This window comes from Lepidochelys kempii, chromosome 2 (genome assembly GCF_965140285.1).
Source record: "Lepidochelys kempii isolate rLepKem1 chromosome 2, rLepKem1.hap1, whole genome shotgun sequence".
NCBI lineage: Eukaryota > Metazoa > Chordata > Testudines > Cheloniidae > Lepidochelys > Lepidochelys kempii.
The window spans coordinates 24,784,295-25,072,652 of NC_136381.1; the positions used below are offsets into that span (position 1 = coordinate 24,784,295).

The 288,358-nt window shown below is 41.8% G+C and overlaps 3 protein-coding genes across 12 annotated transcripts in view; 2 read left to right on the forward strand and 1 right to left on the reverse strand.

Moving 5' to 3' along the window:
• Window positions 1-11,831: 11,831 nt before the first annotated feature.
• On the reverse strand, window positions 11,832-142,945 carry DEPTOR (DEP domain containing MTOR interacting protein). Of its 2 annotated transcripts, XM_073330243.2 has the most exons (11): window positions 142,748-142,945; window positions 142,108-142,203; window positions 98,223-98,401; window positions 93,481-93,604; window positions 72,883-73,061; window positions 45,476-45,661; window positions 44,453-44,587; window positions 40,416-40,486; window positions 39,573-39,677; window positions 35,299-35,444; window positions 12,980-13,086 (listed from the first exon to the last, which is right to left on the reverse strand). In XM_073330243.2, exons 2-11 carry the CDS (start codon window positions 142,191-142,193, stop codon window positions 13,062-13,064), a joined length of 1,236 nt encoding a protein of 411 aa, XP_073186344.1. In that variant the 5' UTR covers window positions 142,194-142,203; window positions 142,748-142,945; the 3' UTR covers window positions 12,980-13,061. The 2 variants fall into 2 exon arrangements, with proteins under 2 accessions (XP_073186345.1, XP_073186344.1); XM_073330244.2 differs by lacking the exon at window positions 35,299-35,444 and having other exon boundaries at window positions 11,832-13,086; window positions 142,748-142,943.
• Window positions 142,946-167,693: 24,748 nt separating this feature from the next.
• On the forward strand, window positions 167,694-188,296 carry DSCC1 (DNA replication and sister chromatid cohesion 1). 2 transcript variants are annotated; one of them, XM_073330246.2, is made up of 9 exons: window positions 167,694-167,970; window positions 170,777-170,945; window positions 174,188-174,322; window positions 177,819-177,925; window positions 178,620-178,670; window positions 180,319-180,371; window positions 181,611-181,765; window positions 182,416-182,564; window positions 184,065-188,296. In XM_073330246.2, the coding sequence occupies exons 1-9, from the start codon at window positions 167,801-167,803 to the stop codon at window positions 184,171-184,173; spliced, it is 1,098 nt and encodes a 365-aa protein (XP_073186347.2). In that variant the 5' UTR covers window positions 167,694-167,800; the 3' UTR covers window positions 184,174-188,296. The 2 variants fall into 2 exon arrangements, with proteins under 2 accessions (XP_073186347.2, XP_073186346.2); XM_073330245.2 differs by having other exon boundaries at window positions 167,695-167,970; window positions 177,819-177,909; window positions 178,532-178,670.
• Window positions 188,297-190,475: 2,179 nt separating this feature from the next.
• The window catches only part of TAF2 (TATA-box binding protein associated factor 2), a 107,718-nt gene continuing 9,835 nt past the window's right edge, over window positions 190,476-288,358 (forward strand). For 2 of the 8 annotated variants that reach the window (XR_012157106.2, XM_073330247.2), the window contains exons 1-25: window positions 190,479-191,561; window positions 192,928-192,982; window positions 194,020-194,180; window positions 209,960-210,078; window positions 215,350-215,491; window positions 215,927-216,158; window positions 217,861-218,045; window positions 218,763-218,876; window positions 221,423-221,522; window positions 226,649-226,734; window positions 233,585-233,720; window positions 235,977-236,131; window positions 238,076-238,190; window positions 238,333-238,442; window positions 242,187-242,252; window positions 244,175-244,427; window positions 247,873-248,013; window positions 249,374-249,484; window positions 253,386-253,579; window positions 254,409-254,581; window positions 270,287-270,356; window positions 275,754-275,863; window positions 279,742-279,971; window positions 282,683-282,835; window positions 283,229-283,334. Coding sequence is in view for 7 of the 8 variants with exons in the window: in XM_073330247.2 (XP_073186348.1) it covers window positions 191,509-191,561; window positions 192,928-192,982; window positions 194,020-194,180; window positions 209,960-210,078; window positions 215,350-215,491; window positions 215,927-216,158; window positions 217,861-218,045; window positions 218,763-218,876; window positions 221,423-221,522; window positions 226,649-226,734; window positions 233,585-233,720; window positions 235,977-236,131; window positions 238,076-238,190; window positions 238,333-238,442; window positions 242,187-242,252; window positions 244,175-244,427; window positions 247,873-248,013; window positions 249,374-249,484; window positions 253,386-253,579; window positions 254,409-254,581; window positions 270,287-270,356; window positions 275,754-275,863; window positions 279,742-279,971; window positions 282,683-282,835; window positions 283,229-283,334 (3,370 nt within the window). In the remaining variant the exon portion in view is untranslated. Of the gene's footprint in view, window positions 191,562-192,927; window positions 192,983-194,019; window positions 194,181-209,959; window positions 210,115-215,349; window positions 215,492-215,926; window positions 216,159-217,860; window positions 218,046-218,762; window positions 218,877-221,422; window positions 221,523-226,648; window positions 226,735-233,584; window positions 233,721-235,976; window positions 236,132-238,075; window positions 238,191-238,332; window positions 238,443-242,186; window positions 242,253-244,174; window positions 244,428-247,872; window positions 248,014-249,373; window positions 249,485-253,385; window positions 253,580-254,408; window positions 254,582-262,713; window positions 262,845-270,286; window positions 270,357-275,753; window positions 275,864-278,594; window positions 278,754-279,741; window positions 279,972-282,682; window positions 282,836-283,228; window positions 283,335-288,358 lie in introns of those variants that run through there. The other 6 variants (XM_073330249.2, XM_073330248.2, XM_073330253.2 and 3 more) reach the window with 6 other exon arrangements.

Below are 288,358 nucleotides of genomic sequence, written 5' to 3' on the forward strand. Positions count from 1 at the left end.
TGATCCTAGTCTCTGCCTCTCTGCCTGACTAGAAAGTCTAGTATGAATAATGACAGGTTTCAGAGTAACAGCCGTGTTAGTCTGTATTCGCAAAAAGAAAAGGAGGACTTGTTAGTCTCTAAGGTGCCACAAGTCCTCCTTTTCTTTTTAGTATGAATAATGACTCTATAAATAAAAGGTATTAAATTTTTCATATTTTTAAAATGTTTTAAATCCGCCCCAATTTCATACAAAAATGTAATTCAAACCCTGGTAGTTCATATGAGAAATGTGAAGATAATGTGAAGGTTCCCTTTTAGTGTGGGAGCAGCACATGCCTGGTGTTTTGGCCAGCTTTGCCTTTTGTTAGCTGTTTTTACCCACTGTGTTTTATTTTGTATATTTTCTTTTATAATTTATCTTTTGTACACTCGTGCGTATTCTCTTTGCCTTAGCCACTCCATCTGCAACTTAAACTTGTAAACAGTGTAAATAAAACCTGTATAGCTGTGTGCTGTGTCAAAAACAACTCCTGTGTTGAGCTCCTGTCTGTTACAATTGTTCCTTATGGGGTCCCACAATTAGGTTTAGTGGTGGGCCCACAAAAAGCTAATCTGGCCCTGCTTCTGCAGATGGCTCCCATTTTGTCCCTTTCTACCTCTGACAGTGATGGCTGCTGCTGCTTCTCTTTCCTCTGCTCCTCTTATTGCTCCCTTGGGAGCAGCTGTCTACCTCCCTGGGAGCCCAGGGGTAAAACTAGTAGTAATGCACAAACTTTTAAAAAAAAAGAAAAATAAATTAGGAAAAATCTGCTGACAAGAGACCGTTCCACAGCTGGACAGAACTCATGAAAGAAGGGACGACAGCCCCATTTTTTGGCATATTTAAAAATGGACTGCACATAGCTGTGGTCAGAGTGGTACAGCATAATTCTGCAATGCTCTTCTGGAGGATAGACTAGATGACCAGACAGGTCTTTTTTCATCTATTCTATTGGATAAACACATTAGCTAGATGTTTCCAATAAAACTATCAGCAGCAAAACAATTTAACCATGCTGGAATTAAATTGGGATAATTAGGTCTCTGAGTTAATATTAAAATTAGATGCATGGAGGAAGTTAGCCCTTCTGTGATGTTGGTTTCAGGCTATCTGCAGACTGAGGAAGCTGGCACTACATTGGGTCACACTCAGCAGGTCATCTTTACAATTTACAAAACATAGAGAGTTATTCAGAACACCGATAACCAGTAGAAATTAGACATCAGTCAGCCTCAAAAAATGTGGGCAATTCGCCTTTACTTATGACAATATATATTATTGTCATTGCTGTATAGTAATGTTTCGTAAGATAGCTTGTGAGCTTGGGCCACTCACATTTTTCGTACAAGTCTTCCAGTGAGAGTTAAGGAAAATATTTTCTGTGCCTTCATCTCCCCCCCCCCCCCCCAAAAAAAAAAAAGAAAAAAAAATCCCAGCAAAGACAGAAGAGAGAAATAGTGTCTCCAGCCAATTAGGTCATGAAATCAACTGGATTTTATATTCACATGGAGTCTGAGACTGACCATAGACTGCTGCCACAAGGCAGGCAAAACAACAACTCTTTGATAAGAGGCTCCATAAGAAGCATGCATGAAATACAACAACCACGGAAGCACACAGAGTAATGCTGAATAAAGCAGTGAAAGCTTTTTAATGCAGATTTTACTAGCAAATTGGTATTACACATTATAACTCAAGAGCATCATTTTAAAAATGGCACTTTAGTCACATTAGAGATTAGAAGCTTTGTGATTTAAATGGAAGAAAAGTACAATTTTTTTTCTTTGTTTTTGGTTTGTTTTTTAATTTTTTCTACAATATCTGGTAGATGAGCAGGAAAAAAAAGCCTAACCACTTTACCCTTAAATTCAGGTGAGCCGGTGAGCTGATGATTCTAGAGACACAAACCAGTCAAAGAAGAAAACATTAAAAATGATATAACTGCCATAAACCTATTCTGCATATTTGCCTACTAGAACAGTTTCATTCTGCAATGTTTAAAATAGGTTTCAGACAATTTTATCCCATTTAGAGAAATACTTTGGGTGTAAAGCAGTAGGGATGCTGGTACATTTAACAAAACACAGCTAGTTTGGGGGCTGATCCTGCAAGCTGCTAAGCACCCCTTGTGAGCTGAGGCCATTCAGCTCTTCACGGGATCTGCTCTGCATCATGCCGAGCTATGTTCTGGCTAACAATAACGAAGGGCCCTTCAGCTTCCATTGAAATCAACAGCAACACTCCGTTGACTGTACTGGGAGTCGAATCAGTCACTCTATTTGTGTGAGGATTTGCCCTTATTCTAATATACTAAAACATTGTAAAAGCTCAATATTTCTGACTTTTTAGATTTGAAAAAGCAGTTTTAAATATACCATAACATAAATGAAAGAGATTTTGTAAAGTGAATAGTCTGTAGCTCTATGATTTTAGAAAACAACAACCCTGCTTCACAGAACCAAAGTATAACTTTTGCTATACTCTCATCTAGACACTATCAAGTAAGCATTATAGGACAAAAATTTGGCCTACTGTACCATAAAACTTTCCCTCTGGATTCTATATTCTTGTTGATTTATATTTACAACTCCCAACAGAATTTTTAAAACAAGTTTGCCAAATCACAGTAAGCTTGTACAGAAGGTTTGGCTTGTGTTTGCTGTTTATTTTCAGCAGCAGTGAACTAGTACTGGGCATAATAATGCAGTTTTTACTTGGACAAAACTCCACTGGGAAGACTCATTGGGAGTTTTGCCCAAGAAAAGACAGCAGGGTGAGACCCCTTATTCTCAAAGTCATGCTGGGATAAACAGGAAAGTAAACAAGAGTTCTGTTAATCTCAACCTCCGTACAAAACAGGATGGAAATGCCCATGGTTCCTAAATGGAACAGAATGAAATGGGGGAGAAAACTACTTTGTTTATAAGCGAGTATTACAAAAGCAAAGAGGGAGAGGAAAAAATTAACTCTAAAGACTAACTTCTGCAATCACTCTTCTGCAGCCCCACTCGGTTCAGCAATGCTGCACTGTAGTGCTTTGGAGCATCCCTATGGCTCATAATTTACTGCAGTTAGAACTCAGGTGCTGAGGCTGTGCTCCAGCAAGGATGAGAGAGAGCAAGACCTTTAACTGATGGTTTAACAATATTGTGCAACAAAACATGAGGGAACAGACCTAAGAATTTATGTATGTTTCGGTTGCCTAGGTTTTTTGGGCTCTTTTCCATGCACCTAATGGACTGGAAAAGAGGAACAAACTTTTTTGACCTCTCACATTACAGATGACCACACAAAACCTATGTGTGACCTACAGCTCATATGACATTTTGAGATCAGGTGTTAAGTGGGTGCACTACTCTCTTACAGCAGGGATCAATGTGCTGCTATATTATAATACACAGGTTCAATTTTATTCTCCTATCTAGGTTTCAGGTTTTATATTATGCATATGACACATCATTCGATAGCTGTTTACATGACATTTCAGTAGCAATCATAGGTTAATGGCCATTCTTTAATTTTACTCACAATGAAGAGTCAGTCAAAAACCAGAACACTGAATGTCAGAGAAGCCAGACAATACTAACAGCTTCAAGCACTCATTTTAAGGCTGGAACCAGAAGGTACGAATTATGGACTAAATAAGTTTTCTACTATTAGGCAAAGAGAGGGGTGAAGGGAGAGAAAAGCCTGTTAAATGTGTCCATAAAGCTTTGTAAGGAGAAGAGCACAGGCTTCCCTGCATACTTTCCCTGTCCCCAACACCATGGAAAGCCCCTCTGCATGAACCCTTCTGAGATGATCATTCTTGAGCATGTTGTAATAATAAACAAAGAGACGAGGGTCCAATCAAATATAAATTGTGTACACAACCATGGTGATTTCACAATACAAAGATAAATCAACGAAGAGCTATTGTACAGTATATTAGCGAGAACTACAGTGACGTGGGGATAAAGAAGTCATGGTAAGTATGATATTATAAGAATGTTACACTACCGCTTACAGTACAGAGTACGTGATCATTTTCCAATGTACCTGCCCAAAAGTTACTCATCTAAATTGATATTGAGGTACATAACAAATTAGCCTGGTTTTCAGAGGTGCTGAGCCCTCTCTGCTCCCATTGACAATATGGGTTTAGGTATATAACTTAGATAACTTTACCTATGCTTTACAGGATACTCAATTTGGGGTGGATATTTTTTTCTAACCTAAAAATGTTCTTTAAATATTATTAAAGAATTACAAATATAATCGTTACCTATTTAAATTTAACACAAAAAAGTCTTGTGTTATAATCTGATTTTGAGGTAAATTAAGTGCTATGAAACTCTTAAATATGCCTTTGCATTAGTGGCTCAGCCTAAAACAATGTATAAAATAATTTATAAAGCTTTCTTTTCATTTACAAAATTTTTATAAAAGTCATTTCATATTTAAATTCATTTCTCTGTAATACATTCTAGATTTCTCTTATGTATTATACATTTTATTTGAACATTGTCCATGTACAGGAAAAAAAAGGACTGTATTTGTAATTTCACTGTTTTTAAAGCATCCTACGAAATATAAAATATGTCACACACTAGGTGAAGAAAGATTGTTCCACTTTTAAACAATTATAGTAATATTCATGATATTTTGGTGGCTCTGATTATTATAAAAAGACAGGATATCACCATATTGAGAAAGAGGTGTGGTCCAGTCTTAAGCATTTGACTGGGAGGAAGGAATTCCCAAGCTTTCTCCCTCTGTGGCCACGGACAAATCATTTAACTTCTCTGCCTCAGTTTCTCCACAAGTAAAATTAAAATAATTCTTACTTAGCAAGGATGCCTTTTAAAATGTCAACATTCGCCCACATGGTTTTATCTAAGATTATTACAGCATTTCTATAATTAGAATAATTCCTACTTGATCTATGGCAAAAGGAACCTCCATACACAGATTCCTATGTGGATAGAGAAGGAGGTCAGCCACCATTCCACTCTCCCCTTAAACATCAAATTGCTTTCTTTGGGTCCAGGAATCTGTACCAGTGAATGGGAAGAATCTCTACTAGTGAAACCTTGAAGATATGTTTCCATGGAAAAAGAGGTGATAGGATGGACCCATTAGTATCTCGGTTGTCCCTGTGATATAGCTCTACACAAGTGCTGACTCTTTTCAGTTCTGAGCACTGGACCTTTAACTTCTATGGGGCCCTAACACAGTTAAGGTCAGACTCAGATACACTTCTATGAACAGTGCTTTACTCCATGAGTGATCTCAATAAAGGGTTATTCAACACAAGTAAGCATATCAGAATCTGACCCTTTAAGTAACACCTACAAATTACACCTATTGTACTCAGAGAGAATGGAAGCATTGTCTGTATGGCAGCATATTGAATTGATGCTCCAATTAGCTCAACAACTATTTTAATAATTTGCCTAGCACACTATACAGATATTAACATTCCATCAAGACCTTCTCTAAAGGACCTGCTGAATGTATATGTACATACTAATTTTACACTTCTGTTCATCACAAGATCTTTGAGGTTTACTACACTCAGCCCTGGTCTGCACTACGGGGTTAGGTAGAATTTAGCCGCATTAGGTGGATTTTAAAAAGAATGCGTCTACATAACCAACCCTGTTCCGTCGACCTAAAGGGCTCTTAAAATCGACTTCTGTACTCCTCCCCGGCGAGGGGAGTATCGCTAAAATCGACCTTGCTGGGTCAAATTTGGGGTAGTGCAGACGCAATTCGACGGTATTGGTCTCCGGGAGCTATCCCACAGTGCTCCAATGTGACCGCTCTGGACAGCCCTTTGAACGCCGATGCACTAGCCTGATACACAATAGAAGCCCTGGGAAATTTTGAATTTCATTTCCTGTTTGGTCAGCATGGCGAGCTCAGCAGCACAGGTGACCATGCAGTCCCCCCAGAATCGCAAACAAGCTCCAGCATGGACCGAAAAGGAGACGCTGGATCTGATTGCTGTATAGGGAGAAGAATCTGTGCAGGCCAAACTCCGATCAAAAAGAAGAAATGCTAATATATATGCCAAAATCACACAGGGAATGGTGAAGAGAGGCTATAACAGGGACACACAGCAGTGCCATGTGAAAGTTAAGGAGCTCAGGCAAGCCTACCAAAAGACAAAGGAGGCAAATGGTCGCTCCGGGTCAGAGCCCCATACATGCCCCTTCTATGATCAGCTGCATGGCATTTTAGGTGGGGACCCTACCACTACCTCACCACTGTCCGTGGACACCTGCAAGGGGAGTCTCATGCAACAGGGAAGAGGATTTTGTGGATGAGGAAGAGGAGGAGGAGAATGTGCAGCAGGCAAGCAGTGAATCCGTTCTCCCTGGCAGCCAGGACCTTTTCATCACCCTGGAGCCAATACCCTCCCAAGGCGGATCCCTGACCCTGAAGCTGGAGAAGGCACCTCTGGTGAGTGCACATTTGTAACTACAGCACAGGGTTTAAAAGCAACAGTGTTTAATGTTTGATTTGCCCTGAAGAATTGGGATGCATTTGTGGCCAGTACAGCTACTGGAAAAGTCTGTTAACATGTCTGGGGATGGAGCGGGAATCCTCCAGGGACCTCTCCGTGAAGCTTCCTGGAGGTACTCTGAAAGCCTTTGCAGGTTTCTGGGGAGGGCTGCCTTATTTCGTCCTCCATGGTAGGACACTTTACCATGCCAAGCCAGTAGCAAGTAGTCTGGAATCACTGCAGCACAAAGGATGTCAGCAAATGGTTCTGGTCGCATTCAAGCAACATTCGGTCTTTACCTTTCTGTGTTAGCCTCAGGAGAGTGATATCATTCATGGCCACCTGGTTGAAATAGGGGAATTTTTGTAAGCGAGCAGTAAAAGGACCTCATTCATGCTGGGTTGTTTGTGCTTGACTAAAAGGGATCATCCCAGAGAATAGCCATGCGGTGGGGTGGAGGGAGGTGTGTGCTGTGCATCCACCTGAAAACTGAAGCCCCTCCTTTTAAATGTGAAACCCAACCAGCATTGCTTGCTAGGGGAAAGGATGGCGCTGCAGTTTGAAACCATTCCCACATGTTATGATGGCGGAAGAAGCCAACCCTGCATACCAAAAGGCTTACCATGGCTGCCCGGAAACCGAATTCTGTTGCCCAGCTGTGTGTGATGTGTCACCATACTGGCAGGTGCTCAATATAAAAAGCAAAATGCTACGTTGTACCTAAAGCACATGTGCTGTGAATTGCTTGATTCACTGTGAAACAGTCTCCCTTTTGTTCCCAGAAGTGAATCAACTTAAATTTTACTCTCCCTTTTAATCTCCCTCCAGGTGCAAATGTTTCTATGCTCCCCCTATCATCTCCGTCCCTGAGGTTATCGCAGATTAGAAGGCGAAAAAAACCGCAGTCGCGATGACATGTTTTCCGAGCTCATGCAGTCCTCCCTCACTGATAGGGCACAGCTTAATGCATGGAGGCATTCAATGGCAGAGGCCAGGAAAGCATTAAGTGAGCGCGAACAGCAGAGGCAGGAGGCGATGCTGAGGCTAATGGGGGAGCAAACGGACATGATGAAGCGTCTGGTGGAGCTGCAGGAAAGCCAATAAGAGCATAAACCCCCACTGCATCCATTGTATAACCACCTGTCCTCCTTCCCATGTTCCATAGCCTCCCCACCCAGACACCCAAGAATGTGCCGGGGGGAGGCTCCAGGCACCCAGCCACTCCACTCCAGAGGATGGCCCAAGCAACAGAAGGCTGTCATTCAGTTTTGATTTGTAGTGTGGCTACAATAAGCAATGTGGCCTTGTCCTTCCCTCCTCCCACACCCCACCCCACCTGGGCTACCTTGTCAGTTATCTCACTTTTTTTTTAATTAATAAAGAAATAATGCATGGTTTCAAAACAATAGTTACTTTATTTCCTTTGCCAGCTGTGATCGAAGGCGGGAGGGTGGTTGGCTTACAGGGAATTAAAATCAACAAAGGGGGCAGGTTTGCAGCAAGGAGAAACCCATACACCTGTTACACTGTAGCCTGGTCAGTCATGAAACTGGTTATCAAAGCCACTCTGATGATCAGGGCGCCTAGCTGTGCTCTTCTAACGGCCCTGGTGTCTGGCTGCTCAAAATCGGCCGCCAGGCGATTTGTCTCAACCTCCCACCCTGCCATAAACACCTCCCCCTTACTCTTACAGATATTATGGAGCACACAGCAAGCAGCTATAACAATGGGAATGCTGGTTGCGCTGAGGTCTAACCTAGTCAGCAAACAGCGCCAGCAAGCTTTTAAACCTCCAAAGGCATATTCTACCACCATTCTGCACTTGCTCAGCCTATAGTTGAACTGCTCCTTACTACTGTCCAGGGTGCCTCTGTATGGCTTCATGAACCATGGGAGCAAGGGGTAGGCTGGGACCCCAAGGATAACTATTGGCATTTCAACATCCGCAACGGTAATTTTCTGGTCTGGGAAGCAAGTCCCTTCTTGTAACTGCTTGAAGACCCGAGTTCCTAAAGATGTGAGTGTCATGCAACTTTCCCGGCCATCCCACGTTGATGTCGGTGAAACGTCCCTTGTGATCCACCAGTGCTTGCAGCACCATTGAGAAGTACCCCTTGCAATTTATATATTGGTTGACAAGGTGGTCCGGTGCCAAGATACGGATATGTGTTCCGTCTATCATCCCACCACAGTTAGGGAACCCCATTGCAGCAAAGACATCCAGTATGACCTGCACATTTCCCAGAGTCACTACCCTTGATAGCAGAACGTCAGTGATTACATTGGCTACTTGGATCACAGCAGTCCCCACAGTAGACCTGTCCACTCCAAACTGATTCCCGACTGACCAGTAGCAGTTAGGCACTGCAAGCTTCCACAGGGCTATAGCCACTCGCTTCTCGACTGTCAGGGCAGCTCTCATCTTTGTGTTCCTGCTCTTCAGGGCAGGGGAAAGCAACTCACAAAGTTCAAGGAAAGTGGCCTTACGCATGTGAAAGTTTCGCAGCCGCTGTGAATCATCCCATACCTGCAACACTATGTGGTCCCACCAGTCTGTGCTTGTTTGCCAGGCCCAGAATCTGCATTCCACTGTATCAACCAGCCCCACTGCCGCCATGATGTCCCAATTGCCACAGCCCATGCTTTCAGGAAAGTCTGTGTCCATGTCTTCATCACAATCGTCCTCATGCTGGCGTCTCTTAGCCCGGTTCTGCACATATTCCAGAATAATGCGCGAGGTGTTTACAATGCTCACAACAGCAGCGGTGAGCTGAGCGGGCTCCATGCTTGCTGTGGTATGGTGTCTGCACGGGTAACCCAGAAAAAAAGGCGCGAAACGATTGTCTGCGTTGCTTTCATGGAGGGAGGGAGGGATGACTGACGACATGTACCCAAAACCACCCTCAACAATGTTTTTGCCCCATCAGGCATTGGGAGCTTAACCCGGAATTCCAATGGGCAGTGGAGACTGCAGGAACTGTGGGATAGCTACGCACAGTGCACTGCTCTGTAAGTTGACGCTAGCCACGGTAGTGAGGACGCACTCCGCCAACTTAATGCGCTTAGTGGGGACATACACAATTGACTGTATAAAATCGATTTCTAAAGATCAACTTCTATAAAATTGACCTAACTTTGTAGTGTAGCAATACCCTAAATTGCACAAGATTTATAAGACCTTCATTTTAGCTCGTTGGGCAAATTTGTGTTTGCATGAGATATCTCAGTATTTCACAGTAAGGCTTATGAAGTTTCCCTAGTAACTGACGATATTGAGCATCACTGCTGGATACAATGGGGCTGATCCTCAGCTGGCATAAATTGTCTCTGCTCCATTCCCTTCCATTGACTTCAATTGAGCTACAGCAGTTTATACCAAGTGACAATCTGCCCCTCTGTCTTTTCTATGTTAGTTGCTGTGGGCCAGACTGTGCTAGTCTTACTCATGTTTGCCAGTTCCATAATCCCATCAATTTCAATGATGCGTCACATGGAGAAAGGTTTTATATAATGGGTGAAATCCTGGCCCCACTGAAGTCAATGTGAGTTTGCCATTGACTTCAATGGGGCCAGGATGTCACTCAGTGTAAGTCTTTTTCTTAAAGTATGCGCAATTGCGCAACGTGTCTCAGGTGGCACGTGACCAGGATTCATCAGCGAATTTGGTCTGCTGGTTGGATCATTAGCTTCCCCAGCACAGGCCAGGTACTGACGGGGAGTGCGATGTGAAACACATCACAGTGTGAAGCTAGATCACATTCTAATCTGAGATGATACATATCACAGTTATGATTTTAAAAATCTCACAAATAACTTTAAGAAATTGCACAGCTCAAATATGTAGATAATTTTAAACATCTCAGCAACGAAGAAGAGGGAAAGAAGTTATTCAAATCTGGATCACAAATCAAGCTAAGAAAACAATATGGAGATTGCCATTAAATGGCAGGCAAGTAAGGGCATTCAAATTGCAACAGAAACGAATGTATCTCATGAATCAAAATGCCGTATTCTATAATGATATGCACAAAGCTCCCCTTCCTCCCCACTGCATTCACTTCTTGCTAAGGTCTCAAGAGCTCTCTGTATTTCATTATGAAACTAAATTCTGAACCAGTTTCATAATTGCCTGGAGGATACAGGGAAGTGGTAGCAACATATTAACTACATCAAGAGACATAAAATACAAGTCCCATGCTGATATTAACAAAATGCTAGTCATTGTCTGTAAAAGAACCCTTTGTATTTTAATAATTAACCCATCCTAATATTTAGAAGTTAGATTTAAAGAGAAGTAAAGGATATAACAAATTAGAAGTATTTGGGGAAGCATTACCCTTCCTATATACACTGAATCGCAGCTATTATAGCACACTAGCAATTTCTCTGGGACTTTATCTTACTCCTTTTAATCAAGTTCATCTGAAGCTGACCAAAGCCCTAAATGCTCTCTACATTAATGCCATATCACATAACATTATGCAGTATGGAAATTTTAGTATGTTTGAACCCTTTTGCAGCAACCTATTTATTTTAGTTGCACTTAGCATTATGGAACTACCAATACATTAGTGAGGTCTGCTGGGGGTGCTAGATGTGTACAAGCATTCTTCAGCTATGTTAATATAAGGGATAAGCAACTGTGATACAAAGTGACACATTAAAAGAATTCCCCCCTCCCCCCCAAAAAAGGCTTTTATACAGGGTTAGTACAGGGATGGTATTCTCAGCTGCATTTAAGATCTTCTTGCACTGGTAAACATGAAGGAATTATGAGGAATTTTTATTGTGAGTAAGTCATAAAATACAGTTTTTTGGCCATGCTTAGAAAATACGCAAACATACAATTTCACTTTTGACGTTGCAAGCTCATATAATCTCAAAGTCTTACCACTCCTTTGATCAAGCCTGTGCAAATATCTGAGTGAGTGAAAATCATACTGCAAGAAGAATGTGTGATGAGGCCAATTCCTTAATATAAACATAGTCAACGCTCTTAGTAGGGAAAAATACCAAAAATAGGTAGTTAATTCTTTTGGGTATTCTCGCACTGAAGGTCAAGCATTCATTTTTTTAATTTAAAAAGTATTACTGTATATAAACTGAACAGTACCAGAATGCCTACAATCTATAGATATACATATTTATGTTTTGTGAACAAGACTGTATACATTCAATTAATCTCAGTTTGAGAGACCTATGGCACGCCAGATATCACAGAGTTGAGAAGCAATTTAGATTCAGTAAAGTATATCATTCAGCTATACATTTTAAAAATATTTTTTCACAAGTTCATCAACAAAAATTCCTGCTTGGTTTTAAAATGAGGAAGAGTCAGTTAAATACAACATGTTATTAATGCATCAGATGTAAATTATGTGATGCATCTGTAGTTTTCAAGCATTTAATGGTTTGAAAATGCTGATAATCAAAGACACATTCAAGTGCATTGCTTCAATTTGAAGTGTACTGTACCATATCCGAGCTACTAAATATTTCAATGCTAATGCTAACATTGTGATTCTCTGACTTCGGCTCTCTAACATGTTATCATTCTTCTGATATCAGGGATAGCCAAGCTTTGTGAAAAGAACCACATCGACAAGTTACCAGGAGACTAAGAGCCACATGTAGTTTAGACAGAAGGTATATAGACCCAAAATTTTCAAACTTGGGCTCCTAAATCTGTACTTAGACATCTAGATAAGAGGTCTGGTTTTCAAAGGCCATATTTTCAAAATGAAAAATTAATGCACACCTCCATAACATTTCTGTGTTCTTGTATTTTCCTTCGTAGAACAATTGCTGCAGGTTTTTATAGGGCTACCCAGCTCTGGAAAATCAGTGCATTCCACAGAAAGGCACACACTTTTTTCATATCTACGAATTTTAATGTTGTCTGCTACTTGTTTGAATTCCCTGACAATAAACGCCTGAAGTTGATCACCTTTCTCTTTGCTCTATGATTAGAGAGAGGGAGCAGAAGCAGGCAGCTGCTCTCCTGGGGCCGCACTTTGGACACACCTGTATTACACGGAGGGGAGTACACTAACATTCATATGCCATGCCAACCATATTGAAAGTCCTTACCAAACATTCCTCTTTTCAAGTATTGTGATCACATGGTTGAATGGCAAGGGAAGTTACTTGCAGCCTTTTAAGCAGGATACCATCCCAACAGATACAGCTGGATTGACAACTAAAGACCTGGTCCTTGTCTTCAGCAGAACAGTTTGCAGGATCAGGTCCTAAATGATAACATGATGGTATATACTGTTCACTTCTTAGCATATGAATCACAGCTACGATTGTTAAACTGAAGGGGAAAGCACCTGAAAGACAAAATAATCTAGTTAGACAAGGCAAGGTTTCGCCCCCTTGTGTTGTTTGGCTTTGCACTGATTCTTCTATTTCTATTCACAGCTTCCAGCGAGGAAATTTCCTTCTCAGGAGTCTAATTCCTCCATCACTTCCATGACAATAGTTCGAGGGCCAGTCAGAATGAGATTGCTCACTGTCCTGTAGTCCACATGGAGAACATTGAGTCCATTCACAGAAACCACAAACTGACAGACCTACAGAGAAAAGAAAAGGGGTGTATTACAATTGCGGTGGACTTAGGCTTCTCTTTGTGGTAGCAGATGCTACAATATTGACACTGTATTCTACTCAATCGGTTCATTTCTCCAGTGGGTAAAATTCATACATTTTTTCACATCTGCTGATACCCTGCCAATAAATAAAGAGTAAATAAATGAAAAATAAAATAATAATAATACCTCACTGAAAGAGTTCAAATATACCAATATGCAAGGAGTTAATTCCCCGTTTAACTCACTTGCTTCTTATGTCTGAAAAGATGAAAAGGGATAGGTAATGAGGCAGGCGCCTGACTGACTATTCAACCAGATGCTAAGTACCTAAGAACCCGATTTAAAACTCACTGAGTCTTTCCATTGACTTCTGTGGGCATTAGATCAGGCCCTACACTGGAAAGTCAAAGAAGAAATAACAGAGGATAGCAGCAATCAGCTCAATTCCGATAACTATGGAGACTCAGGCATTTAGACACTATGGTGTTGGATACTGAACTTTACCAGAACCAGCCAAAGCAAACCAGAATGATAAGACTGTTATGCTTATGCTTCTCCCTCCCTGGGCCTTTTTATCCATAGGAATAATTTTTTTTGTATGAAAACAGACAAGAGTTATATTTGGCACACATAAGAGTTCTATAGTTTTGAAGGATTCCACCACTAAAAGGTTAATTTCTAATTATAGATGTCAGGAATATCACTGGAAACGGCAGGATCTTTCAAAAATGTGGAATTTTTAACTACTCCTATCATTCAATTTTTCATATAATACCATGATTCACATGGTGCTTTACAAATCTATAGGACAATAAGACTCTGAACCCAAGCAGTCTACAGGCTAAAGCCCTGATTAGTGCTGTTGAAATCAATAGCACTAATAGCAGTCAAATTAAACACATGCATACGTGTTTGCCTACGGGCATAGAATCAGGGCCTAAAAGTGAAATCCTAATCCCACTGAAGTCAATGGCAAAGATTTCACTCTAAGAGACCAATTCTGTGAGATGCTAAGTACCTATTATCAATGAGAGTTAAAGTCACTTAGCACTAGCGTTAGTCAGAAAGTGCCAGTTATTTATTTTTTTTGCAGGAAATTTTTAGAAAAACTCATTTTTTTTTTAAATTCCCTGAAAACATTTTTCAGATTTTCATCGAAAAACTGACCAATTTGAGGAAGTGAAACGTTTTCAGTTATAAATTTATTTATTTTTGGTTTTTTAATCAAACAAAATGAAAATTTTCAATGAAAAATGGCCACTATCAAACAATGTTCGGATGCAAAATATCTGACCAGATGTAGTTAACACTTAAAAGAGTCAGACAGAATCACCCAGAAAGGAGGAGGCCATGCCATTCATGCATGCTAAAAAGGCCAGAACTGTGGATTGAAAGAAAAAGACAATGTTATTCATTCTGCAGAGAAATGCAGCCACCTCTGAGTCAACTCAAAGTATTTTATAAAGTCATAATGTTTATAGTTTTTGTATCAATGTTTTTTAAAGGTATTGCATTACGGTTTGTTTGTTTTTTTACTGTAAGTAAAATAATTGTCACAGGAATGTCTCATGAAAAGGATACTTTCATCGTGAATTTACCTTATTCATAACTGATAATGAGTGCACATTAAACCCACTTTAACTGTGAAAGATGTTTATATTCTAATCTGTTGTGGTTTAGGGAGGCAATGTGATATAATAATTAGAACAGAGAACTGGGAAATAGGGTACCTCATTTATATTACTGTTTCTGCCACTGATTCTTTGTGACTTTAGCTAAGTCACTTAACTTCTGTGCCTCAATATCCCTTTCAGCAAAATGAGTATCTCATGGGGCTGTTGTTTTGTACAGTATTTTTATATTTTATTTTATATTATTTACTGAAAGGTTCTATAAAAATCCAAAGTATTAATAAAAAAGAACAGGAGTACTTGTGGCAACCTTAGAGACGAACAAATTTATGCGAACATAAGCTTTCATGGGCTACAGTATTAATGTATTAATGTGGCTCTCAAATCTTATGAACAGTATGGCCTCTGTGATTTCATCTTAGGGTGACCAGACAGCAAGTGTGAAAAATCGGGACAGGGGGTGGGGGTTGTCATAAATATAAAGGGAAGGGTAACCACCTTTCTGTATACAGAACTATAAAATCCCTCCTGGCCAGAGGCAAAACCCTTTCACCTGTAAAGGGTTAAGAAGCTAAGACAACCTCGCTGGCACCTGACCAAAATGACCAATGAGGAGACAAGATACTTTCAAAGCTGGAGGTGGGAGGAACAAAGGATCTGTCTGTCTGTGTGATGCTTTTGCCGGGAACAGAACAGGAATGGAGTATTAGAACTTGTTAGTAAGTAATCCAGCTAGAAATGTGTTAGATTTCCTTTTGTTTAAATGGCTGGTAAATAAGCTGTGCTGAATGGAATGTATATTCCTGTTTTTGTGTCTTTTTATAACTTAAGGTTTTGCCTAGGGGGATTCTCTATGTTTTGAATCTGAGTACCCTGTAAGGTATTTACCATCCTGATTTTACAGAGGTGATTCTTTTACTTTTTCGATAATTAAAATTCTTCTTTTAAGATCCTGATTGCTTTTTCATTGTTCTTAAGATCCAAGGGTTTGGGTCTGTGTTCACCTATGCAAATTGGTGAGGATTTTTATCAAGCCTTCCCCAGGAAAGGGGGTGTAGGGTTTGGGGGAATATTTGGGGAGGAAGACGTCTCCAAGTGGGTTCTTTCCCTGTTCTTTGTTTAACATGCTTGGTGGTGGTAGCATAGGGTTCAAGGACAAGGCAAAGTTTGTACCTTGAGGAAGTTTTTAACCTAAGTTGGTAAGAATAAGCTTAGGGGGTCTTTCATACAGGTCCCCATATCTGTACCCTAGAGTTCAGAGTGGAGAAGAAACCTTGACAGGGGTAATAAGAACCTATATAAATCAGGACTGTCCCTATACATTATGAATTCTAGTCACCCTATTTCATCTTCACTCTTCAGACCCTGTGTGCCATTACAGGAACCTGCAGTAGACATCTCTAACGTCAGGCTAGATCTCTCTCCCTATCTCACCCCCCGCAAACTCCAGTGCATTCCAGGATGTGGACACCTGGAATTCAGCCTTGCTGGTAGCCTGGACAGTCAGCAAAGTGGGATGATGATTCTACTGGAGTTTTGATGATAATATGCCTAGACAGTATGTGCTTTGTCAAGAAGTCACAAGATGGACAAGACCACTGCCTTCATTTTTTATTAAAGAAACAAAGGGGAGGGGGAGAAAGCCCCTGGGGGGGGGGGAACCTAACCATTTTAAACAAGGGAGCTATTATTCTGCTGTCATCCAGTTTCTAAAAAATATTGTTGTTCAATTTCTGAAATGTTGACTGAAATATTGCATGACAGTTGCTGACAAGGGGCTTAACAAACGGGCTAGCATGTTGCTTGCTAGATTTCTCACTTGCCATATTAGGCCTGGTGAACACAAAGATCTTGTACCAGTATAACTATGGCAGTTAGGATTATGATTTTAACCAAAATAATAACAGTACAACCTCTAATGTGCATGCAGACATACCAGTATAAAGGTGCCTTATACTCATATAGTTTATTTCCTTTCCCATATGGGAATAAGCTACAACTGGTATAAGCACATTTATATTGGTATAACTGCATCCACATCAGGGAGTTGTGCGACTTTGACTATACCAGCATAGGACTGCACAGAACCACATAGTTAAAGTGGTCTACACAAACATTTAATTTATGGCAATCTACTTTGCACTAGCCTGCTGAGTACTGACTGTCCCTGCAGACCCTGATGACATGCACTAACAGTTCATTAGTGTGTATTAATCTAGTCCCAATTCAAATCAGGGTAGATCAAAGTGTGCTAAGTGTTAGTGTGTGTCAACAGAGTTCACAGGACAGTTAGTGCATGGCAAGCTAGTTGAGGTACATTCATACCCCAAGTTGCCACAAACTAAAAGTTCATGTAGACAAGTCCTTATCAGTTTAAGAAACTTGGCTGAAAAGGGTAACGCATCAGCCCACCCAAAGCTATTTCTTAACTATCATTTAAAATGTTTACAATACAGATTTTGACTCTGTCTAAAGATGAAAAAGTGATCTCTTTCTCAACCCCCCAAAGTATTTTCTAATGCCTTCTGCAGCTTTCCAAAACTGTATCGAGTTTCACTGGATTATAGTTCTGGCTTCAGTATAATAGTCCTGTTGATTTAAAACAGAGTTACAGCAAAAACATGGTCTCTTGTGGCTTAATGCAATCTTTGGAGGCTGAATGACTGACACTTGTTTTACCTGCTGTATATTCTAAAGTAAAACTTATCGGTAAGGTTTATTCCTTTTAAAATATTTCCTGTGCAATGTAGTCTTAAAATGATAATGTGCATCAAATGGAAATGAAACATTGAATGGAAAAAGTTAATAAGCATCAAATGGAGAAAGTAAATAAGAAATTTACTCCTTCTCATAACACAAGAACCAGGAGCCACCAAATGAAATTAATACGCAGCAGGTTTTAAACAAATGAAAGGAAGTATTTCTTCACACAACGCACAGTCAATCTGTGGAACATTTTGCCTGAGGATCTTGTGAAGGCCAAGACCATAACAGGGTTCAAAAAAGAACTAGATAAATTCATGGAGGATAGACCCATCAGTGGCTATTAGCCAAGATGGGCAGGGATGGTGTCCCTAGCCTCTGTTTGCCAGAAGCCAGGAATGGGCACCAGGGATGGATCACTTGATGATTACCTGTTCTGTTCATTCCCTCTGGGCACCTGGTATTGGCCACTGTCTAAAGAGAGGATACCGGACTAGATGGACCTTTGGTCTGACCCAATATGGCCATACTTATGTACTTATGAAACGTGGTATGGTCTCATTTGTTTTACTTACTGTTAATCCTCCACACAAATAGCTAATATTGTATTGCTGTCTCGATGGGAGTTACAAAATGAAAGAGGTGGGGCCTTCCTACTTATTTTATGAGTTTTTTGGGAGCCTGGGTTACAAACTAACTATGATTTAATATTACAAAAAATAATAATCCTCACATATCTTCAGCTTGCAACTACAGCTGTTAGATGACTGTACCATAAACATGCAAAATTCTCTCCGTTTCCATAGATTAATATGACGGATAATAAACTGAAGTTAAAGTTCCTCAGAGGGCCTTTTATTGATCATTTCCTCATACAGATCTTTAGGGAACCTGATATGAGATGAGATTTCAGTGTCACGCTTCCTGGAACTTCAAGGAATGAGTGGATATAGAACAAAGAAACACCATTTTGCTAGCATGCATGCATAACCAGTGGAGATATTACAATATCTAAGCAGTAAAGTGTAAATTACTGTAACAGACTAGTGAAAAATTAAGTAACAGAATAGTGAAAATGCTCTCTCTTGCTTCATTTAAAATTTCTTTAAGTTTACAAGTGTGGGGTGTTACAGGGACAAACTGCAGAGCTTTGCAGTAACCTGCTATTTCAAAGTTAGCAGCTTAGATTTGCTTTGCTGAGGTAAGAATCTCCACGAAAAATTTTAAAGCATTAAAATATTTTCTATCCAATTGCAAAGTCATTATCATAATAAAAATAACATGTATTTAAGTAATGCCAAGAGAACTCAATTGGAACTGAGGCATCACTGTGCTATTATTCAAACACATAGTAAGAGATAGTCCCGGTCCCAAAGATTTTATAACCCTATGGCCCTGATCCTGCAACTGGATCTATGTTGGCAGACACGTGTGCCAGCATGAAGCCCTGTGGACTTCAGTGGTACTCCATGCAAGCTCAGTGGTCTGCCCGTGTGTTGTGGTTACAGGACTGGTGTCTGAGACAAGATGTGACAGGTCGGGGTAATATAGGGTTGCCAATTTTGGTTGGACGTATTCCTGGAGATTTAATCACATGACATAATCTTTAGGGCTGTCAAGAGATTTAAAAAATTAATCACAATTAATCGCATGGTTTAAAAAATTAATCACGAGTAATCGCACTGTTAATAATAGAATACCATGTATTTAAATATTTTGGATGTTTTTTACATTTTCAAATATATTGATTTCAATTACAACACAGAATACGAAGTGTACAGTGCTCATTTATATTTATTTTTATTACAAATATTTGCACTGTAAAAAACAAAAGAAATAGTATTTTTCAATTCACCTAATACAAGTACTTTAGTGCAATCTCTTTATCATGAACGTTGAACTTACAAATGTAGAATTAGGTACCAAAAAAACCTGCATTCAAAAATAAAACCATGTAAAACTTTAGAGCCTACAAGTCCAATCAGTCCTACTTCTTGTTCAGCCAATCGCTCAGACAAACACATTTGTTTACATTTGCAGAAGATAATGCTGCCTGCTTCTTGTTTACAATTTCGCCTGAAAGTGAGAACAGGCATTCGAATGGCACTGTTGTAGCCAGTGTCGCAAGATATTTAGGTGTCAGATGTGCTAAAGATTCGTATGTCCCTTCATGCTTCAATCACCATTCCAGAGGACATGCGTCCATGCTGATGATGGGTTCTGCTCGATAACGATCCAAAGCAGAGCGGACCGACGCATGTTCATTTTCATCATTTGACTCAGATGCCACCAGCAAAAGGTTGATTTCCTTTTTTGGTGGTTTGGGTTCTGTGGTTTCCGCATTGGAGTGTTGCTCTTTTAAGACTTCTGTAAGCATGCTCCACACCTCGTCCCACTCAGATTTTGGAAGGCACTTCAGATTCTTAAATCTTGAGCCGAGCACTCTAGTTATCTTTAGAAATCTCACATTGGTACCTTTTTTGCATTTTGTCAAATTTGCAGGGAAAGTGTTCTTAAAATGAACAATATGTGCTGGGTCATCATCTGAGACTGCAACAACATGAAATATATGGCAGAATGCAGCTAAAACAGAGCAGGAGACATACAATTCTCCCCCAAGCAATTCAGTCACAAATATAATTAACACATTATTTTTTTAACAAGCATCATCAGCATGGAAGCATGTCCTATGGAACAATGGCCGAAGCATGAAGAGTCATATGAATCTTTAGCACATCTGACACCTAAATATCTTGTGATGCCGGCTACAACAGTGCCATGCGAATGCCTGTTCTAACTTTCATATGACATTGTAAATAAGAAGCCGGCAGCAGTATCTCTCATAAATGTAAACAAACTTGTTTTTCTTAACGATTGGCTGAATAAGAAGTAGGACTGAGTGGACTTGTAGGCTCTAAAGTTTTACATTGTTTTGATTTTGAGTGCAGTTATGTAACAAAAAAACCCTATATATTTAAGTTGCACTTTCATGATAAAGAGATTGCACTACAGTACTTGTATTAGGTGAATTGAAAAATACTGTTTCTTTTGTTTATCATTTTTACAGTGCAAATATTTGTAATAAAAAATAATATAAAGTGAGCATTGTACACTTTTTGTATTCTGTGTTGTAACTGAAATCAATATATTTGAAAATATAGAAAAACATCCAAAATATTTAATAAACTTCAATTGATAGTCTATTGTTTAACAGTGAGATTAATCACGATTAATTTTTTTAATTGCGATTAATATTTTTGACTTAATCACGTGAGTCAACTGTGATTAATCGACAGCCCTAATAATCTTTAATTAAAGATTAATCTTTAATTCTTGGAGACTCCAGGCCAATCCTGGAGGGTTGGCAACCTTAGTATAACAGCATAAACAAGGAACCAGTGCAGGGGAGGAAGAGATGAGAGTAACAGTGACAGGAACACAGAATACATTACACAGAATAGCTGTGTGCACAATTAGCAGGCTGAGTCAAAAACTTTACTGTGAAATCCTTACCTCATTGTAGTCAGTGGGAGTTTTGTCATTGAGTTCTATTGTTACTATTAATTACAGTACAGTATTACCACAGCGCCTGGGATGCTAGTTATGTAACAGGCCCCCATTGTGCTAGGCACTGTACACAGAACAAAAAGACCCTGCCCCAGAGAGGTTACACGTATAACGCAAGAGACACCAGAGGGATATAGACAGATGGAAGATCACAAGGAAACAGTGAGACAATATTGGTCAGCATGACAAGCAGTGGTCTCAGCAAACCTAACTATTATCCAGTTCCTTGTAGGCATGATGGCAAAGTTTTAAGGAAGGTTCTGAAGAAGGTTAATCATAGAATCATAGAATATCAGGGTTGGAAGGGACCTCAGGAGGTCATCTAGTCCAACCCCCTGCTCAAAAGCAGGACCAATCCCCAATTAAATCATCCCAGCCAGGGCTTTGTCAAGCCTGACCTTAAAAACTTCTAAGGAAGGAGATTCCACCACCTCCCTAGGCAACGCATTCCAGTGTTTCACCACTCTCCTAGTGAAAAAGTTTTTCCTAATATCCAACCTAAACCTAGTAGTAGTAATGAGGTAGCTTGGAAGGTTTTTATGGGGAGTTCCTCCCAAGTGTGAGGGGCAGCAAGGGAGGTAGTGGGGAGGGGTTGGGGGGAAGACTGAGAGCTCAGTTTTAGCCATGAGTTTAGCTTGAACTGATGGCTAGACATCCACACGGAGATCTCAGAAGGAGAGGCTGAAATTGTAGTTTGGATCAGAGACTGCTTCTGGGGGTAGGATTTCACCCAGAACTTTTTAAAACTAGTCATTCCTACTGGCCATCTGCCTACTGATAATCTGAGAATTCACTAATATTATATGACGACCATTTACAAACAAATATTTAGTTCTTAAAACAACATTTTTGTATTGATTTTACAATTAACATTAGCTTTCCTTCCCTTTACAAAACTGTTCTTAACATTGTTTCTTTGATTTTAGTATGCACAATGTTTTAAGTTTGAGAGAAAGTCTTGAAAGATAAGAAGTTCCTAGAAATTCCTGCAGCAACACTTGGCATAAGTGAGTATTGCAGAATTTCACTGGAACAGTCCCAAAGAAGCACTTAATTTTATAGATGCCTGAAAGCAAATATTAGTGAGGCCACTGAAGTAAAGAGCATTAAAGCAGGGGTGAATTTCATCTCATCATTTATATTACGAGAAAACCTGGCAATACATTCACAAAATAGCAGAATAAGACCCTAACTTGGAACTGGTTTCTGTTCTTTTCCCTTCCGTGTCAACAACCAGTGCTGATAAAGAAAATTAGAGACCATTTGTACTTCTTTTTTTAGGAAGTCCAAGCAGTTTTACAAATTGCTACCATTTCGTACCAAAAGTGCAGTTTTAACAGATACAAAATAGCAGATCACTTTTTATTTTAAAAAATACATTTATCATAGAATCATAGAAAATTAGGGTTGGAAGAGATCTTAGGAGGTCACCTAGTCCAACCCCCTGCTCAAAGCAGAATCAACCCCAACTAAATCATCCCAGCCAGGGCTTTGTCAAGCCAGGCCTTAAAAACCTCTAAGGATGGAGATTCCACCACTTCCCTAGGTAACCGATGCCAATGCTTCACCACCCTCCTAGTGAAATAGTTTTTCCTAATATCCAACCTAGACCTCCCCCACTGCAACTTGAGACCTTTGTTCCTTGTTCTGTCATCTGCCACCACTGAGAACAGCTGAGCTCCATCCTCTTTGGAACCCCTCCTCCACACTTCAGGTAGTTGAAGGCTGCTATCAAATCCCTCCCGCCTCACTCTTCTCTTCTGCGGACTAAATAAGCCCAATTCCCTCAGCCTCTCCTCATAAGTCATGTGCCCTAGCCCCCTAATCATTTTTGTTGCTGTCCTCTGGACTCTCTCCAATTTGTCCACATCCTTTCTGTAGTGGGGGGCCGAAAACTGGATGCAATACTCCAGAAGTGGCCTTGCCAGTGCTGAATCATAGAATCATAGAATATCAGGGTTGGAAGGGACCCCAGAAGGTCATCTAGTCCAACCCCCTGCTTGAAGCAGGACCAATTCCCAGTTAAATCATCAATTTTTTTTTTTTTTTACAGGTTTATTTGAGCCTAAGCTTCAAGTTAGGCACAGTACTTATGTCCTGTGTATCCTAGAATCTCAGGGTTGGAAGGGACCTCAGGAGGTCATCTAGCCCAACCCCCTGCTCAAAGCAGGACCAATCCCCAATAGATTGAATAGAATAGAGGGGAATAATCACTTTCCTCGATCTGCTGGCAATACTCCTACTAATGAAGCCCAATATGCCGTTAGCCTTCTTGGCAACAAGGGCACACTGTTGACTCATATCCAGCTTCTCGTCCATTGTAATCCCCAGGTCCTTTTCTGCAGAACTGCCGCTAAGCCAGTCAGTCCCCAGCCTGTAGCGGTGCATGAGAATCTTCTGTCCTAAGTCCAGGACTCTGCACTTGTCTTTATTGAACCTCATTAGATTTTTTTTAGCCCAATCCTCCAATTTCTCTAGGTCACTCTGGACCCTATCCCTACCCTCCAATGTATCTACCTCTCTCCCCCAGCTTAGCGTCATCTGCAAACTTGCTGAGGGTGCATTCCATCTCATCATCCAGCCCCAAGACCGACCCCTGGGACATTCCGCTTGATACTTGCTGTCAACTAGACATTGAGCCGTTGATCACTATCTTTTGAGCCCGACAATCTAGACAGCTTTCTAGCCACCTTACAGACCATTAATCCAGTCCATACCTTTTTAACTTGCTGGCAAGAATAATGTGGGAGACCGTTATCAAAAGCTTTGCTAAAGTCAAGATATATCACATCCACTGCTTTCCCCATATCCACAGAGCCAGTTATCTCATCATAGAAGGAAATCAGGTTGGTCAGCCATCAATTGCCTTTGGTGAATCCATGTTGACTGATCCTGATCACCTTCCTCTCCTACAAGTGCTTCAAAATGGATTCCTTGAGGACCTGTTCCATAATTTTTCCAGGGACTGAGGTGAGGCTGACTGTCTGTAGTTCCCCAGATTCTCATTCTTCCCTTTTTTATGCAATGATACAGTTTGAATCCTGGGCCCAGTGAAGTCATTACTGACTTCAACAGTGCCAGGATTTCACCCATACTCATTATCTGTGCAGTTGTGGTACCACCCAATTAACAGCAAATTTCTAGTTCATGAAGTTGCCACAAGTATGATTCAGTTTTCTTCCAGAGCAAAACCAAGTTCAAATGGATTGTTGGGTTTCAGGGGATACTTCCATCAATAGATAATTTCTGAAAATACCTGGATATAGTGCTGGATAGAGTCCAGGTATTTTTAGTTCTCCAAAATCCTTCCAAATATTGTTAGCACCCAACACTAGAGACCGAAGTATCCCCTGAAACCACCACAAGCCATCTGAACTTGTTTCTGCTGAAGGAGAAAATGGAACAATGCTTTTGTAAGTTCTTTGGGACAGAGACTGCCTTTTTGTTCTGGGTTTCTACAGCACCTAGCACAGTGGGGTCCTGGTTAGGGTTGTCAATTTTGGGTGGGCATATTCCTGGAGGTTTCATCACATGACATAATCTTTAATTAAAAATGAATCCTTTAATTCCGGAGACTCCAGGACAATCATAGAAGGATGACAGCCGTAGGACTCCTGGTCTGATGCTGGGCTTGTAGGCACTATGATAATAAAAATAATAAATAACAACTTTTGTTTAATTCATGCTGTGGATGGGTTGGTACCACAACTGCACATATCATTTAAAAAATAAATTAGATGTGGCAGTGATGGGTGTCAAACCTTTTCAGATTTACATGTTAGCGAAGTGAAAAAAACCACTAACCAGTTCAGAATTAGGCCTTCTTCTGCTGTCATATGTCACCACTTTAAAAAAATTAAAACACCAGGGGTGAAATTCTGGCTCCATTGATGTCACTAGCAAAACTCCTATTGACTTGGATAGGGCAAGGATTTTCTGCCCAGGCTATACCCAGATCCTAGACACTTTAAACAAGAGCACAGCTTGTCATTTGTAGGCGTTAAAATCTTGAAGATGAACTGCAAAGCACATGGAAAAAGTTGTCACCTTGTATTGTCCCTTGTTATATATAATGGTGATATAATTTTTTTTGGATTACTTTTCTGTTAAAAATATCAGGTACTGACTTCTCATCTTTTTGCTGGAGGATTTAGGCAAGATATTTGGAAGACTTGGATGGTGATATCACATGAGCATGAAACCTGAACTGCAGTTCTCTCAGCCTTCAACTGAGAGGAAGGGGATGTTCAACTGGTAAAAAATTTAAAGAAACATGTACAGTAGAACCTCAGAGTTATGAACACCTCAGAAATGAAGGTTGTTTACAACTTTGAAAAGTTTTCAACTCTGAACAAAATGTTATGGTTGTTCTTTCAAAGTTTACAATTGAACATTGACTTAACTTTCCTTTTATTTTTTTTTTTTTAGTAGTTTATGTTTAACACAGTACTGTGCTGTATTCGCTTTTTTTTTTTTTTTTGGTCTCTGCTGCTGCCTGATTGTATACTTCCAGTTCCAAATGAGGTGCGTGGTTGACTGGTGAGTTCGTAACTCTGGTGTTTGTAACTCTGAGGTTCTAATGTAAAACTTGGTATCCGCTCGCTGCTTATTTGAGGCTAGAGAGAACCTCAACTCATGCAAGCTTCCTGCCGTGAGATCAAGACCCTCCAAAGAACTTGTCAGGGTCCTCCAAGAAAAGAATGGAAATCTAGTTTTAATACAAAATTTTTTAAAAGATTTTTTAAAAATACTCCCCATCCAATTTAAGGTAATCATTAAATGTCACAGAGGAGCAATAAACGACACCCTTTGTGTTTGTTTGTTTATTATTTTGCCTTGTAAGAAGCATAATGTACAGAATCTAATTTATGATCTTGTAAGTGAAAATGTTCATACCTTCAGTTGTCCAACTCATAACAAAGTTCTTGAAATAACTCATCCTATGTTGAACAAATAACCGTATTCACAAGCACCCTGAACTGAGATACTGTCAGAAAAGACCCAAGGAAAGATGTATGTTTGCCCCCTCCAAATAAAGGGAAACACAAGCTGTTCTGGGATGGCCTGCTTCCACCCTCTTAATCTTTACATTGTCATATTGATAGAGGGAAGGAGATAAAATCAGAGGTCCTAAAAACCACCTGGCAATTTAGCATTTTGGATCCCTCAAACGTGCTTCATGAAATCCCTGTTGTATAAGTACAATGAGGGCCGGAACATCACATTTTGACTACTACTGTACATAATCCAAAGGTTTAAATATGAGCAACATCCTTTTCAACATATCTGAGTTTACTGCAGTAAAAGAGACTCAACTGCAGCTGTGTGTTCTGCTCTGTAAATATCCCTAGCAAATGTGTAATTGGCTGTAGAGTGGGCGGTGTGGAAGTAGGCCAGGATCCAGTTCTTGCATAAAACACAGGATTAGCTCTCCAGAGAACTGCAATTCTCTTTCAATCTCTATTGAAGCTTTAAGCTTGCTTAATGTTGTAACAGTGTTCCCAGAAAATGCTTATTAGAAAATGTGGGGCAATTTCCAGTAAAGAAAAATAACTTCATTTATGGAATAACAAATGTGTCCACATTACAATTCCTATGCACCCTATCCTTCAGTCTTTACTCAGGCAAAAATCTCACTGGAGTTTGGAGTAATGGGAGTTTTTTTGTTTTTGTAATAAGGACTGTGGGATCAGGCCATTTAAATGTGAAAGTTGACATTTTTCTGCAGGATTGTTTAGAATAAAGTAAGTGCATTTTAAAAGGTAATTTATTTTTTATGGTGCACCAAACCCAGAGGCCTCTATGACTGAGGGACAAAATTAGTAACTGAAGTAGCTACATAATAAAGTAACTAAAATAAGGTTGGACATTCAACAGCACTGAGCATCAGCTTACCTAGGCTCCAAGTGGAGGCAATGGGAATTTGACCATTGATTACACTGGGAGTGGAGTTAGGCCAACACTTCTGTAAATCCCATGAATAAAGTCACTTAAATCAAATAATTAGAATGGGCAAAATAGACAAAATGAAGAAAGAAAGTCCTGGGGTTAGGTGATCTGAATTCTATTCTCCACTCTGCAACGGACAGCTTCTGTGACCCTGTGCAAGTCACTGAGCTCCTGTATGTCCAGTTCTTACCATCTATAAAAGGGACTGACCTACCCGATAGGGGTTGTTGTGCCAATTAATTGGTTGGTGTTTGTCAAATGTTTTGTAACAGGAGTGCAATTTAGAAAGTTGCACATCAAGAAGAGGACAACCAGCTTCAATCCTCAAAGCACATTGTTAGAAAGTAGTAATAATATTCACTAAGCCCAGGAGCCTACAATACTTTTGCATGTTTAATGTCTGCTGCAGTTTCCACGGTATGCATCCGATGAAGTGAGCTGTAGCTCACGAAAGCTCATGCTCAAAAAAATTGGTTAGTCTCTAAGGTGCCACAAGTACTCCTTTTCTTTTTGTGTATACAGACTAACACGGCTGTTACTCTGAAACCTAATATTATACATATAAGTAATCCCACAGAAGTCAACAGGGTTACTCACATGCATAAAGTTAAGCATGTGTAAGTACTTGGAGAATCAGAGCATAAGAGTCCTGAATGGGAGTCTTCCAAAACCAGATCTGTGGAATAAGGAAAGATAGGGACTACTGCCTTGGAAGACTAATAGGGAATCGGTGTGCAGATGAAAACTCACTTTATAACTTAGAATGACTGAAACAGCACGGTCAGCAAAAGTACCAAGACGAAACACCAGGAGGTAAATTAGATCTAGATTCAGGTGCATTGGGAAAGCTTCCTCAGAAACTCACTAATTGTATACTTGGCTTTAAGGACTATTATCATTTATTGTATATGGCACTTTGAGGCCTAACATAGACACTTTATTTATCATTTAAATGAAAAGAGAAATGAAAGTCTGGGTGAAGTACTGCATCAATAATAGAAGAAGAACTGGGAATGCCTTGCTCAAACTCTAATTCTGCACATAGGGGTTTTTTCCTCAGGGGGCCCCTCCTTTGAAGTGTAGAGAAGTCTCCAAAATTGATCGGATTTAAAGGCAGTCAGGAGCAGAATTGAGCCTGTAATGCGCATAAGTGGTATTCAGCATTTTTTAAGTCAAACAGCTGCTCTCCTTGTTTTCACAAACAAAAGTGCAATTGTTTCTGATTGGGTATGACTAGCTAAATAGAGCCATAGCTTTAACCCAACATCTTTTCCTAATTATTCATCAATATAGTTAAACGATGACAGCTTGTATCTTGAACAACAACAACAAAACACAGTAAGAATTGTGATGCAGGGTTCTATTAAGTAGGTCAAGCTGATCAGAACCCTATATGCTTTGTAAACATTTAAGCCAAGTAACTACAGTATACACAATACTAACAATGACACAATTATGGAGGAAAATAAATCTAAAGAGTTCAAGACATTAACTAAACTGTTCTAGAAGGGGCTAATCCTAACTGGTGCCAAAGAGCTGAGTGCAATGGGAGTTCAAAATATTCAGCGTCTTGAAGGACTGGGCCCAAATTCACTGTTTATTAAACAACGTCCATCCTTAATATTCTTGTTTAATGTTCAACCTTCCTGACACTGTAGAAATCCAGTAAGGGGACAATTTTTAAAATGCAGCCCCATTATTTAAGCAGTCTCTGTTGTCTAGGAGTTATCTGCAGTAGCCTGAGAAAGCTCAAGTGTGTAAGGTCACAGCTGCTCTGTCTGGCACTAAATCTCACCATTTAATGGGTTGTAGACCATCCTGGAATTTAGAAGTTGTATCAAAACACAAGCACAGCACTGTTTTACACGGCAGCTGAAACCAAGACTGCTTTATCTCTGTCTGAATGGATATAGCTGTAATGGCTCAGAAACAATTAAGAAAAGCAGATACACAAATCCTGGGTCTGTGGATATCTGAGCTATAATGTCATAAAACTCCCCCCTTATTCAGCAAAATTTTTTTTAAACCTACATTTTATTTTAAAAGTGTGACCTGGTTTAAAATAAAACAACCCTAACTAAGAGCTAGCAGATAGCTTTTTGAAATGTGTTTGCAGCTGATATCAAAAGATGGTAACATATAGACACAAGTATAATACGTTCATTGTTTCCCAGAGATGTTTTAGAAAACAGACACACAAACACTGGGTTAAATTCTAATGTCATTTTACACAGTCGTAAACTCAGACTGGGGACCAAAGGGAGGGTCCAAAATCTGAGGGACCAAATCTGACACATCATGAAGAATTCATATTTTTGGAATATTTCAGTTCTTATAAGGAAAGTAGGCTGATTTCTTTTATGGACCTATAAAGCTCTCTGTTATAATACTGTCTTTTTAAAAAAACGACACTGTTATCAAAAACATAGTACTCTTTTACATAGTCTTTATGGGTCAGATTCAGATCTGGTGTAGGCAGGTGCAACTCCACTGAATTCAGGTCCCATATGTTTAAGTACAATTGCAAACATGATAATTATGGTGAAATTCAGACTTATGCACAAGGCCAACTCATTCTATTCTGTAGATTCTTATACTACCCTCATTATCATAGTACCTGAATATCTTCCAACTGTGAACTTAGCAACATGACAAACATCTCTCCTGTAGTTCAGGCAAAGGACTAGGAGTCAGGAGATCTTAAACAGACAAAAACTATGTCCCACTTAAGTGCCACTTGAGCCATACTTTGTGGTTCCATGGGTCCTGTCTTAGTCCTCTGAACAGGGGTGAATTTTACCCTTATAACTTTATGGGCTAACATTTCAGATCCTGAATACTGAGAATAGTACTTCTTTGTCATTTAGCCTGGCCCCCATGCTAGCTTTAGCAAGGCCCATAGACCAAACAGAAAGTGCCGTGCAAAGCTGGCTAAATTTTTTAAAACTAACTTTACATCCAATAATTCAGAGAGAAGTCCAAAGTCTATCAAATCAGATGCAGTCTTTCTCTCCCCCCAACTCTTACCTTCTTCATGATGACTATGCACTCAAGGACATCTGCCTGCAGTTGGGTGAAGATTTTGTAATCATCAAAAACACACTCAAAACAAAGAACAGGGTTTCTGATAAGATATCTTTGAAACAGACCAACCCTTAAACAACCTTATAGGCAAAAGCACAACTAAAGAAACAAAAAAGTAGAAAGGAAGCAAAGGTAGAGAAGCACAAAGAAAAACAGGAAGTTAGAGTGAAATCCTGGCCCCATTGATGTCAATGGGAATTTTGTCATGGACTTCAACAGGGCCAGGATTCACCCTTAATGTCTAGTGGTTTATTAAATAATTATAAAGGTGAATTTGAGTGCTTGCAAAGGATACAAGACTTGCAGCACTGGAAACTGAAAGCCTCTGGGTATCCACAGAACAGCGACATTCCAGGCAGCGATAGTCCAGGGAGTTCACCCAAAATCAAGTGTTGGGAAAAGATCTGTTCACAGAACTCACAGAACTGGAGGATGGTGGCTGGCTTAGAATGCCACTCACCCTGTTCAAATTTGACTGGACTGCAAAGTGGTGGTCAGGTGGTGGACAGCCTCAGAGGGAAAGGGTGCGGGGAGTGCATGCCAGAGGGACATAAGGATGTGCCCTCTACCCCATCAGATCTCTGCCTCCTATTGGTCAGTCAGAGGGAGATGGGAGTAATTTGGCTCCTCGCTCACCCCACCTCAATTTAAACCCTTGCCCTAGTCGTCTGGAGTCTCTTGCTCCATTGTAGTTTCCTCACCTTTCCTGCCTGTAGTTGTAATACAGGAGCTGTGTTTTCTGCAATCTGTGGGTCTGACAGATTGCCAGTTTTGTGGGTCAAGAGGGAATTGTTTATTGTTGGGGTCAAATCAGCAGAGGCCTGGTGGGTTTTTTCACCTTCCTCACAGCACCATGCAGGTGCGATCAGATTCAATAGGAACAGGACTTGGAGATTAGCTTTAGTGATTTCTATGAATGTTTAGTTTGTCACAACTTGCAGCCCATGTCCAGTGCAGATAAAAGGCCAAAAGGGCCAGCTCCCAGAAGTAAAGAGACATGGGACTTTTACTGGAGGCCGCTGGGCCTATGGGGAGAAGGGGAGATCCGGAGTCTTAGCAGACTGAGGTCCAGCTTTATTACCCTCTGGTTCCCTCACAGGGGTGCAGGAGAGGGCAAAGATTCTGTCCTCAATCACCTGCGTCTCCTAATCCAAGGGCCAGTTGGCTTCCAAAGTGTAACCCCGGTTACCTAACCCCCGTGACTATTCAGCAGCTGTGCAACTGCTGCTCTGCCTAGCATGTGTCCCTTTTAAAGCCAGTCTCTGCAAAACTGACTCTTTACTGTGCTCTGGGGTTAGGAAATCCAGAGTGCACTGAAGAACGTAGCACAACTCTGGGGGAAAACTTCGGTGAACCAGGAGTTTACATTTATCAGAGTGTGCACTGTACAAAGTTCCACACAATGGACGCCAATCCTTCCTCCCTGTTCTGGAGGGGCCGTTTCTCGAGCACAAGCAAGGTATTTCAGTCTCCATTGCCCCCATTTGCATGAAAATCCGTGCAGCTATGATGTAGTTACCCCTCCACAGGGAACTAGAGATCAGTTAATCATCTCACAAGGCCGAGTCAATTTGTTCTAATGCTTCAGACTTATGCGCATGTATCGTCTGTATGTACAGAGCTTTGAGATCACAGAGAGCTACGTTTCATTATGGGGAGAGTGACTGGCCCAAAGTCACCCAGTGAATCAGTGGCCAAGGCAGGAATTGAATCCCAATCTCCTAACGCCACATCCCATGTCCTATCAACCCAGCCACAATGCTGTCTCCTCCACTCAGTGCCAAGTTGGGTCGATTCAACCAGCTACTCAGCAATGAAACCTTGCATCTTGTTACCATGCACCTAAAAGAGGCAGTTCCCTGCCACTCAGAAAGATATGACATTTTCAAACCATACCCCAGACCTCAAAGATTCTGCCACAAAAGAATGAAAGAGAAATTGTAGCTGCAAGGTAAAGATATTGGCAAGGGCGTTGAATCCCAAAGGGGAATAGCTAATAACTAGGAGGAAGAAGGGTGGCTGAGGAAATATTGCATGATTTAAATAAACCTAAAGATCGTTTGCTAATGTTATAGATGGTCACCGCCCAAGGAACTTGCTGGTTATACTCATTGTACTCTAGAATGATGGCAAAAGAAAGCTTTGGCAAAGCTGGTCTGCATTTAGCAGGCAGACTAAGGTTTGGAAGTGACATAGTATGTAGACCCAACTCCTAGGTCAGATTTTCCATCACAGACTTCTTTATTAAGAGAATTAAGAGAATTTTTGTTTTTCACTATGATTTTTCTTTGCTTTTTTGTTTGAAGATGAAAAAGTGATCTTCTTAGGGAGTCAATTGTGTTTACTAACAATCACAAACAACAGAAACATTTCCTGAAATTACTAAAACACAGCAGGATTGGACTCCAAAATGAATAGCAGCAAAATTAGACATCTAGTGCCTGATTCAGCTCCTGTTGCAATCAACAGCAAAATGTCCATAATTTAAATGGTATACAATCCACTGCTTAATTCCCTATTTGAGCAGAGGAACCACATTACTGCCATAAATTAGCATCAGAAGTATTTCTGTGTCAAAAATTGGGCATAGGAATTTAAAATCCAAATATCAGAAGTTACTATATTGCCATTAGTAGACGGTTTAAATGAGCCCTTTTTGCTTCTTTATACAGTATAAATGCAGGAAATTTTTATTTTTTCAAAAAAGTTTTTTTTTGTTCTAAATCAGTGGTCACCAACCCATAGATCGCAATTGACCAGTTGATCCTGGAGACTCTCCCAGTCTATTGTGATCTTCGGTCGTGGCAGTGCCATGCCACTCCCAGAAGTGGCCAACGCAGCCCCGTGGAGGTGGGGAGGAGCAGGGGTACCCGCATGCTGCTCCTGCCTGCAAGCACTGCCCCCGCAGCTCCCATTGGCTGGGACCAGGGAGCTGTGGCCAATGGGAGCTGCGAGGGTGGTGCCTGCAGAGAGGGGCAGCACGTGGAGTCACATGCCCCCCAACCCCAGAGGCTCAGGGGCGCATTGGCCCCTTCCGGGAGCGGCGTGGTCATGTGGTGCACTACTGGCTGACAGGGTGCAGGGGCTGGACTGGCTCATGATGGGGAGAAGGTGCCGATGTGCCTGAGTGGGGCCAGGGCAGGCAGGGAGCCTGCCTTAGCCCTGCTGCACCACCGATCAGGAGCCGCCCAAGGTATGTGCCCCCCCAGTGGGAGCCCGCACCCCAACCCCCAGCCCTGAGCCCCCTCCCGGAGCCAGCACCCCATACCCTCTCCTGCATCCCAACCCCCTGCCCCAGCCCTGACCCCGCTCCTAGAGCCAGCACCCCTTCCCCCCTCCCGCACCCCAACACTCTGACCCAGCCCAGAGCCCCCTCTTGCACCCATACTCCCTCCCAGAGCCTACACCCCACACTCCCTCCTACACCCCAACCCCCTACCCCAGCCCAGTGAAAGTGAGGGAGGGTGGGGGAGAGCGAGCGACCGGGGGAGGGGGAAGCAGGGCAGGGCCTTGGGGAAGGGGCGGGGTAGATCCTGGGTTGCCCTTAAATTCAAAAAGTGATCTTGGGCCTAAAAAGGTTGGAGACCACTGCTCTAAATTAAGATCTTAAAGATCTGCTCTGGAAGATTCTACGGTGGCTGAAAAAAACCTACAGCTGTCTCTATAACGGCAAAAATGGGGCCGGGAGCTCACCACTGATATGTACCACTGCGGTGCCAGCTTTACAGCAATGGACGTTGTAGTGTCGATAAATATCTGGCATATTTTTTTACCTGTGTGGTTGGAGAATGGTGGCAGCAAATCCTGAACCTGCCTGAGCACTGTCGGTGCCCTGCAGCTTCCAATGGTTCTACCATCGGTGAGGCTGCCCGGCTGCATACTTGTGATCAATGTTGAGTCCCATGTTTGCTCATGAAGAAGCAGCCCTTGGGAAGTACTGGGATGACAGGAGTCCAGAGAGTGAAAGCTGCAGTGGTTAGTCAGACGGTTGAACACCCCACGCTTTTTGTTTATGCCTATTTAACATCAATGACTAATGAACATTTTGGGGAAATTATGTATTTCATAGGTTTCAACATCGTCAGCCTTTCAAGTAAGCTGTGAAACCTCCGAATACAGAAAATACTCCAGCAAATCAGGGGAGACCAGAACTGACACTACTGATGTTTCGAAAGTGATAAACAAGCATGAAACTCGCCCCCTGAACACGTTTCAGGCCTTCTTTATACTTCAGTAAGGGTTAAAGCCTCATTTTTAAAAAATCCCTTGTGGGTTACTGTCACAGGATGTGCTAGCCCTTTAAGATCCAGTTCCACCTGAGCCTAGTTTTCTCCTCTGTCATGGGGTTTGGAGGTTAGAGATAATATGATCAAGAATGAGCCAGGCGGTTGTGGGATGACTAAGAGGCAGCCTGCACTCAGTGTAGAGAGAGACTCACCAGGGCTAGGAGGTGCTAGGGAGTGCTGAGGAGCACTCTGCTCAAGAGAGCTGAGGCAGGACCTGGGAGAGGTCCTTCACAGTTGCCAAGATGGTAACTCAGAAGCAGAGCCTGTTAGAGACTTTGCTAAAGAGGCTGGATGAAGGCCTAGAAGAAGCAGACCATGTAGGAAGCTGTCCAGGGGAAAGTGAAGCAGGGGTGTTGAGTGAAAGGACAGTGACTGGGGGTCCCGGTTTAGGGACCCTGGGCTGGAATCCAGAGTGGAGGAAGGGTTTGTGCTCCTCCTACAGCTCCAAATGGCAGTGGTGGGTATAAAACCCTGCACTGAGGGGAAAGGGGTGATTGACCCTGAGAAAGAGACCCTTGAGTGGGACCACCTGAACTTTTTAGAGCCTGAGAGGGTAGACAGGTACTTGTTTAGGCCAACTTCATTTGCCCCGGAACAGGAGGTCTTGCAACTTAATTTTAGGGCCACGTCACCCCCAATGCACCAAGATACTCTACCAGTAAGCAGTGACTGCGGACCTGTAGGGAAATGGGTCACGAAGTGGGAAAGTCAAAACATGATGTCACACCCACTTAAGGCAGGCATGGCAACTGTTAAGTGAGTATTGTTAAGTGAGTGTTGGAGAGCAAATAGCCACTAATCCATTTTACATGTTGCTTATAGCATAGCAGAGGTATTCACTGAGGTTTGAAACACTTCAAACTATCCTCGAAGCATCATGATGCTAACTAACACCAAACTGCCTGAAAGCAATTTTTGTCTGTTTTTTTAAAGATATATTTCCACTAAGAAAAAATAAATAAAGGAAAACTTACCCTGCTACTACAACTTGCTCTTGTTCAGCATGAGTCACAGGACATTCAAAGCTAAAATATAATTCTGTTCTCTGATCTTCCAACTGAGTCTCTGTTGCAGAATGTAGCTTATAAATCCTCTGAATCCCTGCCACACCTAGCCATACCTAGTTGGATAAGTGAAGGATAGAGTTGCAGTTTCAATTTGAAAATTTCTTCCTTTTGTTAATTTAAGTCAAAACCAAACTGGACATTACTGTAGAACAGGTTTTATGGTTAAAACTTTCAAACCTGGGTCACTGAATTTAGACTCCTAAGGCCATATTTAGACACCTATGTATAAAAAGACCTGATCTTTCAGAAGAGCTGAGCACCCACAAACCCAGTGAAGTAGATGAGACCAGCAGATGCTGAGCACCTGAAAACTGGGCCTCTTATATTTAGTTGTTATGTTTAAAAATTGAGGACACATATATATTCCAACCATAACACTAACCACACTCTGTTATTACATATATTTATCTCTGCCCCCTCCACATAGCCTGTGTTTAAGAACATAGCTACAGTGTGCCATGTAACTCATTTGTCACCAACTTTTTTAATTGTTCACCCTTCCTAAATAAAAGCATTTCTGAATTCACTCTCTGTCTAATGTAATTATCAAATTCAGCAGCCAGCTGGTCACACTATCCTATTAAAATATCAGTAGGCTTCAGTGTTTTCAGGTAGTAATTGGAAACAGATGGGCAGCTCATGTCATTGGTGTTTTTATATAATCAGTAACATTTCTGTATAAGATGGGAATTCTAGGAGTGAACTGCATCTGCTTCAACAGCCCAATATGCAATTACACTACATAAATATTTATCCATGGTCTCTTTCATTCAGTCACTTGGGCCTCAATCCTCTAAGATAGTCAGAGCATCCTTTCGACACGCTCAGTTCCCTTTGCAGTCATCTCACAAGAGCCATTTAACACCTTGCAGGATCAGGGTCTGAGGGCCAAATACTAAGAGTTGTTATGTACCCTCAAAGGCCACTGAAATCAACGGAAGCCGTGGTTTCGCAGTCGCTCTAAGGATGTGGCCTTTACTCTGCAATGGAATCATTTCAGAACTCAGATCTCAAGTAGTCATCTGTGAATGTAAAACAACTTGCTGCAGGAAGAGACTTATGAGGCTGACTGCCTATCTCTGCCATTAAAGATCACACGGAAAGCAGAACTATGGAGACAGACCTGATGGTATTGAGTGAGCCCTGTATCATAATCCCCAAGCAGTGCTCAAAGCAGCAGGGGTATAAGTGCTTATACCACATCCCAAATCTCACTACTACCATCTGAAAGTCAGGGAAGGGGGAACTGAAGTATGCTTTCATGTTTTATGGCAGTAGTTCTCAAACTTTTGTACTGGTGACCCCTTTCACATAGCAAGCCCCTTTTTAAAAACACTTTCTTAATATATTTACCACCATTATAAATGCTGGAGGCAAAGCGGGGTTTAGGGTGGAGGCTGACAGCTTGTGACCCCCCCACGTAAATAACCTCGCAACCTCTTTCGGGGTCCCAACCAGTAGCGTAGCTAGGGAGGGAGCGGGGGAGCAGTTGCTCCCCCGCCGAGCAGAAGTGGTGCCTTTTTAAGTCCTTGGTGCCTTTTCAATTTTTACTCACCCGGTGGTGCTCCAGGTCTTCAGTTGCGGGCCGGGGGAGTGGAGATAAGAAAAGGCACCACCCCCGGTACTCACTCACTTGCTCTGGTCTTCGGCAGCATTGAGGTGGCGGGGAGGACTCCCGACCCCCAGTTTGAGAACCCCTGTTTTATGGGGTGGAAAGGATTGGGTGGCATTGCTATCAAATTGTGTAATATTAAACTCTTAGTATAAAACTATAAATATTCATTTGCTGGTTATTATTCTGGGGCATCAGATGTATACTCCATATTTTAACAATGATCTTTGTCCCCCTCCCAGACTTAGTGCTATCTGCTAAATTCCCCAAACAGGACAGAGGGACAATCAGCAAATTAGTAATAAAAAATGTACCTTTTTTTAATCTCATTTGCAGGTCCTAAAGAGCAGACCTGCACTGAACACTAGTTTCTACTAGGTGTATTTCCCATCGTGCACTCTGGTGGCTACGTCTGTTCCACCATTAAAGAGAGTTGCCTACTGAATAAATAAAGTGGCTTTATCAGCCAAGACTGCATAAGGCATAGTTCCAAAAATGAACTCTTCTACAAGTGACATGCTGAGTCTGGGCTTTTCTTCAAATTCTTGCCCTTTTTATCATAGACCGTTTTCCTGTTATGGTACAGTTCTCAGAGCAATACTGGCAGACAAAGTTTCTTACGCCAGAACAGAGCTTCACTGCCAGCAGTTATTATGCCTAATGTTCTATTTGAAATAGGCCTGCCTCTGTGCTTCTAAAAAGGGGAAAGATTTACTTTGCGGCGGGCATACATTCAAATGTATTGTCACATACTTTCTTTAAAAGTTTTGAAGAGTTTTGAAAAATAGACAGATTAAGTAAACAGACCAAGCTTTTCAAAACTGGCGACTCAAATTAAATACCTAATTCCAGGGGAGCCTAGCACCCACATTTCATTAGGAGTGGTAAGTGCTCACTACTTCTGAAAATCAAGCCACCTATATTAGGTGCCTACTTTTTAAAAAGTTTGATCATAATGTTTAAAGTGCAAATCTACTCTGAAAAGAGACGCTATAAAATAGCGCCATTGAACTTATCAGATCTGCGGTGTGCGTGTATGTTCAGAGCAATTTCTGCTGATTTTAGTGACTCAAATGAGTTTTTACTGTTTACTTCTATGAGTGCTGTGGAATTAAGAGTGTGCTGCATTCTATTCCTTCCTGTATGTCAAACTGTTTATTAAGCTCCCACTGACAGCAACTGCATTGCATGTGCATCATTGAGGACATAAATGGAAGACAATGAAGTTACATGAGTGTACCTGAAGGCATAATTTGGCCTGTAAAACCTCTATTGCAGTTGATGAAGCATGAAATGGACAGAACCCAGCTTAAGTTTATCATCCCAGAGTGAAGGGATGACACTTTAAAACAAAACCCCACTACGTTTACTGGTGAAATGAGCAAATTAGAGCTGAAGTCATTTAGACAATAAATATGAAACCCCACAAAGCTATTTTTACAAAGTCACATTTCAGAGTAGAACCACATTATCGTAAATTGGTAAAATGCAGAGAGAATAAAGACTGCTACAAACCACTCGAGTAAACTGCTAGGTTCAGGGTTCCAACCATCAACATGAATAGGAATAAGTTTGAAGTCCTGGAAGTGTAACTCCTTTATACTTTAGGCGGGATTAGCGTTCTAAGATGGCCTATTTGAAGTGATATTGTCAAGATATTTTAAGTCTTTACCTATGTTATTCATAATTGAAGATTATTCAAAGTGATAGAATTTGGAAAAAACAATTAATTTTTCACCAGGTATGCTGTTTTTTTACACTTTGCACTTGACTCAGATTGGACATTGGAGCAAGACAGCGGTCAGCTTTCCCTTCCAGTTCTTACACATATGGGCACAATGAAGTTGCTTTTGGGTTTCCCACTCTAGAGGAGAATGATTAAGTCCATGTATTCCAGGGCCTGACCCAAAGCCCATTAAAGTCAATGGAAAGATTCCTACTAATTTCAGTGGACTTGGGATCAGGTCTACAAACACCTCACACAGAAATTTTTTTTTAAAATCATGGATGAAAACATTTCAGTTCATATTAGACATCTAAAATCTCTCTAGCGTTTTTTTCTTTCCAAAAATTGTGCCCTGGGCCAAAACGACTTTACTTTGAAAAATCAATTGCTAAACAGTCTTAGTAAAAGAAAACAGTGTCAATTTTGTGTCGTATAATATAGGACCTGACCAGCGTAGAAGCAGTATGGCAATTATTAACAATATATCATTATAAATGATACATAAATACCAAATAAATGAGAAGGTGGAGCTGGGGAAGGAGGGTAGAAACCACACACAGTTTGAAAGATGTGAAAGGCCTTTTAGAAGACTAAGAGAGAGGATCAAATATAGAGAAAATGATTTTTGGAAAGAAAACACTAAAGAGCTTTTAGAAAAGAAAATGAGAGTCAGAGAACCTCCAAGACAGAGAGAAGAAAAGAGGAAGGGTGAAGTTCTGGAGGAGGAGGAGAACAACAACATTTGACCCCAAAACGCAAAAGGCTGGTGTCTCACAGTGACTGGCCAGAGAGCATCCCTGAGAGATACCGAAAACCTCTAGCTAAACAGCTGATAAAAATTACCTTCATTCCTGCCGCAGCTGCAGGGCCACTGGGATCCACAGCCTGAATATGGCATGGCTTGCTCCCCCGTACAACAAAGCCCCACCCAACAGCATCACCGACAACCTTGAAAAGGAAAAAAAGACACAACAGTGTCCATGTAACTCACAGAGTAAAGTCCAAGTGGTTGAAGACATGATTTCAGCACCTTGTAGTCACCAGCATACAGTTAATGCTGCTCTGTGGATAGAAATACTTTACAGTGCCCTCCGCATGGGCTATTAAATCTTTATTTATGGAGAAAGCCACCAACAGAATGACTGCATTTGTTTCTACGGTACTTTTCTTTTTTAAGTTACATCAGAGATGTTGACTAAAGGCTGTGAGAAGCCGTGCTTCCAATTAACAAGTTCAAAAAGTTTACTTTTTAAAAGGCTTTTCTTTTCTCTCTTATTGATTATGAATCAACATTTCAGTCTTATATTAGTCTAGTGTGGCCCGATGCAACTCACATTTAAAACTTTAATTCTGGATAGGTAAATACAGTACATATTTCCAATCTCTTTATAATCTTAAGTATTAATAAAAATAGTTCAGAAGCATTAGTGCAATACACATATTACCAGATTTCTGCCAGTGTCACTCTACCAAAGTCAATGGTGTTAGGCTGACATACTGATGGAATAATAGAAGGGAGAATCAGACTCCACATGTATAAAACTAATATTAATGGAATCTTATGGCTGCGATTTTTAGAGCACAAGTATCAGGAAATGTAATTAGGATCTAATTATACCATCAGAAAATATTTGTTTGAACCAATTTACACAACGTATAGAAGAAAGGTATGTACTGGAGACATACTGTGAATGTTTTTCTTGCATATGGGGCTCCAGGCATCAAGAGTTCATCAGAAGTCACTGGTCTCTTTAATACTGCAAAGACATACAAAGGAGTATTAAATACAAACCTTTCTGAAGAAACTTTCATAAAGAACTGTTCTGGGATACGTCTTCTCCCTCTTACTTTATTTATAGGGCTTAATGTGTTGCGACCTTAGTGCATGGCTTTGTACTGCAAGATGTTTTTCAGGAAAATTCAACATGTTCTGATGACTAACATGTCACTGCTCAGTAATTCAGGTTCAACCGATCACAATTAGATAAATCATCTTCACTGGTGTCCTTCACAGTGTTCCCCTAAATTATGCCTTCCGGGGATAATTACTATCAAATATAGTATAATCCTTATTACCTGAAGGGAGCATGGAGGGACTGAGATACTATGGTGACAGGCATCCTAACTCTTTCTCAGACAGAGAGACAGATTAGATAATCTATGCTACAGCAAACAATATTATTAGTATTTGTGCAGTCATTTACTCCTGGGTAAAGTGTGTGTAAATGCTACAAAATCAGAACTGTAGCACTTTACAGCCACATTGTACAGGTGTAAATGACTGCACCAAGTGCAAGGCAATGAATACACAGGCCCTCTATTAATTACATTTGGCTTCCTCTGTTTTTTTAATTATAATTATGTTTGCTTCTTGTTTTCAGCGATAAACTATTTCTGATGACATCTGATTTTCTTATATCATGGAAGCAAGCGGGAATTTTTCAGGGATAACATTCTAGCATACCTGTAAGTGTCCTAAAATGCCATATATGGAAAAAAAAGAATTCAGGAAGATATACTAATAAAAAAATTTCTTTCACTAGGATATTGACAAAATTATCTTAAGAGTTAAACTTTGCAGACTCTGCCAGTACTATCATTCTATCTTTTTGAGATCAAAGCCAGGTCAACTTTCTCCTTTTTAGTTATCAACTCTTACCTTTGTACTGCAAGATGTTTTTCAAGAAAATTCAACATGTTCTGTTGGCTAACATGTCACTACTCAGTAATTCAGGTTCAACTGATCATAATTAGATAAATCATCTTCACTGGTGTCCTTCACAGTGTTCCCCTAAATTATGCCTTCAGGAATAGTTTCTTTTTCCCTTGTGACTGGGCTACCTGTGCCTCAGATTTCCTTTAAGTTTTCACTTCTCATGAAATACAGCAGAACGCATCCAAGAACTGGTTTAGGTCCAGTTTATTAATGTTTTTCTCACCTGATCATTCTGGTTCTGCTATTGAGAAGCTTTCTAAAAAAACTCATTCCCGTTTAGCAGATGATTACTTGAAGTATGGGAAAAGCTGGTAGATCCCAGCTCTCTGATCCTTGTTTGAGACTCAAAAATAAATCTGTTAAACTGTTCTGAAGGTAGAATTTACGTCTAAGTGATTATTCATTTTAAACAGAAACACTGTGTAAGGAAGGTGTCAATATATTTTTTTTCTACCAAGACTTTATAATCGGCTGTCTTAAGATATCCTTGTTCTCACCACTCACGTGCCATACATAACCATAGCCATAAATGAATGGAAATAGTGGGTATACTTAAGATAATGCATACATTTATCAACAACAACAAAAATGCCAGCCTGCTTGTCACATTAATATTTCCAGGGTAGAATGAATGGTTTAACAGGAGCAAAAGTTCACCATTTAGAATTCACCATCAAAGAATCTCTGGAGAGAATACCCGACAGGTGCACCTCAAAAAGATTACATTGTGGCATCCACAAACTGGGACATACAGACAGCAAGATGGAGATGAGTGGTAGACAGCAGTTGACTTTGAGTGTGCGATGAACAAGAATGAATGTTATTCACAAAGACGACATCCTCCATGGGGAACACTAGCGCTACTGAATTATGGCTCTAGTCACGTGACCAAACTGAACCCACCAAGTTCTTTTAATGTAGGACTTTACTGAAAACTCCAAGCCAAGGCAAAAGACAGGCTGTGCAATGCTCTGATGCAGTGGTCTCAAACTTTTTTTTTGCGAACCACTTAAAAATTGCTGAGGTTTCTCAGCGGAACACTTACTGAGTTTTCCAAATGTTGTTTGTATCATTAGCTAACTATTGTAAAGTGCCTTGGATAAAAGCGCTATATAAAAAAACCCTTAATAATAATTAACTTTCTTTTGTTTTACAAATAAAAGCACACAACTCATATTTTAATATCAGTAGTCTTACCTTTCTAATGTGACGGATGTGCCCTCTCTCTCGAGACGCGGCAGCCCCTGAGCTGGGGCTGGGAAGGAGGGGGTTCTCTCCCCCGCCACAGCAGCCACATAGTTGGGGCTGAGAAGGACGGGGTCTCTCTCTCTCTCTCTCTCCTGCCACGGCAGCTCCCGAGCTGGGGCTGGGAAGGAGGGAGATCTCTCCCTGTCTCCCCCGCCACAGCAGCCACAGCGCTAAGGCTGGGAAGGAGGGCCATCTCTCCCTGGCAGCCGCAGCCCTGGAGCTGGGGAAAGTCGCCTCTTTCCCTGGCTGCCGCAACCCTGCCCATCCCAAATTCCTGCCAACCCTCTTCTCGCCCCACTGCCTCCTCCCACCTACCGCTATTCCCCCCAGGCCACCACCTCACCTTACATGTGCGTCTTCTCCAGGGTCCAGGCACCTAAATAGCAGGTCGCCTGCGCGGCTCCACTAATTAGGTGGGTCGCCCTTCATTCTCTCGTGTTCAGCCGCCCAGGTGCGCATCTTAGAGGGAACTATACGCGGACTACCTGAATGGAGCTCACGGACCACTGGTGGTCCGCGGACCACAGTTTGAGAACCTCTGCTCTAACAGCCAGAAAAAAAAAATTACCACTCTTTGTATCTCTACTACTTATACTGAGTATACTGAGTAAAGTTCACCCGTCTCCTGCACAGAACCTGAATAAACAGTCCATGATTTGAACAGCAGCCACTGGCCTCTTTGGGCCCTCTATCAGTAACTTCAAGTCTGAATAGCCCCACTGAAGTCCATGCTTACACATAGCCACTGGCCCCTTCCCCAGCCTGCTCCAACACCCTACTCCCCCTCCATTCAGAACCGCTTTCTGTATCACACTGAGGAGGCAGCCCCATGTTCTACTCTCCCTTTTAAAGGGCTACCTCAGTGAAACCATGGCCTTTTGTGGCCATGAATAAGGAGTGAATAATAATCTCCTAAAGTTCCATTAACATTTTGATTTTCAGCCAGCCATGTGTACTTCTGAATCCAGAACACGCAGGCCATAATAATATCAAGTTGGAAAAAGTTAATGGTAATAAGGAGAGCAAGAAATTCTCCTTTGGCCTTCAAGACTCCCTCTGGGGCAAAGAAAGCGGCTGAAAGAATATGTTTCCTGATCTACTTTTTCCTTTCATAAAAATACAAGTGCAAACAATTTTAACTTAGCCGTGGATGAATGAATGGCTGACCTTCCATTTGTGGTCAGACCGAGGAAATCATTTTAAAAAGAAAATAAACTTGAACCTTGACTGCCTTTAAATTCTTACACAGAGCAGTGTAAAATCTAAACTAATTTAAGGGTTTAAATTGTCCCTAACATCTTCAAAGCTACATTTGCTACGCTTGCTCTGGCCTATGTTATTTACACAATAACTCGGGTGGTTACCAAAGCCTAAGTTTTCTTCTCACCCGTTCAATGCCAGCAAAGTCACACCTGTGTAACTGAGAAGAATTTATGTTTGGCAACTGATATGGCAATCTGGAGGTAAGAGTGGATATAAGGCTGGGCGTCTTTCTAAAAAGATATGCTCTAGCTCAAACAAAGTTATGGGTTTGATGCAGATATTACTGGGTGAGGTTCTCTGGCCCATGTTATGCAGGAGGCCAAACTAAATAATCATAAAGATTTGACTAGCCACAAAATCTGTGAATCTATCGATCTTTAAAATATGCCTCAAAAGACAAACTTAGATAAAGAAATACAAACAGTCACTCATTTACCCTCACTCTCTTTAGAGAGAGCTGCATGCTCTCTAATCTGTACCAATTCCATCTGCTTACCAGATTTTGGGTTGCATAATACTGGGGGACTGCTACTGAGGGTAGGGCTGCTGCTGAAGTAACCGCTACTGCCACAACTGCTCATGCTACTCCTTCTTACTGCTGATACGATCTTTATCTCCTTGGTGGGACTCACTGTGCAAAGAAGACAGAAAATACAGAGAGAAAGGGAAATTGTCTTGATTCTTTTGGCACATTTCCCCTGCTTTGTTTAAAATAACAACATCAGAACATGCTTTCATTTATAATAGTGTAATCATACTATCACACTCTGCCTAGTCAGAACGCTCACCTATGTGCTGCAGGAATTAGGGAGATCAGATGTCCCGATTTTATAGGGACAGTCCCGATTTTTGGGTCTTTTTTCCTATCCCCCCCACCCCCGTCCAGATTTTTCACATTTGCTGTCTGGTCACCCTAGCAGGAATACTTGAATTGTACATGAAGATTATATTTTTACTCTGATATGTTGGATTACCACATGAATCATTTTAGCTAATTTAATTCTCTGTAATGCTTCCATCACTGTGATTTCTAGGTGCCAATACAATAGAGTGAAATAGGCATTTTAATAAGCAGAATATTTTCTGCAGTTATCCCCTGCTTTCTTCCTATTTTCATCCTGCTTCCTAATGTGTATTGTAGTATATTACTTGTTCAGGTATTCTTTCCCCCCAAACTACAATGTACAGTTTATGCCAAAACACTTTTGCTTTTAAAAATCTTTTTAGCAAGTTTAAAAAAAAGAAAAACATCCAAGCTGCTTGATTTCTGCCTGTGGAAAAATGTAAACCTGAAATCCTTTATTTATACAAGAGCAAACAAACAACCCAGGCAGCTAATTTTCTGAAAAGCCAACCAGGTAGAAGAACCTGTTTAATGGATATGATATATGCAGTGAGCACTTCTCTTCAACTAAATCGGCCTCATGCTAAAGTGAAGGGGGCCAAGCTTTAGGAATCACACATCTTCAAGGAAAAGTTAAACAATGGAGAAGTTAAAGGCACAGAACCAAGGAGTCACCTGACTGAAAACTGGTGTGCTTTCTGTTGTCATGGTTCTGCTTGCGCAGGCAAAAGGGACTGTCGTGACTTTCTGGCATCAAACGGGATTTCTCAGGGAGCAACTCCATCAGCCTCCGTCGCCGGCGGAAATTCATTCTGAACTGGTACAGCAGGTTGCTATCCATAAAATGGTGCTTGTTGGACACTGGGGAGAGAAAAAGGAGTAAAAACTCCCTGTCTGGCAGACCACAAAGTAGGGAGCAAATAGTATACATGAGGTTGCCGTTTACATGCTTGCATGCTCCTTGGTGACAGCAGCACTCTAAAGGTATGTCTACACTCCCAGTGAGGGTGTGATTGTAGCACAGATGACTATAACTGTGCTAACAATAATCTAATGAACATGAATAACAATAGCATTGTGTGGACATGGTGGCAAAGGCTTCAATGCAGGCTAGTTGCCTGATTATGTACCCAGGCTTCCTATGGGCTAGTGCTTGGGCGGCTAGCTTGGGCTGAAGCCTGTGCCACCACATTTACACTACTGTTGTTATCTATGCTAGCTAGATTAAAGGTATGCCTACCCATGCTACAATCTCATCTTCGCTTGCAGGGTGGACCTGCCCTACTTGCTCCTGATCTGTTAACTCACCAGGAGTCATTAACAGCAGTGAGGTACCAGGATAGGATTGCCATGTACCCAGCAAAAAATGTTCTATACAATAAAAAAAGTCTTATTACATAGGCTTTGACATGAAAGCAAATCCCAAGTCCAACTGGAAGTCCAAAGGAAGAATTTAGAAAGTACTTGCTGCTTGCAGCACAATCAGAATATCTGCATGTTCACTGTCAACACAGGAACTGCTGTGTGCCACCGCTTAAGAGCTATGGACTGAAAAATGCACCACTGAGAATAAGTTTCAATGCCAGGACCCAGAGATACTGGGACTCATTTGGGACTGATCCCACTGGGCCTTTTGATTCTATCTTCATTTAGGTCTTCTGATCATTTCCCATGGAAATCATTTCTTTAGATCACTATTTCTCACCTAAGACCTAGTTTCAAGATTTGTCTAGTTTGTGAATTATATATTTGCTCTGATATTACTATTCCTAATAATCTTGGTGCATCCGATGAAGTGAGCTGTAGCTCATGAAAGCTTATGCTCAAATAAATTGGTTAGTCTCTAAGGTGCCACAAGTCCTCCTTTTCTTTTTGTGAATACAGACTAACACGGCTGCTACTCTGAAACCTAATAACCTTGGACACACAGTTTAGTTTTATATATTATCCCCATTAAATTCTTCTAGAGCTGTATTATTTTATACAGCATTCATAAATTCTGCCATTAATCTTGGCGTAATATACACATGATAACCTTCTAAAAAAAAAAAGCAGCAATTTACAGATAAAAATCCAGAATTCCATTTCTCATTTGCTCCTCCAGAAAGAATATGCATTACAGGTGTGACAAAAAGGGGCAATCTCCTATAATAACCTGGATAAAACTTTTTGAATTAAATTAAACCTTATGACTCGAGCCCTAGCAAATTCACGGCCATGAAAAATGTGTCATGGACCGTGAAATCTGGTTTCCGCCTTGAAATCTGGTCTTTTGTGTATTTTTACCCTATACTATACACAGATGTGGATTACGGTTTTCTGAGACCCTGGGTCAGAGCAAGTGGGGGCCTCTCCCCACCCCAACCACCTGCAGTTCCCCCCGCTTGCCTCAGTGCTCCTGCAGAGGAAATGGGGTCGGGGCATGGAGGCTTGCCCCTCCCTGCCCACCCACTCCCTGGCAGGAGCACTGGATGGGTGGAGAGGGGCAAGTCCCCACACCCCAACTCTACTCCCCAACTCCACTCCCCGGCAGGAGTGCTGGGCGGGTGGAGCGGAGCACACCCCCACACCTCCGGAGGGCCGGGGTGCAGGGGTGCCCATTTTTCTGGGCCCCCCAATTGGCAGGGATCCCTGGGCATGGACCCCATTGGCCCAGCGACTAATCTGCCACTGACTATACAGATTTCAAAGGGGAGACCAGCATTTCTCAAACTTGAGGTTCCAACCCAAAAGGGGGTTGTGGGGAGGGGGGCTGTCACAAAGTCATTGTAGGGTGTCACAGTATTGCCACCCTTACTTCTGCACTGCCTTCAGAGCTGGGTGGGCAGAGTGTGGCGGCTGCTGAGTGAGGGCCCAGCTCTGCAGGCAGCAGCACAGAAGTATGGGTGGCAAATACCACACCAGGCCACCCTTACTTCTGAGCTGCTACTGGTGATGTGCTGCCTTCAGAGCCTGGCTCCTGACTAGCAGCCGCTGCTCTCCGGCTGCCCAGCTCTGAATACAGCACCACCGTCAACAGCAGCGCATAAGTAAGTGTAGTAATACCCTGACCCTCTACAATAACCCTGTGAATCCCACACAGCCTCTTTTTGGGTCAGGACCCCTACAGTTAGAGCACCATGACATTTCAGATTTAAATATCTGAAATCATGACATTTACAATTTTTAAAATCCTCTTGAACGTAAAATTGACCAGAAATGGACTGTGAATTTGGTAGGGCCCTACTTATGACCTTAAGTTGAATACCTTTGGGGTCCACCATATTGAAAATGTAATTGTTTATGTGTTATTGTGGAACTGTACATAACTTGTCTAGGAGAGAATTAATGCAATCTCCGGAAAGCATCATAACATTCAAAAGGACAATAAATTCTCACCTCTGAAGCCAACCTTTTGAAGCTATGCCCTAGGGAGAGAACCTGATTGTCTACTGATTGTCTGCTCCTGGAAACTCCAAATCAAAGAACCCCTAACTGTATACAGGAGACACTAAACTTTTCACGAGTGTTCTTGTTCTAGGCAAAAATGGGTTATGAACTTGAAATCACCAGAAAACTCTTGTGTGGGGTTTTTAAGGACTGCTCACATGCCAGAACCACTGTTCGTGTGAGGTCGTCTCTGGTAATCTTATTAGCCCATGTGTAGGTTCTTTTATTGTTTTTCATGTTTTCCGTGTAATGCTTTTACCTTACAAATACAATGTACTTGCTCAGAAAGAGCTGTGCGGTGACTTTTAACTGTTGACAATTTCTCTGTTATTAGTCTCTGAAGAGAAAGCAAAGTGCAGAGGCTGGCCATTTTGGCAGTCTGTTCTGCTGGGTGATTTCACAATATAGTCAGAGAGCTGTGCAGCCTGGAGATAACAGGTCAGAAGAGAGAGAGAGACGCATGTCTTCACTCAAATAAGCCAATGGCTGGGGAGCCTGCCCTTGCTGGATCACAGAAAGGGAACAAAGGTCAGTTGCCCTGAACTGTGACAACAGGTAAGTAAAATCATTTAGCACTATCAGACCATAAACAGAAAGGATTGACCCATGGAGCCCAGCCGTCCAACACCCAATTCCCTCTCTGTTCCCCAAGCTGATGCTCTTCTTACTACCCATATCCTGCCCTGTTTCTATCTACATAGGTACTTACATTGTCCTCATCACTGGTATTATATGAGAATGAATGATGCCAGCCCTGTCTCCTTGTTTGTCCGCCTCTCTCACAAAAGTCTGGGCTCTCTTCCACTCCATCTCTAAGCATGGGAGGCCCTGCCTATGTTAGTGTGCAAGGCCACTGCCTTCTCATTCAAATCCCTCCTCAAGACACATTTCTACTCAGATAAGATGCCGACAGGAAGTTACACAACCAGTATCAGGCAGGTAGAGTGGCAACTGGGGGAAGAGAACACAGCCAGAGGCCGCAACAGCCACGACCATGCTATGTTGGAAAAACCTCTCCTTTGAGTGTCACAGAAGCAAAGGAATCAGTGACAGCATGGCTCAATTGGAGCTCTCCATTACATTAAGGGAGGGGAATCCTCATAGACTTGCTTCCTCCAGAGGAATCCGGCTGATGGCGGTCAAACTTATACTGTTTATGTTTTCTAACAGCCATAAGCAGGAAAGTATTGTAATGGAACAGATCAACACCTCACGATGAGTAACAGTTGAATAAATAAGTAGGAACAAAGTCACGTATCCAGTGAGGAACTAGGAACAAGCAAGCTGCAGCAGCAGCCTTTGGAACTGCATTGTGCACATCATGCATACCACTATTCCCACCTCCTGCAGGTCATCTCAGAGTTAAGGGCATTTTGCTAAAGTGCCTCACCCTAGTCCGATGGTGCTTTGCAACACTGCAATTTGTCTTCACTGCTAAAAATGGTGTGTTTTTTGCTTCAGGGAAACGAAGGCTATGTCTACACTATGCAGCTTTTAGCCATGCCGCTAAAAGGCGTGCAGCGTAGCCACTGTTTGTCAGCAGGAGAGAGCTCTCTTGTGGACAAAAAATTTCCACATAATGAGCAGTGTTACCATTGTCAGCAGGAGAGCGCTCCTGCCGACAAAGCACTGTTCACACCAGCGCTTGTCATCAGCGAAACTTTTGTCTTTCAGTGTGTGTGTGTGTGTGTTTTTTATCACCTCTGAATGACAAAAGTTTTATCTTTCACTTGCCAGTGTAGACAAAGCCTAACACACATGAGCTATCCCAAGGTAAAAACACAATGAAGATAAGGCACTTTAAATTTAACACTAAGTAAACCTGTCATGGTCAATCCCTGGTAGGGGTATCCAGCGGTTTACTGTGTCTTCATTGTGTTTGTACCTCAGGATAGCTCATCTGTGCTTGTTACCCCAAGATGAAAATGCTCTTTTAGCACTGAAAACAAAGCCTTAGAGAAAACTAATACCGTTTCTCATGAATAAACAGAAAGGTCATGCCAATCAGCCAAAACTGTGATGTTCCAAGGGCTGACTAATGAATCAGCCTGCTTTGCTCCTTGCTGTTTATTTTTTGAAGTGCCAGAAGCACACAGCATTGTTTCAGTGCTTTAGAAAAGCCAGTGTCACTCAGCTTTATTGTGCTTCGTGTAAGTGCTGAATTTGTAGGCTCTCCAAGCCAACACCCCAAGGTCTTTGTTAAGATGAGGATTTTACATTTTGGAGGCAATTCAATTCCTGGTTGTAAGACTCTAATTACACCACTAATGATGGTGTCCCATTCTGCTGAGCTCATCGTTTTGGATATTCTCATTTAATAAGAACAAAATAGAGTTTAGGAATTATCCCCATTTTTAAAATGAGACAGAGAGGTTTGGAGTCTTGTCCATAATGACAAGGAGGACCTGCTGTCAGAGCCAAGGCTAAAATTCAGGAGTACCTACTTCTCCGCCCCATTATCAGACCATTAAAATATTTCATAGCGGACTCCTGGCAGTATTGTATTATAATAGCAAAATAATGTAAAACAAACTCATGAAACTTCTCTTTGTGATAATCTCATAGATAATTTACTAAAGCTGAAGAAGACATGCTATATTTATACAACATTCTAATGGAATTTTTATTCCAACTCTCATGGAGCTGGGCCATCGTGAATATTTACAGGGAAATATATATTCCAATTACCAAGTATCTATAATTATTAATATAAATATAATAAATTAGTTCTGGTTTAATTTTAATATTTTCTGAACTGTATGCAATTCTTCTCAAGTAAATATATCCTCTCTATCATGTTACCATCTTTTCTTTATTAGTACAATTGTTTTGACATTCTTAAGAAATCATGACTCCTGGATCATTAGAAAATCAACACACGTTTTTACTACAGGTGTCACAAAGAAGTCTAAAATTGTGGAGTGACTATTGCCCATGACACTCCATAGCCTAATTTGCTTCTGATGATATCCCTGTGTATCTTACAATAATAAACCTTGTTTTGACTAATATACTAAGTAACCGTGAGATAGAGGTTACAAGACAGAATGGGCCACACTCATCCCTTGTGTAACTAGTTGTAGACAATGGAGTTATGCCAGGGATGAGTTTGATCTAGTATGTGAATATAACTGGAAAGAACATAGTCAGAATGATGCTATCATCATCTGTTGTAGAAACACAAAAAGATATGCTTTGCCATCAGAATATTCTCCCCTCTCACATAAACAGTGTAAGTACAGAATTCTGAGTGCTCATTCAACTGTTACAAAATTCCCAAATTCTGAGTTATACCTACATTAAAAATATAAATATCAGGGTGCCAGCTCTCAGCCTCAGGAAGAGTAAATACTTGACTCCTGAATATTGTGTTACTTAATAGGTGCTCCTTGCCAAATATCAGTGTTTATGCAAAATTAAGGAGATTGAAAAACCAAGCTCTTAAAAAGGAAGGAAATTCTAAAAGTGAACAATGAGCGCTCAATTTTAGGTGCCTCCTTGTGCTTATGTGGTCAAATAAGGTATTTTTTAAAAGTTATTCCTGTGGGGCATTGACTATTTTCTGCTCTGAAGTTGCACAATGGTTTCCATCTGAGTCACTCGACTTTAAGACTTCACCTTCAGGGCTGAAATTCTCCATATCTGATCTCTGCCCAAGGGTGACTTTATCTGGAGTTAGAGAGTAGCAGCCGTGTTAGTCTGTATTTGCAAAAAGAAAAGGAGGACTTGTGGCACCTTAGAGACTAACCAATTTATTTGAGCATAAGCTTTCGTGAGCTACAGCATCCGATGAAGTGAGCTGTAGCTCACGAAAGCTCATGCTCAAATAAATTGGTTAGTCTCTAAGGTGCCCCAAGTCCTCCTTTTCTTTTATCTGGAGTGTCTGAGCAAAAATGGCTCCACCAGTTTTGAGCACAAAGAGAATGGGGGATAATGGAATTCTATTTTTTGAACAACCGCACAGATGAAATGATTGCATTTTGAAGCTTAGCATGGAAACAGCCTTCAAAAAGGAGCAGTGCATAGCCTTGTTCCCGAGGAATCTGGCTTGAACAAGTTACAAGCATTTGAAAATTACATATTGGGAATGTACAGTAGCTTGTCTTTTGCTAAAATTTTTAAATGTGGACCTACAGAGCATGGGTGCTCATCTCATCAGTCAGCTTACCCATCACGTATTTTGATTCAGTCAGTAGAGAAGGAAGGAAAGAATCCCAAACAATTTGCAGTCACAGAGAGATGTACAGATTTGCCTAGCATGGACTTTCTTAGGTGTAATTCAGTGGATGAGGTTGTTAACAACCTTAAAACTAACTTAGATGGGCAAGCTATGAAACTAAGGAAAGCCCTACCCATGGTTAAGAAGGAAAGGTACAGTAAATTGGTGTTTACAAAATTATTAAAATACAAAAGAATTTGTCATACAAATCCTAAGTCAGTACATATATACTGGATAATACACACAAGAGTAGAGATAAGGTTGCATGTCGTGCTTCCCTTCTCATCTACACCTGTTTTGCATGGGTGTAACTGCACTGGATTCAATGGCATTACTCCTGATTTACATCAGTGTAAGTGCAAGGAAATTCAGGCCCCTTAAACCTGACATATCCCAGCCTTTGTTCTTAATACTGCAGCTTTAGCAGTTTTTGTATGGCTCTATCGATACATTATTTGCCAAATAGTACAACAGATAAAATACAATACAAATGGCAACTTCCTGTATAATTTTACATACACTTTCTAACACTTACCTACAATCTTGTAATCAGCAAAGGCCACAAACAACTCTCAGATTTGCAGTGAGAGGGAAGCACAGCAGGAAAGCAAACATTATCTTTATTCAAATTTCACAAAACTGGAGAGGATTTACAAAATGTGAAAAGCTATTTTAATAAATTAGGTGACTCACGCTTTAAAACCCAGGTAATTTTCACAACCATCTTTTTCCTTCAATCTCACCCACAATTTCAGTCCCACATGATTTTTAATAATGATGATATCTCAGCTACCACCACCCGTTAAAATGGGATTATGGCTATTTTATGTCATCGCTGCAGAGCAAAGGAAACGGAGTGTCCAGGTGAATCTGCTTGCTAACAGTTCTCAAGTCAACAGCCAGACTGGAAGTGGGAAAATGTTAGCAAACTGTATGGGATTTTAAGACCTGATGTCTCATGTCTTTTTCACAGCTGGAAACAAATGCTTTTTCCACTCTGAAGATGAGAAACACTGCTTTCCAGAAGCACACAGAATACAATTCTAATCCTTTTGCTAATTTGCTAATGTTTCTAACATTATGTTACACTGATGTAAAACAGGAGTAACTCCACTGGTTATGACAGAGACCTGCTGGTGTAAAACTGGAGTAAAGGCCACAGATCCTTAACTATCACTAGTCCCTCCAAAAAATAATATTTTTTGGCAATAATCCAAGACATAATATTGCAAGTCCAGACCTCAATGTATTGTTTTGATCTTTGAAACAACAGGACATTGCCCTGAAGTTTACACTCTAAGGAAACAGCAAGTATAATACACACACACAAAAAAAAATACATGACATGGAGCAGATACTAACTGAAATGCCTTGCAGGGCAGGTGGTTTTTAGAAATTATCTAAAAAAGGGCAGGGAAGGAGCTTGGTGTACATGAATTGGATAAGCCATCCTTCTGTGACTGAACTGTTTTCTAACCTGGCTTTTCCACACCCCTCCTATGAAATGTTTGGATCAACTCTGATTTCTTTTTGATTCTTCACTTTTGCACACTACCCCAAGAAGAACTAGTGTTTAAAAAAGCAGACAATAAAGTAACATTATTGTGACAGTCTGTATCCCTATGTTCATTCTTTTTAAAGTATGGCTTGTGAGGTATCATTTAAAAACTCATAATGTGCTGATCATTATTGTCCTGGTAAAATATGTGTGGCAACATTGTACGTAAACTTATAAGATTCTACTGTATAACATTACTGAGACATAATCCAAGTTTAGAAAAGCAGGTAGAAACCAGTTCCTCAAAGACAAAAGGCAAACTGATGTCTTAGCCAGGTGTCAACAAAACCAAATGGACTATCACCTGATTAAGTGGCCATTCTTTGGGAGGAAAAAGGGTGTGAGTGAGAAATTTACATCTTGGCAAAGAAGCTGCTGGAAGTTCCTGTCACACAGACTTTCTGTCTCCTGAACCCCAGTTAGAGATGATTCTCAAGAGGAGGAAAAGATATAAAAATGGGGAACAGATGCCCCAACTCATCACTCCCTTCATCTCTACTCACAGCAGCAACAACAACTGAAGGACAAGGCAATCAACACTGAACTGGGGGAGGGGGTCCTGGCTGAAAGGATTCCAGCCAGTAAGACAGCTAAAGCATGTGGTGAGAGAAACCTTTGCTTTGAATTCATTTAGCTTGTTAAGTTACATATAAGATATATTTTACCTTTTATTTACTTGTAACAAATTACGATTTTTATGCCTCGTTACTTGTAATCACTTAAAATCTATCTTTCTGTATATAAACCAGTATGTGTTTGTATTGAAGTGTTTGGGACCCTTCATTTGGGATAACAAGATTTGTGCACATCATTTTCTATTAACAAAGTGATGGACTTTATATGAGCTTGTGTTGTCCAGGAGGGTACTGGGCAGTACAAGACGCACATTTCTGGGGGGAAATCTGAGACTGGGAATATGCTGGTGTTTCCCTGAGATGTAATTCATGAGTGGCTGTCTATAGCGCTCATACAGAATAGCAGGGAGTGATTTACATGCCGAAGGCTGTGTGTGAGCAGACCAGGAGTGGTTGCTCTCACAGCGAAGCAATGTAAGAGGCACCTCAGGTTGGTGAATTGAGGGAACACAGCTGTCCGTCAGTCCAGATTGTGCCCTGGTTAATGTCATAGTTATAAAATAACAATGCCCTTTAACTGCCCTTCTTGGAGGAGAATACACAGCTTTCTAAGGCTGCCTCTTATTCCTCTGGACTTTTGCCAGTTCAGTTTCTGTGTCTTGGAGACAGAAAACAGAATGAGGGCCAACTTGTTGAAAACGTGTGCACACTTTTGCATGAGGCTCTGGCAGGGTGAGCCTGCAGACTTTAAAAACAAAATTAGGCCCTGGCTCTGTAGTCACCCAGTATTCACCATACACTCAATCACTAAAGCCCTGCACGGATACAAAATTTGTATCCGCATCCGATCCGTGATCTGCGAGCTGCAAATACGATCTGTGGATACAGATATCCACACATATAAAGCGGATATCCACAGATTTGCAGGGCTTTAGATATAAAATTTGGATCTGCATCTATCCATGATCCACAAAAATGGTCCTCCAATATCCACATCCACAGATGCGGATATAAAGAGGATAACAATGGATTTGCAGGGCTCTATCAATCACAGTCTTGATATCTTTCACCCACCACTGCAGAATACAGCCGCTGGAACTCTTCAAATTTCATTTCTCCTTTGTTCATTCCTGCTGCTTTTCACAATGTAAACGCTAAAAGATTAAAATAAATGGCACTATATTTTTCATTGGATTGTGCTTTTCCTTTTCCTCTCAAAGGCTTCCTGTTTTTCTACAGCTAATCTAGCATCTGCAAATGTGTTTTAATAATGGTACCTATTCAGACTAGTTTCTTCCTACACATTGATGAATCACATCTGTTTGGAGCTCTCTCAAGCTAAGGAATCATAGAATAATAGAATATCAGGGTTGGAAGGGACCTCAGGAGGTCATCTAGTCCAACCCCCTGCTCAAAGCAGGACCAATCCCCAATTAAATCATCCCAGCCAGGACTTTGTCAAGCCTGACCTTAAAAACTTCTAAGGAAGGAGATTCTACCACCTCCCTAGGTAACACATTCCAGTGTTTCACCACCCTCCTAGTGAAAAAGTTTTTCCTCATATCCAACCTAAACCTCCCCCACTGCAACTTGAGACCATTACTCCTTGTCCTGTCCTCTTCTACCACTGAGAATAGTCTAGAACCATCCTCTCTGGAACCACCTCTCAGGTAGTTGAAAGCAGCTATCAAATCCCCCCTCATTCTTCTCTTCTGCAGACTAAACAATCCCAGTTCCCTCAGCCTCTCCTCATAAGTCACGTATTCCAAACCCCTAATCATTTCTGTTGCCCTTCGCTGGACTCTCTCCAATTTATCCACATCCTTCTTGTAGTGTGGGGCCCAAAACTGGACACAGTACTCCAGATGAGGCCTCACCAATGTCGAATAGAGGGGGACGATCACGTCCCTCCATCTGCTCGCTATGCCCCTACTTATACATCCCAAAATGCCATTCGCCTTCTTGGCAACAAGGGCACACTGCTGACTCATATCCAGCTTCTTGTCCACTGTCACCCCTAGGTCCTTTTCCGCAGAACTGCTGCCTAGCCATTCGGTCCCTAGTCTGTAGCTGTGCATTGGATTCTTCCGTCCTAAGTGCAGGACCCTGCACTTATCCTTATTGAACCTCATCAGATTTCTTTTGGCCCAATCCTCCAATTTGTCTAGGTCCCTCTGTATCCTATCCCTGCCCTCCAGCGTATCTACCACTCCTCCCAGTTTAGTATCATCCGCAAATTTGCTGAGAGTGCAATCCACACCATTCTCCAGATCATTTATGAAGATACTGAACAAAACCGGCCCCAGGACCGACCCCTGGGGCACTCCACTTGACACCGGCTGCTAACTAGACATGGAGCCATTGATCACTACCCGTTGAGCCCGACAATCTAGCCAACTTTCTACCCACCTTATAGTGCATTCATCCAGCCCATACTTCTTTAACTTGCTGGCAAGAATACTGTGGGAGACCGTGTCAAAAGCTTTGCTAAAGTCAAGAAACAATACATCCACTGCTTTCCCTTCATCCACAGAACGAGTAATCTCATCATAGAAGGCGATTAGATTAGTCAGGCGTGACTTTCCCTTGGTGAATCCATGCTGACTGTTCCTGATCACTTTCCTCTCCTCTAAGTGCTTCAGGATTGATTCCTTGAGGACCTGCTCCATGATTTTTCCGGGGACTGAGGTGAGGCTGACTGGCCTGTAGTTCCCAGGATCCTCCTTCTTCCCTTTTTTAAAGATTGGCACTACATTAGCCTTTTTCCAGTCATCTGGGACTTCCCCCGTTCGCCACGAGTTTTCAAAGATAATGGCCAATGGCTCTGCAATCACAGCCGCCAATTCCTTTAGCAAGGAAGAGTCAGAACGTTTGCCCATACGTTCAATAAGCAGACAGCAATTATTGGTCCTCGATTCTCCCTACTATATAAACATGATACATATATTTCTAGCCTTATGAATATGTATATTTTATCTGAACTGTAGATAAAACCATCTGTGTACATACTCCAACAGATGTTTAAGCACTTGCTAGGACACAAACCAAAACGGTATTGTTTCCACATTTGTACTGCAAACATTTCACTTTCCACATGCAGTGCATGTAATGTTGAACTGTTTCAGTTTCAGAGTGTCTTATATAAACAAGGAGACAGCTTCTCAGTGTAAATCGTTAGATCTGTTCCAAATTACACTAGCTGAGGATATGTCCCTGTATATACACATACAGACACACAGACACACACACACGTTGTAGGTCAGAAAAAAAGGTGTGATGTAATGAGAGAACCACATTTCATGCATAATATCTACAAAATATGACATTTTTAAGCAGTATAAGAAAAACTTAAGCAACAGGATTCCAATGTACAGGACTCTGAAGTCCAATGGTAGCTTATCTCCTATCAAATAATGTATCTTGTACTGATTGTTCACTGCTTCAACACTGTACTTCAGGTAGATTAAAGCATGAAAGCAGGTTAATGTTTGTAAATGTAGTATCTAGAGACATAAAGGGTAACAAGAAAACATTCTTCAAATATATTAGAAGCAAGAGGAATACCAAGGACAGGGTAGGCCTCAATGATGGGGGGAAAATAATAGAAAATGTGGAAATGGCAGAGGTGCTTAATGACTTGTTTGTTTGGGTTTTCATCAAGAAGGTTGGTGGTGAGTGGATGTCTAACATAGTGAATGCCAGTGAAAATGAGGTAGGATCAGAGGCTAAAATAGCAAAAGAACAAGTTAAAAATTACTTAGACAAGTTAGATGTCTTAAAGTCACCAGGACCTGATAAAATGCATCCTAGAATACTCAAGGAGCTCACTGAGGAGATATCTGAGCCATTAGCGATTATCTTTGAAAAGTCATGGAAGTCGGGAGAGATTCAAGATGACTGGAAAAGGGAAAATATAGTGCCAATCTATAAAAAGGGAAATAAGGACAACCCAGGGAATTACAGACTAGTCAATTTAACTTCTGTACCTGGAAAGACAAGGGAGCAATAATGGACCGAATGATTAAGCAATCAATTTGCAAACATCTAGAAGAAAATAAGGTGATGAGTAACACTCAGCATGGATTTGTCAAGAACAAATCATGTCAAACCAACCTGACAGCTTTCTTAGACAGGGTAACGAGCCTTGTGGATGGGGGGAAGTGCTAGGCGTGGGATATCTTAACTTTAGTAAAGCTTTTGATACTGTCTTGCATGATCTTCTCATAAACAAACTGGGGAAATGCAACCTAGATGGAGCTACTATAAGGTGAGTGCAAAACTGGTTGGAAAACCATTCCCAGAGAGTAGTTATCAGTGGTTCACAGTCATGCTGGAAGGGCATAATGAGTGGGGTCCCGCAGGGATCAGTTCTGGGTCCGGTTCTGTTCAATATCTTCATCAATGATTTAGATAATGGCATAGAGAGTACACTTATAAAGTTTGAGGGACGATACCAAGCTGGGAGTGGTTGCAAGTGCTTTGGAGGATGGGACTAAAATTCAAAATGATCTGGACAAACTGGAGAAATGGTCTGAAGTAAATAGGATGAAATTCAATAAGGACAAATGCAAAGTACTCCATTTAGGAAGGAACAATCAGTTGCACACATACAAAATAGGAAATGACTGCCCAGGAAGGAGTACTTCGGAAAGGGATCTGGGGGTCATAGTGACCATAAGCTAAATATGAGTCAACAGTGTGACTTTGTTGCAAAAAAAGGAAACATCATTCTGGGACGTATTAGCAGGAGTGTTGTAAGTAAGACACGAGAAGTAATTCTTCTGCTCTACTTTGCGCTAATTAGGCCTCAACTGGAGTACTGTGTCCAGTTCTGGGAGCCACATGTCAGTAAAGATGTGGACAAATTGGAGAAAGTCCAGTGAAGAGCAACAAAAATGATTAAAGGTTTAGAAAACATGACCTATGAGGGAAGATTGAAAAAATTGGGTTTGTTTAGTCTGGAAAAGACAGGACTGAGTGCGGACAGGATAATAGTTTTCAAGTACATAAAAGGTTGTAACAAAGAAACAGAAGAAAAACAGTTCTTAACCTCTGAGGATAGGACAAGAAGCAATGGGCTTAAATTGCAGCACGGAAGGTTTAGATTGGACATTAGGAAAAAATTTCTAACTTTCAGGGTGGTTAAGCACTGAAATAAATGGCCTAGGGAGGCTGTGGAATCTCCATCATTGGAGATTTTTAAAAGCAGGTTAGACAAACACCTGTCAGGAATGGTCTAGATAATATAGTCCTGCCATGAATGCAGGGGACTGGACTAGATGACCTCTCGAGGTCCCTTCCAGTCCTATGATTCTATGATCTTTTTCTGAAAGTGTAAGAATGCTTTCAAAGGCAGTGGATTTTATCTAGAATATTAAGTAAAACCAGCATTACCATGCACTCAGTTCAGTAGTCTGTTCAGTGAATCATTACACTCTGCCTATGTGCATGTTTAGTCTTTAACAAAGCAAGTTTATAGAACATAGTTATCTGCTTTTCTTTGCTTCTAAATAAAGTATGCAAACTACAGAGTTTGTGAATAGAGGATAAAAGAAGATGAAAAAGGCCTATCTGGTCATCTTTTATGTTGCAGCTGTTAAAAATTGAAACTTTTGTCAGAAAAATAGGATGAAGATAATTTGGAAACAAGTCTTCCTGCTTTACTTATACAGCCCCATAGATGTGCATGGTACATCATGAAACAAATAAAGACAAATGCACTGCCCACAAGAACAACACTGGAAGGACAGAGATAACACAGGGAGAGGGTGGTAAAGAGGAAGTATGAAACTGAGGGCAATGAGTTTACATGATCACATGGGAGGCTCTCACTCCTTACCCACCTTAAGAGTAAAAACTTGAAAAAACTTGAACTGATAACAGAAAGGTTGTTTTTAAAACCTGATGTAAAGTAAATAAAACGGACTGCGGATTTAGCATAATAAGTTAAATTGGGTGAAATCTGTATTTGAATTCCTCAAGGGACACAGCTAGCATGGAATTTTGTAAAACAACCAACCAAAAAACCTATGATGAATATGCCCCTATGGACATCACCTTTAACTTGGTCATATTTATACTAAAATCAGTTATAGTGCTGGGGGGGTCTCTAAGACTTCTTTAGGGTGCTGAATGGAGGTTCGTGTCACTGAGATAAAGCAGGACATCACCTTTATGATCTTTAGCACAGACGCTGATGACCTGAATACCTGGAGAATTTCTGATAGCTATTGCAAGAGATTCAAGGATTAAAATAAACAGAAGAGGTGATAAAGCACATTCTTGTGTCACTCTTCAAGGGAGAAAGTCTCTGGTTAGGAGCCATTCCAGTCAAGGAAAGCACATGGTGAATTACCAACAGTTACATGGAGGTTATGAATTGAGGAATGAAATTATCTCCAGTATCAGCAAGTCATAGCCCAAAAGAGAGAATGGCAATTAAGGAAGCTGTACATTTCAATGCCATGTTTTACTCAAAAAATGAGAAACAATAGTTAAAAATAGGGAATTGGAGAAATATATTAATGCAACATGTACACTATAATAAATGAAAGATGCTTCTGGACAGATCAGCAAAAGACAATCAGATCATAAGGGTTTTTAAAATTTTCTTCTCCTTTTCAGGTCTGTACACAACTTTAATCAGATGTGGTTTACTGGTGAATACGTAAAACAGCATTATACCTTGCTGCTTTAATACTGCATTCCTTTGCTTAGGGCAAGTTTCTTGTTATACAATGCTACTATATTTCTGCTTGCAAAAGGTGGAAGAAAATTAAAACATTTTTAACATGTTTTTGCAATGTAAAAACTGATAGCGGAAGTCAACACTTATTGTACAAGCCACTGTGAACGTTGTTTTCATCCACGAGAACAGTGGACGATTAGTTGACAATAGACAAAATCTTGAGAGGTGCTGAGCTCCCCCATCTGCTATAAGTTAATATGATCTGCATGTGCTCAGCACCTCTCAAAATTGGGTCCAGTGCAATCAACCAGATTAAATTTTTTAAATTGTAAAATTTATTCAGATTTAAATAATAATTTTATAATACTACAACAAAACCCTTATTCAAACAGGAACTCTGCTCACCAGCTACCTTCAAAAGAGCTTCTTTCCATTCCTGCATCTTTCAGGGAAGCAAATGCTGAGCCCTCTCCAAAAACCCTATCAAACAGATATCTTAGTGCTGATGGAAATGATCAGGTGGAGAGGTCTGGATTCTAAAGACCTGTTTATCACCACAACAGGTACAGCATAGTCAGCAAGAATTCAAGCTTCTTCAAAACACACCACCTCTGAGGATCATCTCTGTTCTATGCTGTCCACTTCTAGGCCATAGGGGATAGTTCAATGACAAATGAGACTCAGAGTAGAGATACCAATTAGTCCCAATTGTGATGTGAACAGTTTCCCACCAGGAACTGGGCTAAAGTCTTGACTGTTTCATCCTGGCCCCCAATCATCCTTCAGATGCTAATGTTTGGCTACTACTGACCCGGTCCAAATTCAAACTGATAATCTAAAAGAGAAAAGGGACTTGAAATGGAAGACAGAACCTAAAGTCATCCATTTCCTTACTCTTGTTTCTAAACTATGTCTTAGTTCTACAAAAGAGTTGGAAGAAGACTTTTAGCTTCACAGGTATGATCTTCTTTACTGATTTGGAGGAGATTGCAAACAGCATATTAATGAAACTCACAGAAGATACTAAATTGAGAGGACTTAACACGAGTCACGACAGAGGACTAATTCAAAGGGAAATAGGGAGACAAAAAGCATGGGGAGAAAACAACAAATGAGATTTAATTTGGAAAAAAGCAGGGAAGTAACATCATAAATATAATAATAGTAATATGCAAGGGTATTCTGGGCCCTGTTCTGTACTGCCCTACGCTGCCTGTAGTGGTTGACACCAAGGCAAAGTGCTACCTGATTTGGTAGCATTTTATATTCACTTTGAACTTCAGTCAGTGACGACACAAGGTGCAGGGCACAAGACAATCAGACCCAGTGAATCCAGGAGAAAATAATCCAAAATACAGGCATCCAAATGTAAGCAGCAGCCTGGCAAGCAGGAACACTGAAAGAGATGAGTAATCTGGCATAGAAACAAGAGATTGAATGTTGCTTCCTAGGTACTGCATTTCTTATAAGGTGGAACTGGATACAAGCACAAGCTGTACTGCATACACAATGAAGTAAAATCAATATGTGTCTAAATTTGGTGAGAATTTTTAAAGCATTTAAAAATATACTATTTTAAGACACTGCCACAGAGCGTATGCACCTACTGCCTGGCAAACACAAGTGGTGTCATAGGAGAGGACTTCCCTCTCCCAATATGAACCAGATCTAAAAGGGAAAGCGCTTAACAGCTTGAGATCCCTTGATCTTGATCTGATCCCAGACCTTCAGCTTGACTGACTGCAAGCCTGAAGATATGCATACAGTCCTGCAACTCCGTATCCATGGGGCTCTGGGTGAAAGAGGAGGAACACTCACATGCCAATCTTTGCAGTATCAACCACATTTATTCTCCTCACCTAACCATGCAGCATTAATTTATATTACAAGGGCCAGGCAAACTGCTAACATGCTGACCTTGAAGTTAGCAAATTAAGGACCAAATCCTTCTCCAGCAAGTCTTGTACAGGAAGCAGGAATGCTGCCTAGTATGTTGGTCCTGTGGTCCTGGGATCCTGACAGGATTCCAGGAGGAACGAGCCATGAGGCTCACATTGCTGTACCTTTGTAACGGAGTAGGTCACATATCAAGCTAGCATGTGCTAAAAGCAGTCTTTTGGGGGACTGGCCACATCCCTCAGCAGAAAAAACATGCCATGATGTGCTAACTGATGTTGTAGCCCCTCCCCCCTCCTTAGAGATCTGTTGAGCGGGGGTTTCCAAACTGTAGGCCACGGTCCAAAGGTGGGCATTGACACAGTCATGGGTGGAGTTTTGGCAGAGCAAGTGGCGACGCCAGGCGCTCTGTGCATCCAGATCAGTTTCCCCACGTGGCTTGGGTAATGGCCGCCACACCCTCCAGGCTCAGGTAGCTGTAGTCCTCGGTGCCTGTGAACCACTGAGTGCTGGTGGTCACAGTGACTGGGGAGGATGACATGACCCAGCCTAGCGCGCACACAGCCACAAGGGGTGGAACTGCCCCACTGTGCCAATTAGGGACTGGGCACACAGCCTGGCCCTGCAGCAGCACCCCCTCGGACACAGCCCCTCCCGACACGCTGAGCTACACCTCTGCCTGCACCCTGAGCTACCCTACTCTGCACACAACCCCAGCTACTTCCTGCCTGCACCCTCATATACACTCTTGCCTGCACCCAGAGCTACCCTCCTCTTTGAACATAGCCCCCAGATACCCCTGCCTGCACCCTGAGCTGGCTGAAAGACTGAAAATTGTAGATGAGATCAGGTTGAACCTCACTAACATATGTCCCCAGCTGGAAAAACTGAGCAAGGAGAAGCAGGCACATCCATCCCATTAAAAAGACTACTGGTCTATAAGTTATTTTATATTTTATTTACAATATTTGGTTTTTTTCTAATTAGTAGAGACTACGGTTGGGTCTTTACTTAGCACAGAAATCCAAATTTTACACTAAAAAGGAAACTGAAAACACAATATAATGTTCAAAGTTGGACAACTATTTTGTTTGAAAATCAAATAATAACACAATGTGGTTTTTAACAATTTTCTTAACATTGTGTTGCTTACTGTTCAGTTTTAGACAAAATTATGTTTTGCCTCTTTGAACACCGCATTTTGCTCTCAACATTTTTTTAAAGTATAGTTTTACTAAACCTGTTTGGTTACAAAGATCTTGAAACACTGCTTTGAGTGCTAGGGATTTCTGTCATTACAATTGTTCACATTAAAAGGAAAAGGAAACATGTACATGTACATTGTTTATTTAAAGTGTTATAGTTTATATGAATGTAATCATTAAAATAAACTAAAATAATAATAATAAATATCATTAATAATTTTCCTCAAGAAGTGTTAATAATGGGCTTCGGTGGCTATTGCAGCTGCACGGGGGGGCCTCAGGGACAAAGGTTTGGAAACCCCTGGATTAGAGCAGCTTGGGGACTACTCTAACCTATTGCAGAACTGGGCAAACTGAGAGCTGTAACTAGCTCCCTCACACCTCCTCTCACCCCTCTGCCGCCCATTGAACTGAGCCCTGGTCTACACTAGGACTTTAGGTCGAATTTAGCAGCGTTAAATCGATTTAAACCTGCACCCGTCCACACAGTGAAGCCCTTTATTTCGACTTAAAGGGCTCTTAAAATCGATTTCCTTACTCCACCCCTGACAAGTGGATTAGCGCTTAAATCGACGTTCCCAGCTCGAATTTGGGGTACTGTGGACACAATTCGATGGTATTGGCCTCCGGGAGCTATCCCAGAGTGCTCCATTCTGACCGCTCTGGACAGCACTCTCAACTCAGATGCACTGGCCAGGTAGACAGGAAAAGAACCGCGAACTTTTGAATCTCATTTCCTGTTTGGCCAGCGTGGCAAGCTGCAGGTGACCATGCAGAGCTCATCAGCACAGGTGACCATGATGGAGTCCCAGAATCGCAAAAGAGCTCCAGCATGGACCGAACGGGAGGTACGGGATCTGATCGCTGTTTGGGGAGAGGAATCCGTGCTATCAGAACTCCATTCCAGTTTTCGAAATGCCAAAACCTTTGTGAAAATCTCCCAGGGCATGAAGGACAGAGGCCATAACAGGGACCCGAAGCAGTGCCGCGTGAAACTTAAGGAGCTGAGGCAAGCCTACCAGAAAACCAGAGATGCGAACAGCCGCTCTGGGTCAGAGCCCCAAACATGCCGCTTCTATGATGAGCTGCATGCCATTTTAGGGGGTTCAGCCACCACTACCCCAGCCGTGTTGTTTGACTCCTTCAATGGAGATGGAGGCAATACGGAAGCAGGTTTTGGGGACGAAGAAGATGAGGAGGAGGAGGAGGTTGTAGATAGCTCACAGCAAGCAAGCGGAGAAACCGGTTTTCCCGACAGCCAGGAACTGTTTCTCACCCTAGACCTGGAGCCAGTACCCCCCGAACCCACCCAAGGCTGCCTCCTGGACCCAGCAGGCGGAGAAGGGACCTCTGGTGAGTGTACCTTTTACAATGCTATACATGGTTTAAAAGCAAGCATGTGAAAGGATTACTTTGCCCTGGCATTTGCGGTTCTCCTAGATGTAGTCCTAAAGCCTTTGCAAAAGGTTTCTGGGGAGGGCAGCCTTATTTCGTCCTTCATGGTAGGACACTTTTATCACTCCAGGCCAGTAACACATACTCGGGAATCACTGTAGAACAAAGCATTGCAGTGTATGTTTGCTGGCATTCAACCAAAATCCGTTCTTTCTCTCTCTGTGTTATCCTCAGGAGAGTGAGATATAATTCATGGTCACCTGGTTGAAATAGGGTGCTTTTCTTCAGGGACACATTCCTGCTGTGCTGTTTGCCTGTGGCTGAACAGAAATGTTCCCCGCTGTTAGCCACGGGGAGGGGGGAGGGTTGAGGGGGTAGTCACGCGGTGGGAGGAGGCAAAATGCGACCTTGTAACGAAAGCACATGTGCTATGTATGTAATGTTAACAGCAAGGTTTACCCTGAAAGAGTGTAGCGACTGTTTTATAAAATGTGTCTTTTTAAATACCGCTGTCCCTTTTTTTTTCTCCACCAGCTGGATGTGTTTCAATGATCACAGGATCTTCTCCTTCCCAGAGGCTAGTGAAGCTTAGAAAGAAAAAAAAACGCACTCGAGATGAAATGTTCTCCGAGCTAATGCTGTCCTCCCACACTGACAGAGCACAGATGAATGCGTGGAGGCAAATAATGTCAGAGTGCAGGAAAGCACAAAATGACCGGGAGGAGAGGTGGAGGGCTGAAGAGAGTAAGTGGCAGGCAGAAGACAGGGCTGAAGCTCAAATGTGGCGGCAGCGTGATGAGAGAAGGCAGGATTCAATGCTGAGGCTGCTGCAGGACCAAACCAGAATGCTCCAGTGTATGGTTGAGCTGCAGCAAAGGCAGCTGGAGCACAGACTGCCACTGCTGCCCCTCTGTAACCAACCGCCCTCCTCCCCAAGTTCCATAGCCTCCACACCCAGACGCCCAAGAACGCGGTGGGGGGGCCTCCGGCCAACCAGCGACTCCACAACAGAGGATTGCCCAAAAAAAAGAAGGCTGTCATTCAATAAATTTTAAAGTTGTAAACTTTTAAAGTGCTGTGCTTAAAGTGCTGTGTGGCATTTTCCTTCCCTCCTCCACCACCCCTCCTGGGATACCTTGGTAGTCATCCCCCTATTTGTGTGATGAATGAATAACGAATGCATGACTGTGAAGCAGCAATGACTTTATTGCCTCTGCAAGCGGTGATTAAAGGGAGGAGGGGAGGGTGGTTAGCTTACAGGGAAGTAGAGTGAACCAAGGGGCGGGGGGTTTCATCAAGGAGAAACAAACAGAACTTTCACACTGTAGCCTGGCCAGTCATGAAACTGGTTTTCAAAGCTTCTCTGATGCGTACCGCGCCCTCCTGAGCTCTTCTAACCGCCCTGGTGTCTGGCTGCGCGTAACCAGCAGCCAGGCGATTTGCCTCAATCTCCCACCCCGCCATAAACGTCTCCCCCTTACTCTCACAGATATTGTGGAGCACACAGCAAGCAGTAATAACAGTGGGAATATTGGTTTCGCTGAGGTCTAAGCGAGTCAGTAAACTGCGCCAGCGCGCCTTTAAACGTCCAAATGCACATTCTACCACCATTCTGCACTTGCTCAGCCTGTAGTTGAACAGCTCCTGACTACTGTCCAGGCTGCCTGTGTACGGCTTCATGAGCCATGGCATTAAGGGGTAGGCTGGGTCCCCAAGGATACATATAGGCATTTCAACATCCCCAACAGTTATTTTCTGGTCTGGGAAGAAAGTCCCTTCCTGCAGCTTTTGAAACAGACCAGAGTTCCTGAAGATGCGAGCGTCATGCACCTTTCCCGGCCATCCCACGTTGATGTTGGTGAAACATCCCTTGTGATCCACCAGAGCTTGCAGCACTATCGAAAAGTACCCCTTGCAGTTTATGTACTCGCCGGCTTGGTGCTCTGGTGCCAAGATAGGGATATGGGTTCCGTCTATAGCCCCACCACAGTTAGGGAATCCCATTGCAGCAAAGCCATCCACTATGACCTGCACATTTCCCAGGGTCACTACCCTTGATATCAGCAGATCTTTGATTGCGTGAGCTACTTGCATCACAGCAGCCCCCACAGTAGATTTGCCCACTCCAAATTGATTCCCAACTGACCGGTAGCTGTCTGGCGTTGCAAGCTTCCACAGGGCTATCGCCACTCGCTTCTCAACTGTGAGGGCTGCTCTCATCCTGGTATTCATGCGCTTCAGGGCAGGGGAAAGCAAGTCACAAAGTTCCATGAAAGTGCCCTTACGCATGCGAAAGTTTCGCAGCCACTGGGAATCGTCCCAGACCTGCAACACTATGCGGTCCCACCAGTCTGTGCTTGTTTCCCGAGCCCAGAATCGGCGTTCCACAGCATGAACCTGCCCCATTAGCACCATGATGCATGCATTGGCAGGGCCCATGCTTTCAGAGAAATCTGTGTCCATGTCCTGATCACTCACGGGACCGCGCTGACGTCGCCTCCTCGCCCGGTATCGCGTTGCCATGTTCTGGTGCTGCATATACTGCTGGATAATGCGTGTGGTGGTTGATGTGCTCCTAATTGCCAAAATGAGCTCAGCGGCCTCCATGCTTGCCTTGGTATGGCGTCCGCACAGAAAGAAGGCGCGGAACGATTGTCTGCCGTTGCTCTGACAGAGGGAGGGGCGACTGACGACACGGCTTACAGGGTTGGCTTCAGGGAGCTAAAATCAACAAAGGGTGTGCCTGTACATCAAGGAGTATTTCAGGCAGGACTGCACGGAGGGTTCCAATAAGAAATGGTGCACCAAAGTTATCGTTGTTATTGGAACAAGGAGGTTAGCCTGGCCTCTGATTGATACATGGCTAGATTAACCTCGCTGCGCCTTCTCTGTGACTGACTGCAGTGTGATCTAGACAGGGGAGGAGGAAAATGAGTCCAAAACAAATCTGGTCTATTTCTTGTTCTGACCCACTCCATCGATCCTTTACATCTTTGGCTGGCAGCAGACAAAAAAGGCGCGAAATGATTGTCTGCCCTTACTTTCACGGGGGGAGGGAGAGTGGGAACGGGGTCCTGACGATATGTACCCAGAACCACCCGCGACAATGTTTTAGCCCCATCAGGCATTGGGATATCAACCCAGAATTCCAATGGGCAGCGGAGACTGCGGGAACTGTGGGATAGCTACCCACAGTGCAACGCTCCAGAAGTCGACGCTTGCCTCGGTACTGTGGAAACGCTCCGCCGAGTTAATGCACTTAATGCACTTAGAGCATTTTCTGTGGGGACACACACACTCGAATATATAAAACCGATTTCAAAAAAACTGACTTCTATAAATTCGACCTAATTTCGTAGTGTAGACATACCCTGAGAGAATTTTAGTCACAGCAGATAATCTGTCCCAGTGCTTCCAACTCTAGATAAAATATGACAGATTCCCTCTGTGTAAAAAAACTCTTATGTCTGAACGTTAAAGCATTCAGTGTGTCCAGATGTCTTAAGAAGTGGAATTTTATAAAGCTGCAAAATTTGTCCTGTGCTCTTTTAGTTTTATGCATGCACAGACATACTTCTCATTCCTTTATAGAATCTTTGCTCCAATCATCTGATTAATTTAATCAGTGGTTGCAAAGGCAGACTAAATACAGATAATTGTCAGTGGCCGCTCAAGCATTAAGAGATGTACAGGATATGCTGCCCTAGTACACAAAGGGACAAATTTTCAGGCTATGACCTCTATTAGGGCATGCAATTTTTGTGAACCATGACTTGCATACACAAAGTAGAATACTCATATGAAACCACATTTGCTTGTACAAATCCTGTAGATGTTAACAAGGCCATTTTCAAATTCAATCATAGTGTGTGCAAAGCACAAAGGGAGGTCAGTCTGAGGTCCTTTTGAAAATTTACCCCAAGTTGTTTATCAACTGGCTATAGTACAACATTTCTGAAGTTGAAACGTTTCACCTTTCTACGACATTTGCATAATTCCTTTTAAACATCTAGTTTCCCTTTTAAAATTAAGCATAGTTAATAGCTTCCTGTGTGAAATCTGGTTTGAGGCTGACTGATTAAAATGAAGACAAACATGACAGGAAATTGTGCTCTGCATATAAGAAGAGTCAAATACTGCCTCAGCTGCAAAATATTTTTCTGAAGTCACCGGAATGAGAACAGGTATCAATAAATAAACCGGCACTATTTAGTTATAGATGGAAAATTACCTTGATTAAGACTAGTTCTATCATACTTATGATTGCAAAGGCAGTATAATAAAAAAAATAGAAGAGCAAAATGTTTTTTATTCTGCTTCATGCATATTCAACAATATTGTTCGCTAGAGATCACCTTTAGGGAAAGGAGGAATTTCATTCTCCATTCCTATTCAATCCATGTCCTTGCTGCTTGTACTGCCAACAAGGATGTCAATTAGTGTCAAGTGAAACTTTATAGATGATGACAAAGAAAGCACAAGGAACATAGTTTGGTGTTCAGGTTCCAGAATAAACGCACTATGCTGGCAGTGGGGAAAAATACTGTTTTTACTGGTAAATGGAGTGCATTTGACTTAGAATTCAGGGGGAACAAACAGAATATTACATACCCACTGTTACAGTCTGAGTTTAAAATTTAGTAAAGAAAAGCTCTCAAGTCTAGCTCCACTATTAAGGAAAACTAAACTGCAACGACTTAGTAAGATACATAGATACATCCACTTGTTATAGCTCAATCTGTAATCGTCTATGTTAATCTTTCACCAAATAATTTCCAACCCTATCCAAACAAACAGCTTTAGTGAAACCTGTAGGACAGAATATCCTTATAAAACGAACTGCTGTTTTAAGAGTGCCCAAAGTATTCCCAAATATAATGCTAAGTCCCCAGGCTCTGATTCAGTTTTTATTCCATCTTTATGCAAGCAAAATCTCTAAGAAGTTAATGGAATTTACCTTTGTCCAATGAAGGTGAATAAGGATCTCAGTGTTTCACTTACATTGGGTACAATTCTGCTCTAGCTTTATGAGATGACCACCTATGTTCAGCTACTGATTTTCATTGCCCTTGAGTGATCAATAAAGGTTCACGGGTTTCAAAACTGAATCAACAGACTTGCTACGAATTCCCGGGTAGACTGTGCTCTTGGCACCCTTTAGCCCACTGGAGACAGACGGACCAGGCGTAGGACTAGGAACAGAACTAAGTAGACTAGATGGGTGTGGAGGAACTCATTGTATCCAGAATCAACCAGGAGAAAGCCTGGTTGACTGGGCTTACCCAGGCAGCATACACCAGTAGGTCCAGCAAACTACCCCTTGTACGTACTGGCTGGTGTAGGAAAAGGAAACACCTTCACATCACCTCTCCCCCTTTACAATGAATTAGTTTCTCAGGGGCACTCAGTGGGAGCAGGAACTGCACCTTCCAGCCATACTGCGTGCAGTCCCTTGCAAGGGTGCAAGAGAGGATCTTTGTGCACCCACACAGGGCTCCCGAGGGTGACCCTTCGTTATTCCTTGGATTCTGTTAATGAGAACAATGCTTGCTTTGCAATAAATCTATCACATCCTGATTTTCTTTCCTCTGAACACATTTCAACCGTGAATCCAATTTTTTTTTAAACCAGCTCACCCTGTATCTACATATAGAAACAGCTCAGGGTAAAAATACAAATGAAATAATTGTTGCTGTAGAGAGGAGGGGGAAATATTTTCACTTTGCACTAAGTCCTAACCTGGTGGCACTCTATAAATCAGCACCAAGGGTAATTATAGAATTGAAGCTGCCTCTTGTAAACATTCAGAAATAGCTGCTGTTAATTACAAGGTAAATACAAACTTTGCACTTGATTAAAGTCACAGAGAAACTGTAGAGGTACTTTATAACACCAGGCCTTTTCCTTCCTTGAGGTTACAGGTATTGTCATAGAACAACAAAAAGACCCTGCTTCATGCAGCTACCTATTATTGTTAAATCTGTACTGTGTTCTAATCTATACAGGTCTTATGCCGTGCTCATCATTGTAGCATCTGAGCACCTTCCAGTAGCACATTAAGCAATATGACTAACACATGTCACATGTCTGTTCTCTCATCCCCTCTCTAGGGGGAGAAGTACGTACAGTGAAGTGGTCTAGATTTATTTTTTTAATATTTACACACACACACACACACACGTGTTGGTATATGTTTATGTTAGAAAAGGTAAGATCAAAGAGATTCGCCTTGCACTTAGAGCACAAGGTGGTGAGGTTTGTGAGGGTCCTTAGTTCCTGGAGGAGTTCATTCTACGGTCTTGGGCTGCCCCCAAGAAAGCTCTGTCACTTGCACAGCTGAGCTTTACCCTTATTGTAGCAAGTTATGTCGTGCCAGTAGCACCAAGGAGCCCCACTGTGCTGGGCACTGAACAGATACTAAATCCCTCCTTCAAAGACCTCACAGTGCAGGACTAACTGTAATAATGTTTCAGGTGAAAGTGATTTCCCCATCCTTTTCCAAATATACCTGGCCAATTGTGCAATACGATAGGGATATCCGCTGGCGAGCCGGTTTGTTTACGTGCAGCGTCCGCAGGTTCGGCCGACTGCATCTCCCACTGGCTGCAGTTCGCCATTGCAGGCCAATGGGGGCTGCGGGAAGCGGCGGCCAGCACATCCCTCGGCCCATGCCGCTTCCCGCAGCCCCCATTGGCCTGGAATGGCGAACCGCGGCCAGTGGGAGCTGTGATTGGCCGAACCTGCGGACGCTGCAGGTAAAAAAGCATCCCAGTCTGCCAGCAGATTTCCCTGACGGGCCGCGTGCCAAAGGTCGATCCCTGTCCTAGGGCAATGACTTCCACTGTTTAATTATTCACCACCAAATAAAAGGTTGCCTTTTATTCATTACTTATTTGTTACTAGCAACTCAAACCCAAATTCTAGTGGTTTTGAGTGCTTTTGAAAATTCAACCCTTTCTTAAAAATAAGTATACAACCATCTATCATTTAGATAGGAGTTAGAATTGGAAATGTTTTAGAGCCAAACAGCGCGATCTGCAACCTCTTTACATGATCCTGCATGGAAAAAGTGTTGTAAAGAGTGTAGCTTTTTGTTACCAGGCAGTAAATTCCTCACCGTGCTGTATAATCCCATGCTCCAACAGTCTACGGCCAAGTTGTTCTGCCTCAGTCCTTGTTGTGACTTCTCCTTCCTGAATCAGCCACTCAATAAATTCAGATGCCATGAAGGTCCGTTCATACTTGACGCTCTCCTCTTCCCTGGCTAGTAAAAGTGTGTTCTCAGAATTCATCAGCCTGCCACAGAAGGAAAAACGAATATATGGGGAAAGCAATTCTTCAGAAAGCAATTCCTGATCCATTTTTGTAGACTAGGCAAACAGAAGCAACTTTTTATTGCCTTAATTATAAACAGTTCTTAATTATAAACTGGCATGTGGAACGCTAAAAACGAACAAAAACATTCTCAGGCTAATCACGTAAAACTGGGAACTGCAATTCAGAAAGCCGAAGGGGCTATTAACAGATGTCTAAGGAGTCTTGAAACAGATATTGTGAAATAAACTTACCAAAAAATAACTGTCCCAGTGTTTTGGATACTGAAAACACTTTTCCTTAGCAATACTTGCCTTTGCTATTTGAGTAACATGTGATCTTATGAAGTTGAAATAAGCACAGCTGTCTTTCTGTTAGGTCCTCCTTTGTTTATTAGCGTCATTGAGAACATTCAAGGCACTAGTGTAGTAGGGTATATTAGTTACCTTGTGTTCTCTCTGTGAGTCAGCTACTTTGCTTGAAAGAAATCAAACTTTGTTGTTCCTTTATTTTTAAATTACTTGCTATTTGTTATTATTTATAGTACAGTAGTGGCTCGAGGCCCCAGACCATGACTGTGCTGGACACTATACAAATACGTGAGAATCCCTACGTTGAAAAGCTTACAGTCTAACCAGTATTGGTTACAAAGTGGTGAGGGTTGTATAACAAAACAAAAAGATGGTAATCAGAATCCAGAAAATGTTCCCCACACAAGGAGGATCATTTTAAATGGAGGCCAATTTATTTTGAGATCAAAACGTGTACCCAAAAATTCAGAGGAAAGCATCCTACGATGTTGTGTTTTCCCCCCTTTGAACACAATCAAGTTAATTCCATGTTCAAGATTGCCTCACCCTACAGGAAATTCTTTCTATTTTATATTGCTAAAAAGTTACGGTCCAAAACCTATTTGTAAATGAACTTATGACAGGTAAGAATGAATTTCAGCACTGTGTAAAATGCCATGCAGAGTGCACTGGAAACATCAACAGCTTTGTTTATTAACTAAAGTGAAATGTAGACAGTGGCTGATCAAAGTTTAACTTCATCACTCCACCACTGTGTCACAGTGTTCACCTGAAAGTACTGGGCAATTCAGCACTTGGTCTTTGTCCACACTGCAATAAAGACCGTAACAGCTGCAGAGGGCCTGGATCAGCTGACCTGGACTCAGAGAGCTCAGGCTATGGGGTTAAAAACTGCAGCATTCCGGCTTAGGCTGGAGCCCAGGTCTGACACCCCACAACGGATGTGGATCTCAGAACCCGAGCCCAAATGTCTACATGGCCAAAATGTCTATGTGACTTGGTACTGCAGGTTATTTTACTGCAGTGTAGACCCCAGGCACCTTTTAAAAACAATCCCTATACCTTTTTGTACAACTGCATAGTAAGTTGGGAAGGAAGGATAGCCCAGTGGTTAGGGCACAGCCTTGGTATTGGATTCAATTCCCTGCTCTCCCACAGACTTCCTGTGAATTTGGGCAAGTCACTTAGGCCCAGATTCTTAAAGGTAAGCACCTAACTTCCATTGAAATGAATGGGAGTTAAGCACCCCTTTGAGGATGTGAGCCTTAGTTTCTCTGTGCCTCAGATCCCCTTAAACAAGGGGATAATAGCACTTCATTCATCCTTAGCTCTATTTCTGCAGGTCTGCATTGCAGCATGGACTGCCTGATAACTACATGATCTTTAACGGGACTTGTGGCCTAGTTTTCAAGGGCCAAGCTAAGTACATGCAGCATTTCTCAGGATCAGCATAACAATCCTCCCAAATCATTCTACAACCAGCCAATTGGAGATGTTACAACACAATTAATTATCCTGGAACCGCTTAAGCTTTTTGCCCTTCTGGTCACAAATCAGAATGTGGTATAAATGTACATGAGCTTACTTTTAAATTGCTAAAGCATCTAGAGCTCATCTTAGCAGAAGAAATTGAGCACCTGTCCCTCCAGTTTTGTAAGTTCTGAGTCTTTGTAACCCATGAAGAATGGAAATCTGCAGATCATCACCACCTCTCTTTTCCACTGACTTCCTGCATGCATAAATTCCAACTGCAATTACCAGGAATCATTTTCAAATGTTAAATGACATGAAACTAAACCTACAGAAGATCTTTTAAAAACAAAACAATTTCATTTCTAGCTAATCTGAAGGGGCACAACTATACATTAGATATATATTGATGTTACTGATTTTATACTCCTTTCAAATAACTAGGTCTAAATTGGTACACAAGCTGAGCTCTGACACCATGTGGAAGGGGCTGCCCCTTCTCCCCAAGACACCGCTCCCCACTCACTCCTCTCCACCCCGTCCCACCCATCGCTCATCCTTGCAGCCAGTAAAAGTGATGGGGCCATGGCCCTCTGGCCCATTCCATTCCGACACCCCGATAACACTTGTGTTGGAAGGACACGATATTATATATTAACATCACTTCATCTGGGGAGATGTTTAGAATTAATTAATGGGGGCATCAGAAAGTGATGTTGCAGGAAGATATGGCGAAGGCTCATTTAAAAATGACAATGGTTTAAGCAGTTGGTCAGATAGACCCTGATCCTACTATTTCAAGTCTAAAGGATTTATCCTACTGACTTGAACGGGAGTTAGCTGAAACCCTTAATCAGTTGGCCAGACTACCAGTCAGCCAAGCTATAGGTCAAGACCAGTGTCAAACTACATGGTCACAGTTGTGAACTGGTGGCAGATAAAGTGAACTGTTATACATTTTCTTGTGCCCCTGCCAAACCTTTTGAGCTGAGTAAGAACCCACACAAAAAAACTTAGCTGAATTCAGGGACAAATCCAAAAGCAGGTGTGACATTCCGGGGTGCAAGCCATACCAGTGAGGGGCTGTGTCATCATCAGCCCTGTAATCTGGCATGCCCTGCAATGCCTTGCTGCTGGACCTCCCAACCTAGATTGCTCACAAACAGCCACCAGCATGCAGGTGCTACTGAGTGACTATGTGTAACTGCAGCCTGCCAGCTGCACTTGGCTTACCCTCTGGCTTTTACCAGCCTTGGTTACTCAACAAGCTCCCAGTCCTGGATTTTCCCCCAACAATGTATGTTCTGTACCGTCCAGCCGCCTCTTGGATAGCCAGAGATATTAGGTCCATTGTCCCTTTAAGAGAGCAATACACAACAGCTTGCCACCTTAAATGGAGTTACTCGGACAATTTAATTTAAATGCACAGGATTAGTTTCAAGTAAAGCATAAAACAGGTTTATTTAACTACAAAGAGATAGGTTTGAAGTAAGTACAAGTAACGAAGCATAAAAGTTAGAAATGGTTACAAGAAAAATGAAGATAAAATGCTTCCTAGTGCCTAACTTAAACTACACTTGATTCAAAGTAAAGTCCTTATCACATCCTTCTAACAGCATTACTGATCAAAATCTTGGCTAATTGGCTAATGTAGTGCCAATCTTTAAAAAAGGGAAGAAGGAAGATCCTGGGAACTACAGGCCAGTCAGCCTCACCTCAGTCCCTGGAAAAATCATGGAGCAGGTCCTCAAAGAATCAATCCTGAAGCACTTGCATGAGAGGAAAGTGATCAGGAACAGCCAGCATGGATTCACCAAGGGAAGGTCATGCCTGACTAATCTAATTGCCTTTTATGATGAGATTACTGGTTCTGTGGATGAAGGGAAAGCAGTGGATGTATTGTTTCTTGACTTTAGCAAAGCTTTTGACACGGTCTCCCATAGTATTCTTGTCAGCAAGTTAAGGAAGTATGGGCTGGATGAATGCACTATAAGGTGGGTAGAAAGTTGGCTAGATTGTCGGGCTCAACGGGTAGTGATCAATGGCTCCATGTCTAGTTGGCAGCCGGTATCAAGTGGAGTGCCCCAAGGGTCGGTCCTGGGGCCGGTTTTATTCAATATCTTCATAAATGATCTGGAGGATGGTGTGGATTGCACTCTCAGCAAATTTGCGGATGATACTAAACTGGGAGGAGTGGTAGATACGCTGGAGGGGAGGGATAGGATACAGAAGGACCTAGACCAATTGGAAGATTGGGCCAAAAGGAATCTGATGAGGTTCAATAAGGATAAGTGCAGGGTCCTGCACTTAGGACGGAAGAACCCAATGCACAGCTACAGACTAGGGACCGAATGGCTAGGCAGCAGTTCTGCGGAAAAGGACCTAGGGGTGACAGTGGACGAGAAGCTGGATATGAGTCAGCAGTGTGCCCTTGTTGCCAAGAAGGCCAATGGCATTTTGGGATGTATAAGTAGGGGCATAGCGAGCAGATCGAGGGACGTGATCGTTCCCCTCTATTCGACATTGGTGAGGCCTCATCTGGAGTACTGTGTCCAGTTTTGGGCCCCACACTTCAAGAAGGATGTGGATAAATTGGAGAGAGTCCAGCGAAGGGCAACAAAAATGATTAGGGGACTGGAACACATGAGTTATGAGGAGAGGCTGAGGGAGCTGGGATTGTTTAGCCTGCAGAAGAGAAGAATGAGGGGGGATTTGATAGCTGCTTTCAACTACCTGAAAGGGGGTTCCAAAGAGGATGGCTCTAGACTGTTCTCAATGGTAGCAGATGACAGAACGAGGAGTAATGGTCTCAAGTTGCAGTGGGGGAGGTTTAGATTGGATATTAGGAAAAACTTTTTCACTAAGAGGGTGGTGAAACACTGGAATGCGTTACCTAGGGAGGTGGTAGAATCTCCTTCCTTAGAGGTTTTTAAGGTCAGGCTTGACAAAGCCCTGGCTGGGATGATTTAACTGGGAATTGGTCCTGCTTTGAGCAGGGGGTTGGACTAGATGACCTTCTGGGGTCCCTTCCAACCCTGATATTCTATGATTCTATGATCTTCAGGTCCAGACTCCTCCTCCAAAGTACAATGGCTATTTCTTTTATCTTCTTAGGTGTAAGGAGGGAGATGGACACAGAGAGAGATAACTTGACTGCCCCTCACTTTGATAGCTCAGACCCCCTCATAAAGTTTTTTTTCAGTTGAAAGTAAGGAGACATGGAGTCTGGTGGGCGGGAGTTGCTAAGTTGTTTATTAAGATGCAGATCTGTTTGTTCCTGCCTCCTTTCCTTGCCAAAGAAAGTCACTTGATAGCTGATGGCCCATCAGATTTGATGACACCTGGCGAGGTGTCAACTTGTCCTTTGACTTTGAGAAACAAGTTTACCCAGTCTCCAGACTTGTCTAGTAAATGCACTTCAGTCATGATTTCATCTTATGCTTATAAGTTCACGTATAATATCGTTACATATGTTTTACCATCATATTATTGACCAATAAGTTATTAGTTTTCAAATGATACCTTACAAGGCATATTTTGTAAAAAGATTATGACAATAGTGTATAAGGTGTGAATAGGGGTGCATTCTGTCACAACAGTAACATAACACAAGGAATAAGATGCAGAGCACCCAGACCACTTGTACATTTGCATAGTCCTTATTCTTCCTTTCAGGGTTTCTTTTCTTTTCTTTTTAAAATACAGGTAAGCAAGTTTTAGCTCCTGAACATATAGTCTGGCAACATCCAGTACAGAAGGAGCTGTGAAGGAGCATCTTCCATGCCTTGCTCAGCCTATCAAACACACACACACACACACACACACACACACACACACACACACACACACACACAAAACAAGCAACCAAGCCTTTTCAAACCAGCTGTTGCATGAGAATTGGTTGCCCAGGCTCTGCAGGAACCAAACAGAAATTCTTGTTTTTACATGTATATATAATTACTGTGTCTAGCTGATTAAAGAGGCAGACAGACACATCCCTGCAAAAGAGATGCTAATGACTGAATTTACAGGGACACAAAAGAATCTGGAAAAATATCAAGTGAAAAACACTCAGCTTAATATTTCACACCATTCTCTCTGAGCCCAGAATAGAACTGCTAAGGATTAGAATTTGTGAACAAGCAGACATGAGAAACTGACAGTTTAACAAATTCAGAAATAAGATTGTCAGCTGGTGTAAGTCACCATAAATCCTCTGACTTCAATAGAACTAAACCAGTTTACAGCAGCTGAGGATATAGACCTTTATCAGCCAAATTTAAAATAGGTTAAAGGAGGTTAGAGACAAAAAGACATCTTTTAAAAATTGGAAGTCCAAATCCTATGGAGGAAAAGAGAAAGGAGCATAAATTCTGGCAACTCAAGTGTAAAAGTATAAATCGGCAGGCCAAAAAAGAATTTGAAGAGCAGCTAGCAAAAGACACAAGCACTATCAGTAAAAATTTTTTAAATACATCAGAAGCAGGAAGCGTGCCAAACAAGTCGTGAAGCCACTGAATGATCGAGGTACTAAAGGAGCACTTGAGAAAGACAAGGCTGTCACAGAGAAGCTAAATGAATTCTTTACCTCCATGTTCACTGCAGAGGATGTGAGGTAAATTCCCACACCTGAACCATTCTTTTTAGATGACAAATCTGTTGAATTGTCCCAGATTGAGGTGTCAATAGAGGAGGTTTTGGAACAAACTGATAAATTAAACAGTAATAAGTCACCAGGACCAGGCGGCATTCACCCAAGGTCTGAAGGAATCAATATATGAAATTGTAGAACTACCAACTGTGGTATGTGACCTATCACTTAAATCATGTTCTTTACCAGATGACTGGCAGAAAGCTAATGTGGCGCCAATGTTTAAAAATGGCTCCAAAGGTAATCCTGGCAATTACCAGTCAGTAAGTCTAAATTCAGTACCAGACAAACTGACTGAAACTATAGTAAAGAACAGAATTATCAGACTGATAGATGAACACAATATGTGGTGTATGAGTCAACATGGCTTTTATAAAGGGAAATCATGCCTCACCAATCTATTAGAATTATATGATAGTGTCAACAAGTATGTGGAGAAGGGTGATCCAGTTAATATAATATACTTGGACTTTCAGGAAGTTTTTGACAAGGTCCCTCTCCAAAGGCTCTTAAGCAAAGAAGTCATGGGATAAAAGGGAAGGTCCTCTCATGGAGCAGTAACTGGTTAAAAGACAGGAAACAAAGGGTAAGAATAAATGGACAGTTTTCACAGTGCAGAGAGAGAAATAGTGGGTTCCCCTTAGGATCTGTACTTGGACCTGTGCTCTTCGACATACTCATAAATGATCTGGAAAAAGAGGTAAACAGTGAGGTGGCAAAGTTTGCAGACAATACTAAATTACTCAAGATAGTTAAGTCCAAAGCAGACTGTGAAGCATTACAAAGGAATCTCACAAAATTGGGTGACTTGGTAACAAAATGGCAGATGAAATTCAATGTTGATAAATGCAAAGTAATGCACACTGGAAAACATAATCCCAGCTATACATATAAAATGGTGGGATCTAACTTAGCTGCTACCCCTCAAGAAAGAGATCTTGGAGTCATTGTGGATAGTTCTCTGAAAACGTCTGCTCAATGTGCAGTGTAGGCAAAAAAGCTAACAGAACATTAGGAACCATTAGGAAAGGAATAGATAATAAGAAAGAAAATATCAAAATGCCACTATATAAATCAACGGTACACCCACACCTTGAATACTGCATGCAGTTCTCGTCACCTCATCTCAAAAAAGATATTAGAATAAGAAAAGGTACAGAGAAGGGCAATAAAAGTGATTAAGGGCACAGCTTCTATAAGAGGAGAGATTAAAAAGACTGGGACTATTCATCTTGGAAAAGAGACGACTAAGAGGAAATATGATACAGGTCTATAAAATTGTGAATGATGTGCAGCAAGTGAATAAGGAAATGTTATTTACTCCTTCACATAACACAAGAACCAGGAGTCTTAATAGGCAGCAGATTTAAAACAAACGGAAGTACTTTTTCACACAATGCATAGTCAATCTGTAGAACTCATTGCCAGGAGATGTTGTGAAGGCCAAATCTATAACGGGATTTAAAAAAGAATTAGATAAGTTCACGGTGGATAGGTCCATCAATGGCTATTAGCCAAGATGGTCAGGGATGCAATTCCATGCTCTGGGTGTCCCTAAACTCTGATTGCCAGAAGCTGGGAATGAATGAAAGGGGATGGATCACTCAATGATTGCCTGTTCTGTTCATTCCCTCTGAAGCATCTGGCATTGGCCAATGTGGAAGACCAGTGAGCCAGATGGTCTGACCCAGTATGGCCGTTCTTATCATAGAATCATAGAATCATAGAATATCAGGGTTGGAAGGGACCCCAGAAGGTCATCTAGTCCAACCCCCTGCTCAAAGCAGGACCAATTCCCAGTTAAATCATCCCAGCCAGGGCTTTGTCAAGCCTGACCTTAAAAACCTCTAAGGAAGGAGATTCTACCACCTCCCTAGGTAACGCATTCCAGTGTTTCACCACCCTCTTAGTGAAAAAGTTTTTCCTAATATCCAATCTAAACCTCCCCCACTGCAACTTGAGACCATTACTCCTCGTTCTGTCATCTGCTACCATTGAGAACAGTCTAGAGCCATCCTCTTTGGAACCCCCTTTCAGGTAGTTGAAAGCAGCTATCAAATCCCCCCTCATTCTTCTCTTCTGCAGGCTAAACAATCCCAGCTCCCTCAGCCTCTCCTCATAACTCATGTGTTCCAGTCCCCTAATCGTTTTTGTTGCCCTTCGCTGGACTCTCTCCAATTTATCCACATCCTTCTTGAAGTGTGGGGCCCAAAACTGGACACAGTACTCCAGATGAGGCCTCACCAATGTCGAATAGAGGGGAACAATCACGTCCCTCGATCTGCTCGCTATGCCCCTACTTATACATCCCAAAATGCCATTGGCCTTCTTGGCAACAAGGGCACACTGCTGACTCATATCCAGCTTCTCGTCCACTGTCACCCCTAGGTCCTTTTCCGCAGAACTGCTGCCTAGCCATTCGGTCCCTAGTCTGTAGCTGTGCATTGGGTTCTTCCGTCCTAAGTGCAGGACCCTGCACTTATCCTTATTGAACCTCATCAGATTCCTTTTGGCCCAATCTTCCAATTGGTCTAGGTCCTTCTGTATCCTATCCCTCCCCTCCAGCGTATCTACCACTCCTCCCAGTTTAGTATCATCCGCAAATTTGCTGAGAGTGCAATCCACACCATCCTCCAGATCATTTATGAAGATATTGAATAAAACCGGCCCCAGGACCAACCCTTGGGGCACTCCACTTGATACCGGCTGCCAACTAGACATGGAGCCATTGATCACTACCCGTTGAGCCCGACAATTTAGCCAGCTTTCTACCCACCTTATAGTGCATATGTATAAAGAGACAACTAAGGAAGAATATGATAGAGGTCTATAAAATCACGGCTGGTTTGGAGAAAGTAAATAAGGAAGTGTTATTTATCTCTTGACATAACACATGAACCAGGGTCACCCAATGAAATTAATAGGCAGCACGTTTAAAACAAACAGAAGGAAGTACTTCTTCACATAACGCACAGTCAACTTGTGGAACTTGTTGCCAGGGGATGTTGTGAAGGACAAAAACAATATAACTGGGTTCAAAAAATAATTAGATTAAGTTCATGAAAGATAGGTCCATCAATGGTTATTAGCCAAGATGGTCAGGGATGCAACCTCTGCTCTGGGTGTCCCTAAACCTCTGACTGCTAGAAGCTGGGACTGGATGACAGGGAACAGATCTCTCGCTAATTGCTCTGTTCTGTTCATTCCCTCTGAAGCATTTAGCATTGGCCACTGTCAGGAGACAAGATATGGGAGTAGATGGACCATTAGTCTGACCCAGTATGGCCGTTCTTATGGAATGCAGATAGCTGACAGATTTCTTCACCAAATAGTTGCTAATCCAACAAGTGGTGATGCCTGTTTAGATTTGGTATTGGTGAGTAGTGAGGACCTCATAGAAGAGCTTGGTGGAGAGGACAACCTTTGTTTGACTGCTCATTAGTTAATCCAGTTTAAACTCCTGGATCCAGCCTTAGAGGTTTTAAAGGCCTGGCTTGACAAACCCCTGGCTGGGATGATTTACTTGGGTCTGGTCCTACTTTGAGCAGCGGGTTGGACTAGATGACCTCCTGAGGTCTCTTCCAACCCTAATCTTCTATGATTCTATAAAACTAAATGGAAGGATAAACAAAAATATCCCTGCAACAGGATCTTTGATTTCAAAAGAGCTAACTTTAATAAGTTTAATAAAGTTAATAACTTTAATAAGTCAAGGAAATCAGTTAGGGAAGTGGACTGGACTGAAGAACTCAAGAATCTGAATGTGGAGGAGGCTTGGAATTACTTTAAGTCAAAGTTGCAGAAGCTATCTGAAGCCTGCACCCCCAGCAAGGGGGAAAAAAATGTAGGGAAGGGTTGCAGACCAAGTTGGATGAGCAAGCATCTCAAAGCAGAAAGCCTACAAGGAATGGAAGATGGGAGGGATGAGCAAGGAATGCTATCTCTTGGTGGTCAGAAAGTGATAAAGGGATAAAGTGAGAACTGCCAAAAGCCAAGCAGAGTTAGACCTTGCAAAGGGAATTAAAACCAACAGTAAAAGGTTCTATAGCCATATAACTAAGAAGAAAACAAGAAAGAAGAAGTGGGACCACTAAGCACTGAGGATGGGGTGGAGATTGAAGGTTATCTAGGCATGGCCCAAACGCCTAAACAAATACTTTGCCTCAGTTTTTAATGAGGCTAATGAAGATCTAAGGGGTAGTGGCAGGAAGGCTAATGGCAATGAGGATATGGAGATAGAAATTACCACATCCAAGGTGGAAGTCAAATCTCTATCCAAAAATATTAAAGGAACTGGCACATGAAATTGCAAGACCAATAGCAAGCATCTTTAATTAATCTGAAAATTCAGAGGTCGTACCCTGTGAGTGGAGAATTACTAATACTGTTCCTATTTTTAAGAAAGGGAAAAAAAGTGATCCAGGAAACTGCAGGCCTGTTAGTTTGACCTCAGTTGCATGCAAGGTATTGGAACACATTTTGAAAGAGAAAGTAGTTAAGGATATAGAAGTGAACTATAATTGGGATAAAATACAGTATGATTTTATAAAAGATAGATCGTGCCAGACAAACCTGATCTCCTTCTTTGAGAAGATAACTCATTTTTTAGGCAAAGAAAATGCAGTACATCTAATCTACCTGGATTTCAGTAAGGCATTTGATAGAGTTCCACATGGGAAATTGTTAGTTAAATTGGAGAAGATGGAGATTAATATGAAAACTGAAAGGTGGATAAGGAACTGGCTGAAGTAGAAACTACAACAGGTCATACTGAAAGATGAATTTTCAGGCCGGAGGGAGGTTACTAGTGGAGTTCCTCAGGGATCGGTCTTGGGACCAATCTTATTTAACATTTTTATTAGTGACCTTGTCACAAAAAGTGAGAGTGTGCTAATAAAATTTGCAGATGACACAAAGTTGGGAGGTATAGCCAATATAGAGGAGGACTGGAATATCATATAAGAAGATCTGGATGACCTTGTAAACTGGAGTAACAGAAATGGGATGACAGGTTTCAGAGTAGCAGCCGTGTTAGTCTGTATTTGCAAAAAGAAAAGGAGTACTTGTGGCACCTTGGAGACTAACAAATTTATTTGAGCATAAGCTTTCGTGAGCTACAGGTATGCATCTGATGAAGTAAGCTGTAGCTCACAAAAGTTTATGCTCAAATAAATTTGTTTGTCTCTAAGGTGCCACAAGTACTCCTTTTCTTTTTGAGAAACGGGATGAAATTTTACAGTGCAAAGTGCAAGGTCATACATTTAGGGACTAACAACAAGAATTTTTGCTCTAAGCTGGGGACTTATCAGTTGGACGTGACAGAGGAGGATAAAGACCGGGGTGTACTGGTTGATCACAGGATGTCTATGAGCTGTCAATGTGATGCGGCCGTGAAAAAAGCTAATGCAGTCCTAGGATGCATCATGTGAGGTATTTCCAAGAGAGACAGAGAAGTGTTACTATCATTACACAAGGCACTGGTGAGACCTCATCTGGATTACTGTGTGCAATTCTGGTATCCCATGTTGAAGAAAAGATTAATTCAAAATGGAACAGGTGCAGAGAAGGGCTACTAGGATGATCCGAGGAACAGAAAACCTACCTTAGGAGAGGAGACTCGAAGAGCTTAGCTTGTTTAGCATAACCAAAAGAAGGCTGAGGAGGGATATGATTGATCTCAATAAATACATCAGAGGGATAAATACTGTACCAGGGAGAGAGAAGAGTTAATAAAGTTAAGCACCATTGTGGACACAAGAACAAATGGATATAAACTGGCCATCAACAAGTTTAGGCTTGAAATTAGATGAAGGTTTCTAACCATCAGAGGAGCAGTGGGGGCAAAAAGCCTAGCTGGCTTAAAGACTGAGCTTGATAAGTTTATGGAGGGGAATGTATGATGGGGATGCCTACTATGGCATGTGGCCCATCAGTGACTGCCAGTAGCAAAAATCCCACACTGCTAGATGGGGAGGGCTCTGAGAATTGTTTCCCAGGTATCATGCTCAGGGTCTAACTCACAGGCACCGAATTTCATTTTTCTGGATGGGTGCTCCACCTCCCACCGTGCTGCCTCCTTCCCCAAAGCCCCACCCTCATTCTGCCTCTTCCTTTCCCCACTCTGCCCCCTTCTCCCAGTGCCTCCTGCCCACTGCTGAACGGCTCATTGGTTGAGGTCAGATTGGTTGAGATCAGATTGGCTGAGACCCTGGTGTGGGGGGGGAGAGGTGTGGGTTGCCTTCCTCTGCAGCATGGAACATGGATCACTTGCAGGTTTACACAAGTGTAAATGGTGAATTCTCTATAACCTGCAGCCTTTAAAGTAACTCAGCTAGAGGTTAGGGGTCTATTTCAGGAGTGGGTGAGGTTCTGTGGCCTGCAATGTGCAGGAGGTCAGACTAGATGATCACGATGTTCCCTTCTGAAAGTCTGTGAGACTCCCAGTCTTGAGTTCTTCAGTAGAGCTGGCCGAATAATTTGGTGTGATTATGTTTTATGATGAATTTAGACCTTTTTTTCTGTGGGTAAATTGTTCATGAATGGTCATTAAATCTGACACATTATTATTCACTATAATTGTCTGAAGAGTTTGTGCAGAAAAACTTCAGCACTGTCCATTATTTTCTTCCAATATTCTGTTATTTGTCATGTAAGATTGGTCACTTCAGACTCATTAAATTGTTTCTGCTCCCTGACTGGGTGACTGGAACTTTGTAAACAAGAAAGCAATGAATGGCTAGCAAATAACCAATAGTGAATAATGAGTCCTTTTGTTCTCATCCAGATATATGCGCTCATATAGGATGAAATTTACTTCATCTCCTTCTAAGGATTGAGGGATCAACTCTCAGTGCTTCTGTGTCAGATATAGGAGATATTCACCTTAAATCAAAAGGTTGACAGAATAAGAAACATCTTGAAACCTTCTTGCTGAACTAATCAATTTTGTTGTTCATGCAGCAACTTGCTTATTGTCTTAATTCACGTTCCTCATAAATAATACACTGAAGGCACAAATCTGCCTGTGATGACAGGAGATATTTTTTGGCAAGCACAGGCTGTTCTGGATTCTGAATATTAATGGTGCTCTCACTCAACAGAGGGAGGGAGGAAGGAGGAGAGAATAATATTTCAATGCAGTAAATGCAACTAGCCACATGAAGGTTAACCAAATATCAACAGATCTTTGACACTGATTTTTAAGAACGGTAATAATAAAATGTGTGTGTGACACATGGCTAGAAAGGGTTAAACATCCTGCAAAATAAATAACCCACAGAAGACATGTGGGGAGATAATGTTTGTGTTTTTGTGTATTTACATATGTATAAGTAGGGGGGGACAATGTAATAAACAGTCCCTGTCTATGCTGTATTCTGATAATTCAGAGGTCAAAAAAACATCCTGTCACGTAAATTAATTGTAAACACAGGATATCTCAGTATTCATCTCTCTTTGAAATGTACTGTGAATGGTGGAGGAACAAGCAAATAGCCTTCTGTTAATTCGCATACCTAAGTACTGGTGATGGACCTCCTTCAAAGCCATCCTAATTACCTTTTGTTCCCTGAGGAATTCCAACTTCTTAAAAGACATGAAATTATATAAAAGATCTTTGGGTCCTGATTCTGTCATCTGAGATCTGTTTAAACTTCATCAGAGAAGTCTGAGTTGCAATACTGAGGTCCCAGTTATGCTGGTATGTCCTGAATATGATATTTGGACATTGGACTATAAACTATGAACTATTTCTGAAAGAACTCTTTGCACCTAGGAAGCTTACTATCTCTGCTATGAATCTGCACCTAAATGAATTGAACTCATGTCTGTATGTATATGGATCTTTTAACCATAATCTCTCTCTTTTGTTTTTTAATACATTTTAGTTTAGTTAATAAGGATTGGCTGTAGCGTGTAAGATCTGAAACATTTGTTAATCTGGGAGGTAATGTGTCCAATCCTTTGGGACTGGTAGAACCTTTTCTTTTATATGATGAAATAAGATTTACAAAAATTTTCATCATATTTGATGTGGGTACCTGGATGGAGGCCTGAGGCTGGATCACTTTAAGGGAACTGTGTTGTTTAGACTTCTGAGTAACCAGTAAGGTAATAAAGAAACTGGTTTATGCTGGCTTAGTGAATCTAAGTACACCTCTACCCCGATATAATGCGACCCAATATAACACAGGTTTACATACAACGCAGTAAAGCAGGCCTCCACCCCCCCACTCCGCAGGGTCTTGGAGGCAGGAGGGGGGGGCACTTTTGGGGGCCCCGCAGGCCCAGAGTGGCCCGGGGGATTAGCGGGGAGGCCAGGAGCAGCCCGCTCCGCTTCCCTCGCCCCAGCCCCAGCCGTGTTGCTCGGGGGAGGGGGCTTGGGGAAAGGGATCCCTCCCCGCACTCACTGGCAGCAGCGGAAGTGGAGCAGCCCGGCTCCAGCCCACTCCATTCCGCCAGCTCCCAGCCGTGGCGCTCCGCTTCCCGCTGCCAGTGAGTGTAGGGGGCGTCCTTTCCCCAACCTCCCTACACTCACCGGCAGCGGGAAGCAGAGTGCCACGACCGGGAGCTGGCAGAATGGAGCGGGCTGGGGCCACGTTGCTCCACTTCCCGCCGGTGCCGGTGAGTGCTGGGCAGGGGTGTAGATAGAGGTCGGGGCAGTCAGGGACAGGGAGCAGGGGGGTTGGGTAGGGTGTGGGATCCTGGGGGTGATTAGGGACGGGGGGCGGTCACTGGAGGGGGCAGTCAGGGGACAAGGAGCAGGGGGGCCAAAGCAAGTTCGATATAATGGGGCTTCACATATAACATGGTAAGATTTTTTGGCTCCCGCGGACCGCGTTATATCTGGGTAGAGGTGTATTGGAATATCCACCAGCTTTTGGAGGTTTGGCTGCCCCATTCTTAGCAGTTCACCCTAATAGAGTGACCATAGCTGGCCCCCACTAGGACCCCGGTCACAGTGCCGGATTCAGATTAACTTTCTTAGGTCAATATTTAGCATTGCTTCACCACTTTGAAGTAAGAATTGCGGGCATTTTGATAAAAGGTATGAAATACTGGCAATAGTAAGAAACCTTATATCCTCTACATAAGTGCTATATGGCAGGAGTTCTCATCAGTGAGTCAAACAATATTCTTCCTTCAGCCACCTCAGTATTACTATTTCTCCAGCAGTGCTGTATAAAAAAAGTTTACTTCAGTCACAGAACTAGGTCTTTTTACACTGGTACCAATACTGTAGCTTTTGAATGTAAAGTATATCAAATGAGACTTATAGGTGCTTAGCAACTTCTAAAACTCAAAATCTCAGCTTGTATTCTTCAGTTTACATCAAAATAAAATTGTGCCACTGATCCACGCAGAAATTGTTACTCGCACTGAATGTAAACAGCTGTATCTATTGCTTTTCACAGATCACACATTTTCAAATCTGAACTGTCGTGTTAGCGTGCAAATGATGCACATGGTAAGGAGGGGTATGGTGAACCTTTCAGGTAGAGAAGACCTATGAGGTGATGTTATCTAGTCCATCCCCCCAACCACTGCAGGACTCTTCCTTACAATATATTTTCTAGTGTGTTGTCCAGTTTATTTTAAAGGGTCACAGGCACGGAGTTTCAGCAACCTTCCAAATCTTATATATGATATATGTGAGAAGAGAAGCTGCATTTACACATGACTGTTCTATATTTCAGTTTAATCCTTCTTCTGGTAGTTTGACAATTCTGTCTTTTAAATATGACAAAACACTCATCATCAGCCTTTCAACTCATGCATGTCCTTATTTGTATAATAAGGCTGCAGTATGGAAATGCCTATACTACACAACTATTACATACACATACACTCTCTCTCTATAGGTATACTCTATATCTAGGCACTTATTATACCTCTACAACTCTAGAACTTTGCTTCCTGGAGGGATTCAAAAGGCACACATTATTTTACAGCACCTCTCATCTCAAGCACTTTATGAACATATCACCAATGAAGCGTATCTGTCTTCGGGGTGGAGAGCGGCAGCCAGTACACAGCAGACAGTAAAGGAAGAAAAAGAGAAAGCAAACCTGGACTATTACAAGAAGTGCCACAGGACCTAGGACTTGGATGATGCAGACGAGCTAGGCCCTTGGTGAAACAGCCCACACAACCAACTGTAAGTGTATCTGCTTATCTAAAGGGCTGAGCTAGCTCTGCCAAGCTTCAAATCTGGGACCAGCGAGTATAGGCACCGCAAAACTGATGCCAACTGCTAAGCCCTCCAGAAATAAGGTACCACCTGTTTTTTTTCCTACAGCAAGCAAGAAATAGTTGCCATTGCCAGGAAGCATTCTACAGAAAAAGCTTAGACGTTAAACATTATACGGCAGTAAAACAGTCTTTGTCAAGCCATGATACAGGACTAGGGTTTCCAGGTGCCCAGTTTTCAACTGGAACGCCCTGTCGAAAAGGCACCCTGGTAGCTCTGGTCAGCACCACTGACCGGGCCATGAAAAGTCCGGTCGGCAGCGCAGCAGGGCTAGAGCAGACTCCCTGCTTTCCTTGGGTCTGCATGGCTCCTGGAAGCAGCAGGATGTCTACCCATCTGGCTCCTACGCTTAGGGCAGCCCGGGGGTTCCACATGCTGCTTCCGCCCCAAGCACCAGCTCTGCAGCTCCCATTGGCTGGGAACTGTGGCCAATGGGAGCTGCAGGGGCAGCGTCTGCGGACAGGGCAGTGCCCAGAGCCACCTGGCCGTGCCTCTGTTTAGGAGCCAGAGGGGGAGACATGCCACTGCTTCCGGGAGCTGCTTGAGGTAAGCATCACCCGGAGCCTGCACCCCTCACCCCCTCCTGAGCCCCAACCCCCTGCCCCAGCCCTGATCCCCCTCCCGCCCTCTGAACCTCTTGGTCCCAGCCCAGAGCACCCTCCTGCACCCCAAACCTCTCATCCCCAGCCCCACCCAGGAGCCTGCATCCCCAACTGGAGCCCTCATTCCTCCTGCACCCCAACCCTCTGCCCCAACCCAGTGAAAAAAAGTGAGTGAGTGAGGGTGGGGAGAGCGAGTGACGGTGGGGATGGCATGAGAGGGGGCAAAGCCTCGGAGAAGGGGCGGGGCAGGGGTGGGGCCTTGGGTGAGGGGCGGGGCAGGGGGCAGGGCAAGGGTATTTGGTTTTGTGCGAGTAGAAAGTTGGCAAGCCTATACAGGACAGAGGCACTAAGGCATTTTGCTAAATCAGAAATTTTGGATCACTGTTCAGAAAAAAATCTGCTTAATCATATTTCTCCCTTAAACAGTACAATTCACATCTTTCCTTTTTGATCACCATAATTAGAAAAATTATTTCTAATTATGGTGAATCAAAGCACATTGCTTTGTTGTTGAACAACGGACCAAGAAGCTTAGGCCAAAATTTTCAAACTCTGTTGATTAAATAGAGGCACCACAAATTGTATTTAAAGAACCTAAATAAATTTATGGTGCCTAACCTGAGATATTCGAGTTTGCAAATGTGAACCTTTTTTCTAACCAGTGTGCTTTCCTGCGTATTTTCAAAATCTAAAAAGAGTCCACAGAATATAATTGGAACCTAACAACAAAGCACTATTTCTGTGAAGAACACCACATCATACTGTTAGGCCTTTTGGTGAGGATTAAGAGTTGTGTTGGTTTGGTAACTCATTTTATTTTTTTCTGTCAGGGGACTGTGTGCTGTCCTTTATTATTAATTATTTAACTATTATTCAGTGCTTGTAATGCACTAGGTGATTTACAGAGCACATAAAAGACACGGGGCCAGATCCTAAACTGGTACAAATCAGCATTGCTCCATTGATTTTGCACCAGCTGAGACTCTAACCTGTGGTCTCTGCCCTGAACAGCTCACAATCTAGGAATAGGCAAAAAATGACGAGTGATGCCATATGGGGCGGGGGAGAGGGATTTGGTAGATGGGTGAAGGGTAACTAGTACAATGTGATTGCATTGGTGCATGCTTCATGGAAACATTTTTTATTTATTCTGATGCCTTCATTTGGTTCTGAAGTGTCTAGGCCACCGCATGACTTGTTTTTTAAGGGAATAAAGAAAGGAAACTTTGCCAAGGGATGGATTCTGGACCTTTCCCAACTCTACCAACTATGATCCTAAAAATAATTCAGATAAATGTTTTTATTAGCTGTTTCTTCTGCCCTCTACAAGGCGTTGAAAAAAATAGAATAAAAATGTGAGCTTTTGAGGTGTCTGTATTCCACTGTTTTCCTGAGTTCCAAGGCTAAGTTCCAAGTTGCAACTTCTAAATCTGGCCACAACAGTGAAATCTCACAGTTCTCCTCTATCTGAGAAAACAATCTCGAGTGGTCAATTACTGTATTCAAAATAGAGTTTGCCCTGTAATTTGCTTCTTTCAATTAAAAATCAAAGACTTTTGTGTTCTGGCTTCTGTATGTCAAAGAAGTTTTGCCAAAAAGCAATAAAAGGAAGACATTCATGGTCAAAAGTCCTTCACTAAATAGGATACACAGGATAACTCCACAACATTTTATATCAGCACCGCATGGTGCATGGATGACAAAGCATAAGGCTTGTTTACAGGCTGCACCCCAAATTGTTCCCCTCACCCAACCCTGCATGCGCATGCAGCTATGAAGTGTCTCCAGCCTTACCTCTGGCTCACAGCTGATGCAAAGACCGTATTGCTCTCACCCGCTACACCCTCCCCAGTTCCCTGGTGGCTTTGCATCTCTCTTGACCCAAGTTCCTAGTCGCACTTCCCCTCTAATACCTTTAAGGTGTCTGTCCATTTACAATGTTAGCTGCTGGCACAAACTGCTACCCAGCATGCACTGCTCCTGAGGATGACTGTTCTGATACAAACTGTAGGGCAAGTAAGTGCTTCAGAGGAGTTGCCAGCTACTCTCCCTGCTGCATGGCAGTAAAGTTCACCTCCCACTGAGGATTTGGCAGGTTCTCCTTCCTTGTTGATCCTTTGCCTCTCCCTTTGGGTGCATCCCACTACTCCTCCACTGCCTTCTTCCTCTGCGGGCCAAGCAGAAGGAGGGACAGCTATTTGGAGATTCTTTGGCCCCTTGGGCACGTAAGTACAGATGGAGTTGCTGGAATGGGGTTTATGCTAATGGGGTTTTTATTCTTGCCTTTAATAGCTTTCTCTGTATGAACTTTTCATTTAAAACTTTTTTCTAACAGGGAAACAATATTGATGCAACACAAAGTGAACACAGTGGCTCACATGGCTGCTGTATGCTTGTTCCTTAAAGGTATCTAGGCACCTTTAAGATAGCACCATCTCATTGCAATTGAGTGCCTAAATACTTCTAAGGATCTGGACCTTGCTGCCTTAGGTAATCACATGTGTACTGCCTGAAAGCTAGAGCCACTCTGGAATACTACTTCAAGCATCTTAATAAATAATACATCTGTTCGCACTTTTGCACAATCAATGTCAACATATTATTCATTCTGCCTGAAACTACCATGTTACAACCTCCTGTGCCTTGAATGAAAATTAAATTAATTCTACAGTGGACAATCTGGTTAAACTTCTCAGTTATTTGACCCAAGTAATCCAGTGGGATATCCAGTATCTCAGCATAACCATCTGTTTCAACTCTTAATTAAATGTTCTGGACTGTTTTTGTAACTTCTTTTAATATAATCTTTCTTCTGTGGAAATAGTGGAGGCTGACTCAGTGAAGATTAGTTTTTCTTGTTAACTAAAATTAAGTCTACTATTAAGGCCACAATCTGACAGTTTTAAGACCCAGGTTTACACTTTTAAATGCCAAATCAGCCATTATTATTTATTATGTGATAGTGTGCTAAGGTTCCAGTGAGAATTGGAGCCTCATCATATTGGGAACTATTCAAGCATTTACAATTCAAGACAGGAGAATTTGCAATCTAATGTGAAAGAAGATGTTACAAGGAAGCTAATACTGTCAACATGCTATGGTTTTGCATACAACATACTTTTCATATAGCCTCTGTCCTCTCATGAACACCTTCACCTCGTTATCCAGTGGGAATGTTCCATCATCTTTCCTAAAGCGGTAGAAAAGTTTGACATCCTTGAATTCCTTATGCTCATCACAAACTGAAACATAAAATAAGTGACATCAGAAATGATCACACTTATGTTGAAGACCTAACACAATCAGAACAAGATACCAATCATCATTAGTGAACTTAAAAACAGAACAGGCATATGCAGAGCATAGTCCTGCCTCCTCCACCCCAAAATTGTTTATTGTACAAATATGACCCTACACATGAAAGGCTGAGTGGTATCTTTTGGAATCCAAACTTTTAGATAATTATCCGAACAGAATCTCTAATCTTTTGGAGCCTGCCAGCCATTCATTTCAATGGATGCTGCAATAGCGATGCATAGCAAAAGACACCTATCTGGTAAAACCTTGTGATTTTGCACCCTCAGCAAGTTTGCAGATGCCACTAAGCTCAGGGGAGAGGTAGATAGGATGGAGGGTAGCGATAGGGTCCAGAGTGACCTTGACAAATTGGAGGGTTGGGCCAAAAGAAATCTGATGAGGTTCAGCAAGGACAAGTGCAGAGTCCTGCACTTAGGATGGAAGAATCCCATGCACCACTATAGGCTGGGGACCGACTGGCTAAGCAGCAGTTCTGCAGAAAAGGACCTGGGGATTACAGTAGATGAGAAGCTGGATATGAGTCAGTAGTGTGCCCTTGTTGCAGAAGAGAAGAGTGAGGGGGGATCTGATAGCAGCCTTCAACTACCTGAAGAGGGGTTCCAAAGATGATGGAGCTTGGCTGTTCTCAGTGGTGGCAGATGACAGAACAAGGAGCAATGGTCTCAAGTTACAGTGGGGAGGCCTATTTCACTAGGTGAGTGGTGAAGCACTGAAATGGGTTACCTAGGGAGGTGGTGGTTTCTCCATCCTTAGAGGTTTTTAAGGCCCAGCTTGACAAAGCTCTGGCTGGGATGATTTAGTTGGTGTTGCTCCTGCTTTGAGCAGGGGGTTGGACAAGATGACCTCCTGAGGTCTCTTCCAACCCTAATCTTCTATGATTCTATTATTAAATCAGGTGTTTCTTAAAAATCCTGAATCAGTAAATTTAAGGATTGGCTAACCAATGACTTTCATTTGCATTAATCCAGGGCTGGATCAAGCAAACCTGAGACTTGTGCAAAGACATATAATAAGGTCTAAGATTCACTGTATGACCTTCCTTCTCCACTTCTCAAATTGCTCTGCCATGCCAGCTGGGGAGTGGGAAAGGCAATGGGGAATGTATTGAGAGTTGGAAAACGTTTTTAGGGGAACAGTTGATGAAAGTCTTGTTAAATTGGAGACAGTGGACTGAAATGAGCTCCAACTAAGATAGAATAAAGTGGGGGACATTCCAGTCAAGCTATTATTACCACAGAGCTCTCAGTCAGCATGCACAGACTCATACTCCACCCATATGGCACTAGTGCATCAGCATTAAACATTACATTACTGTGTTAACTTACTGCTGGTGGCATAAGAAGCCCCTGTGGAACCTGGCTTATTAGGCTATCTGAACTTGTCCTACATTAGAACATTCTTGAAACAGCAATAACATTAACTTTGAAGCCAATGAATGAAAATCCTTGAAAATATCAATTTTGTACTTGTCCTAAATATAAAGGGAAGGGTAACCACCTTTCTGTATACAGTGCTATAAAATCCCTCCTGGCCAGAGGCAACATCCTGTTACCTGTAAAGGGTTAAAAAGCTCAGCTAACCTGGCTGGCACCTGACCCAAAGGACCAAAAAGGGGACAAGATACTTTCAAATCTTTTGGTGGGGGGAGGAAGGCTTTTGTTTGTGCTCTTTGTTTACGTGGTTGTTCTCTCTTGGGACAGAGGCTAGACAGAAATCCATCTTCTCCAACCCATCCTAATCCAAGTCTCCAATATTGCAACCAGTACAGGTAAGCCAGGCAGGGCGGATTAGTTTATCTTTTGTTTTATGTGAATTTTCCCTGTGTTAAGAGGGAGGTTTATTCCTGTTTTCTGTAACTTTAAGGTTTTGCCCAGAGGGGGATCCTCTGTGTTTTGAATCTGAATACCCTGTAAAATATTTTCCATCCTGATTTTACAGAGATGATTTTTACCTTTCTTTTTTTTTTTAAATAAAACCTTTTTTTAAGACTGCAATTTCAGAAAACTGCAATTTCTTTTAAGAACCTTACTGATTTTTCCATTGTTCCAACATCCAGGGGTTTGGGTCTTTGATGATTTTGTAACCAATTGGTTAGGATATTATTCTCAAGCCTCCCCAGGAAAGGGGATGTCGGGCTTGGGGGGATATTTTGGCGGAAAGACGTCTCCAAGTGGTCTCTTACCCTGTTCTTGGTTTAAAATGCTTGGTGGTGGCAGCATACTGTTCAAAGACAAGGCAAAGTTTGTACCTTGGGGAAGTTTTTAATCTAAGCTGGTAAGAATAAGCTTAAGGGGTCTTTTATGTGGGTCCCCACATCTGCACCCTAGAGTTCAGAGTGGGGAAAGAACCCTGACAGTACTTAATTTTTTTTAACATATTTTTTTGTCAAGGACTCCTGCCTTTTCTCGTTGACTTACCTAGCTGAAAGGAGTGGGCTTGGATTATGTTCTGAGGTGGAAAACATTTTAAAGTTTTATTAAAGATTTAAACAAACTTTCACATATAAAGTTTCCATTGCTCAATTAAATTAAGTTACTCTGACCTCCATGTAAACTATTCACTGACATTTCTTCAATAGAGGATAAAGCAATCAGGATTTGGAGCCCCTATAATTACTTTGTATCTGTTCTTTAATTATCTACCTCGATTCCCAGGTTCCATAAAGACGCAGAATTTTAATTTCTGAATCAAGCAGAATGTGTAGTAGTTGCACACATTCCAGCTGCAAACTTATCCCTTTAATTAAGGTATTGTTTATGCATTGCTGACAGTTGCAGTAGTGCTCAGGCACTTACAGATGCCTCTGGAGAAAGGCAACTTTTGTCAATTACAAAACTTCCTCTATTTCCTGTTATAAAGAGATGGGAAAACTGCAATTTCATATGTTGACTTTTTAACTGGACAACACTGTGCACTTGAAACAAAAGGGCTTGATTCTCCACTGACTTGAACATTGTAGTCATTTTGCACCTATACTTTATACAGGTGTAAAATGAGTATATAAACATTACTATTGTGATTTGATAGTGGTTTGTGTCCACATGTCACAAATAATGCATGTAACTTCCAATACATCATTATTCTAGAAATGAAGCTACAGGGACACCATGATACAGAACAAGAGAGAAAGTACAGAACAGCTTCAGTTTATAAAGAAAGGATGTTGCATCTAATATGTTTCACTACAGTCACTTCATTCACTAAGTGAGAAATCCTCCCCTCCAGCAGCCCCAAGTTCATGTAGTTAGATGTTAGCACACAGAGGCATTCTACAGACAACAAAATCCCTGTCTGCTGCAGGACACTAGAGGTGCAGTCATTCTTTAGCCACTAAGGCAGAGGTGGGCAAACTACGGCCTGCGGGCCACATCCGGCCTGCGGGACTGTCCTGCCAGGCTCTTGGGCTCCCGGCCGGGGAGGCTAGCCCCCGGCCCCTCCCCTGCTGTCCCCTCTCCCCCGCAGCCTCAGCTCGCCATGCTGCCAGCGCTCTCAGTGGCGGGGCTGGCTCTGGCCAGGCTACGCGGCTGCGAGCTCCTGCCACTCTGAGCGGCATGGTAAGGGGGCAGGGAGCGGGGGTTGGATAAGGGGCAGGAGGTCCTGGGGGGCAGTCAGGGGCCAGGGGGCAGTTAGATGGGGTGGAGGTTCGGGGGGGGTGTTGGTCAAGGGGCGGGGAAGAGGGGGGTTGGATAGGCATGGGAGTCCCGGGGGGCCTGTCAGGGGGTGGGGGCGGGGATAGGAGTCAGGGCAGTCAGGGGACAGGAAGCAGGTGGGGAGGGAGTTGGATGGAGGGTTCTGGGGGGGAGCAGTTAGGGGATCCCGGGAGGTGGTGGTCAGGAGACGGGGAACAGGGGGGTTTGGATAGGGGGTGGGGTCCCAGGGGGCGGTTAGGGGTGGGGGTGTGGATAGGGGTCGGGGCAGTCAGGAGACAGGGAGCAGGGGGGGTTGGCTGGGGGTGGGGTCCCAGAGGTTGGTTGGGGCAGGGAGTCCCGAGAGGGGAGGGTCAGGGGACAAGGAGCAGGGGGGATTGGATGGGTTGGTGGTTCTGAGGGGGGTAGTCATGGGGCAGAATTGGGAGGGGGCGGATAGGGGGTGAGGGCCAGGCTGTTTGAGGAGGCATAGCCTTCCCTACCCAGCCCTCCATACAGTTTCGCAACCCCGATGTGGCCCTCGGCCCAAAAAGTTTGCCCACCCCTGCACTAAGGCAACAGTGTTGTCTGAAGCAACTGCATCCCCCTTTACAGAGGGAAATGGACAATGGATCTGAGTAGCCATGGCTCTGCAGGCTCCACCCTTACATCTCTATTTAGTCACCCCTGTACACTGGCATGTACGGGAGTCCCCATGGAGCAGAGATAAGCAGGGCACAGGATGTAAGGACTCCCTTTTCCATGGGAATGCCTGAACCCTGTCTCACCCACATACAGCAGAATAATCAGGGGCCTTCTTCAACTGGAGAAGCAGGGTCAGGAGTTACCGTTAATTGCATCACAGTTATCAAGAAAAAAAACTTAAAATAATTGTGGCTGCTGCTGTTTCACTCACCATGATGGATAATACTGCAATCCAATAATTTCTGCACAAGTTTAATTGCTGTCTCTCTGTCTGAGGCCTCTTTGCGATCAATCAGCCAGTCAATCAATTCTTTGGCAACAAAACAGTTTGGATATGTCTTGAGATGATGCCTTCGATCTTTAATTATCTTTTCTTCATGCAGTCTGAGCCTGTGGGTCAAATCACATTATTAATAACCTTTGCAGAGAATCTATATAACCAGAGGAGGAAAGGACTCCTTTCTATGAAACATGTTAGGGTCTGACTGCCACACAATTCGCCTACACCCCAATAAATATTATGCCTAATTATAAAAGGTTATGGTGGCGAGTCTGTTGAAAGGCAGAGAATACAAACACAAATTGGCAACTGACCATTTTCATTTTCGGCTAGGGAAAGAAAGAAAAGCAGAAAAAAGAAACAATATCAAAGACCATTTTAAACCCAGCACATGGAGAATTTTCAGTTACAGTGGAAAACAAACAGGAGGAGAAGCAGATGTAATTCTCAGTATAATCTGCTAAACACAGGAACGCATGCCTCAGTGTGTCAATAAAATTAAATGTTAACACTTTGGCATGAGCTGAGACTAATTCTCGCACATTACCTTTAATATGCTTGACATTACTGCATTATTTTGGGAAAGCCCACCGCCAAAGATTCGTTAACACCACTTGATGGATTCAGCTGCAGGTTTTTTGTGGTGCCGTTCCTCTTAACTTCCACTGGTTATGGAACTACATCTTCTCGACGCTACATACTAGGTACAGGGCTTGCCATTTAGAAGTCAGCATCTAAACAGTTTCCACACAACACTATGTAACACACAGCCGCTACTTTCTTTTCTATGGGAAACTGATCTCAGCAACTGGCAATGGAGGAGCTTCATTATCAGAGATCTGACAGCTGCAAAATCCCACCCACCATTTTGAAAGCAAACCCAGCAATTGCTTCTTACACATTTAGTATGGGTGGCAAAAGCCCACGTGAGAGTATCTGGACTGACCACAGTAGCTTTATGATTAGACATTTTCCCAAATTAACGTAACTGATAGCTTCTTTTATATTTATCTGTTTATCTATTTTATGTATTACAGAACAACAGGCAGAGATTTTGTAGAAGTTAACTGCATTCTTATTTATTACTTTTCACTTTTAATGAATAATTTTACTGACAACTATTGCATTTTTTATAGAATCACAGAATATCAGGGTTGGAAGAAACCTCAGGAGGTCATCTAGTCCAACCCCCTGCTCAATGCAGGACCAACCCCAACTAAATCATCTCAGCCAGGGCTTTGTCAAGCCACGCCTTAAAAACCTCTAAGGATGGAGATTCCATCACCTCCCTAGGTAACCCACTCCAGTGCTCCACCACCCTCCTAGTGAAATAGTGCTATTTATCCATAACAACTATGAAGAAAGCACAAGAACCACTCCATAGAGCACGTCACAGAGGGTGGGGCGGGGGGAGGGGGAATTTGGGCTCCTATTGCAAAGACTTACACACATATTTAACTTTATGCGCTGTGAGTGAAATTCTGGTTCCACTGAAATCAACGGAAGTGTTGCCGTTTACTTCAATGGCACCAAAATTTCACCCTAAGAATAGTCCCATTGACTTCAGTGGGGCTCTGTGCAGGCACACAGGGGCTGTCCTCAGGAAACAAGTAGCATAAAAAGGTAGAACAGTTTAAAGTATTGGCACAAGGACAAATCAATGCTATATGAACAATAGTTATTCCTGACTAACTAATCTAGTCTAAGATATTTATATGGTCCCCAGTATTGCAGCACCTCACAACCTTTAATGTATTTATCCTCAAAATGCCCCTGGGAGGTAGGGCAGTGCTATTATCCCTATTTATAGATGGAGAACTGAGGCACAGAGAGACTAGGTGACTTGTCTAAGGTCACACAGGAAGTCTGTGGCCAAGGAGGGAATTGAATCTGGGTCACCAGAGCAGGGCCCTAAACACTAGTAAATCCTTCCTCTCAGGGTGATATTAGCATGCCTTAGCATCACACTATTTCCTTTTGAAACCCACAAAAGACAAATAAGTCAGCTGAGGATGTTATTGATGCCATTACTGGGTCACAGACAAGCCTTAAATAAGGGTTTTACCTAAAACTATACACAAATACTAATGTAGCAACTTTTCTGATTTGCAATATTGATCCTAAAACCAGATTGCTCCCCCTCCCCCAAGTCCATATTATGGTTTAAACGGCAACTTTACGAACACCATCAAAATGAATACTTTTAAGTTAAAAACCACATAGAAATCAAATGAGAGTATTTAAAGCAAAACCCACTGACGATAAGCCTTCTATGCATTGTGAAATACAGTAAACTAAAATATGTCTTTGCTTACAGCTCTGATATTTTCCAGCTGCACAGTAACAGCTGTCATCTTGCTTGGAAGAAAAAGCCTGCACTTTTTATTGAAAGACCCTGGAATTATCAGTGTTCTGTGTCCATTTTTTAAGCTACACAGTCATCTGAAAGTACAATACTGAAACAGCATAAATATATCTATATGTACAGAGTGGGTTTGATCAACCTTTCACTTCTATTGGTATAAAAGTAAATGAATGGAGTTACGCCGGCATAAACGGAGAATCAGGCTCTGACAATTCTTTGCACCTACATAAGGTGTTGATATGAGTTAAAAAGGCACTAGTATCAAGCAATAGTCAGCATTTACCTACAAGTATCAAATGGGAATGGGAAATAACTGTTATTCCAGACATTACATTATGTGACACGTGTCTCAAACCTCTCCTTTCCCAAGGTGTGTGGGGGGAATTATTTGCACTACTTCTGGGCCTAACAGGCTTGGGGTGTGACACCAGAAAGGGAAACCAACCCTCCTGCATAGCAACGTATAGCACTACCATTAGGCCACAGGGCTAGCCCACTACTCTGAACATGCTCCTAACTGAATGGAACAAAATAAAGACATTTTTTTAAAAGACCTAGTGTTAATCATGATGTATAAGCCCCATATACATTTACTGCATCTATTTTTAATTACACAGAGCAGATGTTTGGACTCTGGCATTCTGAAAGTGTTTCAGTGTTCAGCCCTGTGGATCAAGAACACAAACATGGTTTCTCTAGCTAAGTAGCTATAAAAAGAATTGCTCAAGAGCTACTTAGAGACAGGTCTGATTCACAGAGCAAAGTTTACTCATAAAACTTAGTGAAGGTGGGGGAATCTTGTTTCCAGAGGCCTTTGAAGAGTGATCGAAGAGTCACCTACTGTCTAGCCACTGATACTTCGCAACTCAACTGTAACTATCACAAGAAACCAGCCTTCATCACAGTATTAGAGTATCACACAAATGTAACTCCTCATATTACTCAAGATGGCATCAAGGACATTTTTTGTACTGGGGACCACATTCTGCCCTATTTGAAGAAAAATGTGAGAGCATTTCCGCTGGTCTCTGAAACTAACAGGACAGTAAAAAGCGTATACTATATTCAGCCCATTGAAATTCACATGTGTATGCATTTATCATATTCAAGCTTCCAGCAAATATACACTGTATTTAACATTTACATATTTGCATGAGTAGGTCTTTGCTTGCACATTTGTCTGTTTTATGCTAATCCAGAACAATCTCTCATTTCCTTACCAGGCAAAACATGGACTGGCAGAGCAATCATAATTAGCATTACTTAAAGGAAAAATTGAGCTTTTTGGTTGAGAAACCAAAAACTAGTCACTAACTCCCTGGGAAGAAACCACTCCTAGCACTTGTCCATTAAGTTTTCTACTAGGGAAATTATCCTTTCTGAGGTTGTCATAGTTCAGGGCAACTGCACCTGTATTCCCCCTCTCTATGATCCCTCAAGGGCACCTCCTCCAGGCTCCCGACTCTTCAGCTGTCAGCTCTCCTGGGGAGAAAACTGCATCTCTCTCCCTCCTGACCAGGGTTTTTCCAGATGCACAGCTCCCTGCCTATACAGTTATATCCCCAGCAAGCCAGACTGCTTAAAAGGCCAGCATCTGCACTTTGCTTTCTCTCCACAGGCTATGAATTACAATTCATCACAGAGCTCTTTCTAAGGAAGCACATTTATTCTTCAGGTGAAAGGATTACAGAGAAAGCATATTAAAAACAATAAAAGAACCTACATGCATGCTAAAAAGCCTACCAGCGGTCATTCATCAATCTTATGAAGCTTCAGTAGGTTAAATCCTTCCCACCCTTCCACAAGGATTAGAGCACTCCCCCACCACTTTGAACAGAAAGTCCTGTCTGTATGCTGTATCAGAAAGAAGCCTCTGAATCAGTTTAAACTCAGGCTATTTATCCAAAAGTCATAGAATCATAGAAGATTAGAGTTGGAAGAGACCTCAGGAGGTCATCTAATCCAACCCCCGGCTCAAAGCAAGACCAACCCCAACTAAATCATCCCAGCCAGGGCTTTGTCAAGCCGGGCCTTAAAAACCTCTAAGGATGGAGATTCCACCACCTCCCTAGGTAACCCACTCCAGTGCTTCACCACCCTCCTAGTAAAATAGTTTTTCCTAATATCCAACCTAGACCTGCAACTTGAGACCATTACTTGTTGTTCTGGCATCTGCCACCACTGAGAACAGCTGAGCTCCATCCTCTTTGGAACCCCCCTTCAGGTAGTTGAAGGCTGCTATCAAATCCCCCCTCATTCTTCTCTTCTAAATAATCCCAGTTCCTCTCCTCATAAGTCATGTGCCCCAGCCCCCTAATCACTTTCACTGCCCTCTGCTGGACTCTCTCCAATTTGTCCTCATCCTTTCCGTAGTGGGAGGCCCAAAACTGGATGCAATACTCACCAGTGCTGAATAGAGGGGAATAATCTCTTCCCTCGATCTGCTGGTAATGCTCCTACTAATGCAGCCCAATATGCTGTGTGCCTTCTTGGCAACAAGGGCACACTGTTGATTCATATCCAACTTCTCATCCACTGTAATCCCAAGGTCCTTTTTTGCAGAACTACCGCTTAGCCAGTCAGTCCCCAGCCTGTAGCAGTGCATGGGATTCTTCCATCCTAAGTGAAGAACTCTGCACTTGTGCTTGTTGAACCTCATCAGATTCTTTTAGCCCAATCCTCCAATTTGTCTAGGTCACTCTGGACCCTATCCCTACACTCCAGCGTATCTACCTCTCTCCCCAGCTTAGTGTGTGGAAAGCCCTTCCTTTTGTCTGTCAGTCTCTGGAGAATCTAATTTGAACTAGCATATTTGAGCACCCCCAGGAAGCAGTACCTTTTGGGGCAGGGAGGGACACACAACTTTGCTGATTTACCTTAATTCCCACCCACTGTTTTTAGTTCCTGGAGGAGCTGTGGTAGCCCTCCCCCATGGAGTCGAACACAGTCACATATAAACCATTCATTTAAAACAGTGGACCCCAAAGATACTGAATAGGATTGCAACGGCTGTCACATCTGCCCTCTAGGGAGGTTGCATTTAATCCCAGACCACAATAATACATAAACAATACAATAAGATCTTTCAAGGATATTGCAGGAGAATTGCCATATCTGTTGCAGAGGTTTCTTGCACCTTTCCTTGAAACAACTGGTAAGGAGGCTGACTGGTCCTCCAGCACTTCCCATGTTGTCAGTATAGCACTTTCTACATAGTCACTACATTTATCCCAGCAAAGCTCTGGCATTGTACAATTTGGTTCTGATATGCTTATTTCAGACAAAAGCATATGAGGAGGTTTTGTATCATTCTCACCCCACTTCATTTTCACCAGATCAGGTCTCTTTTGCAGACATGCCATCACATAGTGTAAGACGTGTGTGACTGTAGAACTGCAAAGTTTTTAAACAGCACAAACCCCAGTGAATGGACAGTTTACTGCTGAGTCTCTTCATATTTACTAATTTTTTCCTAGTGTTCACCAATGTGGTAGCTAGGAGCTTCACAGAAACTGCACAGAAAACAGGTCCCTGCCCCAAAAGAGCTTAAAATCTACTGACCCAGACCCTGCAAACACTTACTGCTTTGTGTAGTGCTTACTACAGTGAATAGTCCCATTGGTTTCTATGTGACTACTCATGCTAGCAAGTGTTTACAGGATCAGATTCAAAAGATGGACTTGACAGAAAAGTGAGGACACAAGGAGGGGAAGGGATTATACATGATTTAATTATTTATATGCTTTTGTAAACTTAACATTGGCACCGTATAATACCACAATGTCTTCCTTAGAAATTAGCAGGTAAATACTGGGTGGCTCAGGTTCACTCCGGGCTTGCACCGGCTTCTGCTGTCATAAAACCCACTGCAGGTTTCAGAGTGCTAGAACGTCTGCCAAGCAAAGAGGCTGTGTTGGAGTAAAGCAGGGTCACAACCTCCTTTCTGCTAGGGATGGCTGGGTTTTGGGAACAAAGTTGCCCAAATAGTGGGAAATGCTAGACAAGAAGAGAAGAGAGTGTGTAAAAGGTTAGCCAGAGAGCACACTGGTTCAGCATCCTCCCTCAATGACTCCTAAACAGCAGTGCAAGTAGGGCGGTACACCTTACCAGCCATGTATTTATAGCTGGTAGGGCATACCGGGAAGACACAGGAGGAGCAGAACGTGGGGAAACTGGGCAGCCCCAGGCTGGCAGCTCCTCCGGCACAGATGTACCGCTCCCAGCCATTCCACGCAGGGTCTCTTCCATCTCTACAACAGCCCTGCCACAGGACAGGGCTGGGGGTGGTACAGCTGTGCTGCAGGTGTTCTGCTCTTTTCCCTGCTGTGGGCCCCGGGAGAGCTCTGCGGTTCAGGGCTCTCCCAGGAACTGCAGCAGGGAAAAGAGCAGAACATGGGGCCACCAGGCGGCCCCACGCCGGCAGCTCCTCCGGCATGACTGTACCATCCCCAGCCCTGCCCCCTCTCCCTCCTCTGCTCCAGCCCCAGCCCCAGCCCTGTCCTCCTGTAGGGCTGCTATACAGACAAAGGAGACCCTGCATGGAAGAGCTGGGGTGGTAGAGCACCCAGCAGCCCCACGTTCTGCTCCTTTCACCGCTATGGTTCCGAAGTCTCCGGCACAGCAGGAAGAGGACAGAGCCCACTCCTCCCCGGGTAAGGGGGCTGGAACATGGAGAGAGGACAGGGAGAGCATGGGGGCCCCGGGCTGGGGGTAGGGCAGGGAGGAGTCATGTGGAGGGTCATTTGAGGAGGTCACGTGCCCCCCGTTAGCTGCTCCCTCCCCCCCTCGTACTGATAAGAAATGGATTCCACTTGCACCACTGCTCTGAAAGAGCCCCAATGAAAGACAAAGCTGACCCTCTCCAGATGGACAAACCAAAGGAGGGCAGTGGCAGAAACATCACCAGTTCTCCCTCAAGTTGAGATTTACCTGGGGTGCCTGAGGCCTTGCTGGAAGTAGGGGGTGTATAATTTACTTCAGTGAATCTGTCCCATAGCATGGTAAATATTTGGTGGGATTTTCAAAAGTGCCAAGGTGATTTAGGAGTAAAAGTACCATTGAAAGTTGAAAGTCCCATTCTAGGTCTCTTCATCATACCAAAATAAAGAGTAAGGAAAAATAAACAGCTGCAAGAAATACCTAAATATTACAGTTCTATTCTACATTTAAACCCTTACTCTCCCTCTGTCTTCCCAGCCAAAAAATGTCGGTCAGTGAAAATATAAACATTGCACATAGAGGCCGAGGTGAAGGTATTCTGGAAATGCAATGCTTATTGCCTAGGACAAGCATTTCTACACAGGCCTGCCAATTCTCAGCAACTAACCACTGACACTTTCCAGCTACGTGTTCCTCTTTCTATTTATGCCTCAGCTATGAGACTATGTAGTTCTGATACCCGATATTCATAGCAGCTAGAACAGTCTTGAAACCAGTGGGTTACACTAGAAACTGGACAAAGATATTTCTGTTAGTATGTGTGGCAGGGAGGAAATTCTGTCCCCTGAAATAAACATTTTAAAGGTTGTCTTTAAAGCATCTTCTGAAATCAGTTCCCCTTATCATGCCTGTCTCTAATATACGCAGGTAGCCGTGTCTGCAATGTGGAAAGAAGTTGCCAGGATGCCGAGCCAGCCTTAGAGGGACTTTAAATAAGTGGCCTCAGAGGACACTAAAGAAGAAAAGATATTAATGTCTCCTACCAAAAAAGCTGCAACATACCAGTGCTTCTGTGACCTTAAATTAGTCACTGGCATGGTCTGTTGGGGGGTGGGATGGGTGTTAATGGAGGGGGAAATTAGTAAATTCTTTAAGTTTAGAAGATAACTAAACCTTGATCCTCCAACTGACTATGCACAATCACACCCACATGGTGCCCTACTGATGCCAATAGACTCAGTGCAGGCTCAGCGCCACACCAATACACAGTTCGGAGCCTAGACTTGGAATCACACAGCTTTCTCCTCGAGATGGGCTTGGACTAGAGCCACAAATTCAGACCCACAGATTCGCATCTGAGCACCACCACAATGTAAGGGCATTTGGACCTGGGGTTTTCGTTTGAGCCATTATGAAGCTAGCTAGAGGCCACTGACAAAATCTGGATCCTGAGCCGGGTTTGGATTTTGAAGATTTCCAAGGTAACAAAGCCGATTAATTTGGGCCCAATCTATGCTTTTTATTTATGACAATGGAGCATAATGTTAACCCGCAAGGCTGACCTATTAAACAATGAAAGTATCTAAGTTTTCATATAACTTTTATACCTGCTATGTAAATACTCTGGGCCTGGATAGGCACTGCATAGGGCTTGGTGCCGTATGGTGCTGAGGGGAATGAGTGCGCTTGGCTTCCACTAGAGTCAATGGGCCTGCTTCTCCACTGCCTTTCATTGTGCACAGTCATTTGCACCTGTGCAAAGTGAGTGTAAGATGCCATCAAATCAAAATGATAGAGTTGATCCCTCTTTTCCACAAGTGTAAATGACCACACAAGGGGCAACCAGTAGAGAATAAGGCCCAGTCGAATTAACATTGCTGAGCAGCTGGTGGGCAGTGCTCAACACTTGCATGATCAGACAGGGCTACATTGCTAGTTATTTTCTCTAGCTTGTGTTGCTTGTATGTCAGTGAAGCTAATGCTCTCCCTGCCTACCACAATGACAGTACATTGTCATCATTTTCTTAAAGAAAATTGATGTTGAAAATTCAACCATCTCCAACTTGGTGTTGGGCACTGTAGCCTAGTCTCTCTGGGGCACGAGACGTTATAAGGCTGCTTTTACACAGCGGACCAAATGGAAACCACAAAATGCAGGCAATTTTTTTTAACCTACCCCTTGTCAGAAGGAAAATGGAAGCTCATCTACCTAACTCGTGTGTGTGAGTGTGCGCTAGTGAAAGTTATAGATGATGGCAGGAATCACCTGAAGTTCCCTTCCTTTATCCACAAACTAGGTTAGTCAGATGGCAGTACCTAGTCAGTTGAAGCCTCACTGAACCTTGCTTGTGGATAGACATGGTTCCTAGGGTCCCCTGATAACTTTCACTAGCACCACACCAAAAAAGGGGAATTTATATATATGAGAGTTGAGCTAGGTGCAATAATGCATCTGGATCAAGGCCAGGATCACATTGCCATGTGGATCCCTGGGCAGGATTGATAAATGGTTTTGTTGAGGCCAGGGCTGTCTTTGTCTTGGTCTCACGCAACACTGAGCAGCTCATTCTTGGTGCTTAATAAATAGTATTTATGGAAATTAAGCGCTGGCTTGCAGTTGCAAGCAGAGGTATTTTAGAAGTCAGACCATTCAGGATGCAGGGAAGTCTGGTGTATTTTGTCAGACAACAGCCAGCTCTTCGGAGCATTTTTACAGCTATTCTGTGCCAGGTGTGCAAAAAGAAAAAAAATTTCTTTGCCACTCAGTCATGCTTAGCCTCAAGGGGCTGAAGTCATTGGCTGGTTACAAATCAAGAATTCTGTGAAGAATTAGTGTTGAAAAAAGAAAAGATAAGCCACAGAAAGTGCGTCTTTCTAGTCCAGTGTATGAAAAGAAGCAGAGATTCAGATGAAGAATACAAGGGCTTGATTCCCCACTCCACTACACCAATTTTATTCTGGTACAACTTCACTGATTTTATTAAACTGATGTAATAGAGTAGATAATCAAATTCAGTTCAGCCAGCTCAGCACAGAGTCTACCCTGGTGTAACACCAACCAATTCAACTAAGTTACACTTGGAATGAATTTGGCCCCTTATTAACAAAAACATGGACAAGATATTTTGGCCCGGATCCAGCAAAGTATTTAAGCACACGCTGAACTTCAAGCACAGAAGTAGGTCAGTAGAAGTCAATGGGACTACCTATGTGTATTAAGTTACGCACATGCTCAAGTGTTTTGTTGGATCCATGTATAGTGAGGTACAAATTGACCCAGCTAGCACCTAAGGGTGGGATTTTCAAAAGCATTCGGTGCTGGCCTAGTTCTGCTCTCGAAGTCAGGGTGAGTGAATTCCACCAATGACTTCCAGATCAGTAGCGTTAGACCAATGATGTGTGCTTCTGCAAATCCCATACTAAATCAATGCCACAGCCTCAATCATTTGCCAGACTGTATCCACAAAGGGCAGAGACCATAAACATCTCCGATGTCCTGCCCACAGCACAGCAGCCAACTCCATCAGCAGGAGTCAGAGGTGCTACCACCAGCAACATGTCTGCCACAGTAACACCTGCCACCCCGTTCACATTGCCTTCTGTTTGGGATTTGGATTCCATGACCTCCACCAATTTTTCCACAAGCAGAATTATCTTTCTGTAGTATTTCCTATGCAAAGTTGTCATTGCGCTTACGATAGCAATATGTGCACTGGGAACTACTTTCCTTTTCAGCATTGGAAGATCTTCATCATCATGAATCTGAGCTAAAAATCAGAGCACTTTCTTGGATGCTAGGAAAAGTCTTGTTTTCTCAGTGTAGGTCAAAAGCTTGTCTCTTTCACCAACAGAAGTTGGTCCAATACAAGGAAAAGTCTTGTAATTTTAAAATGCACACCTAAAAAAAAATAGGGAGCAAACTTATGCACAGATTTTTCTATGATGTTCTTCACCAGACACCTCACACACAGATGGATTCAGTGTAACACCACTGCTGGGAGATAGGGAAACTGAGTCACGGATGGATTTAAGGGCTAGACCTCTCCCCTAGCCTTGGGAAGCCCATGAAAGGGCAAGGTACAATTGAATTCTCTGCACCTAAGGGTATGTCTACACTAGGAAATTAGGTCAAATTTATAGAAGTTGATTTTTTAGAAAGCGATTTTTTACAGTGATGGTGTGTGTCCCCACTAAGTGCATTAAGTCGGCAGATGCGTCCACAGTACCGAGGCTAGCATCAACTTTCGGAGCATTGCACTGTGGGTAGCTATCCCACATTTCCTGCAGTCTCCACCGCCCACTGGAATTCTGGGTTGAGCTCCCAATGCCTGATGGGGCAACAACATTGTCGCAGGTGGTTTTGGGTACATGTCGTCAGTCGCCCCTCCCTCCATGAAAGCAAGGGCAGACAATCGTTTTGCACCTTTTTTCCATGCGGGCACCATACTGCTTTCAGCAGACGGTGCGGTAGGACTGCAAACCACTGTCGTCAAACGACCACTTTCGCTGCCATTCTGCTCTCCTGGTGGTCTTGCAGGGCTGCTTCCACTGCAACTCTGCTCGTCTGCTCTTGTCTCGCAATACCACGGCAAACGTGCAGCCTACTCAGCTGTTGTGTCCTGACAGCAGACAGTGCAGTAGGTCTGCAAAACTGGTCATCCAACCACTGCTTCCCCTGCAACTCTGCTCTTCTGCAGACGCCACACCACAGCAAGCATGGAGCCTGCTCAGATCACCGCAGCAGTTATGAGCATTGTAAACACCTCGCGCATTACCATCAGTATATGCAGAACCAGAACCTGCAAAAGCAGGTGAGGAAGTGATGGCAGTGCAGTGACGAGACTGATGAGGACATGGACACAGACTTCTCTCAAAGCATGGGCCCCGGCAACTTGGCCATTCTGGTGGGAATGGGGCAGGCTCGTGCCGTGGAACACCGATTCCGGGCCCGGGAAAAAAGCACAGACTGGTGGGACCGCATAGTGTTGCAGGTCTGGGATGATTCCCAGTGACTGCGAAACTTTCACATGCATAAGTGCACTTTCATGGAACTTTGTGACTTGCTTTCCCCTGCCCTGAAGCGCAAGAATACCAAGAGGAGAGCAGCCCTCACAGTTCACAAGCGAGTGGCGATAGCCCTCTGGAAGCTTGCAATGCCAGACAGCTACCGGTCAGTCGAGAATCAATTTGGAGTGGGTAAATCTACTGTGGGGGCTGCTGTGATCCAAGTAGCCAACGCAATCATTTAACTGCTGCTATCAAGGACTCTGGGAAATGTGCAAGTTATAGTGAATGGCTTTACTGCAATGGGATTCCCTAACTGTGGTGGGGCAACAGACGGAATGCATATCCCTATCTTGGGACCGGATCACCAATGCAGCCAGTACGTAAACCTCAAGGGGTACTTTTCAATGGTGCTGCAAGCACTGGTGGATCACAAGGGACGTTTCACCAACATCGACTTGGGATGGCTGGGAAAGGTACATGACGCTCGCATCTTCAGGAACTCTGGTCTGTATGAACAACTGCAGCAAGGGACTTACTTTCCAGACCAGAAAATAACCATTGGGGATGTTGAAATGCCTATAGTTATCCTTGGGGACCCAGTCTACACCTTAATGCCATGGCTCATGAAGCCATACGCAGGCACCCTGGACAGTAGTCAGGAGCTGTTCAACTATAGGCTTAGCAAGTGCAGAATGGTGGTAGAATGTGCATTTGGACATTTAAAAGCGCGCTGGCGCAGTTTACTGACTCGGTTAGACTTCAGCGAAACCAATATTCCCATTGTTATTACTGTTTGCTGTGTGCTCCACAATATCTGTGAGAGTAAGGGGGAGACGTTTATGGTGGGGTGGGAAATTGAGGCAAATCACGTGCAGCCAGACACCAGGGAGGTTAGAAAAGCACAGCAGGGCGCGCTGCGCATCAGAGAAGCTTTGAAAACCAGTTTCATGGCTGACCAGGCTACAGTGTGACAGTTCTGTTTGTTTCTCCTTGATGAAAACCCACCCCCTTGGTTGACTCTTCTTCCCTGTAAGCCAACCGCCCTCGCCTCCCCCCTTCGATCACCACTTGGAGAGGCAATAAAGTCATTGTTGTTACAAATTCATGCATTCTTTATTAATTCATCTCACAAATAGGGGAATAACTGCCAAGGTAGCCAGGAAGGGGTGGGGGAGGAGGGAAGCACCGGGTGGAGTGGGGGAGGAGGGAAGGACAAGGCCACACTGCACTTCAAAACTTATTGAATACCAGCCTTCTGTTGCTTGGACTGTCCTCTGGGGTGGAGTGGTTGGGTGCCTGGAGCGCCACCCCCTCCCCCACGTTCTTGGGCATCTGGGTGAGGAGGCTATGGAACTTGGGGAGGAGGGTGGTTGGTTACACAGGGGCTGCAGTGGCGGTCTGTGCCTTTCCTGCACCTCAACCATATGCTGGAGCATATCAGTTTGATCCTCCAGTAGCCTCAGCATATTGCATCCTGTCTCCTTTCATCATGCTGCCACCACCTTTCCTCTTGATCCCACCACATCTCCTGTTGCTCCCGCCACTTGTCCTCGTGTTCATTTCGTGCTTTCCTGGACTCTGCCATTGTCTGCCTCCACGCATTCTGCTGGGCTCTTTCAGTTTGGGTGGACTGCATGACCTCAGAGAACATTTCATTGCGAGTGCGGTTTATTCACCTTCTTATCTGCGCTAGCCTCTGGGACGGAGATGGTAGTTGCAGCGTTGAAACATTTGCAGTTGCGGGAGGAAAAAAAGGGAGATTAAAATTGAAAAAGACACAGTGGCCATTTAAAAGGAGGGGCTGATGTTTTTGGGTTAACGTGCAGCAAAAACCCAACTAAACCCTTCCCACACCCAATTCTCTGGGATGATCGCTTCACCCCTCCCCCCACCGCGTGGCTAACAGCGAGGATGATTTCTTTTCAGCCACAGGCAAACAGCCCAGCAGGAATTGCCACCTCTAATGTTCCCTTTATAAAATTCCCTATTTCAACCAGGTGACCATGAATGATATCACTCTCCTGAGGATAACACAGAGAGATAAAGAACAGATGTTGCTTGAATGCCAGCAAACACCAGGACCACACACTGCCATGCTTTCTTATGCAATGATTCCAGACTATGTGCTACTGGCCTGCCATGGTAAAGTGTCCTACCACGGAGGACGCAATAAGACTGCCCTCCCCATAAACCTTTTGCAAAGGCTTTGGGAGTACCTCCAGGACAGCTTCATTGAGATGTCCCTGAAGGATTTCCGCTCCATCCCCAGACATATTAACAGACTTTTCCAGTAGCTGTACTGGCCGCGAATGCTTCCCAAGTCTTCAGGGCAAATTAATCACTAAACGCACTTGCTTTTAAACCATATATTATATTTATAAAAGTACACTCACCAGAGGTGCCTTCTCCGCCTTCAAGGTCTGGGAGCCAGGATTGGGAGGGTATTGGATCCAGGGTAATAAACAGTTCCTGGCTGTTGGGGAGAACGGTTTCTCCGCTTGCCTGGTGTGCGCTATCTTCAACCTCCCCTTCCTCATCATCTTCCTCGTCCCCAAAATCCTCATCCCTGTTGCATGAGACTCCCTTGCAGGAGTCCACATACAGGTGTGAGGTAGTTGTAGGGGCACCCCCTAGAATTGCATGCAGCTCATCATAGAAGCGGCATGACTGGGGCTCTGACCCCAAGTGGGCGTTTGCCTCTTGCATTTTTGGTAGGCTTGTCTGAGCTCCTTAAGTTTCATGCGGTACTGCTGCGGGTCCCTGTGATTGCCTCTGTCCTTCATGCCCTTGGAGATTTTTTCAAATATTTTGGCATTTCGTCTTTTGGAATGGAGTTCTGATAGCTTGGATTCATCTCCCCATACAGAGATCGGATCCAGTACCTCCCGTTTGGTCCATGCTGAAGTTCTTTTGCAATTCTGGGACTCCATGGCCGTCTCTGCTGATAAGCTCTGCGTGGTCACGCCATGGTGGCCAAACAGGAAATGAAATTCAAAAGTTTGCGGGGCTTTTCCTGTGTAGCTGGCCAGTGCATCCGAGTTGAGAGCGCTGTCCAGAGCAGTCACAATGGAGCACTGTGGGATAGCTCCCGGAGGCCAATATTGTCGAATTGCGTCCACACTAACCCAAATTCGACCCGGCAATGTCGATTTCAGTGCTAATCCCCTCATTGGGGAGGAGTACAGAAATCAATTTTAAGAGCCCAGTGAGTTGACAAAAATCACTTCGTTGTATGCACAGGTGCAGGGTTAAATCAATCTAACACTACTAAATTTGACCTAAACTCGTAGTGTAGACCAGGGCTAACAGAGTGGTTTTAGTCTCCGGTGCCTTCCCATGCTTTCACATCCCCCTGTCAACATGGCTTTTCCTGTTGCCTCACATACAAATGCAGCTCCCATTGTGTTCTGGCTTTCACAATACTTGATTTACATCAGAGAGCTAGGTGGGGCGAGGTGATATCTTTTATTGGACCAACTTCTGTTGGTGAAAGAGACAAGCTTTTGAGCTTACACAGAGCTCTTCTTTTGGAACTGGAAACATACTCAGAGTGCTACAGAGAAATACAAAAGGTGAAACAGATTGTTTAGATAAGTAGTTAACATATATTTCAAGTGGATCTTGAATGGTCCCTTGAAATATGTAACTACTTATGCTAAACGTTCTGTTCAACCGCGCATTTAGCCGTGACACTCTGTGTAAGCTCAAAAGCTTGTTTCTCTCACCGACAGAAGTTGGTCCAATAAAAGATATTCCCTCACCCACCTTGTCTCTCTAATATCTTGGGACTGACATGGCTGCAACAACACTGCATACATCAGAGACCTAGGCAGACTGGCAAATCTACATTCCTTTGTCTTGAACAAACTTGTTAATCAACTGTGCCTGGTTACACGGTTTAAACATTTTTAGTATATACATACAACAATTTAATTGTCACCCATACATACAACGTGCAAAGCTTATAATAACCAGTTTAATATAAGCTTTCATTTGATACCTCACACAACATTCTTCATAGGTAAATACTATGACAGCAATGTGATAGGTGTAGTGAGTTTGTTAGGCCTGATAACAGTTCACTACTCTGTGTCAACAGCCAATGGGCTTCTGTGTCACAGGCTCCATTCCCACACCAGCCAGTTGGGAAGAGGGTGAGTGTGAATATGCTACATTCCTGAAGGATGTGTAGCAGGCTATGTACTCCCTCAGGCAGCGGGGGTGGGGAGAGGACGGACGGAGTCTCCCCCCACTCCCTTTCTGTGGAGAGGTGCAGCTCCATACTACCCCTAAAGCAGGGCTGTGTTGAACCGGCACAATCTAGCTCTAAGTGATTTGCCCAAAGTTCCCCTAGGAAAACTAGGGTAGAACTGGATTTAGAATCCCTATCAAGTCTTAATTGAAAGATACATCCTTCCTCTTTAAATACTTCTTGCTTCTGTCTGAGCAAGAGGTAAAAAATGAAAAGACCACTGCTAGTACTTGCTCTTGAGCAGAAAATGAATGATGGAAGAAATAGCCAGATCTTCAAAGGCATGTTATATAATTTGATGAAATGGTATTTTACTCACCCAGTTTCAAGGACTGTAACAACAGTCAAAAGATATTCATATTACAACAGTAGTTAAGACTAGATAATTTTATGCCAGATTTACCTCTATACCCATGGTTCCCAAACGTGGTTCGCAGCTTGTTCAGGGTAAGCTCCTGGTGGGCTGCGAGACGCTTTGTTTACCTGAGTGTCTGCCGGTACGGCCGCTCACAGCTCCCAGTGGCCGTGGTTCGCCGTTGGGAGCTGTGAACCGCAGCCACTGGGAACTGCTAGCGGCCATACCTGTGGACACTCAGGTAAACAAGTTTCCGAGTGGTAGCCATGTTAGTCTGTATCAGCAAAAACAACAAGGAGTCCTTGTGGCACCTTAGAGACTAAGAAAAAGCTTATGCCCAAATAAATTTGTTAGTCTCTAAGGTGCCACAAGGACTCCTCGTTGTTTCAGGTAAACAAAACGTCTCACGGCCTGCCAGAGGCTTACCTGAACAAGCCACGAACCAAGTTTGGAAACCATTGCTCTACATCCACGCAGAACTCTATTTCATGTTTCATGACCTTCTCATAAACAAACTACGGAAATGCAACTTAGATGGAGCTACTATAAGGTGGGTGCATAACTGGTTGGAAAACCATTCCCAGAGAGTAGTTATCAGTGGTTCACAGTCATGCTGGAAGGGCATAATGAGTGGGGTCCCACAGGGATCAGTTCTGGGTCTGGTTTTGTTCAATATCTTCATCAATGATTTAGATAATGGCATAGAGAGTACATTTATAAAGTTTGCGGATGATACCAAGCTGGGAGGGGTTGCAAGTGCTTTGGAGGATAGGATTATAGTTCAAAATGATCTGGACAAACTGGAGAAATAGTCTGAAGTAAATAGGATACGAACAAATGCAAAGTACTCCATTTAGGAAGGAACAATCAGCTGCACAGATATAAAATGGGAAACGACTGCCTAGGAAGGAGTGGAAAGGGATCTGAGAGTCATAGTGGAACACAAGCTAAATATGAGTCAATAGTGTAACTCTGTTGCAAAAAAAGCAAACATCATTCTGGGATGTATTAGCAGGAGTGTTGTATGCAAGACACTAGAAGTAATGCTTCTGCTCTACTCCACGCTGATTAGGCCTCAACTGGAGTATTGTGTCCAGTTCTGGTCACCACATTTCAGGAAAAAAGTGGACAAACTGGAGAAACTCCAGAGAAGAGCAACAAAAATTATTAAAGGTCTAGAAAACATGACCTATGAGGGAAGATTGAAACAAGTGAGTTTGTTTATTCTGGAGATGAGAAGACAGAGGGGGCATGATAACAGTTTTCAAGTACATAAAAAGTTGTTACAAGGAGGAGGGAGAAAAATAGTTCTTCTTAACCTCTGAGGATAGGACAAGAAGCAATGGGCTTAAATTGCAGCAAGGGTGGTTTAGATTGGACATTAGGAAAAACTTCCTAACTGTCAGGGTGGTTAAGCACCGAAATAAATTGCCTAGGGAGGTTGTGGAATCTCCATCATCGGAGATTTTAAACAGCAAGTTAGACAAACACCTGTCAGGGATGGTCTAGACCAGTGGCTCCCAAACTTGTTCCACCGCTTGTGCAGGGAAAGCCCCTGCCAGGCCGGGCCGGTTTGTTTACCTGCCACGTCCACAGGTTCAGCTGATTGCGGCTCCCAGTGGCTGCGGTTCGCTGCTCCAGGCCAATGGGGGCTGCTGGAAGCAGCAGCCGGTATGTCCCTCGGCCCACGCCGCTTCCAGCAGCTCCCATTGGCCTGGAGCAGCGAACCGCGGCAACTGGGAGCCACGATCATCCGAACCTGCAGACGCAGCAGGTAAACAAACTGGCCCAGCCCGGCAGGGGCTTTCCCTCCACAAGCGGCAGAACAAGTTTGGGAACCACTGGTCTAGATAATATTTACTCCTGAGATGAGTGCAGAGGACTGGACTAGATGACCTCTCAAGGTCCCTTCCAGTCCTATGATTCTATGTTAGTAAACTAGTTTATTATACCATGAGTATTTTTGTTTAGCTGAAACATTTAATCATCACCTGACAGACAGGAGTACTAGTAATAAAAATAAATTATTTGATGTACTACAGATAGCAATTAGCACTTTATAGGTTTAAAATGAGAAACTATAACTTGAGGTTTTCTACTCTCATAACAGTACAAATGATTCTTTTAAAAAAGCATTAGTAAAATGGTAGAGATATCTTAAAATGAGGGTATGTACAATATTCTTACAGCAGTTATCATGTTGCAACAAAGCCATCTATTGATGGCACATCATATTTTTGTTTGCAACTGACATTCTAGATGAAATAATTATATTTTCCATGTTTAATATGGCTGCAGTTATTAGATTTTATAGTAATTGCAGAGGACACTGTTAAAGCTGTAAAGCAAAGAAATTAACACGACAATTGTTCTATATTGAAATACTTGTATGGGACAGATAATGCCGAGTGCCTCCTGCAAGATGCTAAGCAATCTCACCTCTCATAGACTTTTACACTTTGCATGGTTGGATCTTATGTGTCTAAACTTCAGAAAGAATGTTGCAAAACTGGAGGCCTCTCAAAGAAGAGCCAAAAGAATGATCTACGGTCTGGAAAACATTCCTGGCTGTCAGAGACCTAGGACCTTGATCTAGTTAATTTAGCAAAGTGGTGACTTGATCACAGTCTTCAAGTACTTCACAAAGAGCAGTTCTCTGATTTTAGGAAGCTCTTGAAGCTATCAGGAAAAGGCATAACAAGATCCAATGGCTGAAAATTAAACTTAGGGGAAACAAGTCAAACTGGAAATGTGATGCAACCTTTTAAGCAGTGAGGGAATTAAGCCATTGAACTGATTACCAAGGAAAATGGCTCATGCATCACCATGTTGAGCTAAATTGACATGTGGAGTAGAGTGCTATTTAATGGGGGTATGAGAATTGGAATCTGGCCTTTGAAAGCTTTACATCCAGATTGGATACCTTTCTATAAGCTATGCTGCATGTCCTCCCCAAGTTATTGGGCTTGATAATGGGGAAGAAAAAATCCTTCCGTTGGAAGATTTACTGGGTGAAATTCTCTGACCTGTGGTATGCAGGGCCCAGACTAAATAATCACAATGGTCCTTCTAGCCTTAACATCTAGGCATTCATGCATATTAACACTATCTCTTCCCACCTTAGCTCATATGCATAGCCACTTATTTTGCATGAGGACTGAACATTTGTTTTTAAATTATTCCTGCAGCAGGTTTTGACTGAATTAAAATATAATGTACCTCAATCATTAACATAAAAGTTGGTGCTGATTGGACGTCTAACATAATGAATGCCGGCGAAAATGAGGTAGGATCAGAGGCTAAAATAGGGAAAGAACAAGTTAAAAATTACTTAGACAAGTTAGATGTCTTCAAGTCACCAGGGCCTGATGAAATGCATCCTAGAATACTCAAGGAGCTGACTGAGGAGATGTCTGAGCCATTAATGATTATCTTTGAAAAGTCATGGAAGACACCAGAGATTCCAGAAGACTGGAAAAGGGAAAATATAGTGCCAATCTGTAAAAAGGGAAATAAGGACAACCCGGGGAATTACAGAGCAGTCAGCTTAACTTCTGTACCCAGAAAGATAATGGAGCAAATGATTAAGCAATCAATTTGCAAACATCTAGAAGATAATAAGGTGATAAGTAACAGTCAGTATGGATTTGTCGAAAACAAATTGTGCCAAACTAACCTCATAGCTTTCTTTGACAGGGTAACAAGCCTTGTGAATAGGAGGGAAGCAGTAGACGTGGTATATCTTGACTTTAGTAAAGCTTTTGATACTGTCTTGCAAGACCTTCCCATAAACAAACTAGGGAAATGCAACCCAGATGGAGCTACCATAAGGTGGGTGCATACTGCCTGGAAAACCGTTGCCAGAGAATAGCTATCAGTGGTTCAAATCATGCTGGAAGGGCATAATGAGTGGGGTCCCACAGGGATAGGTTCTGGGTCTGGTTCTGTTCAATATCTTCATCAATGATTTAGATAATGGCATAGAGAGTACACTTATAAAGTTTGTGGACGATACGAATCTGGGAGGGATTGCAAGTGCTTTGGAGGATAGAATTATAGTTCAAAATGATCTGGACAAACTGGAGAAATAGTCTGAAGTAGATAGGATGAAATTCAATAAGAACAAATGCAAAGTACTCCATTTAGGAAGGAACAATCAGCTGCACAGATATAAAATGGGAAACGACTGCCTAGGAAAGAGTACTGTGGAAAGGGATCTGACAGTCATAAGCTAAATATGGACCACAAGCTAAATAACCACTGTTGCAAAAAGAGTGAACATCATTCTGGGATGTATTAGCAGGAGTGTTGTAAGCAAGACACTAGAAGTAATTCTTCTGCTCTACTCCACACTGATTAGGCCTCAACAATTTGGAGTATTGTGTACAGTTCTGGTCATCACATTTCAGGAAAAAAGTGGACAAATTGGAGAAAGTCCAGAGAAGAACAACAAAAATTATTAAAGGTCTAGAAAACATGACCTATGAGGGAAGATTGAAACAAGTGAGTTTGTTTATTCTGGAGATGAGAAGACTGAAAGGGCATGTGATAACAATTTTCAAGTACATAACAGGTTGTTCAAAGCAGGAGGGAGAAAAATTGCTCTTAGCCTCTGAGGATAGGACAAGAAGCAATGGGCTTACATTGCAGCAAGGAAGGTTTAGGTTGGACGTTAGGAAAAACTTCCTAACTGTCAGGGTGGTTAAGCAATGGAATAAATTGCCTAGGGAGGTTGTGGAAGCTCCATCATTGGAGATTTTTAACAGCAGGTTAGACACACACCTCTCAGGGATGGTCTAGATAATACTTAGTCCTGCCATGAATACAGGGGACTGGACTAGATGACCTCTTGAGGCCCCATTCAGTCCTAGGATTCTATGATTCTATTTCAACATGGGACAGCAAACTAGGTAGTCATGTTATGGCCCTTTTAAATGTCCCCTAGCTATTACGTTTGCTTATGAAAGAATTGTTTTGATAATTTACAAATCAGAATGGTTTTCCGTGAAAGCTTTATGCACCTACTGAAGAGATCAGCCAATGTCCCTTAATGTTTCATTATAAGTGCCAAATAACAAGGAAGAAAATTAATCACTTTCTGTAGATAAACTGAGTGATACCTTGGAGAGCTATTGATTGTGCCAAACGACACTACATTGCTTCCAAATACATTTATGCTAAATAGTAACAATGACTTGACTCAGGAGATTCTGCAGCACCAAATCTTTTCTTTTTTTTGGTAGAGTCACTTTTTATCTTTCCACAAATACTTCCAAACTACAAAACCAATCCCATCTGCTTTACATCAGTTTCCTTCATCAAGCCTTGATCCTGCAAGCACATAAGCACGTGAACTTGAGAGGGACTTTTCAAGTACATGAAGTTACTCACATGCTTGGGATGCACAGAATCAGGGTCTTAACTAACATAAAGCTTTATCTTTGAGAAAAAAATGTGTTAATAAAAATTCCATTTAAGACTTTGACTCTTAAAGGTTTTCACTTTAAATCACACAAAAATCCCCAAACAGGAGGAGTTTTGTGCAAACTCAGCACTTTCCCTCCACCTGATTAGTGATATGAATGTGTACACAACGGTCGAGTAAACACTTATGAATCATGAATGCTTCCTTTTGCCAACCAGCTATCAAGGATTTTGCCTGGCTTGATTAGATTTTGTTAAATGTTCACAAGTGGACTAGCTTTTAAAAGACAGGAAGCATTTCCCCACCACTCCTTGTAATTAAATGGAAATATTCCTTTACAAAAACACATACAGAAAAATTTTGCCTGTGATATTGAACAACTTGCCCTCCTTGTCCAGCTGTGTCAATGGAGATTTTGTCTACGGCCAGATCTACACTACCAACCTGTATTGGTATAACTAAATCACTCAGTGATGTGAATAATCCACACCCCTGAGGAACATAGTTATACCCACCGAACCCCCTACCCCGTGTAGACAGCACTCTGCCAAAGGGAGAGCTTCTCCTCCCAACATAGCTACCACCTCTCGGGGAGGTGGATTAACTATGCCAATAGGAGAAGCTCTTCCATCAGCATAGACACATCTTCACTTAGGCACTGTGGTGGCACAGCTGCATCGATGCAGCATTTTAAGTCTAGATCTGCCCTAAGCCTCTGTCCTTGCCACTCACCATTCTGGGTGAAACTGACCCTCCACACACACAGGAGAGCTAAGTGAGTAGGTGTCCTATCTTCGGGAAGTAAATGCAAAAACAGGTACACAGATTTAATGCTGTTTTATTAGCAGAACTCAAGCATCCTGCTCCTTACTCTGAGTCCCAGCACCTGAGTCCCATCCAACAGTGTTGGGGCGCTTAGATTACAACAATATGCTGGCCTTAAAGGAAACATCATTACAATGGATTTTCTTCCTGGAACTATGGAGAGGTCTGAATTTACTCACCAACATGTAGCCAGGTCACAGGGCACCTCTGCAGCTGCTACTCCAGTCCCTGCACTAGGAAGGGGCAAAAAATTCTTACATATTCACTGCCAGAGGTTTGTGGTCGGTGAAGGCATGATCCTGCCCCCACTCCTACTCTACCATGTCATCAGCAGTGATGGTCTAGAGCCTTTGAATACAAGAATGCTCAGTCTCCTTTGTGCCCACTTGGCAACTGCGCACCCCTCATGCAGCAGAATGGTTAGAATTCCTCCGGATTGGGACATTTCCAGGGCCCCTACGTGCTTGAGTGAATTTCTCTCTTGATGCTTATTTTACTTCCTCTTGAATGTGTTGTGCAATCTCCTCTTCCTGCCTTTTTGCCTAGTACTTCGATTCCCATGAGTACAATAGTTCCTGGCCTTTTACATATAACTCAGATGTTCCAAATGTAACAGAAACGGAAGCAACACGAAGGCTGTTATTAGCATGGCTGTATTTTATTCTACACAATTTAAGCTGCTTCAGTTGTTTTTTGAGTCAGAGATGAACGAAAAGAAATCCTATAAAACTGTTAATTTTTTAATTTAGTGCAACTCCATCGCCTTTAAGTCACTTATTTTCCAAACAGCAAGTGTATGCAAGCGCTTTGTCTTTCAAAGGCCCCTTTGGTCAGTAGGCCCAAAGTGTAGAGCCTGTCATACAGAGATTTTCTATAAAACCTAAAATCAATAGAAAAATCTTACAATTTTATTCCCTGCTACTAACATGTGGCCTCCTCCTGGGCACCTCCTCAGGGCAGCCCTACAGATGGTGCCTCACTTGAGTTTCCCTCTTGATTCCTCAAAGAAACTCAGTACAGCCTTCAGACTATATAAATAGCCCTATTTGCAGGGGAATTTATTACCAAAAGTCACACTACCATAAACCAGAGCTGCTGTCCCCTACCCCTACCCAGTCCGAATAGTACACTCATCCCAACAGCAAAAACACCAAGTTCGGCTCCAGCATCTTTCACCACAACTCACCCCAGTTCCCAGTGTTTCTAAGCACACCTCACTCCAGTTCCCAGTGTCTCTCACCACACCTCACTCCAGCTCCCAGGTACTGCTCCAGTGTCTCTCAGCACACCTCAACTCAGCTCCTCTCTAGTTGGGGTGTTTCTCTACACTGTTTTCTCCCCACGTATGGTTGCAACTTTTGTAGAGACCTCACTGGGCTCATCTCTGCACCATTTCTCAGCTTTCAGGCCTCTCTGGCTTCAGCCCTCCAGCGCAGAGAGCCAGCAGGCATCTCCGTCCACTACTCTCAGTCTTCAGGCTTCTCTGACATGGGGAAGTCCTTTCTCTCTCACCACCCTGATCTGGCTCCACAGCTCAGCTAGGGAATTTTCACCACTCCTTCCGCCTTAAAGCTCTCAGCCCACTTCTGCCCCTTCTCTGAGCTCTCATGATTCTCCCTTTCTTAACTGTGGGTAATAATCTCTCTCTCCTTCTCTTAGGAATCTGGACTCTGGGTTCTAAACTTGACTTCCAGGCTTCTGAACTTTCATTTATAAATCCCACGGGCAGCCTCTCACCCTCCTCTAGCGTGACCAGATGTCTCAATTTTATAGGGACAGTCCTGATTTTTGGGTCTTTTTCTTATATAGGCTCCTATTACCCACCACCCACCCCCATCCCGATTTTTCACACTCGCTTTCTGGTCACCCTACCCTCCTCATTACATCAAACTAGCTGCACCAAACAGGAGAGCTGAGTCCAATTTCATGTAAGGGGCCAGCTACCCTGTTACACAGAGAAATTCTAAGATACATTTAAAAAGGGATCTTGTTTCATTCTTCTTAAGTGGTTGCACCCCAACCACTGCAGCATTATGCTAAGGGATCACAGCCAGAAAGGGAAACTGGGCTAGTCTAGTTGTACTTTGCAAGCTATGAACAAAAAAACAACATAATAGGCAGTGAGTCTCATTTTTAAATTTTTCTCAGTAACCTAGGGCTGGGGAATGTGTTCCCCTCCCTCCCAAAGAGATAATGTGATGTGTCTCTTGAAGTGGGATAACACTTTGGGTAATTCAGCCGTCTCCTTCCCCCAATAGTAATAGGAGCATGAACAGCAGCTACTTTTCATAGTATATTTTACTAAGCAGTGCATGGAACACTTGAGATTGTGGTTGAAAGTCACCTCTCTGCACGCAAAGCCAGATCTGCAAAGTTTTGAAAGCAAAGGATTTCCCATACCAACCTGAGGCACTACAGCCCTTCTATAATGACAGGTTTCAGAGTAACAGCCGCGTTAGTCTGTATCCGCAAAAAGAAAAGGAGGACTTGTGGCACCTCAGAGACTAACCAGTTTATTTGAGCATGAGCTTTCGTGAGCTACAGCTCACTTCATCGGATGCGTACCGTGGAAACTGCAGCAGATATTATATACACACAGAGATCATGAAACAATACCTCCTCCCACCCCAGAGTTGTCACTTTGGATGGGCTATTACCAGCAGGAGAGTGAGTTTGTGTGTAGGGGGGTGGGGGGGTGAGAGAACCTGGATTTGTGCAGGAAATGGCCCACCTTGATTATCATACACATTGTGAAGAGAGTTGTCACTTTGGATGGGCTATTACCAGCAGGAGAGTGAGTTTGTGTGTGGGGGGGTGGAGGGTGAGAAAACCTGGATTTGTGCTGGAAATGGCCCAACTTGATGATCACTTTAGATAAGCTATTACCAGCAGGACAGTGGGGTGGGAGGAGGTATTGTTTCATGATCTCTGTGTGTATATAATGTCTGCTGCAGTTTCCACGGTATGCATCCGATGAAGTGAGCTGTAGCTCACGAAAGCTCATGCTCAAATAAATTGGTTAGTCTCTAAGGTGCCACAAGTACTCCTTTTCTTTTTACAGCCCCTCTGTGACCGCAATATCCCTCTGTGGTGATTTGGGGCCCTTGGTTCCATTTGTCTTGTCGTGCAGACAGGAGCAGTGGTTTCAGATAGGGTGACCAAATGTCCCGATTGTTGGGTCTTTTTCTTATACAGGCTCCTATTACCCACCACCCTCTGTCCCAATTTTTCACATTTGCTGTCTGGTCACCCTAGTTTCAGAGGAGCAGGTGGGTTGCACTGAGGTACGTGCTCTATTTGTAATAATAAAAAGTGACACAGATAGTCAGCACTACTTCTGCCTGTATTAAGAACTACAGGCCTTCCAGCACACAGTAGCCCTACCCTCAACAGCCCTCACTGTGCTGGACCTTTGAGGACTGGCACAAAGCCCCTCCCTAACACGGCCACTTTGCCTTAGATTAATAGAGTCCAAGGCCAGAAGGGACCATTGTGATCATCTAGTCTAACCTCCTGTACAACACAGGTCATAGAACTTCCTTAGAGCATAACTCCTCCCTCCTTGACCCCCTTGCCTTCACGAAATGGCATTACAGGCCTTCAGTCACATGGTGGACCTTTCAAAAGCCCTCCAAGGACTGGGGTGAGCTGCAGTGTTGCCAACTCTCATGATTTTATCATGAATCTCACAATATCTGGGGTGAAATCCTGGCCCCATGGATGTCAATGGGAATTTTGCCACTGACTTCCATGGGACCAGGATTTCACCCTTGGTGTTTTTCTTAAAGCTCCAGCTTCTGGAATTGAGCAATTGCATGAGCATCTCAGCTTTCATTTAAAATAAATAAATAAGTTTCTAGCCCTCATGGTCACAGAGAAAAGCCTGAAAATGTGAAACAAGTGCACCCTATCTTCCTACCATATTTACATGGCTCCTATCACCATAATATCTGAACCTCTCACAATCATTATCATTATAACACCTCTGTGAGATAGGGAAATACTATTATCCCCATTTTACAACTGGAAAACTGAGGCACTGAAATGAAATGACTTGCCCTAGATCACACAAAAGTGTGTGGCAGAGCAGAAAATTGTCTCCTGAGTCCGTGGCTAAAGTGTGTGGCAGAGCAGAAAATTGTCTCCTGAGTCCGTGGCTAGTGTCCTAACCACAGTACTTTCCTTTCTCTCAATCCTAAAGGCTGAGAAATCAAAAGGCAAATAAAAATAACACAAAATTTCGTTTTTAAAATCTCATGATTTTTAATCCAAGATCATGATTTTGGGGCCTGACTCATTATTTTTAAATGACAGGTTGCCAATACTAGAGGTGCATTCTACAGGGATAGAGTAGGGTTGCCACATGCTACTTTTCGTTTCTTTATATCTAAGTTTCTCTTTTTGCACTGACCAGGCAGCAAATGCATCCATTCAGGTTCTCCCTTCCCACTAAAGTAAATTACTCACAGCAAGCTGCTGAGCTCATTCTGCTGAATCCTTAGAAATCAAGAAGCAACTAACTGCTTCCTATGCCATAAAATTAATATTCTACACTCAGTAACAAATTTGGGTAATAATCAGTTGGATAATTTATACAATTATTATGATCTTGACTGAAATTGTTCTACATACTTGCAGAATCACTGCTGTGAATAATCATTGGCATACAGCTCTTCAAAAGCAATTGACATTATTTGATATTCTAAATTTGAACAACTTTTATTGGTTTCTCTTCCCTGACTGGGTGAGCATAAATTCTAGAATCAGGTTTCTGAGGCAAACACCATTTCAAATTCAAAATTTGCTTCCTCTGAATATTCTGCAACCGTCATTTAAATTAAATTAATTAAATTAAAATTTTCACTGTTTCCATGATGTGTATTATAATTATGTATTAGTTTTTTCTGACAATGTGCAAGGCTCTGTGCAAAACCAGGAATACACAGTCCCTGCTCCAGTGTGCTTGCATCCTTTAAAGACAAAAGATACTTACAAAGGGAGAAAGAAAGGAATACAATATGCAAACACTATTTTAAAAAAATCCTGTCAATACATTCACTTGGTAGACTATACACAGGGGGGAAAAAGGCAAAAGGGATTCAAACATATACAAAGCAAATGTGGTTAAAAATTGAGATGAACACTAACGGAAATGTTGTGACAGTATTCACCAGCTCTAGTGGCCTTAACAAGAGGAGACAGTGAAATGTAATAAATAAATAAATAAATAAATACATAAAACAACTGTCTTGGATCCCAAGACAAATGTGGCACTAGAGAATGGTTTACAACCATGTAAAAACCACATAATAACTAGAAAGGGAAAATATGTCAAAGCTGATCATGTGGAAACTGTTTATAAACTGAAGGGATCTGGGGGGCACGTGGATTCTTCCTGCATAACATCTCTGAGAGAGGGAGAGAGCCTTTCCTTTCCATCCACCTTGCTAAAATTCTCATCTAGGCGCTCATCATTTCATGTCTCAAGGCTTCTCCTCTTCCCCACCCTTGAGAAATGCAAACTTGCCCAGCTCACAACCATTCAAAGACAAAGATAATTTTCCTAGCTAGTCACTTTGACCATGTCACCCCTCTGTTTGCTTCCCTCCACTGGCTCTCCCTTCTCCCTCCCACCAAACACAAATCATTTATCTTCACTTTCAAGGCCCTTCACAGCCTATCCCCACCTTTGCTTATTATCTCTCTCATAGACCACTAGACATAGTGACTCACACCACTGAGCCCAATGGTGCCAGCCTTTGTGACTCACTAGTTAAATTTTCAGAAAAGCATCTTTGTGCTTTCTTTCATGCTGGTCCTAACATACAGGAGGAGCTCCTGGTAAACCTTTGCAAACATATCTCATTGGCCTCCTTCATACTGTTGGGAACACTGGGGCATGGCCACTAGGTAACTCGAGGGGATGGAAGACCACAAGTGTCGATGAAGCCCCCTCGCACTAGGCCCCTGTGTCCTTGCCCCCCCCCTCCTGCCTGGAGGCATTCGCAGCAGCTCTGCGTACTAGGCCCAAGTGTCCTTGGCCCCCCCGCCTGGAGGCACACACAGCAGTTATGCTGAGAATCTGCAAAAGTATGTTGCAGAGTCAGACTGCCTGAAACTAAGCAAGGCCAAACAGGGGAGATACGGAAGAACAATGCTGAATAAAGCAGCTTTATGTATAGTTTAACAAATGATACAGAGAATCAGGGAACTAGCTGGGAACTGGATTGGCTGGCTATATGGATACTTGGGGCAGCTTGCTATTGGATAAGTATGCTGGGAAAAAGGATGTATAAAAGCCTGTGTAACTTCCTGCTCTGTTGTGCAGGATTTGAGATTTTATTCTCCCTGTACCTTTTTGCAGCTGCAAATAAACTTTTCTGCTTCTCCACCCCGTTGTGATTATTGGGTGTAGCACACCGGGTAACGAACCACTCAAGCTGTTGTTCAGCCTATCGTCACTGGGTGCCGGCAACAGCTTTTGGCGTCCCTGGGTGGGCCATGAGGCTGCAATTTAGCCTTGCCCGGACCCCTCCTGGAGGTCGAGGATTGTGGCGAGAACCGACGCCCAGCGCGCACCGGTGAGTTCATCGGGGGCCTCGGAGGAGACGCGATTTGATCGATCCCAGAGGGCACAACGGTGCAACGCACTCATATAGTGGAGAAGCTGTTGTGGACGGCGGTGAAGAACCGGTCCCTTAGACATGGGGGAGGAGCAGCTGCAGGCCACGGTGAAGAACCGGTCCCTTGGATAAGGTAGGAACCTTTTAAAATCCGGATTATATGCTCTGTTGGAACCTGGGGGCGCCCAGAGTTACCCTGTAGGTATGGGACAGGGACAGAGCTCAGAGGTTAGGGCACGGTGTACGCCCCTAGAGTGCATTCTAGCAAACTGGAAGGTATTTGGTGCGGATCCGATGACTAAGAGCCAATTAAAACGATTCTGTACAGTTGACTGGCCTCAATATCAACTAGAGGACCAGGAGTTGTGGCCACCAGGAGGGTCAATTAATTACAACACGATCCTCCAATTAGTTTTGTTTTGTCAGTGAATGGGTAAATGGAATGAACATATGTATGCGCATTTGTTTCTGACTTTATGTACTTGACCAGATATTTTACAGCACTGTAATCTGACTCCGACTGGTTCGGTAGCAGCTAATGTTAGTCCCCAGACCCCCACCCCCACTGTAATGGCAGAGCCGGTGTCCCCTTCGGCCCCCACACCCCCACCGTATAAGGGTAGGATGCCTCAGGTTACGGAGATTGCCCCCTCGGTGGGACTCTATCCTTTGCTTACCGAGACTGTTGTGGCTTGCCCAGGGGCAGATGGACGTCAGGCTACCACTATGCACGTTTAAACCCATGTGCCATTCAATCCAATAGACTTAGCAGCTTTTAAAACACAGGCTGGGGAATTCTCAACGAACGCAAGCAGGTTTATTTCAGTCTTTGAGGGGTGCCTCAGTAGTCACAAGCCGATTGAGACGACTGTAATATCCTCCTGAGAACCCTGTGGTCTGAGGTGGAGAGGGATCAGGTTACAGCTAAGGCAAGGGGAGCGTCAGCGTTCAAGCGAAAAAAAAGAAAGGAATCTATCTGTTAAGTTCCTCTCCAAATAACTGTAAGTGGCTCAGGGCATTTCTGGGTATGGCAGGCTTTTGCAGGATATGGATCCCAGAGTTTGGACTGTGGGCTAAACCCCTGTACGACTGTGTAAAAGGAGCAGATCATGACCCTTTCTATTGGACCCCAGAGGCTGACAGGGCATTTAAAATCCTGAAAAGAAAATTGATGGAAGCCCCGGCTCTGGACCTGCCGGATCTCTCTAAGCCGTTTCAGTTGTATGCACATAAACGAAGGGGGGTGGCCCTAGGAGTGCTCACACAGCTGTTAGGAGCATGGAAGCGTCCTGTGGCTTATTTTTCTAAGCAATTGGATCAGGTTGCAAAGGGTTGGCCGGCATGTTTACGGGCGGTCGCAGCTACTGCCCTAGTGCTTGAGGAAGCGGAGAAGCTAACATTGGGAGGGGTTATGCAAATCTATACTCGCCATATGGTCCGAGCCTTACTGGATGCAAAGGGAGGGCTTTGGCTCACCCAGGCTCGGATTGCTCAGTACCAGGCTAAGCTGTTAGAGAACTCTGAAGTCACCCTACAGCCTTGTCCCTCCCTTAACCCAGCCACTCTCTTGCCAGAAACAGAGGAACAGAAACATGACTGTTCAGAGATCATAGATGCCCAGTACTCCAGCCGTCCGGATTTAAAGGATGTACCTCTCCCAAATGCAGATTATGAGTGGTACACTGATGGTAGCAGTACTGTAATAGATGGGCAGAGGAGGGCGGGTTATGCTGTTGTGACCCTCCATGACACTGTGGAAGCTGAAGGTTTGCCTGCGGGGACCTCTGCCCAGCTTGCCGAACTAATAGCCCTGACCCGTGCACTTGAACTGTCAAAAGGAAAGCGGGTCAACATTTTTACTGATTCAAAGTATGCTTTTGGTGTGCTGCATACTCATGCTGGCAGGGAAGCACTTCTCCAACTAATGGGAAAATACTTTATCACTTCCGGACTCCGACCCCTGGCTGCCCAGGTACAAGCGGACTGCTTAGTCTGCCAAAAGAATAACCCCCGACCGGGACATCCTGTGCCACCAGCTGCCCTAGAACCCACTCCGGGCCCCGGACAAGTGTGGCAAATAGACTTTACTGAGTTTCCCCTGACCCAAGGGTTCAAATATCTCCTTGTTATAGTGGATCGGTTCAGCGGATGGCCAGAAGCCTTCCCATGCCGTAACTGCACTGCCAGGACAGTGGCCCTCAAGTTTGTTAGGGAAATCGTTCCTCGCTTTGGACTCCCCCTGTGAATGGAATCTGACAACGGGACACACTTCACATAAAAAATCATTCAAAGCATCTCACATGCCTTACAGATCCCCTGGAAACTCCATACGCCCTGGAGACCGCAAGCCAGTGGGGTAGTGGAGCAGACCAATCAGACCCTTAAACGGCATCTCTCAAAAGTGTGCCAAGAAGCCTCACTGCGATGGCCTGATGCTTTGCCCCTCGTCCTACTCCATATCCGCGTTCTCCCAAAGGGTAGATTAGGGCGTAGTCCCTTTGAAATTATGTTTGGAAGGGCATGGCCTATGAATGGCACCCCAGTTCTGTCAGGGGAATGGGAGTTGGGTAATGTTTTTTTGTCACAGTATATGTGTTCCCTGTCTGCTGTTCTCTTGTCTCTTCACAGGTATACCAAGGATTCCCAGCCTCTCCCCTTGGACTCTCCCATTCACTCCTTACAGCCCGGTGACTCTGTGCTTGTTCGCACCTGGAAAGACGAGCCTCTCCAGGAAAAGTGGAAAGGACCCTATACCGTCCTGCTGATCTCCCATACAGCGGCAAAGATCGAGGGACACAAGAACTGGATCCATCACTCTCGTCTAAAGGCAGTACCCGCCCCCTCGTCAGCAGAACAGTGGACCGTCCAACCTGCTGACTCCTCATCTAGTGACGATCTCGGGCTAAAGCTACTGTTTAAAAGACACAAATAGCGGGCACCTTAATGCTAAAATGGGCCCACCCAGGTACTGGAGACCCTGGGTTGGGAAGACTCTGGTAATAATTAATTGGGTAACATTGTTATTCTCTGTATTGGTATTTCCAAACTATGCATATCGGGAGCATAACTCCTTTGTTTTGCTTGCGCACCATGTTGCTAATTTAACAAACCAGACTGATTGCTGGGTATGTGCTCCAAGTCCACTGTCCCCCAAAACGGGAATGCCCCTTGACATGCTGCCCTTGACCCTAGCAGAATTAGCCACCACCAAAGAGCAGGAAAGAACGGACTCACCGCTCTGGAACAAGACCTCTTTACAGCAAGCCACCTATCAGGACCAGGAGTATTCAGTTGCAGTACTCACTAAGGGAGTGTTATGTTTTACCCGAAACCAATCTGATCACTATGGGCATCCTGTGGGAAAGAGCTCCTGTGTTATTACACAGTGGGCTGATGGGTACTGGATAAAGACCAACAGGGGAGGCCAACAGTGTGGGTGTAATGGTTCCTCCCCTTTTAGGGAAACACATATAATCTTACCACAAAAAAGGGGTTTGGAAATGTAACTTGCCGTCCAGTTAATATCTCCAATGTAGCAAGCCAATGGTGGGTTTGTAGTAGTCCCTATGGCGAGTGTAATTTGAATGGCACAATTAGAAATGCCCCCACTTGTACCCAGTCAGGAGGATGGGATGCCCCCCTAGGGGCATATGAATTGTTTAAAAAAGCAGCCAAAGCAGCCTTAAATATCCCAGAAATCCCCTTAAGAAACAGTCCTTACTGGGCCCTACAGAGTCACTATTTTGTATGTGGCCAAAAGGCTTACAAGGTGCTGCCAGCCAACTGGACAGGTAGCTGTTATATAGCTCATGGAGTTCCTCATCTTTCCATAACTGCCACACTGCCCAAAGGAAAGATTAGAAATGCCCGAGACACCTCTGTTGAGTCACGAGAAAAGACCCTGCGGCGACTGACTACGGCATTAGAGGGCAATATGAAGAATCCCCTCACAATCGAGAAGCTGGTAGGGTGCTCTGTACTGGGAATAGCGCCACTGTTTACCGGACCAGCCATGGCATGCATAGGCCGCTATACTGTAAGGCTGCAGATGGTACTTAAGAAGGTGGCCTTAAAGTTAAAAAACTCGGTTAGTAATTTAGGGTCAGCAGTAAAAACATTAAATAAAAAGGTACAGCAGCTCAGGACGTTTTCCCTCCAAAACAGGCTGGCTTTGGACTATCTCTTGGCATCCCAAGCAGGGGTTTGTGCCCTCGTCGGGCCCCGATGTTGTGTATATGTAAATGATAGCAGTTATGAAATCTATAAAAAGGTGGTACAGGCTGAAGCCCATGCCCGAGCCGGAGCACAGGTTGCCTATACTGCCCCAGAGAACGATTGGTTGCAAACCTTGTTTTCAGGCTGGGGTTTGTCGTCTTGGCTTGGTGGTTTATTTAGCCTGCTATTGAAACTTCTCTTTCCTGTATTGCTTGTATTACTGGTATTATGCTGTGCAGTATCATGTGTCAGGGCTCTTTTGCAAAAGTTAATAAGTCATTCTCTTCAGGGCTATCACAAAGTGCTTATGCAAAGTCATATTGTAAAAAATAAGTAGCCCAAGTGAGAAAACTCAGAGCCAAGGCTGTTGAGTGTTCTCAAAGGGGGGAGTTGTTGGGAACACTGGGGCATGGCCACTAGGTAACTCGAGGGGATGGAAGACCACGAGTGTCGATGAAGCCCCCTCGCACTAGGCCCCTGTGTCCTTGCCCCCCCCCCGCCCCCGCCTGGAGGCATTCGCAGCAGCTCTGCGTACTAGGCCCAAGTGTCCTTGGCCCTCCTGCCTGGAGGCACACACAGCAGTTATGCTGAGAATCTGCAACAGTATGTTGCAGACTGCCTGAAACTAAGCAAGGCCAAACAGGGGAGATATGGAAGAACAATGCTGAATAAAGCAGCTTTATGTATAGTTTAACAAATGATACAGAGAATCAGGGAACTAGCTGGGAACTGGATTGGCTGGTTATATGGATACTTGGGGCAGCTTGCTATTGGATAAGTATGCTGGGAAAAAGGATGTATAAAAGCCTGTGTAACTTCCTGCTCTGTTGTGCAGGATTTGAGATTTTATTCTCCCTGTACCTTTTTGCAGCTGCAAATAAACTTTTCTGCTTTTCCACCCCGTTGTGATTATTGGGTGTAGCACACCGGGTAACGAACCACTCAAGCTGTTGTTCAGCCTCTCGGCACTGGGTGCTGGCAACAATACCCCTTCTTAAAACTCTCCATTGCTGTGATACCTCCAAAAAACTTGATAACACGCAACAGGTGTGCTTGAGACCACTCTCTAACATGCTGACCGGCACTGTCTCAGAGTTTCCTTGTGCTCTCCTGTTTGTCCGTATCCACCAGTTGTCTCTTGTCTTCTCTACTTGTAGTCTCTCTGGGGTGGAGACAATCTTTTTGTTGTGTGTTTGTGCAGCACCTAGCAGCGTCCTGGCTACACGCTACCACAATACAAATCAATAATAATAAATTAATTGTCCAATTTCAAGTAGAGACAGAAACAATTTAAGAATAGTTAATTTGCAGAAACGCATTTTGATGAATAATCCATGTTTCCTTCCCTCATGCCACTTTTTCTCCCTGACTTTCTACCTCCTTATGCCCAGCACTGCTGTGTTAGACACAAGAAACAGTTTTAATGGCTAAAGTTACCCTACCAGCACTACCAGTAACAGACACTGGATACCACACTGAGTGATTTCAGCACCTCATGTTGTCCTGACGATGGCTAAAATTGCTCACATTTGTGCATTTGTAAAAAGTGCCAAAATTTACAGTTTAATTTTGGCTTTAACATCTGTGCCTCCGTCTTCCCATCTGTAAAATAAGGACACTAGTTCTTACTTATCTACCAGAGTTATTAGGATGATTAACTAAAGCTTCTAAAACACTAATGAGGTATTCAGGGGAAAGACACTATATAAATGCAAAGTATACTGATATAACATAAACTTCCTGAAAGCCTGAGTCTGTGATCAGTTTCATAATTTTTGAAGTTTAAATTCCAGGAAAGGGTCACATATTAAAGACCTGATTCTCCACTGCCTTGAACTTTGTGCAACCATTTACACATGTGCAAAGTGAGTGTGAAATGTTATCACTTTGATTTGGTACACAGCATTGAAGAATCAAAAAGGAATCAGGCCTCTGATATTTAAAACTCAGCCTTCCTATTTGTGCTTACTTAAATTTCAGGCCTACTCAGGTACTTTTTCAGTTATTTGAAATATATTTGATGTCACTGGGATGGCCAAGGATCTAAATGCACCTGCTGGGTGAGGCATTGTTAAAAATAGGCCAGAAGTCATTGTAAAATTATATTGTTGGAAGTTCTGAAAATAATTGTACACTTTGGAGGTGTGTTTTTATATGGATGGAGGCCTATGATGAATCAGTTACGTAGTTTGTACAATATAGTTTTCAGCACCTATGAAATGGAAAAATCAATATTTGCCCCTCCTTTTGTATTAGATCCTGTAAAGCATACAGTGAAAAGATACAGCAGAAACCTTGACTAAGAGAGATGTCAGACTTGGTTGTATGTAAATAGCTTTGCTCATTGTGACCTAAGGGCCAACTTATCTTGCTATACCACATGTTGGATTTCAAGATCAACCTTATTTTTAAAAACTGTTGGCCTGGAGTCTGAAAATGCTTTACATTCCAACACAAAGAGTGGACATCCTCATGGTGCCACAGGTCTTTTTTGCAGTGTAGCCATGTCCTCGGAACCAAATCCTATCTATCCCCAAACAAGGAGGGACCCATCTGAGGCAGCAGGAATAAGATTTGGGGAGCCAACCCAGTGGTGCAGGCTGCTTGTGCGTCCCTAAACCCAGCTCCATGAGGTCCCCTTCTTTGGCCCTGCTCGGTTGTGGTGGGAATGAGGAGCCTTGGTAAGGCAGAGGGGCAAGGCTAGTGGGTCCAAATGGCAGAACAGCCACAGGATATTGCCCTCTGAGAAGTAGGGTGCAAGAGCAGCACTGGTGACTGAAGCTTCAGAGCTGCTTTGCAGTCATTACTCTAACCCTGCCTACCAAATGGTGGATTCACTCACTCAGCCAGTCCAGTATGGTGTGGGGGAGAGAGGATTTGTCTCGTAAATAAGACTCTTGCACCTTTAATGCAGCTATTTTCATATATTCATTCAACTATTACAACTTTGCTTAATATTACGGAAAGCCAAACTGTGGATCACAACTCTTCGATTGTGTATTTGTGTAGAGTCTCTGGTGAGGCAGATTTTAACTGTAACCTGTTCCCTGCTCTAAATTTATGAGACTTCTCTCTTTATTGAACAGGGCTAATTTCATTTCCTTGCTTTCCCTCCTCCACTCACTCTTTCAGTGCAGAGTTCCCAACCATTGGAGGGTAAGAGGTATCTAGGTTATGTCAGTTACCAATACAAACACCAGCAGCACTTCTCTCCTCTCTGGGTTGCCATCTCTTTTCCTACCCCAAATCTCTCTAATTTTATATACATCTCTCTCTTTCCACAGTTGGATAGTCATATCTTTCTTTATTCTCAAACCTCCTTGGATTTCCTATGTTTCTCCCTGCTGACAACCTTTGTGTCTGTGTGTCATCTTTCCCCTTCCCCTTTGTTTCCATGCATCTCCTTCCTCTTGTTTCAGAGTTTCCCAGAAATGAAGGACCATGATTGCATATTATTATACCCATAATATCACACAATAGCACTTTTCTGGAAGCGTAGGATGTCTAGATTAAAATATTTTATTTTTCTTTAGATCTAAATTCAGTTTCACTTGGCTGCGGCCACTGCTACTGTGCAGGAACATAAGCATAGTCATGCTGCAGATATTTATCCTTAAGGGCTTGGGAAAATATGGGATTTCAATACACAGTTCAAACCCTTTCCCCCCCAAGTTAGGAGCAAAACTTGACTTTATTTTAAGTATTCATTAATTTGATTAATATTTAAATTTAAAGAAAATTGCAGAGGCCTTGAAAGAAGCTAAATATTTAAAGAGTAATATATACAAAAAAATAAATTACATAAAAACGATGGTAGGATTACAGAGTTACAGTTTTTGGAGAGCTTTAAAATAATGCAAAAATTAAGGTCCCTAAAGCAAAATAATCTTGGCTACATTGTCCAGTACATATTGAAGTAAATGTGGTTACACAGATATAACTAGGAATGCAATTTAGATCATGTTTACTTTGTAGTACATACACTATTTAAAAGCCTAAATGGATAGTTTTAATATTGTGTATTCTTGTTTACAAAGAAAAATCTGAATAAAAGGTAGTGCACATATGGAAGTTAGTATTTCTGTAGAGATCTTAACTTTTGCATTTCCTGACATTATTAACATTGCAAGCTAATGTTACATTTATTTAGGCTTTTTTGGCATTTAATCTTCTAGGGGGCTATTATATAGAGTGTACAATTCCTGGAAGCTCAGGTACACTTCTTGAAACCACCACATGAACTAATCCTGGCTTGCTGTTGCCTCTTAACCTTGGCCCTCCCACTTCCTGTTTCAGCTCTCCAACAACTCAGTCTTCCCCACAATAGTGTTTATTGAAATGCATAATTATACATTCAAAGTTCTTGGGCTTCGCACTCCAGAACAAACTGGGGTCTACAGAGACCAGGATATTTGTACCAAGAGGAGGAAATGCCCAGACTAGTTCCTGACAACTTTCAGCTAATCCAGGAGTGGAGGCCAATCCACCTCCTTCCTAGTTTCATGGTGTTCTCCTCACCTCATCCATTCAAAAAAACCTCTACCATGGTCTCCAACTCCAGTGATGTGAAAGGGGGAACAGGGAGAGGAAGTTCCTGTCAGAGTGTTGCGCACAGAGCTCCCCACCCATCCTGGTACCTATGAGACAACCTCTGAAGTGCTAAACCTGGGAGCCCCCACTCTCTGCAGTTTCAGATTCCCACCTACTTAGGCCTTGCGTGCCTGTTTCCATAGGGTGAAGATGGGTCTGCAATCAGTGAACAAAGAGGGGATGGAGTCCAGGCAGAATCCGACCTCAGTTCCCTAGGAACATTCTCTTTTTCAATGACACTTGCAGCTGCCATCAATTGTCCAGCAGGACAGCTAGCTGACATATGGGATGAGATCTGTGTTGTAGACAAGGTGTGTATGGACCATTTTTTGTTCTGCGTTTGTGCAGCACCGAACACAATGGGGTCCTGGTCTGTGATTGGGGCTTCTGGGCACCACCACAATACCAATAAGGTAATGATAACGTGTCACATGCCTACCTCTGCAAACTGCCCACACCAAAAACACTGCAGTGGGAGAATGGGTAAAGAGCCCAGCATACAAGAAATGGAAAAGCCAGGCTGCCTGAGCAGTGTTAATTCTGCCCTCAGTGCATGGGCATGATTATTACTTGATCTTCAATTCCTTGATCATAGGGTATTTCTCAAACAAAATATAAATACATATATGTGCATTTTAACAGTCTTGCTACATACATGTAGCTTCCTGTAACTGTGTAGACTGAAAGGAAATTGTTTTCTAAATGGTGGCTGTAATTATTAAAAACACATGTCTTAGCATATTAAAGGTGTAATAGCTTGATCTACAGAAGTGCCGAACATCCATAAATTCAATTTAAGTCAATGAGAGCTGCAGATCCCCAGGACCTTTCAAAATCAAGCCATACATCAGTAAAGATATATGGAACCATAACGCTACTAAAATTAGTATACGTGTACAACAATGAAGCATGTAACAGGGTGAGACGCCTCAGAGTCTGTACGAAAAAATGAGAATAGTAATACTTGTGAAATAGTATGTTGATTATGATTAAGACTGTGTAATGGAATAGATTCCCCGATCGTGGAGTGCTCCATTTTGAACCCTTAATGCTTTCAAGGCAATGCTTTGATGGAATTTCATTGGGTTTTTGGAAAGAAAAAAATAAAATCCATAATATGATTTATTTGGGTAGCTAACACTAGAGCACCCTGTCCCACACACTGTAGAAGGTTCAAAGGATGGAAATCTTCTTCCCCACCTCCTAGCGGTCTTAGGAAGTCTGCAGGGGAGAGACACCTCAGGTGAACCAACAGATGAATCTAATACATTCTGCCTCTAGTAATGGCCAATTCTCAATGTGTTAAAGGAAGGCGAAAAACCCTTTAATGCAGCTACTGGGCTTTGGAATGCTATTGGAAAAAAGCTTTCCTGGCCCCCTATTTTAGAACTTGAAAAGGGGGGAAATACACATACCTCCTTCATGATGAATATTTATGACACAAACTAAATGTTGCCCTTTTCTCTACCATGTTGCATACATGCTTGCTCAAAAGCTGAAATAGTGTCCTAGCCTAAAGACAGTGGCTTCAAGACAGCTCAAGAGCTTATAAAATAAGAGGAATATAAAGATTTAGGTCACCACAATATCATAGAAGGAAAGTGATTAAATGTTATTGAAGTCACACCTACTCCAGAGTTTACTATTCTAGATCATAGTCAAATTTTAGTAAGCAACCAGATAGGTGTGGGTTCAGATATTCTAATGTTTCCCATTACTCTGTGGGCTAACTATGGCCCATGGACACTAACGACATGAAGCATGAGAAAACAAGGGGCCTGTGGACTAGAAAAAGACTACCTGTCAGGGATTTGGCAGTGGTAAACCATTATTGAACTCATCCTGTGCAGAAGGGCAAGATAGCAGACAGGTGTGACTTGTCAGAGAGAGCATGCATGCAGCCAGAGAGTAGTGTAAGACTCCAGAACACGTTTACTAACATAAAGGACCCAGCTATTGAAGCAGTTTTTTGTTGCCAGAGGAAAGGTAATTTGTAAACTAAGTTACGATTCAAAATTCTCTACATGAGGATAGCTATACTGTTGGAAACAAAAAACTCACAGCAACCACGACAACCTAATCCCTTCTCAAAACAATGTTGAAATTAACATGATTCATTGACACCTATTGGGACATAAATAATTTAGGGCCAGATCCTGAAGTTCTTATGCAGGCAAAACTCCCATTGACTTCAATCATATTATATATATTAATACAACTATATATTCTGATTATTAAATTTCTTTAAACCTAATACTGTCCAAACTATAACTAGCAAAGGCTATGATACCCTCCCCCAGAGAAATCCATCTTGCTAGGAAATCCAGTGACATACACTTCAGATAGCTGCCTACCCGGAGATGCATTGGGACCATAGTGAGGAGGCAGGTTTGCAGCTTCTAAACCCCAGTCCTGTAGAAGGCTGGACCCTCTGCACTGCTCCTCTGGGTCTCCTTCCAACTGAGATCATGGTTTCTTCAGAACCTATGCTCCCATTGGTCATGCATTCTTGCAGCAGTAATTTAGTTAGAGATTTGCTTAGATATCCACTACCTCTAAAAGTAGAAGGGACTATTGGGTCCCAAACATTTATTATTATAGCTAATAAAGGTATGTAGCATGACCTACCATCACCTTACACATCCACAAAGAATTTTTAATGAAGTTATTTCAAGTATGTGAATTAAGTCACACACACTGATTTGGTTTACAAATAATACGAGAGTATAATTATAAACACCTGATTTTCATAGGGTTTTTTTTTTTTGCATAACCTTGTACCCCTCTTCTGTTTTCCTTTTATTCTTCCACGCCTGAGGTATGCAGTCATCTAAGTGCCTGCTAAGGTGCACGCCTGTGCGGCCATGCAGGACGCCACCAAGGGCCGTACACTTAACTCCTCCAGCCCCGGAGCTGCTGCAGTGAGGAGAGGTGCTCCAGGGCTGGAGGAGTTAAGTGCACGGCCCTTGGTGGCGTCCTGCCCCCTTCCACACTCCAAGCCCCTCAGCCTCACCCCTGCCACATGTCATCTGCATATTGGTGCACATAGCAAAATTAATTCCGCACATGAATGGGAAAAATTAAAGGGAACATTGGCAGTCATCCTGAAGTATGTGGCACTTACTCATACACATTTACCCACATAATCACCAGTCACTAAATCATCCCCTTTAAGGTCTTATGTAACATTTGTAAGCATCAGTAAGAACTGAGTACAGTATGTTTCTTCAGAATATGTGTGTATAGTAATTTTCTAGCATCAGTTTGTCTGTCCTATACGCACCTATAATACCTTTATTGTAATATCTTCCTCTTTGAATCAATCAGGCAAGTTATTTATTTAGCATTAATATTTATATACTTCTCTTAGATGGGAAAAGAAAAGGAAACCACAAATATACCATTGGCCAAAACTTGTCTACGACCCCGTTTGCTACCATATATTAGAGGCCCTTATTTTCTGAAACAAAATGTGCAGCTAACAAACCTATTCTGTTTGAGCATGAGCTTTCGTGAGCTACAGCTCACTTCATCGGATACATACCGTGGAAACTGCAGCAGACTTTATATACACACAGAGATCATGAAACAATACCTCCTCCCACCCCACTGTCCTGCTGGTAATAGCTTATCTAAAGTGATCATCAAGTTGGGCCATTTCCAGCACAAATCCAGGTTTTCTCACCCTCCACCCCCCCACACAAAAACTCACTCTCCTGCTGGTAATAGCCCATCCAAAGTGACAACTCTCTACACAATGTGCATGATAATCAAGGTGGGCCATTTCCTGCACAAATCCAGGCTCAAATAAATTGGTTAGTCTCTAAGGTGCCACAAGTACTCCTTTTCTTTTTGCGAATACAGACTAACACAGCTGTTACTCTGAAACCTATTCTGTTGCCCAGAAGATTCTAAACAGTGAAAAAATAAGACACAAATATCTGTATCAGAGGGGGATACAAATTCAGAGATAAACCTAGGCCCCAATCCTGCAATCAGATTCACAAGAGTGAATTAAGATCAATTTGTATTTTAAAATATATAACTTTGTTAGTCTGAATATTTGACTTCTATTGAGATGAAATCAAGAAACTTTGGTTCTCATCTTAACAGCTCCCAGATCAAGCAACATTTTCAAAATTATGAATGAAAAATGTTAAACCAGCATTTTCAAATTTTCAGCAAATAATTTAAGAAAACTTCTGGCAAACACTGCTATTACCTCTTTCTGATTATACCACTATCATACAATCTTCTATATTTTCTCAATCACAAGTTATGTTAACAGGTTTCAGAGTAACAGCCGTGTTAGTCTGTATTCGCAAAAAGAAAAGGAGTACTTGTGGCACCTTAGAGACTAATCAATTTATTTGAGCATGAGCTTTCGTGAGCAACAGCTCACTTCATCAGATGCATACTGTGGAAAGTGTAGATCTTTTTATATACACACAAAGCATGAAAAAATACCTCCTCCCACCCCACTCTCCTGCTGCTAATAGCTTATCTAAAGTGATCACTCTCCTTACAATGTTAACAGTGAGAATTTGGAAGCTTTAAATTTTCTTCTTTATTGCTCTGTGTAATGCATAGGAATTTGGTCAACAGATTCAAAAGTAAAAAAACCTTAATAAAAAAAGACTGTTGGAATAATGCAGAAAGACTTTGGATCTAAGAGACTAAAAAAACCTGGATCTTAATAGAGGTTTATTCTATCCATCTAACTTAATCATTTTTATAGTGCCAATCATATTTGAAGAGCTGGACCAGAAATCTATTAAAATCTATTTTTTAATTATTCCTCTTCTGGTTTTGCCTTTTAAAACCTCTTTGCTGACCTGCTGTCACCTTCCCCTGAGTCCTCAGATAGTACAGCTATGACCAAATTAGAAGTCCCTAAACAGAATAGAAAGCTGCCCCTGGACTGTAGCAGTCTCAGTAAATATTGCAAGGATGATATAACTCATTACCCCAGCCAGGCCCGCAATACTATTTACATATAGCCCAATTCCTAGCTGAAACAGCAGAGCAGAGCAGCTGTGACAGGCTGAAAGCAGGAGTTTTTTAAGAGTCTAATTGAAGCACACACAAAAACCCTTCATTTCCCAAACGTGTGTGCTTTAGCAGGTCTGGAAGAGATATGTGTGCACGGATAATTTGGGTTTTGAGAGGGTGAGGCACACAAATTCACGGAGGTTGCAGTTCTGATTCTAGCTATCACTTACATCAGGTTCACACCATTGACATCAGTGGAGTTACTTCTGCTTCACACCAGTGGGAAACCAGAATCAGACCCTACAGGGTTGCACCTGTGCAACCGAGAACAAAATTTGAGCCATTGATTTAAACGGAGTTAATCCAGATTTACACCACTGTGAAGTAAAAAAAACCTGGCCCTTTAGCTGGCCGTTTAACAGCAATTTCCTTAAGTACAGGATCAAAGGAGTTTCCCCTTTTAGCGTCTTTAGTAATGCTTGTGCGGGAGGAAGGAGCCATCTCCTACCGTAACTGCTCCCCAGTGAGCAAGACTTCGGCCATGTGCTCCAGCTCAGCAGCCTTCTGCTGCATGCTGCCCATGTCCTCCTCCATCGCGGCCAGCCTGCCAGGGACATACACAACACAAGAGGGCTAAGGGAGGCTGCTGCTCTCAGCACTGGATGACTGGGCTGGTTTAATATGCTCGTTAAATGACAACTAGGCTAGGTTAAATGACAACATAAATACATCCCAACCTCCCCCCACCCCCCACCTTATTAAAATCCCCTTCCTTCCCTGCAAACCCAGTAACTAAACATATCCTTAATCTGCATCGCACAAAGGGAACATTTCTGTCCAGTTCTAGTCTCCTGCAGGGTCTGCTTCGTTTTAATTAAGTCCCATCGATCGGTTACTTTGATTGCGTTTCCCAGCGCTGCAAAGCTGCAAGGGTGATTCTTATTTTGCAGCACATCGTTGCATGGCTACTTGTCTGGCTTCTCAAAAGAGAAGAGCTGCGCTTTTAAATTCCCGCATACAATTTATTTTTGACAGCTCAAAGGACACACGCTTTCTGCTCAGCTTCCCTTTGCAAAAAGCCTTTCTGAGAGACTGACTTCCCCATCTGCTGGTTCCTAACAGAAGATCCACGCCTCACTTTCGCTTACCTTGATTGTGCAGGTCACCTTTCCTTTGTGGAGATAAAGAAAGATCCCACCAATTTCCTTGCTACCGTGTCACAGCCAGAGAGAGAGAGAGAGAGACACGTGGTTGCAGCAGCAGGTCCAGCCAAGACAGCAGCGTCCCCCTCTGTCTATCACATTGCTCGCAACTACTTCCTCCAGCATGGAAAAGACTGAATGTCACAGCGAAAGTCGTAGCAGACAAGGTTTGAGGGCGGAGGAGGGAGACCCTATGTTTATCACAAGCGACCTTTTAGACGGCAGAGTGCAGCCTAAGCTACCGAGCAACAGGAGAGGTGCTCTGAGGACTCAGGATACAGCTAACACACCCTCCCCTGCACCCCACCCTCTTGCAAGGAAAACTCCAGCTGTTCCTGTCCTCACTCTCCATACAGAGTTTTCCCTTCCTGCATTTCTTTGTCTACGGCAACTAAAAATAAAGGGGTGGGGAGGAGGGAGGGGGAAAAGAGAGAAGAATAAATAGACATCCTTTAGAACCAAATTCCCTGCCCTACTCCTCTAATTTTGCCTTGACCCCTTGTAGTGAGTACAGAGCTCCCAGTGTGATCCTCCTCCTAAATCACCCTAGACTTTTCCTTCTGGGGCTCTTTCCCTTGCTCAGTATAGGGGTCTTTAGTGAGGGAGCACTAGAAAGCAGAAACCCAGCCAAGTGTATAGAATTGTGCTAGTCTGTTGCAGTACCTGGTTCCTGGCCGAAGTACAATGCCTCTCAGGTTGCACAGAATGTACCTTGGCAGCTATCCTTGGGTAGTTGCAAAGAGAAATCTAAGTCCAAATTCTAAGCACTCCAGCCTATAATCTGAACTGCCCCTTATCTCTAGCACTTTGTATTCCTGGTCACCTGTTAGGCAAACTCTAAGTAGGGTATTAATCAGAAACAGCTCCCCACTCCCAATTCTTTGCATACCCAGTCAAAAGGGGGTGCTAAATTCCAACAAGTACAGAAAAAAACCCAGAAACTTCCCACATGGGAGACAGATTTCAAGTGCACCTATAGTGCATCTTGCAGAATCTGCTTTCACCCCACTCACCTAGGGTTGCCAACTTTTTAATTGCACAAAAAGGAATACCCTTGCCCTGCCCCTGTGCCCCCCACTCTGTCCTGCCCCCCCCACTCTGTCGCTCGCTCTCTCACACCCTCACTCATTTTCACTGGGCTGTGGGTTGGGAGGTGGTGAGGGCTCCAGCTGGAGGTGCGGGCTCTGGGGTGGGGCTGGGGCCAAGGGGTTTGGAGTGCAGAAGGGGGTGCGGGTTCTGGGAGGGAGTTTGGATGAGAGATGAGGTTCTGACCTGTAGCAGAGGGTTTGGGGTGCGGGCTCCGGCTGGGTGGCGCTTACCTCAGGTGGCTCCCAGTCAGTGGTACAGGGGGCTAAGGCAGGCTACCTGGCTGCCCTGGCTCCACGCTGCTCCCAGAAGCGGTCAGCATGTCTGGTCCCTAGGCAGAGGCACGGCCAGGTGACTCTGCACTGTGTGCGCTGCCCATGCCTGCAGGCGTCACCCACGTAGCTCCCATTGGCCGTGGTTCCCAGCCAATGGGAGCTGCAGAGCCGGCGCTGGGGGGAGGGGCAGCACACTGAGCTTTTCTGGTTGTCCTGGCACCTAGGGGCCGGACGTGCCGGCCACTTCCAGGGAGCTGTGCAGAGCCAGGGCAGGCAGGGAGCCTCTTTTAGCCCCGCTGCACCGCCAACTGGACTTTTAACTGCTGCTGACCGGAGCCGCCGGGGTCCGTTTTCAAACAGGCGTCCCGGTCGAAAACCAGACGGCTGGCAACCCTACACTCACCCAGTAGTGTCCCTGCTCCAGAGGGAGACATGACTTTGGGAATTTCACCAAGCCTGACACTGCTTCGTATGTAAATACTCTATACAAATTTCAGCTGAATGCTCTTTAGTTACATGATGATATTCCTTTTTATTCCAGCCCACTTCAGGAGGATGAACTGGCCAGTGTATATTTTGGTTTCTTACCTTTTCATGAATTCACAGACTTTAAGGCCATAGTGAACCATTTTGATCATCTAGTCTGACCTCCTGCATAACAAAGAATTTCAGCCAGTAATTCCTAACTCAAAACCATATCTTGTGGTTGAGCTAAAGCATATTTCAAAAGAATGTTACATAGTTTAAATTACAGAGCATTTCTGTATAAAATGTGAATTTGGCTGACTTTTTTTTTTAACTTAGAAATCTAGGAGAATGTCATTTTCTGTTCAGAATTATCTAAAGATTATGGAGTTGCATTTTTGTGCGGGTACACCTGACATCCAATTTATCACTTGTTACACATGTTGAAATTGAAGTTTCTTACACTATTTATAGAACATTACTGCATGGATGGGAAAGATCTGAGGGTATCATGTTAGAGTGCTTCCCACTAAATATATATTCCCATATTATGCATTTGTATCATTTCCTCAACATTCTAAAAGGGTAAATGTTTAAGCAGGTAAATTGTGACTCAGGGATTAACGAACTAGCTTCGTCATGCAAACGAGGAACTCAGAACACTAATTAAGAAGCAAACTTTGTGAATAAGAACTTGAGTATCACCTATCAAAGAAAGGGGTTATTTTCACACAGGCAGTAGTGGATACTGCTTTGCACTCTACTTTCACCATCAGTTCTCGGGGTTGGCATGAGTGAGCATACATAAATTGGTTAGTCTCTAAGGTGCCACAAGTACTGCTTTTCTTTTTGCGAATACAGACTAAGACGGCTGTTACTCTGAAACCATACATACACTCTGTCTTGGGGAAAGCTCAGAATGATGAAGACATGTTTCAGGCACATAGAACAGGTGGAGATCTATGGGTGGCACTGTGGCAGAAAGTGCAATGGATGGGAATGGTGTGATAAGTAGAGCAACCTGTTTTAAATACTGTTCAAGGAAGACCTTTTTGCAGACATTTGTTAGTCTGTGACTTTCTCACAAAGAGATGGTTACAAATATTCATGTATTTGTCATTTCTGCTATGTGATTAGTCATTGGGGCACATAATATTGTTTCTCTTTCCCTGATTGGATGACTAGAACTACATAAGGACAATGACAGAACAAACCATTAAGGTATTGATTATTTAATGGAAAGGATGGGGGAGCTCTTTAGAGAGAAAAGGCATCAGATAAATAGGGTGAGGGATTTTAAACCATTTTAGTTTTTCCTCTCCTCTTTTTCCACGAGAGCAAGTATTATGTGGACCTCAGATTTTAAAATACCTGGTTCCTCCCTCATCGAGGGAGATAGAAAAATATAAACCAGATTTGTGGCTTTTCAGCTTTACTTTTATTTTAGCACAGATAAAAATTAAGTATATTTTTGATTTTGTATATATATTTATTTTACATACACACACACACACTTATTTGCAGAGAATACAGTCACCTATTGTTGTCTCATAGCTGGCTAATTTTTCAAGTGCCAGGGGTCTGGCCAGGTATTGCCAACTCTCCCCTCATTTCATACTAAATATAATACCTTTTCCCATGGACAGATTGCATTTATTGGTGTTCATTTGTTGTAACCTTCAAAACATTGTTAAGACAGTATAGTTTTCCCACTAAACAAGTCCAAATTAGTCAGACACATCAGTGCTTATGTAATTAAAAGAATGGAACACATTAGGTTTCTAGGCTAAGCTGTTTGAGACATGTGACAAACCACAGGAAAAGTTAAGAAACTATCAAACAGAGAAACTGCTTATTTTAAACTTCCCTATCTCTAAAATATACTGTATAAGATCAAAATTCTTGCAAAGTTCATCAATAGCAGATGACAGTTTAAATCTTGTGCTGATTTGTTCTACCTTTTGCAAAGTTAGAATTGGGGTCTTATTTATTTAAATTCTTATATTTCACCCATCACCATAATAGTATCTGAGCTCTGATTGAAATAGAGCTTTGACAGGAAAGATAATTTGATCCTTAGCTGTGTAGCGATGAGTATTATCTGTAAAACAGACAATTATGTATATTAGCAAGGCATGTACTTCTTTTTATATTACCAATTAGTTAGTATTATATGATACTTAATTTTCTCACAGGCTGCAAGTGGTGATTAATTTCAGAAAAGTGGCAAAATACTACATGCGGATCCAAAATTGCAGGACATAGAGATACACATACACAGATATAGACTCTGTATGTTTTATACGGATGCTCTTGAACTTTTAGAGGCAGATTGTCAGCTGATTACATGCTATTTTCATATTAACATGACTGCATGCTTCACAGAGTGTTTATATTGTTGTGAATATCATTAGGTAGATTAATTGACAGGAAAAATGTGTTTAATCTATTAATAGATTAGAAAAAATAATGGTTTAGTGGGGATAAACCTGATAGAGACAACTTCTTAAAACTCAGTATGCCATAAATCTGATTTCACTGCTATTGACTGCTTTGCAAAGTACATGGAAAGCTTTTCCAATGAAGAAGAAAGTTACACCTTTAAGTGTGCAAAAATTAACCAATTTGGTTAATCCAGTCCATATTCACTGATCAAGGTAAAGGATTTTTAATGAAGCAACATTATAGAAACCTATTCTAACCTTATAGTAAATTATTTCTAATTAATAATGTGACTCAGACATAATATATCATGTAAAAATCATGTTTTGCGGACATTTTCTGAAGTGACCGCTGGTATCTGACATTTTATTACAAAACAAACTCTATCCTCCTTCCCATGTTGATGAATGACACACTAGTCCATGCCATGTCAATTATCTTGACTACTGTGACCTCCTCATCACTCGTTTTCCTGATATTCATATTTTTACCCCTCTATCCATCCAAAATGCAGCAGCCACATATTCCTGGCCTGTTTATAAGATGGTTACTTTGCTCTTTGAAGCATTCCACTGGACTCCCCTTACCCATAGACCAAGTTTAAATTACTACTCAGCCTTGCCTTCAAACAACTGTGTCCAAACATTTCCACTCTCCCTTTGATCTGCCAATTATGCCACTTGTTTCTTCCACTCATGTCTTCATACCACTCTGCATTAAATGATCTCCCAAATCCAGAAAGTCAAGGAAGTCAACAGAAACATCAGAAAGCAGTCTGTTAAATATGGGGGAAGATGCCTTAGAACTAGGGCCCTACCAAATTCACAGCCGTGAAAAACACATCATGGACCATGAAATCTGGCCTTCCTTGTGAAATGTGGTCTTGTGTACTTTTACCCTACAGTATACAGATTTCACGGGAGAGACCAATGTTTCTCAAACTGGAGGTCCCGACCCAAAAGGATATTGCAGGGGCAGTAGTGGATTAGCCACTGGGCAGATGGGGCATATGCCGAGGGGCCCCGGCTGCCAGGGCGGGGGAAGCCCCTGCGCCCTGACCCTGCTCTGCGGCAGCAGTGCTGGGTGGCGGAAACCCCTCGCTAGTGGCCTCCGTCCCTGGCAGCAGCCACAGAATGGGGGAAGCCCCCCCTTCCCCAGTGGCCTCTGACCCCATTTGCAGCTGTGGGATGAGGGAAGCCCCCTCTCCCAACAGCCCTAGACCCCCTTCGCAGCAGAAGCCGGTTGGGGGCAGCCCCACCTCCTCCCCAGAGGCGCCCATCCCCACCAGAGCAAGCCCCTGTGCCTGACCTGCTCTCTGGCAGAAGTGCCGGGTGGGAGAAGCCCCAGCACCCCAACCCTGGTCCCCCACAGAAGTGGGGGGGGGTGGCAGAGGAAGCCCTGTCACGCAGACCTCCACTGGTGGCCTGGGACTGGAGGAGCTCTTACTCCCCATTGCAGCCCTGGAGCCGTGGCATGGGGACAAAGCATCTCTGGTCTTGGGCCCATAGTTGGGGGAGGCAGAAAGGAGCAAAAGGGGTGGTGGGGCTGCAGTGGGGGTGGTGGAAAGGGGAGCACCCTGGGAGAAACAGAGACAGGCCCTGGGGAAAGGGCAGAAAGGGGTGGGACTGGGCAGGGATGCAAACAGAAGTGGGGAATGGGGGCAGGGCCCCAGGCAGAAGGGATGGGGTGGGCCTCCCACTTGCTCTGGCCCACAGCCCCAGGAAACCTTAATCCACCTCTGTGTGTCAGGGGGGGGGTGTGTCACAATATTATTGGGGGGGGAGGGTTGTGGTATTGCCACCCTCACTTCTGCACTCCCTTTAGAACTGGGTGGCCGGAGACCAGTGGCTGCTGGCTAGGAACCCAGCTCTGAAGCAGCACCCTGCCAGCAGCAGCGTGGAAGTAAGGATGGTGATACACTACCATCATAAATATAAAGGGAAGGGTAAACCCCTTTGAAATCCCTCCTGGCCAGGGGAAAGCTCCTCTCATCTGTAAAGGGTCAAGAAGCTAAAGGTAACCTCGCTGGCACCTGACCAAAATGACCAATGAGGAGACAAGATACTTTCAAAAGCTGGGAGGAGGGAGAGAAACAAAGGGTCTGTGTGTCTGTCTATAGTCTGTCTTTGTCGGGGATAGACCAGGAATGGAGTCTTAGAACTTTTAGTAAGTAATCTAGCTAGGTACGTGTTAGATTATGATTTCTTTAAATGGCTGAGAAAAGAACTGTGCTGAATAGAATAACTATTTCTGTCTGTGTACCTTTTTTGTAATTTAAGGTTTTGCCTAGAGGGGTTCTCTATGTTTTTGAATCTAATTACCCTGTAAGATATCTACCATCCTGATTTTACAGGGGGGATTTCTTTATTTCTGTTTACTTCTATTTTTATTAAAAGTCTTCTTGTAAGAAAACTGAATGCTTTTTCATTGTTCTCAGATCCAAGGGTTTGGGTCTGTGGTCACCTATGCAAATTGGTGAGGCTTTTTATCCAACATTTCCCAGGAAAGGGGGGGTGCAAGTGTTGGGAGGATTGTTCATTGTTCTTAAGATCCAAGGGTCTGGGTCTGTGGTCACCTAGGCAAATTGGTGAGGCTTTTTACCAAACCTTGTCCAGGAAGTGAGGTGCAAGGTTTTGGGAAGTATTTTGGGGGGAAGGACGCGTCCAAACAGCTCTTCCCCAGTAACCAGTATTAGTTTGGTGGTGGTAGCGGCCAGTCCAAGGACAACGGGTGGAATATTTTGTACCTTGGGGAAGTTTTGACCTAAGCTGGTAAAGATAAGCTTAGGAGGTTTTTCATGCAGGTCCCCACATCTGTACCCTAGAGTTCAGAGTGGGGGAGGAACCTTGACAGAGGCAGTACTAAGACCACCCCCTACAATAACCTTGCAGCCACCTCCACACAGCTCCTGTTTGGGTCAGGACCCTTACAGTTACACCACCATGAAATTTTACATTTAAATATCTGACATCAAGAAATTTATGATTTTTTAAATCCTATGACCGTGAAATTGACCAAAATGGACTGAATTTGGTAAGGCCCTCCTTAGAACATTTGACTATTTTGTACAATTGCCCAGGTGTGTTTTTCTCCAGCTACGTTTATCTGATAGTGGTTATGACTTGTTCAATCTGGATATACAATTTTGGTTTGAGGAGCAGGGAGTTTGGTGGGATGCCAGCCAAGCAGCTGCTGCCATGATATGTGAAATCACAGTCCAGCTCATTTATTAAAGAAAACTATAAGCTACAGCCATTAGCAAACAGCATTCTATAAAGCTAGAGTTTCAGCTTTGTCTCCCTAGTTTACCAAACAGGGACCATTCCCCATCTTTAACTCTATACTGCACAGAGACATCTAGAGGCTGAATAGTATGCTAGACATAAAAATATCACTCTAGTTGCTAGTGGCATCTGGTGGTACAGCATAGTCTTGCACGATGTAAATTTTGTCACCACTTTGGGCCAGAGTTGTAGGGAGAGGTTAACAACTCTCTGGTTACTCCTAGTTCCAAGTGTAGGTGTAATTCCAAGCTCACTTACACATACTCATGTTTCAGAGTAGCAGCCATGTTAGTCTGTATTCGCAAAAAGAAAAGGAGTACTTGTGGCACCTTAGAGACTAACAAATTTATTTGAGCATAAGCTTTCGTGAGCTACAGCTCACTTCATCGGATGCATTCAGTGGAAAATACCTACATACTCATACATACTCATGTGTAGCCATGGAAGCACGGCTGTGTGAAGTACATACCCATAGGGTTCAGGAGGGTTTATACTTGGCATGGCTAGTCCATGCTGGTTGCTCAGTGCTGCTCATGCTACCCTGACTACACTACTCTTTTTAGCACACTAGCTCATTGAGCTAGTGCACGTATGTCCATGAAAACTGGGAGTCACACCCCCAGCTCCATGTGTAGACATACCCTCAGAATGAATGGAGTCAGTCAATGCTATTAAGACAATATCCACCAGTGTCTGTTCTTTTTAGCCTATGGTCCAAGTTTGTGTCCAGGTCTGCGTGGGCAAAACAATGATAAATGTTCAGCTGTTTATTTGGTCAAAAGGTAGTTTAGGGTCAGAATAACTGGCCACAAAATAGCAACAACAGGAAGGGATGAAATTGTAATTTATTGAAATTGAAATTGTAATTTATCTGTTTAAGGTTGGTAACTGAAGTTGTAGCCTTTGTGCTATGAAACCTCCTTAGTTTATGAGGTATCTTTTTTTCAAGTAGCTCCTGGGCAATATCACTTATTTTATTCATTAGGAAGCATACATCACTGTGCATAATTTAAAGTGCTAAATATATAAAATGCTCTTAGCAGCAGCATGCATACAACTTGTTATCGCTAAGTGTTTAAGTATGTGGAAACTACTTAAAAAGAGGTGTTACTTGTATTTGTACCCCATCTTGTTGGATGATGGGTAGGAGAAATGGGACATAATTAGGACCCGCCTTTTAGATTGGCACCTGTCTGCCAGGAGGCCAGCAGAAGAATAGATCTTCCCCAGAGGGAAACTCAAACAGCCAGGGAGGGCTAACAGGCTTTAAGCCACCTGCAAGTTCTAGAACACTGGGGTTATTTACCTTAAACAAGTGAGCACTTATATTATTATGTGAGCTTTTGCCCCAATTCATTGAATTGCTTTTTTAAAAAAAATATTTGTCAAATAAATTGTTTTTACTAGGTATGTGTTAAATCAGTCTGCCACCATGTGGTTATTTTTGGAAGCTAGCTAGGAAGGGAAATGTAAATTAGAGATTTGTTATTTGTTGATGTTTGTGGGCGGGGGAAGGATGGTGGTAAGTGAAGCTACTGGTTCTTTTATGAGAGGCATCTTTAAGAAACATGGAAGTATTATGCTGGGAGTTCAGTGAAAACTCATTGAAGCTAATGGGCTTAACAGCCACTCTTCATTCAGGATAAACGTAAGAAGCAAATAAGCTCCTTTTGGAATAAGATAGCTGAAACACAGGAGCCACCACCCAAAACACAGGGCACATGCAAAGCTAGTCAAGAGCTGAGCTATGTGGACAGAGGGGTTTCACTGGAGGGCTGACTGGAAACGCAGAGGGCTGCTTATTGTTTTTGGTGGAACTGTGTGTGTGTGTGTGTGCGCATGCACACACAGGCAGTGAAAAGAGAACACAACAGAAGCAGACAAAGAAAGCAGGCAGAAGCTAAAGACAGCCAGAATCACACTTGTAGCATAATGCTAGGAGAGACCGCTTTTGTAGTAGAGTGTGGGCTGGCTGGCAAAAGAGGCTTGGAATATTGAGCAAAGAAACTGCCTCCTCTTGATTGATTCCTAGTGCATTCAGAGAAATACGACTTTTTACATTCTTTGTAAATAAATAGGATTCCATCAAAGAAATACCTGACTCCATCATCAATAGGGCCCTACCAAATTCACAGTCCACTTTGGTCAATTTCACAGTCCTAAGATTTTTAAAATTGTAAATTTCAATATTTCAGCTATTTAAATCTGAAATTTCACAGTGTTGTAATTTTAGGGGTCCTGGCTCAAAAGGGAGTTGGGGGGGGTCGCAAGGTTATTGTAGGAGGGTTTGTGGTATTGCTACTCTTACTTCTGTGCTGCTGCTGGCAGCGGCACTGCCTTCAGAGCTGGCCTGCAGCTCTTCAGCTGCCCAGGAGCCCAGCTCTGAAGGCAGAGCCACCACCAGCAGCAGCACAGAAATAAGCATGGTATTGCCACCCTTACTTCTGCGCTGCTGATGGCGGGGCACCACTTTCAGAGCTGTGTGCCCTGCCAATAGCCACAAGTCTCCGGCCACCAGCCACCACTCTCCAGCCACCCAGGCAGCACAGAAGTAAGGATGGCAATACCACGGCCCCCCTAAAATAACCTTGCAACCCCCCTGCAACTCCCTTTTGGGTCAGAGCCCTCAATATGAGAAACATTAGTCTCCCCCATGAAATCTGTATAGTATAGGGTTAAAGCACCCAACAGACCAGACTTCACAGTGGGAGACCAGATTTCACTGTCCATGACATGTTTTTCATGGCCTGTGGCTGTGAATTTGGTAGGGCCCTAATAATTTATTCCTAAACTCCTCCTAATGGAAACGAGCTGCAAGACACTGAACTGGCTAACTGCTTGGGTCACAAGGGGTAAAAGAGGCTATAGATGACTGGAGTATCTTATCTGAATAAAAAGAAAAGGAGTACTTGTGGCACCTTAGAGACTAACAAATTTATTTGAGCATAAGCTTTCGTCACGAAAGCTTATGCTCAAATAAATTGGTTAGTCTCTAAGGTGCCACAAGTTCTCCTTTTCTTTTTGCGAATACAGGCTAAAACGGTTGCTACTCTGAAACTTTTCTGAATAAAGTTTCCTATTTCATTGTATCTTTTCTGTTCTGAAAACAACTTGCAGCTAGGAGTGTTTGGCCAGCACTTCCTGGTCTCATAGCCCAGTGAGAAGTTTACTGGGGAGCCACAGAATGACAGAAATTTAATAGAACAAGCCTACAAAACAAGATTGGTACTGCAATATGTTATTTTTCTTTAAAAAGGATCCGATCAATCCTCCTCTGTTTTTTGTTTGTTTGTTTGTTTTTTAGCACCACTCTTAATTTGCGTGATGATCTATTACAGTGGTTTTCAACTTCTGCTCTGTAGGCTATGTCAAAGGGATTCGCATCTCCATTTGAAATTTTGTAGGGGTCTTCAAATGAAAAAAGGTTGCAAATCACGGATCTATTACAACACAGTCCACAATCGCAGGCTATCCAATGCATTGTTGTTTCCCCAGCCAATAGGGCAACCGATGGAACAGGGCTTACCACACATGCTTTAGGGAAAGAGACCATATGCCCTGTTTATGACAAGGACTCTGTCCTACTAGCTGCCTGAATTGTCCTAGTTTTCCATTTTATCAGTCAAAACATTTTTTTCTTAACGATGAAATGTTGGTTCAAGATGTATCACAACACAGAGTAGACTGTGCTTTCTGTTGACAAGGAACAAACAGTCCAATGGGAATGACTGTTTAATGTTATAAACAGTGGTTGGGGAGAAGAACCAAATGAGATTACACTTTCTTTAAGCTGTTTTTTCAAACAAGGTGAACGTTACTGACACTTGTTCAGTGATTCATGATTAACTAATTCAGATCACCAAGTTCCTGGTGAAAAAAAAATCCTCCACTCCAAAAAGATATGCTTGAGTCACTGTTGAGACTGAAGCTGACAATAGTGGCACCAATGCACCTTTAAAAGAATGTGTTCTTTTACAGGTATTTTATCACCCTATGATGTGTTGCCACAAGGGTCCTGTGTTTAGATTATGGAATTGGAAATATACTTTAATTTTAGCTGAGTCATCCACTTGTCAAGACTCTTCTCATAGATTCATAGATATTTAGGTCAGAAGGGACCATTATGATCATCTAGTCTGACCTCCTGCACAATGCAGGCCACAGAATTTCACCCACCACTCCTAAAAAAGACCTCACACCTATCTCTGTGCTATTGAAGTCCTCAAATTGTAGTTTGAAGACCTCAAGGAGCAGAGAATCCTCCAGCAAGTGACCCATGATACTTTTCATATGCCATGATCATATGATACTTTATTCACTTTTAGTCTTCATTTTAATAGATCACGTGTTATAACATCTAAAATTTACAAATTTATATATCAGATACACACATTCAGTCAAATCTACAAAAATCAATAGTGAACAGAATACTTTAAATTCATTGTATAATTAGGATTTTTTACATGATGTGAAAATTAATACAATATTGCAAACAAGCATTTTTACTAAGTCTGTTTAGTATTTACTATTAATGATATTCTAAAAGTACAATGACTTGGAAGTGTGGGGGGACAGTATTGTGTCAAATTGATCAAAAGTTTCAGTGCACTGGGGGTTTGAAATGGGGGTTCAGGAGCAGAGCAAGGGGAGAGGAACAGGAGCTAGAATGAGTAATAGCATGTTCTTCTAAGCTTTTAGTCCCCTCTGTAGAAGACTTTCTAGTCCCCCCTGTTCCCCACCTTAATGATAGCTGGGGACAGAGCAGATCTTTGTTCAGAGACTTGGCTTAGGCCCACCCCACAGTAGATCTCTCCGGAATTCTCTGCCTCCAGATGGCCCACACGATGGCTCCCTTTGCAAAAGGATTTACAAACATGTTTAACTAAATGTCCCCCAAGCGACTCCTGAGGCAAAAGCAAAGCTCCCCTCTGGCATGCGGGCGAGGTCCATGCCAAGACAGTTGAGCAGGCCACAGAGAAACCAGGCTCCCATCCAGCATGTGGGCGAGGTCTGTGCAGAGATAGTTAAGGAGGCCACATGGAAGCTCCCTTCATTAAGGAGAGACCAGAATAAATGGCATGGAACCAGGTGTTTTTCAGAGCCCCCATCCCTCCCCATGTCTTCCTTAGGCACAGGACCCTTATTCCCAAAGCATTCAGTGCAAAGAGGAAAGTTTCACTGGACTCTCGGCGGAAGGCAAGTTTTCTTCCTACCAACCAGGAGGAAGAGATTCCTGATCCCAGCCAGCACATAGGCAAGGTCTGTGCTGAGATGGTTAAGAAGGCTCCAGAGCGCCCCCTCTATCCCCACATGCTGCTTTATCTGCGAGGAGTCAACTGCAGAGCTTGAATTACAAGGAAGTGGGGGGGGGGTGGAGGGGAGCTTGCTACTTTTAAGGGCCACCTCGCTTCTGCTTTATTCAAGGATGCAGCCGGGAAGTGATTTGGCCCTCTTTCTTCTCACCAATTTCCCTGTACACTGTGTGCACGCACAGCCACACAGAAATCTTCCATCCACTTCACAGGCCACTGACAAGTTCCTCTGTCCGTGGGCAGGTGCTGCAAGGGCTGGACCGGTGACTTACCCTGAGTGGGGCTCCGTGATTGCTAGGGATGGAGGTGAGAGTGGGACCCAGAAGGGCTGGAGTGGCCACAATGGTGCTCAGGGTGAGGCAGGGGAGAAGGTAGGAACCAGGGCAATTGGGCTGGGGCCAGATGCAGCCAGCCCTAGCAAGAGAAACACAAACTGTTAGGATCCTGCACTTAGGACGGAAGAATCCCATGCACCGCTACAGACAAGGGACCAAATGGCTAGACAGCAGTTCTGCAGAAAAGGACCTGGGGTTACAGTAGACGAGAAGCTGGATATGGGTCAACAGTGTGTCCTTGATGACGGCATTTTGGGCTGTATAAGTAGGGGCATTGCCAGCAGATCGAGGGACGTGATCGTTCCCCTCTATTCGATATTGGTGAGGCCTCATCTGTAGTACTGTGTCCAGTTTTGGGCCCCACACTACAAGGAGGATGTGGAAAAATTGGGAAGTCTCCAGCGGAGGCCTACAAAAATGATTAGGGGACTGGAACACATGATTTATGAGGAGAGGCTGAGGGAGCTGGGATTGTTTAGTCTGCGGAAGAGAAGAATGAGGGGGGATTTGATAGCTGCTTTCAACTACCTGAAAGGGGGTTCCAAAGAGGATGGATCTAGACTGTTCTCGTTCTGTCATCTGCTACCACTGAGGAGTAATGGTCTCAAGTTGCAGTGGGGGAGGTTTAGGTTGGATATTAGGAAAAACTTTTTCACTAGGAGGGTGGTGAAGAACTGGAATGCGTTACCTAGGGAGGTGGTGGAATCTCCTTCCTTTGAGGTTTTTAAGGTCAGGCTTGACGAAGCCCTGGCTGGGATGATTTAGTTGGGGATTGGTCCTGCTTTGAGCAGGGGGTTGGACTAGATGACCTCTGATATTCTATGATTCTATCCCCCTTCCCAGCTGAGAGCAGGCGGCACCCCTGCAGAGTCTCAGTAGCTTCCCTTGCGCTGCATGCAGAGCACCAACCCTCTCTCTTCCCTATCCCTGACAGTCTCCCACTCCCCAGGCAGAACACCCACTGACTCTCCACCCTGTTCTTGACACCTGGGCCTCCACCCAGCCTCACTTCATCCCACTTCTCATCAGAACACACACAGACCCACACCCTCTCCCGCTGACACACCCATTCCCACCTCCCCCTGCAGAGCAGCCGTCCTGGGTCCCCTCACTCCCATTGAGAACAAGCATCTCAACACGTCTTCCTGTCCCTTCCTCCAACTTCCCGTCTCTTCCCTGCTGTCCTTGACTCTCCCCCTGGGCGTGAGCTAAGCCCCAGCAGCATGGTAGCTGGGTTGCAAAGTGGCTCCCTGTGGTGGAAGTGTTTGGCCCGCTTAGATGGGGCCCTGTAATCCTGTGGGAGCCCATCTCCTGCTGGTGCCCTCCCTCCTCCTGGGCTCAGCCAGGCTGTGCTCACGCCCATCTAGAGTGGTTGGGGGAAGTTGGAGGGGGTGAGGCAACCCCAGGAGTCTGGAGCAGTGCAGCCAGTGACTTCGATCCCAGTGAGCACCCTCCATGACATTTCCCCTAATTACAACTCTATATCCTTTCATGGAGTTAGGGCATCAGGGTAAGGATCTGAGCCTGGGGTCACAATTAAATCAGAGTCATCCAGAGGGCCTGCTCCTGACATAAGTAGTCTTTACTCACCAGGTCTCTCAATGAAGTCAGTGCAAATACTCAAGTAAGAGTTTTCAGTAAAATGGAAAAAATATTCAGGGTCATGTGGGTGTAAATGAGGGCAGAATATGGACACAATGGGCCAGTTATTGAACATGATGAAGTGGCCAGACTCCCATTGAGAGCAGCTAGGCTCTAAGCAATTTTGAACATCTACTTCATTGAGGTGCTCAATGGGAGCGGTTGGGCACTGAGCTCTATTGAAAATCTGGCCCAGTGTGTCCATCAGGACTGGAAACTCATTGCACTCAACATTTGTGTTTTGGAAAAGAATGTGAACCAGTCACTCCTTGATCTGCACAAGCTGGCAACTGACAAGAATGACCCTCATTTGTGTGACTTCACTGAAACTCACTTCATTGTGAGTTTGGCGTGTTTAAAAGAGGAAGTTGGGCCTGTGTTCTAAAAATAAAATGTCCTTTCATTTAGGACCCCTACTTCTTCCCCCCATAATTTGAGCATTAGCAGCTGCCATGGCCGGGAGGAGCGGGGGGACAGAGGGGAAGTATCTTACAGGTTATATAGTTATTACCCTTTTTCTTAGGGAAATATGTAGGACACATGCGTTCAGACTCTGTCCTTTCAGTCTCTCCCGCTCCACCAGTAACACATTCTCGCCTCCTTCTCAGGAACTCAGTCCCTCAAGCACAGGGACTAGAGAAGTATATTGCTTACAATCAGATCTTAAAAGAACACCACAAAATTGCTAGGTCTGCTATATGTCAAAAAATCCTGATGCCTTCAAAACTCTCGTGGCAATTTTAAAACTTTTCATGTGAGAGTCTCAAGATCCTCTAAAGAGAATGAGAAATCTCTAAAGCTGGGGCTTGGAGCAACATCTCAGACTGTCAACTAAGCTTTCTAGAATTTGCAGTTGACACAAAAGTCTGTCAATAATGAAGAGGACAGCTCGTTGATTCAGAATGATCTGTACTGCTCAGACCTTGTCTACACTGCCACTTTACAGCACTGCAACTTTCTCACTCAGGTGTGTGAAGAGACACCCCCCCGAGCGCCGCAAGTTTCAGTGCTGTAAAGTGGCAGTGTAGAAAAGTGCACCAGCACTGGGAGCTCTCTCCCAGCATTGGTGCCGTGATCACACAGCTACGTTAAAGTGCTACCCCATGTGGAGTTGTAGAGCAATGGCTGCTATGCATTTTAGATTTACCTGAAAACCATTTCGTTCTGTAATTTTTTGTTCTGAGTTTGAGAAAAGGAAGGAATGAGAAAGTGTTGTATAAGTATCAGATGTGTTTATGCCTCAAATTCTTAGGGTTTCAGCTGTATCCAGGCCAACTCCAGAACAAAGAACAGAAACTGCATCCACAAAGTCCATAAGTCAACGATTATTGTTATGATTTGTATTATTCACTGGACACCATCTGTGTGCTCACCACTGTTCAGAATACGCCAGAAAATGTAGTCCCTGAGCCAATGTGCATAAAATGTGGAGTCCTGGATAAGATGGTTCAGATATTTAAATATGAAGTGTATAATTATTGACCAAGTTAATATCTATGAGTAGAGGTGCTGATAGCAATAGAAGTTTTACTGGATTAAGGACTACAAGATTTGACCCTCCAACTTTCAAGAGGGAGAAATGCCCAGAGCTCCTGTGCCTGTTTACTTTCCGCCTGCAGTGGCTAGGAAGCCTCAATTTTTCTCCTCAACTTCAAAATCCAGAATTTTCTTGGTGTTTGGCTTTAAATACTCTCCTGAGAGAACTGCAACTCAATCACTTTAGTGTTGTGTTTAAGAGCCTTCTGGAAAGTAACTGTTTTTACTTCTGTTTAAAGGCTAGTGTTGCCAATTCTAATTCTAATGCCAATTCAATTTTTCATGAGTCTCATGATAATGATTGTTTTCCTTAAAGTCTCAGCTCCTGGAGTCAAGTGGATATGTGATTATTTCAGCCTTCATTTTTAAAGAAAAAGGAAGTTTCTAGCTCTCATGGCTGTGGAAAAAGCATCAAAATCTGATCCCAGTGCATCCTAAAGGCTCAAAAGGCAGAAGGCAAATAAAAAGAACACAAAATCTATTATTTTTACATAATCTCATGATTCTTGAGCATTTGGCATTGGCAATACGGTGAAAGTTACTTGAAAGTGTCAGTTTCGCTCCTGTTTAAGATCAGTTTCTAGTCTATTATCTGTAGTGCCATAACACCCAGAGCCCCAGGCAGGCACAGTACAAACTCACAGGGCCTTACCCTAGTAGCATGTTTCCAAAGTTAAATGATCTATTCCAACTTTGGTGAACTGAAAGAAGTGATAGCAAATAATTAGATTTTTCTACTATTGTTTCAATTATTGTATTCAAGAGTTAGTAACAAAGTAAGAATATACATTAAAATTTTAAACCTAACCAATGTCTCTTAAGTCAGCAGTTCTGAACCAGAGGTCTGAGGCTCCCTTGGGGGCCATGAGCAGGTTTCAGGGGGGCCACCAAGCAGAGCCAGCATTAGACTCACTGGGGATCAGGGCAGAAAGCTGGAGCCCTGCCAGCTGGGGCTGAAGTCAAAGCCTGAGCAATTTAGCTTTGCAGGACCCCCCGTGGTGTGGGACCCTGGGGCAATTGCTCAGCTTGCTACCCCTCTCCCCAATGCTGACCCTGGCTTTTATATGCAGAAAAACAGTTGTTATGGCCCAAGTAGGCCATCGAGTTTTTAATAGTGTGTTAGGAGGAGCCTCAGAAAGAAAAGGGTTGAGAACCCCTGCCTTAAGTGACTTGACAAGATGTGAGAACATGTTAGTAGTAGAGCTGAGTGGGTCTAATATTGATTTAATTCTCTTTTATATAGAAATTAGATAAAGTGTTCCTATCAGCTAATTTCTACGGTTTTTGTTTGTTTTTTTGGCAGATAAAAACAAACAAAACAAAAAAAACACACCCTAGAATTTTCAGGTTCTTAAGTAGCCCCTGGAATCACAGTTAAAGTTGCCCCCCTCACCCCCACCCCATCTGAAATGGCGCCTCTGGCAGGGTGCCCCACTAACACTTAAGTTTCTTTTCAATTCTCTAAGGATAAATTTAATCCTCCTCAACCTCTCTAGGGATGATTTACTGCTTTCTGCATCCCACCATGAACATTGTCTGACTTGGAGGGGACTAAGAAAGGGAATCGCTGTGAATTTTCATGGTTGGACCTTTCATATCAGAGAGGGTGACTCTTCCTCAGACAACTGTATTATGTCCAGGGTTTTTTCCTGGCTGTTGCTCACTTGCTAAGCAGTTTGAAAGGCAAGACAGAAATCTAGGAAATCCATAAATTTCATGTCAGGGCTTTGCTGCAAGTGGTTTGAGTTGAGTAGCACTATTAAACTTGACAAAGAGTCCTGTGGCACCTTATAGACTAACAAATGTATTGGAGCATAAGCTTTAGTGGGTGAATATCCACTTCGTTGGATGCACGTAGTGGAAAAGTCTATAAGGTGCCACAGGACTCTTTGCCGCTTTTACAGATCCAGAATAACATGGCTACCCCTCTGATACTTTTTTCAGAGTAGCAGCCGTGTTAGTCTGTATTCGCAAAAAGAAAAGGAGGACTTGTGGCACCTTAGAGACTAACCGATTTATTAGAGCATAAGCTTTCGTGAGCTACAGCTTTGAGCTGTAGCTCACGAAAGCTTATGCTCTAATAAATCGGTTAGTCTCTAAGGTGCCACAAGTCCTCCTTTTCTTTTTCCCTCTGATACTGTTAAACTTGTACATCTTTTCAGCTTTGGAAGCTCTCATGAAGAAATCTCCAGAATGATAGCTGGTCCTAAGCTGAGGCTCAGAGCAAAGATCTGGTCTGCCTGTCATGGAGATGGAGAAGACCCCACTGTGAAGACTGACATAGAGGATCCTAGGAAGAAAGTTCACGGGTAAGATAGGATTTTCTTTTCTTGGCAACAGCAAGGAATTCAATGAGACGATCACTGGCTGAAGGGCTCATGCAGTTGGAAAGCAGACAGAATCTTTTCCCAGCGCCAGGTAAGAAGGTTCTCTTTCCTGTAAGGCATTTCTCTGCCTGCATTATCAGAGGCACCGTGGATTCTGAAAAGCCTTTACGTGTTGCATTTAATTAATGTTTAGAGAGCTTGGGTGGGGGTTATGTCTGGTGATTGTAAAGGCCATTTCCATTGAGTTCTCTATCACTTTCTGGTCATTAAAATACAGTTATAAGCGAAAGTTCTGTAAAAAATAAAACCTTCGTAATCAGCAGATCGGCTTCCTGTATGGTCTGAGTTTTATATGGTCTTTATAGGATTTAATATTGCATTGATCATGCTCCTTTTTCTGATCTCAGTTCTGTGTGAAGTAGATAATTAGTATCCCATTTTACAGTTGGAGAAGCCCAGGCATAGAGAGATTGTAGACTGATACTCAAGTGGTGCTGAACATCCACAACTCCCAGCATCTTCAATTGGTGGGGGGCAGGAAATCAGGCCTTAAATGCCTTACTTGTGGTTATACAGAAGACCTGCTGCAGAGGTGAGCACAGGATTCAGAGCTCCTGACTCCCAGACCTGTGTGTGCTCTACCCATCTTCATGTTCCTTAGACAACCACGTGAGGGACTCAGTAGTAGAAGGTTATGTGAGGGTGTCTATTACCTAACTTAATTCGCTCATCCACTGTGCAGTCTGCTTTTTGGACGTAAGAGTGCTCCCGATTACATTAACCTAACATCTGTGCCATCAAAGGAAAAACATTACATTAGTCATTACTGACATGTATTTCTAAAATAATTAACATTAGGCTGTAACCTGCCATTCTTGTGTTATCGTCCATTATTTGCATTGTACTTACTGGCTATGTACAGGCTCACATCAGCATGCTAGAGCCAGACACCAATTACTTTGGGAGAAGTGTTGTTTCAAAGAGGGAAGTGTTCACCCTGAGGGATATTGTGTTTGGGTTGGGCCAAGAGCAGCTTTGCTTGTTTTGCTTTCAAGGGGTCCCTGAGCAAGGATCCTCCTGAAAAATCTGGGCAGAGATTCATTTTCTCTGTTTTTTTTTTTTAACATCAGGAATTCACACCTTTCTTACTATCACTTCTTCTGAGCTGGACAATCAGCAACTCTGTCCGAGTTCTTCTCCAGATTGGAAGAAGGGAGAGGAGAAAAGATGCTACACTCTGCCAGTTGGCATGTGGGATTAAGTGCCAATAAGGCCGAGAGCCTGTAAAGTCATTCAAAAAGATGCAGTGAGAGAAATGGCTAATCCATAGGGCAGGTTCTGCAGAACAGTGCTACCTCTGGTAATTTTTGTCATTTTGTGATTGAAGCAATGGCTGATGGACAAAATGGGGAAATAGTATCAAAGCCTGACCTAGAAGTGAGATATAGCTCCCAGTACCAGGCTCTGCCTGTTGGTGTCTCAACCTTATTATAATAAATATGCATTGCTGTTATGTTTACTTTTTTTCTTGGTTACTTATTTGTATTACAGTAAGGCCTTGTAGCCCCAGCTGTGATCAAGGCCCTACTGTGCTAGGTGCTGTACAGATACATTTAAGTCCTTACCCCAGAAGGTTTTAAAAAAAAAAAAAAATCTAACAAGATGGATAGATTAGGAGACAAGCAGTATTATTGTCCCCACTTTGCAATATGAACTGATGGATGGAGAGATCACATGACTTGCTGAAGCTCACACAGGACAGCTGTGTCAGAACCAAGGTATGAATGCAGCTCTTCTGAGTCCCACTCCATGTGACTTTTGTTCCTTTTTAGTGACTTTTAGTGTTTAGTCTGTTTATTTCATGGGTGGTTGCAATGGGGTGGCACCCACCTCTGGCAAGTACCCCCTTGTCCGGGTGCGTGTCTGCACCTCTTTCAGTCTGCGGTGACCCTTTCTGGCCGTTTCTAGTGATTCAGTCCTCTGGCCAAGTCTCACAGTGTCTGTATGGAACACAACTCAAACAGACCCTTTCCAGGGTATTAATCCAATAAAGTCTTTAAGCGCTTCTGACCCTGGTAGGGGGCTGTACTCCCATAGCTTCCTCTCTGGAAACTACATGCACTCCAGCCTGTTCTGGCCCTCGCTCTCCAGCTGACCTCTTAACAGTTCATATCCCCTTCTGGGGAGTTATCACTGTCCAATTGTAAGCCACTTCCCCAGTCACTTATGGGGGAAGGGGACCCAGGCTCAACTACTACCCCAGGGACCATAAAAATAGCAGCCACGTGCCACCATGTTCCTTTAACTAAACTGCTTTCAGTTCCCTGGGCCACTTCCCTATAGCCCCAGCCTTCACCAATGCTTCACCCTTACCTCAGGCTCTTCTATGTTCAGGCCCAGCAACTCTTTCCCACTCCCTGCCAGTACAGCACTGAGCAGTCTGCGGTACTACAATTCCCTTTGGACAGCCAGGAGTACCATCTACACTCTTCAAGCTCCAAGCAACAATGGACTCTAGTCTGGACTGCAGCTCCTTTTATACTAGCCTGCAACCCTCTGATTGCTAGCCCTTGCAGCCTCCTCTCCTAATTGGCTGCTTCCTGAGCAGTCTCTCTAGGTCGGTTGGAGGACTTAGCTCCACTGCTCCTTTCCTGGGATGGGAATACCAGGACCCTGAGACCCTCCCGCTGGGAAATGGAAATGCCACTTCCCGGTGGGAGCTTGAGGGCTGGATTAAAACATTTGAAGGGCCTGATGTGACCCCTGAGCTCTAGTTTGCCCACCTCTGTTCTAGAGGAAAATGGTGCGAGGGGGGCAGGCAGGGGACGACCTCCCATCTTCCTGTCTTCTTCAGTGGCAGAACACCCACTAATTTTTACTAGTTATTGAACTAATTTTTTCCTGTGGGTGCTCCAGCCCCAGAGCACCCACGGAGTTGCAGCCTATGAAACTGTTTAGTGTACACAAGGCCTAAGTGATGGTCAATAGGATTTAGACTCCTAAATCACTTAGGCCTAATTCCTCACAGGTATTTTGGCATCTAGCTTCCATTTATTTCAATTGATTTTGAAATCAACAGATATTAGGTGCAGAGGCAGATTAAGATTTACTGGGGCCCTGGGCACAAAGAACTTTTGGGCTCCATGCCCCCCTCGCCCTGGGGCCCTACCCCCTGCTCCTCTTCTCCCCATTCTCCTTCTCTTCCCCCCACCCCACCTCCCTTCCTCCACTGCGTCTCCCACCCACTCCCCCTTCCCATCTTCCCCCACCCCCTTTCCCTATTGCTTCCTCCTCCCACCCCACTTCCCCCCGTTCTTCCCCCACTCCCCTGTTCTCCCACCAACCTCCCTTCCCCTCCCCCTAGCTTACTCCCCTATTTCCCTTCCCTTCCCCCCACCCTTCCCCAGGGCTTCTTCCTCTCCACTCCCCTTTCCCTCTGCCTCTTTCTACCTTTCCCTACTGCCTCTTCCCCCCCCTTTCGCAGGCTAAGCAGAGCTGCTCAACATTGGCAGAATGGCGGGGCAGAGGCAGTGGCACGTGACCCCATATGCATTCCCCACACCTCGCCCATTTGGGGGGGTGCTGTCCTCCCCAAACTACGTCCATCCCCTCCCCGTCTCCAACACTGTAACCTCCCCCTCCCCTGAGCCAGGCTCCCTCTGCCCAGAATGGGACTCATCTGCTGCCTGCGAGCCGGGGCTGGGAGCTGCAGCCACACATGGAGCCTGCCAGCCCTGACTGAACAGGGGCTGGAGCTGACTCTCTTACTTGCCCCAAGGCAGGCTTCCTTTGTTAAAATGTGGGAGGACTGTGGAGGGGCCATGGCCTCCCTGCCCTCACAGTTCCAGCATCCAGGCTCCCAGACCCTCCACCTGCCCCAGAGGACAGGGGCAAGGACAGGGATGGGAACTATTCTCAAGCACCTCAGCCCCCCACCCTGGGCAGGTGTAGGGTTCGCTCCCCCCGTGACCTGGGCTCCTTGGGTGGCTCTGGCTTCCGGCCTGGGTGGGCGTGGGGCCCGGGGAGGGTGGAGGAGCAGGGGGCTTGGTCAGAGCTCTGGTGCTCTTGGGGGCCCCCAAATTGGCTGGGACCCCTGGGCATGGGCCCAGTTGGCCTGTGAGGTAATCTGCCACTGGTTGCACCAGTATAACCTAATGTGTGAATTTAAGCCAATATTGTAAAACTGGGCAACCCCCATGTGAACATTTATTTCTGTATAAAAGTGGCTTTATTTGATGTAGCTTAAGTTAGCTGGGAACAGGTTTAAATTAAACCAAAACAAACCAGTCAATCTAAAATGAGTGTGTACACAGAGGTTTGTGCCACTTTAACTATCTCATTTTAAAAAGTGATTTAGATTGGTGCAACTTTTCCATGTAGACAAGGCCTACATTTCTAGCCCTCATGGTTATGATATGAAGAAAAACTTGAAAACATGAAACAAATATAACCAATGCAGGGATCTCTGCCTGAGTCTGAACAGAACCAAACCAGTAGCACTTAGGGCACCAAACTACCCCATTTACTTCTACGGGGTGTTAACTCCCACCGGACTGTTTTAGGGGCTTTCCAAACACCACCCCAGTAAAGCGTGCCAGAAGAATGAAGTGTGCACAGTGAATTCATGAACCTGTGGAAATACACCCCAGCTACTAGGGTAAGTATTGAGCCCCCCTGTGTCACCCCAGCCCCTCCAAGGGAGAGTGGGAACCCCTGTTGTCACTCTTGGATGGTAAAGGAGATCCATCTGCTGCTGTCCTGTCAGTCTCAATGGGAGAGGAGCTCCCACCTGTTGATCCCAAGATGGAGGATGGGCCTCTGCTTCCAGAAGGAGAGTGGCCTCTTGCCTCTCTGAAACATGGGAACTACGGCAAAAGAGATCTCCAGATTCCTTAAACTGTCCCCCATTGAATAGCATAGCAGTTCCTTGTGGAGGCATCTCCACTGCTTCTATTGCTAGTATGCAAGCTCTTTGAGGAACAGCTGTCCTCATTGCATAGAATCATAGGGTTAAAAGGGTCACCATGGAAGTTGTCTGCTTTCACCCTTGCTCTGTTTTCTCTATGCTGATCAAGTCTCATGTGACATTGCACTTGGCAAGTTACCTAGTGGCAAAGGCTGCTATAGACGTTTGTCCTATGTCTGACCTGCACTTAGCCTTTGTCAATAGCTCCTCCTCATGGGATAAGGGAAAGTGAACTGGAAACAGAACTTGAGATTTCGCTCACCATGGCCTTTCAAAGGAGATACTGGTGTTAACGGCGACAGCAAAACAACTTCTGTTGTTTGTTGCTGTAAGTGCCTCACCAGCATCATGGTTATTTTTCCTGCTACGTAATTCTGATTGTCAGGGATTCAGCCCATCAGAGCCATGATCGCTGCCCACAGTGATCAGAAAATCTCTCTCCACCTTGCTACCGTTAATTGTGGTTAGTCTCTCACATGGCATGTGACTCCAAACAGGAATCAAAGGGCAGTCAACAACCAGCTGTTCCCCTTTGTAAGGGAGTCTAATGGGGCACGGGGAAAGCAACTGTACCAACTCCCTAAGCTCAGGGACCCCCAAAACATCTGTGTCAACGAAGTGCAATGGAAGGCAGTGAGGCCAAAGGGAACACGATAGGTTGGGGGCCGCTGGTGCCCTTCTCTGTTACAGATTGTGTCTTCACTGGGAAACAGGAGCTCAGGGACAGAGCCAGCTCGAGAGCCACCTGTCCGTACCTAAGAACGGCTGTACTGGGTCCGACTAAAGGTCCATCTAGCCCAATAGCCTGTCTCTGACAATAGCCAACGCCAGGTGGTGTCCCAGAGGGAATGAACAGAACAGGTCATCCTCAAATGACCCACCCCGTCGCCCATTCCCAGCTTCTGCAGGGAACCTCCCTGCAGCTAAAGGGGAAAACCTGGGAGATGAGCACAGGGCAGCCCCCCTCTCAGGGAGGAGGCAGCACGATGGGGGAAGCTCTTTCCCCGTTACTGCCTCACACCGCAACTCCACCGCCCGCACCTGCTCTGCAGGGGGTATTCGTGCGTGCACCGCGCGCGGGCGTTTGTCCTTCCCCCGAACCACAGGCCAAGGGGGAGAGCTCCCGCTCCTTCGTCCCCCGCCTCATCTAGACGCTGCCGCGCGCCTCCGCCCCCCCCAGCACTAGGGCTCACGTGACTCTTCTCTGGCGGATGTAGGGCTCTCCCCCGCTTCAGGGCCCGCCCCGAGCGCGGCGCGGGGTTTTCGCGCGCTCTCGGGACCGTTTGCCGCGCGCCCGTCCCGTTGAGCGGGGAGCCCGGCGCCGGGCAGGATGCGGAGCCGCGAGGAGGTGGAGGCCACGCTGCACATCGCGAAGCTGAAGCCGGCGGAGCTGCTGCCGCCCGTGCACTGCCTCAGCTTCAGCCCCCGCGCCAGCGCCGGGGAGTGCTGCCTGCTGCAGCTGGAGCCGGGCCTCTGCGCCGAGCTGGAGGCGGGGCGCAGGTGCGGAGGTGGCCCGGCCTGGGACTGCGGCGCGCGCGGGGGACCGGGCCTGCAGCGCGCCCTGGCGGGCGGGGCAGGAACGATCGCGAGGGGGAGGGACCGCCGGGACCTTGCCAGGCGGTCGTGTGACCTGGGTGCCGGGGGGGAATGAAGGGGCAGATCACAGTTAAAATGGCTCTGTACAAGCTGCCGAACCGAAAGCCTCCCTGGGGCCCCCTGCGCATCTTGCCCGGGCGGAGTTTAAATTTCTGTTTTTAATTCATTGTTTTAATTCCCTATTGGTTAAAATGTGAAATGATCAAGGTTTGTATCCCTGGAACGTATCTGTTTCCCGTGAACAGCACCATGAATTAAAACGTGGCTCTCAACTTCTCAACACTCTGCCTGTGAATAGTTCCTTTGAGCTCCGTAGGACTATTCATGAAGTGCATACGTGCGAACCCCATTTGTTTTTCGTGGTTCAGGGTAGTTTCTTTTGGTTGAAACAGTGGGATGTATTCTGGTTTTAGGGGCCACACAGGACTCTCTGGAGCATGGAGCCCTGGGAGAAAGTGTGAGTGCCGTGGGGGTTGTGGTTAGTAAAAGGTTTGAAAAATCCTTCATTTGACTGCAGTTGTCCTCTAAGGCAGGGGTTCTCAACCTTTTTCTTTCTCAGAACCCCCCAACTTGCTATAAAAACTCCATGGTCCAGCTGTACAACCATACCTGTTTTTCTGTATATAAAAGCCAGGGCTGGCATTAGGGGGTAGCAGACAGGGCACTTACCTGGGGTCCCACACAACAGGGGGCCCCATGAAGCTAAGCTGCTCAGGCTTTGGCTTCAGTCCTGGGTGGTGTGGCGAAGGGGCGTTGGTTTTCTGCCCTGGGCCTCAGTGAATCTAATGCCAGTCCTGCTTGGAGGACCACCTGAAACCTGATGAAAGCCCCCCAGGGGGCCTCGGACCCCTGGTTGAGAACTGCTGCTCTAAGGCAAAAGTGTAGGAAAATGTTAAAAATCACATGGAAGCAGAAGTTTTTTCTGAAGAACATTCCGAGTTAATAGGTCTGGGTTTTTATTAGAGGAACAGTTGCTGTGCCATTACCCAGTGCCCTGAAGTAAGCTGGGCGTGACTGGGACTTCAGTGCAGTGTTGGTCATGTATATGAGCTTTCAGGATCAAGATTTAAAAGATCAGAAAGTGGGTGAAATGAACAAATGAGCAAGAGGTGTGGGAACGAGGAAGGGGTAACAGTAATATGATTAAACTAACTGTATGTCACAACTTGGAGATATAAGGAGGACTTGTGGCACCTTAGAGACTAACAAATTTATTAGAGCATAAGTTTCCGTGAGCTACAGCTCACTTCATCAGATGCATGCAGTGGAAAATATAGTGGGAAGATTTTATATACACAGAGAACATGAAACAATGGGTGTTACCATACAGACTAACAAGAGAGATCAGGAAAGGGGAGCTATTACGAGTGTGGGAGGGGGCTTTTGTAGTGATAATCAAGGTGGGCCATTTCCAGCAGTTGACAAGAATAGTAGGAGGGGAAATAAGGGGAAATAGATTTACTTTGTGTAATGACACATCCACTTCCAGTCTTTATTCAAGCCTAAATTAATTGTATCCAGTTTGCAAACTAATTCCAATTCAGCAGTCTCTCGTTAGCATATATCACATTGGTGGATGTGCAGGTGAACGAGCCTCTGATAGTGTGGCTGATGTGATTAGGCCCTATGATGGTGTTGCCTGAATAGATATGTGGACACGGTTGGCAACGGGTTTTGTTGCAAGGATAGGTTCCTGGGTTAGTGTTTTTGGTGTGTGGTTGCTGGTGAGTATTTGCTTCAGGTTGGGGGGCTGTTTGTAAGCAAGGACCTGCACATCTACCAATGTGATATATGCCATCATGTGCCAGCAATGCCGCTCTCCCATGTACATTGGCCAAACTGGACAGTCTCTACGTAAAAGAATAAATGGACATAAATCAGATGTCAAGAATTATAACATTCAAAAACCAGTCGGCGAACACTTCAGTCTCTTTGGTGACTCGATTACAGACCTAAAAGTAGCAATTCTTCAACAAAAAAACTTCAAAAACAGACTCCAATGAGAGACTGCTGAATTGGAATTAATTTGCAAACTGGATACAATTAACTTAGGCTTGAATAAAGACTGGGAGTGGATGGGTCATTACACAAAGTAAATCTATTTCCCCTTGTTTTTTTCCCCTCCTACTGTTCTTGTCAACTGCTGGAAATGGCCCACCTTGATTGTCACTACAAAAGGTCCTGCCCCCTGCTCTCCTGCTGGTAATAAGAAAAGGAGGATTTGTGGCACCTTAGAGACTAACAAAGCATAAGCTTTCGTGAGCTACAGCTCACTTCACTGGATGAATTCAGTGGGGGGGAGGGGGGGAAGGTAATAGCTCACCTTTCCTGATCACTCTTGTTACAGTCTCTATGGTAACACCCATTGTTTCATGTTCTCTGTGTATATAAAATCTCCCCACTATATTTTCCACTGTATGCATCCGATGAAGTGAACTGTAGCTCACGAAAGCTTATGCTCTAATAAATTTGTTAGTCTCTAAGGTGCCACAAGTACTCCTTTTCTTTTTACGGATACAGACTAACACGGCTGCTACTCTGAAACTTGTAGATATGATATTCCAACTGGTAGCAGTAGTCATAGTAACTGCAACTTGCCACCTGGTTAGCAATATTTTTAATGTATTTGAAATGTTATGTCATCTGTAAATAAAGATGAGTATTCCTTTGCTATTTTTGCATTTAAAAACAAGAACTTGTTTTTTTTCAGCCTAGTGATTCGTGGTGACAAAGATGAACAAGCTGTGCTGTGCAGTAAAGATAAAACTTATGATATGAAAATAGCAGATACTTCAAATATGTTGCTGTTTATCCCTGGCTGTAAAACTCCAGAACAGCTGCTTGTAGATCAAGCATCATGTAATGTCATTCACACCCAGGTATATTCTTTTGTTTCCTTATTGTCTATTCTTCACATTAGTGTTTCACCTAAGGTGCCTATTATTATAGTATCTTACAATTGCAAATGATCAGCATGAGTGTATTAACATAAAACTTATCTATCATGGCTTCAGTTATCATCTGTTTAACAGATCCAAGCATAAAGTCTGTTTTGGGTGAGGCAGTAAGTACTTATGGTGCTTAGTAACTTCAAAGAATAGATATTTTCTCCTTCACTCAAGTGAGCTGTCTTAAATATAAGACACGAAGAGCAAATTGACACTTTTACATTAGTAGAGTGCCTGTTTAAATGGCCTACCCTGAAAGGTACATTTTGCTGCACTTTCTTAGTTCCATTGTCTAAAAAAAAAATCTTCAAAGATGACTCTTCTATCCTACCTGTTGCATCTGGAAAGATTCTATGGGATGGAGGATTTTAGAATTATGAGTTTAAAGAATTCATTGTTTCTGCCCCTTTGAAGCAAATGTAATAGATCAAATTTTCCTAAAAATGGTTAGGAAAATATTATCATTTGCTCTTAATTTTGTACAGTGGGTATAATGACATCACTAAGGAGGAGTCGCCCTCCTTCTCCAGTTCTAGAACAATCAGAGCATCATTTATTCCGCAGAGTTTGCAGTTCTGCTAGTAGGAAAAAGTCCATTCAAAACAAAGTAGATTAACAAGAAAGTAATATTCCTTCTCCTTCACTCTTGCTATGTTCTGTAATGATTTTTTTAAGTCCCAGGCACCAAGATAACTTCCTGTCAAATCACTTTGGGGTTTTTTTGGTTGGGATCTTTCCTAACACCATCCCAAACATGTTGTAGTGCAGGGGTGGGCAAAGTTTTTGGGCCGAGGGCCACATCTGGGTGGGGAAATTGTATGCAGGGCTTGGGCAGGGGGTTGGGGTGCGTGAGGGAGTGTGGGGTATGGGAGGGGGTGCGGTGTGCAGGAACAGGCTCAGGGCAAGGGATTGGGGCAGAGGAGGGGTGCAGGGTGTGGCAGGGGACTCAGGGCAGGGGGTTGGGTACCCGGGGGTGCAGCAGGGGGCTATGGGAAGGGGTGCAGGAGGGTGATCAGGGGGTTGGGGTGCAGGAGGGATTCGGGCTCCAGCCCAGCGCCACTTACCTAAAGCAGCTCCGGGGTGGCAGTGGTGCACACCGCTCCGGGAAGCAGCCAGAACCATGTCCCTGCACAGCCCCGTGGGGGGGCACAGGGCTCCACACACTGCCCTTGCCACGCCTCCAGGGACCTACCCTGAAGTTCCCATTGGCCGTGGTTCCCGTTCCCGGCCAATGGGAACTGTGGGGGGCGGCGCCTGGAGCCAAGGGCAACGCATGGAGCCCTTTGTTCCCCTGACCCTGGGGCTCCAGGGAAATGGTGCTGGCCGCTTCTCAGAGCGGCGTGGGGCCCATGGCACCACTGGGGGCAATTCTGCATGCCATAGTTTGCCCACCCCTGTTGTAGTGTATAGTTATATTGCTTAGATTGCAAACTCTTTATGAGAGGTACTTTCTTTTTGTTATGTGTGCATAGTGCTAAACATAATGGGATTGGGGCCTGTAAGTGCTACTATAATACAAATAATATAAATTACCTTTCTTCTGGAAGCAGTATTGAAAGGCTCATGCATCAGTCCAAAGAGATGATCACTCAGGAGCAAGCACTCCCTTCCACAGGGGCTGAGCATTCTGCTATGTTTGTCCAGGGTGAGCAACTAGCTCTGGCTATGAACTCATTATGTGTTAGCATATTTTTCAACCACTAAATGACCAGCAATATCTTCTTCTCTGAGAAATTTGAAAAGAAATGAAAAATAAGTACAGAAAAAAACCCCAAATGTTGTAGTTATTCTGCTTGTGTAATTGCCATTGCATGTGAAAAGAGCTGGAGAACTGAGGTCATAAACTAATAAAATAAACTAATATAGGCAAAAACTATAAACAAAAAGAAGTCTAAGCTTTCCAAACAGAATTTGGATACAGTATTTCATATCTAGGCTGCTTTCTTGAGTAGTAGTGCTTGTTTTTTTTTAATTGACAATCTAGCTTAAATGGTTAAAAGGACAATTTAAAAACAAATTACTTAAAAATCAAATTTCTAGAACATCTTTAAAATCCTGACTTTTAAAAATACATTTATAAAAAAAAAACCTGAGCTTTTCTGTTACTGCAGCTGTTAGAAGGATTTTTCATACAGGGGAAAGGGTTGGATCTGAGAGCAATACCACTAAATGAGCTTGGAGCCTGCTGTGCCTTCCCCATTCTGTGCTCACACCTGTCTGATTGCTGGCCTCTTCAACAGAAGAGCATTGCCTACGGCCTCCTATCATCTGAACGCCTCAGTAGGACTTTTGGGGGATGCCCAAGGTATGCTTCAGAGGTATTTCAATGCACCCTGGGATTCCTCTGAAGGTCCTAGAGAGTTTAGAAGATTGGAGACCTTGTATCAATTACACTTTTGGGTTTCTCTTCTCCCTGTGTGGTAGATTAGGGAATGAAGGCAGTTCTTCTGCTGATTGTCCCACTCAGCTTCTGTCATGTCCTGTCTCTGTATACATATCTTTGGAAAGGGAGGCACCCACCTGGGCTCCGAACCCTGCCATGGTGTCGCTGGTAAACCTCTTTTTCAGGGCCTGGGGAAAAGAAGTGTGCAGTATTTTTAACAATGACCCATGGGCACACTTAGAGCATGTACCTGGCTTATATAGTTATGTAGTGAACATCTTTCTTCTTTCCCAAGATGCATGTTTAATGAAGTGATGATTCATAGCTCCCTTCCGCATTCATTGTGTAGTAAAATGCCCATTAACTAGGAATTCCAGGATATGGGAAATAATTGGGAAGATAGCTTGTGGAGAGCAGCAAGACTGAGGTATTAGAAAAAAAGAACAGATGTTGGAAGGGGTGAAATTGACAGGACTTTAAAATATCTGGCCATTAGCAGGTATTGTCCATATGTAGAGACCAGCTGGTTTCTTTGTCATGTAGACAGTAGGTATGCTTTTATTACTGAACTACAGACTTCTAACTCTTATTCCCAATAATGGACTTCAGTGCTGAGAATATTTCTGCCTACTCTTCTTTAGAAACGAGAAACAATCTCTTTTAAAAAAAAAAAATCAAGATATTTATTATGTGACCTCTATAAAATTCATTGTTAATTATTCTTTGCAAGTTACCTTGGCTGACAGTGTTAAATTAAATGAGTCACAGAATCTTTAATTTCTTTTTGTAGATTGCTGGTTTCTCCAATAATTACTGGGAATTAAGGAAATGTCGACCTAAACTAAAGAAACTAAAGAAACTTCTAATGGAAAATCCTTATGAAGGGCCAGACAGTGAGAGAGAGAAAGCTCTGACTGACTCAAAGGTAAGCCTGTTAAGTAATGACAGGTTTCAGAGGAACAGCCGTGTTAGTCTGTATTCGCAAAAAGAAAAGGAGTACTTGTGGCACCTTAGAGACTAAATCACTTCCTTGTTTTTACTTTTCCTTTGTAATTGGTAATGCTATAAAAGCCTAGTAAAGCTACATTCTTAACTAGAAAAAATAGCTTTGCTCCCAGTTTTACTTAATTATGCAGAATTGTACCCTTGTACACAGTCCTGCTCTGAGCTGCTTTTTCTCCCTGCTTGAGACAGCCTGGCATGCTAACCTAGTCAGGAATTGCTCACAGTGTTACTGGCTGCAGTCAGAAAGCTGTTTGCCTTAGTGAGAAGAGATAGTCTTCCTTTTTTGTGTAGACTAGAGCATGGTTTTCAAACTGTGGGTTGCGACCGAGTACTGGGTCACGGAATGTAAGGCACTGGGTTGTGGCAGCTCTGGTGAGCACTGCTGACTGGGCTGTTAAAAGCCCATTAGCAGTGCTGCCCGGCTAAGGCAGGCTAGTCCCTACCTGTTCTGACATCGCATTGCGCCCCAGAAGCGGCCAGCAGCAGGCCTGGCTCCTAGGCAGGGGGTCCAAGAGGCTCCACATGCTAACCCCACCCCAAGCACTGGCTCCGGACTCCCTTTGGCCGTTTCCCAGCCAATGGGAGTTTGGGGCGGGGGGGCTGTGCCTGCAGGCAAGAGCCATGCGGAGCAGCTCACACACTTTCACCTAGGAGCCGGACCTGCTGCTGGCCATTTCCAGGGCGCAGCACGGTCCACGGTGCTAGGATAGGCAGGAAGCCTGCCTTAGCACCCTTGCTGCACCACTGACCGGGAGCGGCCGCAGAAAAGCCACTCCACCCCCATGCCCCAATCCCCTACCCCAGCCCTGAGCCCTCCCCAGAGCCCCCTCCTGCATCCCAAATCCCTCATTCGTGGCCCCACCCCAGAGCCCTGACCCCCTCCCACACCCTGAACCCCTCATTCCTGGTCACAACCCTCACCCCCAACCCTCTGCCCCAGCCCAGAGCCCCCTCCCACACGCTGAACCCCTCATCCCCAGCTCCACTGGGTCACGGAAATCAACAATTTTCTTCATCTTCAAAAAAAGTTTGAAAACGTTGGACAGAGGATGGTGAGAAGAATTACTGTCCCCCTTCTGCAGGGGGAAGACTTCTGCACTAAGCTAGCAAAATGAAGCCAGAAGTTGTGGGGGGGAAAACTGACAACATCCATTTTGAAGTCTTAAGGAACTGGCTATCTAAATCCCCCAAATGTTATGTGACTATCAGGTGTAGTGGCTTTCCCCACCGTCACTTGTGACTTCATTTTACCCTATGTAAAAGGCACTCACCACTAAGGAAAGGGAAGTAGAATGATATGGGAAGGAAGAGAAGTAGAATAGCAAGGGTGATATGGAGGAAGTGGAGGGAGAAAGGGTTGAGATTACTCCAAAGGCAGACATAATTACAGATCTGTGCTGCCAGAGATCATAGGTTTTGTTATTAACCTGCAAGTTCTGCCTTCAGAAAATCCAGTTCAGGCATCAAGAATGGTCAGAATGAGAGATATGAATCATCTGACTTAAAATATAAGGCACGTCTTGAGGAAATATTATTAAGTAAAGAATTTTTTCATGATGGAGTAAAATACAGTTTCTGAACATTTACATATGATCTATTAGCTGACTAGTTTTAAAACTAACTTACATTTGCATGACAATACAAATATCCTTTCAAATATTAATGCTCAAAGGTAACATCTGAGACTTCTCCGCGTTTAAAAGAAAATACTTTTAACTTGTCAGTTTTGTCTAATTATCTTCTATCTTCCGACCAAAACTCAGAATATTAAAGGGATAATTTTTTTTTTTTTTTTAAAAAAACATAAGATTCTTAACTGTGTTACAGATAACATTGTGGAACTTTAAATTAGATTGTAAGTTCCCTGGGAGGACAGGCTACGCCTTGCTGTGGGCGTTAATTCTGACTGGAGCCCCTAGATGCTACCACAATACAAGTGATGATATGCATTTTTGTTATGCTCCTTGTTAACTCTTTGCATTTCTCTTGGCATGGGCAACTAACAAGTGATTGTTTTTTCCTGTGCACAAAAATGATCAATTCAGTAGATTATAGGAAACTCATGTTTTTATAACACAGCATACTGCTACAGTGTTTGTTGCATATATTCACTCAATATTTCAATGTATTCACTGCTGACCAATGAAGTAAAACAGCGGATATTCAGTATCCAAGTACAGCAGCACTGAACAAGTGTGAGGCAGAAAGTGAAGAATACTGTTGCCAGTGAAATTACAGTAAAATTTAGACAGAATAAACTATTTAAGATGCAGGGTGGATTTGATTTAAATCAGGATTTAAATCACTAGTCAGGAAGACTTGATTTAATCATGGTTTTCTACATAAGTGCATTCTTGTTGGTTATTATAATCTTAATACATATTCTTCACAACTCAAAAATAGATGTAGGTTTCTTTTTTAGAAGGTACACGCTTTACATTTTTAAACAGTGATTTATTTTGAAAACTTTTCAGATTAGTTTTACAGCTAAATCAGAAAATGAATGATTGTTTGGTTATTTCATTTACCAAAAGTAATTGAAGCAGATATTTATGAAGTCATTGGGAGATGAACTATTTCCAATTCAACAGGTTAATCATTAATATTTGGAGGATTTTCTTGCCATGCTGTATTAGGAGGAGAACATCACCAGACAGACATTTAAATTGTTTTATTTAACTAAAACAACGTTAAATATTCTGGATTTTTTTCTTCAACAGCAAACATATAATATTTTAACAAAACAAGCATATGTCCCTCACTTCTCACATTTTTCTCCAGACTTCTTCTTGTCCAGATCTATTCTGCCCCCACAATCTTCTATTCACTGAACTTTTTGAAACTTTGCACTTTTAGAGAGAGGTAAGAGATTAACTCTGTGTATACAAATTTGCAGAGGGACAATAGGGTTGAGGTCTGTTATTTCTCACCTCTATATATTATTTACTTGCTTGTTAACAGCAAATACGTTTTAAAGTATGTTACCTCTGGAGACACAAATCCACAGTTTGAAAACTGCAAAACTAAGCATCTCTGATGGTATCTTCTTGCATGCTGCAAATGTGTACCTCGCATAGGATGGCCACTTGAGCTAGTCTGACTTCTGGAGGTAGTCTTATATCACTGGTACATGGTGCAAAGGCTTCCTTTATTTAGAAAGAATGTTATTTTTTAAAAAAATTGAATGATCTTTGGAGAAACTAGTTTAAATTGCAGGAAAAGATTGTTTGCAAATTTGAACTAGTGTGGTAAATTTAAGAGACTTTAAAACCCAAGCCTCCACTGTGTTCTCCCATCCCTGTTCTAAATAATGTTTATCTTCATCATATTTATATGAGGTAATATTTACTTTCTTCAGTTTAGCTTTAGCAAGGGTTGAAGGTAATCCATTTTTTTTTTCTTCTTGCATGCTGCAGTATACAATGGAAGACTTGCTAGATCGGATTCAAGCGAGTGAGGAGGAAATACTGCATCAATTGCAGGTTATAAATGCCTGTAAAATTGAAGGTATTTGTCCCTATAGGTAGGATATGTATTATTTTGTAGCATAACACATGGGGTCAACTTAGTGAGGAATGCAAGAAAGTGGTGGTCTCTGCAGGGCTTTGTATAGCTTTCTCCCGAAATGTCAATAGTATCTTCCAATGTTTTATGTAGGAGTCAAAGGAGTTAATTGCTTTATTTGACTCCAAGCAGTCACAACATGAAAGGCAGGCAGATAGACATAGGCATGCATAGTGGGTTGAGAATACCTGCCACTATTGTTAGTAGTTCTCAAATGCTTGCATAACATGCATCACAAAATATTAAAAATTCTTATTGACTACATCCCTATTCAATAGTATAACATCCCTGTAACAACTGTGCAGTAGTTGATTTACATAGAAAAGTAACAAGGTATTTTGATCTCTCCTTGAAAAATTTAATCACACTGGTCTCTGCTCCATTCTACTATTCTGTTCCTTTCCTTTTTCTCCTCTTGTTAAATGTTGTTTAAATAATCTTTTAAGAGCTTGGTATTCTGTTTGTGCCTTGAAAGGGAGCTGAGACTCAAGTGTGAGAATCCTGAAAGATATTTTCAGAGAAGCAGAATTACGAAGTATTATTACATATTTCTTCTGTTTGGCAGGATATTGGAGGGTTCTAGAATTTGATTATGAGATGAAACTTCTGAATCATGTGACTCAGTTAATAGATTCTGAATCTTGGTCTTTTAGCAAGGTTCCTTTAAGTATCTGTCTTCAAGAACTTGGATCCCTGGAACCCAAGTAAGTATCTTTTTGTTTCTTTGTGCTTAAAGCACTAGAAAACAAATTACTGTTACTCATATTAATCATCATTAGTATTTGCACTTACCATAGAGGAGTCGTATAATAACTATATTCAACTAACAGTGCTCAAGATTAGAAGTTCTTTGACTCCGTAAAACATAAATCCATTTCACCTTCAAGGTACAATCCTGCTCTGAGGTCAGCGTGGAGCTGCACTGCTCCATGGAGAGCTCTGGCTCATAGTTAGGAACACATTCATTGCTACAACCTACTTGGGGCGGGAAGAGATGCACTTACCCCCTGCCCACTCTAAATGCTTCTGGCCACCTTTGTTGTCTGGTATGTAGGTGGGACAGAGCTATGGCCTGTCTCCTCATATGTTTTGCAGGAATCTTTTGTCCCATAGGGGAGCAGTCCTTTTATATAGGGAGTATGTGGGCTGCAATTGTGTCCCTTGCTGTGAATGGGCCACAGTGCGGGCTTCTTATACCCATTTTTCCCTCCCACCATTTTTTATGTGCTCAAGGGGAGTATAGCATGGCCCTGAGTAATTTTATACAGTAAAGGTGTGACACTTCAGGTCTGGTTAGACTGATCTCTGTTCCCTGGTCAGTGTCACATAATCATGGGTCGTGATTACAAAAAATCCTACTCCAGTCTCATAGCAGGCATAAGTATCCACTGACTACTGTTAAAACGTACACTGACACAGCAGCTAAAGTGCTGTTCACTCTATTGTATGTTCTGCTTGTACCCATGACTTAATTGGCAGACTGCTGCCCATGGTGGAATACCATTCAGGAAGCATGGCAAACGAAAAATGTGTGGTGGGCACCTCCTGCATAATCATTTTGTGTTATGCAGTGGCACTTCTGGTAGTGTAATGCTTTATTTGAATAAATATCAGTGATCATATTAATAGAATAGTATTAAAATATTTACAGGCCATTCCATTCAAATTACAAGGCTACTGAATTGTGCTTACTGACTGAGGCTTTATAAATTTTTGTTGAACTTCATTTAGGGGAAAAAAACCCATACTAACATTTTGCTTTTATCCAAAATCTGCAAAGTAGTACAAGTTAGGCTATAATTTGATGCAACCAGTCCATAAAGTACCTTTTATTAATATGTTATACATATCTGCAGTGCTTTGTGAACCTCTGTGATGCTTTTTGCTGGTGAAAAATGAGGGCAGGCAAGAGTCCTATCTTCCTTCCCTCTGCATCTCTTCAAAGCACAGTGGGAGTGGGCACTAAGGAGGCGAAGTTGCTGGGGTACCATGGCAGGGGATCTTCAGAGACCCTGGATCAACCTCCCTCACTTTGTCCATTTCAGCCCCTATTTACTTTGTTCCCTTTCAGCTCCTGTTACTTCTATGTCTCTCTGTCAGCTCTGTCGCCTTAGTCTGTTCCTTTGCTCCCTAACCCTTCAGCTGCTATGACACATCCCATCCCCTATTGTCTTTCCTGCTTTTGCTTTGTCTGCCCCTGTTTCAGTGTGTTAGTGGGAGGGAGGAAGGTATTTGTAGTGATTTTTTTGATTGTATGCTAACTTTATACAATACATAATTTCAAAATGCCTTCCTTTGCCATAAATCTGAAATGCATAAAAGTTGATTTTAAAGTTTAACTTTTTCTTTCAGAGAAATGATTCAACATATTCTTTTAAGTTATGGAAAGAAATATACTGATGAAGGTAAGTTATGGCAGGGATGCATTTATTAAGAAAGGAGGGTTAAGAATTAACAAATTACGTAACTAAAACAACAAAGTGTAAGAGAGTAGGGAGGCCAACCCTGAGCTAAGAAATGTTTAGGCTGATTATCATGAAAACTTTCCTTAACAGTGAGGTCTACTAAACTATGGGATAGGGAAACTAGTGTCATTAGAGAAAAATCATGAATTAGCAGAGAGGTGCCTGAGATAAGCTAGTAGATCTTTCCAATTCATAACCTCTGTGATTGAGTTTAAATGTGTTGCACAGTATTAAAGAACTCTTTTTCTGATGGATTTTATCATCCAGGCATTTGAATTAACTTGTGTAGTAGGGCATAGTGGGGCCTATAGGCCCAACATGGGTGTTTCTGATTTCAGCTCATAATGTGGGGTTGGAATGAGTGTTGGGAAAGGCAGAGCTATAGAAGGCACTCTACTTGCATAAGCGGAGACCACGGAAGTGGCAAGACCTGGTGTGGCGCTCTCCATTAAAGGCATTGGAAATGGCGCTATTGCAGCAGTGACTGTTGGGATATCTCTAGACAAGGTGCATGGGAGGGGTTGGTTTGTCTGAGCCCAAGGAAGTGGCCTGGAAGTCTGAGAGGACCTGGATGCAGGAGGAGTTTGGGAAGGGAGAAGGTGAAGCAGGTAAACTTGAAACCCAGGGTTCGCACATATTCTTTTTTTCGTTGGGCTTTGGACTAGGTTTTTCAGAGTGGGAGAACGTGCACCTTACCCTCTTCGCTACCCTGTATCAAGGGAGAAGACCAGGATACCGCCCTTGGGGAAGTGAAAGGACTACTGAACTGTTTAGCTCAGAGAGTGCAAACAACTGTTGATATCAGACTTGCATAAACAAGAGTGAAAGGGATGGGGGTGGCAGGGGAGGTAAAAGGACTGTTTCACCTGAGGAGGGTGCAGGTCTGTTGATGTTAGTCCTGATCAACAGGGCTAAAAGCTGCAGCTAGGAGAGGACTAAGTATGTACTTGTTTCTGTTCTGACTCTTGTTTACCTGGGAAGGGAGGGAACTTTAGTTTAGCCAGAGCATAAAACAACCAGCCAGAGGGTTAACTTAACCAGCCAGAGGGGAAACTTAGGCACAAATTACCCTGCCAGGAGGGGTAGACTGCAGAGCAGATGGGAAACTTGAGGCACAGAAATGTCCTGATACCAATGCAAGTAAGAACCTGTGAGTGTAATTTATTTTTCCCTTTACAGATGAAGTTTATTTTGAAATGAATGCAGATAAAATATGCACAGCTACAGCACAAATGCTCTTGCAAAATGCAGTTAAATTCAATCTGTCAGAGTTTCAAGAAGTATGGCAACAAAGTGTCCCCGAAGGGCTGACAACAAGGTTGGATCAGCTCAAGGTAAAAACTAAACTAGTGGATTTGGTTTCATGTATTAGCAGGATGTTCTTACTGCTGTATTGTGTAGGACTTGTATATGAATCATGAACAACCGGGCTTCTTATTTTTTATTTCAACTGTATTTGCCAGCAGCTGAGAGAAGCACTATAGTCCTGCACTAAAGCATTTACAAAGCATTTCCTGAAAAGTGAAACTGCCTAGGACCTCAGCAGTGTAGGAAGGAGCATGACAGTGCTCTCCTAGCTGTCTCCCTGGACCTGATACACATAGCTATAGAAGAAAAATTTAAAATCTACGGTCTATTATTATCAATGTAGACAGAACTAGAAGTCCAACATACTGTAGAACAGCCTTTAATGATTCCAGCATGCTGTAACCAATATAAATGTTGTTGAAGGTGGTAGTGGGATATCAAGTTGTGTATTTTTACATGTTCCCCTCCCTTAAGGGATGTGAGAACTACCTCCTTCATGATGGCAGGTATTGTGAAGGTTTCAATTTTCCTTCTAGTATTGCTGCTACTCAGAGTTTAGGGGTTAAAAATACTGAGATAAATGTCAACAGTAACACAAATTGATATGCCAAGAGACGGGAGGTTTGATCATGTTTTCTGCGTTAAAATTTGTCTCATCCTATTATTGTCCCAATAGGGTTTGGCTCTGTTGGATAGAAACTCAAGACCAGAGACTATCTTCTTGCTAAAAGTAGAAGACTTACCTGAGGATAACCAGGAAAGGTTCAACAGGCTATTTACCGTTCGGGAAAAGTGGACAGAAGCAGACATTACCCCATATATTCAGTAAGTAGTTCACTACTAAGCATAATACTGTTTTAAAGTACAGTAAGTACATAATCACTTGCATAGTACTTCTAGTATACTTGGTTGCATCATGGGCAACTATAGCTGATAAAACCTTAAAGTGCTAGATTTTTTTTGCAAATTCTAAATGAGTAAAATATATTTACAGTATAGTCATTCAGAAGTATTATCTGTACTATGTGAATAGTGAGGGTGAAATCCTGGGGCCCCTTGAACTAAATGGAAGTTTTGTATTGACTTTCACTTCAGTGGGGGTAGAATTTTCCAAAGGATAAAAAGCTAAAAGTTATAAACTGTTTCCTAGTAGACCTTTTCTCCTATTAGTAACACTTTGTGACTCATCCACATGAGCTATCTTGAAATCAAAATCTTAACTGGAAGTTATGTAACTCAACTTTTCACTTGCAGATTATTAAGAGTGTGAATTCACAGTGAGTGTTGGACCAAAGTCTGGAGAAGGGACAGCCAGACTAGTGGAAGATTAAGGGATTAGAAGAGCTTAGTCAGGAAATATTTAAAAGGAGGCAAAATTGAAAGGAGATTAGCAGTAAATATTTGACTTTAGAGAAAAGGCTAAAAAACTTCAACTTTCCTTTATACATCATATCTCCCAAATTAGTTTTCTTTTTAAAGTCAGTAAAATCAAACTTAATTCCAGAACTACACTCCAGTCTTACTTCTCATGTTTCATCCTTTCCCTTAGTCCTTTGGATTGTTCAAAATTGACATAACATTCACATGATCCAATCAAGCTCTGGGCCTTGTTGGGCTAAGCAATGTACAAGCAGACACACTTGGTCTGACATGGTCCTTGCCTCAGAGCTTTGAGCCAAATTCTGCTGTTTAGAGTAAAATCTGAAGTGACTCCATTGACTCAGGCTTGGTCTGAACTTATCAGTATAGCGATGTCCATCGGGGTGTGAAAAAAAAACCCTACACTCCCGACCAACATAGCTACGCCAACAAAATTCCCAGTATAGATGCAGCTCTGTCAATGGAAGAATGTTTTTGTTGATGTAGCTAACATGATTCAGGAAGGTGGTAGCTACACTGACAGAAAACCCCGATGTTGTCTAAGTCTATACTAGGGGGCTATGCTGATACAGCTATGACAGCATAGGCTCTGTTGTGTAAACAGCTATACTGGTGTAATGGAGAACAGAATTAGGCTTTTGCCTTTTAGATTGTAAGATATTCAAGTTAGGAACCATCTTTGTGTTTTGTAAAGCATGTAATATGCTTTTGGGAGTTACATAAATGCAGCAAGCTATGCCAAGGTATGAATTTTAGATGATTGAAAGCATTTTGGGAGAAGCACACCAATAGCTTATTAAGCAACACTCTAGTCAGGCTGATTGCTACATTAGGAAAATCGGTTACTGAAACAGTTTGTACTCAATCCTGAAATACTGTGTCCTAATAACCTTTTTTTAAAATTACTGAAGAGTGTTTTCACCACTACTTTCTTTTTCTCTCCAGAGACTTATGTGCAGAGAAGCAAACAGTAGGTGCACTTCTGACCAAATATGCTCGTTCTTCCATGCAGAATGGCATCAAAGTTTATAACTCTAGAAGACCCATCTTATAACAAGAAATGACCTTATTTAAGAATCAAGAATACATCAAGGAATAACAACTGATGGTGTTCATACCAGAATTATTTAATTATGTAGCAATATCAACTAATTTGAAATGTCACGGTTGTGAAAGACCGGTCAGCTTAAAAAAAAAAAAGTGTAGTACTGTATGCCAAAGACGGTGGAATTCTTGATTTATTTTAGATCTTTGTGGAAATAATTGCTCTACCAAAATCTAAAAACACACGTTGCTGGAATCTAGTTTCCACCACTTAACCAGAAAGACCTACAAATTTGTTTGTATTGAACTGAAATTTGTAGTTTGTCTTAAAATTCTAGAAGCAAAGTAAACTCAGTATTTTTACTTTCCCTTTGTGCAAAAATATTTGCACATACTCTTTTTAAATAAGTCTGCTGATAGGTTAGTAAAGTCCAATAGAAAATTATTACAGAGAAAACTTATTTCTTCTACACAGCAGTCATTTTCCCCCCATTTATCTTATAAAAGAAGTCTACTTCCGGTGACAGTACTGAATATAGTATTTCAAAAGCAAAGTGGAATACTTGGTTTGTTTGCTATAAAAACTGAACTGTCAGAGCATCCTAGTTACCAACAAGCAACATTAGTGTTTTGGGCTATGTGTGTAAAATGAGAAGTTTGGCCTTATCAGTGAATTACTCATTTCCACTGTGGACTACAGGTCAGGCCTTTGGAAAAGTGGTCCTTCTGGTTCATGTCTTTGAATGTGGCTAACATGAAACAGAATTATGAGGCACTTAAATTGTCAAGAACCCAGAACATTAATACTATTGGCAAAAATTGCCTTAAGTTACATGATACTAACAGGTCTGTAAAATCCAGGCTAAGAGGATGCCTCAAATTACTCAGACATGGTATAGACTCAGCAACATTTTCTGTAACCTGCTCTTCACCACTGGAATATTGTCAATATAAAGTTAATATACCAGAAGGCATATTTTTAAAAGTGGTAAATTAAACTGTTTGTAGTATTGTAGTGCATACCTAAAATATATATAAACCCTAGAAAGTTTCTGCAACACTTCTACCCAAATGTAAATATTTTTGAAAGGTAGAGCTGTGAAGCATTTACTCTTTGTAATATTGCCAAGTTAAATGTTGTGAAGGCTTTTTAAAACTGGATTTCCATTTGTTCTTAGTAACCCTGTGCGATCCAGGTTGCTATTTGACAGCTTTGCAAATCTGTGTTAAAGGGAAATATTATTGTAATACTTTAGGTAGCTTGTTATTTAAGATTTGAATGCACCTAAAGCATTCATATATAACCATCATGTGGTCTTCCACACATATAATGTGCCAATGAGTGGGAAAGGAGGGGAAGAGAGAGAAACAAATGTGCTATAAAATAACCTGGTTTAACCTTAAAATAGGGTATACTTATCCTTAGAATTCTAATGTAAGAGCTGAATAAACTCCAGCACCACCTCCTCTCTGCAGTCAGATAGCTTCTCTGTGTGCGTTTTTTTTTAATTGAAGGATAGTCTTTCCATTTTGCTAGAATATCCCCAACATAATATGGATGCGAAAAGGCCTTAGTGAACAATAAATCTCAAACTCTCCACAGACTGGGTCTTCAGGGCAGAATTTGGGGGTTCTGTTCCAGGAACTATATACCCTAACTTAAGATAGTGAAGCAGGAGTGTGGGGTTTTTTTTGTTTTTTCTTCCCAATAAAGGGCTGAAGTGAGCAGTGTAGGGCCCACGAGTCTAAACTTTTGTTCTTTCCTCACAGCAGCTCCATTCTCCCACACAAGACCCTCAACACAAAAATATAAAACGGGATTGGCCAGCATGTTAAGGGTCAACATTTTTAATTGCTTAATACAAGATTACTCATCCTGTGGATTATAAATGTCTTACTCTGTAAAGCACCATGTAAATTTACAGTGCTGTGTACTTAAATTTACTTGATAATGAATCATAGAATATCAGGGTTGGAAGGGACCCCAGAAGGTCATCTAGTCCAACCCCCTGCTCAAAGCAGGACCAATTCCCAGTTAAATCATCCCAGCCAGGGCTTTGTCAAGCCTGACCTTAAAAACCTCTAAGGAAGGAGATTCTACCACCTCCCTAGGTAACGCATTCCAGTGTTTCACCACCCTCTTAGTGAAAAAGTTTTTCCTAATATCCAATCTAAACCTCCCCCACTGCAACTTGAGACCATTACTCCTCGTTCTGTCATCTGCTACCATTGAGAACAGTCTAGAGCCATCCTCTTTGGAACCCCCTTTCAGGTAGTTGAAAGCAGCTATCAAATCCCCCCTCATTCTTCTCTTCTGCAGGCTAAACAATCCCAGCTCCCTCAGCCTCTCCTCATAACTCATGTGTTCCAGTCCCCTAATCATTTTTGTTGCCCTTCGCTGGACTCTCTCCAATTTATCCACATCCTTCTTGAAGTGTGGGGCCCAAAACTGGACACAGTACTCCAGATGAGGCCTCACCAATGTCGAATAGAGGGGAACGATCACGTCCCTCGATCTGCTCGCTATGCCCCTTCTTATACATCCCAAAATGCCATTGGCCTTCTTGGCAACAAGGGCACACTGCTGACTCAAAATTAGAGATCTTCTGGAAAGTAGGAGGAAGCCATGATCTTGTTACCAAGAGAACTGATCAATCAGATTTGTCTAAATACTCTTTAATGAATGTATAATATTCATTGTCAGCTGACTTTAATAAGAATATAATTTACTTGATCAGTTTTAGCAGACTAACAAACAGAAAACAAGCTGTCTTTTGGAGTCAAAACAGTCCTGGATTTGGAAAGAGGAAATTGAAGAGACAGTAGAATAGATTTCAGTAACACCTTATATGCAACAGCTTTCATCCTAAACTAATGGAAACATGACAAAGAGCTTACTGGGAACACAACTAATCTAAACTGCGAAGAAACTTTTAGTGTCACCACTAGGAAAAAAATAGGGCTGGCTTGCTTTTAATGAACTCCTTATGTAGTTAAGCACAGCAGCTTTGTCCCGTAATATAATATTTAATATCATGGAGAGAATTTCATGTATTCATAAATAGACCACACACTACACTGCCCACTACTGCACCTAAAGGACTATATGTACTATTACATGAGGAGATGAGGACTGGGGCCAAGCAGCAGGGGGCTGAATGAAATACACAATACATGTATTTCTTTTTCTCAAATTGAGAGAAGAGTGAGCTGTATATTATACATACAGATGTTCATATAGCTTCCTATAGCAATTTACCTAGTCTGTATCAGCCCTCATATACAGCAGTTATTCACTTGTGGGTTTTATTTGAATCAGATACGTAAACTAGATTTTGGTGATTAATCCACCATTCTCAAAATAACTATTGTTATGGGATTAGCTAGTCTTTACTATTTAATGACTGTAGGAAAATCAGATTTCCATTGACTACTCATCCATTTGTCTTATCTTTCCTTGAACACTTCCAGTGATCGCTATTACATAGCCTCCCTCCCTGAGTTATCATCTTACGTGAAAGTACTTTTTAGACTAGATTCCCTACACCCACTCAGTTATGAGGGCAGCATATGATAGCAAAAATACACATGCAACAGTCATTCCCTTCCTTGTCTATTGTATTTGTATCTCATTCTGCTGTGATCACTTGATCCACTCTTTTACTATATTATAGGCTTTGTTTAAAAATTACTCAAAGGTTATACAGTAGAATTCTATGAGTAGGTTGACTGTAAAAACTAGTCTTAATTATGTTTCTAAAATTAATTGCTTCCATGCATTTTAAGGTTGAGCAAGTATAAAGAAAGTTACTCAAGTCAGATTTGTACATTTTATGAACTGTAAGGAATTGTGAACATTTTAAAAGATTAACACTTGTAAATAAAGGAGTTGTAACTGAATATTGCAGAATATAATACTTCCATGAACTGTTGCTAAGATACTTTAATACATGGATAAATTATAGCATATATTGTAACACACCAGAGGCTAACAAGCAATATTTGTGACATGACTGCACATGGATATACCTATAACCTGAGATTAAAATAGCATTCAATACAGTGGTAGGAATTTGTTTCTTACAATGTTTGGACATCATATCTACATACATTCTACATGACACTAACAGCTTAGCAAATATTCATGCTTCTGTGAAGCATGCAGACATTTAGAATAGCAATGTAAAACAGATGTCCTCAAACTTAGGGCCAAAATTTTTACATTTAGATGCTCAGATAGGGTTTTAGTTTCCAAACTAGACACCCTAGTTCGACAATTCTGTTTGATGTACATGCTCTCATGACAGGCAGTTTCAAGAATTTCATTCTCCTAAGTAAAACTTGTCCCATTCACTGTAGTGGGATAGTTCTACATAATGCCATGAGCACAGAAAAGTGTATGAACCAGATGCTCCATTCTTTGTGCAGGCAAAACTCCTTATGGAAGATGATTTAGTTTAGACCCTTTTCAGCATAACAAAATGATAGTTTCAAATTTACAGACTGAAAGTGAATAAATACACAAGTTAGTTGTCCTAGAAATAATAGGTTTCTCACACTAGTTGAATGTCAGGCTCAGAGTGCCTTTCTGAGTGGAGATGGGAGTGAGGAGGTTCTATCACTAAGTTATGCATATAAATCACATAACACGGCTGTTACTCTGAAACCTAAGTTATCCATATAAAACACAGCATTGGGAGGATCTGACATGAAGAGGATGGTAGAAACAGCCATTGTCATTAGGCAGGATCAGAAGGGAATGAAATTGTTTTACAACCTCCCCATCCTGGCCTTAACTTAAATGTCCACGACGAAGAGGAAATTGCTGCAGATATCACAAGGAGTTAACAAACCTTTTACTAACTTGATCATGAGATTTTACAAACTATACAGCCGAAGCCAGCTCTGGGAATTAAGGTTAGCGTTTGTCCAAAAATGTATTAGGAGCCAAGTTTCACTATAGGATTAGTTCCCATCAGGCTCCCTGTGGGGCAGGATAAAAGAGTTGGCCACTATTGCAATTTTATCACATCTTACCATTAGAGCTGGTCAAAACAAATGGAGCCCACCTCCTTCCCCACTGTTCCTCACATGTTCTTGTGAACTGCTGATTAATGGCCCACCTTGATTATCACTATAAAAGGTCCCCCACAACCCACACCCACTGCTCTCCTGCTGGTAATAGCTCACCTTAAGCGATCACACTCCTTACAGTGTGTATGGTAACACCCATTGTTTCATGTTCTATGTATAAAAATCTCCCCACTGTACTTTCCACTGAATGCACCCGATGAAGTTATGCTTCACGAAAGCTTAACAAATTTATTTGAGCATAGTCTCCAAGGTGCCATAAGTCCTTTTTCTTTTCGCGAACACAGACTAACATGGCTGCTACTCTGAAACCTGCAACAAAATTGTTTACATCTAAATCTTCAACAGAATTTTGATAATCGAGCAGAAATACAAGAACAAATATTCCAGCTAAAATCTAAAACATTTCAGTTTGGTGCCTCATTCTCCCATTTGCGATAGGTCAGCCTACATCCTTCATGATACAACAGCAGTCTCCTCTCTTGGAGAGGGAGGGCTGCACACCATGGAAGAAGCAAGCCAGCCAACCAGCCCAGCGAGAACAGGACGTGAGAGGGCAGAACTACTACTCCCGCGAGGCAATGCGGCAGCACGCCCAAATATTTCGTTTTTCAGGTGTTCATCTTTAAGTCTTCCCGAAACCGAAAAGCCAACACTTATTTCAAAAAACACAAACAACCCCGCCCTACAACCCACCCCGAAAAAACAAAGCCACGTTTAGTAAAAAGAGTCACAAAATAGCTCTTCCCCACTGAAAACGTTTTTGCTGAAGATTTGCTCCAGCCTTACTTGGACGGTGGAAACGAGGCATCGCCTAACACAGATTTCCACCCTCGCCAATGGGGCACAGCCAAGCCGCCCAGTGGATAAGGAACTGGGCAGGAAATGGTGTGAGACGCCCGAGCGAGAGTGGGGGCTCGGGAAATGCGGCAGGTGGGTCCCACCGCCTGTCCTTACACTGCACATCCCTGTTTCCCTGCCCCCACCAGGAGCTCCAGGCACAAACACTGCGCACGCGCCTCCCCCGGAGTTGCTCACGGCCGGGCCGCTTTGCGAGGGTACGGGCGAGATGCGCATGCGCAATCCGGCCGAAAAGCTCATCGCTATAATTTTGATTTCCCCCCCCCCGTCCTTTTCTCTGTCTCGCTCAGATTCCTCCAGGTCGCGCCGCACAGGGGGCAATGGAAAAGAGGGTTTTTTTAAAAAGCCTTTAAGCCGGTCTTGACCTTTCAACTGCCGGAAGTTCAAAGGTTACCAACAAAATGGCGGCCGCAGCTGCTGCAGGGCTTACTGGCGGTGTGGATCCGGCGGACGCTGGACGGGCCCAGGCAGCGCCTCGCCCGCCCTGCTGAGCGCTGGGACGCAGTTGCATCCAGGGGCCCGAGCTGCTGTGTGTGTGCGGGTTAGCGCCCAGCCGCCCCCGAGACACGCCGCCGGAGGGCAGCGGCCGCCAGCCCAGCCCAGCCCCTGCCCCGGGAACGGCGGCAGCCCCCAGCCAGGCACCGGAGCAGCTTCCACGCGCCTAGGAGCCATAACCCCAGCGCTACCAAGTCAGGAGCGGCTTCTGCTCGCCCAGGGCTGCAGCCGAGCCGTGCCCCCACGGCACCCCACCTGGCAGGGGCCGCAGAGCAGCCCCCGACCTGCCCCATCCCCTCCTGGCAGCAGCCGACGCCGCCAAGCAACGCCCGCCCCGCCGCCGACTCCCCCACCCCCAAGAGCCTGGGAGCGGCCGCCTCGTTCCCGCCTAAAAATAGCGAACGCCTCAGCAGCCCCCTCCCACCTACCTATTAGCAGCAGCCCCTGCTGACCCAGCAGGAGGCTGCACTGGCAGGAGCATGAACCCCTCACCCCGGTCATCACCATCAGTAGTTCCCAGACCTCCCCCAGCAAAGTCCATCACTTGTTGAGGAGCAGGCCTGCAACACCTATTTCCACTCTGCATTTAGCAGCTCAGATTGTGTAGCTTCCAGGGTGAGGGAGGCAGGAGATCTGTCACCTCCTTGTACCTTCTGTGGAAGGGAATTGTGTGTCACACACACATAGTATAAATAAGAAGACTGTATGTTGACTTTATAACTGCGGCTTCTCTGATCTGGCCATGACTGAATCTTGGGAGTCTTAGATCCACTGGTGATAGAACAGTAATGAAAGGGAACTTGACAAGGGGAAAAATCAAACCACCCATCCAAAGACCACTAATGAGGACGAAGTTGATGCATATTTGACTCTCAACAGTTAAGTGCTGCTGTGCAGGATGAATAGGAAGAAAGGAGACAAGGGATTTGAGAGCCCAAGACCTTATAAATTATAAGTATTAATTTTTGTATTTCTTTTGCGTGCTTGAGATTAGTGTTCATTCTCTGTATTATGTAATCTGAAAGCTTTGTCGTGTAGGCTGTACGCTGACCAAAAGTTGACCGTTATGGTTGGTTTTAAAGTAAAGTCAAATGAAGCTGTACAGGGGTAATTTAGGAATGCTTTAAAATTATTGCTGAACATTCAGTTATACTCCGAAATCTTACTCTTTAAAGATGCATTGTGGGTTTCCCTGTTCCAGTGATTCCATATCAAATGTTCACAATTTTCATGTAAAATATTTTTTTCTAATTATCTACTCTTCAGACTCAGCATGATATCTGGAAGGAAAGCTCTGTCTTTTCCAATTCATGTATAAAGATTTTTCAGCTGTAACTTAGTTAACAGTGCTACTTACGATGCATGGACCAGTATAGAATTCTGTTAATTGTTCCATAGCTGTATGTGCTCTGTAGTACCAACCAAAGGAAAAAGTGGTAAAAAATATTTCAGGCCTCAATCCTGCATGATCTTTGCAGATATGCAAAGATCTGCCTGCACAGAGTTTGTGGCGGTATACCATTGCTTTAAATGTTTATTTCTCAGGACCTTCCAATGCTTGAAGCAAGTGCTGTTTCCTAAAGGACAGCTGGGTGTCTTGCTTTTTCATGTATAGGATTTGTATATATGATGAGAGAGTCATCTTGCCAGAGAAATGTTTACTCCTTATGCCCTCTATCCACTCCCTCCCTCCTCCCCAGCAATTATGCCTCTTTGAGGTCCATAGCAGGCAATAGCCAGTCCTATTCTCTTGCAGCCTGGCCGGGATAGAACTCAGTCAGTTTTTATATAGTTGGTGATATTGTACTCTAATAATTGACATTTCACATATTGAAAAGCTATTTAGGTAATTGTTAGAGCTTTCATAACTTCCTCTGAGCCCTTCGTTATTGTATTTGGGGTAACAGACAAAAAGATTCAAAAATAATTCCAGTACAATATTTTAAAGCTGTTCAAAACAGTTCAAACTATATTTTTCCTTGTAGCGTATGTGTGTACAGCCTATATGATGGTGTGATGCTTTGATGGTTTCAGTGACACCTTTGGGATGCCCTGCATAATTCCCATTTCATTGCTTGTATGTGGTCATTCATGCAGATAAGACCTTCATGCCATAAATTCTCTCCTTATGTTTATGTACACATATTTTCACACTGAGTATAATATGTATACAATATCTATGTATGTAGACATACACATGATATAAAGATTGTTCAACTAAGATTTTCTTTTAACTAAGTTAAAGAAACATGAGAAATGACATTGATATGTTATTTGTCTATATTCTTATTTTAAATGTTTTTGTTTTTTCCAGCACAACCCACCAGGTAGTCTGCATCAACAACATAAATTTTCAGAGAAAGTCTGTTGTAGTAAGTATATTATTTACAAAAATATTAAAGGTCATATCCAAAACCAAGATTTTCTTCTGTATTTTTGAGGAAATATAACTGCACGAAAGCTGCCTATGCTCTGTAACTTCTTTGCGCTTTTTATGGTCTGACTAGGAGCCTGTTACAGGACTCTTTTGCCCAAGGGAATGAGACCAAACAGAACTGTGGTTTCATATGAATTTCAGATATACAGATGCAAGATAGACAGTAATTTGTGCCTGAATTTATTTGGAATTAGATTCAAGTCTTTTTAATTTCATTTGGACTATACATGCCAAATAAAAATGTTTGTTTTAAGAGATTATAATAAGATTATGCCTTAACATAGTTTGTGGTAAATTCAGATTTCATTTTACACAGGCTTATTTAAAATTATAATTTAAATAACAAAATAAAAAAATCCGATTTATATTAAAAAAATCTGTTCCCTCCCCCCCAAAATCATTTCTATCCACGCTGGTTAAAATTGGCTTTCATACCTCTAAAAATAAACAATAACAATTTCAGCTAATGCCACTGTTTATTTAAGGGTTAGAATAGTAGAGATTTATGCCCTGATCCTGAATCCATATGGACTAATGGCCAGACCCTGGCAGCAATGCAGAACACTGTTGAAGTTAATGGAGCTCTGAATGAGTTCACAAATCTGCCTGTGTCGATCACCTTGGAGGATTATCAAAGCTTTATCTTATGGAATCCAGTTTTATTATGAGTTAGGTACAATCATTTGTTTAATTAAAAGGGACACCATCAATGTGAATTCTAGTCAATTAAAAAAAAGTTAAATGATCTCCAGTAATACACATGAGAATATTCATCTTTCAAAAGTTATAAGTTTTATGAAACTTTGTTCTTTCTTTTTTTTTTTAAACAAAAAATTAGCATTTGGATCTATTGTTTGACTGTGGTGTCCCTTTTAAAAATATGAATAGAATGAATTAATAGAAATACTTTTATATTGTGTTTTTGAATATGACTGCATAATTAAATGATGATATTGGTTTACATATTTATAGGGTTATGTGGAACTGACTATATTTCCCACGGTTGCAAACCTGAATAGAATCAAACTGAACAGTAAACAATGCAGAATATACAGAGTAAGAGTCAATGATCTGGAAGCAGCTTTTATTTATAATGATCCAACACTGGAGGTTTGTCACCATGAGTCAAAGCAGTAAGTAACTTGTTTAAAATTCTGTAAATGAGCTGCCTTATGTTACTATGATAGTAAGTCGGTTTTTTCCACTGGCAGATTTCAACTGATGATTTTCTTACAGTAACATCAATCTTAGTAAGAAAGAGTTAGCCATTAACTAAATCATGGTTTCCTTTAACAGTTCCTTTCGTATATTGAATTATTTCCTGAAAAATTCAAGAGAATTTGTCTAGCTTGGGCCACTACTCTAATAGTTTGACTACAAAGTAAAATATAATCTTCAGTCTTTGGTCTGTTTCCTTCTATAGTGCTGTGCTAGAGAAATTTCATTACTGATTTTTGTATTAACATTTCTTTGTTTTACTTTGCCGTGGTATCAAATGTTGTTAGACAAATGTGATGGACTCAGAGGTTCACCTTCAATGCTTCAGGTGTTTTAGTCTTTCTTACTCATTGTTTTCAAATGAATATGTTACTAGAAGTCAAAAGATCTGTCATATCATCTGGGGAACAATTTTATGGTTTAGGTCTTATCTACACCAGGGTTTCTCAACTTGTGGGTTGCCAGAATGTGTCAAAGGGGCACATGGGAGGCCCTGTGGGGAAGGAAAGAAGGCTGGGTCCTGGAGTGGGGGGCGGGGGGGGGGGTTGCACAGCCCTCCCCACATTCGACCCACAGCAGTGTCTTTTGTGGCACTGGTTCTTCAGGGCTGGCTGGGCTTGACTTCCTGATTCATAGGTGCACGGGGTCACAGCCCCACTCACATTTAGCCCAGGTGCTCCATTTCAAGATGAGAGGGCCAACTGGGCCAAACTTGTATGAGTAACCCCATGTGTCAGGCCACAACACCACTCTCGCAAATTTGGCAGGACCTGGCCAAACCTGAGTGGCACTGCAAACCCGGAGATTGCAACATCTGGAGCTGGAAGCCAAGCCTGTCCAACCCCGTGGAACCAGTGCAGTCACTATATTATGCATGTGTACTTATTTAGTACTGCATTATATTAATGTGTAAATTTATATATCATGGGTAAGAATATACTGTAAGCGAGTTTTTTGTACTAAAGCTATTTACTGGCTTGTGACAGGCCATCAAGGTTTACAAATGGGTCCTGAGCCCAAGAAGATTGAGAATCACTGGTTTATATGTGATAAATGTTTGGACCAATTTAACTAAAATCAGAGGAAAAAATAACATAGATTATTTATAATTATATTGGAATGCCATCTTTATACTGGAATAATTGCATCCACCCAAAGATTGCATTGATTTAACTAAATTGCTTCTCCTACCAATTTAGTTATATTGGTGCAAAAACTGTGTAGACAAAGCTTTAGTTAACCCTATTTAATCCTTTCTAGGAGAGTTTCTATGGCCTGTGTTATGATGGATGTCAGAATAGATCAGTGGTACCCAAGCTGTACATGATGGTTTGATCAAAACATCTTTATTTATCACCCTGTCACCCTAACCTTATCCTTAAGAGGGGGTCAGTGTGTCCTTGTATCATCTTTGGAGAGTGTGTTTACACCATAACTCTGTACCAGGGTGTTCTGGTACCACCCTTCTGGAATGTGTTTGCATGAGTGTCCTGTGCCGAGTACTTCTTCGGAATGTGTTTTGTTTGGCAATGCCAGTACTGTTCTTGCCAGGTTCTGTGACCTTGCAAGCAGGCATGTTTTGTTACAGGGCCTGACTTCTGCTCACAACCTGACTTTTGCTAACTTTGCTTTATATCAGCAAGACTTGACTACTTTTGTCCAGATCTCTTCAGTCCTCATGTTTCAGGCTCTCTTTCGACTACAAGCTGGTTTAGTGGAATGCTGACAGTTAAGAGGCTATGGCCTGGTCTATACTACAGACTTAGATCGACAAAAGCGGCCTTACTTCAACATAATTATGTCTACACTACATTAGCACTACTAATAGTGTCTACACTACAGCCTTGCTCCAGCTGATGTAAGTGCCCTACTACACTGACATAACAACTCCACCTCCACGAGAGGCGTAAGGCTTATGTTGGTGTAGTTAGGGCGAGACAGTTGTCTGTGTAGACACTGAACTACTTACTTTGGCTGTTTGGCTGTTATTCTTGTTGATTTCACGACTTTGCATTGGAGCGGTGAAATTGACAAGAAAGGCTAGTAGGCTCCCTGCTATGAACCTAGTACTCGGTTCACAGATGGGACTGTTGCCCCGGGGCAGGTGTTGGGGGCTCCAGCCTTGAGCCCAGTTACTGCCTGGACTCCCTGCAGAGCTAACCACCTGGAGCCAAGGCCGGGCTCCCCACAGGGAGCCCAACTGTTGCCAGGGCTCCAGGCTGCCCATAGGATCCAAACCCAAGAGCTGAGAATCTGTGCAGCAGCTGGGCTTCCAGGAGGAAGCCAGAACTCCGGGCAGCAGCAGGGAGCCTGGGCAGCAGTGGGAAATCAGACAGCAGCCCCAGGGGCATCCAGGCTCCGAGCAGGGAGCTCTGTGCAGTTCAGAGCCTGGGCTCTTAGCCCCCAGTGCTGCCCCCTTAGCCTGGTAGAAGCACTCCTGATGAGGATGCACACCACCAACAGAAGGAGGGTAGTGTGGACATGAAAAACAGCAATAATTATTGTGGTGTCTGTAAGTCAACCTATCATAGGTTGACTTAATGTTGTAGTGTAGATGTGCCCTAAGTGAAGATTCAGTTAAATGGGATTTTTAAGTACCAGTCGTGTTCTCTGAAGCTTAATTTAATAATCTGTCAGGTTTATTAGTCTTTATCATTACCTGTGCATACATTAGAACCCTGCATTTCTTAACTATTAGATTTCTATGATGAATTATATTAGCATCTTGGTTACCTCAAAGCCCAAAATTATAAAACTTAACTTTAAACTTCTCCTGACATGGGTTAGGAACTTGCTGTTAGAGAAGGATTAGGGTACTTCCTCTCCCTTGCCTTAATTCCTGAACCACAAGTGCTGTTCACTAACATGAAATTGTCCTTTATTAACTTCGTATTCAACCTAGCTGTTCAGATGGCGATCTAATTTATATGGAGTATGAAATCGGGAGGAACACTTCAGCCTATGGTAGATCAGCTCTTGTTCAATCCAGAACTGCTCTTTACTATCAAGTCTTTTCACTGATGGTATAAAACATGTACAAGTGTTTTTCTTTTGTTTTTAATGTTGAATGTGAATTTATTGTGTTTTCTTTTTAAGTGTACGAGTGACATTCGTGGACGCTGTCTTCTATTTATCCACAGCATAGGCAGCAGCCTACAGACACCATCTTTGGAGAGTGTTAGGCTATTTCTGTTTTCATGCCCATTCTGTTCTTGGCCTCTCTGCTGACTATCGGGAATGACACCAATTTTGGTTATTGTAATGTCATCACCTATATATTAGCATCTGGACTAAGACCTCCAGAAGCATTTCACAAGGCCAGGACTGTATTTGAACTTGGATTCTTGAAGCTGTAGGCTCTGTATCTCATTACTAACCATCCATGCAAAAGCTTGAAAAATCCACTCTGCCAGATGCGGTCCAGTGGATAGGGCACCAGAGTGGAAGTCAAGAGACCTGAATCTAGTCCTAGCTCTAACATTGACTCACTACTGTTCAGTATCTTGTCAGCAGTGTAAAACTGACAAGAATCATGTTAATTTCGTAGTGCTGATGCTTGGCAAAGCTCTGTACTTCAGCAGATGCAGTCTGTGGAATTATTTTTGTGTCTGGACGACCAAAAAATATAGACACTGGGGTCTCGTCTACACAAGCAAACTTTTCTGTCATAATTCATCCTTTTAAACTAGGATTAGACCATCCTTGTGAAAGAGCTGAAGTTTCATTTACCCTGTAGAATGCACCATTGCTGCCAGTGGTAGAAATTGTACTAGCGGTGTATTAAGTGAATGAAGTTTGCTAGTATAGATAGTGGGAGTGACCCAGCCCCTCTTACTCCAATTGCTTTGCTGTTACGAAGGAAGAGGGTCTCTGCTCCTTTTTCCTTTGACCAGGCTCTTGGCTTCTGTGAAAGTGGGGTGTGTCCACTACTCTTTTTTTTCACTTCCCACCCTTCCAAAACTCAAATGTTTGGGTCCTCCTCTCCAGTGAACAGCTCCAGTGTTTGCTCCTGATGCTGCTGCTCATAGCTTTCCCAAGCAGTGACAAAGAAACTGGGATAGTTCTTTAAAATTTCATGGCTGTCTCCAGGATTTTGTATAGCACCTGTGAAAACTGGCAGTATTCTGTTCAGTTTTCACTTAACTCTGGCTTGGGAAAAATATAAGCAGCAGAAGTGATATGGGGAGCTGTCTTTCTGCATAGTCAGAATGCACTCCATTTGTTCACATTTGGTTCATCTTGTGAAGTTTATCTTTACAACTATAAAAGTTAGAAATTTAGTTTTCTTTACAATTAAAGCTTAACTTCTACAGTAGTTGATGGCATTGTTTCTCCAGCTGAGAAGGAATTATTCCTGCCCAGGGCGGGTAAGTAAACAAGTACATTTTTTTCAAGACTCTGGCTAGTAAGTAGTTTAATTTTGTAAGCCCTGTCCTGAGGCATCCAGAATCCCAAAAATGTAGTTCTGAGACACAATCATAACTGTTCTTAGCAAATGTTCTGGAGGATAAACTCTTAATACTAATAGATTTAAGAGGTGGTGATATCTACTTACTATCTTAACTTTGATTTCCCCATGGATGGCCTGTCCCTACTTTTTCCTAAAATCGTGATGAGGCCTTTGTATGACCTAGCCAAAAAGATAGGAAGGCTGAAGCCCCAGTTTCTGGGGACAGGGTCATACGTTGTTTTACACTGATCTCTCTGTATTTATGAGCCAGTGAGGAAGCCCTCCAGGGAGTTACATTTGACCTTTCTCAACTGGACGGATCATCATTGTACCAATCCTTAGACTTTTATAGTGGTAGGGTAAAACAGGCGACAGAATTAGAGGGGAATATAGTAACTCCCAGTTGGTTTGACATCTTCCCTTGGAAAAGAACAATTTTTTTTAGTTTTTTATTAAATATATAAAAGGTACAATGTCATGTAAATTCCCACTTCTTAACACACTGAAGCCAATGTTTTAAATGTAAAATTTCAAAGCATTGTGCCTTTGCCAATGCCTCAATGATTTAGCAATTCGGCTATGCCCCGCTATGCCCTCTTTCACACGCTTCCTTACCTTGCCCTTACTGCCTCAGCCAAAGGATCTGTGTAGTGGATATTTTATGAACTGCCACTACCATGAGGATTGTTTGCTTTTACTTGTGAAATGAGTGCTGACATGGGTGTCTTGAAACCTCTTTCAGACATGTTAGCGTGTATGTGTACATAAACATTAGTGAAGAGAGCAATGATGTGTGAGTTTCAAGCAGGGAGAGGAAGGTGATTATGGAAGGTGAAACTTACGTTGATTTTCCAAAGCATTGTGTAATTTCCTTTAATCTTCCAAAAAGTAAATGACTTGTCTTAAGCCTGAAGTGTCTTAAGTTTAAATGAAGGAAGGACAAAGCCATTATTGGCAAAAAGATTGAATGCAGTTTGCCAATTTAGATAGGTTAGTTAGAAATTATTACCTTTATAAATATTTGCAGCCAGAAGACATCATCGCACAGCTCAGCTAGCTGTCAGTAAACTGATGACACTATAATACACATTTGTAAAGAGTTTTGTTTCTCATAAATCTTGGGATGTTACGCAGCCAGGCTAAGAGAGTAGTAAGTATATGTGGAGCACATTTTCAGGGCTAACAGTTAGCTATTGAGAAAAATACTTGTATTTTAGAGAACATAAAAAAAGCAGCTTTCCAAAATTATAAATAATACAGATTGGTTGGTAAATGATAGTTCCTGTTTATAAGGGATTATACAGTTTAAAAAACAACATGAAATACTTTATAATAGTTTAGTGATAGTATTTTATAAAAGTTAACAAATTAAATTTTACCCTTTGTGAATAACGTGCTTTCATTAGGACAGAATCAATGAGTAGTCAAATATGGGAGAATGGAAGGAAAGGAGAATATTTTTAGACTTCAGGACAAAAAGGTCGATGTGGTAACAGACATGATCTAATGTCTCAGTTAACAAAATGTTTATTATTTTGTTAAATTATTTTCAGTGGCCGAATCCTTTTTGAGATAAACCACCTTGTTTCTAAAGAAATTCTCCTGGCTGTAATAATATCATAATAAGTGTATTAAGGGCATTACAAGACTGCATTTGTGAGTGAAGTTGCCAGGGTTTGGAGGTGCATTTAAAGACTATGATGAAGTAGCAGAAAAGTAAAATAAATTGTTTGAATCAATCCTATTCCTTAAGCAATTTTCACAGGAAATTGAATGAAGTCTTTAAGGAAGAAGTTATGGAACACCATAAAACTCAAGCACTCTAAATCACCAGGACCAGTGATGTTTAGAAGGCTGGAAAGTTGCTAAACTGGTGCCTATATTTATAAAACAACACAAAACCTAAATATTATTCTGAGAAATACTGACCAGTGAGTATCTCACTTCTGGATCTAGGAAACTGAGTCTAACGATAGAATAACAGTATCAAATCCGCATAACTTCTTAAAGGGAAGAAGATTTGTACCTCTTTGACCTATTAAAATATATTTGAAAATGTTAATGGCTGATGAAGGTTATCTAATGAATATGGTTAGTGTGGATTTTCAAAAAAGTTTTTGCTAAAGTCCTCAATAAGACTCTTAAGGAAAACAATCACAAAATATGGAGCAAAATCTTGTTATGGATTAAAAACTGCTTAAAGGGCTTACTCTGATTGTTTTTTCTTAATCTTGTGATCTGTGTAGCACAAAAATATTTCCTGGGCTATATGGCCGAGCAGCAGTAGAGTGAAATGGACACGGTCTAGAAGGGAGGGAGGCCAAATGCAAAATCCAGCCCACAGGTAAAAATAGAAAACAGCTGGTGCTTTTCCACTTTCCAAAGAGCAAAATTGGGAGGAGAACAGATGAATTTTCCCCACTTTTGGCCTCTGACTAATAGGTTTTTTCATTGAGCTTGTGTACAATTTTCAGTTTCTTGTTTTATATATTAATGATTTATGAGAAGGAAGTGAGCAGCAGTCTTGCTGATGGCACTATGTTTTATTAGCAGATCTGTGGAGGCTTTTAAGAAATTCTGGTTGTATGTCAACACACTGGAGAGTCAGGTTGGAAGCAAATAAAGTATAATTTAAATAAACATTGGCCAATACTTTCAAATGTGAGTGCCTCTAAAATTAGACACCTAAACAAGAGTCTTCTGCTTTTCAGAGGTGCTGAGTTGCTGCACTTTTCATTGACTTCACTGGAAGTTGAGGATGATCAGTGCCTCTGAAAATCAGGCCACTTATTTAGGTGCCTAACTTTACTTTGGAAATTCTGGCTGTTATTTACATTGGCAAAAATGTGTTTAATGTATACTTATTAGCTCTGAACTTTCAAGATCCTCTGAGGAAAAGATTTGAAGTCATTTTAAATAACTTGGTGTAGATGTTACTAGCCACAGCAGCAGTGTAGACTGGCATGCCTGTCCCTCCGCATCCACATCTGAGGGAGACCATGCCTCCTCGCAGTTTGGTCTGCCTAGGGTATTCTCCCAAAGGAATTAAAAACAAAGCGGGAATTAGCAGTTCTCAGTGGGCCCTGGCCTTCAAGCGGGGCATCACCATAAACAGTCTGGGCTCTGGCCTGCAACCAGGCTTTAAACAGAGTGGGGTGGCAAGCAGTCAAGGCTCTGGCCTGCAATCAGGCAGAGCTGTAGCAATTTATCCTCCCATTCTAGGGGCTCCTGCAGAGTGGAGCACCAAGCACAGTCTGTGGGGCTCCAGTAGGGATGCCCAAGGAGCACAGGCCTCCTGGCTTAAGGAGGGGAAGTACTGCCACTAGTGTTCCCTCTTAATTTTTCCCACACATCTGCAGAATGAATTTTGTTATGTGCACCAATATGAAGGTGATGTGTGACAGAAGCAGGGACAGGGTGCACTCAGGGGGAAGAGGCGGGGCAGGGGCGGGGACTTAGAGGAAGAGGGGAGGGGGTCGAGTCCCCCCTGGCTAGAGGGGAAGTTGGCGCCTATGGCCCCCTGCCCCGGCTGCGGCAGGTCCTGGCTGGGCGGGTACCCTGAGCGCCTGTGCAGCGCTACATAGGCTGCTGTGTGACCGCGCAGCTTACAGGGAACTTAGACTGCCATCCCAGGGGTGGGGTGGTAGGGGGGACGCGGGCCCGTCCAACTCAACTGCATCACAGCCCAGGGCCCTAACAGTGGCAGAGCGGTGTGCCACTGGGTCAGCGGAAAATCTATCCACAACACACTGACAGTGTTTCTGGCATCACCACAGCCAGACAGTAGTCTGGCTCTCCTGGCCTGCTTCCTACTCTCCCCCTCAGTCTCCCTGGGATACTTTGCCAAGGGAGCGGTAGCAGCTCCTCAGCATTGGGAGTGGCAGGGCTCTCTGGAAGCTCAGGCTGGTCATCAGGGCAGCAGAGGTTCTGGCATCCCACTCCAGCAGCCGGGAAGGAGCATCTGTCTCCTTCCACACCTCCCTCTTGAATGAGCTGCTGGGCTGGCCTTTTATGCTTCCTCTTCCTGTCCTGCCCCTCTGTTTCTGGCTTGCGGGGCGTGGCCCTTCAGGTTCCACCCACCCAGCGACTTGTGGCTTCCACTCCGTGTCCGCGTCTGAGGGAGGCCACGCCTCCTCGCTACAAGCAGTTAGGGCAATAGTGTGTTCAGATATGTTAATAAAGGGATTAAAGGGAATACCAATGATAGTATTATGAAACAATATATACTGTTATCTGTATCGAAAGAGAAAGCAAGAAGGTGTTCTAGGGCAACCTGTCTGTGCTGGAAGTTACACAGTGAAGGCAAGGTAACTGACAAGCCTGGAAATACTCTGGGCAAAACAGAGAGAGATGTCTCTCTCCACCCAAGAGAGGCACCAGCTGAGGAGCTGAAAGCCGAGAGTGGGTACCCTTACTGAACCACTGGGGGGAAATGCAGATGCAGTTGCCCTGAACTTGTCTTGTGATGTTTCCTTCTGTATTCTAGGAACTGGACTTAGACCATCAAATGGTTTTGAACAGGCCACTGAATAGATATCAGATTTTCTATTTTTACTATTATGGTTACAATAATATTCAACACTTGTACTACTTCCTGCTGTAGCGTGTTATACTAATGCCATGTAGAATCAAGATGTTTCCTCACAGCTTGGATTGCTTGTTTAGCATAAACAATTATATAACTTTCCCTCTCCCATCATGTCATGTGTTTCAAACTCAAGACACCACTATTTATTTAATACAGTTACTAGGTTTTACTTTACCAGACTACCAATTTTCTGATAATGCTTTTGTTTTGGTAAATACGGGTTTAGAAATAGAACTACATTGTATAAAGTATGTAGAAAAAACCTGGCATTTAGTGGACTCTGTTTCTGTCTTTAATGTGGAAAGTAATATTTTAATCGCTTCTTTATGTTTTGTTTTTGGGGGTGGGGGGTTAAACATTGGAGGACTTCAATTTTAAAGCAGTTGAGTAAATACTGCTTTTTTGTACAAGACTTTATTCTGTTACATCTGCAACCTGCTATGATAAACTCATGGATTACCATAACTGTAGAATTCTTTACTGTTTTGAGTAAAATGGCAAAGAAATACAGTCTCCTTAATAGTTTGTTTACTTGATGTTGCTGTTTAAGGACTTGTAAGTGTAGGGTCATGGAAGAATGAAACCATATTTTCAGCATTCATGTTCATGTATAGTGTTTATTCATATCCTAGAAGCATGTTTAAAATAATGTTAAACTGAGTATTTTGTTACAGAAAGTTAAAATGGGATGTATGGTTCCTGCATCATTAGGGGGAGCTGGAAAGTGAATGTATATTATTCTCTCTCAATCAGTCCACATTTGGTAAATTAGAACCATTTATCATCATTTCTGGACCTGTAATTTTTGTCTATAACTGTGAGGGGTTATTTTTAAACAGCCGTATCCAGTTTGTAGAGGACAATTCTAGCCATGAAAAGATTGCTGTATGGTACTAATCCTCTAATAGATTCCTTTTATAATGAATCACCCATTTGATTTGGACCACTATACAGTTCCACAATAAAAGGAACAAAATAAAGACTGATTTATATTAAAATGTTAGACTATTAAGATCAATAGAGCCTACCTTTCTCGTTACATCATAATAATCTTTTCCTGTCTGTGAATCCACTGGAATTTAAAATGTAACCACAATCTCACCACGATTCCTCAGAATTGAACAAATTCTTTGACGTACTGGAAAGGAATCCCTTGCCAATAATTAGAGACAGAAAATGTTAACATTCCCAGGATCAGATTTACATTAAAATGAGTTAAAACAACCCGACCCAAATTTAAAACTAAAATTAAAGTTGACTTGTTAATTTTTATTTTCTTTTGGTAGTGACTTGCCATAATTACTAAATTAAGGCATGAGTGAATTAAGGAATGATTTTCATACTGTTTCAGCATAGCAGCCGTGTTAATCTGTATCCACAAAAAGAAAAGGAGTACTTGTGGCACCTTAGAGAGTAACAAATTTATTTGAGCATAAGCTTTCGTGAGCCACAGCTCTCTTCATCCGATGAAGTGAACTGTAGCTCACGAAAACTTATGCTCAAATAAATTTGTTATGAAGTGAGCTGTAGCTCATGAAAGCTTATGCTCAAATAAATTTGTTTGTCTCTAAGGTGCCACAAGTACTCCTTTTCTTTTTTCATACAGTGTTTGCTTTTTTCATTCTCACCCCAAGTCCTGCAAAGACTTAAGCATTTGAGTAACTTTACACTTGTGAATAGTCCAATTGAACTCACTGGTACCATTCATGTGACTGATTCTTTGTGGGAATCCTGCCTTTTAAAAGCACTTCAACTACAATACAGGAAAAATTGATCATGTTAACACATGGGATTTTGGAGTTTCTGTAATCAGATGCTCGCATTTTCTGCTAATGTTCTATGATGAGAAGATTTCAAACAAACTAGTCTAGTTTACTGTTCCTAATGTTCTCAGTCCTACTGCTGATATGTTCTCAGTATACCTTAGTTTATTTTTTTAGCCAAGGCACAGGTGGGGAAGGCTGAGTATCTAAGCTTAAAGTTTGACACCTAGATGATCTTTAGCCCTTCTTCCTTCCAAATAAGATACAGTAAATTGAGTTTAATGAAGTTTGTAGTTTACGCTGGATGGTGGATAGGGATTGCGTTCAGATGGAAAGAAAGTAATGATTTAAAATGAGGTCATGTCTACTTTGTGCGGACTTTCGATTTCATGGCCCTCTTACTAAGAATGGAAGTTTGCTTTGGTATCTATGGTCCAAACTGTTCATCTGCCTACCGTTGTACAACACATATGAGCTGGCTTTCTATGTGGTTGCAGCCCTCCATTCCCACAATGACTGGATTTCATTGGTGGTGAGCTTTTAAATGCTTTAGATACTTTGAGATGAAAGGTGATGAGTAATTTAAAATATACTTTGTGGTGTGATGTTGCACACTCAATCTTCAACAAGCAAGCTTTAAAAAAAAATGATCTGTAGAAGATTTATACTGGAAAAATGTTCTTGATCTTCAGAGTTTAACATGCTTTTAAGAGATTTTTTTTTTTTAAGGTATGATGTTAAACTACAAAATCAAGAAAACTCTCAAACTTGATCATAAACAGTCCAGTATTTATGGGCACCAGGATGCAGATAGGATAGTGTTAATGATGGGATAGTTATAGCTGGATACCACTGGAGAACTGATTCTTAACTATGATTTTCTGTGCTTTTGTGAGTTAAAGCCAGAGCTCCAACATTCAATACAGTATGTGGTATGAAAAGCATATAAAGTATAACAGTTTGTATCCAGCAACCAAAGTAGACAAAAGGACTACCAAATTAAAAACCTGTTTCATTCCCAGAAATGTAGGGCTGGAAGGGGCCTTGAGAAGTCATCAAGTCCAGCCCACTGTGCTGAGACAGAACCAAATATACCTAGACCATCCCATATTGTTGTTTGGCCAACCTGTTCTTAAAAGCCTCCAGTGATGGGGATTCCACGACCTCCCTTGGAAGTCTATTCCAGAGATTGACTACCTGTAGAGTTAGAGTTTCTTAATAGCTAACCTAAATCTCTTTTGCTGTAGGTTAAGCCCATACTTCTTGTCCTACCTTCAGTGAACATGGAAAACATGTTTGTCATCCTGCTCACAACAGTCCTTAACATACTTGAAAACTGTTATCTGGTCATTCTCCCGCGGCTCCTTTTCTCAAGGCTAACCATGCCCTTCTTTTTAACCTTTCCTGATCGGTCACATTTTCTAAACCTTTTATCATTTTTGTTGCTCTTCTCTGGACTCCTGCTAATTTGTCCACGTCTTTCCTTAAAGTGTGGTACCCAGAATTGGCACAGTATTCCAGCTGAGGCCTCACTCGTGTTTAATGAGAGTGGGGCAATTACCTGCTGTGTCTTACATATGACACTCAAGTTAATACACCCAAGAATGATGTTAACCCTTTTTGCAATTGCATCACAATTGTTGACTCATATTCAATTTGTGATCCACTGTAACCCTTAGATCCTTTTCAGCAATACTAGCGCCCCACCAGTTATTTTACATTTCGGAGTTGTGCATTTGATTTTTCCTTCCATCCTAAGGGAAGTACTTTGTACTTGTTTTTATTGAATTTCATCTTGTTGATTTCAAACCAGTTCTCCAATTTGTCAAGGTTGTTTTGAATTCTAATTCTGTGGTCCAAAGTGCTTGCAACCTCTCCCTGCTTGGTATCATCCACATATTTTATTAGCATACTTTCCAGTCCATTATCCAAGTCATTAATGAAAACATTGTTGGTTCCCCACAAGATAAGTCCTTCCAGTTTGACAGTGAACCATTGATAACTACTCTTTGATTATGTTCTTTCAACCACTTTTGCACCCACTGTAAGAGCTAGAGAGAGCCTGGAGCACTGGGCCTGGTGTAAGATCTGAGGTCTGAACCAGAGGCTGTGAACCAACGTTAGGCCATGTATTAAAGTAGATGTTTACAAGTTCACTGTCCTATGTATGATCTTGGCAAAAGTATTGCTAGCATTGCTAAAACACTGGCATTCCTAAGAAGCAACAGATATTGGGTATGTGTGAAAACACATTCCAAAATATTAGCTCAGAAGGATCCTGATCTAATACTAAATAAGAGGATGTTTTGCCCCTGACACCTGGAGCATTATACAAAAGGAGGTAACAAGCAGACGTCATGAAACACGTGAGGTGGTATATAAGTTGTTTTCCTTAGTCTATAAATTTTGGGGTTCTTTGCCTTAACCCTTTGTGCAGCCAAGGTGACAGCAGAAATTCCTGCTGCTGACTGAACTGTTCCTTGCTACTGGGCACTCATGTGTTAATGTAGCTGTAACCATGGAACTGCGACACTGGTACTGTGCCTTAAGGGCAGTAAACCTGGCTGATTGCCTTCATCACCGAACCATGGTGAATAACATTGTGGTCTGTTGAATTAACAAGCTGCATTCTATGCTTGTGTTAATAACGTTGGCATTCCAGAGAGAGAAACACTGAGCAGCTGTAACAGCTCAAAGCAGCACCTGGACAATGCTAGCACAGCAACAACATTCCAGCCTTCAGCACTTAACAATATCCACCTTATGGCAATTTCATCTAAACCACATTTCTCTAGTTAGCTATGAGAATGTCATGTTGAACTATGTCAAAAGCCTTACTAAAATCAAGATATATCATGTCTACTGCTTCCCCCCATCCACTAAACCAGTAACCTTGTCAAAAAAGGAAATTAGGTTGGTTTGGCATGATTTGTTCTTGACAAATCCATGCTGGCTATTCCGGATAACTCTATTTTTAATCTTCTAAATGCTTACAAATTGATTGTTTAATAATTTGTTCAAATATCTTTCCAGGTATTAAAGTTAGGCTGACTGATCTATAATTCCCCAGGTCCTTTTTGTTCCCTTTTTAAAAGATAGATACTGTGTTTGCCCTTTTCCAGTCCTCCAGGACCACACCCGACCACCATGAATTCTCAAAGATACCGATGTTGCTTCAGCTAGTTCCTTAAGTACCCAAGAATGAATTTCAGCAGGCCGCTCAGACTTGAATACATCTAATTCATGTTCATTAACCTGTTCTTTCCCTATTTTGGCTTGATTTCCTTCTCCTTGTTGTTAATAGTAATTGTGCTATTTTTAGTGAAGTCTGAAGCAAAATAGGTGTTAAACACCTAAGCTTTCTTGATGTCATCAGTTATTAGCTCTGCTTCCCTGCTAACTAGGAGACCTACACCAGTGGTTCTCAACCAGGGGTCTGTGTATCCCTGAAGGTAGGCAGAGATCTTCTAGGGGATACATCAACTCATCTAGATATTTGCCTAGTTTTACAAACTACATAAAAAGCACTAGCAAAGTCAGTACAAACTAAAATTTCATACAGACAAAATGAGAAAGTCAGCAATTTTTCAGTAATAGTGTACTGTAACACTTCTGTACTTTTATGTCTGATTTTGTAAGCAAGTAGGTTTTTACGTGAGGTGAAACGTGGGGTACGCAAGACATATCCGACTCCTGAAAGGGGTACAGTAGTCTGGAAAGATTGAGATCCACTGACCTACACTGTCCTTTCTTTCTCTTGCTTCTAATGTATTTAAAGAACCTCTTCCTATTGCCTTCTGTCTTTTGCTACATGTAACTCAGTTTGTGATTTATCCTTTCTGAGATTGTCTCTACATGCTTGCACTATTATTTTTTACTCCTCTTTAGCAATTTGTCCATGTTTCCACTTTTTGTAGAATTTCTTTTTAATTTTCAGATCATTAAAGAGCTCTTGATGGCACCATATTGGCCTCTACCTACCTTTCCTTCTCATTGGGATAGTTTTCAGTTGTGCCTTTAATATTGTTTCCTTGAGAAACGCAGCTCTCTTGAACAGTTTTTGCCCTTATATTTTCTTCCCATAGGAGCTTACGTAGCAGTTCGGAATTTAATGTCTGCTTTTTTTAAGTCCTTATTTTGCTGCTCTCACTTCTTCCTTTCCTTAGATTCATGAAATCTATCATGATCACTTCCACCCAAATTTCCCTCCACCTTCAGATTCGCAACCAATTCCTCTCTGTTGGTGAGAATTAGATTTTTAAATCAGGTTTCTGAGAGCACTGTATACATTTAGGCCAAGGTTTTCCAAAGTGGTGCCTGAAAGTAGATTTCTACATCAGTATTTAGTAATATTTAATATTAAGTAAAGTTATTTTCAAAATGCTGACCACCCTGTAACTCTCATTAAAGTCATTGGGAACAGTTAAGTGCTTAAGCAGTTTGAAAAATATGTGACTTATTTAGATGCCTAAAGTTTGGAGCCTAATTGTAGATTCCTGCTTTTGAAAGTCCTGGCCTGAAAAACATACTTTCCACATGGTTCAACATATTGACCTTAGATATTCACTTACACCAGTAAGTGGGTTGTCAGATTATTTTTTATATAACGTATGTTCAAATTCTTTTAAGAATAGACCTTTTTTGTTTCTGTTTTGTATACTTGTTAGTAAATTTTTATAAGCCTGATTTTTCCAAGAAAGCACTATTGTTTTCGATACTTCTCAATTTGTTATGTCTAAATTTCTCTGTTTAATGCTTATCATATCAAGAACGATATAAACCGCTATTATAACAAGAGCCAAAGCAATCAGAGAGCATAAGCTTAAAAGTTGCACTGATACCATATTTGAACGTGCATTTTAAGAATTGAAATGGGTTTTGTTTTACTTTTAGGAGAAATCTCAACTATTTTTCCAATGCTTATGCTGCTGCAGTCAGTGCTGTGGACCCAGATGCTGGAAATGGAGAACTCTGCATTAAGGTTCCTTCGGAGCTGTGGAAACATGTTGATGGTAAAGTGTAGAGACCATATTGATACTTAAATTAAGGTACTGCAGATTTGATAGCTAGGGCATTTTGTATTGAAAGACATTAGATTTAAGTAAACATAAATAATAGATTAAATTAGGATCACTCTTTCCCCTTCCCCACAAAAACCCCCACCCAACACCTTTTTGGAAAGAATAAAAAGCCCGGATCCACAAAGGGACTTGGGTGTTGCAACAATCAGTGTCGCAACACCTAACTAATAATTGGAGGAGCATTGCGACATGCAGAGCCTGAGTTAGCCTTTACAATGAATGGGAAGAGAGAGCTGCCTGAGAATGGGATTCACAAAAGCTAGCATGCTCTGCAGGGAGCCTCCTAAGCTAGCTCGTGGGAGAAACTGTCCCCTCATAGAGTTAGGCAACTTAATATGAGCTACAAGGGAGATACCTACCTGCTTGCAATTCACAACCAGGAACCCCTCTACTGATGTCAGATGGCTTAGGTTTTGGGGGTTTTTTGCTGGGGGGGCGTTTTTTAAGTATAACAAAGGGAGGAAAGGGGAAGTTGATAGTAGTGTATATAAATAAGAAGTTAGCGATTGTAAAAAAATTGATAAGGGAAACAAAAGGATATAAGGAGAAATCTGTGGCCATCAGAGATAAGGACAACAAAAAGGAGTTTTAAAAATATATTAGGAACAAAAAGAATTCTGATAATGCTATTGGTCCACTGCTAGATGGAAATGGTAAGATTATCAATAATAATGTGGAAAAAGCAGAAGTGTTCAATTTCTCTTCTGTATATGGGGAAAAAACATGATATAGTCTCATCTATGGTGATAATACTCTTTCCATTCCACCAGCATCTCTAGAGAATGTTAAACAGAAGCTACTAAAGTTAGACATTTTTAAATCAGCAGGTTCATGTGTTTTAAAAGAGCTAGCTGAGGAGCTCGCTGGACTGTTAATGTTGGTTTTCAGTACGTCTTGGAGCACTGAGGAAGTACCAGAAGACTGGAAGAAATCTAATTTTGTGCCAATTTAAAAAAGGGTAAAAGGGATCATCCAGGTAATCATAAGTCTGTCAGCCTGACATCCCAGGCAATGAAGCAGCTGACACAGGACTAGATTAATAAAGAATTAAAGGAGGGTAATGTAATTAATGCAAATTTACATGGATTTCTGTAAAATAGATCCTGTCAACCTAACTTGATACTTTTTTTTAGTGAGATTACAAGTTGGTTAATAAAGGTAATAGTGTTGACGTAATATACTTAGACTTCTGTAGAGCTTGGTACCTCATGACGTTTTGATTAAAAGACTAGAATGATATAAAATTAACATGACTTGCATTAAATGGATTAAAATCTGGCTACCTAAAATAGGTCTCAAAATATCATTGTAAATGGGGAATCACTGAGTGGGTGTGTTTCCAGTAGGGTCTCGCAGGGGTCAATTCTTGGCCCTGCGCTATTTAATATTTTTATCAATGACCTGGAAGAAAACATAAAATCTTCACTGATAAAATTTGCAGATGACACAAAAATTGAGGATGTGGTAGATAATTAAGAGGAGAGGTCATTGATTCAGAGTGATCTGGATCACTTGGTAAACCAGGCACAAGCAAACAAAATACATTTTAATGTGGCTAAAAGTAAATATATACATCTAGGAAAAAAGAATGTAGGCCATGCTTAAAGGATGGGGGACTATCCTGGGAAGCAGTGTCTCTGGAAAAGATTTGGGGGTAGTGGTGGATAATCACCGGAGCAGGGGTACTAGTACCTGGGTCTCCCACCCTCCAGGGGGATGCCCTAAACGCCAGGCATTAGAAGCATCTTCTTTCTCTTTCTACCTCTTACCCAATTACTCTGATTATTTATCCAAAATGGAACAGCTTCAGCAGGAGCAATTGAGGGAGCAGTACTTACTCTTGGGTTTAGGCACCCAAGTACTTTTGTGGATCTGGCCCACACATTGCTCACAAGAGTGACTAGACTACCCCTTACTCACAAGAGCTTCTTTTAAAAATAGCCCTTTTGTCTTAAATGCACAGGCTTTTGGGGTAATGTTTTACCTGTCAACATCAGTCATCTGAAGCTATCCATTTTCACAAGGATAATTTGAAAGGGCATTCTGACTCACGGCTTTGAGCTTTCCTCACAATAGTTAAGAAAATGGTTCAGTTACCCCTCTCTAGTGAGTTCTATTTTTAAGTCTATTGGTGAAAGCCAAATATCTTGCATGTTAAATTATTTTCATAAACTAAATCAAGGTATATGGGAGCCAACTAGGCATATTTTGGTAAGGATATGCATATTTTCATATCTTCATTGATTTTTAAAGTTACATATCTCTTTTGACTGTCACATTGTGGGAGGTTTGATTTTATTTTATTTTTGTGTGTGGGTGGTCTGGTACATATTGTGAAGGAGAAATGTAGATTCATATGTAGACTGGAATAACTGTGCTGGAACAATTAACTGTTTTCACAAAGAATCAAAAGAGTATCAGTATAACAGTTCATTTATATTTTCTGGGATGTATTTACATCAATCTTTCCTAGATTAAGCTTCTGCCATGATGGTTTCTTTTAGTAGTTGATACTTATTGTATTTACGAATAGTATATTGGGGAGAAGTATGTTATACATGATACCAGTAGCAACTTTTCATTTCAACCCACTGTTTTTGACCATTTGACAGCAACTATATGTATGATACATTTCAACTATACCCACAAAAACGAAAATAATACTAGATCCATCCCAAACATCTCATTTTGCAGGTTTAGATAACTCAGTCTGTCCTAAAAATACCTTCAACTAGCCTTAATAGAATTAATATTTATATACCTTGATCAGATGCCTAGTACTATTGTATCTATTACAAAGCTTAGACATTCACATTGTCATTAAGGGAAACACCATTTCACAGTTTTTTTTTTCTTCCTCGCCTTCTTTTCTGTTATGTGGGATAGTTTGCTAATATTTTGTGCAGGTTTTAGGCGACCATGTCACCCAGTTGATAAGAAACTGTTTTGAAATATTTACTGTGCTCATTCTTTAGCCAGAAAACTATTGCTGAACAGTATTTATCTTACCAGTGGAATGCTGAATGGATTTCCTTTCTAAATAAAGGATTCGGGAAATGACAGAAACCTGTATTTAAGAACACACACGCCTAGAGTAATGAATTATTTCCCCGTAACTGCTGTTTAAATTACTATGCAGTTTATTAGCATTATTATTTGTTGATTAAAGCTACACGCCCCACTCCAGGAAACAGTCAGGGAATAACTACTGAACATGTAAAGATGTGTGTGTTCCTTTTCATCCTCATATTGCCTACAACACTGTCAATAATGTACTCCAACTAAGATGCTGCTCACAGTGGACGTTTGATCAAGTTTGGTTACATAATCCTTTTTGGTATCTGTTGGAAATGGAAATGAAACCTTATGGAGTGTCGGAGTGCACTATTGACAACATTCTAGGCCAGTGGTTCTCAAACTTTAGCAACCCTAGGACCCCCATTTTGATTTAAAATTTTTCATGGACCCCCCCTCCTCCCCAGCCACCCGCTCAGCCCCAGGCACTGCACCCACTCCAGTCATTCCCCCAAGACCCCATCCCCACTCCACCCCTGCTCCTCCTCTTCCCCACCTCTTTTCATTCCCTCTCCCGAGCAAGCCCCATCCCTGCTCCTCCTCTTCCCTCCCAGCACCTCCTCCTGGATGCTGTGGAACCACTGTTCCCCATCGTGTGGGAGATGCTGGGAGGGAAGAGGAGGAGTTGAGTTAATCAGTGGGGCCCACAAACTCCCTGGAGTACCCTTGCGGACCCCAGTTTGAGAAATGCTGTTCTAGGCAGTGTGGAGGTGCCGTGAAATGCACGTCTTCCTCTTTACGTTCGTATATCTGTATTTTTAAGATTCTTGGTGGATGGGATGTTTCCTGGCGCAGCCTTAACTGTCTAAACATAGTTTTGTTTTCTAATATGGGTCACATTTAATCCTAGTTATCTAAGAATATTCCAAAGGAAAGGTGAATAAGGTAGTAAAAATGTGCCAAACTCAGGCAGTCAATCAGATATATAGGGTTTTGCTTGCAGACAGTCTACTCCGTTTGGGTATTTTAACCAGGGAGTGGGTGGTTAGTGCTCTCAGGCACCACATTTTCAAATGCTCCATGTCAGCCACTAATTTGATCATTTAATTACGGGCAGGTCATTTAATTCCTTAGTTCATCCTCCTTTAAGATAGTTATATTGTTTGCCTGCCCCACAGTTGATTTTTTTAGGTATAATATTTATAAAGCATTTTTAAATCTATGCATAAAAGATGCCATATAAATGTCAAGTATTTCAAGAGACAATTGTTAATTTGAAATCGGTTCTGTTAAATATGTACGGTAGTTTAAGGTTTTGCACTTCCAATAAATTGTCCTATCAATTTTTGTGATTTTACCACCACATTTCCCTGTTGACGTGTGAAAGGCCCATACTAACATGGAAAACTGACAGTAGTGGTTCAGTGAAACTGTCTGTGCATGCAGTGCTTTCAAATGCACAAATTAGAAAGAGAAATATTTTAATTCCTCCATTTCAGTTGTACTGTTTTAGGTGGTACTTGTCAGAATTTTGGAAAAAATGTTTAAACAGATAGTATTTGTAAGTTGATGGTGTCACTTTGAAGCTTAATTGTTGCAGCTATATTAAGACTGTGGTGGAATCTAGTGGACAAATCAGTTGAACTTTATTTCTGAGCAGTCAGTCTTAATGTACAGAAGGATAGCTATAAGTTCACACACAAGATTCTGGGAAACTAAACAAAAGCAAAGACACTTAGCAGTTGCCTACAAAGTTCTAACTGTAGTAGGATACTTTAAGAAATGTGTAAATCAGAAAGGGGATAAAATGTGGATATTACATGTAATTTTTGTGGAAAACATTTGCTGGGAAAACAGATCAGCAGTTACAGTGCAAGTGTAAAGATGTTTTAGTATTGGGGTGTTGGAAGGTGAAATGGAACCACAAGTGAAGGTTTTCATCAATATAAAATTTTAATATAGAAAATAGTTTGGTAGCTTGATGGTACATTGCAATATTTAAGCTTTAAATGGCCCAACTGTGTGAGTTGTTGAATGTTCTCCACTTCCCCTGAAGTTAATGAGAATTGAGGGAACACAGTACCTTGCAAGATTTGAGCCTTAAGTGCATGTTTTCTGTAAAATAAATTTTGTATGAATTGCTTTCATACACACACTAAACACATGGTTGCTTTCTTACTGCTGTAGAGTTAAAAGTCCTAAAGGTGCATATAAATTTTTCTCTGGACCAGCCAAAGGGAGGCCTTCATTTTGTGGTGCCCAATGTAGAAGGTAGCATGGCAGAGAGAGGGGCCCATGTCTTTTCTTGTGGATATCAAAATTCTACAAGGTAAGAATCTTAATCCTCAAATGTTATATTGCAAAACAGATCTTGAGTATTTTATAGAATCTCAGCATATTGGAAATACTCGTAGTAATAATTCCACAGTTTTCTAATTTAGTTTCATGTGGAAAATGTCAGTTGCTTAATCTCAAACTTCTGTTTGGAGTGAATTCAACAGAGTCTGGCACAAAATGAACCACTGGAGATTTCTAAAGTCTGCATGGCATAATTTAATGGGAAACAGTAGCAAAGAAGCTTCCACTGCTGGCAGACTTGTGTGAAGTGTGAGAGCTGTAGAGTGGGGTTGCCTGCATGCCAAGTACCAAAGTATTTAGGAATATATATAGCCTGGAATTGGGGAGGAAAAACTTGTCATAAAAAAGAAAAGTATGTAGTGTTTTCTTATTCTTCTCTTTTTTAACATCCTAATCTTTTTTCTAGATTTTGGTTTCCTTGTGTTGATTCATACTCTGAACTGTGCACATGGAAACTAGAATATACAGTAGATGCTGCAATGGTGGCTGTTTCAAATGGAGATTTGGTGGAAACAATATATACCCATGATATGAGAAAGAAGACCTTTCATTACATGCTGACTATTCCAACTGCGGCTTCTAACATCTCTTTGGCCATAGGACCCTTTGAAATCCTTGTTGATCCATACATGCATGAGGTAATAATCTTCAGAGGACTCTCCTTTTTAGAGAACTGGTAACTTTATTTCATTTTAGTGCCTACAGCTAGATCCAGCAAGTATCATCCAAGAAAGATATATGGTTAACGTACCAGTCTCTGCTAGTACAATTATGGGATGATACTGATCTAGTGTTACAAAACCCTAACAGGATTTATAAAGGTATCTCTGAAATAAAACTCTAGGTAGAAGTCAGGAAACTAGATTAGTTGGAATTGGTAAAAGGATACATTTTCAAATAGTTTTAAATACAAGCCAGTGCTCATAGTGACTACAAGTTGTTACCACATAGTTCAATGGCTTATATGAATAAATTGGTAGCAAGAGTCTCTTTCATGGTGGCCTGTTGTATTGTCCATGTCCACAAAATGAGCCATTATGATTTATACTCTTGTCTATATTCTCAGAGAGACTGAAGATGAACTAGGCAGGCAAATTAAACTACCTTTTCAACTCAGGAAGTGGCCCATCTATGTCCCTCTTGGTTGGAGTTCAAGGGTATTGGGGGTTTTGTTGGCAAACCTACACTACTAATGTGTATGCTGTATTTGATCTACTGAACAACTGAAGACTTTAGTCTCCAGTGCTGACAGTCTGATATCTTTCACAGGAATAAATTAAATATTTCAAAAATTATGTGGGAAATATAATATCTATTATAAAAATTAGTGGAAGTGATCTGAAAAATCCAGTGATAAAGAAACAGAAACGACATTTCTGCAGTGTTTTAATGGTTTGGAGGCTACTAAAGACATTGATCCAAAGACTCTCATGGCTGATGTAACTCCACAGAAATCAATGGTGTTACACCTGTCAGAATTCCAGTCCATTGTTACCAATTGCACAGTAACCTTTGGGGAAATAACAATAACAAAAAGGTACTTACTAGGATGAGGATATGATGTGGTTGAAACTAAATAACAATAGCAGCATTTTGAAGTGGTAGCTGTGTTAGTCTGTATCAGCAAAAACAAAAACAACAAGGAGTCCTTGTGGCACCTTAGAGATTAACAAATTTATTTGGGCATAAGCTTTCGTGGGCTAAAACCCACTTCATCAGATGCAGTGGGTTTTAGCCCACAAAAGCTTATGCCCAGATAAATTTTTAGTCTCTAAGGTGCCACTAGTACTCCTCGTTGTTTTTATAAGAGCAACATTTGATTCACTTGCTGCTGTCCAATATAAAATAATGCATTATTGCGTGAAGGAAGATAGTGTTCAACAAGGTACCTGCTGGATTTTAAAAAAAAGTTATGCCTTTGAGCAGTAGACATCAGTAGGTAGACAACCATTGGAATGCTTCCTAATCTCCTGGTCCAAAATAGTGTCTGTGTGTTGACCTATAGTGCACACTGGTGAATGGGCTAACTTAAAAAGTTTAGTACTGCATACCTGTGTACCTTGACTCATTATACAATACCTTTCAAATAAATTATTTTTCTGTGGCAGCTCTCACAATTAAGATTGGCATCACAATGCCCTTTTCTTCCATGATACCTGTTACCACAGCTGTAAAAGTGCTGGTTTCTGTTACATTCCAGTGGCATCTTACATAGGGACAACACTGTTTTTCTTTTGATTTTTTTCTTTGTTTTAAATGTTATGTAATGTTAAAATTTGATATTTATATATTTAAATATTGCTACGTTTCCCATTAAATTAATTTTGTTTTGTTTTTCAGGTGACTCATTTTTGTTTACCACAGCTTCTCCCATTGCTCAAACACACCACGTCATACCTTCATGAGGTCTTTGAATTCTATGAGGAGATTCTTACCTGTCGCTATCCTTACTCCTGTTTCAAGACTGTTTTTGTAGATGAAGCATATGTTGAAGTAGCTGCTTATGCTTCCATGAGTATTTTTAGGTTAGTATTTATGATGCTTATATGTCTAAAACTTTGTGCTGAGAGAGAACCCATCCCTTTTCAGGTGATGAGAAGATTAGGGCCAAAAATTTCTAAGTTGGGTGCCTAAAGTTAAACTTAAATAAGGGCTTGATTTTAAAAGGTGTGAAATGTTCACAACTCATATTGACTTCATAGCGTGACTTAAGATACCCAAGTTTGAAAATATTGGCCTTTGTCCATACTGCTGTCTTTTAATATAAGTTTTTTATATTTTTTACAAAGACATTTATATTTAAAATAGCAAAACAAAACCAAGCACTTGCAAGGCTGCATTTTGCTTTCTGTAATCAGAATTGCAGTCACATAAAACATTTAAGTTTGTGTTAAATAAAGTGCAGCTGTCTTACAGAAGTTTGACAATTCGTTGTATTTCTTCAGCTGGAAAAAGGTGCCATGTATCCATAGAGTTTCACAATGTAAAACACAAAAAGCAAAGTTCTGTAGCATTAGTTCTGTATTTGGGACAGAAGCATTATATGTATGTGAAAACGGAGATCTTTAGGTTATTTAAAGGGGCTGTCTTTAGGTTATTTGGAAGAAAAGTAGAAATTAAGTTATTTGCATGGCAAAACAGTGAAAGATTCCCAAATTATAGTATCACATCTTGTATTTTGTTTTGATTGTGTTTCCTTCTTTTGTAGATTGTGCTTATGTTCTTTTTTTGTTTTGGTCTAGCACAAATCTTTTACACAGTGCAATGATTATAGATGAGACTCCACTGACAAGGAGATACTTAGCTCAGGCTCTGGCTCAGCAATTTTTTGGCTGTTTTATATCCAGAATGTCCTGGTGAGTATCATAAAATAGTACTATATACAAAACAGTAATAGGATATTTTGGAAGTATAATTTGCATGTTGCATTTTACCCTAACAGTAGGCGAAGCAGTATCCTTAGAAGAATTATTACAGATCATTAGGATCATCAGTGAATAAGAATTCAAGAGAAATTGTTTGGTTTCCTGCTGAAAGAGAAAATAAAGAAAAAACATTGTTCCCACCAGCTACTAATTACTGAAATTATATAACCTAATGTATGTAGTGATTATCAAATAAGGTCGGGCAAAGTGAGTAAAAGAACTTAATCTTAGGAGATCAGAATCTGACATTAGAGGTTGATGGTAATAGTAAATAAAAAAAATTGTAAGGGTTCTATGAAAAAATGATGAATGAAGGGTCCTAACTAGCCTTTTGAGACCTGTAGCTGTTGGACCCATACAAGCTGATCAGGGCTGTGAATTCTGGTTCTGGAATAGGTTAATCTGTTCAGAAAAAGTATATCTCACAATGATGTGTTAGACCGTGGTTCTGGGCATTTAGATACGCACAAAGAAGATTAATCTCACGTCGTAGGTAGAGCTGTTAGTGCTGCCTTTATTTAAAGTTACCCAGTGCTTTCCATTAAGATTTTTTTTTTATAAAGTTGCTTATCATTTTGCCAAACCTTAACTATTTGATATGAAATTTTCCATGTCGGCTCTCTGCCTCAGGTTGAATATGAAAGTTTTAAGAAAAATTGCGTAGTTATTTATGAAAACAAGATAAGAGAAAAATACTGTTTTTTCATATGTTAAAAAAATTCTTACAACTGTTTTGTTGAGAAGCTCTAGTGCCAATGTGCTTTGGAACAAAGACTTGAAATTTGGCAGAGGGATTGCCTTTGTTTGAAGGATGTGCCTTTTGCTGTTCCTGTGAATATTTGGCCAAATTTGGCCAAGTTATAAGCCTTTGAAAAATATGCACATATTCTTAGAGTTTGGCAGGTAAATTTTCTGAAGATTCCACCTACATTAGTCTGTGGCCTGTGTTGTGCAAGAGGTCAGACTAGACGATCATAATGGTCCCTTCTGACCTTAAAGTCTATGATTAGCGCCACAGGGGCTGATCATGACTTTCCCTGCGATTTTCTCCCAGCTACTGAAGGCTGCTGTGGTACGTGGCACTAGAACTGATGGCACAGAGACTCTCTTCTATGCTCTCAGTATTGCCATCTGCTGCCACGCAGGCAGTGTGGAGAAAGAAGCAGCCTGACTGGATTTCAGAAGGAATAAAAGGGTACTTGTACAGTGGGAGAACTAGTGGATTACGACAAGAAGTCTGGTGAGGGTGGATACTGGGCCTGGGAGCTGGCAGCGGGAGGGAGAAGTCTGGGAGCAAAGAGAATGGGATTGGCTGAGCAAGTTTACGAGGATGGGGAGCGCCTCACCTGCATAACTGTACAACTCTACCCATCAAAAATCTCTTGCAGTTTCTTTCTATTCTTACCCACCTGTACATCAGCCTGTTAGCATTCATGTAAAGTCTTGCCTATACTATAGATTTCAGCCATCAGTGGCCTACCACGGGTTTTGTGGCACCAGTGCAAACTCCTAGCGTAGACTAGGCAAAGCTACTCTGAACTATTTGCCCTGATGTATCTTAGCTGTGCTGAAGACTCGATTGGTCACTAATAGCTGTAATTGGGGCAAATTACTGGTATAGACAAGACCTTAGTGCCCTTTACAAGGGCCCCTTTGGTGCTCTTTCTCCCACTCACGTCTTTGCAGCCATCTATGCCACTCTTGTGCTTGGAACTTGATGCTGTTGTTCACCAAGTGGCTTCCTTCTGCATATTCATATCCCTCCTCAGAACGCACTTCTCACGGGCATCTACCCAAGCATGAGATGGTTGGGGTGGCAAAACTAAAGATATTCTCTAGGAACTATTTTGAGAAAGTACTGTGTGGTCTGTTTTATACGGGAGACCAGACTAGATGATCATGATGGTCCCTTCTGGCTTTGGAATCTGTGAATCAATTAATATATTTTGACTTCAATATTGATGAGAGACTCTACTGAGTAGGAACTGCTTCTTTCATATTTGTATAGCCTTAAGCATACTTTTGTACATACATACAGTTGTGATTATTTTGTGTCCGTCTTTTCTATGCACTATACTGTCTAACTCTTGTCTATCGCATTAAAGTAGCTTTCAAACAATTAAGATTATGTAGACAGACATGGGTTTTAATACTTACTAAAGTAAGTATTCTAATCTTTTTTATTGTTACTGTTTCAGCTAAAATCAATTTTTGTATTTTAATCTGGGCTTCTGTTGTAAAAGAAATTCACAGTTTTAACTGGCTCTTTGGTTTCATGAATCCCATCCAGGTGCAAATATCACATAAATCGGTTCACAGCTCATCAGGCTCCTATTGATTTAGACTTGAGAAGTTATATAACCGGCTGAAATGTGTGCATCAGTGAAACATGAAGCATGAGCTGCCCTTGGCTAGTTCAAAATACCCTGCAAGTCAAGGAGACATTATAGATGTCTCATAGTTTTTTCTTATTGCAGGTCAGATGAGTGGGTGCTGAAGGGAATCTCTGGCTATATTTATGGCCTTTGGATGAAAAAAACCTTTGGTGTCAATGAATATCGCCACTGGATTAAGAAGGTAATGAGACAAAAGAGGTTTGTTCTTGTAAAGCATGCATACATTTTAATATAAAGATAAGGTAAGGTAGAAACCAAATAATACAGTTTTGTATTACAATTTAAAGGGACACTGTCAACTTAATCATACTTCTGACAGAACACTTTTATCTCCTGTTTCAGAGTAGCAGCCGTGTTAGTCTGTATTCGCAAAAAGAAAAGGAGTACTTGTGGCATCTTAGAGACTAACCAATTTATTTAAGCATAAGCTTTCGTGAGCTACAGCTCACTTCATCGGATACATTCAGTGGAAGATACAGTGGGGAGATCTATATACATAGAGAACATGAAACAGTGGGTGTTACCGTACACACTGTAACCAGAGTGATCACTTAAGGTGAGCTATTACCAGCAGGAGAGCGGAGCTGGTGGGGGGATCTTTTGTAGTGATAATCAAGGTGGGCCATTTTCAGCAGTTGACAAGAACGTCTGAGGAACAGTGGTGGGTGGGGGAGGGGGAATAAACATGGGGAAATAGTTTTACTTTGTGTAATGACCCATCCACTCCCAGTCTCTATTCAAGCCTAAGTTAATTGTATCCAGTTTGCAAATTAATTCCAATTCAGCAGTGTCTCATTGGAGTCTGTTTTTGAAGTTTTTTTGTTGAAGAATTGCAACTTTTAGGTCTGTAATCGAGTGACCAGAGAGATTGAAGTGTTCTCCGACTGGTTTTTGAATGTTCTAATTCTTGACATCTGATTTGTGTCCATTTATTCTTTTGCGTAGAGACTGTCCAGTTTGACCAATATACATGGCAGAGGGGCATTGCTGGCGCATGATGGCATATATCACATTGGTAGATGCGCAGGTGAATGAGCCTCTGATAGTGCGGCTGATGTGATTAGGTCCTGTGATGGTGTCCCTGAATAGATATGTGGACACAATTGGCAGCGGGCTTTGTTGCAAGGATCGGTTCCTGGGTTAGTGGTTCTGTTGTGTGGTTTGTGGTTGCTGGTGAGTATTTGTTTCAGGTTAGGGGTCTGTCTGTAAGCAAGGACTGGCCTGTCTCCCAAGATCTGTGAGAGTGATGGGTCATCCTTCAGGATAGGTTGTAGATCCTTGATGATGTGTTGGAGAGGTTTTAATTGGGGGCTGAAGGTGATGGCTAGTAGCGTTCTGTTATTTTCTTTGTTGGGCCTGTCCTGTAGTAGGTGACTTCTGGGTACTCTCCTGGCTCTGTAAGTCTGTTTCTTCACTTCTGCAGGTGGGTATTGTAGTTGTAAGAATGCTCGATAGAGATCTTGTAGGTGTGTCTCTGTCTGAGGGGTTGGAGCAAATGCAGTTGTATCGTAGAGCTTGGCTGTAGACAGTGGATCGTGTGGTGTGGTCTGGGTGAAAGCTGAAGGCATGTAGGTAGGAATAGCGGTCAGTAGGTTTCCGGTATAGGGTGGTGTTTATGTGACCATCGCTTATTAGCACTGTAGTGTCCAGGAAGTGGATCTCTTGTGTGGACTGGTCCAGGCTGAGGTTGATGGTGGGATGGAAATTGTTGAAATCATGGTGGAATTCCTCAAGGGCTTCTTTTCCATGGGTCCAGATGATAAAGATGTCATCAATGTAATGCAAGTAGAGTAGGGGCATTAGGGGACGAGAGCTGAGGAAGCGTCGTTCTAAATCAGCCATAAAAACGTTGGCACACTGTGGGGCCATGCAGGTACCCATAACAGTGCCGCTGATTTGAAGGTATACATTGTCCCCAAATGTGAAATAGTTATGGGTGAGGACAAAGTCACAAAGTTCAGCCACCAGGTTTGCCGTAACGTTATCGGGGATACTGTTCCTGATGGCTTGTAGTTCATCTTTTGTGGAATGTTGGTGTAGAGGGCTTCTACATCCATAGTGGCTAGGATGATGTTTTCAGGAAGAGCACTGATGGATTGTAGTTTCCTGAGGAAGTCAGTGGTGTCTCGAAGATAGCTGGGAGTGCTGGTAGCGTAGTTCCTGAGGAGTGAGTCTACATAGCCAGACAATCCTGCTGTCAGGGTGCCAATGCCTGAGATGATGGGGTGTCCAAGATTTCCAGGTTTATGGATCTTGGGTAGCAGATAGAATACCCCTGATCGGGGTTCTAGGGATGTGTCTGTATGGATTTGTTCTTGTGCTTTTTCAGGGAGTTTCTTGAGCAAAGGGTGTAGTTTCTTTTGGTAACCCTCGGTGGCATCAGAGGGTAATGGCTTGTAGAAAGTGGTGTTGGAAAGCTGCCTAGCAGCCTCTTGTTCATATTCTTACCTATTCATGACGATGACAGCATCTCCTGCTGGTAATAGCTCATCTTAAGTGATCACTCTCGTTACAGTGTGTATGGTAATACCCATTGTTTCATGTTCTCTATGTATATGAATCTCCCCACTGTATTTTCCACTGAATGCATCCGATGAAGTGAGCTGTAGTTCACGAAAGCTTATGCTCAAATAAATTTGTTAGTCTCTAAGGTGCCACAAGTACTCCTTTTCTTTTATCTCCTGTTGTTACAAGTGAAATACTTGATGGAAGAAATCTCGAAACAAAATATTTCTCTTAATCTGTTTACTTTTTGCACAGCCATTGTCATTGCTTCCCCTTTATAGTCCGTTTCCTTTCCCAGTAACAAGGGAGAAAAGAAGAATGTGATTTTTAAACCTCAGATATTGATACTGGAACTCAGATACAGGTATATTACTTGAATCTGCTACATCATTTTCTGGTGTCAGAACTACCATTGGATCTCTCCTTGAACTATGGAGGTGACCCAATAGGGGCTCTGGTAACTTTTCATATAGCATCATTTTGCAAAATATTTGCCTGTTATTCTTTTAGGGCTAGATTCATAAAGGAACTTAGGTGTGGCAGTGCCGAGTGTTGCCATGCTTAACTTGTAGGTGCCTAGAAAATCACTGGGATCCACAAAGCCTGAATTAGGCATTCAGGCTTCCTGTATAATGAATGGAGAGGGATAGGCACCTAAGAATGAGAAGTCACAAAAGTCACACACTATGGAGCTCCCTGCCTAAGCTAGCCAATGGAAGATGCCAAGGAGAGGGGGTGTCCTAAGATTCACCCCATTTTAGGGAGTTTGGCACCTAAATCCAGACTGGAGGGAGGCATCTTGGCATCAGGTGTCTACACGATTTTTGCAAGAAGCAGCAGAGGGAGGGGGTGGATGGAGGAGGACCTTCCTTATAACTTGTAGCCCAGTGGCTAGGGTACTACCTGGGATGTGGGAGACCCCAGGTTCAAGTTTCCGCTCTGCCTGATTGGGAGAAAGGCTTTGAACAGGGATCTGCCACCTCTCAGGTGAGCGTCCTAACCACTGGGCTAGGGGATGTTCTGATGTGGAGTTTCTCCTGTTGAAGCTGTTCCACTTTACATAGATAAATAAAAAATGTCATTGGAGCAGGGGGATTGGATCCTGGGTTTCCCACCTCTTGAGCGAGTGCTCTAACCAGGCTATAGAATCATTTTCCTTCTCTCTTTTTCGCGCCCAATGACTCTTTCATTAAGATCCCTGATCCGGGAGGAGAGTTCTGAGCCTGCTTGCTGGATCAAACTCTGCAGACAAGTAAAGCAGAGGAATGCCTATATTCCCATGGTTCATTTATCACACTAGGGCATCTGGACACTGAGAGTACAGCTGCAGAGCACAGAGGGAGAAACAGAAGCACTTAAGGAGCTTTTACTACAAAAACTTAGGTGCTGAGTGAGTTTGGGAACTGACAGGGTTCAGCGGCAGCTGAGCGGTGGTTTTGTGAATCCCAGTGGGGCCTGGTTCTGGGTTTCAGGCGCCTAAAGTAACATTTAGATGCCTAAATCCTTTTGTGAATGTAGCTCTTAGGCTGTAAAATTAAATTAATAAAATATATTTGGTTTTGTGTTATAGCCTGTGTTTTGCAAAATACTTGTGTTTTAAACCAAAGCAAAAATAATATATCACCAACTTCTAAAGTGTACTTAATAATAAAAATGCCATTGACTTGCTGTCTTGTGGGCTGCCTCCATAATCCCAGAGGAATCCAATTGGTAGCTTTGACTTCACTGAACGATGCATCCTGGGGCATCACAAAAATGTCGAAGCCAGCCAATATGAATCTGGGGTGCTAAGATGAATCAAGGTGGACACTAGGATTTGTTATAGACTGAATATTCTGACCATGTTTCCTAAAAACTGCCTTATCATCTTTACAGGTGGAAATATTAGGCTTTGGTTATGCAGTAAGTTCTGCACAGGGTTCTGCCTAGAGAGAGCTCATGGTGAGACTGGCCTTAGTAGTTAAATTTTTGGAGAGAGGGAATCACTTCTCACGTAACTCATTTACACAGGTTTAACTCTCTCACTTTCATAGCTCCTTCTCAATACTCATTACTGTTTCATGTTGAATAATCATGTTTGCAAAGAGCTCTGAAGTTGTAAAGCACACTAGTTCAACCAAGAGATTTTGAAATGGTTATGAACCCTTATGCTTTAGGGAATAAGGCAACCTCTAATTAATGGGGGCTAGAAAGAAAATTTCCCTGAAGATGTTAATTGTAGTTTCCTTGTATCTCTTTCTGAAGTAGCTGGTACCATGCACTTTCAGAGACAGGATGCAAGACTAGATGGACTGGTCCAGTATGGCAATTCCTATGTTCCTAGTGCTAGTAGTAATCACAGGTGATAGATTATTCTTAGTGGAAACGCAAAACCAATCTGCCTTGGAAACGAAATCACCTCTAACTCCCAGATACTGTTGAAGTCCCTTGCTTTTACTCATCAGGGGATCAGAGGAAGTTTATACTGTAGGAAAGTGAATAGCAAAGTTACTCTGTTATGTTATCAACTGAATATTAAACTTTAGCTCTGTTACTCAGTTCCACTGTTTTATTTCCGTTTGTGTGGATGATGGACATCTGTTCTTCATTGTAATCCTGTAAATATTGCTAGCTCTCTAATGCTAAAATATTGATTATGATTTTTTTCTTAATTGAATTAGTAAAATTACTTCAAATACATTTTCACTTTTTATTGTTCAGGTCTGAGGTTAAGAAATAATCACTTTATAGAACAGTGGAAAGCCCACTAATTAGCCTCTTCCGCTTAACAATATATACATTTTTTTATATCGTACTTTTTAGGAACTAGACCAAATAGTGGTATATGAACTGAAGACTGGTGGAGTTTTACTGCATCCAATATTTGGAGGAGGAAAAGAGAAAGACAAGTATGTTTGTTTAAACTATAAGTCGTAGGGTGTGGTTTTTATGAGGCCATTAATATATACTTTGGGTGTGTTGTGAGGCACAAGACCAAAGGCTGAAGGACTTCAGCTGCCTAAGGCATGTATTAACGGTCTCATAAAGTACATCGTGGGTGTAGTTTATCACTATTGTTTTATGAATCTCTAATTTTAAAACGTAGACACTTATTTTTATTGAATGTTTTTAATTCTGCTGTGAAAACCAGTTTTCATTACAGGGACAGGAGAGGAAAAGGGAGTAAAAAACTTAATTCCTGCTATTTTTACAATGATTTTTAATCATTTTTAGATTTTTAAACAGTATTAATGGAGAATTTGGTAGTTGGATTTGTTTTTCTTTGCTCTCTTGTTTCTGATATCACTTCTTGTTCCATTCACTCTTTTGATGTTGAGCTTTTGTCCTGTTAATTAGAAAAGTGAAAATTAAGTAGACCAGCTGTTAAGAGCCATTGATAAAAGTAGATGGGCTGAGCCATCTGCAGGAATGCTTTTCTGCTTTTGAATGTATGCACATCCAGATTTTATTTTGGTTTAAAATCAGAACTCATAGCCTCAGAAAACCCATTTAATACCTGTACACTGATTTTAAAAAAAACAAAGAAAGAGAGGTTTTCAGAATGAGGGCTGGAAACTAACTAACAATCAGTTTCCCACCTCGGTGAATCCTTAACCACACAAGTCTATATGGTTGTTGACAATCACAGAATCAGCTTGTATGTGTATTCCAAGCCATTATTCCACTTTGCCTACCTGCTCATGTTGGATTTTGCTTTAATTCAGTGCCCTGCTCTTTCACAAATAGCAAATCAGGCAAAGTAGTAATATGGTCTTACTGCACACGCCTCTGGAAAACAAGGCGTAGCTGGTGCGTCTAATTTTAGGCCTCCTGGTCTGGTTGATACCTTGTTAAACTGAATTGGGCGTGCTGAACTAGGACTTGACTTAGTGTTGGGTTTTTTTGTTTTGTTTTGTTTTTTTGTTGGCAGCTAAAAGTATAACAGCAACATATTCTTCACTTCAGAGAAACTGACTTCAGATGAGTGGTGTTGGGGAAAGACACAGAAAAATAGATCAAGTTTTTTAAAAGCCAACAAACTAGGGATTGGATTTTGCTTTATGTTGTAACTTCGTTAGTTTCAGTGGATTTACTCTGGATTTAGAATTGTGTAACAGAGAATACCTTACCCTAAAATGCTTAAAATTGTACATGTTCCCAATACCTGCAGTGCTGAAGGCTGTCAGACACGTCTGTGTGCTTCCATTTGCACACTTTCTCTGCTTTCCTCATTGCAAAAAAGGAGTGCACATAATCATATTTAGTCACTTTTTTTTATTTGTTGCTTATTTTGTAGGTATGTTTTTAATGTTGCCTTGTACATAAATTGTCTTTAAATTGCTAACTTCCGTAAATTATGAATATTTCTAGTGGAGGGGATATTTTTATAATGAAAATTATGTTCAGACAGCTTTGCATTTCTTCTTGCCTCTTAGATGGGTCTGGGAGAAAGTTGATAGCATTTGTGACGGGCCTTTATTTCTATAATTGTTGAGAGGCAGACATCTTTGAATCACTACAGTCCCGTTTAAAGCCTTTCTGATCCCTGGTTAGGTATTAAGTGGACACCATCTGTATAAAAATGACATTTCTCTCAGAAAATCATAATAGATGGTATATAATGCCCTTCATAAGAGTATCAGGTCATTTTACACCTCCGATATAAATTAAAGCAGTATTGCTAATCTGTTCCATTTTAATTTAATAACTAAAATAGATGTGGCTATCTAAATGTAGATAGGAAGCAGGCTCCATAATCATGAAACACTAAATAATTAAAAACATTGGCTCCTGAAGGGTTAATGTCTAGCTATTCCACCTGGAAGCAGGCGGGGCACACCCTGACTGTTTCCTAGGAGCAATGCACACATTGCTCTATCCAAGGACAAGGGCTAGATATGAACCCTGAGAACTTGATTGTTTGGACAGCAACTGTGGGAGGTTTCTTTAGCCTGGGCTCAAGGCCTGAGAACCAGGATTGTAGTAGATAGAGGATGGTAACTAAGCATATGAATCAACGTCATACATTCCTTTGTGTAGCAGTGTGTAATGCTTAGGGGGAGAAATATAATATAAGGAGAAGGTGGAAGGCAGGGGGGGCAGAACAGCCCATCTCCGCTGACCAGCCTGTTTGCTTGCATAAAGCTGTGTTCTGTCTCATCACTGAACCGCAACAGGCTCCAAATGTATTTCAGTTTGCATTTAGAGCAAAATCGTACATGGTTAGTGTAATCTCCGAAGACTCAGTATGATGAAGAGCCTTTGTCTTTGGTTGTTCAGCTCTGTCATTCTATGAAACTCATTAGGATGTTGGGGAGATGGGAAAAACTAATTAGACACTCAGTTCTCAGAGATAACTTTTGCATAAAGAAAATCAACCCTGTTATTCACAGGTAGAGGGACTGACTAGATAACTCACTTCACTCTCAAGCAATCTAATGAAGAAGAGTTAGGTTTTAGCACTGATGTTCTCCTCAACAGCCCTTTGGAATGTGGCCAAAATACAATTAATTTCCATAGTTATTTTTCAGTCATTTCAGTCTCCAGAAAAACCTATCTTTTGCAAATACATGTAATTCACAAGCAGCAAAACACAAGTATTGCTAGCTACAGATTCCCTGGTTTTCTTTAAATCCCCACAATTTGAAGCACTCCATGGGAGAAAGGAAACAATACAGTTCACTGCAATAGGGATGTCTGTTTCAAAGTGAAGCTGCATATGAATTAAATGGGTCACTTCATATTTTTTCACATTCACAGATTTTGGCCCTTCTTGGACAGCCTTTGACTGTGGGGTTGCTAGCTATACAGAGCTTAGCTGCTGCAAAAATGCAAGTAGATTGAAATAGTCTAACAGTTTCTTGGATATAAGAAGAAATTACAAAAAGAGCTGACTGTGTGCATGTGTGTGACAGAGAGAGAGAGAGAGAAACATGCAGACGCTGTACATTTATTAGGGGAGTTGGTCAGACTTTAAGTTTGACCTGGTGGTTTCCATGCCAGATCCTCAAAGGATATAGACCCCTGTTACTTATTAAAAATAAATGTGACTTGGTCTCAATTGTACACATTATTAAAATTTTAAAACTAAAATCAAGGAAACATATCACCAAAGGTAAGCTATTAATATTAAACTAAAAACAAAATGTTATAAGTAATCAAGTTAAGGTCAATATTGGATTGGAGTTAAATCATCAAATTAGTACAAAAACCAGTCAATCTCTATACATTCTGTAAAAGAGACTAAGAAGGTGGTTGTCTGCATATTTATAAATCCCAATTAAAGATTTTACCAAAGTCAATCAAACCAATAATTTAAAGTTTGTTAAATAACTTGTTTTAGTATTAGGCGATCTACTGTCCTAACCACAACCTCGGAGCCAATTATAAAACTTTCTTCTCAAGCTTCGGTTTTTTATGTGGTGGCTAACCTTTATCCTCTCCTCCTCTGTCCTCGACAGAGATTATAATACTAACTTTAGCAGAACAACCTTGATAAACAGAAGTTTAACAAACTTTTATTTACCAGAAATTATAGATGACAATATCAAGTCTTTCAATACTTTCAGGTTCAAAACACAGTATAACAACTGTCTTTATGAGACAATATTTAGGGCTGTTTAAACTATGAGCACTTTTTCTTTCTGGTACCTTCTTCATGTAAACTTTATGGGTGAGTCACAATTCTTGTGTCACTGATGGGTGCCTACTTTTGTCTGGGTGCTGCTAAATCCATTGGGTGTCCCTGCCTGATAAATAGGAGTCTCTCCAATACTAATTTAAGCCACAAAGTCTGTGTACATTTGAAGGAGATGGGGATTCCTGGCTCCCCACTCCCGAAGTTCTGTTAGTATAATTCCTGATTCACTACCTGTGAGAAGGGCAGAGGTTTGGAGCACAGAACATTTCACAACTAACTTTGGGGCTTACCAAATCTATCCTGCCCAGCTGATATGATGGAGCCTGCTACCTCCTTGCAGGCACTGGACATCGGTGAATGACCTTCTTGACGGCAGTTTCCCTGACGCTTTCCAGGAGATCTGCTTGAGGGTGTAGAGCTATTGTCTGCTGTCTCTCAGAGCTGCCCATCAATTGCCTAGGAATTCCTGCTTTTAAACCTTTATTCCACCCGTGACGTAACTGATAGGGGCAGGTCCAGCCAGGCCTACAGCAGCTCTTTAACACCTTATCACTGGCATGTGGTTTATACACCTGTTACAGGACGCCCTCACAGACATGCATACACACAGCCACACGTTCACTTTCCCATCTTAAAAATAAAGAAAATAAAAGGCTAGTGTGTCTTCCAGTTAAGTTCAAGGCAAAAAATAGGGAAAGAAAAATAAGTTACTTAGGATAACAGGAAGTTTGGGAATTCTTCACTTCTCACAGTATTCTGGGCTCTTGTAAAGTAGGAGCTGAAACAACAGACAAGGAGCCAGATGATGATCTGCTGGCCCAGCACTTCTTGTTAGTGGGCCTCCTTCAGGTGCAGGGAGAGACTGGTCAGAGGTTGCAGTGGCCTGACTTTCTCTCCACAACGTGAACAGCCTAGGTAGGAGATTCTGGAAGGTGAATGTTTCCTCGGATGGATGTTGATCCAAAAGGTGAGGCTTCTCAGCCTAGCCCTTGAATTTTTACGAATTTTGCTCACTCTGCCTTGCAGCTCCCCCTTCTCTGCTTCCCAAGTCTGGAAAAAAAGGTGCAAGGGCCTACCTTGAAGCCATGCAAGTTTGAATAGGTCATCGCTAGGAAGCATTAACTTGGGAAAGTTTAAAGCAGCAATTTAAGAATATTCTGTGTTTTTCATATCACAGAGATTGTTGGTCTCTGACCAAAAAATAAAATAATAATATAAAAAATCCAGATACATAAGACCACTTTTGAGGAAGTTGGCATGATCTCATCTGGGTCGAATGTCTTCAGACATGTCACCAGTTTATGGAAAATTCAATATAAAACACCTACAAAAATAACTAAAGGGCAAAACTCTAGCACAACAAAACCAGTCACTGAACGTTAATTCATCAGCCAAACAAAAATAAATTCAGACTTATAAAATTTATCATCTCCAGTTTCTTCTCTACTAATGGAAAACAGGCAAATGTTCTTATTTTTCTCACGAATAAGGCAATTACAGTAACTTTTCTATTTTTGAACTGAACTATAGATCAGGCAACTTATTTTTAAGAGTTATTTTAAATCTTATCAAGAAGAAGTCCATTTAAAATATGTCTGTATGCCATACAAGCTATTCTCCTCAGAGGGGGAATCTGCAGATCATGTGCATTATGATTTTAAACCCAACAGACACTGTGAAATTCAGAATTAGTTATGAGAACTTTTAACTCTATTTCTTGTAGATGTTATCATAAGGCCTTTCATTATCTGATCATATAGTGATGCAGTGTGATATTTTATTTTCCAAATATTTAATTTACAAGTATGATTTAATCCAGATTTTTGTTTAAATTCCTCTTCATCTTCAAGGGCAGTGTCAGTGAGGGTGACTAATTAATAAAATGTTCTAACCAAAACGTACACTGGAAATTTTAGGCCTGTCTCAGAGCAACTTAAAAGCAAGTGAATTTGAAAATATGATGATTACTGACCTCTACTACTTTGGGACATATCATGTACCTTGTACAGGAGATGCCAGTGTGCCTAAATACTGAAGGTGTTTTTAGGTTTTGCTATGCTTTGATTAGTAAACTTTTATTTATTTTTAAATATCTTAAAAGGATTACATTATTCTTTTTTAATTTAGTTGTACTATCCAAGTGCTGAGGAGCTCTAGTCATGGACCAGGACCTTGTTGTGTTTGGTGCTGCACAAAAAGTTTTATAATCAATGTTTTTTTCATTTTATTAAAGTATGATAAAATTATATTCTCTTGAAACATATTGAAAGTTCTTCCATGAAAGCATTTTTTAAATTGTGTTTGAACAAACATCAACTTTTCAACCTAAAAATAAATGCAGAATAGTGGACTTAGAAATGGAAGGAGACTTCTTATACTAATTTCTGTTGGCCAATTAAATTACATTGTTAATACAATATGTAGCTTGTTCACGTTCATTTTAGCTATTTTTGACGGTAAAATCTACCTGAAACAGTGTATAGGATAAGGGATGGTTTGCTGCAATTCAAGACCAGTGAAATATTCTTTAGATGTTATGCTTTAAACAAAAATTCTTTTTCTAGCTATTTTACCATCTATTAACAACAGCCTTGCTGCAGAGATTGGCTTTCAAATGAAACTGAAGTAAAATAAGTGAAATCCATAGAAGGTCAACTAAGTTGTTCTCCTTTGTAGAACAATCAGTTGTATGCTTTCCAAATAAATGTTTGTTTAAATATATAGTAATTGCAATCAAATTACTTTCAAATGAAGGGGGAACCCCCCCACAAAGATATGAGCAATTCTCAGTAGTCTGATGACATATACCCTTTCCACACTGGTTTTTATTGTTTAAATTCTTACTAGACAACTTCATGTTTGTAATATTACTGTTCAAACTGTAGTTTATTCTCATTTATTCTCTGTTCTCCTCTATGTAATATACATACACCTATCTTTACATTATAAAAATTGTAGACTTTTTCATGAATAAGCCCATGATGCATTGTCATCTTAAATAAGTAGAAACAATATGAATGTATACTGCAATCATCTTGTTTATCAGTAACTGTTGTGAGCTTTTTGCCGTAATATTCAGAACAGAAAATACATTAAATTATTTTGATTTAATTTTTCAGCCCTGCATCACATCTGCATTTTTCGATAAAACACCCTCACACACTGTCCTGGGAATATTACACTATGTTCCAGTGTAAAGCCCATCTTGTTATGAGATTGATAGAAAACAGGATCAGTATGGAGTTCATGCTACAAGTAGGTGTTTAAATTCTTATATGAGGTATATTCAACTTTTTATCTTTAAGTACAATTATGTTCTGAAAGTGACTTTTTAAAAATCATGTTGGGGTTTCGTGTTTGCTTGTGTATCAATAACTTCGAGATAAAATGTGCTCATAGTACAGGTAAACTGGATTATAATGTGCAGGTTGGTTATTGCCTTCTCAGATACAGCTAGTAATAAAGGTTCTGAACCCCAAATTATCTCCTCAGTGACATCTTCACAATTTCATTGCCTCCAGTAGAGTTACTGCTTGAAACATAGTAAGCAAAAAAATTTTACACAAAAAAGAGAACCAGCAGGGTTCTGGCCTATGTTGGATTCCTATCATTATCATAACTAAATAATAATAATTAGAATGCAGCTTCTTTGAAAAGTTAAATATTTGTGAGATTTCCAATTCTCTTTCGATTTTATGATTTTGTAAGAAAAAATGTGACACTGTTAATAAAGGGAGAACCAGAACTCTGAAAGCAGTATTCCTCTCTTGTCACTAGAGATGTAATTCTCTTAATTGGTATAATGATAAAATATAGGACAAAACATGCAACTCTAATGGCTCTTGTTTAAACTGGAATCACAGCAACCTATACTATGTTCCTTCATACAGTATCCAGTTGGTAACTTGTCCTTTGTAGTCAGTGTAAAAGAAAAGTCAACCCTGATATGCACTTTAAATACAGCAGTTTACTGTCCCGAGAAATAAATTCAGTAGCTTGTTTTACGATAGCCTTAGATGTTAATCTTCTTTTATAGCAAGGTATAATCGAGTTTTTAGTAGACTTTGAGTCATAACACAGTAATGTAGTACATGAGTAGGGCCCTACCAAATTCACAGCCATGAAAAATGCGGCATAGACTATGAAATCTGGTCTTTTTTGTGCTTTTACTCTATGCTATACAGATTTCATGGGGGGAGACTAATGTTTCTCAAATTGGGGGTCCTGACCCAAAAGGGAGTTGCAGGGGGGTTGCAAGTTTATTTTAAAGTGGTCACAGTATTGCTACCCTTACTTCTGCGCAGCCTTCAGAGCTGGGCGGCCAGAGAGCGGTGGCTGTTGGCCTGGCACCCAACTCTGAAGGCAGTGCCCCGCCAGCAGCAGTGCAGAAGCAAGGGTGGTAATATCATACCATACCATACCATGCCACCCTCACTTCTGTGCTGTTGCCTTCAGAGCTGGGTGGCCGGAGAGTGGAGGCTGCTGACTGAAGGCCCAGCTCTGCAGGCAGTAGCACAGAAGTAAGGGTGGTAATATCATACCACACCATCTTTACTTTTGCGCTGCTGCTGGCGGTGGATCTGTCTTCAGAGCTGGGCTCCCGGGTAGCAGCTGCCACTCTCCAGCTGCCCAGTTCTGAAGACAGCGCCGCCACCAGCAGCAGCACAAAAGTAAGGGTAGCAGTACCGTAACACCCCCTACAGTATCTTTGTAACCCCCCTACAATGACAACATCATGAAATTTCAGATTAAATAGCTGAAATCATGAAATTTATGATTTTTAATATTCCTATGACCATGAAATTGACCAAAATGGACTGTGAATTTGGTAGGGCCCTATACATGAGATATAATCATAAAGAATTTTTTTTATAAAAATGCACATATAACTAGGTAAGTTAGTTATTGGAGAATGCATCTTAGATGTAAAAGGGAGGTAAAGAAATCATATGTATTATCATATTTGTGTAAAAGAAATGATTGCTGTTGATGATAGTTAACCTCAACTGTAAGCTCTCAAAGCATTTATAGTCTTGTGCTTTAGAAATGCTTATAGCTAGATAATAGATACTGAAATACATTTCTGCATTCAACTCCATGTAAATTTATTAGAAAACTGCCTGTTAAAATATGCCTGATGATGAGTGATGAGCAAAGATAGGAAAGGGAGAAATAGTGTGTAACTTCCTTTTGTCCCAGGGCTAAACATTTTATTTGTCAATAAAGATAATGCTGGCACTGCAGCTGCCTTTGAATTAGGCCTAACCTCTTCCCAGCAGCATTGTTTTTACCCCATTGTCTCTGCACTCTATCTGCAAATCCCAACTTCAGGTAGCGACAAGCTAATGAGTTTCTGAAATCCCTTTGTTTTGAAAGGGATTGATTTTTTTTTTAAGGTAAACGTTACAGAAGGAGCTGATTGGCGTTAATGTTGCCTGAAGACAATCAAGGTAAAAAATTCATATAATTCAGTATTCAAAATATGTAAAATGAATTTTTCTTTCATTTTAGGTTTTCAACAAACTGTTGAGTCTGGCCAGCACTGCCTCGTCTCAAAAGTTCCAGTCTCACATGTGGAGTCAGATGCTGGTTTCCACATCTGGATTTTTGAAATCCATCTCTAATGTCTCTGGCAAAGACATCCAGCCTTTAATAAAGCAGTGGGTGTATCCTTTTCATTCTAGTTCTGGATTGTTAAAGTGGAGAAGAAATGTAGCTTTTTGTTGGCACTATTAAAGGAATGTGCAGGAAGATATGAAATGCCTAAATTTTTAAGAGTTAGAAACAAAGGGATTAATATTAAAAATAGGCACAAACGACTTATTCATATTCCTTTCATAGTGACTTACAGTATGCTGGCTTTTTCTGGGTGCTCTTTGCTTTTCAAGACTGGAAGGAGTTGCAGTATTTGTCAGTTTTACCAGTAGTGAAATTACTATAAAGTTCAAGCGCTCTCATGTAATTAAAGGTCAAACTATACTATAGGGATCCAGGGGCATTGCCATTAGAAATATGCTAAAGTCTAACGTGGAAAATGCTATAGTCTGGTGCATTTTCAGATGTGATTTCCAGTAAATCACTGTGGCATAAATAACCTGGGGTAGCAGATTGATAATAACAGTACATTTTTTAGATCAAAGTGAGCCCTAATACCAGCAGAAATTTAAAAATAATTTTTTATCTATTTTCATTGGTATTTTAAATAAATATTTTATGGCTGCAGCAAAATCAGAGAGACAAAGTAGTTGAGGTAATATCTTTATTAGACCAACTTCTGTTGGTGGAAGGGACAAAATTTTTAAGCTTCACAGAGCTCTTCTTCAGGTTTGGGGATGGTAACCAGAGTGTCTAATCTAAATACAAGTTGGGACAGATTGTTAAGTGTAAGGGGATCACACATGCCATATGGTTGTGAATAAAATAAAGCAATAGTTGTCACACAAACTAAAACTATTCACAGAAATGGTTAAACCAGTAGCTGCCTGAAATACAAAACTGGTGGAGATCACTGTTCATATTCAATTTTACTGATGGTGACAAACCCAAGAACACTACCATAATGACCCAGATTGAAAAGCTTCTAGAAAATAGATGTTTTATGTGAAATCTGGGTAGAAAACAATAAACTATAATCTCTGGTCACATTTCTCTGAGTTTCACTTGGCCAAAACACACAAAAAATCAATCCTACTTACTGGTGGTGCTCAAATTGAGAGTCTGGCCTTCCTGAAGAGAGACCCAGTACTGCTAGAGCAGTGGTCCCCAAACTTTTGGGGGTCACGCCCCCCCCTTTCCCCCGGGCTCGGGGGGTGGGGGGGAGTACGCGGCCGGGGCCAAAGCTTGGGGCAGGGGCGAGAGCAGAGCTGCAGCTGGGCTGCGATGGGGGCTGGCAGCTAGGCCTGTGGCCAGGTGCGGTTCCACTCCCAGCCTTGCCCCCAAGCTCGGCCCCAGGCCAGGAACAGAGCCGTGGCTAAGGCAAGGGGCTGGTGCTGGCCCAGAAGCGGAGCCGCACCAAGGCTGGGGACGGGGCCAGGCGAGAGGATGGGAGCTGGGGACACAGGGGCAGGGGCAAGACCAGAGCGGAGCTTGGGGTGGGAAGGGGCTGGGTGGCATTTCCTCCCCAGCCCCTGTGGGGGCTGGCCCGGGCCACTCTGTGCCCCCCGTGCATTCCTCCACGCCCCGCCAAGGGGGTGTGCCCCACAGTTTGGGGATCTCTGTGCTAGAGGAAGTGCGCAAGGACACCTGTGGAAAATGGTATGAAATAATACGGCTTTTCATTATGACACTTCACAGTAGTAGGTATTCTGTCTACAGTTCTTTTTGTTGCTTTCTGTAATCTTGTTTTCTCTACCAGCATATAAAAATCTTCAATAAGACTATTTTAAAAAATATTCCTGAGGTCCTCCCTTTGCACATGGCTTTTATCTCCCAGTGATGGGACTGAAGGGAGCCCAAAATATTTTCCCCTCTCCACTTTTCTTTGAACCTTTTTATGCTGTGACAGTCAAATACAAATCTAGTGCAAAATGTGAGAATGTAAATCTTATAAAAGTTATTTTTATTTATAAACACTATCTGTTGTCCCTCAAGATTCCTATACAATTTATTAGGGATCAGAGTGGTGTGGTCAAATTTTATGGCAGTTTTGCGTTTAATAGAAAACGAAATGTATTGGAATTGGAAATAAAGCAAGACTACACTTCTCCTGGGACCCAGAAATATGTGGTAAGGTCCATTTTCCATAGTTTACAACACTGCTGATATGCATTTATCTCTGTACACACATTTATAAACTTTAGGTTTATATTTATATTAGACAAATTCATTTTTATTACTCTAATAATTAAATTATCTTAATTTTCTTCAGGGTCCTCTTAAAGTGACAGTCCAAGAACTTGATGGATCTTTCAACCATACGTTGCAGATAGAAGAAAACAGTCTTAAACATGATATACCTTGCCATTCCAAAAGCAGAAGGTAAGAATTAGAGCTACAGAATGCAGATGTTTATAGAAGGTATGTATAATAATGTCCAGTACAATTAATGGGAAATGTGAAATCTAAATCTTTTAATACTTCTTTTTGTAAATGTTGATAATCTTACTGTATAATTTACCAATTTTGTGATAATAGAATCATAGGCCAGAAGGGACCACCAAATCATATAGTCTGACCATCTGTATATTACAGGTCACCTATAGCAACCAGCACCAATTAACTCAACAACCAAAATTAGTTAGACCAAAATATTACAGCCCACAGGAGACTATGCTGTTGTGTGCCACAGGCAGAGAGCAGGAAGGACCGAGGTGCAGTAAAGCCTGAGGCCTCCATAGTGGCAGGGAAATGATTAAGTGAGATATACCAAGATAATCCTGGCAAGTGACCTGTACCCACACACGGAAAGTGAAAAATCCCAAAGGTCATTGCCAGTCTATCCTGAGGGAAAGTTCCTTCCCAACCCCACATATGGTGATCAGTTAAACCCTGAGCATGTGAGCAAGAACCAGCTAGTTAGGCACCTGAGAGAGAGACTGCTCAGTGCCAGTTTAGAGCCCTGGCATGCTCCATCCAATGTCCCATCTCCAGGCATGGCCATCACTGGTGCTTCAAAGGAAGAAAATTTAAAAAGAGCAAACCAGAGTATATTCTGGTGGGGGGACATCCCTTTCTGACTGCTGTAGGTGGCCAGCTGAAACCATGAAGCATGACGTTTAGGAACATAAGATGAAAACCAGAAGTGAGCCCTATGGCTGCCAAGCCCTGCCCCCTACCATCACAAGCAACCCCATCATATAATCACATTCATAAATTTGTCCAGCTCCCTCTTAAAAGTAATTAAGTTGTTTGCCACTACAACTCCTATTAGGAGGCTGTTCCAGAACCTCACCTCTGATGGTTAGAAACCTAATTTCAAGTCTGAATTTGTTCATGGCCAACTTATACCCATTTGTTCTTGTGCCAACGTTATTCTTTATCTTAAATAGCTCTGTGGTAAATACCCTCCCTGGTATTTACTCTCCCTTTATAGAGAGCAATCATATCTTTTCTCAGCCGCCTTTTTGTTAGACTAAACAAGCCAAGCTCTTCCAATCTCCTCTCATAAGATAGGCATTTCATTCCCCTGATCAGCTTAGTGGCTCTTCTCTGCACCTGTTCCAGTTTAAATTAATTACTCTTGAACATGTGTGACCAGAGTTGTACACAGTATGCCAAGAGGTCTCAGTGCTGTATACAATGGCATTAATACTTCTCTGTCTCTATAGGAAATGCCTTGTCTGATGTAGCTTAGAATCATATTTTCCTTTTTCACAGCCATGTCACTTTGGTGGCTCATAGTATCCTGTGATAAACCCACATACCCAGATCTCTTTTCTCCTCTGTCGCTTCCAACTTATGAGCCCCCAGCTTGTAGCAGAAATTCTTATTATTAGACCCTTAGTGCATGACCGTGAACTTTGTGCTATTGAATTTCATTTCATTTCTGTCACTCCAGTATTCAAGGTCATCCGTCTCTTCCTGTGTAATATTCAGCTCCTCTTTTTTATTGAGATTGCCTCCCAACTTTGTATCATCAGCAAAATTTCATTAGCACACTCCTACTTTTTGTGCCAAGCTCATTAATAAAAATATTGAATAAGATTGCTCCCAAGACCTATGTTTGAGTAACTCCACTAGTAACCTCCCTTGAATACAGTAATTCACCTTTCAGCACAATCATTTGCCTTTTTCCCTTTAGTCAGTACCTTATTCACTTGACAGTTCTAGTACCTGATCCTCATCTTCTCTAATTTTACTAATAATTTCCCATGTGGTACTGTATCAAATGCTTTACTGGAGTCCAAGTACATTAGATTTATCTAAAAAATCTAAATCTAAATTTATCTAAAAAATCAGTTATTTTCTGAAAGTAGGTTAGTCTGGCATGGTAAACCCATGTTGCATTGCATCCCTTTACCTCCTTGAATTTAATTTTTTGTTCCTTCACAATTTGTTCTAATTGTTAAGGAAAGAATAATTGCATAGTACTGAGGTCAAACTAACAGGTCTGTAATTGCCTGGATCACCTTTTCCCCCTTTTTTAAATATAGGTACAACATTATCTTTCTCCAGGCATTGGTAGATGACTATTCTCCCAAATAGATAGATGTATTAAAATCCTTGCTACTGGACTAGCAATCTCATGTGCCAGTGTTAAGTATTCTGGTATGGAAATTACTCAGTGCCCCCAACTTGAGTGCATTAAGTTCTTTGAATTCTTCTTCCACGTCAGCTATGGTAATTTTCATTTCTAGAAGCTCATTTCTATCAGCCATACTGACTTCATGCACATGTTCCATATTATCTTATTGAAAATGAAGGCAATAATAATATAATATAATTAGCAGACATATCTACAATGTGTCAAAGAGAGAAAATTCAGAGGAAAAAGCAGAACCCGTCATTAGCACTACATTCACAGGTAATCAGATACTAAGACTTGACAACAAATTTCCAGTTGTTCATAAAGTTCCTAGGCCTTGTAAAAATCTAAACAGAAACTTGTTTGTGTAATATGGAAGAGTTTTTAGTAAATTTTAATTTCTTTATGAATTGCTCAAAGAGAAATGGCTCTGAATGGGAAATCTCCCCAAGAAAGAAGACCAGAAACAACAAGAAATAACTCAAGTCAGACAACTGGATTAAAAAATATCATATTTTCCCCTTCCCTAAAATTATCAAGACTGTATTGATTAAACTGATGAATAAAACAAACCAAATACCTCCCTATTCAGATTGTCTCAGTCTCCTAAAAAGATTTTTTTAAAATCACTTCAGCCTCAACTTTGCAAAGATGTATGTGTGTACTTAATTTTAAGCATGTAAGTACTGTAGTCTTATTTAAAACAGTGGGTCTCCTCATGTGCTTCAAGTTATGTGAGTAAGGGTTTGCAGGATCTTAAATGAGTCAGAGTGGGAGAGAAGGGGAATTAAGTAACTAAAAAAAGACCCTTCCCAAAAATCATTTATTTTGGAGTTTTACAAAAACTACGAACATGCATATGTACGCCATGATGTTACCCCACCTTCAGCAAAACATAAATAATCAAAATACACAATGAGAAATTTTAATAAACAAAGCTAAAATACCTCTTCATGGAAGTGGCATCACTGATGGGGTGTTGTCAGGACCACCGGCAGTGAGGACTTTAGAAAGACTGAAATATAAACCCATGACACAGTGCTTCTCAAACTATGAGTCGGGACCTCAAACTGTGAGTTGCAACCCCATTTTAATAGGGTTGCCAGGGCCAGCATTAGACTTGCTAGGATCCAGTGTTGAAGCCCGAGCTCCACCCCACACCCAGGGCAGTGGGGCTGGGGCTCCGGTCTCATCTTTCCCCACCCAACGTGGTGATGCTCGGGCTGTGCCCCTGTCTCCCCCTCCACCCAGGGCTGCAGGGCTCGGACTCTGCTCCTTCCCATCCCCTGGGTTCATGTATTAGTTGTGTTGTCAGAAGGTAGTTGTGGTGCAATGAAGTTTGAGAACCTCTGCTATAACATAATGATGTTTTTAATAGGTACACGTACTTTATCTCAGTTTTCACAGTGATCACATATTACACTTAATCCTGATTTAAACATGTTATATGTTGTTATATAGAGAGAGAGAAAGAGTCAGTATAGTTATTCTTCATTTTTAAGGTATAGCTTAAATTGTATCACTTTTTTAAAACACAGAAATAAGAAAAAAAAGATTCCGTTAATGAATGGAGAAGAGGTGGACATGGATCTTTCTGCAATGGAGTAAGTTGGTTTGTTGAAGACAAAGGGACATTGTCTCCTCCATGCTTACATATAATTCCCTTATTAGTATTAATATATGCCCTAGGCATTTTTTAAGGTTTTGGGTGATAATATTTATCTTTCAGTTCATAATTGCTGTTTATTCCTGTAATCCGTATAATTTTTATATTTGTCATTGTTTTTCAATATCTGAGGTTTTATTTTCCTAGTTGGGGATAGTTTAGGAAATTCTTATTATTCTACTATAAATGGGTAGAGTAATATGAGCCATTTTTGTAGAAAGCTCAAACTGGGCATGATAATCTATTGGAATAAATGAAGATGTTCATTCCTGTGCATTTCTAATCATATCTCTAAACTTAGTTTAAAAATAAAATTTAAACAAGTATTTAATAAAGAAGTGTTAATTGCAATTTTAGTTTTGCAGTAGAATTTGTTGCCCTTGCATTAAACTTAGGGAAATATTTGATGGAGCTCAGTGAAGGCCATATGAGTACCTGGATGGATGGATCTATCTTAGATGAGTTCCTGAAATCTGGGATTCATTTATACTTAATCCATCTTGACTGCAAATTAATTATATACAAATGTTTTGTACTGAGACCTATATGCTAAAAGTATATTTATAAACTCTTGTATTAATTCACTTGGAACTATCTTGCTTCAGGGAAGCAGGGTCAGTTCTTGCTGTGAACAAATGCCCACTGTTTTCTCTGTGAGTTTGAACTGGTTTTGTTCTCTGAACTACTGAAGGTGTTGGCAACTTTCATGTACTCCTGTGCTGATGAAGGCCAGTGGTCCATTATTGGTAAACATTGTCATCACCTCCATGAAGGAAAGCAGATTGCCTGTTACTCTTCAAGAGAATTAGGAGTAAAAGAATCTGATAAATTAAGCCTCGTTTTTGAACATGTGATCTAGTAATGTAAATTTATAGAGGACGTTTTCATTGGTGAATTTTTTAATGAATAATTTCTACATATTAAATACACAAAAATAATTTGACAAATAGTGCAGGTATCATGTACAAAAGAAGAGATGATCAAAATTAACTGTAAATGGTTCTGATCATTTATGGTCATGTGGCTAGGGCACTGCACAGGGACTTGGGAGCCCTGAGTTCTGTTCCTGGATCTGCCAGGGTGTGTGCTTGGGCAAGCTACTTCACCTCTCGGTGCCACTGCTTTCCCTCTCCCCAGAAGTTATACAAGCTAATAAATATAAAGATGCATACATTAAGAGCATGAGATATGCGTATGTTCATTATCGATAACCTCATCCTCCTCCTGTGCTCTCTCCCTATCCTTTGTTTATTGCTGAGTGTCATCATCTTGCTGTGTTATTGACTTTTACATGATAAGCTTCTTGGAACAGAGGCCTTTACTGGCCTGTAAAGCATTATATATGGCTACAGTGCTATATAATATTGTATTGGAGGAAAACACCCTTTTGGAGGGCACCACTAAATAATTTAATTTGTGGAAATGAAATATGGTAAATGGAACCTTTTGATTCTGGGTCACTACTTTAAATCCTGTGTAGTAGTACTTATGACTTGGATCTTTTAATAGCTTTAGGTGTCTGTGAAATGAGCTGGTGATCCCTGTCAGTTTCCACCATGATAGTTCACCACTTGTTAAAAACCATCAGTGCCATTCTCTCTTATTGGCCATCTTGTGGGTGGTCTTAGCGTTGTTCAGCCATGCCAGATACAGTCTCTGAGGAAAGAGAATTAAACACATCAAGACTATTACTTATTTTGCTGTTACCTGTCATATGGCTAGCAGTTTAGCATGTTTAATAGTGGTTTAGCATTTTTATTTATTTTTTGTTAATTTACAATTAGCTGAGACATCATTTTTATTTACTATTGTAGGCTTACAATGTTTTAAGCTATGAATGTTTTGTGTGTCTTTTTTTAGTGCTGATTCTCCTTTACTCTGGATTAGAATAGATCCAGATATGTCTGTATTGAGGAAGGTAGAATTTGAACAAGCTGACTTCATGTGGCAATATCAGCTTCGGTATGAGAGAGATGTAGTTGCACAAGAAGAATCCATTTTGGCATTGGAAAAGTTCCCCACTCCAGCATCACGACTTGCCCTGACTGATATACTAGAACAAGAGCAATGTTTCTACCGAGTGAGAATGCTGGCCTGCTTCTGTCTTGCAAAGGTGAGATCACATAGCATAGAAATAATGAGAGAAATCTGCTAGACATTGTAAACATTTGAAAATGAGTCAAAAATCATCATAGTTCTTAAATTGGCTTGATATCTGGCCTGTTTAAAGTGGTTTGCCAAGTATTTTTAACATGACTGATTTGAAAGGAAAGCTTTATTATTTTAATCTGTAAACGGAGACTGCAGAAAGCTTTCATAATAATTGTCAAAATTGAGATGTCAGACATTTAAACCACAAGGGATTTTTCCAGATTTCATTAAGTTGCAGAAATAAAAGAACTTTTGTTTAAAAATTTATCAGAGAGCCAAAATTTATTTTATTTTGGTGGGAAAGTCCTTGGCCCTTCTTCTGAGAAATCTGGTGAAGTGGTGAATTTCACCTTTATAGCATGAGAGAGACTACTATGTGCATTCAGATTGTTGCAGTATATATCTTTAGGTTGAGTGATGAAAAAATAAATGTAATGTTAGTCTACATTTGAAAATTAAGAATCAAATTGTTGACTTAAAAAAGGCCAGGGAGACAGTTTGGTTACAAAACTAGTAAGTACTAAAGGAGTTCAAATAAAAAGCAAATTGGATATCACTGGAAACCTACAGGTAGAAATGTAAAAAGAGTGAAAATTAAAAAAAAATCTTAAGCATAATCAAGGAGTAGCTGAATGTTTTCTGGTGTGTAATAGATTAATTTCTCTGAACTTCCTTTCTATCATTACGAGAATGTATACAATATATATCTGTTTGAAAATATGTTTAGAGTAACGTTATTTTCAAAATCAAAAGACTTGTGGCAATATATTTTAGCATCACAAAATACTAACACAAAAAATAGAAGTACACTTTCTCCATTATGTACTGTCATTGATACAGTCAGTTTCTGACTCGACAGTGACGTGCATATTTATTGGAGTGCTCTGAATGAATTCATTATGAAAAACTCAGTATGTCTCTTGCTTAAAAGTGAATATTAAAAATTAACATCTTTGATAGCATCTTCCCTCATTTCATTTTTCACTTTAAAAACAGCTTATTATACTGAACACTTTTATCGCTGTATTGTTTGCTCCTGGTAAACAGAGTAAATTCTGCTGAGTGTAGCTATATGAACAAGTTGATGTCCATGCAAGTGGTAGGTGTTTCACAGAAAAGACAGATCCCAGCCCCCAGAGAGATTATAATCTAAATGATTTGACAGACAAGTGAGGCTATAACATAAACCAGACCGGAGCATGGAAGAATATGGATTATGGATATTTGATTATACAGTTACTGCACACATCTTGATTTGTTTGTGTATATACACTCACACATATATACATATAAATATGCATATCGTCATAATTTTTAGGGGATGTGGCAGAAGAGGTTTTTTCATGAGTTATTTGAGTTAGGCCAGGGTGAAGGTTTGACATGTAGATTTTGAAAGGATATTCTAAGTATAAAAAGACAAAATGGAAGAAGGTACAGATGTGTGAGGCACTTTGAGTTTGGCATCCTTGATAGTGGAAAAGGCAAAAGGAGACCAGATCAGAGGTGTGTAGGGACTTAAAAACTAGGGAAAGAAATTTGAACGTCCTCTGCAGCATAATGAGAAGTCAGTCAAATGGAATATCGAGAGAGAAGACATGGTTGAAGCAATGGTTGAGAGAGATTTTGGCTTGAATATTTTTCATTGAGCGATTGGTGATGGTGAAGATAATAATTGTTTATTAGTATTCAAAATAATTATGTTGCAGGAGTGCCCAGGGTATTCCATTGTGCTAGGTGCTATTCAAAGACAAAGGTAGCCATGGTCCCTATTAGTCCAAAGAAGATTACTGTCTAGTAAAGGGCCAAATTTTATATTAAGGGAGAGGAGGTGATTACTGTAGTTAAGGAAGAAATATGCTTAGGGATTGACAGCAGGAACAGAAAGGTCAATTCTTGTTAAAAGTTGTAAGGAAAAATATATTGTTGGTTGAATATGATGTGAACAGTATAAGTTAGATGGGAACATTGAAGCTGTCCTAGAGCTTTTATATATTCCCTGAAAGTAGAAATAACTCAAGACAAGCTTCTTACCTTGTGGTTTGGAAAACTTGGTCATTCATTTAATTCATGCATGCATGGAAGATTTCCACCAAAGGCCACATGCAAACTATAGCATGTAAATAGAACAGAGAAACAGAAAAAGTGGCTAAGTCAGTGACTGAGAAGGTAAGAAATTAATGTGACTAAGTAAAAAAAATATAAAAAGATACTAAAGATACTGCTGTTGGCTCAATTTAGTATAGATGATCTTGGTCCTATAGATCGGGGTGGCCAAACTTACTGACCCTCCAAGCCACACACAACAATGTTCAGAAGTTCGAGGGCCGGAGGCAACTGCCGGAGCTTGGGACTTCAGCCCTGCTCCTGCTGAATTCATGAGCCCTGGCAGACATGTCCCATGGGGCTGAAGCCCCAAGAACCCCTCCCCGCTGGGCAGAAGCCAGAGGAGACAGAGAGGGTCATGTGTCCCTCCAGATTTTTGCTAGGGTTTGCTGACCCCGCTCAGTCACATGGTGCTGCCAAGCCCTCTCCCTGCATGGCAGCTGCTGGAGACAGCAGCAAATAGCTGGGAACTGCAGGGAGAGCAGATGCTTTTGCTGCTGCCTCTCCTTGTGAAGCTAAAGCAATGTCCCCTCCCTGAAGCTCCCAGCTGTTTGCCGCTGCCTCTCCATGCAGAGCTAACACCTGAGAGCTTCAGGGAGGGGCCACTGAGGGTAAGAGGGTGGGCATGCCGGTGGTGCTGGTGGGGAGACTCAAGCTATGGGGGGAGGGGTGAATCTTTAAATTGTGTCCCCCAACTCTCAGCAGGCACCAGTCATCTCTGGCAGAAGCCCCTATTCCCACCACCCTACCACAAGATTTGCCTGACTGCAGTCTGCTCATAGTCCATGACTACAGCTAGACAGGAGCCTGAATTGCCTTTTACTCTTGGGGTGGTCCTTTACTCTTGGGGTGGTTGACGCGTGGTTGAAATCTAGGTTGAGGTTATTGGCAGGGTAAATTTGGGAAGTTGTTATTGCAAATGTCTCGTCCATAATTGGCTTCTGTAGAGACAGAAAATTTGGCTTAATGAACAGAAAATATTTGTCTAAAATATAAAAGGAGGAAACAATTAAAAACAGAAATTGATCGTGCAATGGTAATTAGTTGCAGACTTCCTATAAGTAAAATGAGTTCCACACATTTTAGTTCCAGTGCATAGAAGGTATGTTGGAGATGATATTATATTGATAAAAATATGTTTCTGTTGAAAAGAGTATGCAAGCATATGGAAGAATGCTGTTCATTCTGTCCAATTATTGTATTTTTTTTTAATTATTGGAAACAAATATGTGTGTTTTTGTTCAGCCTATGATAAACTTGCAGAGGTGGTGGTAATGTGCCTTCCCTTCCCCCTAATTATATAGATTGCAAATTCCATGGTAAGTACATGGACAGGACCACCAGCCATGAAGTCACTCTTTACCCGAATGTTTTGTTGTAAAAGTTGTCCAAACATTGTGAAGACCAACAACTTCATGAACTTTCAAAGCTACTTTCTGCAAAAGGTAAAATATGTTTTCTCATTGTACTTTTTAAAGATATGTCAAAGGAAGAAGTTTTTTTCTACAAGTGACAAATTCCACAATATAAATAGTAAAAACACTGTCTGAGCCACAAGCCAAAATCACTGGTTCTCTCCACAATCTCAGTCTGACTGTATCTAACTTTGTTATGCTGTGTCTGTTTGTTCCATTCTTGTCAGCAGACAGTAATTTGAAAGTTATAACAGTTCTTCTTTCTGAATAGCTAATAGAGAGCAGGAATCTTTTAAATTTAAAATATATTTCACTATTCAGAACCAAGTATATGGGCATAATAGAGGAAAATGTTTTGTGAGTATGTGCAAACGTAATCTTACACAGAACTTATGTTTTTAGTTACCATTGTTAAACAATTTTTGTTCCTCTTACCTAAAGTTAAATATTCATATTATTTGTCAGCTGTTTTTTGAATTAATTGATGTCCAAGAATCTCTTATGACAAATATTATTCAGAAGTCATTATTATGGAATCTGAAGTTGTGCACTAGTTAGCCTGCAGAACGGAATAATCGTTTCACTGTTGCCATTTGTTTTCCCCTCTCCATCCTATGGTTTGTCAAACCCACTTGTTGCATCTAAATTTAGATTCTAAACTTCTCAAGTCAAGGACTGTCTTTTATACTGTATGTGTACAGTGCCTAGCATAAAGGTGCCCCAATCTTTTGAGGCCCCTCCTTGCTATTGTGATAAAAATAACAACAATTGAAATGATTGACAATGATTTCCTGTCAAGCTCTGTTTTTAAAAGAATTGTGGGTTATTGAGTTCTGTTCCATAGGCCTTTTACCTCCTAACTTTAGTTTTAATCACACTTCTTCCACATCCTTCTCCCACCCCTCCCCTCCAAAAATACTCACCCTTTTTCACCATCTCTCTCTCTCTCTCTCTCTCTCTCTCTCTCATCCCAGCCTTCTTTCCTATTCTTGCAGTCTCAAATGCTTTTGGTCTTTGTTTATTCTCTCCTGCTACCTTTAGTGTTGTTTCTCTTAACCCTCCGCTTCCTAAATATTAGATTCTGCTTCTCATGATGTTTCATTTGCCATGTTTAGCCTTATTTGCCTGGCATCAACTTCCTCTCCTGCATACTCAGAGCCATTTCCAGTCTCCATCAGAGCTAACTGTTTTTAGAAAATAACTTCACAGTACTTTCAACTAAAAATTGTGCAACCCTTTGTATATAAGGCATGAAGTCTGACTTTCAAAAGCCATCTAAAAATTGCTTTTCAAAATGTAAAACTGTTCATTGCTCATTGTTTGATTTAATATTTAATGTTTTTGTTTTTTGTGCTAATATAATAAAAAAATTATTTTAATCTTCACACAGACTATGCCTGTTGCCATGGCCTTGCTGAGGGATGTTCATAACCTCTGTCCTAAAGAGGTTTTAACATTTATTTTAGACCTAATCAAGTACAATGACAACAGGAAAAATAAGGTAAGGAACCTGTCTGAAAATGTTTGATGATCTATTTTAATGACTCTCTCTTCTTATATGCAGTATATAGAGCAATAGTCTTTTCTGTACAATGCCCTGTGCTACTAACTTATATGTATGTGAACATATAATGTGTGAATATACACACTGATTCAGCAAAACTGGTAATAGATAACTTGGCCTCCATCATTCCTTCCCTGGATCTAGGAGACTGGTACGCTACCATTGACCTGAAAGATGCTTACTTTCGCATATCGATGTTTCATGGACACAGACTGTTCCTACATTTCGAAGTTGGGACAGTTCTTTTCCAATTCACAGTGCTCCCTTTTGGCCTAGCAACGGCACCAAGGATGTTTACGAAATGCATGTCCGTTGTGGCAGCCTACCTGAGACATTGGGGTATTCAGATTTACTCATACCTCAATGACTAGCTCATCAAGGGCCTCTCCAGGGTCCAGGTCCAGTACAGCATCGAGATGTTGCAAGCCACTTGTCAAGCTCTGCACCTGTTGAGAAACAAACAAACAAAAATCAACATTGATTCTGGTCCAACGGATAAGAGTTTATCGGAGCGGTGCTAGACTTTACCCGAGCCAGAGCATTCCTGCTAGAGGCCATGTTCAGGCAATGTCAGATCTGATTGCCAGTATCACTGCCCATCCACTCACCACTGGCTGGGTCAGTCTCAGACTAGTGGGGCACATGACAGCATGCATCTACGTTTTCCAGCATGTGAGACTCAGGCTGCATCCCCACGTGATGTGGCTGGCATTGGTCTACTCCCCAGCCAGACATCACCTAGACAAGGTCATCGCAATCCCTCCGCGGGTACTTACCTCTCTGCAGTGGTGGTTCGACCTGATTCTGGTGCTGGAAGGTGTGCTGTTTGCGAGCCTGTGACCAGTGGTCTCCCTGATTTCGGATGCATTTGACCTTGATTAGGGAGCACATCTCGGTACACTGCTGACTCAAGGGTTATGGTCTCGAAAGGAGCGTGCATTGCATATAAACATGAGTAAGCTCTGAGCCATCTGCCTGGCTTGCTGTGTCTTCCTTCCCCAACTGTCGGGCTGGGCAGTGCAGATGTTGATGACACAGAACATGGAGGCCATGTTGTCCAACAGGCAGGGGGGAGCTTGACTGTTGGCTCTGTGCCAGGAGGCCTTCTGTCTATGGGACTTGTGCATCCAGCATGCAATCCACCTGGAAGCCTTGTACCTCTCTGGCGTCTGGTACATGCTGGAGGATTGCCTCAGCAGGTCCTTCTTTCACCACGAATGGTCCCTTCACTCACAGGTCATCAGAATGCTCTTCCAGAAGTGGGGAGCTCCCCGAGTGGACTTGTTCGCCACCAGACAGAACAGAAAGTGTCATCAGTTTTGTTCTCTCCAAGGCCTCAGCAGAGGCTCACTGTCTGATGCCTTTCTCCTGTCTTGGTCAGGAGACCTGATGTACACCTTCTCGCCAATTCTGCTCATCAGCAAAGTCCTCTCAAAAATCAAGAGGAACAAGGCATGGGTCATTATGTTCGCCCCAGCGTGCCATCACCAGCATTTGTTCGGCATTGGTTCATGGACCTGGCCGTTGCAGCCCTGTGGCCACTTCCCAGCTGCACTCTCGCAGGATCACTGTCGACTCCTGTACTCGAACCTCGCCCCACTCCACCTCACAGCTTGGATGCTGCGTGGCTGAATCCAGAGGAACAAGCCTGCTCTAGTCAGGTACAGCATGTTCTCTTGGAGAGCAGAAAGCCCTCCACCAGAGCAACTTACCTGGCAAAGTGGAAGTATTTCTCCTACTGGGCGTTGGAGCAGAATATCTCCCCAACCGAGTCGTCTCTGCAGTCCATCCTGGATTACCTGCTTCACTTAAAGCACCAAGGTCTCGCCTTCTCTTTGATCAAGGTGCACCTGGCAGCCATATTGGCCTTCCATCCTTGCACACATGGTGGTCTCGCATGAGATGTCGATCAGGTTCTTCAAAGGCCTAGAAAGACTCTTTCTGCCAATCCGGGACCTGGTTCCCCAATGGGACTTCAACCTGGTCCTCTTCAGGCTCATGGGTCCATCCTTTGAGCGTATGGCTTCTTGTTCCCTTTCCTGCTTTTCGTGGAAGGTTGCATTCCTTGTAACTTTTGCCTCGGCGAGACATGTTTCCAAAATTAAAGCCCTCACTTTGGAGCCCCCGTACATGGTATTCTACAAGGACAAAGTCCAGCTGTGGCCCCATCCGGCCTTCCAGCCAAAGGTGGTATTGCACTTCCGTGTCAACAAAGATCTCTTCCTCCCGGTGTTCTGTCCAAAGCCTCAAATGACCAATGAGGAGACACGGCTGCACGCTCTAGTTGTAAGGCGTTCTACCTGGAGCGCACCAAGTCCTTCCGCAGATCAACCTATCTCTTTATCATGATAGCTGACAGGATGAAGGGCCTTCTGGTGTCCTCTCAGAGGATTTCCAATCGGATCACCACCCGTACTTGTAACAAGTTGGCGCAGGCAGTGCCTCCACCAGTAGTGAAGGCTCACTCGACTAGGGCTCAGGCATCTTTGGCGGGCTTCCTGGCGCTTGTCACTATCCAGGACATCTGCAGGGCCACGACGTGGTCTTTGGTACACATGTTTACGATGCATTATACCATCACCCAGCAAGCCAGAGATGATGCTGGATTTGGCAGAGCTGTGTTGCAGTCAACACATCCATGAACTCTTACCCGCCTCCAATGGTACTGCTTGGGAGTCACCTACAGTGGAATGGACATGAGCAAACACTCGAAGAAGAAAAGACTGTTACCTTTCGTAACAGTTGTTCTTCGAGATGTGTTGTTCATGTCCATTCCATGACCCAGCCTCCTTCCCCTCTGTCGGAGTGCCGTCACAAAGTAACTGAGGCAGGGGGAGCCGGCGGCACCCCTTATACCAGTGCATGTAAACACAGCTCCAGAAGGTGTCAGAGCCCGTCCCCTATGGATACCACTGAGGGAAAAACTTCCGGCACCAGTGCATGTGGTGAGCACACACACCTACGATAGAACGTACATGAGCAACACATCTCAAAGAACAACAGTTACAAAAGGTAACCATCTTTTCATGCCCCACTCACCAAGAGAACTCTTCAGGAAAATGTTGTCCTTATTTAAATTAAGCAAAATAAGCACAGTTAGGAACCAAAATTTCAAACCAGGGTGTATCGAGGAAGAGGAATGATCTTGTGTTTAAGGCATTGGATTGGATCTCTGAAGACTGAGGGCCAATTCTCACCTGTGCCACAGACCTGTGTCCCAAATCCTTACATGCAAAATTAGGATGATGCTTCCCTACTTCACAAGGATGTTACAAATGTACTACATTGTTGAGGACCTTAGAAGCACTGAGGGGGAGAGAGCTGAACGTGGAAATCCATATGTATCCACCTTAATAAAAAGTGTCCTGATTTTTAGAGGTGCTACAGCACCCATTAACACCAATGGGATTTTGAGTTTTTGCTACCTCTGAAAATTTAGACATCTAAATGTGAATTGAAGTGCCTAATGTAATATACGCATGTTTGAAAGTGTTGAGCCTTATTTCAGATCTAATAAATGAGAAAAACATTCCATTCACAGATTGGGGGGGGGCGGGGTCAGAGTGTGACTATTAACAGAATATTCATAGATTTTTACTATATTCTTCCTGCTATGTTAAGTTCAAAAGTATGTGCACTAGCAACTAAATCGTTCGGTTTAATAGTCAGTGTTTTATTTTTTGATGCAGTAGGTGACTCTTTAGACTGCTATTATCTAAACATTTAGTACAGGAGTAAACAGAACTAAGTGCTTTATCATTGTTTGTTTTATTGTAAAAAAATAAATGATGCAATGTGCTCTGCCTCTCTTTGTTCAATTGATGGTCCTTTGATTCAGTTTTCAGACAACTATTATCGTGCTGAACTGATTGATGCACTAGCCAACTCTGTAACTCCTGCAGTCAGTGTGAACAATGAAGTTCGAACTCTGGATAATTTAAATCCTGATGTTCGACTCATACTTGAGGAGATTACCAGGTTCTTAAATATGGAAAAGCTTCTGCCCAGTTACAGACATACCATTACAGTCAGGTATGATTTAATAATTTCTAAAACTTATGCAAATATAAAGAGAGAATAGACCTAGTCATGTTTAATGTTTTGTTTTGCTTTTAATTTCCTACATCCTGCTGTTAACACTGATGTAATCACATTGAGCTTACTTTCCCTAGTCTTAAATGATGTGTTCTCTTTATTTTAAATAACAAAAAAGGACATTAACAAAATGCAGGAAAATATTTTTTGGCAGGGGGACACTAAAAGGCATGCAAAAAACATTCTTTCATTTAAAAAATATTTCAAGGTATGTAAGATATTTTTAAAACCATAGAATTAAGAAAACTTGAAAATAGGAAGAAAATTAAAACCTCACAGAACAAATAAATGCAAAAACTAGTGTTAATGAAACTTTAATGTTGAAAAATTAAGCACTCAAATCATCAAAATCTAAAAATCTGCATTTTTAATGGCAATATTAAATTATCACATTATGTATCCCATATTTATTATTCACAGTAAATTTATGAAGATTATGCAAGAGAAACAATTGGGACAATATATAGAATACAAAACTTAATGGGCCAAATTTTCTGCCGGTGTATATTGGAGCAACTCCATGAAGCCAAGAGGAGTGAATTTGCCCCGGTAGGGAATTTGGTCCAGTGTTTCTGTCTACTCTGTAAACTCATCTTTTATTAATTTTGTGTGCCTACAGCCCTGACAACTATAAAAACCCATGGTGGCATAGTAAGTTGGATAGTTTTATCCTAGAAAATTTGCAGTGAAGTTTAAAAATTAATATCATAATATTGAAGAAAATAGCTTTTTTCACGGAGATTGATATTCCAGAAATTTACTGCAGATTGTCCTCCTGTTCACCCCCACCCTCATCTAGCTGTCTGAAAGCTATTCGTGTACTTCAGAAGAATGGACATGTCCCCAGTGATCCTGCTCTCTTTAAAACATACGCAGAATATGGACACTTTGTGGACATCCGAATAGCAGCTTTGGAGGCAGTTGTTGATTACACAAAAGGTAATTTTTTTAAAAAAACTTTCAATCATTGCATAAAATTCACACGCTAATGCAAAACCTGAACAGTGACCTTAATAATTTTAAGTAGAATAACTTTTCAGATGAAGTGACGCCATGACAGTAGATGAGCCAATGTGTGGATAAAAGAGAGCATAGGATTACTATTAAGGTTTTTGCCCTTACGAGCATGAGTTTCATGAAGTTGGGATGAATATTGCTTTTCAGTATCTCCTGAAGATAGAAAGAAATGCCTTATGGAAAGTGTTTTTGATAGTATGATAGGTGATATAGAAAGGTGAAGAATTCCCTTTACTTATTTTCAAGATTTAAAGAATTTGAACAAGTTGTGTGTTTCTTGATGCAACCTTAGTTTTTGTTTTTGCTAATAGCTTATAATTTACCATTTGCAGGCATACTGGATTATAAATTGGAAGACAGAGGCTCAGTTTGGCTGGCTATTTGGTTGATTGTGGTTTTCTACCCCCTTATGTGGCTTATTTATAGCATGTTTCCATTTTGAAAAGATTATTTGCTTTTATTTATTTTTTTCTTTGTTTAAAGTGCCTATAATAGGTCTGAGGTAAGTATTCTTTACTGCTTGAAAAATATTGTGTAACTTTCTTCTTAACCATCATTTGAAATTAAAACACCGCACTAGCAAACTTTCCAGAGGCTTTTGGAAATTAAGGTTTTAATGATTTATGCGAATGCATAGTTAGCACTAGCTTAACCTGTTCATTAGTCAATATGGCTAGGATCTTGTCTTTCCCTGTGCACAGATTAGAGCGACTGTAGTATTTGCAGGTTATTTCCGCCCAACGGCAAACTCCTTGAAGTTCTGTCTCTGCAAACAAAAGTGGTCAGGGCTGTTCTAGGCCTCCAACTTATTCCTTTACAAATTTAATACTTCATTTTTTTCAGGTAATTGTGAGCTTCCCTTCTCTTTTATTATTTGTTTTCTCCTTCTGTAGAGTATATTTTGAGGTATTTTTCCCCCTCATTGACCCCTGAGAAGCGGGTTTCCTTCCCACTCATGATATGTTTCATCTAAATATAACCCATCCAAGGAACAAGTGTTGCACAAGTTGGATTTCAAAGAGAGCTTAGAATTTCTCTTTCAAATACAGGGCATAAGAGACCTTAACCTTATTTGTGTCATTTCACACAAAATCTTCTGTAGCCATGTACATAAGATGTATTGAGAAAGTATTCTAATTTCCTCAGAAGACCTACTCTCTGAGGGCATCAAGGTCATCTTCCCAAGGTTGAGAACAACCTCCAGAAGGGAGAGGGCTTTAGTGCATGAGATTCACAAAGCATCATTCTAGTCTTCAGTCTTCTCATTCACCAGACATTATGGTGTAGACTTGCAAATTTATTTCAGTGTTCCTGTCAGTGATATTCAAATAGGTATTCCATAGGATTCAGAAATTGTTACACTGCTCACTATTTTCCTCCTTAAGTAAGGATTAGTGGAAATATTTGCTGGAGAATGGAAAGCTTACTTACCAGCTCATTTCCTCTTTAGTAATCTTGCCACTAATCCGTCCCACCCAATGGAAAGACAGACTGATACACACAATGTTTTCTCATTTAATTCTTAATCTTTCATGAGTGGTGATTATAGGTAATGACTTATTTGGTAAAAAAAAAAAATGTATTGTTAAGTGATATGTTACAGCTTTAGAAGAACACTTCAAGTGGTTTACTGGGTAGCCAGGGCCAGGGCCAGGTGAGTTGCCCTCAAGACACTAGGTCTATGCCAATCTTGTGCATACAGGAAGGCAAAAATCCACCAGTGAAGATGAGTAGAGAGATTACTAGAAGAAAGGAAATTAGCAGGTGAATTAATTTACATTTTGTCTAAATATACATCTTTGGAAGTGAAGTCTCTATTGCCAACAGGCTTGATGCTCATTGTTCCCGTTATCCAATTTTCAGTATATACATGACATAAAACAGGATGTGAAATGCCTGTCGTTTGTAACAAAGGTGACTTAGAATACCTCATATAAAGGAAGTGGGCTATGATTTTGTATTGCATCCATAAAAAGGGAGGTCTGTATATTCTTGGGGCAGGGACAGCACATATACTCTTTTTACACTCCTCTGTGGAACTCAAGACATTATATAGTTTCCTTGCTGGCAATTAGGAATGATGTTGAGATACAACAACTCATAAAATGTTTGAGGCAGTTTATAAGTACGCAGACAGTTGATCTAAGTTGTTTAAAAGTTAACAGGATTTGTAAACTTTTGCAGTGAGCTTTTGATAATTATTTGTATTTGATTTGTTATAATAGCCAAGAGCATTGAGTCTTCTGCAAAGCTATCACCTGCACATGCATAGACAGAAACAAACTGTGCTGAACAAATATTCATCGTTATCTAGTTTCATGAAGGGTGTAGAAAGCTTAGGCTCTCAGGGATACCACTGGTGCTAAAGTGAGACTGACATATGACAAACTTTCAGAGCTTTTCAACTCTTGTAATTTGAGGCACCTGCTTTGGAAAACAACCTTTTCATTGTTACATCTGCCAGGAATCTGAGGATCTAAAGGGTTGTTGTTTTGGGGCGGGGGGCGGGAGGGTTAAGACTATTAAAAGATGTACTGTATCAAAGTCCAGACTTGTTTTTGCTCCTTATAGTGGCATCTAGTTACCATGTAAATTTCAAGAGTGGGTTAAAAAGCATTACTATCAAAGTCATTTAAGTCTGGCATAAACAGATTACACTACATGACAAATGTCAAAAGAGCCCTATTATATTTCAAGCACAAGAGCCTTTAGTAAATAGAATAGACTTGTTTTTTACCAAGAAAGATGGGGTTCCTTATTTCTGTACTCTGACACTATTCATATAGAGAAGTTGCTTTTCAGACAGTCCACTCCATAATAAAAGGTCATTTACAAAACTTGCTTAATTAGCAATCCTAGGAACTGCAACTTAAATAAATTTGATTTAAACTGCTCAAAAACATTCTGAGCTCCTATTGCACAGTTTTATTTGTAATGATTGAGATATTCTCTTAATGTTTTTTAGAAGATGAATAGTCTGTTTTCATCAATGTGCCTACATATTATTTTTAGATAACTCTGTGATTTAATGCTAAGGGAGACCAGGAAAACTACGTCTCTTAATTAAGCAGTATTAATTTTTCTCCATATAAAGCTATCTTCATATGTAATGCTCCATCCATCCTCTACCCCACTTCAGTCACTTTCCACACAGAGTGCCCAGAACGTGAGACCAGGGAGCTGATGAACCTATAGGTGATGTTACCAGGGTGGATTTGATTTAAATCACTAGTCAGGAAGACTTGATTTAATCATGGATTTCTACATAAAAGTGCATTCTTGTTGGTTGTTATAACCTTAATACATATTGTTCACAACTCAGAGATAGATGTAGGTTTCATTTTTAGAAGGTACACACTATACATTTTTAAAGTGATATATTTTGAAAACTTTTCAGATTAGTTTTACAGCTAGATCAGAAGATGAATGATGTTTTGGTTATTTCATTTATCAAAGGTAATTGAAGCAGATATTTATGAAGTCATTGGGAGGCTAACTGTCTCCAGTTCAAGAGGTTAATCATTAATATTTGGAGGATTTTATTAGGAGGAGAACATCACCAGACAGACATTTAAGTTGTTTTATTTAACTAAAACAACAGCGTTATGTATTCTGGATTTTTTTCTTCAACAGCAAACATATAATATTTTAACAAAACAAGCATATGCATTTTTGAATTTAGTTAAACAAGTTTTTTAAAATCAGATTGTTTTTGTTAAAATTGTTTTTAACTAAAATAGTTAAATGAAATATTAAAAAAAAATTAAATTGATTATGTCAGCCAGGTCAACGTGAGTAATTTAAAATATTGACTTCTGCAGCTAACTCAGTTGTCTTCACCTTCATTTTCCTGTTCATAATCTGGAAAAGAAAAACAAGCTTCCCTGCTTTTTCAGATCCCAAACAATTTCTTAGTTGTGAATGAATTAGTCCAAAGGAAGAAAATATTCTTTCTAAACTGACAGAAGAAGCTACTGCTGTTAAAAGTGAGATTATCACTTCAACTGTCTCTGAATCCAAGTGTTTAAGTGACTTTCTTTAAAATATCATCAGCAAACATATATTTCTTGAATGGTTCTTATTCCCAACTGAGTCTCTTACGGCCTACTGCCATTATAGGTTTTCCCTTCTAGTGAGAGAATGGTATGGTAGATCTCAAATCAATGAAGACTACATTCAGGGTATGCCTACACTACAAAATTAGGTTAATTTTATAGAAGTCGATTTTTGGAAATCGATTTTATACCGTCAATTGCGTATGTCCCTACTAAGCGCATTAAGTCGGCGGAGTGCGTCCTCACTACCATGGCTAGCATCGACTTGCGGAGCGGTGTCCTGTGGGTAGCTATCCCACAGTTCCCGCAGTCTCCACCACCCATTGAAATTCTGGGTTAAGCTCCCAATGCCTGATGGGGCAAAAACATTGTCGCGGGTGGTTTTGGGTACATGTCGTCAGTCGCCCCTCCCTCCATGAAAGCAACGGCAGACAATCGTTTCACGCCTTTTTTCCTGGGTTACCCGGGCAGACACCATATCGCAACAAGCATGGAGCCCGCTCAGCTCACCGTCGCCGCTGCTGTTGTGGGCAAGTCTACTGTGGGGGCTGCTGTGATCCAAGTAGCCAGTGCAATCATTGATGTTCTGTTATCAAGGGTGGTGACTCTGGGAAATGTGCATCATATTCCTGTCCTTTGTCGCTGGTGAAGAAGTCTTGCATCCGTACATTCCAGTCTGGTCGACGCTGTAACGCTCCATAGCACTTCTGTGATTGACACATGTAAAAGCTCCAGGGCTCTTGCTCTTTTGCCTTGGCCGAGGTACCTTGCCCTACCAAGACTTCCAAGCATTCGACGCAGAAGCACCTGCTTGGGCCATCCTCTGGAATGGAGTGGCTGGGTGCCTGGAGCCTTTCCCCTCACCCCGCATTCTTGGGGGTCTGGGTGAGGAGGCTGTGGAACATGGGGAGGAGGGTAGGTGGTTATACAGTGGATGCAGCAGGGGTCTGTGCTCTTGTTCGCTTTCCTGCAGCTTCAACAGACACTTCATCATGTCAGTTTGCTCCCCATTAGCCTCAGCATCTTCGCGTTCACTTAATTCTTTCCTGGCCTCTGCTACTGAATGCCTCTATGCATTAAGCTGTGCCCTATCAGTGCGGGAGAACTGCATGAGCTCGGAAAACATGTCATCGCGAGTGCGATATTATTTTCCTTCTAATCTGCGATAACCTCAGAGACGGAGATGATGGGGGAGCATAGAAACATTCCACGCTCTACGATTCTGGGGGGACTGCATAGTCATCTGTGCTGCTGAGTGCTCCTGAGTTCGCCACACTGACCAAACAGGAAATGAAATTCAAAAGTTCCCTGGGCTTTTCCTGTGTACCTGGCTAGTGCATTGGAGTTCAAAGTGCTTTCCAGAATGGTCACAATGGAGCACTCTGGGATAGCTCCCAGAGGCCAGTACTGTTGATTTGCGTCTGCACTACCCCAAATTCAATCCAGCAAGGTCAATTTTAGCGTTACTCCCCTCGTCAGGGTGGAGTACAGAAGTCGATTTTAAGAGCCCTTTAGATCGACGAAATGGGGTTGGTTGTGTGGACGCAGTCATTTTTAAATTGACCTAATGCGGCTAAATTGGACATAACCCCGTAGTGTAGACCAGGGCTCAAAAACACCTCAAGACTTCTGGAATATGTTGCTTTAAACAGTTGCACTTTTGTTTTTACTGTTTATCCCTCCCTTCTCACATTTATCTCCAGACTACTTCTCCCTGTCCAGATCTATTCTGCACCCAACAATCTTCTAGTCATTGAACTTTTTGAAACTTTGCACTTTTAGAGAGAGGCAAGGGATTGACTCTGTGTACACAAATTTGCAGAGGAACAATAGGGTTGAGGTCTGTTATTTCTCACCTCTATATATTATTTACTTACTTTTTTTAAAACATTTTTGCTGTTAACGAGCATGTTATCTCTGGAGACACAAATCCACAGCTTGAGAACTGCAAAACTAAGCACCTCTGATGGTATCTTCTAGACTGAGCACTGAGTCCCATTGGGTAGATAGAAAGATTAACCTAAATAATCTATACATAAGACCCTGGAACCTCATAAGATTGGGTCCCTAATCCATGGACTATTGAAACTCATTTACAAAACTTTTCTTAAACATTACATGAATATATTGTCTCATACTATAGAATTAGAATTTATAATCCCTATTGCATGATGAGATACCTTTGAGCTATAATATATCTTAATTAAAACTATCTTTAGATAAGTTTTATCCTCAAAAAGCTTATCAAAAAATCCAATTTAAATAAAAAAAATCCCCCCCCTTTTTTTTTTAAGTCACTGAATTTTATCCGATATGGATGTTACTATTTAGAGTAATAGACATGCAGACCCAAGACTAAATTAACAGTACTTAAAGTATTCAAAAGTCTTAAAGGAGAAACTGAAATTAATAACTCCTTTGCGTAAAAGGCACTGTCCTTCTTCGAGTATGTATCAGTGTGGATCCCCCTCAGGAGTGAAAGTAAGCCGGTACGGGCATACCGGTAAAAAGTGGCCGTCGGTACCGGCCCGTAGCAGCCAACATTAAAGCGCTGCTGCGGTAGCTCTTTAAGCACGGTGCTTTGCTGCGGCAGCACTTTAACGTCACTGCCCCTTTTATCCCCCCCCAGCCATCCCCCATCGGTGGCCCTGTCGGGTCCCTACTGGCAGGGCCGCCGCCACTGGGGGGGGAGGCAAAAGGGGTAGCCCTGGGGCTATGGCAGGGAGAAAGGACTCCCCCCAGTTTTCACTCCCCCCGAAGCAGCACCTGGGCTGGGGAAGAGGGTGCCTTCCCATGACCGCGACAGGTCCATGCCGGGGCTGGGTTGGGGCCATGGGAGGGGCGCATCTCCCACAGCCGTGGCAGGTCTGAGCCAGGCTGGGTTGGGTCCAGGGCTGGGGGAGAGGAGTCTTTCCCCACTGCAGCCCTGAGTGCCTGCGCAGCACTTAATAGGCGGTTGCGCAGCTTAATGGGAACTTAGCATGTCGCTATTGCAGTTTAGATTTTCATCTCGTGGTGATAGAAATGCCTGGCTCCCCTTTGTTCTCTACTGGTCTGTTCATGGTACTGAGGACCTCTAGGTCTCCAGACGTTCACCCAGTACTGACGGAGTCATCACCTTTTTCTGCCAATGCTCCACCTCTATAAAGTGACGTTGAAGAGGAGGAGGATGGGGATTTCTCATCAGTTTCTCAAATTTCAGTTCAGGGCTCCCCTCCTCACTCTTAGAGGAGTATTAATATGGCGACTTCTAGGGAGAAAGAACATATTCCAGAAAGACACCCTAAAGATCAATCCCAGTGGTACGAGCACTCTTTGATACCCCCACCTATACCATATGGGCCTCCCCATTGGCCATACTGGGAGCCATGAGTGGCATACTACCAACAATTCTCTAGGACCCCCCAGCATCACTCGTCAGCACAATAGGCATAGACTATTCCCCCCCGCCCCCATCTTCTCTCAAAGTCCCGAAGTACAAGAAGAGACTTTCAAGGAGCAGGAGGCAAGAGTGGACAAAGAAGTCACTATGCCAACCAACACCTCTTCTTCATCCCCAGATGAAGCAGTCTGTCTCCCCCACCATTCCTGGCTGATGACTTCAAACAGTTCCAGGACCTCATTAAAATGATAGTGGACTCCTTACAGATACCATTTGATGAGAAGGTTAAGGAGTCACAACATAAACTTCTGGGTAGTCTGCCTACAGCATTATCTGCCTGAATTGCACTCACTACCTATTGATAAGGTTCTGCTCTGCTGGATCCTCCAGAAGTAATATCTCAGCGACAATACCGCCCACTTGTAGAAAGTCTGGAAAAACATATTATGTTCCATCTTTCCCAGTTAACGTGGAAGTTAGCACCATGTTAAATCAATGCTGTACAATAGAGATCAGAAGCATCTTGATTCATTTGGTCACAAATCATGCTTGTCTGTGGCTCTGCAGTTTAGGATCACCTACTGTCAGGTGTTAATGGTATGATTATATTTCTCCAGTTACTCCAATCTCAATTCGTTTATTGAGCATTTACGACCAGAACAGAGGGATCGGTTCCAGGCAGTCGTTACAAAAGATTAGCCTCTTGTCAGAACATCTCTGCAGACCTCTCTGGATGCTGCTGACACAGGTGGTTGCTTTATTTCTACAGTGGTAGTCATGAGAGGGGCTTGCAGGCTTCAGCTCTCAGGATTTCAGATTGAGGTCCAGAATACAGTTGACAACCTTTCCCACAGTGACTTAAAACTGATTGCAGAGAATATTTACAAGTCTCTGCATACATTGATTCCAGAGCCACTCTGTATTCACAGGGAATTTACACATGCACGTAAAAAGAAATTTAGTAAGTGCCAGATAGCGCAGAGATCTTGTCGTGTTCAGTTCTCTGACTCCCAGAGACCTTATGAACCCCAACGAAAGAGGCATAGGTTCCAGAAAAAGAGACTATCTGCTACACAGGTATCAACCTCACAACCCTCATCATCAAAACACCAATTTGGATTGTTAGATTGAGGTTCTGAGTTACTCCCCCTTTCTCCTTACCAGCCTAGCCCAGGCAGGGAGCGGGCTATCCCTTCCTCCCAGCTAGACTCTCAGGCAGACACGGCTCCATCCCATACTCCGCTCAGCTGTCAGGGAGAATGGCCGAATGTGCCAAGGGAGTGGGAAGGGGACACGCAAGGAGAGAAGAACAGAACACAACCCCCTTCCCCGCAGGTAACATATGGCTTGGAGAGTGTGGCAGCCCTGGGCTAGGTGCTCTGAAGGGTGGGTGTCACTGTGGAGGGGAGACACACATGTCCTCCCTGTTAGATTGTGCCCCCCCTCCCCCCCAGTATTGGGAGGCACCAGTTGGCTGTGGGTGTCCCATCATATCATAGAATCATAGACTTTAAGATCAGAAGGGACCATTATGATCGTCTAGTCTGACCTCCTGCACAACGCAGGCCACGGAATCTCACCCACCAACTCATGTAACAAACCCCTAACTTATGTCTGAGTATTGAAGTCCTCAAATTGTGGTTTAAAGACTTCAAGGTGCAGAGACTCCTCCAGCAAGTGACTCGTGCCCCATGCTGCAGAGGAAGGTGAAAAAACCCCAGGGCCTTTGTCAGTCTGCCCTGGGGGAAAATTTCTTCCTGACCCCAAATATGGCGATCAGCTAAACCCTGAGCATGTGGGCAAGACTCACCAGCCAGACAATTAGGAAAGAATTCTCTGTAGTAACTCAGATCCCACCCAATCTAACATCCCATCACAGGCCATTGGGCATATCTACCGCTAGTAGTCAAAGATCAATTAATTGCCAAAATTAGGCTATCCCATCATATCATCTTCTCCATAAACTTATCAAGCTTTGTCTTGAAGCCAGATATGTCTTTTGCCCCCACTGCTTCCCTTGGAAGGCTGTTCCAGAACTTCATTCCTCTGATGGTTAGAAACCTTTGTCTAATTTCAAGCCTAAACTTCCTGATGGCCAGTTTATATCCATTTGTTCTTGTGTCCACATTGGTACTGAGCTTAAATAATTCTTCTCCCTCCATTTATTTATCCCTCTGCTATACTTATAGATAGTAATCATATCTCCTCTCAGCCTTCTTTTAGTTAGGCTAAACAAGCCAAGCTCCTTGAGTCTCCTTTCATAAGACAGGTTTTCCATTCCTTGGATCATCCTAGTAGCCCTTCTCTGTACCTGTTCCAGTTTGAATTCATCCTTCTTAAACATGGGAGACCAGAACTGCACACAGTGTTCCAGATGAGGACTCACAAGTGCCTTGTATAACGGTACTAACACCTCCTTATCTCTACTGGAAATACCTCATCCGATGTATCCCAAGTCCGCATTAGCTTTTTTCACGGCCATATCACATTGGCGGCTCATAGTCATCCTGTGATCAACCAATACTCTGAGGTCCTTCTCCTCCTCTGTTACTTCCAAGTGATGCGTCCCCAGTTTATAACAAAAATTCTTGTTATTAATACCTAAATGCGTGACCTTGCACTTTTTACTATTAAATTTCATCCTATTACTATTACTCCAGTTTACAAGGTCATCCAGATCTTCCTGTATGATATCCCAGTCCTTCTCTGTAATGGCAATACCTACCAGCTTTGTGTCATCCGCAAACTTTATTAATACATTCACGCTTTTTGTGCCAAGGTCAGTAATAAAAAGATTGGTCCCAAAACTGATCCCTGAGGAGCTCCACTAGTAACTTCCTTCCAGTCGGACCGTTTACCTTTCAGTGAGACCCATTGTAGTCTCCCCTTTAACCAGTTCCTTATCCACCTTTCAGTTTTCATATTGACCCCCATCTTTTCCAATTTAGCTAATAATTCTCCATGTGGAACCGTATCAAATGCCTCACTGAAATCGAGGTAAATTAGATCCACTGCATTCCCTTTGTCTAAAAAATCTGTTACCTTCTCAAAGAAGGAGATCAGGTTAGTTTGACACGATCTACCTTTTGTAAAGCCATGTTGTATTTTGTCCCCATTACCATTGACCTCAATGTCCTTAATTACTTTCTCCTTCAAAATTTTTCCCAAGACCTTGCATACTACAGATGTCAAACTAACCAGCTTATAGTTACACAGATCACTTTTTTACCTTTCTTAAAAATAGGAACTATGTTAGCAATTCTCCAGTCATACGGTACAACCCCTGAGTTTACAGATTGATTAAAAATTCTTGCTACCAGGCTTGCAATTTCATGTGCCAGTTCCTTTAATATTTTTGGATGAAGATTATCCGGGTCCCCCGATTTAGTCCCATTAAGCTGTGTGTTTGCAGAAGCCACAAAGGATACCAAACATCTGAATTTCTGCTCCAGAGGAAGCATGACTCCAGTCTTCCCACCGGACAGCTTCCTCCTTCAGTGGCTTTGGGGATTGCTGTGTGCTTTCCTGCCGACTCTTCTGATTGCCAGAATAATATCCAAGATTGGACAGGATAAGGCTTTGTCATTGTGATAGCCTTATACTGTCCAAGTTTGGCTGCCAAACCTGGTAGAGATATTGAAAAAGCCTCCTATACACCACCTGGCTTGCTCAGACATAGTATCCTTGAACCTCAGTCAGATAAAGCACTCAGATCTGTAATCATTTTGGCTGGCTGAGCACTGCTGACAGAAGCTGCTCCCTACAAGATCAGGAAATTCTTATGCAAAGCAGGAAACCTTCCACCAGGAAGATATACTTTCCAAAATGTAAAAGGTTATCCATATGGGCAACTCAGAATAATATTGACCCAGTGGAAACCCCAATACTGAAAAATCTTGGACTACATTTCCCTCCTGAAACATACAGGGTAACATTTAATTCCTTAAGTTTCACCTTGCTGTGAAATTGGCGTATCATGTTCTAGTACAGTCATACTCTGACTGGTCACACTTTGATACTGAAATTCCTCCAGGGTTGTCTTCATACTTGTCCTCCAGTCAGGACCTGACTCCCACATGGGACCTCATATTTTCCTTTTAAAGCTTAGCGAGTGTCCTCTGGAAGCATTCTCAGAGTGCTCAATATACCACATTGCCATCAGCCTGTTTTTTCTCATGGCAGTTACCTCAACACAGAGTTAGTGAACACCACGGTCTTATGGCCAGTCTGCGTTACACCTCCTTCCATGGGGATGAGATGGTGATGAAACTACACTCTAAGTTCATCAATTAAGGTGGTCTTGAAATTCACCTGAACCAACCCCATCACCTTATCAGTCGTCAGGTGAAGCTGAACTAAGTGCCAAGAGAGAAGAAGCTGCATGCTTGGACGTCTCCAGAGCCTTGTTATATTACCTACATATATTATGAAAGGACCAAACTTTTCAGGCTTTCTCCGCCTCTTTGTGACTATATCTAGTATCAAAACGCCAAGCTCTTTCATCATAGAGAAACTTGAAATGGATCATGCAGCATATTTCTACCTGTTATCAATTGGCTGGTGAGTCACTCCATCCAAACATTAAGGACTACTCCATTGTCCACCTGCTTCAGAAAAGTTAGTCTCTGTAATCTGCAAGGCAGTTATGTGGAGCAACTCACTAGCTTTTGTTGAACATGCATTTTGATGTGGCAGCCAGATCAGATGCCAAGTTTGGGAGTGCAATACTTCTATCTCTGACTGATACAGCTGAAACTCCTCATTCCCACTCTCGGGGGAGGATACCACTTGTCAGTCACCTCTAGAGGGATCCACACTGACACATACTCAAAAAAAGAACAATTACTTACCATACAGCAACTGAGGTTAGTTAAGATACTGTGGATCCCATAACCCCACCCTCTGTCCCCACTTCTGGGAATCCTGATCAATGCAGGCTTTGAATTGAGAGGGAACTGAGGGAGGTTTGTGGCCTCTCCACCCTTGATGCCCTCATGCAGGACCACACGAAAGCACACGCACATGCACAGCCTGATGGACACTGCTAAGAAAAAAAAATCTATATATCCAGTCTCTCACACATGAGGTGTATGTGTACCTATAGTAGGATGCTCATTGACTAAACATCTTGAAGAACCACAATTCCTGTAGCGTTTGTAACCATTCTTTCTTCTAGTAGAGCTATTAAAAGGAGAAGATGCTGATTTTCTGAAGATAATTTTCAGTATAATTACCTGTTCCATTAAAACAGAGTTGCCGTATATTCAGAAGTGTATAGGTCATTTCAAAGAGCAATAGCAACTATTCATTGGTGTAGATTAGACTAGAAAAGCTAAATAAGTTATAGTCCAAAAACTGCTGAAGTAAAGACCAAAACTGAAACAAATCAGAAGGAAAAGTTGAATGGAGGTAAATAAAACAGATGAAAATTAGTTAAGGGAAATGAAATACAAAAAATGGAGAATGTTTCTATAAAGTAGAAAAAGAGCAGTAGACTTTTTGTTGAAGGCATCTGCACAGAAACAATTAGTAAATGCAGTTGAAATGTGGAGGATACTATTTGGATCGATAAGTAAAGCCACTCCTGAGCAAGTAACTACATATTGTGGGTGGTAGTGAATTAAAAATGTTGCAGCACCCCGGGAAAATGAAATGAGGAAAACAGCTGAGTGAAAATTAGCCTCTTTGAATTTGTGTATTTTCGTATGTTTACTTTATCCCATGCTATTGTTTTTTTTTTCTTTTGTAGTATTATGCAGTATTAAAGGGATACAGTCAAATGATTTAAGCCTCTACCTAACCTACTAATTTAGTTCCTAGTCTTAAACAAATCCATGTACGGTATTTACTTTGGGAGCACTCGCTAACACATTCATGATTGGGTCACTGGCTGTTGAAATATTCAAAAACACTTTGATAGAAAAAAGATTATAAGCATATGGAGAAGAGTATGTTCACAGTTTCGTGTATAAGTAAGGCCAGTAGTCCAAGTGAGTATTTTCTTATCATTATTTACAGCTAGACATCTATCACAAAACTTAATGGATAGTTAGCGTCAGGATAATATTTCTCATACTCTTCTGAATGAAAGAGACTACAGGATTATATTCTCTACATACTATTCACTTTTTAGTGTGTAATGATGAATACTGAAGAATTTTTGCTCCTTTTAAAAAGAAAATAATGTCATTTTAGATGTATCACTAGTATTAATCTATACTGACATGGAAATCATAGAATCATAGAATCATAGAATATCAGGTTGGAAGGGACCCCAGAAGGTCATCTAGTCCAACCCCCTGCTCGAAGCAGGACCAATTCCCAGTTAAATCATCCCAGCCAGGGCTTTGTCAAGCCTGACCTTAAAAATATCTAAGGAAGGAGATTCTACCACCTCCCTAGGTAACGCATTCCAGTGTTTCACCACCCTCTTAGTGAAAAAGTTTTTCCTAATATCCAATCTAAACCTCCCCCACTGCAACTTGAGACCATTACTCCTCGTTCTGTCATCTGCTACCATTGAGAACAGTCTAGAGCCATCCTCTTTGGAACCCCCTTTCAGGTAGCTGAAAGCAGCTATCAAATCCCCCCTCATTCTTCTCTTCTGCAGGCTAAACAATCCCAGCTCCCTCAGCCTCTCCTCATAACTCATGTGTTCCAGTCCCCTAATCATTTTTGTTGCCCTTCGCTGGACTCTCTCCAATTTATCCACATCCTTCTTGAAGTGTGGGGCCCAAAACTGGACACAGTACTCCAGATGAGGCCTCACCAATGTCGAATAGAGGGGAACGATCACGTCCCTCGATCTGCTCGCTATGCCCCTACTTATACATCCCAAAATGCCATTGGCCTTCTTGGCAACAAGGGCACACTGCTGACTCATATCCAGCTTCTCGTCCACTGTCACCCCTAGGTCCTTTTCCGCAGAACTGCTGCCTAGCCATTCGGTCCCTAGTCTGTAGCTGTGCATTGGGTTCTTCCGTCCTAAGTGCAGGACCCTGCACTTATCCTTATTGAACCTCCTCAGATTTCTTTTGGCCCAATCCTCCAATTTGTCTAGGTCCTTCTGTATCCCATCCCTCCCCTCCAGCGTATCTACCACTCCTCCCAGTTTAGTATCATCCGCAAATTTGCTGAGAGTGCAATCCACACCATCCTCCAGATCATTTATGAAGATATTGAACAAAACCGGCCCCAGGACCGACCCTTGGGGCACTCCACTTGATACCGGCTGCCAACTAGATATGGAGCCATTGATCACTACCCGTTGAGCCCGACAATCTAGCCAGCTTTCTACCCACCTTATAGTGCATTCATCCAGCCCTTAACTTGCTGACAAGAATACTGTGGGAGACCGTGTCAAAAGCTTTGCTAAAGTCTAGAAACAATACATCCACTGCTTTCCCTTCATCCACAGAACCAGTAATCTCATCATAAAAGGCAATTAGATTAGTCAGGCATGACCTTCCCTTGGTGAATCCATGCTGGCTGTTCCTGATCACTTTCCTCTCATGCAAGTGCTTCAGGATTGATTCTTTGAGGACCTGCTCCATGATTTTTCCAGGGACTGAGGTGAGGCTAACTGGCCTGTAGTTCCCAGGATCCTCCTCCTTCCCTTTTTTAAAGATTGGCACTACATTAGCCTTTTTCCAGTCATCCGGGACTTCCCCGGTTCGCCACGAGTTTTCAAAGATAATGGCCAATGGCTCTGCAATCACAGCCGCCAATTCCTTCAGCACTCTCGGATGCAACTTGTCCGGCCCCATGGACTTGTGCACGTCCAGCTTTTCTAAATAGTCCCTAACCACCTCTATCTCCACAGAGGGCTGGCCATCTCTTCCCCATTTTGTGATGCCCAGCGCAGCAGTCTGGGAGCTGACCTTGTTAGTGAAAACAGAGGCAAAAAAAGCATTGAGTACATTAGCTTTTTCCACATCCTCTGTCACTAGGTTGCCTCCCTCATTCAGTAAAGGGCCCACACATTCCTTGGCTTTCTTCTTGTTGCCAACATACCTTTATTAATGTCTGTTTCATCATTTGTGATACAGTCCAATCATACAGCTACAGATAATCCCTGGTGATTCTATGTAACATATATAGAATAATTTTCTAATTGGTCTTAATTGGTCTTTGCTTCGCTCTTTAGTTGTCTCTGCATACAATTAACAAGTCATTTAATTTTTGTTGTAGTTGATCGGAGTTATGAGGAATTACAGTGGTTGCTTAACATGGTTCAGAATGATCCTGTACCTTATGTAAGGTTAGTATGTCTACAAATACCTAAAGTCAGCACTTTTCACTAATATTAGAATTAGTGCATAGAGTTCTTTGGCCTGTGTTATGCCAGAGGTTAGGCTAGATGACCATAGTGGTCATTTCTGGCCTTAAAATCTATAAATATTTTGTGAAAATTTGTTTCCATTAATTTGTAAAATACCACCAAAATTCATCTTTGATGTTTATGTTAATTTATACTTAGCAAAGTGTTTATCATTGTTTAACATTCCATAACTAAAAAAATAAAATTTGATCAGTTTTTAGTCTCAGACTACATGAATTTTCTGTTTTGTCCTTTGATTTAAGAGTCTTTCCTACAGACAATTGGCACACGTAAATCTAATATTGATCTGTTGCATATAACAAATTATTTTTAATCTCAAGTGTGTTAGGACTGAATGAACATCATTATGTTTGGCTATCAAAGAGTGTAAAACAGTTGTTAGACTGTAGATGGGGTGAAAGGATAAGTAAAAATGTTATAAAAAGAAAAGGAGTACTTGTGGCACCTTAGAGACTAACCAATTTATTTGAGCATAAGCTTTCGTGAGCTACAGCTCACTTCATCGGATGCATACTGTGGAAAGTGTAGAAGATCTTTTTATACACACAAAGCATGAAAAAATACCTCCTCCCACCCCACTCTCCTGCTGGTAATAGCTTATCTAAAGTGACTACTCTCCTTACAATGTGTATGATAATCAAGGTGGGCCATTTCCAGCACAAATCCAGGGTTTAACAAGAACGTCTGAGGAGGGGAGTAGTAGGAAAAAACAAGGGGAAACAGGTTACCTTGCATAATGACTTAGCCACTCCCAGTCTCTATTCAAGCCTAAGTTAATTGTATCCAATTTGCAAATGAATTCCAATTCAACAGTTTCTCGCTGGAGTCTGGATTTGAAGTTTTTTTGTTGTAGTATAGCAATTTTCATGTCTGTAATCGCGTGACCAGAGAGATTGAAGTGTTCTCCGACTGGTTTATGAATGTTATAATTCTTGACATCTGATTTGTGTCCATTTATTCTTTTACGTAGAGTCTGTCCAGTTTGACCAATGTACATGGCAGAGGGGCATTGCTGGCCCATGATGGCATATATCACATTGGTGGATGTGCAGGTAAACGAGCCTCTGATAGTGTGGCTGATGTTATTAGGCCCTGTGATGGTGTCCCCTGAATAGATATGTGGGCACAGTTGGCAACGGGCTTTGTTGCAAGGATAGGTTCCTGGGTTAGTGATTCTGTTATGTATGTGTATGTGGTTGCTGGTGAGTATTTGCTTCAGGTTGGGGGGCTGTCTGTAGGCAAGGACTGGCCTGTCTCCCAAGATTTGTGAGAGTGTTGGGTCATCCTTCAGGATAGGTTGTAGATCCTTAATAATGCGTTGGAGAGGTTTTAGTTGGGGGCTGAAGGTGACGGCTAGTGGCGTTCTGTTATTTTCTTTGTTAGGCCTGTCCTGTAGTAGGTGACTTCTGGGAACTCTTCTGGCTCTGTCAATCTGTTTCTTCACTTCCGCAGGTGGGTATTGTAGTTGTAAGAATGCTTGATAGAAATCTTGTAGGTGTTTCTCTGTCTGAGGGGTTGGAGCAAATGCGGTTGTATCGCAGAGCTTGGCTGTAGACGATGGATCATGTGGTGATGTGGTCAGGGTGAAAGCTTGAGGCATGTAGGTAGGAATAGCGGTCAGTAGGTTTCCGGTATAGGGTGGTGTTTATATGACCATCGTTTATTAGCACTGTAGTGTCCAGGAAGGGGATCTCTTGTGTGAACTGGACCAGGCTGAGGTTGATGGTGGGATGGAAATTGTTGAAAATCACGGTGGAATTCCTCAAGGGCTTCTTTTCCATGGATCCAGATGATGAAGATGTCATCAATATAGCGCAAGTAGAGTAGGGGTGTTAGGGGACGAGAGCTGAGGAAGCGTTGTTCTAAGTCAGCCATAAAAATGTTGGCATACTGTGGGGCCACGCGGGTACCCATAGCAGTGCCGCTGATTTGAAGGTATACATTGTTCCCAAATGTAAAATAGTTATGGGTAAGGACAAAGTCACAAAGTTCAGCCACCAGGTTAGCCGTGACATTATCGGGGATAATGTTCTTGACAGCTTGTAGTCCATCTTTGTATGGAATGTTGGTGTAGAGGGCTTCTACGTCCATAGTGGCCAGGATGGTGTGATCAGGAAGATCACCGATGGATTGTAGTTTCCTCAGGAAGTAAGTGGTGTCTCGAAGGTAGCTGGGAGTACTGGTAACGTAGGGCCTGAGGAGGGAGTCTACATAGCCAGACAATCCTGCTGTCAGGGTGCTAATGCCTGAGATGATGGGGCGCACAGGATTTCCAGGTTTATGGATCTTAGGTAGTAGATAGAATATCCCAGGTCGGGGTTCCAGGGGTGTGTCTGTGCGGATTTGATCTTGTGCTTTTTCAGGGAGTTTCTTGAGCAAATGCTGTAGTTTCTTTTGGTAACTCTCAGTGGGATCAGAGGGTAATGGCTTGTAGAAAGTGGTGTTGGAGCACCTCCTTTGTCAGCCTTTTTGATTATGATGTTAGAGTTGTTTCTGAGGCTGTGGTTGGCATTGTGTTCCACACGGCTGAGGTTATGGGGAAAGTGATGCTGCTTTTCCACAATTTCAGCCCGTGCACATCGGCGGAAGCATTCTATGTAGAAGTCCAGTCTGCTGTTTTGACCTTCAGGAGGAGTCCACCTAGAATCCTTCTTTTTGTAGTGTTGGTAGGGAGGTCTCTGTGGATTAGTATGTTGTTCAGAGGTATGTTGGAAATATTCCTTGAGTTGGAGACGTCGAAAATAGGATTCTAGGTCACCACAGAACTGAATCATGTTTGTGGGGGTGGAGGGGCAGAAGGAGAGGCCCCGAGATAGGACAGCTGCTTCTGCTGGGCTGAGAGTATAGTTGGATAGGTTAACAACTCTGACATCATAATCAAAAAGAATGACAAAGGAGGTGCTGTTGTCATCATGAATAGGTCGGAGTATGAACAAGAGGCTGCTCGGGAGCTCTCCAACACCACTTTCTACAAGCCATTAACCTCTGATCCCACTGAGAGTTACCAAAAGAAACTACAGCATTTGCTCAAGAAACTCCCTGAAAAAGCACAAGATCAAGAGTTCCCAGAAGTCGCCTACTACAGGACAGGCCTAACAAAGAAAATAACAGAACGCCACTAGCCATCACCTTCAGCCCCCAACTAAAACCTCTCCAACGCATTATTAAGGATCTACAACCTATCCTGAAGGATGACCCAACACTCTCACAAATCTTGGGAGACAGGCCAGTCCTTGCCTACAGACAGCCCCCCAACCTGAAGCAAATACTCACCAGCAACCACATACCACACAACAGAACCACTAACCCAGGAACCCATCCTTGCAACAAAGCCCATTGCCAACTGTGCCCACATATCTATTCAGGGGACACCATCACAGGGCCTAATAACATCAGCCACACTATCAGAGGCTCGTTCACCTGCACATCCACCAATGTGATATATGCCATCATGGGCCAGCAATGCCCCTCTGCCATGTACATTGGTCAAACTGGACAGTCTCTACATAAAAGAATAAATGGACACAGATCAGATGTCAAGAATTATAACATTCATAAACCAGTCGGAGAACACTTCAATCTCTCTGGTCACGCAATTACAGACATGAAAGTTGCTATATTACAACAAAAAAACTTCAAAACCAGACTCCAGCGAGAGACTGCTGAATTGGAATTCATTTGCAAATTGGATACAATTAACTTAGGCTTGAATAGAGACTGGGAGTGGCTAAGTCATTATGCAAGGTAACCTATTTTCCCTTGTTTTTTCCTACTCCCCCCCCGCTCCTCAGACATTCTTGTTAAACCCTGGATTTGTGCTGGAAATGGCCCACCTTGATTATCATACACATTGTAAGGAGAGTGATCACTTTAGATAAGCTATTACGAGCAGGAGAGTGGGGTGGGAGGAGGTATTTTTTCATGCTTTGTGTGTATATAAAAAGATCTTCTACACTTTCCACAGTATGCATCCGATGAAGTGAGCTGTAGCTCACGAAAGCTTATGCTCAAATAAATTGGTTAGTCTCTAAGGTGCCACAAGTACTCCTTTTCTTTTTGCGAATACAGACTAACACGGCTGTTACTCTGAAACCTGTAAAAATGTTGTGGTTATTTGATAATTTTATCAGATTTAATTTAGATTTAGCCAATGCAATGCTGTATATATTTTAGCATGGGCAACCTCTGATCTTCGTTTCCCTGCTCCTCATTTCTGTCTGTCCCTGATTGCCAATGTAGTAGTACTGTTCTTTAAGATGAATAGACTTAGGTATTTTTCCTATTTATCTTTTAGGCTTCCTTTGCAAGTATAGTTACTAATTTCCCTAGTCCTAGGAATATATTGCTGTTATTCTTTTTAAAGGAAGTTGCGTATAATTTGACCCATTAGATCAGATACATGTAACAGGCAACATTAGCTGAGGAAACAGAATATTTTAATTGAGTCTCTCAAAGAGATCCTGTCAGTTTGCATTTTTTATTCATTTTTAAATTCCAGTTTCAGATAGAGCACACTTTAAAAATTATATCCTGAATATTTAAAAAATCCCTTCAAATGTTAAAGGTTTTTCTGTTCCCATATTTATAAGGGTCTTTTCAACAAGGGAGAAAACTGACTATTTAGGGGAAATGGTGACAATCACTATTCCCAATATGTTGTCACAAGCATAGTAAACCGTCTGAAAAAATACAGTGTTTGTTTTTTGCTCACTGCTGTCAAGTATTGGGGTCAGAGGTGTTGCATGCAAAATATTCAGACAGTAATGTAATTTCTAAATTATAGGCGTCCCTTTAAAAAGGGAAGAGTGAGTCTTAAATATTTTTACTGATTCCTGTCATTTTGTAACACGTTTAATGTTTAGACATGTTTTTTTTTTAAAATCCAACTGAAAATAAATATTTATTAGAATATGAAGAGTATATTGACTCAGTACAGCTCCAATTAATTTACCTTAGAGCATAACACGGCCTTTCAAATTGTCATGAAAACAAATCAGCCTAGATACAAAATCACACTTTCCCTTTACCGTGATGAGTGATGCTATCAACTAATGTCCACCCTGGTCATGTCCTATTTATTACCTGAAAACTAACTAATTTGGGGATGAGATGTGCATATACGTGTGTATGTACAGACAGAAGAAAGAGCTAAAAGGAACTAAAATACATGTATATATTAGGGGCTCACAAATCTTAATATTTGTATGCCCAATAAAAACTCCAGTGTCAAAAACAGAATTGCAGACATACAAAACACAGTAACTTTGGAGTCTCAGTTCATTTAGATTAAAAAAGCAACTTTTGTTTCTCTTTCAGACATAAGATTTTGAACATGCTGACAAGGAATCCACCCTTTACTAAGAACTTGGAGTCTCCCTTGTGCAATGAAGCTTTGGTGGATCAGCTTTGGAAACTTATGAATTCAGGTTGAATCTCTTCTGTATTTTAAAAAACTTGGAGTGGTTAACATTCTGCACATTCTCTGGTATATAAAATGAGCTCTCTTTAGGTTTGTTTGTTTGTTAAAAGCTCAAAAATTGAGGCTTTCCATTCACACTTTCATCATCTCATAGGGCTGTCTAACATACAGGATTGTCCTTTGGCATCCTGTTTTTCTCCATCTTCTGCAATTACTGTACTTGTTGAAAAGTACGTTTAGCATAGACTCACACCTTGTGTGATCCGTGATCCAAGCCTGCAAAAGAATTATTTCTTGTTGTAGGGCCAACAGTTTTCACCTTGTGTTGCTACTTCACACATTGTGTCTTTTCTATTACAAAATGTTGGAATGTAATTTTCATATATATAATTTTTGAATAAATCCTGAAATGAATTTTTGAATTATTTTCAATATTCAAATGTATCAAACACTTCAAGTTCTCATTAGATTAAGCACCCCATCCCCAACCTAAATGAGTAAAGTAGATTTTAGAATTTCTGTGGATAAATTAGATCTTAAGAAGTTTTTACTTTAAAATTAAGACTTACTTGGCTTTGACTAGTAAAGAACCGATTGTGAGAAGGGATTGTATCTTTTGCTATTGACTTGTTTTCATTACTGAGTCAGTTTTCTCCAGTACTCACGAACTGTTCTTTAACATTTGGCACAGTACGGATTACATATAAATATTTACGTAGTCTTTTAGGTCATTCAGAGCTGACTGTTCTCTTTGCATCTTTATTTTTAGTGCTTGAAAGTTTACAGCTACACTCCAGGGGTTAAAGTAGGAAGACTACTAGTTGTTCAGTTCTATAAGATTTGCCAAGAGTCAACATCAAAATGTTTATTTCCTGAATCTATCTCCAGAGAATTTGTGTTCCTTGTTTCTCAAGAGAAGTGTGTGTGAAGTGTTCACTTATATCCATTACCTCTTTTTGCAAATAACAAATAAGATATACATTTTCATTATATTTATGACTTTAAGCACTTAAATCCCTATGCATGAAGGTGACATTCTGGTTGAATTTTATTTTCTGTAAATAAAAATACCAAGATAATTGCAAAGTGTGAGTGCCAATAAAAATGTTTGTTAAAGGCAAGATGAATTAATAATCCACCAGATATATGGCTGCATGGTCTTCAAGCAGTGCTGCATTTAAATTTACAAAAACCTAAAATAATTACATTGTGGGGAAACAAATCTTTTTTTTTTTTTCTGTAATCTTTTATTGACAAACATAAAGTTGATGATGCTACTGAATTCCAAAGAGTGTAGTGATGAGCTATATTTACAGGGGTTCACATATTCTCCCTGCAGTTGTATTTAAGATTAACAATTCTGATGACCTTCTCTGTGAAAGTGGGACTGATGCTGAATATTGATTATCTCTTATTGAATATTAAATTGCCAGATCATTTATAAAGAAAAAATAAGGATAGTTCTTATCTCATCAGCGTATTTTCATGTTCAATTTGAATGTTAGATCTGTCCCCCCATCACCAGCCAGTTGTTCATGCAACTCTCATCAGAAAAGAGGTGCATGAAACTGCATAAATATATACAACTAAGTCTATTCCAAAAACTGGTTTCAGAATAACAGCCGTGTTAGTCTGTATTCGCAAAAAGAAAAGGAGTACTTGTGGCACTTTAGAGACTAACCAATTTATTTGAGCATACGCTTTCGTGAGCTACAGCTCACTTCATCGGATGCATACTGTGGAAACTGCAGAAGACATTATATACACAGAGACCATGAAACAATACCTCTTCCCACCCCACTCTCCTGCTGGTAATAGCTTATCTAAAGTGATCACTCTCCTTACAATGTGTATGATAATCAAGTTGGGCCATTTCCAGCACAAATCCGGGTTTTCTCACCTTCCGCCCCCCCCCCCCCCACACACACACACACAAACTCACTCTCCTGCTGGTAATAGCCCATCCAAAGTGACCACTCTCTTTACAATGTGTATGATAATCAAGGTGGGCCATTTCCAGCACAAATCCAGGTTTTCTCACCCCCCCCCCTTTTTCCAAAAACCACACACACAAACTCACTCTCCTGCTGGTAATAGCTTATCCCAAGTGACCACTCTCCTTACAATGTGTATGATAATCAAGTTGGGCCATTTCCAGTATTCCAAAAACTGTTCGCTCCCATGGTACTTGTAATCCACAAGAATACATCTTGTAATTTTCCCCTCTGCAAGGTCTTGCTCAGCCAAATCAACATGGCAGTTGGCTCATCCTTGCCTTGTTTACCAATTTAATTTCTATTCCTAGTAGAGAACAATATGTTTGATGAACTCGTAATCAATCAAGTGCTGGCCTGAGTTTGCACCAAAACCATTGTATTTACAGCATTGTGCCAGATGTTAGATATTTTTTGCTACGGGTGGTGCCAAATGTGCTTTTACCATTCGTGTGTCATGATGTCAATGCAACATGGAGTTTTTAATCATTTCATTTTTCATAAAAGCATTTTCAGTGTATTAAAACATTTTCTTAAATTTAATTACAAATCAAAATATTGGATTCAAGTTGAAACATACTAGATGGTAGTCATATTAGTTGTTCCTTTTGAATTACGTCAGTGACATTTCCAGAGTGTGTGCAACAGTTATGCCCCAGTCATGATTGGGGTTTTTCTTCTGCTAAATGTTATAAAACACAGAGGAAAACATGGTTCCTTTTCAGTCATGTCTCTTTCCCACAGACTTAGAACTATGGTTGTCTTGGACCGTAATGCTTCACTAGTAACTGGAGTCTGTTGCTGTTGTGTGGATGTAAGAAAGACAGACAGAAGTGACAACTGATTTTACTTATGATTGCAGACTGCATCTCAGTCCCTTGCCTAGAGCTGACCTCCTACATGGTATTCAGTAACATACATTATTTTTAAAAAGAGTATATGTAGGCTTGAGAGACAAGGTGAGTGAAGTAATGTCTTTTATTGAACCAACTTCTGTTGGTGAGAGAGACAAGTTCTTCTTCAGCTCTGGGTGCTCGAAAGCTTGTCTCTCTCACAAAGAGAAGTTGATCGAGTAAAAGATATAACCTCACCCACTTAGTGTCTCTAATATTCTGGGACTGACACAGCTACACTGCATATGTGTAGACTTGTAACAAAGGCAAGATAATAATGATCATACAGTACAGGAGACAAGATGGGGTAGAAACATCATGACTCTGAGTGTATAGCAAAATTGAATTGCCAGGATTTTATTGATTTGTACTACAGAATATGTGAATGGTTGAAGCTAGTTTCTGGTGTGGCAATGATTGTTGCTATTTAAGCTTCTTGCTTAGTTTACCAATTTTACAGCTTCCCCAGCCACTGTTAGTTGTGCTGGATTTTATAGTTTTGTGATGTAGACAGTTAGAGAATAGGTTGAAGCAATAAAATTCAGTTTATTTTTCATGTAACTCATTTTCGCATCCAGACCTGCTGAGGTGAAAGGCTAGTTTGTCAATGTGTTGTTCCACTTACCTGCTAATTGTCTTTGATACTAAAATCTAAAATGAGATGTTAAATATGGAAACTAATGGCATGTGTATTTTTTTATTAATATGATTTAGTGTTGTTGTGATATAGCTCCCAAAGATCCCCGTTGTGATTGGGGTCCTGTTGTGGCAAGCGTTGTACAGAACATATAGGAAGACATGCTCCCAGCCTCAAACAGCTTACAGTGTTTATTAAAAGCAAACATAACAAGTGAATGTAACAAATAATAGGAGGGAAGGATGAGGGCAACAGAGGCTAAAAATGTGCACAGCTTGATGACTCCAAATCATTTGAACTTTTTTTTTTGTTTTTAAAGATTATCTCTACATTTTAACAGTTGCACCTCCTTGATTTTTAGGTACTTCACACGACTGGAGGCTCCGATGTGGTGCTGTGGACCTGTACTTCACACTTTTTGGCCTCAATAGACCTTCTTGTTTGCCATTACCAGAGCTTGGACTGGTCCTTAATCTGAAAGAAAAGAAAGCTGTACTTAATCCTACCATCGTCCCTGAGTCAGTGGCAAACAGTCAGGAACCGGTGAACAATCCTAACAATCATGGGCAACTGATAGGATTCCAAAGCACTGTAAGCACTGACCATCTGCACATGCCTCCCTCACCCTGCTTTGAATATTTCCACTGGCTCCGAATTGTACTGTGTAATGAATTCAGACTTCTTGTCTGAACTTTCAAGACTTAACCCTCTGACCTTTTTGTTTTGTGTTACTCTCAAGTCTTCCAGTATAGTGCCAGCCTTAATACCCTCTGTCTCTTTCTCTCATTCCACCTTTGTGCCTTTTCCCTAATTGTGTGGAATGACCTTCCAGTTAGTTTGCCAAGCCCACCCTCACTCCTCATTTGTATCCATTCTAAAACGTAACTGTTTTCTGTATCATTTACAAGAAGTAAGCTTGATGTACGCAGAACCTGTGATGCTGTGGTGTAAAGATTTTTATCAGCATGAAAACGGGATGTATTGAGTTTTCTCCATCTAGAAACCAAGTGCCTTAGTTCCCATGAGTCCAACTACACCTGAATACATAGCTCCAAGAGACTCATAGAAGTGCCTAAAAATGTCAGATTTAAAATCTGATAGTGTTTTCCTTTTAAGTGCATGGTCCCACTGGGAAACTAGAAAAGTCCTCTTCCCAACGGTATGAAGATCCCATTTCTAGGCCTTTGAGGATGCAGGATGTTGGATTTTAAAGTAAGGTATTTTAATACAAAAACTGCCACTAGCTCAGAACTAAATCTTGCCTAAAGTGGGCCTTGGGCAGATGTAGTTATGGAGGGAAAAATCAACATTTAGTAGAGAAAGAGAAGACTATTTGTGTGACAGGTTAATTAAAAAAAAATCAACTGCTATAAGACTAAGTGCTAGTGAGAGAACTCAGTGGGCAAAGGGTAGCTCGCTCGTCATGTATAAAATTAGATTATAAGCAGTTTGGGATGGGAACCTGTTCTTTTACTCCCTGTGAGGCATATAGCACGCTTAGGAGTAAAAATAACATACATTCAAAGTAATGGGAAATAAATACAGAATTTTTTCTCACTAAAAAGTCCATCTTTTCTCTAGTCCTTATCTTTAGAGTAAGAGTTATGCTCAAAGCTTTTAGAGGATAAAAATATGAGTGCAGAAATTTAATGTTAATGTGTGGATCATCAGAGATTCTTTGAATTGCCTCTGAAAGTTATCAGCATTTGTGCAACACTTAACTTATTCACATATAACTAGTTTCTGTCCTCAGATGTGCATCATGAATGTCCTTATTTATAAACGTTTCTGTAACATTTTTTGCTGGTATCTGAGCACCTCACAGTAACTCATAGGCAGATAGCTATGTGTATTCAAAGGCAGATGTGGCCATTAGCTTGTAATATACTTGGAAGCAGCATACTCTGAAAAATGTGTGAGCAAACGACATCATTTCACTATATCTGTTGTTTGTGAAACGTGCTTAAATATGTGTCTTTGTTATTAGATGTGCTTACAGCACACGCAATACCTTGATTTCTGAGTGTTTATGGATTTTTCTGCTTTAAGGATCTAGGTAGCCTCTTCTCAGTTCCCAGAACTTGGCTGTGTTTATTTTAAAAAAAAATCACCCTAAACTGATGCTGATTTAGTTTTCCTTGTGAAATACAAACAGAATAATACAGTACAGAAGTTGGATAGCACCTCAGGCAAACTTTCTTCCAGAATGTTTCACAGACTTAAATAGTATTAGAAGTAATAACAGAAGATGAAATGAAGAGGCCTGACCAAGGATAAAAATATATTTTTGTGAAGTAAAAAGAATTTCTGACAGACACTAGAGCATATTTAGGTTGACTAGACTGTCTTTTGAGGTTGCATGTTCTGTGAGCATGAGTTGTTTGAGAATGAGAATTGTTAAATTATTGTTGTTCTGGAATCTGCTGTGGGAGGAGGTAAGTTACCAAGGCTGAAGTTTTAATTCTAGAAAGCATGCATTTCGCCTCGTGATTGGTGTGGGACACCTCTGATTCAGAAGCAGTATAGTAGTACCTTAGTATAGTAGTAGATGCTTCTAATGGTTTGGAGAAAAGGCTATGGTAGGCCTTACTTTTGTCTAGGTTTTAGAAAGGGCTAATGTCTATTTCTGTAAATACGTTTGTCTTTTCCTGTATTTTATTTTGTGTTTTCATTGTACTTTGGAAGGCCTTTCTCCTTTTTAATGCCTATAACTGTGTAGTTTGTAACTCATTCGATGTATACATTTATTTTCATGTTCCTCTTATCTTTATTTGGTTAATCTAAGCAGTAATTTTAAAAGGGTTCTTTCACTCCTCCTTTTTGGAGAAAAGCTAGTATGACATGTAAAAGAAAATCAGGGGCATAACCATGATATTTTACTTTTATTCAACAAAATTAGTGTTCGCTTTTAAATTTAACCTCTGAGAAGATTCATCTAAATCCCTTGTTTAGATCAGAAACTATGATAATTCAACTGAGATTTAGAGTTAGTGAGGCAGATATATAGAAAGACTTTTCAGGAGCTGCAGAGATTCATTGCACACTAACAGTACCATGATTGTGAGACGGGACAGAAGAGAGGCCAGTTCTAGATATGCAGAGGGAGCAAGGATTGAAGTAAAGAGAAAGTATGTTTGTAGGAGAGAGTGGCACAAGTCCATGAAAGGTTTTAAGGAATATTTTTTGCCTCAACTACACGGAAGGTTCTGTTCAACTCAAGTGTGTTTTCAACCATTATGTCACTTTTAGATTTAAATATGCTTTTGCTGTCTTCTAATTTTAATCTTTAAATGCTGCTTCAGGAGGACGATCATCTTGTTAAGGAAACCGCATCCAGCATTTCTGTTCATCAGCAAGGGGTGAAGAGGAAGGCTGATATGCCACTTGGGTCCCCATTGGAGCCAGGGCAGATACCAGAGAAGAATGAAGACAGTAAAGTCAAACTAAAAATCAGAGTAAGAAAATGGCAATTCAACTTTAACAATGTGTAGGGTATTTAGTATAACAGTAAAGTCTTTTGCTGAGTTTTCTAACAGCTGTAGCCTAACAAAAGACATGCTGTGCATATGTGTAAGGTAGTTGTTACGATTACTTTGGCAAAATCGTCTCCCATCAGATTCTTTATTGGCTGGCAGGGAATGAAGCTGCCAATTAATGTTCTAAATGTTCACGCGGTTTCCACTGTAAATTAGAAAGAAGGATAATGAACTAGACTTTTATATTATATATTCCTTCACTTTTGTTCATTATCAGTGATAAATTTGCTTCCTTTCCCCAGAAAAGTAAGACCTGTTAGAGTTAATTATTAATATTCCCTTATTTTTACATATTTCTTGCTGGTGTTTTAGTTTTCAAACTCTCAGGAAGAGGAGGAAATTGATATGGACACTGTTCATGATAGTCAAGCTTTTATCTACCATCATTTGAATATGTTGGAGAGACCATCAACACCAGGTATGAATAGGTTAATTTGCAGATCACAGATAGTATATGAGTCTCAACCAGTGAAAGTGTTCTTGTTCTGCAGCTTTTTTCCCCCTGAATGCACTTTAGTAAATGTTTGAGTGTTGATGAAAAGCAAGTGTAGAATGGTTTCTGTGAGTTTTATATGTTGTTAGGTATTCAAGAATAGTTTATTTAAATATATATTACTGTGTTCTGGTTGTATATTTTTGATACATTTCTTAGTAAGGCAATATGCTATGCTTAGAAGAAAAAATCCAAATTAAAACAATAAAATAAGCCACAGTCAGAAAATAAAGTTAGGGAGAAGAAAAATAGACCCAGTCAGTGATTTGGGAGAGTTGGTTTCTGACTGTATTTGGTTACAAAAAACATTTTTAAATAGAAGAGAACAATAAAGCAGAAGCAAATGTATTCTAGTAACAAATGAATTGTGTGGCCAATCTGAATAAATTATAACTAGATTAATTCTCGTAATAAAGACACTCAAACTGGCCTCAGAGATACTTATGATGGTTTTAAACTTGAAAAGTTTCCAGCTATGATTACCTTTTTGTTTCCTGTTCTTTAGACAATTACCTTATAGAATTCTATTACTCCTCTTCTCTGGATTTTTACCTCTAACTACTATTCTTAGATATTTCTTGAAAACCTTAAGCAGAGTTCCCTACTAAACTTCCCTACTCTGTCATTAGTAGAGAGAAATCCAGTAACTGGTCAACACTAGTTAATCTTTGATTTCTTATTCTTCTAGCATGTCCCTTAAATAATTTCCAATATTTTTTTCCATAACTTTGCGAAACTCTGAAAGGTGATTTGCAATGTTTTACCTTTTAAAGTATAGTGTATAGAAGGGTGGTGAGCATATAAATGCAAGAACAGTGTCATGGCTAATCATAAAATGTGTAGGACTGGAAGGGACCTCAGTAGGTCATCTAGTCCAGTACCCTGCACTCAAGGCAGGATTATGTAATAACTAGACCATTCCTGACAGGTGTTTGTCTAACCTGTTCTTAAAAACCTCCAATGATGGAGATTCCACAGCCTCCCTAGACAATTTGTTCCAGTGCTTAACTACCCTGACAATTAGTAAGCTTTTCCTAATGTCCAACCTAAACCGCCCTCCCACTTTGGTGTCGTCCACAAACTTTGTAAGTGTACTCTCTATGCCATTATCTAAATCATTGATGAAGATATTGAACAGAACTGGACCCTGGACTGATCCTTGTGAGACCCCACTCGATTTATTCTTCCATCTTGACTTTGAACTACTGATAACTGCTCTCTGGGAACAGTTTTCAAACCAGTTATGCACCCACCTATAGTAGCTCCATGTAGGCTATGTTTCCCTAGTTTGTTTATTAGAAGGTCATGCGAGACAGTATCAAAAGCCTTACTAAAGTCAAGATATACCATGTCTACTGCTTCCCCCCATTCACAAGGTTTGTTATCTTGTCAAGAAAAGCTATTAGGTTGGTTTGACACTATTTGATCTTGACAAATCCATGTTGACTGTTACTTATCCCCTTATTATCGTCTAGGTGTTTTCAAATTGATTGCTTGATTATTTACTCCATTATTTTTCCAGTTACTGAAGTTAAGCTGACTGGTCCGCAATTCTCAGGGTTGTCCTTATTCCCCCTTTTATAGACTGGCACTATACATCTCCTTTTCCGCTGTTATCGCAAAGCATGGTGCATGCTGGGGCATGTCAGCTACCACAGATACTCATTAGCGTATGAAGCTGATCTGTTGAGGTTTAGTATTTATAACTTTTATGTGATGTTTTGCAACGTTTCATTTTTTATTATTTTACATACTATGGGGTATAAAGTCATAAACAAGAAACTTTGCAAAACTGTGCCAAATTGTTTACAAATGGGACTTATGGGACTCTCCGTCAGCCAGCTCCATACTCTAATGTTGTTCCATATTAAGTATGCTGAGGTTCAGAATGGGTGTATTCTGAATCAGAGTGGAATGGGGGCCAGTTGGCCATTACTTATATAGATCTATAATGGACAGAAAAATTAATCTGAGATTATGTGCTGAATGACCCACTTACCCCTGCTATTTATACATTTAGCACAGAGGAAATACACTTCATTTCTTAGGTTTCAGAGTAGCAGCCGTGTTAGTCTGTATCCGTAAAAAGAAAAGGAGTACTTGTGGCACCTTAGAGACTAACCAGTTTATTAGAGCATAAGCTTTCGTGAGCTACAGTTCACTTCATCGGACGCATCCGATGTAGCTCACGAAAGCTTATGCTCTAATAAATTGGTTAGTCTCTAAGGTGCCACAAGTACTCCTTTTCATTTATTAGGTTACTGAGAAATGAGACATTATCTTTGCCTCTGAAAGTGCATCGAACTCACTTAAAAGCCTTTGAAAATCATTGAATTTTGAGAGACAAGGTGGATGAGGATTACCTAACCTACCTTGTATCTCTAATATCGTGTGACCGACACAACTACAACTTGATCAAACTTGACAGTTTGATTTTAGCATATTTTTTCTTGTTTTTTCTTCCTCGATTTATACTGCTAGGGACAGTTTTATTAAAAATATCCTTTGCTTTTAAAACTTCACCTTTTTCTTCTTTTTGGTACAAACAGAGAAATACAACTTTCAGGTGAGCAATAAGGGTAGATGAGCTCAAATAATAAACAAATGAGGAAAAAACATACCATGTCTAAATAGAATTGTTTCCAAATGCAATTTTCTCAATTTTCCAGAGATATCAATGATTCTTTACAGCCAAGATTTTCAGGGGACTTTCAGAATTATTTGAATTATTGCAGGACTTGCAGAGTAAGCATACTTCAACTGTTGATGGTGTTGAAGTGGCTTTTGATGGAGGTGATAAAATAGGACATCATATTAGTAGATATCAGGGCTCTCATGTCATCTCCAAAGCAAGGTACCCTGAAAAATAGTGAGGTCTTAGTCCATACACAGCCTGTCCTCTCAGAGCTGTGGGTCAGACTCATATCAGCTCTTACAAAACATTAGGGAATTAGCCAAACACAGTTCTAGCTTTGCAAATAGCAGCTGGAAAGAGAGAGTTCATGATGGCTTTGAATGCTGCCATATCTATTTGTGAGTGATATTCAGCAAGCTTTATGATTGATTTCCCCACAGGATAAGAAACTGGACTCAAACACAAATTTCTCCATGTTACTGTGTCTTACAGAAAACTCAGTGGCTCAACACATCCTCACCCCTAGTAAATTTGATTTTCATTATATTACTGTTTTACAAGCTTTCTATTGTATCGTTTTACCCATAAAGGTGGCCCTATGAGGTCAGGGTTGAGACCCACAACCAGGATAGTAAAGGGAGATTTGCAGTACAACTGGTTATTCTGTGTAAAAGTAGGATTTCAGTTTTTAATGCTGTAATTACAGCACCTGTCATAGTTCAGCTTCACTTTGAAAATGTTTTCAAACATATGTTAAAAATGCCCTAAATACGATAATGAAATTTTTTTATGCTGTTCAAACCATGAATGCCTCTATGCATCTTACAAAAAAATTAAACCCAGAAAATTCAAGTATGTGAAGTATCTTTTAAACTTGCTGTTACGTTAATTATAGTTCTTCCCTAAGTACAGCAGCTTTGAGAGAATCAACAGAAGCCTTTTTTTGAGCATCTGAAGTCATTCAAGATCAGATTTCTAATGTGAAAAACAGAATTTTTATTTGCTATTAAATCATCAAGAACAGTGGCAATGTTCCACTGTCAGTCCTAAAAGATCACAAAAATGTCAAGACTTCGTACTCTTTCTAATGTAAACACCAGCCTTCATGTCACATTTAAGACTGCAAGGTGACCATTACACTATATTGCACAGACGAATTTGGTGAAATGGGTTTATTCCATCTGAAAAAGTGTCCTTTGTATTAGGTAGTCCTTTCAGTTGGATTAGCTTTTACATCAGACAAGCTTAAAATAGAATCTCTTTACTTTCATATTCCACTGTTCTTAAAGTGTAATCATACTCTAAAATCAGTCACTGTAAAAATTGTATCACAGGATTTCACATTTGTGTCAATGATTCCAGACTAATTTTTTTTTACTTTACTTATAAATTGAAGTAAATAAGTTTATAAGTAAAACATGTTTTTCCCTAAATGTGACCCCTGCACATTCAACCTGGGTTCAGCTTTTCTGGCTCAACACATCCTCACCCTCTAGTAATTAGAACTTGAGTTAACCATCCTTTTTATAATGTACAGTAGTATGCAGTTCAGTTTCTCTTAGTTGTATTGACTCTGCAAAAATAAAAAGTAAATAAGCAGATGAGACTCTGAGAGCATATAAGGAGCATATCTGTTGAGTAACAATATCTAATTTTTATGAACTGGTAGTTATTCTTCTGACCATCACTGCACTTTAAGTAGGTATAGCAATTGTTAGAAAAGGCATACACTGTTGGAAAAACTTCATAAGTTCTGTTGAGTCCCTCACTTTTCCAAAATAATAAAAATGGCCACATTGCTGTTCTTGTAAACCACTATTTTCCTATCCAGTGGCCCTTATAAATTCTACCAGCAGGCTATGTGATAGAAACCTAGTCACAAACCTGGATTTGTGCTAGAAATGGCCCACCTTGATTATCATACACACTGTAAGGAGAGTGATCACTTTACATAAGCTATTACCAGCAGGAGAGTGGGGTGGGGGGAGAAAAAACCTTTTGTAGTGATAAACACCCATTTTTTCATGATTTGTGTATATAAAAACATCATCTGTATTTTCCACAGTATGCATCCGATGAAGTGAGCTGTAGCTCACAAAAGCTTATGCTCAAATAAATTGGTTCGTCTCTTAAGGTGCCACAAGTACTCCTTTTCTTTTTGCGAATACTAACTAACTAACTAACACGTAACTAACTAACACGGCTGTTACTCTGAAACAGGTTACATTTGGTGATCTTGAACATTCATTTATATTTTTCCCCATTCTTGTTTATCACCAGTATAACGGTTCAAAACATGGTTCATTTAGCTAGA

Coding starts and splice junctions, on each gene's coding strand:
- DEPTOR (XM_073330243.2), bottom strand. CDS start 142,193: ATGGAGGAGGACATGGGCAGCATGCAGCAGAAGGCTGCTGAGCTGGAG. Junction 98,402..142,107: donor CTCACTGGGGAGCAGTTACG/GTAGGAGATGGC, acceptor TTTGACCCACAG/GCTCAGACTGCATGAAGAAA. Junction 44,588..45,475: donor GCACACCAGTTTTCAGTCAG/GTGACTCCTTGG, acceptor TTCTTTGCACAG/TGAGTCCCACCAAGGAGATA.
- DSCC1 (XM_073330245.2), top strand. CDS start 167,801: ATGCGGAGCCGCGAGGAGGTGGAGGCCACGCTGCACATCGCGAAGCTG. Junction 178,671..180,318: donor CTTGGATCCCTGGAACCCAA/GTAAGTATCTTT, acceptor TTTTTCTTTCAG/AGAAATGATTCAACATATTC. Junction 182,565..184,064: donor GACATTACCCCATATATTCA/GTAAGTAGTTCA, acceptor TTTTCTCTCCAG/AGACTTATGTGCAGAGAAGC.